Below are 263,663 nucleotides of genomic sequence, written 5' to 3'. Positions count from 1 at the left end.
AACATAGATTAAACTCACTCTCTCCACCTCGCTGTTCTACAATTTGCTGTCTAGGGGAATTTTAGAACAAAAAGCAAATTGCTTCTCTGATTCTGATGTCCTGGTTTGTCTTTACTTTCCTCAAACCAGCACCTGTAAGTTTCAGACATGGAGCAAAGGGTTGTGTTCTCTCATGCTCATCACTGGGAGACAATGCCAAATGCAACAGACACCCAGGGCCAGTCCAAGACCTCCTGACAGGGACTCTGTCAGGATTTTGTCAGGGGGTACAAAGTCTCTTTTGGGCCCCTTTGCAAAGGGGCAGGGGTGAAACAGAGCAGGGGAGGGTGGTGAGTGGAATGGGGGCAGGGAAGAGCAAAACAGGGTTGGGGGAGGATGGAAACAGCTGAAAAAGACTTTGGAGCCCAAGTCTACCCACCCATTTGGCATCGGCAGTTAGATACAGTAATATGGAAAACCAAATGCACTCCTAAGTCTCTCTAAAATCTTTTGAATATAGAAAATCATGCAGAAAATTAGCATCATTATATTGAGGCTCCCACCTGAATTCAAAGTGTCCTGTGTGTACCAAAACTTGCTTCTGGTGATGGCGACTGGCCTGGACGCCTTTAAAAGGAGATTGGACAAGTTTCTGGAGGAAAAATCCATTACGGGGTACAAGCCATGATGTGTATGCGCAACCTCCTGATTTTAGAAATGGGCTAAGTCAGAATGCCAGATGCAAGGGAGGGCACCAGGATGAGGTCTCTTGTTATCTGGTGTGCTCCCTGGGGCATTTGGTGGGCCGCTGTGAGATACAGGAAGCTGGACTAGATGGGCCTATGGCCTGATCCTGTGGGGCTGTTGTTATGTTCTTATGTTCTGCAGCAGCTGCCTCCCTGAGCACCTATACACTCCTTCATGGTAAGCAGATGCATAAACCCAAAAGCTACTGTAGCAAGCCAGTTTTCTCCCGGATTTGACACTGTGTCAAGGTGTATCATCTATGCATTCCTCGGCATTATATATCTGGACTTTCAGAAGGCGTTTGACACGGTCCCTCACCAAAGGCTACTGAAAAAACTCCACAGTCAGGGAATTAGAGGACAGGTCCTCTCATGGATTGAGAACTGGTTGGAGGCCAGGAAGCAGAGAGTGGGTGTCAATGGGCAATTTTCACAATGGAGAGAGGTGAAAAGCGGTGTGCCCCAAGGATCTGTCCTGGGACCGGTGCTTTTCAACCTCTTCATAAATGACCTGGAGACAAGGTTGAGCAGTGAAGTGGCTAAGTTTGCAGATGACACCAAACTTTTCCGAGTGGTGAAGACCAGAAGTGATTGTGAGGAGCTCCAGAAGGATCTCTCCAGACTGGCAGAATGGGCAGCAAAATGGCAGATGCGCTTCAATGTCAGTAAGTGTAAAGTCATGCACATTGGGGCAAAAAATCAAAACTTTAGATATAGGCTGATGGGTTCTGAGCTGTCTGTGACAGATCAGGAGAGAGATCTTGGGGTGGTGGTGGACAGGTCGATGAAAGTGTCGACCCAATGTGCGGCGGCAGTGAAGAAGGCCAATTCTACGCTTGAGATCATTAGGAAGGGTATTGAGAACAAAACGGCTAGTATTATAATGCCGTTGTACAAATCGATGGTAAGGCCACGCCTGGAGTATTGTGTCCAGTTCTGGTTGCCGCATCTCAAAAAAGACATAGTGGAAATGGAAAAGGTGCAAAAGAGAGCGACTAAGATGATTACGGGGCTGGGGCACCTTTCTTATGAGGAAAGGCTATGGCGTTTGGGCCTCTTCAGCCTAGAAAAGAGACGCCTGAGGGGGGACATGATTGAGACATACAAAATTATGCAGGGGATGGACAGAGTGGATTGGGAGATGATCTTTACACTCTCACATAATACCAGAACCAGGGGACATCCACTAAAATTGAGTGTTGGGCGGGTTAGGACAGACAAAAGAAAATATTTCTTTACTCAGCGTGTGGTCGGTCTGTGGAACTCCTTGTCACAGGATGTGGTGCTGGCGTTTAGCCTAGACGCCTTTAAAAGGGGATTGGACAAGTTTCTGGAGGAAAAATCCATTATGGGGTACAAGCCATGATGCGTATGCACAACCTCCTGATTTTAGAAATGGGTTATGTCAGAATGCCAGATGCAAGGGAGGGCACCAGGATGAGGTCTCTTGTTATCTGGTGTGCTCCCTGGGGCATTTGGTGGGCCGCTGTGAGATACAGGAAGCTGGACTAGATGGGTCTATGGCCTGATCCAGTGGGGCTGTTCTTATGTTCTTATGTTCTTATGGCCCAGCATATATGGCTTGCCAGTAGCTGCAGCTTCACACTTGTGGTAGTGTCCCCAGCATCCCATGCGGACAACAAGCCTGACCATATAGGAAAATGTAGGATCCCAGGAAATTTCTGGGCCCCTTCCTTTGGCTCTTGGGCCCCCTTTTGACCCTGGGCCTGGGTACAAATTACCCCCTTTATCCCCTTCCCCTAGGCCCTGCCTCCTGATGCCTGAGGCAGCATGACAAATGCTGCCCCCTTATACAACGATGGGCCAACCTCTGCTCCTGCCACTCTCCGCTGTTGTCACTCACCACCCCCTCCAAGGAGAGGAGAAGGAGAAGGAGGGAAGAGTGGAGGCAAGAAGTCACACAGAGATGGGCAGCCTCCCACCTGTCTGCTGCCTGAGGTGACTACTTCAGGTGGCCTCATGGATGGGCCGGCCCTGCAGAAACCCTTATCCAGCAAAATGGCAGCTGCTGTCTCCAGTACTCCTCCCCCCACCCCTTGGAAGTTTGGTAGTTGTGTTTTATGCTGCATTTGATTAGTCTTATTTTTGTTTTGATTGTACTTTGATTCGTTTTATCTTATTTCACTATAAGCTGCCTCACGGGTTGCCAGAGAGGCAAGAAGGCAGAATTAAAATAAATTTTAAAATAAATAAATAATGCTTTATGGTGACTGAAACTTGGGTTGTAAATTCTACACAGTCATATATAGGCTGATACTGTAAAGGGTGTGCCTGTCTAAGTGGGGGGGGGGAGGAGAGTGCTCTCACAAAAAGTAAAGATTAAAGGTGAAAGAACAGGATATTGCAAGTGCAAATATAAGCAAAGTTTGAATGAAGGGCTGTGGGAGTTCCCCTCCATATAGTTTAAACAACCTAGAATTGGCGGAGACAACATTTGTAGTAGTGGCCAAGAACCTCAACAGTATGGAGAAGCGTGAAAGTTCCTGATTCATATACTAAAACTATCCTCTGAAAGGGGGCCAGGAGATTTTCATGCTTCAAAAATGCTACTCTTTATATAGACTGTATAGCAATGTTTGGATCTTCCTCACTAGCTTACTCAATTTGTGGTGATATTGATAAGCTCCTTTTATGCTAACTGAATAGGGAACAATTTCTACTAGGGATAGGCAAGAAATAAGGACAGTTGGAGTATATGAAATAGAGCTTTGCATAGGCAGTGCCAGGAGGAAAGCACCCTTCCCATATGTTGGCTACAAGACATTGTGACTACACACTAGCTCCAGGTAGTGTTGTCCTTTTAGACAATTTAGCATGGAGTGACATGATTTTGATTGCAGACTAGCTAAGCATTAACACCATCTTATTTATCAAGCATATTTATTTTTCACATTTTTATGCCATCCTTCCTCCAAGGAGCTCAGGGTGATGTACGTAATTCCTCCTCTACTTTCGTCCTCTCCACAACCCCGTGAGGTAGGTGAGACTGAAAGATAGTGACTAGAGTCCCCCAAGGTCACCCAGGAAGCTTCATGGCTGAGTGTGGATTTGAACCTGTGTCTTCCAAATATAAGACCAGCTCCTGAACTACTACACCAGTGGTTCCCAGACTTTGAGCTGTGGCTCTACAGGGAGAAACCAGCCAGGGGAACCATGGAATCATTGCAAAAAATCTGCTGTCCTATACAACAGTGGTTCTCACACATTTAGTACCGGGACTCACTTTTTAGAATGAGCATCTGTCAGGACCCACTGGAAGTGATGTCATGACCAGAAGTGACATCATCAAGCAGGAAAATTTTTAACAATCCTAGGCTGCAATCCTACCCACACTTACCCAGGAGTAAGTCCCATTGACTACCATTGTTAAAAGCATATACATGTTAAAAGCTTGTTAAAAGTACAGGTCTGTAAAATTTCCCCAAATGCAGTCACATACAATGACATACATCAAGTCTAATATATTAAAAATAAAATATTGAAATGAATGGGGACTCATTCAAGAGCCTGAAATTGGCTCTTGACCCACCTAGTGGGTCCCAACCCACAGTTTGAGAAATCCTGCTATACAATGTATAAGATTATAGTCCTAATGGAGAGTCATGGCAAATGGTCCAGTAGGTTAAGGGAGCCGCCAGTCGAAATACTTTGAGAACCACTGCACTACATTCTGGCTCCATAGCAAACACTACATTGTTATAATGATTTCCATGAAACACATAAAGCTTAAATTTAGAGATATATATATTTCAAAGGCACCCTGGCTACTAGAAAACAGAAAACAGGATATATTTAAAAATATCTAGTGGTCAAAACTTGAGAGATTAATTATACTTCATGGTAGCAGCTAGCATTGCAATACAGATCCAGCCAAACAACACACAGATGTACATAATGCTGGCATGTTAGACTTCTCTGTTCATACAATTTAACAATTTTTTGAATCAAAAAAGGAGAATTTCCAGTAGCAGCCAGGAACATATCTGTGCTTGCAGCTTGCAAGCTGTATTTATTAGTAGCTGTATATGATATTGTGTATAAACAACAATATATTCAAGACTTGAGATTTCACCAATGATTTAGGAATGACTTATTTGTGCTTATTTTATATTCAAAATATCTGCAGGAAAGTACAAGAGGACTTTGAAATCGCAAAACCATCATGCAAGTCAATACTCCATTGTCCCAAAATGGATCTCGTGCACATCAGCTTCATAAAGATCAGTCCAGATCACAACTGCAAGCAGAGAATAGGAGCCAACAAACCACATTACTACATTGTTTCTCAAACTGTGGGTTGGGACCCACTAAGTGGGTCATGAACCAATTTCAGGTGGATCCCCATTCATTTCAATATTTTATTTTTAATATATTAGACTTGATATGGTATGTAGACTTGATACCCTGATATGATACCCTTGTAGACTTGATACCCTGGTATGTAGCTGCATGTGGGAAAATGTTACAGATCTGTACTTTGAGCAGGCTACTATGTATATGCTGTTAACAAAGATAGTAAATGGGACTTGCTCCTGGGTTTGTGTAAGTAAGATTGGAGTCTAGGTTTGTTAAAAATTTTCATGCTTGATGATGTCACTTCAGGTGGGTCCCGACAGATTCTCATTCTAAAAAGTGGGTCCCAGTGCTAAAAGTTTAAGAACCACTGCACTGCTGTATACCAGTGTTTCTACAGAACAGCACAGAAGCTTCAGATGACTTGGCAAATGAACTCATTCACCCATACACGGCAAGGGAATTCCCCAAACCCAATGGTGGAGATGAATAGACATTCTGATCTAGGGAAAAATATTCTTATGGATGCCCAAATAGTTTGATTCTCAGTATGAAAGAAAACATGTTCCCCAAGTCTCCCCCAAATAATACACGTATTTTATTAGGATACTGGTGCTCACTCAATATCTTGTCTTATTAGCAGTTCATGAGGAGCTAAAAATATGAGGCAGGCAACCACTGAAAATCATGGGCAGAAGGAAGTAACTTCCTGACTTCTCAAGAGTCATGTGAGCCATTAGAATACAAAATAGCATAATGAGGCATGTGTTTGGCCTCCTCTGCAGCAGGGTGACGTTCCAGGGTGACAGTATCAGTAGGGTTTAGTGTCAGACAGTTTAAAAAGTTCAGTAGTCCCTCTGCCTCTGTTACCCATCAGCCAGTGTAGAGGGATGCTATATTTAGAAGGCTGATAAAATTTGAAGCTGACAGTTGTCCTGCCCCTTTGAGAAGAAATCACAGAGGGGGAAGGAAGGCAACTGGCCTTTTCCTAGCTGTGTCCCCTTCCCAAACCTCCACTTTTTTCACTCAGCACTTCAGTTAGGTATACAGAAAGCTGTACGGTCAAGAGAATACACTCTCGGTGCTAACGGTAAGTTGCTGGCGGGCTCTCTTACCTAATTAATTTGGTCTTGCTGCGTCACTGTGTGGCAGGAACTCAGCCCCTATTTATGGGCCATGGCTGCATTCCTGACATTTGAAGCAAGCTGGGGGGGGGGAGGGCTGTATCAGGGAGTGTGTGTCAGAGGCCTTGTGGACTGAGATGTGGGCTTTTGTATAGGAAGTGCTGTCAAATAAGTCTGCCTTCCCCCTGAGGAAGCAACAACCATTCCTCTGGAGTCCAAATCAGGAACAAGATCCTTGGATGGGGATCTTGTCAGGTGGAACAGGGGCATTTCTTATTGTGGGAGGTGGAAACAAATCTGAGTCAGTTGGTGGCAAAATTTGAAGATCCATTCTTGAATAAATTGAAAGTGTGATGGCTAGTTGGGGGAGAGGTGCCAGCGTGGAGGCTAGCGCCAGTCAGCGCTGAGCCTCCATGCTGGCAGGAAGAGTAGGTGGGAAAATTGCCTGCTGAGTGACAGGAAGGTGTTTCAGGGCAGAGAAGAGCAGGGAGGGGCAAAACTGGGTGGGAGAGGGCAGGCCAGAGAGTTGTTTAGGCCCAGGAGGGGGCAGAGACAGTGGCAGAGGCTTCCACTGAATCCTGATCCCCCTTCCGAGCCTCAGAGCCCAATACAGGTCTCCTCGGTTCTGCACCAGCTAATAATAATAATAATAATAATAATAATAATAATAATAATAATAATAAACAACTTTATTTATACCCCGCCCTTCTCCCCAAAGGGACCCAGGGCGGCTTACAACAGGTTAAAAGCAGATTAAAACATAATATTAAAAAACAGATAAAAACATTAACATATTAACAAATATCATAAAAACAGTAATCAGATAAAAAATCAGGTAAAAGGAGCATAGAGCAGCAGATCATAGGAATCAGGCCTGTAAAAAATACTAAGAGATGTAGAAAAGATGTTAAAAATATGTTTAAAAGGCCATGAAGTCAGAAGGCTTGTTTAAACAGAAGGGTCTTCAGGCCCTGCCAAAAAGTCTCAAGAGAGGGAGCCATTCTTAAGTCAAGGGGAAGGGAGTTCCATAACATTGGTGCCACTACTGAGAAGACCCTATTTCTTGCCGCCGCCCCACGTACCTCCCTAGGCGGCGGCACTTGTAAAAAGGCCTTCTCTGATGACCTGAGAGGACGAGCCGGATTGTACGGAAGTAGGCGGTCCCTAAGATACCCTGGCCCAGAGCAGTAAAGGGCTTTAAAGGTCAAAACCAGCACCTTGAATTGGGCCCGGAAACGAATGGGCAGCCAATGTAGCCCCTGGAGAAGCAGGCTGACAGAGTCAAAACACCTAACTCCAGTAACCACACGAGCCGCCGCATTTTGCACTAATTGCAGTTTCCGAACCGTCTTCAGGGGCAGCCCCACATAAAGCATGTTACAATAATCTAAATAGCTAGTGCAACACTGAACAGACCCATCAGGGCCGCCAGGAACCAATTTTCCCTTACCCCAAGGAGACCTCTGGTTGTTTCTCTGGCCCTGCAGGATGCAGCTTTTACCAGTTTGGTGCCACTGTGCTGTGTGCCACTGCCAGAGCATAGGGTTGGTCCCTCAGTGTGTGCAGCTAGTGAACTGGCCAGAAGTCTAGATGTCCCATGCCCTTCATGAATAAGGCCATTCTCAATGTACCCAAAGCTAAAGAATTCAGGCAGGAAGAGGCTGCCCTGGAAAAACCTCCCTCCTGGAATTACAGGGAACTTCAAAATCCAAGGAGTCACCTTTTAACCAAACAGTAGTGACACATGGTTGGCAACCTTCAGTCTCAAAAGACTATGGTATTACAGTACCCAGTATTCCCAGGCAGTCTCCCATCCAAGTACTAACCAGGCCTGACCCAGCTTAGCTTCTGGGCAATCTGGAAGATGTGGCAACCTGCTCTCCCACCTGAATTGACAACAGGCAGGTAAAATGAAAGACGTTTGTTAAAAGGCTGTTAAGATATTAAAACAGTGGAGAGAAAATACAGAAAAAAGGACACCAACAAACAGAAGACATAAAAAGGAGGGACACAACATACAGCAAAGATTGGTAAGGATATTAAAATGCAAATGGCCAATTAATGATGGGATTTCTCTAGGTACCTTCCCTACCTTCCTTGTGCTGCTCCTTGGCCCTTGCAGCCACAGTTAGCAAGGCAGGTGGATGGACTCCTGTGAAGCATTGGTTCCTTATGACATTGGACCTGGGCAAGTGTGTAAGGGGGAGGCACTTGACCCTGCTTTTTATAACTTGTGGTTATGAACAAGGTTTTAGTTATGAGACTGGATATGAGAGTCACCTGAGCTACTTGAGTTTCCTCCTCCTGGAAATCAGCTTCATAGTCCAATGAAATGGCTCAAGATCAGGTTCTTTGTTTACGAGAAACAGTCTCGAGAAAGGGAGATGTTCGAAGATAAGGAGGGATAATGGCTTCAAGGCTTCAGTGGCTTCAAGGGTTTGTCATGCTCAGTTGAATGGTTCATTATGGGAAGCAAATCCCTCACTCCTCAAAGTTGCAGGCACCTATGCCTCCTCTGTTTCTAAAATCTATTACCAGGGCTGATCTGCTTTGTGTAACTTGGTGAACTGATCTCTCTATGTTAGTATTTTCAGACATTCTGACGTCCTTAATCCTACTGTCTTGCCTTCCCAACATCAGCAGATTCTCACTACAGCCATGGCAAACAGTGTGGATCCAGATGGTGAGCAGATAGTACCAGATGGAGAAGAGTCGGAGGTAAAAGCAGTACAAGCCCATTATCTTCGCAGTCCCTCTCCCAGCCGGTGAGTGGTTTTGCCCAGTTCTATATCTTCCTGACAACATGGATCAAATTGCACCCTCTTTCTTTCCCGACTTTTTCACACTAGCCCTGCACATCACCCAAACCGTGGTGAAGGAAGAGCTTTGTGGCTTCATGCTTCTTTTCAGCAGCATGATGCTCATGCAGGATGGGAAGCTCATGCATTATTTATCTCATTGTTTCCACCCAGGGGTTTCTGGGGAAAGCATTATCCAAGCTTGGTGGGGCAAAACAGAAGGAAAAGAGCCCACCCAAGCTGTAGTCATTGACATCAGTTCACATCTAGGATGTGTGTGCAGCAGGATAGATGGATCTGATACAGAAGGTCCAGTTGTTATTGCTGCAGAAATCTTCAAGATTTTCTTTTAGCCTGCCAGAGAAAATAGTTCCCTAAACGTGTGATCTTGTATTTTTCTCTTTTGAAGCAGTCACATCTGCCTTGGCAGTTCCTTGCTGCTGGTTTTTTGTTTGTTTGTTTTTTGTTCTACTGTTTATAGTTGCAATACTTCCTTGGGAATTAGTCCCACTGAATCCAGTGGGCCTTAGCTTGAAGTAAACATGCACAGAATTGCATGGCGCATCAAACAAAACGTGATTCTATTTTTAATGTTTGCCTATGTTAGAAATAAATGTAAGGTACTTGAAGGTGAGTTCTGTAAGTGCTTAGTTTTCACTCTGGTTTCAGCTGATTCTGGAAAATTGTTTGTCTTTATATGATGTGCAACTCATGAGATTTGCCCATCTTATTGTTTCCATCAGCAATAACTTTTGACCACACAGGGTTGGGATGATTCCCAAGGTACAAAGAAGGTATTTGTCAGGGGAAACATAAATCTCAGCCCAGTTTTTTAAGTTCTTGGTAGCAGTGGTGTTGCTAGGGGTGTGCATGGGGGTGCAGGGGGTGCAGATTGCACCGGGTGATGCACTCGGGGGGTGACATCACTACTGTAAAATGGGCCCCAAACTGCCTTACCGTGGGCCCAGCACTGGAGCTAGTCCAGCGCGAGCCCGCGGTGGGCCAACTCCAGTGTTGGGCCTGCAATTCGACACCCGGGGCTCCATGCAAAGTGCCGGGCAGCGGGGAGGTAAAACGGGGCAGGGGAAGGAAGGGAGAAGGTGTTCTGGGTTGGGTGGGGGCAGGGGGAAAGAGTGACAAGGGAGGGAGAGGGGCAGGAGGGGGCGGGAGCTCCACCAGATCTTGTGCCCCATGTCAGGCCGCGCAGCCTGTTATGGAACTCCTTGATTCTGCACCGGCTAAAGAGCCACCACAGAATCAAGCAGCCCCATTGTTGGACTACTTCTCTTGCCTGGGGGAAGGGAACAAATGGTAGTCATTTTGGTGCTGTGGCAGCCCCGCATGTCAGGTAGTTCAGAATTGGGCTGTTATTCAGTTGTGTGAGTGTTATCCTGTTATTCAGTCTGTTATTCAGTTGTTTGAGTGTAACACAAGTTGGCCACAGGTGTTTGGTTGTTTACTGATTTGTTGAGTGACCTGTACTGTTATATATGTAAGTAAGTAAGTAAGTAAGTAAGTAAGTAAGTAAATTAATTATTTAACTTAATGAATAATTGATATTAATGTTAATTGATAATATTAATTGATATTAATTTATAATATTAATAAAATATAATTAATTAATGGGGGTTCCACCAGCCCTAGTGATGCCACTGCATCTAGGTTGTGTACTGTGTAGGTTGTGTATGATATTGTAATTTATTCTGTATGGTCTGGTATGGGAGGAGTTCCATCACGGGTGTGACGCAATGAACTCTTGCAGAGGGCAATGAAAACCCTCATGTGCCTTGGTAGAACCAAGAGGCAGAACACTTTCCTGCCATTCCTAGTGAGTGTGCTAGATAGATAGCTGCTTTGGGTCCATTCAGTGGGAAAAAGGCAGGATAGAATTGTGACAAATAAATATGTAGATAAATGCTCACCCCAACATTGCTGAGACTTAACAAGGCAACTTTCAAGTACTTTCCATATGTTCAGTCAACCTACTGTGTTATGCTTTCTGTCTGCCCCTGACATTAATCTGAAGTTCAGAATCAAATCGACATTGGAACAATTATACACACATAGGCTTTCTATTTTAGAGACCTTAACAAAGGCATGGAGGTGAGGAGCAGAGGCAGCAGGCATGATTTCTCCCTCCCACTTCATTTACTGAACATGTGAAAATGGTTCCTGTTCTCTGAGATCCATTCCTAAGAGATAGTACAAGATGAATCATCCTTTGTAGCCCAAATCCCTTTCTATTTTATCTGTCTGCTCTTATGATTGGCGACGAGAATGAGCACTGCTAGCCAAGCCATCTGTCTCTGTTTCAGCTTAGCTACACTTGGCCAAGTTCAGATTTGCCTTTGCATATGGCTCATTTGCATGTACATTAACTCTGAACCCACTTGCAATGGCTTTCCAAGATGTTTCTGAATCCTTTCAACATGTAGGCTGGGACTGTAAGTTGGGGCTCTGGGTGTTCTTGGAGTGCAAGTAGAAGACAGAGTAATTTGAAGATTCAAATCACAAGGTGTTTCCCATCCTGCCATGCTGCTAGAGCTTCCTGAGAACAGGCTTTTTTACACTAGCAGAGAACATAAGGATACCTTGTGGAGTGGGTAGGGGAGCAGGAGGAGAGATTCTCCTTACCTGTAAGTTGGCGCTTATAGTATTGAGAGAAGGCAGCTTACAACATTCATTGTCCCTACTATATAAGAGAAAGAGATGCTCCGAAGTAGCTTTTGAACTGCTCCCACCATCTAGGGCCCAGAAGTGATCAGGAGTGGTGGCTTTGCTTCTTTGGGGGATTTGTGTATTTTAGTGATAAACTCTGAGATGGAGGAACAAATGTCATTTCGATACAAGCTCCAACTGGACACCCTCTTACCAAGATGTTTGACTAAGGAAGAGTAGCCTGTGAGCCCAATCCTTAGCTCTGTGAAGCTTACTGCCAGGCCAGCACCCGTGCTGGCCCAGCGCTGGCTGGCGTTGGGCTAGCGCTGGGCGGACACCTGTCCTCCGTTACTCGGTGGTGTCACGGACTGCTGAGCCGTGGCACGGTAAGCAGGGGTGGGGAGGAGGCATTCCAAGGAGGGGGGAGGCAGGTGGAGGGCGGGGAGAGGGTGGTAGGAGGCGTGACGGGGAGGCGGAGAAAGGGCAGGCGGGAGGCTTGCCAGGGTGAGGGAGGGAGGCAGGTCCCGTGGAGCTCTGCTCCACTGGATCCAAGGCATTCATGTGGAGTTCAGCGCCCTACATGAACACCTTTACCCATTGTGAGGCTTCTTCCCTTACCTGGGAGAAAGGGATAAAAGTCCCCTTCTCCCGAGGTGCCGCCTGCAGCAGGCTGAGGTGTGCAGGATGTGGCGGCAGCCGTTCTCAGCTCCGCTGCAGCCGTGCGCCCTGGGCAGCTCAGGATTGGGCTGTGAATCTCCATTTAGAAGGGTGGTTTGGTTTCATGGCTGGATAATTGTGTGCTCCCCAGCCTGAATCAGTACATTCCAAACTTCCCCCAACCTGGCCTTTCCCCAGGCCCCAAAGTATTTTTGTGCCAGCAAAAAGAAGATATTGCTCAGATTACAGAATGGATCTGTGATGGCCCATTCAAACGTCAGATTGCTACAATAGAGGCATGATTTTGGCAAAAACTGGGGGGTTTCAGGAGATGAGGCTTGTGGGTTTCATTAAGAAACCACCCATCTTCCTCCCATCAGTTGACTACTGAAAGGAGGCATATGGTGTAGTACTAAGACAAGCATGGGAAAACAGTGTCTTCCCTGTCAAGAAACAGCCACAGGAAAAATGTACATGTTGGCTGTTCCTTTCTGAACATGCTCGTGACCTGGACTGTAAAGACCCAGAGACAGGGCCAGCCCAAGACCTCCTGCTGCCTGAGGCAGCAGGCCAAAAGCTGTCCCCTTACCTGGTGACGTGCCTGCTCCTGCTCCTCCACCGCTCTAGGCCACCTCTCTTCCCTCCACATTTTGTTCTCCTCTTCATTTTCCAGTTCAAGGAGCTGAAGGAACAGAGGAGGTGAGCAGGTGGATGCAAGTGGGTGCCCTCCCACTAGTCTGTTGCCTGAGGCGACCGCTTCAGTTGGCCTCACAGAAGGCCTTGCCCTGCCTAGGGAACCATAGTGCATTTGGAAGTCAAGAAGACAATGAAGAGAATGAAAGAAGCTTGTGGGAGAAACGTGGAAACTCCAACTTTATGAAAACTGAGCTTCATGGGTTTGCCATCAATATTTTCATTCAGCAGAGAGCTGCAGCTAATTAATTTTAGATTTAGAGACCTTTATTGGCATTAACTCATCTTCCAACAAATGAGTCATTGAAGTAAAATAAGATGTAAAGAAAAATAATAAATTAAAAATACAAATAAAATAAAATAAAAAGTCACACATATTTTAAGGTTGAAATGCAAACAAACCATACAAATAAACATTACACCAATCTCTTTCCATACTTTTCTACGACTGACAAAAGGAAATTAGCAGTGCCCTGCAACACATCTACTGGACTATTTAATAAGTATGCAAGTTTCATCTGGTCTGGGAGCCCAACACAATACAGTGTTTGCAAACATGCAGTCTAGCATTTTTGGAACAAACATGGAAACTATCCTAGGTTATTTTCCTATCATGCATACATGGAAGAAAGTCCCACCGAACTTAGTGGAACTTACTTCCAAACAAATATGCATAGGATGTATATACCTTAAAATGGAATGTATGAAGTGACCTGTTACCATTTATTCATTACAGCTTATTCCATGGACCATAGGAACCATGAAAAATACACCTTTAAAACAAACACCATATTCTATATACAAATTGATGCTGTAAAAATTTTTTTACCTAAATGAAGCTCCCAATTTTAAATCCTCTGTTTTTTTTTTCATTGGTGAGCATAACATTTTAATTGATTCACTGGCTACATAGCAGGTATTTAGAGTTCCCTTGGAGCGAGGAGATGCTGTATTCCAGTCTTCCCTCAAATCTGATCAATATAACATGCATGATGTACACATCTGTTTTGCTGATTAAGCAAATTAGGCACACTAAATGAGTGTGCCTAATTTGCATAATTCCCAACAGGTGTTTCATTCCATCTCATGCAAAACACCAGAGAAATTTAGGGATCAGGCCATTGAAAATCTTTTTAGCGAACCTTTTTCCACTGGAGGTGGAGAGAGGCTATTTATACAACCTGTAACTCTTTGCTATGAACCCAGCAGTCCTTGACAGATAGGCAGTAGTTCTTTCTCTGCACATCTGCTATATTTCTTCATTTACTGTAATTGCAGAGAACTTCCAATCCTAAACTTCGTATTACAAGAGTTGACTCATTTTTCCAGACAAAGGCTCTGGGTTTTCAGCAACTGTATGACAAACACACAGTGGCATAGCTAGGTCATTTGACATCGGAGTGCATAAATTTTTGTCACCCCATACAACATAATTAATTAAAAATGAATGAATAATTAATATTAATTATATTAATTATTAATTTGTTCATTCACATTTTTATACCACCCTTCCTCTAAGCAGCTCAGGGTGGTGTACATGGTTCCTCCCCTTATTTTGTCCTCACAACAACCCCGTGAGGTAGGTGAGACTGAGAGATAGTAATAGTCATCACATGAAATGAATAATAATAAAGGCCAGAAAATAAATGCAGTAAATATTTCCCCATAAGCAATGGATGAAATTCTGCATCAAATGGTATATAACATGATGGTATTATTTCTAAAAGCCACAGTTTCCAGAATTTTGGTCACTAGGGAATCACCCCCCCCCCCCCCGAGGATGTCTCATTGGCCTGTTTTGAGTTCAGGCAGTGGTTCTCAAACTTTTAACACTGGGACCCACTCTTTAGAATGACAATCTGTTCAGGACCCACTGGAAGTGATGTCATGGCTGGAAGCGACATCATCAAGCAAAATAAAATAAGTAGTTATAAATAATTAAATTAAAGAAATACAAATAATTAAATAAGGGGAAGCCAACCCTGTTTCACCAAGTGAATTTTCTCTGTAGCCTGCCTGCAATAACACCCCCCACCACCACAAAAATATCAGTGAGATTTTCAGTCCTCCCCAGTGCCCAGTTCAGTGAAAGTTCATATATTTCAAGTATATCACTATCAGGACCCACCTGACTTTGCAAGTCTAAAAACATATAAAAATTTACCTTACCAGCTAAAGCCTCTGTTTTATTCTTTGGGGGGGGGCTGCCTTCTGGAGCATTTGTTGAGCTCCACTTTCATCAGATTGGGACCATGCAGCTGGCCTTGCATTCCCCTTTGCCTGACTTGACCAGCAGCAGCCAAGGCGTGTTTGCTTACTCGCGAGTAAATGCAACTGTGTTGCTTACTTTTGCTTTCCATAGGGCTCAATACATTCGTCTGCTCGGAGGGAGGGACTTCCTTCTTGGGTGTTATTTGGGGCAGCTTTCATTGGATAGGAACCATTCTGGTGTCATTGGATTCCTCTCAGCCTGCCCTTTCTGACAGACTAAGGCAAGTTCGCCTACTCATGACTAAATGTGTGATATGGCTCGGTTTCACTTTCTATAGGGTTCCATGCATTTTTTGGTTTCCTGTTTTTTGGTCATAACTTTTTATGGAAAGGAACTATTTTACTCCAGTTTCTTGCATTGCCTTCTGCTGAAAATTCTGCATCCAATAGTATGTAGCACAATAGGGTTATTTGTAACTTCCGCAATATTAGTGATATTGGGTCATTTGTGGTGTCACCCCCCCAAGGCTGGTACCTGGGGCAGACCGCCCCCCACCCCTCGCTAGCTATGCCACTGCAAACACATTCAACAGAGACAACTTTCCTCAGCTAACCATCATCCTTAGCTTGTACACCAACTACTTGGCAGATTTTTTTTTTTTTTTACTGTAGTGACTGGAAAGTTAATAAGATCTTCTGCTATCTCCATAGAAAGTCATGCAGGTAGTTGATAGGTGACACCATCAACTGAGCAATTTGGTACCTATACCTTTGTTAAAGGAGGCAAGGGCATTAGAGCTGTGAACACTTCTTGTCCATTAGCAGGATTGCAATTCCTTGAGAGAGGACTGTAGTTCAAGGCAAGAAGGCATCATTGAAACTGACATCCTCTGGCACTAGGAAGGAGCATCTTTAACAACTCAATCCAGCCTGGCGCCCAGGACTCCAGCAGCTCCAAAAGGGCTGATTCTGGATCCTATGGGTGCCAGGCTAGTGCCAGGAGCCTACTTGGGGAAAGGGAGCATTTGCTCCCTTTCCCCAGGTAATGCTGCTACGGTACCAATAGGTTTCCTTGGCTCTGCGTCCACCTTTGAGTGGGTGCAGAGTTGAGGAGGCCCGTGTTGGGCTGCCCAGCCCAGAAGGGAAGACAGGATACAGCAGCAGAGATCCTGTCCAGTTCCACCCTTCTCCCCACCCTCCCCCTGGCCTGAAACACTTCACTGCTGCATGACAGTGGAACTTACCCATGGCTGCTCCTGAGGCATACTCTTTCAGCACTAGGCCCAGCGCCAACTGGCGCAGACTGAGTGCCAGCAGCCCATCCTCACTGCAGGCATGCTGCAGATGTTTGCAACACCCAGAGCCAGCAGTATGAGCATACTGCCAGTACTGGGCCCAACAGGATCAGGCCCTAAGGCTGCAAAGTGTATCTGGAGGATGCTTTTGGCAAAAACATTCTTTCTGCTCATGTTTGTACTTCCGTGTTGCAGGAAATCCAGGGCAATGGCTTCAGCATGCAGAAGTTGACAGTGCACCTTGATTCTAAGCAATCCCTGGATTTCTAGGCAATGCAGCAGCCCTGCACCATAATTCCACCTTTCCTATTCCCTCTGCCCATCCCTCCATCTTAATATGCATTGACCAGACTCAGAGTTCCAATTTCCATTGCTGTCTGCACTTGACCCCCCAGACTGCCTCGCCTTGTTTCTGAGTGTTCTCAGATGCCATTGGCTGGCCTGGGAACCTTGCTATCTATATAACGTTTCAAGACCAGTTGCTATGGAGACCAGTTTTGATTAATGCAGCTGTCAGATAGGCCAGTGTCTTTACAGCACTCAGAGACATCAGGACCCTCTAGCGGATGAAAAAGAAACATCTTTTTCTGTAAAGAGACAGTATATACACTGGGCTCCTTTGCTTGCCACAATGGTGAACATGAGCTTGTCAGCAGAGGGCAGAGGTTGTTTTAGCCTTTGGCAATTCATTTCTTGTTCAGTTTTTCCTCTTCTAATCCTGGGAAGAGATATTGGCTGACAACCTTAGAGTCAAATGAAGACAAATGCAACAGTTGCCCCCAAGTGGATGCCTGTTTGGCACTTCCAATTTTGAGCAATCTGTGCTATTGATACCAGGTTATTCTACAACTTTTATTCATTATTGTACATAAAAGAATTTCACAGCCCCATGTTTGGAAAAAAAGGGGGGGATTTACAATCAATACCTTGCAATATTTATTATGTATTTTTAATGAGGTTGGTCCCAGAATGGAGCAACCTCCCTAAATACTCATTGAAGCAACTTCTGTAGGTTTTTAGAAAGGAAGAGTGAGAAGGAGCAAACCAAACCTGCCAAGTAGGGAGTTCCAGAATTTGGGGGTCACTGTAAAGAATATCCTCCCTTGGGTTTCCACCTGCTGCAAAATGGAACATAAAGCAGAATTTCCCTGGAAAACTGAAGCATTCCAATAAAGTCATGTGGGTGGAAATGGCAGCGATGTACTGGAACCACAGCACCAAGTCTCATGTTGAGTCCAGACTGCCCTTCTTAACTCGAGTCACCCATGAGTCATAATGGCAGCTGTTGCAACTCATCCAGAGCCATTTTTCAAGTCATTTTGAGTTGAGTCTCAGCTGGACTAGTTGGGCCTTTGGCCTGATCCAACAGGGCTCTTCTTATGTTCTTATGTTCTTAGTCCATATGAGTGTTTTTGGGTGCAATCCAAAGGTGCAGTTGGGCTAGCGCAAGTCCCTTAAAGTGCCATAAAGCACTTTAACGCCGATGCAACTGCACTTCGGCTGGTCCAAGGAACTTGCGCCAGCTTCCTCGTGCCAACATGGGCCCTGTGGAGAGTGAGTTTGCGCCGGCTGAGATCGGCTAGCGTGGGGATCTGGAGGCAGCATGGGAAGGGTGGGGAGGAGGTGGGAGGGAATTGTTCTGGGGCGGTGGTAGGTGGGCGGCAGGTGTTCCTGGGGGTGGGAAGCAGGAGTCAGGGCCATGACCTGGTAGTTATGCCAGAGCCTAGCCTCATTCCCAGGCGGCCTGGGGCAGTCCAGGGCCGCTCAGATTTGCACCACTGATTAAGGTGGCGTGGCGCAGTTCCAAGTAGCCCCATTGGGACTGCAGTGGCTCTTCCCGGGGTTAGGGGAAAAGTTTCCCCTTGCCTTGGGGTGAGCCTCTGGCTACGTGAAACATGCACTGGATACAGCACAGGCCTGTTGGCCTGCCTGTTCCAGCACAAGTTAGGATTGCACTGTTGTGATTCAAGCTCGAGTCATCTGAATCTTGGCCCATCCCTGGGAAATGGTCCTTCAGATACACTATTCTTGTCCCAAATCATTTATGGCTTCAAAGATTAGAATCAGAAGTTTGAACTGGAAACCAAAAAACACTGTGCAATATTGATATGGGTTAGACATTAGGCTCCCAATCAACAGTCTAGATGCTGCATTTTGCACTAGCTGACATTCTAGTCACCTTTCAGAGGCAGCCCCACATATAGCACAATAGAGTCGTCTAACCTGGATATCTGGGTCTCATTGTATGTCTTTGTATTACTATAATTAACAGGTAAGTATTACTGCTCTCATTTTGTAGAGGAGAAATTGGAAACAGGAAAGTGGGAGATAGTAGATGAGTTTCTACAAGCAACCAGAGCTGGTCTGCTCATGAGGTTGGATGAAGTGGCCATATTGGGTGATAGATTAGGGGAGGCAGCAAACTGGTGGGGCAGGAGGGGGAGGATTTCATTGGCAGCTGCACATGCTGACATCCTATCACCCCTTTCTGGCTTTAATCTGCCCAACTCTCCTCAGACTCACATCAGCTAAAGAGCTGGCAGAGATCCGAGGAGAGCCATTGGAGATTAGAAAGCCTATGAAATGTAAGTAAAAAGGATTTTTACTTATTTTTCCTGGTCCATCTGTGTCCATCCCCTCATCCATAGCATGCAGCATGCTCTCTGTTGGCAGCCGTGCATAGTCTGGACCAGCAAGGGGTAGGATTGGGCCCTTAAACTGCTCTGTTCAGGAGTGATCGTGAAAAACTACAAGCTCAAAGATATTAAAGGAATTATAAATATTGTCTTATGTTGTTGTCATTTATCAACAGATATTCAGTGATATCAGACACAGACACTGAGAGCATTTTCATGGAGCCCATCCACCTGTCATCGGCTGTGGCTGCTAAACAGATCATCAAGGAAGGTAGGGGGCAGAGAAAAAGGTAATGAAGATAATAGTGGATATATGGGGAGAATATTAGGAGTAGTTGGCCTCACTTTGGGGAAAAGGATAAGACTAGCACATCTCTGATATCTCTGGCTTCTGCTGAGTCAGGTTACTTCCACATTACCAATTTCATCCACCATTACCACCCTTTTTTACAATCACCTTTTAGGAAACATTGTTCCTAGCTTGTATTCCATTGTTTTGAATGCTATTCTCCATCCTTTTCTCAGTTTTGATTGGTAATTCAAATTTTTAAAAAAAATTACAGCACTCACTATTGAGCCTTTTCAGGGCTACTGTGCCTTTAATTATAAGCATCATGCCTGCAACTTTATTCAGATTGGTTCCTGTTGAGTGTGGCTAATGAGTTAATTAGCAAAATAGGCAGCACAGACTGGAGGAGTTCTATTGCAGCTCCTGTGCCCTCTTCAAGAGAAGAGGACAAAAGCGCCTTTCCCCCAAGGAGACTCACAGTGGCTTCCCAGCACCTGCTGAATACAGCGGTAGCCACTTTGATGCTACTGCTCCAGCAGGTGCTGGGAAGCATAGAATTGGACTGAATACTCTAGAGCAGGGGTGCTCACACTTTTTTGGCTCGAGAGCTACTTTGAAACCCAGCAAGGCCCGGAGATCTACCAGGGGGGAAGGAAGCGTCTGACAGACACCCCCTTTAATGTATGGAGCCCCTGCTGGAGTCTAGTCAGTTTTGTCAGTTTTGTTGCTGCATGCCTGACCAGCAGCTAAAGTGTCAGTTTCAGTGTCAGTTTAGTGTCAGCTAAATATGTCAATTTCGTCTAGTCACTAGACGAAACTGACATATTAACAGTTTGGAGAGACAGGTATCTGCGATCTACTCATTTTGCCTCGCGATCTACCGGTAGATCGCGATCCACCTGTTGAGCACCCCTGCTCTAGAGCATCAGTTCTGAAACTCTCAGAGAGAGTTTGAACCACAGTAAGTCCTTGTGGGGGCAGGGGGGAGGCATTGACGTGATCCCCAGGATCGTGTCATTAACGGGGCTGCAGGGACTGGGATGCACTAACCAGTCCCTGCAGCAGCTGTCCTGGGGTGCAGGGAGCCTTGTGCAAGTGTCTGCAGGGTTCCCCAAGTTGTCAAGTGGAGAGATCGTGCTCCACTTCCACAAAACCAGAAGTGGAATGCAATCGCTCCACTTTCACTTTTAGAAGCCTATTTATTTTATTTACTTATTCAATTTTTATACCACCCTTCCTCCAAAGAGCTCAGGACAGTGTACACAGCTGCTCCCCTCCTTTTGTCCTCACAACAACCCCGTGAGGTAGGTGATGCTAAAAGTGACTGGCCCAAGGTTACCCAGGAAGCTTCATAGCTGAGGGGGGATTTGAACCTGGATCTTCCAGATCTAAGTCCACTTCCCAAATCACTACACCACCCTGGCTCTCTTATGCTGTCCTAGCTCCAGCCAAAGTAGTCCACAGCTAGAGCATGACAGCTATTAGAACAGGAAGTGAAGAGAGGTTTTTTTTTCCCCCCTTGGTGCTTCTGATATTTTTTCGCAGTGCGTGCTTTGGGCTTTTCTTCCTGAGATCACATGCAGCAGCCATTCTGAGATGTCTCTCTGATGTCTCTCTGGTGCTTCCTTCACAAGTCTCTTCTTTATTATGTTATGTATTACAAATTTAGTTGTATTTCTTATGTAAGGGGGTGGAGTGGTTACATGTGGTCCTCGCCATCTCCAAATTTTGCCTTGGTGGTCCCTGAGTTCGTAAAGGTTGGGAACCACTGGTTAAAGGTAACTAGTGGCAGAATACAGTATTGCTTGCAATTTGAACAGTGACAATGTTGGTTCATTCCAGAGCTTAAAACAAAAGAATTGAAAATAGACTCTGAATGTCCTGGGATGCTGGAATCTGCAGAGCAGCTATTGGTGGAAGACCTGTACAATCGAGTTAAAGAAAAGATAGATGACACTAGCTTGTTCAATACACCATGTGTCATGGACTTACAGAGAGCACTTGTGAAGGACCATCTTGAGACACCAAAGGATGAAATTGATGAGGTCTGGCCAAATGTCTTCATAGCAGAAAAGTGAGTAGAATATATTTTCTCCTTGAATAATATTCCTAAGTTTTGGCATATCAAACGTTGTTATAGAAATTTGAACACTAATCTTTCAAATCTCAATCCACCCATCCCAAGAGAACGTGACAATAAGAAGTCACTTGCACACCAGTTCAACCAGTACACCAGTACAAAGCAAATGAATCCTTACCTTGCTCCTTCCTCATGCAGTCCCTAATAAAACAGGAAGGGTTTTTGCAAAACAACCATTCAATGTAGCAAGGTATAAGGACACGGATCAATGCAACTCTGCCCACAGGAGGCTGCAGTGAGATGGCACTTTAGATCTGCTGCTCCATCCACCACCTGCTGCTGACATGAGCCACATCACGGATGGGTCAGCCCTGTGTGATATGCAGGTGATTTGGTTCCCACATATGCCACAGCATCATAAGCATTTCAAGAGAAACACTCATAAGTCCAATGAAGTGTAGCAATCCTCTGAATATCATTGAGGGACTTCCAGAAGTCAGACATTTTATAACATTTTGTACCCTGTATACAAAACATAACTGTACCCTGCCCAGTATTTTACACACCTTGTGAACCTTGGTGCTTCTGATATTACTTTGACACCTGAAAAGTAAATCACTCAGATTGTCTGTTTGCATAACTTTGATGGGGTTTGCTTCTCATCAGCTTCTCATCAACTCAGCCCTTTTTCTGTTCTTTTCAGCACAGGTCTAACTCCCAAACATTCTAATTAGAAGTCTGACTCTAATCTCTGTTCCTTGACCCTGAAGGAGTGTTGCTGTAAACAAAGGTCGCCTAAAGAGACTAGGAATTACACACATCCTTAATGCTGCTCATGGCACTGGTGTGTATACAGGACCAGACTTCTACAGCGGGATGGATGTCCAGTATTTAGGCATTGAAGTGGATGATTTCCCAGATGTGGATATCTCTAAACACTTCCGTCAGGCTGCAGAGTTCCTTGATGAGGCACTGCTAACATATAAAGGTAAATAAGGGGAGGTTGTCCTACACCCTATACTTGGTTTTTATCATTTCACAACTATTGTGATGTAGATATTATGGCTGTTAATAATAAAGTTTCTGCCCCTCAGACAATAATTTTAAATAATTCTATCATTCTCTGGGAAGATTATTATATTCCAAGGTAAAAGATAAAAAATACCACAATTATAATGTGATTACTTGTAGCAATAGGAAATATTTGAGGCCACAGAATTCTCAGTAATGTAGGGAATTCCCCTCAAAGTCTGGAGCATTGTCATTTCTCAATGGATATGACTAAAATTCACATAAGAAGAGCCCTGCTGGATCAGGCCAAGGGCCCATCTAGTTCAGCTTCCTGTATCTCACAGTGGCCCATCAAATGCCTCAGGGAGCACCAAAGACAACTATATACTGTTCTTATGTTCTTATGTTGTTGCCATTCCCTTGCACCTGACATTCAGAATTAGGTTATGTCTAAAAACTGGAGGTCATCATGGCTTGTAGCTTTTGGCTTGTAGCTTTGTGATGTTCTTTTTCTTCATAAATCTGTCCAATCCCCTTTTTAAAGGCATCTAGGCCAGGTGCTATCACATCCTCCTGTGGCAAGGAGTTCCACAGTTTAATTACTTGCTGGATTTAAAAAAATTGTTTTTGTCTGTTCTAACTCTCCTGCCACTCAATGTTGAAAGATGTTCCCTGGTTCTGGTGTTGCTTTAGAAGGAAAAGAGCTTCCCTCTATCCACTCAATAATCACTGGGTTGTCAATTGCAGTGAATGCAGACTGGGGGATGATTCTGTATTTCCCAAATATTGACTGCATATCCTGGCCCACTCCCTAATTTGCTGGTACAAGAGGGAGGGGCCGTATACACGGATCCCATATAAGCAGTTTCACTTATCCACGAATCTGCGGGGCCACTTCCGCCCCCTCTGGAGGCAAGGGGAACTATGCTCCCCTTGTCTCTGGAGGCTCTTCTGAGCGTGCAGAGGCCGTTTGTCCACCTGCAGCCTCTGTGGGCCTCGGAATGATGATTACAAGTAAAAAAGTCACTTCAGGGTTTTGGGCAAAACCGGAAGTGATGTTTTTATGCCTTTAAAAGCTATGAGGGTCAGGGAAGCCGTTCTCAGTCCTCATAATGCCTTATAAAGGCTTAAAAACATCACTTCAGGTTTTGCTGAAAAACCAGGAGTAACTTTTTTCCTTGCAATCATCATTCTGAGCCCCACAGAAGCCACAGGCAGATGCATGTTGCCTCTGTGGGGCTCAGAAGAGCCTCCAGAAGTGAGGAGAGAGCAGCTCCCCTTGCCTCCGGAGGGTGGGGGTGCATCCCCCATACCTGTGGATTCAGGTATCCGCAGAGGGTTCTAGAATGGAACCTCCCATAGATACGGGGGCATGGGGGCATGCTTGTATTGTTTTAATAAAGCGTATTTTAACCAAAATGTGCCTTTGGGTATACGTAGTAGGAGAAAGATTTGGATTTTTTAAAAACTGAAATATCTTCTCTCTCAAAAATTAAATTAAGAAAAGATCTCTGAAGGATAGCAACAAGATTTCTTTTATATGGCTTTAAATCAACAACTTCTAAAGAAGGAGGCAGGGTGGATTGATTTGGATTGTGAACCTTGACAGGGAACCATTTATTGATTTATTGTACCACGCAAATCACTTTATGAACTACTTATTTAAAAATTGTATTTAAATTTTCTTTAATAATCGTAATTTAGATCAAGGTGATTTAAATCATGGTTTAAAGCAGCAAGAAGAAAAGGCTGATTTTAATTCATTGATTTAAATCTAGTTTCCCACTGATACTTCATATATATTTCCTAGACAATGGTGCACGTCTGACCACTAAACCATGTTAATTAAATAGATTATTATTTATGCTATGCAGGAGGGTCTACTTTGTATAATTTTTATGCTTTGTATAACTTTTAGTATAACTTTTAAAATAACTTACAATGCAGTACTATGCATATTTACTCAGAAGTAAATCACATTGTGTTCAATATTTATTCCCAGAAAAGTGTGTATAGAATTGCAGGCTATACATTTACTTACATTGGAGTAAGTCCAATGAAGCTCACTGGGGCTTACGTTTGAGTGTTTTTAAATTAGATTCAAATTTTTAAAATCCATTTTTTAATAAATCACATTTTATCCATCCTGCAGGGAAGGAAAAAGGAACTTCTCAGTGCAATATTATCATAGGAGAAGCTTCCATGAAATTTCATTTGCTGAATGAAATGCTAACTTGTTTGAGATTTCAAGGATAAAATGAATTTATTTACAGTGTTTCTAGCTTTCATACTAATAATAACCAGGTGAAACAATACTGAAGTAAAGACTAAAGATAAAAGAAAATATCTACTGCTTATCTGTTCCATATGCTGTTTCAGAAGTATCCTAACATGTCACTAAAACATGGTTAACTACCTGTATTTTTTTGACTTCTAGGAAAAGTCTTGGTCAGCAGTGAAATGGGAATCAGCCGCTCAGCGGTGATGATAGCTGCTTATCTAATGATCTTTCATCACATGACAATCTTGGAAGCCTTAATGACTATCCGCAAAAAGCGGGCCATTTATCCCAATGATGGCTTCCTGAAACAGCTCCGGGAGCTCAATGAAAAGCTCCTGGAGGAACGGCAGGAGGAAGATGCAGACGATTCTGATGAGGATGAAACAGGTAGTCAGAGTTCTGTTATTAGAGTTGGAAGCCATTCCCTGCTGTCTGGGGGAGACGAGTCTGGGAGTATCATGGGAGCTAAAGTCCACTCTATCGTGGTGGAGGAAGAAGATACCACAAGCCTCCTGGGAAGTGTTATGAGTGCCTCCTCTATGGGAAAAGCAAGCTTGGTTTCCAAACAGCCAACTCTCATCAGTGAGGAGGAGGAAGAGCAGCTCTATGAAGAATGGAGGAAGAAGCAAGGCTTGCCTACAAAGCAACTTCCAGACAAGGATGGAGAAAGCAAGTCCCAACACTGTGCATTTCAGGTACAGGAAGAACCTGATGAGGACACAAGTCGGATGATCCAAGAGTGGCAGTGCAGAAATGAGAAGTACCAAATGGAAAGCTACTTGTTTCCTAAGGAAGAGGCTGGAAACTCTGGCATGGAAGGAAAGTCATATCTTGTAAACGACATGAGTGATACTGAAAGTGTGAGCAGCCAAGAGATAAGGATCTTGAAACAACAGCTGGAAGCAAGTGGCATCAACAGAATGAGGAGAGGGCGCACAGACTCTGTGTCTACAGAAAGCACCTGGGATATGTGGAACGAAAGAATGATGGAGATAGAGAGTAAAGCTGCTCAGAGATGTTCCAAAAGTAAGTGTAGTAGTGAAAATATAAGACCTGAAAGTGGAACAAAGGAGAGAGATGTGGACGAGGAAAGTATATTATCTGACACTAGCTCCTTTTATAATTTTTGTCAAAAAAATAAAGACAAACTAACTGCATTAGAAAGGTGGAAGATCAAAAGAATCCAGTTTGGCTTTCACAAAAAAGATTCAGAAGCCTCTGAACAATCCAAAGTCGAAGACAGCAGTCAACAAAGTAAAGACACCATGGAAGAAGATAAGAACTTGACAGATGTCAATCTGACAGCTTATCAAGCCTGGAAAGCAAAACATCAAAAGAAGTTGGGTAATGAAAATAAGAATGAGATTGTGGAACTCGCTAAAGGTGAAGATTCTGCTTCTGCCAAGAGAAAGCAAAGACGAATGGAGTTGCTTGAACACTCAAAGAAACTCCTAGAAGAAAGTCAGTCTCTCTGCAGCTGGGAGGGAGAGAGTACAATGAGTGGAAGCATCCCTTTGTCAGCTTTTTGGCCATCATCAGCTTCTGTAAACGGTCAAGAGGATTCTGCTTCAGCATTAAGCATGCAGACCAATCGCTCATCGTTCTCTCAGGCTAGAAGCAGTACTGGAGCTGTGCCAAGTGTACCCAATCTTCCCATTGGCCCAGATGACACAATATCAGTAGCCAGCATTCAGAACTGGATTGCCAATGTGGTTAATGAAACTATTGCTCAGAAACAAAATGAGATCCTAATGATGTCCCGTCCATCATCTGTATTGGCTTCCAGTGTGAAATCAGGTGATCCTGGGAGATCTCTAGATGATGACAAGACATCTCTGCTCAGTGCACATAGTGGCCTATCTAGTTCTCTGCTTCACCAGCAGAACACCCAATATGCTGACACTCAGTCAGTCCTGTCTTGCAACACTTCAATGAGTGAGAGGACAGGAGGGTCCAACTTGAACAGGAAAGTGACACAAACAAGCAAACCTATTTATAGCCTCTTTGCTGATGAGGTTGACCTGAAAAAGCTTAGTAGAAAGGAAAAGGAGATGCAAATGGAGATGAGAGGGAAAATGTCAGATTACCAGACTGAGAAGCTCATCAGTGACAATAAACGTAGTACATTATTTAAGAAGAAGAAGATCAAGGGAGATGATGAGGATGAGACAACAGATAATTTTACAGAAAACACAACTAGTGGCATTCGGGACCCTTTGCAATGTGATGTAGACAGGAGTGACACAGCATCTGCTCTCTCAGGCCAGTTTGCCAATATGGGTGCTATGAGATTAGAAGTGGAAAACAATGTAAACGAGTGGCTCAAAGATTTGAAGACAAAAGAAAAGTTCTCCCATCAGGACAGCACTGACGGTGGTGGAGAGAAATACCGAAGATCATCCACATTCAGAGAGCAAGACACTGAAGCCTCTAGCTATAAATTTCACAGGTCCCAAAGAGACAAAATAGATAGTTCCTCAACTTATCTGCGTAGTGATGACTTGCAGAGAACCTCATCACGATTCGCATCTGCCTCTTCACAAGAAGACAAGGAGGCATACACATTTACACGATCAAAGACCTGTGAGTCTAGTTCCAGAGAAGAGAGTCCAGAGCCATATTTTTTCAGAAGAACTCCAGAAACATCTCACAGCTCAGAATCTCCTGAACCAACTACACAGAGTCGAATCAGATCACATCACTTGGAAGAACATGAGGAGGAGTCAAGTTCAGATGTGTCTGAATTTGGAGCCAAGAGAAAATTCACCCAGAGCTTTGCAAAATCTGAAGAGAATGGAGAGAGAGAAGAAAAGCTGGATGAAAGGAAAGAATGTTTTGCATCAAGGCAGTCATTCAGGCACAGGCAACGCACTCGCAAGGAGGAGGAGGAAGAAACAATGGATGATGATGCAATCATTGCTGCCTGGAGAAGTCGACAAGAAGAAACAAAGGCAAAGCTTCGAAGGAGAAGGGAAGAGTGATTTGGAGCAAAGTCTTGCCAACTCCAGGCAGTCTTCTGCAACCTTCCAAGTTTCAGAAAGAAACAGTCTGAAATGTTGCCTTTTGATCAGTCACCATTACATTTCCTATCATTCTTTTCAGTTTGCACAGTTTAGTCCTAAAGATAATCCTTAATCTTAATTCTCATCCTGAGAGGAGGAGGAAAATGGCTCTTCCAGAGAAAAAGACATTGTGCGTTAATATTAAGTTCTCAGAGTGCAGATACTCTTCGCACTATTTGTGTCTTAGGAAATTTCTCTAACTAAACAGTACAAATAGCAATGTTAGTCAAAGCAAGTATCAGAGGCCCAACCATTTGTCTTAGGTTTATATTTGCTTCGGTTTGCTGAAATCATGGAAGAAAGAAGAAAGAATCATTAGCATTTTCTTTTCATTTTATCAGGATTAGAACTACCACCAAATTTTCACCCACAAATTTCAAAATGCAGTTTTGTTGTTAGCACATATGTGTTGTTCCCATGTGGGAAGTTCAATTAAACTTTTAATATGCCTTTCCTTGTAAAACTCAAACTATGACTTTTCTCTGCATCTTACAACAATTAATACAGAGAAAACTACTGAGGAAATAAAGTTAACCTTTGTTCCCATGACAACTCATAACTGAGCAAAAATATCAGGCTTTAGTCACATGGGGAGAATTTGTTTAAGGATTTTAATTTTGTTTTCTATAAAGGCAACTAGAACAGACAGAAATTTACCTTTGGAACAGAACAATAGGCCTAAACTTATAAAATGTATGCTGCAACAGCGGGTATCCCTCTTTGAAATGTAAATGCACCTAGGCAACATTTTGATATGTGCAGTAAGGCTATTAGAACTTCTCTACTAAAAGCATTTGTTCTGTATGAACTGTAAAAGTCTTCTGAAAGCCAACTGGCCAAAGCAGGTCAAGTGACAAGGACAACCTCCTGTAAGATGCTTCTTGGTTTGACCAATAAAGGTGCTTAGCTTGCTGCCACTCCTTCCTTTAAAATCACTCTGCCCAGCCTATGCTTTTTCTGTAACTCGCTTAGCCTTTGCTAGTTGCTCATTTTGTCTTACCCAGTATCTCAGCCTGTTCCCCTGACCTTACTGCAATTAGGAGAAGCTAGGTCTGACATTGTCGGGCAGCCCAATCCTGAGCTGCCCAGAGCTGCGGGACCCTGCGGCCCCATGGAGGGCTCCCGCCAGATCCAGCACCTCCCGTGCTACCGCGGGAGGCTCCTAGGGAGAAGGGGACATTCGTCCCCTTCCCCCAAGTAAGGGAAGCAGCCCCGCAATGGGGCTACTCACTTTAGCGGCGACTGTTTGGATGCCGCTAAAGTGAAGGTGCTTGTGTAGGGCGAGCAGCCCTGCCCAAGTGCCCCGGATCCTGCAGAGCTTGGCTCCGCAGATCCGCCTCTCCCCTGCCCCCCGACATACCTCCCCCATGCCCCCAGTCAGGCCTCCCCCTCCCCAGAACGCCTCCCCCCACACCCCCAGATACGCCCCATCTCCCGTTCCACAGCCCGGTGATCACAGAGACTTCCGAGCTGCGGAGCCTGGGTGCCCGCCACACGCTGGCTCAGCACCGACAGGAGCTGAGGCAGCTCCAGTGGGAGCCCGGCGGTAAGCCCAGCAAACATGCCTTACGGCATGCTTGCGACTGTGGTCTGCACCGCGGAGGTGCAGCGTGGACCACAGGATTGGGCTCTCAGTCCCCAATTCAAATTAACTTTATCCACCCTAAATGCAATGTCTTCTTTTGCTGTGCTCTCTCACATAAATATATGCACATACATACATGTATACTCACATGCATATAATGTCAACCCATCATTCTTCAAATGAAATAAATCGTTTTAAGACAAAAGGGCATTTGATTCCTTTTAACATGGGCAGAAATGATTCAGCCTCAGATGCCCTTCATGTGCTCCTACCTCCCTCTGCTCTTTTTGGAAACAGGTTTATGTCCATCCACTTTCATATTTTCAAACAAAACTCATGAAAGGGCCATAAATACCATGACTCGTTAAAATGAAAGCTGTTTTTCCTTCCTCCCACGAGACCCCTTCCTGCGAGAGGGGCAGGGAGAGTTCAACTCTTTGAAGAAGAATTCTTCTGTTAAAAGTAGCTGCATCTGAAAGCTGCCTTCCGGGCTTTGTTCATAACGTCATCTTGACCAAGCCTTGCCGTGGCTCCTCTCTGAATTGCTTCTGCAAGTGTGAAGGAGGATCAGCAGCGGTTAGGAGAAACAATTTGGTTTGCACATTGACTTGAAGCTGTTCCTGGAAAAGAAAGAAAAATTACACAGGAAAGGATTAAAAAAAAGATTGCCCACCTAAAACACAGACACACACACAAAGAACTCTAATACAGAAATCATTATACCATACCCAGTTGCTCACAAGATGCACAAAATCAAACTCTGGGGCAACCAATTACAAGATATAATTTTTTAAAATGACACTTCTTTCTGCCTTCAAGGATTAGCTGTGATGATTTGTCCCCCCTACACATTACTCAAGAAGAAATTGTTGCAGAATTAATGGTAGGTGGGATCATGGCCCAACTATTCTGTTGATTTGAGCAGCATCTCATAACAAAAAGGAGACAAGATACAGTAAACAATATTCTTGCATATGTTCTGGGGTTAATATGTATTTTTAAAAATGAATACCGGGCTTTTCCATTAAAAATGCTCAAGGTGACTTCCAACAAGAAAAAAAAGTTTTAAAAAATTACAAAAACAGGACAGAGGAGGGTGAGACAATCTAATAAAGTAAACGAATAGCCAGAGAGACTGAAGACCCCATGAGGCAGCTCTTTGCCCTACGCTGAAGGCCAATACAGAGAAAGTATGGCAAGTATCCCTTGTTAGGGAGTTTCAAAGCTAGAAGTGTTCACTAAGAAGGCCCAATAGTGTCACGGTTGTTGACAGAGAAGTCTTAGAGCCCAATCCTGTGGTCCACACTGCACCTCCGCATGCGGGGCTCACCACCGGGCTCCCGCCAGAGGTGGCTCAGCTCTGGCCGGCACTGAGTCACCACCCAGCGGGTGCCCGCGTTCTGCAGCTCGGCAGTGCCTGCGACCATCGGGCTGCAGAACAGGGAATGGGGCAGGGATGGGGGCGTTCCGGGGGGCGGGGAGGCCAGCATGACACAGGGAGGGGGGTCATGCCAGAGGCGTGCCCGGGGGCGGGCAGGAGGAGGATCTGTGGAGCTTCGCTCCACAGGATCTTAGGCACTCGTGAAGGCTGCGTGCCTTACTCAAGCGCCTTAACTTTAGCGCCACCCTTTGGGTGCCACTAAAGAGAGTAGCCCCATTGTGGGGCTGCCTTCCTTACCCGGGGGAAGAGGACAAAGGTCCCCTACTCCCAAGTAGCATGGGAGGCGCTGGATTCGGTGGCAGCCCTTGTGGTGCCGCCGAGTGGGGGCTCCCTGGCCTGCTCAGGATTGGGCTGTGAAGCAGCACATTTTACCAGGTTTGCGATCCTTCACATTTCCTCATTTCCATTGTGTAGCCTCTCAGCAGGATGGGATAAATTCCAGCATTGGGGATGAGGATGAGTTGATCAGAACTCATTTGCACCTTTGAAGGATGTTTGTGAGAGAGCAATGTCAGCCAGGCTGCAGCATTGTTTGAGGGAACAAAAAGCCCTGCTCACAGAAGTCAGGCATTAGGAAATGAGTCACCCTTGCATTTTAGCAACTGCGGGCCCAATCCTATCCAACTTTCCAGCACTGATGTAGCCATGCCAACAGGGCATCCTGTGATGGTGGGGTAATCATGGAGGCCTCCTCAAAATAATGGAATGTTTGCTCCCTTACCTTGGGGCTGCACTGCAGCTACATCGGTGCTAGAATGTTGGATAGGATTGGGCCCTGCGACTATCAACAAGACTGAAGAGACCCTTCTACCCAGAAGTCCGATCCGTTTCGACATGCACGTTGAGGGAAGAATACCGGGCAAATCTCTCACAAAAACCCTTGACTTCCGATGAGCAGACTTCCTTAAATGAGGAGGCTGGTTAGAAGGAGGTTGAAATGGAAGGTAAGAAGAGTCCAATCTCTCCAGAGTGCATGGAGGCTGCTTAAAACAACAGTAATAGAGGCCCAGCTGAAGTGTATACCACAAAGGAAGAAGGGCTCCACAAAGTCCAGGAGGGTGCCCGCATGGCTAACCAGCCAAGTTAGAGAGGCTGTAAAAGGCAAGGAAGCTTCCTTCCGTAAATGGAAGTCTTGCCCTAATGAAGAGTATCTGGTGTGCTCCCTGGGGCATTTGGTGGGCCGCTGTGAGATGCAGGAAGCTGGACTAGATGGGCCTATGGCCTGATCCAGTGGGGCTGTTCTTACGTTCTTATGTTCTTATAAGAGGAACAAAAGGAACAAGGAACAAAAACTGTGGCAAAAGAAATGTAAGAAGGTGATATGGGAGGCCAAGCGAGACTATGAGGAACGCATGGCCAGCAACATTAAGGGGAATAATAAAAGCTTCTTCAAATATGTTAGAAGCAGGAAACCCACCAGAGAAGCGGTTGGCCCTCTGGATAGTGAGGGAGGGAAAGGGGAGATAAAAGGAGACTTAGAGATGGCAGAAAAATTAAATGAGTTCTTTGCATCTGTCTTCATGGCAGAAGACCTCGGGCAGATACCGCTGCCCAAACGGCCCCTCCTGACCGAGGAATTAAGTCAGATAGAAGTTAAAAGAGAAGATGTTTCAGACCTCATTGATAAATTAAAGATCAATAAGTCACCGGGCCCTGATGGCATCCACCCAAGAGTTATTAAGGAATTGAAGAATGAAGTTGCTGATCTCTTGACTAAGATATGCAACTTGTCCCTCAAAACGGCCACGGTGCCAGAAGATTGGAGGATAGCAAATGTCACGCCTATCTTTAAAAAGGGAAAGAGGGGGGACCCGGGAAACTATAGGCCAGTCAGCCTAACATCTATACTGGGTAAGATGGTGGAATACCTCATCAAAGATAGGATCTCAAAACACATAGACGAACAGGCCTTGCTGAGGGAGAATCAGCATGGCTTCTGTAAGGGTAAATCTTGCCTCACAAACCTTATAGAATTCTTTGAAAAGGTCAACAGGCATGTGGATGCAGGAGAACCCATGGACATTATATATCTGGACTTTCAGAAGGCATTCGACACGGTCCCTCACCAAAGGCTACTGAAAAAACTCCACAGTCAGGGAATTAGAGGACAGGTCCTCTCATGGATTGAGAACTGGTTGAAGGCCAGGAAACAGAGAGTGGGTGTCAATGGGCAATTTTCATAATGGAGAGAAGTAAAAAGCGGTGTGCCCCAAGGATCTGTCCTGGGACCGGTGCTTTTCAACCTCTTCATAAATGACCTGGAGACAGGGTTGAGCAGTGAGGTGGCAAAGTTTGCAGACGACACCAAACTTTTCAGAGTGGTGAAGACCAGAAGTGATTGTGAGGAGCTGCAGAAGGATCTCTCCAGACTGGCAGAATGGGCAGCAAAATGGCAGATGTGCTTCAATGTCAGTAAGTGTAAAGTCATGCACATTGGGACAAAAAATCAAAACTTCACATATAGGCTGCTGGGTTCTGAGCTGTTTGTGACAGATCAGGAGAGCGATCTTGGGGGGGTGGTGGACAAGTCGATGAAAGTGTCAACCCAATGTGTGGCGGCAGTAAAGAAGGCCAAATCTATGCTTGGGATCATTAGAAAAGGTATTGAGAACAAAACGGCTAATATTATAATGCCGTTGTACAAATCTATGGTAAGGCCACACCTGGAGTATTGTGTTCAGTTCTGGTTGCCGCATCTCAAAAAATACATAGTGGAAATGGAAAAGGTGCAAAAGAGAGCGACTAAGATGATTACGGGGCTGGGGCACCTTCCTTATGAGTAAAGGCTACAGCGTTTGGGCCCCTTCAGCCTAGAAAAGAGGCGCCTGAGGGGGGACATGATTGAGACATACAAAATTATGCAGGGGATGGACAGAGTGGATAGAGAGATGCTCTTTACACTCTCACATAACATCAGAAGCAGGGAACATCCGCTAAAATTGAGTGTTGGGAGAGTTAGGACAGACAAAAGAAAATATTTCTTTACTCAGCATGTGGCTGGTCTGTGGAACTCCTTGCCACAGGATGTGGTGATGGCGTCTGGCCTGGACGCCTTTAAAAGGGGATTGGACAGGTTTCTGGAGGAGAGGTCCATTACGGGTTACAAGCCATGATGTGCATGTGCAACCTCCTGATTTTAGAAATGGGCTATGTCAGAATGCCAGATGCAAGGGAGGGCACCAGAATGAGGTCTCTTGTTATCTGGTGTACTCCCTAGGACATTTGGTGGGCCGCTGTGAGATACAGGAAGCTGGACTAGATGGGCCTATGGCCTAATCCAGTGGGGCTGTTCTTATGTTCTTATGTACAGGCCACGGGCTATGCCTCCTCAGAATAGGCTGGCTATAAGTGTTGAGATTAAACTATGTGAAGGTGATCTTTAAAGCCATTCTGCAGCCCACTAACAAGGTGTGAGAAGACACCCCCCCCAACCCATGGTCTTGAAATGATATGACTTAGGGCCCAATCCTATCCAACGTTCCAGTGCCAGTGCAACTGCAATACAGCCTTGAGGAAAGGGAACAAATGTTCCCTGACTGTTCCCCTCCTGCAGGATGCAGTACATGTCTCATTGGCACGACTGCATCAGCACTGGAAATTTGGCCTGTAGTATTCCTCAATGAGTTGGAGGAGTTGAGAGACTAGAAGGTCCATATCCAAATTGATCCAGAAGTACAATCCAAGTTTGGCAGGTGAAGTAGCTTCCCACACGCTGCAAGCCAAAGGTGAGGTGGAACTGATGCAGCTGGAAGCAACTGGTGTCATTCACCTAGTCTTTTATTCAGAATGGGCTGCTCTGATTGGAAAGGTCTTAGAACAGGAAGAATCTGTTTGTGAAGATTAAAGGAAACAGCAAACCAAGTCATAAGGTTGGAGCATTATCCAGTACCAAATTGGATAGACTCTTCAGTCTAGAAAAAAGGCACCTGAGGTGGGACATGATTGAGACATACAAAATTATGCAGGGGATGGATAGAGTGGATAGAGAGATGCTCTTTTCCCTCTCTCACATAACTCTAGAACCAGGGGACATCTGCTGAAACTGATTGTTGGGAGAGTAAAGACAGACAAAAGAAAATATTTTTTACTTAGCATGTAGTTAGTCTGTGGAACTCCTTGCCTGTGGAACTCCATCTGTTCTGGATGCCTTTAAAAGGGGATTGGACAAATTTCTGGAGGAAAAGTTCATCACAAGTTACAAGCCATGATGCATATGTGAAACCTTCTGATTTTAGAAGTGGGTTATCATAGAATGCCAGATGCAAGGGAGGGCACCAGGATGCAGGTCTCTTGTTGTCTTGTGTGCTCCCTGAGGCATTTGGTAGACCACTGTGAGATACAGGAAGCTGGACTAGATGGGCCTATGGCCTGATCCAGCGGGGCTGTTCTTGGGTTCTTATGTCCTTCTCTTTGCTTAAACCAGTGAGAAGGCTCTGACTTCCCACCAGTCTTCAAAAGTTGCAAAGTTTTTCTGATGCATTTGTGCTAGTATGCACCATCAGAACTCATGTTCTGTCAGCACTATTGGGGAGTAGGACTGGGCCAAAAGCCTTTTAAATGGTATCCAGTGATCATAAAATGCAATTTCATTGAGGTCCTTGGGACTCAATACTGGATATACTGGGACTTATACTGGACATAAGGGTTATTTTTCCTCCATAGATCAGAGCCCAGGCCTTAAAATTATCTGCCTGCAATAATAGAATCAGCTGCAAAACCTAGTTCATAAAGTCATCTTTAAGTGATTTTTCTAGACTTCATCCTGCATCTTTTTTAGGCATTTGTGTTCAATGTCTTCCAAAATCTTAATGTAGTAAAGATTTTTTTTTTAAAATTTGCTACAAGGAGGATCTCAGATAATGGAAGATAGCAAACAGACAAAATATATTTTGATGAAAAAACATTAGCAGATAACACAGAACTATTCATTAAGAACTATCACGTTTCATCCTTTGTATCCCTCAATGTTAATTAAAATTAGGTATATTTTATCTGTTATTTCAAAGATTCACCATCAACACACATGCACCCACAGGGCTTAGGGGGCATTAAGCAAGGTGAACCTTGGTAGATCCCCTCCCCTTACCATACTGGTGGTCACACTGCTACATTTTTCCTAAGGGTAAAAATATAGTGGGCAGCTGCAGTGCTAGCCCTACACACCCTCTTCTTCAGGAAAGGTCACTTGACAGGAGGAGAATTTCTTCTGCAAACACTGCACTGCTCAAGATGGCTCTTTTTCATTTCTCCTTTAAAGTACTGGTGCATGCCCTCTCAGGGGAATTATAGGGGAAATTATATTCCTTAATACAGCTTCAAGACATTGCTTGACTGGAACAATTCTTTTCTCAATAGCAACTTTGTTTGATCACTTGTATAATCATTGAGACAAGTTATAACCTTGTCATTTATTTTTATTTCTAAAAGCTTCCAACTGTGTGTTTTTTTTTCTTTAGTGCATGCAATCCAAAGCTGATGATAAACAAATCAATAAAAACAAATTTAAAAGCATAAAATTAACAACAAAGCAGCAACCCCACCATCCTTATGTGGGTGATTATGCTGGGCTTCTCCTGTGGTTTATGCAGCCCTGGGCTTGTGAATGGTTCTGTCCCCTGTTGGGGAGCTGCTGGTGGAAAACAAAGGAAGAGTAAAGAGCAGAGATCAGCATTTCTAACACACAGTTTCTGGCCTGGGACAAACAGTAGATGCTTGAGAGCAAGTGACTGAGTGAGAGTGGTGCCATGTGAGTGCTGCTCTGGTGCCCTAGGGCCCAATCCTATCCAACCTTCCAGCACTGATGCAACCATACTAGTGGGGTGCTTGCTACATCCTGTAGTGGGTGGCCACACACAGAGGTCTCCTCAAAGTAAGTAACATTTTTTCCCTTACTTTTGGGCAGCAAAGGGGCTGCATTGGCACTGGAAAATTGGATAGAATTGGGCCTCTAGTCTCGGCTTTTCTCCTCTATTGGGGGAATGAGTGTAGTGCCTAAGGTGATACTTCCTCCTCCCTGTTGAGAGCCACCATGAAATTCTGTGTGCAGTGTGACTGTTCTAGGAAGAGAGCTGGCTCAATGATACTGTGTATAGTTCCTATATAAATAGTAGAAGGAGAGAAGAAACCAACAGAATGAGACTCAGAACAAGAAGGGAAAGAACAAAAAGAAAGTACCTAACATGATAGATGGAGGAAAAGCATCAGTACTACCACCCTTCCAAAAGAACTTTGTGTGTGTGTGTGTGTGTGTGAGAGAGAGAGAGAGAGAGAGAGAATATCAATTACTTAGCCCACTGCTGAATCTAATCCACATTTCTTGCAGATATATCTATGATGTTGTGAACATCTGTGGTATCACTTATGGAGGATGAGATCCTAACCTGTATTTCATTGTAATTTATATTTTCACTTTCTTGTATTCATTCAATTTAGCTCTTTAATACAAGGAGGTGGATTGACAGGGCATGAAAAGCACAATGCTTTAATCATCCACAAATGTTGATTTAGTGCTTTTTCCACTGACAATAAAAAAACTCATATGATATGCTTAATGCTATCTCTGTGTTCACTCTGATTCAGCATCAGTAGATAGTAAAAGATCATCATGCTATAGGGGGAACAGTCTTTCTGCAGGGGGGGGAAAGCTGTCGTCCCCGCCCCCCTTTTTTTTTTACAGAAATCAGAAAAACTATGTACTCCATTGCTGGAAAGAGGCACTGTGCAGCCACTGAAGAACTAAATACATAGATAAAATTTTTGAAAATTTTTTTTAAAACAAGATAGTTTATGGAACAGGAGGTATTTCTGGAGTGGGACATGCATCCCCCAAAGACCTTTTTTAAAGTGTAGGTCGTGTTCTTGTGCTGGAGTGGTACAGCAAGGGAGTGCTCAGCCTCTAAACTAGGAAAAAGCAAAAATATAATTTCACACAAAGGTTTTGCAGCCCATCACTAACATTCCAGTCAAATAGCATCCCAGTCACACAGTGCCGAGGCAGGGAAATTGCACTTTGAATTAAAAAACAATTATGCCCACCAGCATAGTTGCCCCTGTCATGGAGTAAGCCAAAGTTAGCCTCCTCCAAAGTAAGCCCCCTCAAATTCTGGAGGAGATCACCAACAGAACATTATTAAGGGTCATCTCCTGACTGGAGCCGGCCCTGCAAAAAAGATGTGCAGCAATGATATTTCTTTCTCTACATCATGGAGGCTTTACTGAAAAAACTCTATACTCTCTGAGATGAAAAATAAGGTTCCATGTGGCTACATGGTTTACATAACCAGTGGAAAAAGGGGTTAATGTTCTTCATGATTCGCTTACTCTGAGGCAGTCCAATCCGCTCAGAACATGGTGAACCTCACAAGTACTGCACAGAAGTGTAACACCTTGAATCCTGCATTTGCTCAGAGCCTTTCCAGGGACTAAAAGTGAATCTTGCAAGAACAGAGTTAGTACAGCACAGAGCAGCAAACTTCTGTTTAAGGATTCTTCGCAACCTTGTGAGTTCACAACGCAAGCAGGGCTTTGAATCTTGAGTTACCAAGTTTCAGGTCTGCACTGCCACTATGCTGCCCTCCCTAGTTCTCTTCCTGATATTCCCTTCCTGTTGCCTGCTTGTGTATCTTTTCTACAAGAATAGAAACATCTGAAAAACATCCTAGGTGCAAAGCAGAAGACTTCTTCTGAATCAGGATCGTGTGAACAGTTTTGAATGTTTTCATTTTAGAATTAATGACAAAGCTAGTTACGGAGACGTGGTGGTCTGTGTCAGCTTATCACATGCAGCACTACATTTAGGTCCATATGCTTACCAACAGCATAGTCTCATCCCTGAGTTTCCTTCTTTCAGGTATCTGATGTATCAGGTATCTCGGGTATTTTCAGGTATCTCAGGTATCTGAGATAAGAGAAAATGATGTTGAGGTTTTCAGATACTAAAGGGACCTTCCATGGCTCAAATGGTTTTTGTTCCATCTTGCGTTTGGGTGATGTGTCATTGTCTGTCCCTTGTGTCTCTATAGCAGTGCTTTGATTTATATCACTGGTTCCCAACCTGTAGTCCACGGACCAAAAGTGGTCCATGAGACTCTCAGAAGTGACCCACAAGATCAACTCTGATCACTTCCAGCATCTCACTGAGTAAGTATTTCCCCCATGGAACACTAGAGAGGGCTGAAGTGTCAGCCATGGCTGTGGGCAGTCCATTGTCCACCCTCTCTGGCAGTCCATGGAGCAGTGCACTATCAGGAGATGCTCCCCCGTGCACCACCGGAGAGGGTGGCAAACAGAGCACTTGCAGCCTCAGCCGGCAACAAAATCTTGTCTATAAATAATAAATTCATCTCTAATAAATCTTATCTAATAATTACAAATTTAATTGTATTTTGTGCATGTGTGAGTGTGTGTGCAGAGGTGGGGGTCCACGACTATTTCATTGTTTGCCTCAGTGGTCCATGGGCTACTTAAGGTTGGGAACCACTGGTTTAAATAGTTGCCCTCCTCCAAGCTGTTATTGCCCTTTTGATTTTTTTAAATTGCTTTATATATTGTCCATTTTTAATCTTGAATTGTGAGCTGCCTTGAGCATTTGCTCTGGCAAAAGAAAGGCAGGATACAAATCTTTCAGATAAATAAATAAATCCTTGGAGTTCATTTTAAACATGGAGAGGTCCAGGATTCTAAACAAAAATATGCATGACGGAAAAATGAAATTATGACAATTTATGCCAGTCCCCAATCAATCAATTTTTCCACTAAAAATTATCTCCCCTTTCTGTTTTGCTTTTTCCGTTTTCTAAATGCATCACCTCCTCTGCCCGAAAACGAAAGCTGAACCCTGCCACCATTCTTTCTGGTGTCAAAGAGCTCAGTTACATAATTCCCTTCAAATCTTCTCTAACACAGGTACGTAATTAGCACCTATCTCCTGCATGAGCATTTATTGTCGTTCCCAAAAAGCCATTCAAGTGGTTTGGCTTTCAGTGTTACCTCTCTTGCACTCCATTTTTCTTGCAGAATTGGAGCACTGGATTTCTTAATCCTAATTTCCTTTAGAATTTCTTCCCCATTTCTGGCATCTCTGCCCCACCCCCTTTTGTTTAAGTAAAAGAGGAAAAACCTATTTAGATTTTTTTTTTACCCAGTTGTAATGACTCTCTTCTCTATCAATAAATTACCCTTTTCCATCACAGAAGGACAGACCTTCATGTTCCCTTTCGCTGACCTTCTCCTGTATCTTTTATGATTTTCAAGAGGCAGGGGGCTGGGGAGGATTCAGTATTCCTAGGCATTAATTCCATGACAAACAGCTGTCATTTGTATATGTGAGAAGCACTACAGAAAGACAAGGAACTGCCACCAGACAGAGATGTGATCCTTCCCATGGTGGTGAATATTCACTGTTCATTATATAGAGCAGCCAATTCCACTTTGTTTGCCTGGTGGTTTCAGCGCATGACTAACGGAAAGCAGAAATATTTACCTAAAATATAATATCTCTATGCACCATATGGATATATCTACAATCTATTCATGTGTAGCTATTGTTGTTTATTTTGATAATCCTTGGATTTTTGTCTGTCTCAGTCATTTTTGGATGTTTCAGACCATGATTTGAAAACCCAGGTTGTGTGTCTGGAGAACCAGATGGTACTAAATGTTCTATTAATTATAGAGCATTTACACTCCAGTCCTAGATATCTACAACACTATAGAGACCACAAGCAGTGGTATAGTGCAGTGGCATGGCTAAAAGAGAGACCTGCAAATTAGGACTTACTTCCCTACTTTGAAACTCATCTCTGCCATGAGCTCATTATGTGGCCTTAGGCCAACCACTCCATCTTCAGCTCCAATATGGGAATAATAATACAGTACTAAGGCTACAATTTTTAACCAGGAATAAGTCTCATTGAATTCAGTGAGACTGAAGGTGCAATCCCGACTCATAGGGTGGGACCAGGATCCAACACTTGGGCAGAGCCTAACCTCAGTCCTGGGCAGCCCGGAGCAGCTCTAGGCTGCTTGGATCTGCACCACCTTTTGAAGTGGCATGGATTCTAGTAGCCCCATTGGGGCTGCTCCTACTTTACCTGGGATAAGGGGAAATAATTCCCCTTGCCTTGGGCTGAGCAGCATCTGGCCCCAACCCTGCTCTGGATGCAGGGTAGGCCTGCTGGCCTGCCTGCTTCAGGGCAGGTTAGAATTGGGTAGCCCATTCTGAGTAGATATGCATAAGACTGGGCTGTTACCTTACAGGATTGTTGCAAGGTTTACATCAAGATGATACATGTGAAGTGTTTTACACACTCAAACAAACTCTCAATTGCTGAGAGTTATTAAGCAGGGTTTTGCACTACGGCCGCCATGACAGTATACAGGTCTGTCCTTGTTATCCATGGGGGATCCGTTCCAGGATGCCTCACAGAAGCAAAAAACCGTGTTAAAACAAATCACAGTTAAAAATACCTGGTCCCTTTAAAAGCAGTTGAAGAAGTTTTTAAAAAGCTGAAAAGCTTCCCTTACCTTAGTGCAGCAAACTAGAGGCCTGCAGGGCAGTCTGTAGGCTCCCTGACGCAATTTCTGGGTTGGCGTCAAGGCCCTCTCCCGTCTGCATTGCACCAGAAAGCTGCCCTGCAGCCCTCCATGTTGCCACACTAAGGGAAGCTCTTCCTTAAGGTAAAGGAACGTAAGAAGGGAAGCTTTTTCACTTAAAAAAAACAAAACAAAACAAAACAAAAACGTCAACTGTTTTTAAAGCTACCTTTTTTTTCCTTTTTTTAAAAGCAACTCAGTATGGATGACCATGGCCAGGAGGAGTTCCCTCGGGAAGCTGCTGCAGGGACTAGTAAGTAAATGCCAGTCCCTGCAGCCCCCCCCTTAGCGACATGAACCTGGGGATCGTGTCGCTGCCTCCCCCTGCAAGGACTTACTGCAGCTCAAACTCTCCCAGAGAGTTTGAGAACCGCTGGGTTATTGCTTAATGACCTGTTGATAAAAGAGCTGTTGTAATGCTATCTAAATACCACTCCCATATGATTCGGAAATTGCTGTTAACTTGTATTCGGTACTTCGATCCCCAGGATCACATCGCTAAGGGGAGTAAATCAATTCAGTCGACTAAGAAAAACAGAATTTATTTATTTCTTTGTTTAAATAATAAATGTTTATATCCTTTACTGGTTTTCTGGTGCTCAAAGCGGTTCACAACAGAGTAAAACACACTCACTAAAACAGTTAAATAAAACCATTAAAAACAATTAGAACAATTGTAATTTATAAACTTACTTGTCATATGCAGAGTGGGATGGATGGTGAGTGGCAAGTGTCCCCATCCCAACAGAAAAGATGTGTCCAGACATTTCTGCCCCGATGGTCCCATTAGCAATGCTATAGCAACTATTTCATCAGGCTGGGTGTACTTCCCAGAACACTCTCTATCTTTTTTTTTAACTACCCATGATGGCAGTAATAATTCGTGTGGTGAAATCTAATGAGGAAACTGCCACTTAACACTTCCCAAACATTGAATGGTTTTTCAGGTCATTCTTCAACTCCCGGTAGTGAGGTGGATTTTGAAATCTGGAAGCTGCATATACAATATTTGTTTGTTTGTTAGTTTGTTTGTGGACTTATATCCTGCCTTTCCACCCCGCTAACAGCTCTCAAGGCGGCATACAAAGTAGTATTTTAATACCATAAAAACAATTCTAAAAACATTACTATAAAACAATTAAAAACATACAAACAATAATACGCAATTGGATCACAGGTAAAAGATGTTTCATAAAAAGCACCAGCCCCCAGATTTAAAACATTTAAAAGCTTCCCTAAATAAAAAGGTCTTGAGACCCCACCAAAAGGACTCCAAAGAGGGAGCTGTTCTCAATTCCAGAGGGGGGGGGGAATTCCACAGATGGGGCGCCATCACCGAGAAGGCCCTATCTCTTGCTACCATCCCCGTCACCTCTACTGGTGGTGGCAAAGTTAGAAGGGCCCCCTCTGATTACCTGAGAGGATGGGGGGGATTGTAGGGAAGGAGGTGGTCTCTCAAATACCCTGGATCCAAGCTGAAAGGGCTTTAAAAGTAAAAACTAGCACTTTGAACTGAGCCCGGAAACGAACCAGCAGCCAGTGTAGTCACTAAAGCAATGGCTTTGCAGCCCTAGGGACCACACAGGCAGCCATGTTTTGCACTAGTTGCAGTTTCCAAACTGTCTTCAGAGGCAGTCCCACACAGAGCACATTACAGTAATCTAACCTAGATGTCACTAGGCCATGGGTCACCGTAGCCAGGTCTGAGTGATCCAGGTATGGTCGCAGCTGGCAAATCAGCCAAAGCTGAGCAAAGGCTCCCCTGGCCACTGGTGCCACCTAAGAATCCAGGAGCAGCTACGGATCCAGGAGCAATAGTCCAATACCTGACTCGTGGACTTCTGGACCAGGAGAACCTCTGTCTTATCAGGATTTAATTTCAGCTTGTTTGTCCACATCCAGCTCCCAAGTGCTTCTAGACAACAATCCAGAACTTTGACTGCCCCCTCAGAATCAGGAGGAAAGGAGATAAAAAGTTGGATGTCATCAGTATGCTGATGGCACCCTACCCCAAGCCTCTGGATGACCTTTCATGTAGATGGTGAACAACATGGGGGACAGAATGAAACCTTGCGGCACCCCACACCTAAGAGGCCAGAATGCCAAACAAACATCCCCTAGCACCACCTTCTGGGATCTGTCAGTCAGGAAGGAGTGCAACCACTGCAAAACAGTGCCTCCAAGCCCCAACTCAGCCAGCCGACCCAGAAGGACACTGTGGTCGATGGTATCGAAGCCGCTGAATGGTCCAGCAGGACTTATGGGGATGCACTTCCCCTGTGCATTCCCTGGCACAGGTCATCGACCAAGGCGACCAAGGCAGTCTCTGTCCCAAACCTGGACCTGAAGTCAGACTGAAACATATTTAGATATTCAATAAACAATTGCTACTAGAAGATTTGGAGAAAAAGAAAATTAACAGGAAGTCTGTCCTCCTCCTTCCTCCTTTGGAATATAATCTTGCAAAGAAATACTTTACTGCAGAAGAAAGTTTGTCAGAACTAAGACTGGTTCTATTTTCAGTGATGACCAAACTGCATGCCCAATTTCTACAGATTTTCCAGAAAGTCCATGAAAACCCTGTGAGTATTTGGGGAGATTGCTGGGGAGCCGTTGCTGGGAAAGAATAATACAAAAAGGATGTATTGATGCCTGCAAATTCTGATGTGCAACTGATGCAGCAATTTATTCATGGGATAAGTCTCTGATTATTCAGCTACATCTAAGGACCAGACAGAATGAACTAGTAAGAAAATAATCTCATGTTTGTATGCTAGTAAATCAAGTGTTAGGCAACTGTTGAATTGATACACTTCCCATAGCTAAAGAATTGCATAAGAAACCAACATACAGAATTGCAACCAATTGAAGCAGTTCTTCAGGTCAAAGAGTTTCTTATTTGGGATATTCAGTAGTGTAGTGTGGTTACTACTGAATTTCCCAAGGAAGGATGCAGAGCAGAAAAGATGCAAAGTTTTTGCCTAGATCAGGGGTGTCCAAACTTTTTGGCAGGCCACATCATCTCTCTCACACTGTATCAGGGGCTGGGGAAAAAAAGAATTAATTTACATTTCAAATTTGAATAAATTTACATAAATGAATATATTAGAGATGGAACTTATAAAATTGAATGAAAGTCTTGCAATAGCTCAGGGCCTATAAAAGACCTTGCACAAAGCAAGGCTGGCCTTTCCTTCGCTGCTACTGCAGCATCACAGATGTGAAACAGCAAGCAGTGGAGGGAGCTCTCATCCCACAACTCACGAGAGGTAGAATAGTTGCCCTTATGCTGAGAGCAGTTGCGTCAGGTCAGCACAGGCTCCAGCAAGTCTCCAGAGGGCCAGAGGCTCATTGGAGACTAGGGGCTCCCTGTGGGCTAGATTGGGAGTCTCCGAGGACCACAAGTGGCCCCTGGGCCAGGGTTTGGGCACCCCTGGCTGAGATGTTTAAGCCCATGATCTGCAAGTATTCTGCACTTATTTTTGATGCTAAGGTACCATAGAAATTATCAAAAAGATAGTAAGAATGGAGAAAAGCAAGCAGGTAAATCTGGCTCCAGATAAGGTTAAAGGTTCCTGAAACTATCAGGATGTCAGCAGCATAGCAAGGAACAGCACCACCTGGGGCAGTGACGTCGTGACATCACACAACATCATGACATCACGTGTTGCCATGATGTCACTTCCAGGTCTGGAGGAGGGTGGCAGCAGCTTTGCAGTGTGGCTGCCATTCCTGTTCCTTCTCCAGCAGCTTCCTGGTCAACTTTGGCTTCTGCTGAGCCACTGCAGATCCCCAAGCACAGCGCAGCGCTTAGAGATTTGCAGCATCTTAGTGGAAGCCAAGCTGCTGCTGCTCAATGGTGCCCCGCTTCAAGTGGTGCCCAGGGCACATGCCCTGCCTGTCATACTTTAAATACACCATTGAAGGATGTTAGTAGGAGAACGTCTTGAGATTTTATTAGAAGATGTCGCGGGGGAAAAAACATTTCTGGGTCTTGTGGTTGAAACCTCAGCTTGTCAGATTAGCTACAACAGAATCACAGGGCAGCTGTAGGCTGTAGGCTTTTATGAAATTACTTTGTTATTACATTATGTGTATGATTGCGAAAGGAGAGATTGAAGACAGGTACACTGAGGCTGTTGGTGGGCCACAGGCCACAGCATCAGGCAACAGCATCACCAAGATGCTTAACCTGCCCAGAACAGAGGAAGCCTTTTCCTTGCTTGTAAGATCTAAGCAGTTCACTTAAACAGAAGATGCCTTTTCCTGGCTTGTAAGATCTAAAGTACTTCACTGTCCTTGATTTAAAGAAAAGATATTATGAGACTGAAGTGGAGATGGAAGATGCATTTACCACCCCAATGAGTAATTGGCAGTTCTGTATGATGATGCTGGGATTATCAAATGCTTCAGCGACCTTCCAAGCATGATGAAATGTGTTGTGAAGAACATCAATTTCACTGAAGTCATAGCATTCCTGAATGACAATACTATTTTCAGAAACCCTTGAGGATCATGAAGTAAGACTGATTAAGGTTCTTCGATGTTCAGTGGAGCAGGGGTTCAAGCTGTCAGTTCCCACATGCAAGTTCTTCTAAGTAACAGTTACATACTTGGGTCATGCTATTTCGCTGTTAGGTATATGACCTGACCCTGGCACACTGAAGGATCAGTCAAGGCCCATGAAAGAAGCAAGGGCATTCCTGGAGTCTTCTGGACACTGGAGAAGACACTAGAGACATACTCAACTATTGCTGAATTTTTGACATAATCTGTAGTGGGGAAAGTACAATGAGGAGTTGGGTGAAAGATAGTATGCCCTGAGAAGTTCTTACAAACTAGGAGAACAAGGGACTGATAAATGTCAGGAAGCTTTGGAAACCATAAAAGAAGTGGTGACACCTGCACCTGTTGGGGCCTGCTGACTGGAAGCTTCCATATATCTTACCTACAGTTGACAGCTTGACAAGATTGGGATCAGCGCTGTATTGAGAAGAAGGAGGAAAATTTAAGAGTGACTACATAAAGCAGTCACTCTTAGCAGTCATAAAGCAAATGGGGACTAAGTACAAGTGAAATAAATTATCTTGTGCATAAATGAGCTTTTTAACCTCAAATCGACTGAAGGAATTTATGTAGTTGAAAAGCGATGGATAAATACACCAAAAAAAATCCATACAAGTAAGATAAAAATACGCAATGTTTTGCCATTAACTTAAAGCAAGGTAATTTGAAAGCAGATGGTTAATCCCACAGATCTCATGACACTAAAATTGCACACAGGGTACAGCAGAATATTTCAGGATATCATCAAGTAATAAACCTGAAACCTCAGACTGGGAAAAGCTGTCATCTGCTACATGCGTGTGTTTGTGCCAAACACAAACTGAAAGTTATGACACAGACCAGTGGTTGAGACAGTAGTGGAAACACTTATTTGTTATTGAAATACTAGTGATTGCAATGCTATACCACAGTGTTTTTCAAACTGTGGGTCCGGAACCACTAGGTGGGTTGCGAGCCAGTTTCAGGTGGGTTCCCATTCATTTCAATATTTTATTTTTAATATATTAGATTTGATGCTATCATGGTCTGTGACTGCATTTGGGGAAATGTTAACCTATATTAACAAGCTACTATGTATATTCTTTTAACAATGATAGTAAATGGGACTTACTCCTAGGTAAGTGTGGGTGGGATTGCAGCCTGGGATTGTTAAAAAATTTTTACTGCTTGATTATGTCACTTCCGGTGGGTCCTGACAGATTCTCATTCTAAAAAAGTGGATCCCGGTGCTAAATAAGTGAGAACCACTGCTATACCAGATGAAATATGGGTACCAACTCATGCTGGAGGCCTCACATGACCTGGATGTGACTGGAAGTGCCTTCTGGTTGTGTCAAGGAGGTGTTCTGAAGTGCACGACCTCCCTGCTTTCAGTCACATCCAGGAGTCCTTTTATGGCTTTCCGCAGATTTAATTATCTGCGGAAATAGAAATCAGTATCCCGGGGGGGGGGGAGTTCTGGGATGGATCCCCTGCAGAGGCCAAGTGCCCACTGGCCTCAATTTAGTTAACAGACAGCACAATCTTATCCAGTGCAGGCACAGCAGAGTCACTTGGGCCACACTGTATCCAGTCCTGGAACTGAGCAGTCTGGAGGTCTCCTCCGGATAAGGGAATATGTGTGGTGCTCCAGAGTGCCCAATGCGACTACTTGAATCTGCGCCAGCAAAATTGCTATTTCAAGTCCAAGAAGCCCTGTGAGAGGCTTTCTCGCCAGGGAAGGGGGTTACAATAGGGCAGAGACTTCCTCTGCTCACCCCACCCCCTCCCAGTCCTGAACAGCCCCGCATCCTCACCCTTCCCCTGCCCTAAATGCTCCTCCCTGACTCCGTTCTGCCTTCCCCCCCTTACTAGCAGCTCTTTGGCTGGATTCAGTGCTGGCAAGATGGTGCAGACTTTCCCGCCGGCGCTCATTATTTCAGAATCATTGCAAATATGCTTAATGGCACATTTGCGTCAATGCTGTGCAAGGATAGGATTGGACTGAGAGTAAAGTTAGAGATTCAGGGCCCAATTCCATCCAACTTTCCAGTACAGATGCAGCCTCAATGCAGCCCCAAGGTAAAGGACAAATGTTCCCTTACCTTGAAGAGGCCTCCATGACTGCCCCCTCACTACAGGATGCAGCGCATGCCTCCTTGGCACAGCTGTATCAGAGCTGGGAAGTTGGACAGGATTGGGCTGTCTATAAGGGACAAAGGGTGAGGCTATCACCTAAGGCAGCAGACTGGTCGGGGATGCCCATCTCTTTCTGATCATTTCCACTGCTCCTTCTCCCACTCCCTGGATTGGGAAAAGGACAAGGAGAATAAAGTGGAAATGTGGAGAAGAAGAGACTGGTGGGAGCACAGAAAGGCAAATGTCAACAGGACAACTACTCTTAATGGAATATGTCTGCTTTATCTAAGGAAATCTTTCCCATGATATCAGAGGCTGAAACAATGTCTGGGTTAAATCCTGAAGTAACAGGATTTAGGCTTGTAGTTTGTAACGGAGTTCTAGACTTTGATATGAAAATTATACATGGCAACAAAATGCTGAAAGTACATGGTGGCTGATGGCACAAACAGCATGAACAGTGAGAGAATGAATTGACTGGTGTTACCGTACAATTTCAAGCGAGTCAAAGAGATGAGGAACAAAATGTGTGAGCAACACAGGGAGATGAAACCCAAAATATATTTTGCAGAAACATATCCTGATGGAGTTCCTGTATATGTCCTATATGTGTCTCAACTCCAAAGATTTGACATCCTCAGTGTTTCCACTAGCTCCCATTAACTTAGGATTCCCAGTCAATTTAGCAGAGCCTCATGGAGTTATACTGGGGATGTGCGATGCGTGGGAAGGTGAGGCAGAGCCTCCCCACCAGAAAAGCACCACCACCATGTGAGGTGCTCAAGCACTCTCAAACCACACATTTTGCACATGGGTTGAATGTGCTTGAGCACCTCACAGGGCAGCAGTGGCGCTTTTTGAAGGACTCCAATGGAAAGGCACTGCCTCACCTGCCTCCCACCCACCGCATGTCCCTGAGTTATACCTGCATGCTAGGATGTTGGGGACAACCTAAATCCAGCATGGGGGAAGGCAAACCCAACAAACAGCAAGGTAAGGAGATCAGGCATTAAATCCTGATTCGTAGCTCAGCCTTGCTGCATTTAACAGAACAGCATGTTAACAGACGCAATGCAGAGCTGAGGCAGAAAGTAGAATACAATCGCAAGTTTGGGGACACTGAAGATTATATGCTCAGAGACAAAATTGTGTTCAATGTGACTGTGATAAAGGGCTAGAGGAGCAATTTCTAAGGGAATCTGAGCTGAATTTACCAAAAGCAATTGACATCAGTCCCTCTGAGGTCATTCAGGCACAAATTGAGCTCCTGGTTGGGTCATACAATGACAAGTTCTTACAGTCCCTAACACAGAAGGGCATTCTCAGCACCAGAATTGAAGCTAGCCTGCAGGAATGTCAGAGCACCACTGTTACTCAGACCATTCCCCCAAAGAACATTTGCTCAGTCTGTGGCACAAAGACGCCTCTTTCCTGAAACCACTCTGAATTTAGAGTAGCATGTGGATTCATGCTACTATATCCTGGATGTGGAAAATCAAACTATGATGGCTCTGCAGTGGCGTCCCTAGGGTTTGCATCACCTGTCATGGGCCAGTCATCACCCCCATGGTGGACCTGGTCCTGTGCAGTGGGTGGGGCAATGCCTGGGCAGTGGGTGTGCTGATGCACCATCACCCTGCCCCCATTGGTGTTTTGGCTATAATTTTTGATAGAATAGTGATAGTTAAATGTGGTTTGTTTCATTGCATTCTGCAGAAATTATGCATTAAATGATATATAATATGATGGTTTCATTCAAAAATACCAAGATTTAAAACATTTTGCCAGTAGTGGTGTCACCCCCCCCCGGCATGTCACCTGGTACAGCCCGCAGCCCCGCACCCCCCAAGCAACGCCTCTGTGACTCTGTCGCAGGACAAAGTAGGATGTGAATAATCCTTGGTAATGGCAATGCCACAAAACTATCAAAATAATCCCTCCACTATTTCAGTATTTCACACTGTTCATGAAAAATATTTCTACAAAGTTCAAGCTTGACACTGGGCTGGAAGCCAATGTTTTGCCAGCATAGAGTTTGTTGTAAATACAGTATCAGGTTATGTACAGACACAACAGTTCCCGTACTTCATTCATAGTAGATGGTGGCAGCAACATATTCTTTTGGTATAAGGGGTTAGACCAGATGATGACAACAGTTCATAGAATCGACTACTGATCACATTCCCTGCCCTGCCAGCAAGTATTAAAAGGCTACTGATTATAATCTGAACATTGTACGACATTTAGAAAATATCCATAGAGACAGAGCTTGGCAATAGAAATACCTGTTATTTTATGTTATTCCTCTTATAGGTCAAAATTCGTTTTTAAAGCTGCAACCCTAAATGTGCTTACTAGGTAGTAAGATCCATTAGACACAATGGGACCTACTTTTGTGCATAGGACTGTGCTGTAAGTTTCTTTCTGAGGCTGAGCAATTCAGTTAAATTGTGAATGTGAAAACAATGCATTATACATACAGTATGTTTTTTTCTACATTGTCAGCTGGCAGCTTTTGTGCAGCAGTGGTCTGTAATTATAATACAATCACAATCAGCAAATTAAACTGGATTCATTCTCATGAGATTCTTTATATTTAGGCATGGATAGATGCATTGCCTGTCAAATGTGAAGCTGCATGCATGCCTTTTCACCACATTTCACTTTAAAATATATGCAAACTGAGGATGTGGCTTCCTTCCATGTTATAGACCAAGGGTGTCCAAAGTTTTTGGCAGGAGGGCCACATCATCTCCCTGACACTGTGTCACAGCCAGGAAAAAAAAGAGTTAACTTACATTTACAATTTGAATAAATTTACATAAGTTTACATAAATGAATATATTAAAGATGAACTTATATGAATGATTGAAGGTCTTGCAATAGCTCAAGGCCTATAAAAGACCTTGCATAAATCAAGTTTGGCCTTTCCTTTGCTGCCGCTGCATCACAGATGTGAAACAGTAAGCAGTGGAGGAAGCCCTCGCCCCACAGCTCAAGTGAGAGGTCAAACAGTCGCCCTCACACTGAGAGCAGTTGCGTTGGGCCAATGCAGGCTCCAACAAATCTGTGGAGGGCCAGAGGCTCATTGGAGACTGGGGGCTCCCTGAGGGCCACATTGAGAGGCCTTGAGGGCCGCAAGTGGCCCAGGACTGGGGTTTGGGCACCCCTGTTATAGACTGAGATGTTAAGGAGTATATCCTAGGTCATGGGCTTAATTTCCTATTACGCTGGTTCTTAAATCTTCTTGTACTGAGGAACCACTTCTATTGCTCTTTTTCTCTCCAGACCAATGACTTCTGAATTAAAACTTACACCTTCTACCTGCCAGAGCAGTTGTTCAGTCTACTGCACCTGAAAGAATGAACATGCAGGGTGAACAAAAACAAAAAACATTGCTAGAGAGTAGACCTGTCTTGTTATGTCTGCACATTCTCTGGCAGCCGTAGTGTACACATCAGCCTTGAACGCTAGTGCCTAACGAACACCTCAATAATGCAGAGCATGCAGTAAGGCACCAGCATGTGTGATTCAAACCAGGGCCTTCAGGAGCCAGTTTCCTGTACCACCTGTGAAGCTTAAGCACAAGCCCTGTGCTCCACAGCATCCCATCCTCCCTGGAATTGGTGGGAAGGGTAACTGCAGATAACGAACTCCAAAGGAATCAGTTGTCCTGGAGATCCAATAGGGACCCTGCTGGTTTTCGGAAAGAATTCTCCTAAACTTGGCTCCCCAGTCTCGAGAAACCTGTCATGCAGAGGTGTGAGGTATACCATCTTGCTTTGCCTTGCCTGTTCTGGTACCTGAGCACCAGCCCAGTTTCAACCATGTCTTCTTTTTCTAGACTTTTTGATCCTTTTCTGCTTGCTCCAGAACTTCTCGTCTCAATTGTGTTGTCTGCCTCTGGCCCCTTCTGATCCTTGTCTTCTTGTGCCAGAACTGGACACCCCCACTGAGTCCTGTCTCAGAGCTTGGCCAAGGTCTGACATATTCACAATCCCCTTGTGTTCAGTACAAGTGCACTGGAGTGCAGAAGGAGCTGGGTTTTAATTTGCTTTGCCTCAGTGTTTACTGTGGAAAGGGCATTCAAAATTTTCCTCTATTATTTTTGTTATGGTTTCCCAGATTACCTAAAAGCATGCCTATGGTTTAAGAATCCCTTTCCTATTATATTGTCCTGAATTACTTTCCCAGTGTGGCCTCAGGATTATTTAAAAGAGAGAGAGAGAGAGAGAGAGAGAGAGATCTAGGAGGGAAAAACTGTGTTCAATTAGGTGAGAAGAAAACTGAAGGGAATAAAAGGCGCAGAGCCAGCAAATTGCTTGAGATAACAATCTTTCCTCTCTGTAACTAAGAGGATTAGCTTAACTTTCTGTGTGGCACCAAAACAGACAATAAGCAATAGTAACTTTCCCTCTTGCTGGCATTTGTACACTCAGAAGTCATTTCCTTAATGAAACACACACTCACCACTTGCTGACAGGATTGCAGACTTGGGAATAACCATAAAGGGTTCCCCATTTTGGCTCACCCACTTTTCCCATGACGATGAAAAACAATACCCAAAACATCAGGCACTCTTTGTTCTTTCCAGGAATACACTCCATTTTCATGCCAAAGAGTGGGGTAGTGCTGTTAAGATTATTTGACAACATACTGTTCTTAGTATTCTACACAATTATCCTTCCATGGAAATCTTTGGCCAACTTTTGAAAGGCTGAAGTCCTGTGCCATGGAGAAATAGGAAACACCATGATGGGTATAGCAAAATCAGATCCCAGCTGAAAGTTCAGTTAGCAAGTCACAAAGAAACAGTTCCTTACTATCCCTTTGTTACAAATGTCACTGAATCAAACCCTTTTTGCTCAGGTTGAATTTAAGAAGGATTTTAAAATATCCAAAATCTTTTTCAGCCATTGAAACACTATGCTAACTGGGAAGATTAATTAGTTGGTTGACAATAAAAGACAAGAGAGGAGCAAATGGCAGAAACAATGCAAATATATCCTTGTGTCACTTTTTGGAAAAATGAATGCAATCTTTTTGCCAAGTTTTGTGCCACACCCATAGAACAAAAGAAGTTAAGAGTTGCTTTGCAAGATTTGACCAATATTGATCTGGAACATTAGTCATCCAGAAGCTCCCAGGAATCTCAAAAGCATGGTCTGATAGAGACCATTTTTTCATAACCAGGTGTAAATAAAGACACAAGAAGATCCCACTCTTTTGGTTAATAGCCATTGATGGAAATATCAAAAGAGGTGCCTTTTTGGCCAGCTAGCAGGAGTTACCACAATGTGCAGGAATTAATAATAATATAATATAATATACAGTATTTATATACCGCCTTTCTTGGTCTTTGTTCAAGACTTTATTCAAGGCGGTTTACACAGGCAGGCTTATTAAATCCACGCAGGGATTTTTACAAATTGAAAGAAGGTTCTCTCTTTCAAGAACCACCACATTCAAGCTGTTACACTCCGATCTGGTTTAACATTCTGGCCTCCATCCTCCCACGCTCCGAGCAGATGGAACAGCTCAGCTGCAGCTTGCCAGCTGCTTCAAGGTCGCACGGTGCCGGTGGCCTCGAACTGGCGACCTTGTGGATGTTAATCTTCAGGCAAATGGAGGCTCTACCCTCTAGACCAGACCTCCTTCTATAAATTGATCTGGCATTGCAGGTGCTAGCACAGAGGTGTCAAATATGTTTCAGATAGTGGATCGAATAGCATTCATGGCATCTACTGAGGGCCAGAAGTGACAACATTAAGAAGGAAGTGATGTCTTTTAAGCAGATGATGGCCAGAAATAAGCACTTTGTTCTCACACAGAAACTCATTAGCAGCAAATGACCAGAACAGAAAATGTGCAACTCTTGATCATATTTTAAGGATATGGGCAAGACAATTAACAGGTGGGCTGCCTTTCAGCAGTACTGCTTCTACTGCAGTCACCATGGTAGCATCAAGTCTAATATATTAAAAATAAAATATTGAAATGAATGGGGACCCACCTGAAACTGGCTTGCAACCCACCTAGTGGGTCCAGACCCACAGTTTGAGAAACACTGTTCTAGCTCATCACTCTTGGCCCTTCCACATTCTGTCTTCCTATCTGCCCCCTCTTCCTTTTATAATCCAGGGAGTGGAAAGAGAAGGAGGACCAGTGGAGGCATAGAGGTGGATGAGACGGATACTCCCCACCACCAACAACCTGCTGCCTTAGGGGATTGCTTCAGTTGGCCTTATGGATGGGCTGGTCCTGAATGGAACAAATTTTTTTTTAGTCACAGTAGTAAATACATCCAAATGTATTTTCTTTTACAAAGTGTTTTCCTATCACAGAATCTTCTTGACTTTCTTTGACAAAAAGAAACCCTTTCTTTCTTTCTTTCTTTCTTTCTTTCTTTCTTTCTTTCTTTCTTTCTTTCTTTCAGATAAACAGTACCTGGAATATAGCTTCTTAACCTCAGTCTGGTTTTGGGCTTTTTTATGCTACAAAACATGTGTATCTGAGCAGAGGAGAAAAAAAGATTTATAATAGGAATAAAGCCCCTATCCAGGTCTGTAGAGGAAAGGGCATTTTGTAAGTAAGCATTTTGAGACAAAGAGATAAGATGGTCTTGTAACTCAGAAGCAACTGACGTCCCGCTCTGTGATGAACAACGGCTTTTGTGCCCATCCTCTTTTAAAGAGACATGAAATGGGCCTGGAATGGAACACAGGAGGCTTTGAACAATACCCAGCACCACTCCAGGAGTTGAGGCTAAAGGGTGAAGGATACCATATCAAATTGAAATTACAGAGGAATTTGAGATAGGAAGAATGTAATTACCCAATTGGAATTTAAACTGTGAAATTAAAAAGAAATATTCAAGGATGAAGGGGCAAAAAGAATCCTTAATCTCCACCCTGGCTAGGCTGTGTGCCAGAGAAGCCTTTCTGTGGAGGAAAGGAAAGAACCTGATTTGGAATAAGAGTGGGGGAAAGGCAGAAAGAACATGTTTTCAAAGGAAACCCAAGTCCAGCTGTTTGTTTCACAATTCATGCCTGTTTTTTTTTTGGGGGGGGGAATGTTTATGTCCCTCTTCAGTTCTAAAATAATTTGACTTACCAACGTAAGTAGTACCAAAGAATTTTTCTTATTCAACATTAGAACCTTCATGAAACGATGGGCAGGTCTTGTTCAACAAACAGCATAATCTATGCAAAATGTATGACCAACTTTAATGGGTGCAAATTGCAGCCAATGGATGTGAATGTGGATTGTTTGTGGTGTTGATCCTCATCCACATAGTTTCTATAAAAAATGAATGCATGCATTCTCACAACTCTGTTAGGGGTGACATTACTCTAGGGAGCCATACATAAGATCACACACACTTTTAACAGTCTGACATAACTAGCACCTTTCCTCTGCTGTTTCTCCTTTGAATCGCTAATATAGATTAGAATGCACACTTCCCCACCCTCACAAAAACACACAGTATATGTCTTTTTGTCTGAACATCTGTGACTTTTAACCAAAGGCAAAATGCAAAATCTTTGTATATAGAGACTATTATCTTAGTACAGCTACAGAAGCAAATTCCTCCTCTAACTTAAGAAGTCTTTAGCCCTTCCTGCTTCAGTAGCTGGATAACCATACAAATATAACAACAGGGTGTGGAGCTTTGCTTCAGCAGGGGATAGCTTTGCTACCCGGGGGGGGGGGGGACACACGGACGGACGGGTGGGTGGGACAACATTTTGCTTCTTTTAAAAAAAAGTCTGAGAAAATGTTACATCAACTGCTGGTGCGGGAAGACACTTCAGTGAAAAATACTGGTGTGTTTTTTTTTAATTTATATATAAATTAACTTGAAACAGCAAAGCATTTTTGTCTCACTAAAGTGTTTTTTTTAATATTTGTATTGTGGACCAATTTAAGCTTCATACGTGAATATGCTCTCTGAGAATGAATGCAAATGGGACCTATCAAAACACTGAACAATAGCACCAAAGAACACCAAAGACGAAAGATTGCGTATTTAATGAAATAGCCATGAAATAATTAAGAACAAACTGACAGTGGGTGTTTGTAACATTAAAAAATTTAATGAAAAGTTATTATTGTTATTTTTTTTTTAAAGGAAAAGGTCAAGCTACTAGTCAGTCCAGGGGCGTCTTACAAGCTGCTTATTGGAGATACAAATGTAAAACTGAATTGAAGGGCAGGCAACACAAAGAACTACTCTGGATACTGATCTTGGGGTGTGCACATGTGTCAAACATTTCAGTCGTTCTTAAAATTTTAAGTCTTCGGTAAGATTAGATGAAATGAATTTGGTGAGCTTCTTTTGCATGTGGGATGAAGTATTAATTGACAGCACTGAAATGTCACCACAAATGAAAGAACCCTGTCATGGTTGTGATATTTTGTGGATAACCCACTGAAAGTGGGTATATTCTGTTCTAGGCCATTGAAATTTCCATGTGCTTGGCAACTATCCCCAAAAAACATTTTAAAAGTTGGTTACAATTCTGGGAGAATATCAGTAGTGTTCTAACTACTGAAAAAGTTGTCATGTAAATGGGTAGCATCCAGAGCATTCTTGGTGCAGTTGCACGCCACTCAGAATGAGGTCAGCCACTTCTGCAGGTGGTCTCGCTCCAAGCAGCTCAGCTGTGAGCAGGGGGTGGGGGGGAGGGCGGCAGGACCATGGTGACTGGATTGCCATGGCAGGGGCGGCATTTGCATATGAACACTGACAACTTCTGATTAATTTTGTGAATACCTGAAAATGGATATTTATTTTCCAAATTATTCAATCATGCACATTAATTTTGATTATCATGTTTAGGTGACTGTCAACCTCCACTGATACATGCATCTCTGTGTCTTCAAATATTCACAACAGTTTTGTGAGGTTGCCAAACTGAGGTTGCCAAAAATCTTACGTGAATGTTGGAATTGAACATTAGCTGAAACATATACAGTATAGTGCCTCCCACACCTGGACTCTACATACCACTTTAGTTCCAGTAAAATTCTAACTGAATAACAGTACTAGGGTCATGATATTGGATTTCAATTCAAGGTGCTGGTTAGAACAGCGATTTTCAACTGGTGTGCTGCGGCACATTGGTGTGCATGAATGGTCTGATGGTGTGTCGTGAGAGTTTGAGGGAGGGTAATTTTTTAGTAGGGCCATTGCGAGGGGGAGTGAGCTCCCCACCAGCAGCATAATGCGCCTTGTCAATTGATAAAAAAACTGATGGTGTGCCCTGAAAATTTTAGTGCCTTGACAGTGTGCTGTGAGGTGAAAAAGGTTGAAAATCGCTGGGTTAGAAGATTTGCTTGCCTCACAAGCCCTCCAAATAAGGTAGTTCAGTTTTTTACTTCTATATCTTGATTTTGTATCTGTTAAAAAAAGTATTTACCTTTTTCCGATATTTCTTTTTATACGTATACAAAAAACAAGGCATTACAGAAGCCTATTTTCTGTGGGATCCCATTTTGTAAGCTGCACTGATTTTGTTTCAAAAGTGGGATACCAATACATAAAATCACTCACTTCACAGGCATGTACTAAAATATTGAGTTAAAAGCTGCTTTTATGCAAATTAAAGGATGGGGAAGAATTATGTGACTTTGAAGCTAAACAGTATAGATCAGTGTTTCTCAAACTGTGGGTTGGGACCCACTAGATGGGTCATAAACCAATTTCAGGTGGGTCCCCCTTCATTTCAATATTTAATTTTTAATACGTTCAACTCAATGCTACCACGGTATCTGACTGCATCTGGGGAAATGTTACAGCTCTATACTTTTAACCAGCTACTATGTATATGCTTTTACTAATGATAGTAAATGAAACTTACTCCCAGGTGAGTGTGGGTAGGATTGAAGGCTAGGATTGTCAAAAATTTCCCTGCTTGATGATGCCACTTCTGGTCATGACATCACTTCCGGTGGGTCCTGATAGATTATCATTCTAAAAAGTGTGTCCTGGTGCTAAAATTTTGAGAAATACTGGTATAGATACAGTATAGATACTGGTATAGATACAGTATAATAAGTCATGTACTGCATTTATCCTTGTGGGATTTTAATTGGATCTAGGGACTCACAATCATCACAGGTGCTAGAATCCAGGGGATGTGATCCTATTTCACTGCAGAATTGTCCACTGAGCCCATATAGATGATCTTGAACTCCTATTTTACACAGTCTAACTTCATGAGCTTTGCAGTGTGTTCACTTGATAATTTATGAATATATATGGCTCCATCAAACAACATGGGCATTTACTTTTCACCTAATGGAAAAGTAGTGATATGCACAGCAAATGCCACCTCTTACATCTGACAATTTTATACTTTACCCTTAGAGCAAGTGATCCTGCTTAGAGTTCTTGCATGTGAAAATGGTGACAAACAAATGGAAACTCAATAATACAATCATTGCTCCCCCCTTGCTCTGAACAGACAATAATGTTGTAGTGCAAAAGACATGTGAGCTGCATGATCAACAGTTGCACATGAATATGTTCTAATTGCTGTATCAAGTACAGGTTGAGCATTCCTAATCTGAAAATCTGAAATCCAAAATGATTCAGAATCCAAAACATTTTGAGCACTGACATGATGCACAACAGACAGTTTATTCAGCATTCTCCAAGGGAAAAAAACATTCTCCCAGCCCCCTTCAGCTGCAATATATCTTTCCCATGCATACTAGATTCCCCCACATATATTAATTTGTTGTTTAGACTTGGGTCCCATCCCCAACATATCTCATTATGTATATGCAAATTTCCAAAATAAAAAAAGATCAGAAAAGTGAAACACTTGTGATCCCAATCATTTTGGATACAGATACTCATTCTGTAGTACTGTGGTTCCCAAACTCTCAGGGAGAGGAAAAAGGGGAGGAGGCAGTGATCACCACAATTGCACTGCCACAAAGGAGCAAAGGGTGTTTTTTTTTAACTTATCTGGAGTTTTCTATGGCTCTCTGGAGGTCCAAGAACCCTTTCTGGAGGCCTCTTGGCCCTTCAAACTGCTGAAAAATGCTTTAAAAAGCCACTTCTGGTTTTCATCATGAAACTGGACATGGCTTATTAATTATTATTATTATTATTATTATTATTAACAACTTTATTTTTAGCCCACCTTTCTCCCTGGAGGGACTCAAGGCGGCTTACAACAAAGGTTAAAACAAATTAAAAACATAATTTAAAAACAGATGAAAGCATATTAACAACATATCATAAAAACGGTAGTCAGATAAAAAAAGTATTCAGGTAAAAGAGCATAGAGCAGCAAATCATAAAAAGGATCAGGCCTGTAACCAGGTTTTAAAAAAGATATTAAAAGATGTTTAAAAGGCCAGGAACTCAGAAGGCTTATCTAAACAGAAGGGTCTTCAGGCCTCGGCGAAAAGTTTCAAGAAAGGGAACAGTTCTTAAGTCAAGGGGAAGGGAATTTCACAGCTTTTTAAAAAGTATTTTACAGCAGTTTGGAGGTGCAGAGAGGCCTGCATGGCCCCCAAAACCTCCAAAGAGCCATAGTGACCCCCAGGTAAGTTAAAAAAACAAACAAACACCTTTGCTCCCTGGCAGCGGCACAATTGGAGCAATTTGTGTTGCCAGCGTCACAACAGAGCTTTCTTGGCTGGGAGGTCATGATGCCCCAGTTTGGGAAAATCTGCTGTAGTATGTCCAAAAAATATGTGAATTACAAATGGAAAACATGATTTTAAACAATGATTTAATCAGTCTGTTTGTGGCTATTTAAATCAGTTCACCTTGCAGAGAAGTGTGTGAAGATGTGCACCCCATTTTCTGCTACTCTGACAGCGGAATGCTAATTCTATCTTATTAGCCTTATGAGAATGTCAGAGGCATAAGATTCCATGACAACTGAGGAAGCAGTGAAGTTCAAGACCAAATATGAAGACTTTAGGAAGTGTGACAACACAAATGAGCAGAAACATTAGTGAGAAAGGAGAAAATTTGAAATTAATCTGAAGTAATGGAGAACAAAAAGAATCTACAGAAAAAAGCCAAGGAGCTACCATAAATGTTATTATAGTTTTAGCTGCCTTCGTAAGAGTAATCAATCATTTTTTTAAGTTTTATGGTAGCAATAAATTAACAGGGCTTTGGGATTGTACAACAAGACTGTACAACATCCATTTTTTTAAGAAGCAACCCCATCCTTTTAAGGAAAAAAGGGACAAGGAGGGTTTCAAATGTGGGGATAGCCGCAGGTCACTGCTGCTGGGAATCACTTCCTCCCCATCCGTACCCCTTGCCCTCTCCCTCCCTGTCCATGACACACCTCCACCGCCAACTTACTGGTACTAGCAGAGGCCTCTGGAGCTGCTTCTGTGTGTACCGCACTGCTGCCTGTTTGCCGCAGCAGCCTGGCAGCATGCAACAGCAGCCCAGCTTTTGCATAAAAGCTGTCAGAATGTAGAACTCTAGCATTGCAGGGTGATCATAGGATTGTGCTCATAGAGAGGATTTCTCCTCAGGTACAGTATTTGTCATTGCAGGCAAATGATCATGGACTGTGGGGCACATTGACAGGACTTCTTTCTCTGCCTCCTCCTCCTATTTTTTCACACATGAAGTTGACATCTGCACAGGGTTTAAAGAGGTCTCCCTCCCTACCAGGAGTTCAGAAACTACAGAAACATTTCATACACCTCTATGTGATACTAAAGCACTGAATTAGAATCTCAGAAAGATGCAGCATTGGGGGCATTAAAGATAATTTATACAATATTTTTTAGTAATTTTGTACATGAAACAAGGTTTGTGCATGAAACACCACTCATGATTTTATTTCTTTAGGCAAAAAAGTTTTTTAAAAAAGTGATGTTGATGCTCAAAAAAGTTCTGTATTTCAGTAAATATAAAAATAGATTTTATACAAAAATACCATTATGGGTCTCTCCACAAGAAGCTTTTTTGGTCATCATATAGGTTCTACAGAAACTTGGTTATCATATAGAAAATTAAATTTTTTTTACACAAACTGAATATAGGATGAAGGAATATAGGATGAAGACAAGAGAGGAGCTTTTAGGGGAAGGATTCAGTTGTCAATGGTTTCAGTATATACAGCTTTTATGTATTCAAAGATTCAAGATGGATAAGAAAATGTATGGTTTTGAAGATTGTACGTCTATACTGGAGCATCAACTATGTCTGGTAGAAGAACAAGTCATTACCAAAATGTTTAAGTTATTGTTAAAATATGAGACAGAAGAACAGAATTATATGATACAATGGGTGAGAAATGTTGGTCATGAGATATCAATGGAGCAGTGGGAGAACTTGTGGATTAAAATTTACATTGAATGTTAACTTCAAAGAGAACTTTTATAAAATAATGTATAGATGGTAACTGATTCCAGGTAAGTTGGCAAAAATGTACTGAATAGATGTTGGAAGTGTAAAAGACAAGAAGGAACGTTTTATCATATGTGGTGGACCTGTACAAAAGAAAAAAAAATTGGACTTTGATGCACCAGCAAATGCAGTTGATACGTAAGGTAAATTTACAAATGAAACCAGAAACTTTTTTTGTTGGGAACATTAGATGATTCAATTCAGAAAGACCATGAAATTGCATTTTTATATATGACAGCTGCTACAAGAATATTGTATGCCAAATACTGCAAAGTTCCAGAGATATATGCGCTAGAAGAATGGTGGCTAAAGGTATTAAATTTTGCAGAAATAGATAAACTTACAATTCTTCTTAAAGACAAGTCAGTAAAAATTTTTATGGACAATTAGAAACCATTCACAGACTTCCTGAGCATCAAGGGAAAAATGTGCCAATAACCTATGGATTCAAGGAGTAGATAGGGGATTTTATTTTTATTTTTACGCTAACAATGTACTTTTTAATATGTAGTATGTTAAGGATTTGATAGCTGATATTTTATATGATTTTGTAGTTTAACAAAGAAAGGTAATTCAAGAACTCCATACTTGTCACACAACTTACAATAGCTTTACCTTTTAATTTTTTTAAAACAAAAGAAAGTTTTTCAAAATCCTGTATTTCAGAATACTCCTGTGGGCCCCAGGTGGCCCTAGTAGGGTTGCAGGACAAGGGGGTTGCATCACACAGGTCCTGGTCTCTCACAGTCCCATCCTGCTTTGGCTCATAGCCAGCATCTGCTCCAGCAGATCACCTAGCCAACTTTGCCATCATCACTCACTGGGATGGGCTTTATGCTGGAGACCAGCCCCCTTAGGCCCCGCCCCTTCCTCCCTGTGAGGGTTATAATGCTGGCCACCTGTATCTCTCCTTTCTGCTCTGCCTACTAGCCAGGTTGCAGGGACTGCTGTCCTCACCCCTGCATGGAACTGGACTTGTGGGTGATGTTGCCCCCCAGACCAGAAGCAAGGGGGCAACAGTGAGCTCTAGAGCTTTGGTCAGTCAGCTGGGGTCCCAGCTGCTAGTCACAGACTGACTTGGTCCCCCACAGCCCCAGCACCAGGCTCAGGAACAGGCTAGGTTTGTTACTGAATGCCCAACTCACTGGAGCTGGCTCCTAGGAGTCTGCAGGCCAGTTCCCTCCAGCCTTGCTACTGCTCTCCTGGTGGGTGTGAGTGTCTGCCTGTGGCTCCATTTCCCCTGCAAGCCACAGGAGCTAAAGCAGGTTCTCTCTCCTGCTGCTGCCTGGCCTGGGGCCTGGCTCTCAGGCAGCTCCGCTCCCAGGTAAGTCAGGGGAAACCTAACAACTCTATATTTTGGAATCTGGATACAGATATCCAACCAGTACTATTTTATTATTAATAAGAACAAAGATTATTTTAATGTTGTTTGTTTTTTTTCTGCTGTGTTTGTATTTTCCTGGATTGTTGTTTAAACTTATTCTAGGTCAGCCATTTTCAACCACTGTGCCAAGGCACACTGGTGTGCTACGAGTGGTCTGCAGGCATGCCACGGGAATTTGGGGGAAGGTCATTTATTAATAGGGCCAATGGGAGATGTGAGTACCCACTGGCAGCATGGTGTGCCTTGTCAATTGTCAAAAACCTCGTGGTGTGCCTTGACCATTTTAGTACCTTGTCAGAGTGCTGTGAAATGGAAAAGGTTGAAAATCACTGTTCTAGATTGTTGTTAGGTGTCTTGTTATAAAGGGGAAAGGTAGGGTATAAAAGTTTCAAAGTAGATTACTTGGTAGTAAGTCTGATTGTTTCAATGAAAGTGCCACATAACCCATCGCAAACAAGGGGTATTGGTTCCTTTGGGTGAATATGGCATTAGTAGCCTGATCTACAACCACAGAAAGTCAAAGATTGCACTGAAATCTATACATGCCTAATGACTTATAGATTCAGTTCTAGTCCTTCAGTATCAGTTACAGCAATGCCCATGTAATTTCTCACTTTTTACAAGTTCCTCTAGTCCAGTTTAATATTCAGTATTGGAGAAGACTAAATACCTTTGATACAATGGATCAAATCCATTTTGATATAACTTTGTATTGCCCGAGAGATTAGATATACTGTATTATGACTAACATTAGAGAAGAGACAATTGTTTCCTGTAGGAGTTTTCTTTAAAAGTTGGGCCAGCAATCATGCTGTAACCTCCATATAGAACTGAATGTTCTATTATATCAGTTTCCTATTCCTTTTATATTAATTGGGGATTAGTTTTACTTTGTACATAGGGAGTATTTGTCTTGCACATACTGTTGTGGCTAGCATTTTAACAGATTAAACTCCTCAGATGCTGCTTCTGAAGAGGTATTTCTGGTTGATTATTGTACTAAAAAATGTATTTACACAAATATTTACATCCGGCACTGTGTAGTGGATAGAGCATTGCATTTGAATGTTGGAAACTTTGTAGAGAAGATGCTCCAAGCTCTTGATCATTTGGGATGTTTACATTTACAGTAAGTGTAAAGTCATGCACATTGGGGCAAAAAATCAAAACTTTAGATATAGGCTGATGGGTTCTGAGCTGTCTGTGACAGATCAGGAGAGAGATCTTGGGGTGGTGGTGGACAGGTTGATGAAAGTGTCGACCCAATGTGCAGTGGCAGTGAAGAAGGCCAATTCTATGCTTGGGATCATTAGGAAGGGTATTGAGAACAAAACGGCTAGTATTATAATGCCGTTGTACAAATCTATGGTAAGGCCACACCTGGAGTATTGTGTCCAGTTCTGGTTGCCGCATCTCAAAAAAGACATAGTGGAAATGGAAAAGGTGCAAAAGAGAGCGACTAAGATGATTACGGGGCTGGGGCACCTTCCTTATGAGGAAAGGCTATGGCGTTTGGGCCTCTTCAGCCTAGAAAAGAGACGCCTGAGGGGGGACATGATTGAGACATACAAAATTATGCAGGGGATGGACAGAGTGGATAGGGAGATGCTCTTTACACTCTCACATAATACCAGAACCAGGGGACATCCACTAAAATTGAGTGTTGGGCGGGTTAGGACAGACAAAAGAAAATATTTCTTTACTCAGCATGTGGTCGGTCTGTGGAACTCCTTGTCACAGGATGTGGTGCTGGCGTCTACCCTAGACACCTTTAAAAGGGGATTGGACAAGTTTCTGGAGGAAAAATCCATTATGGGGTACAAGCCATGATGTGTATGCGCAACCTCCTGATTTTAGAAATGGGTTATGTCAGAATGCCACATGCAAGGGAGGGCACCAGGATGAGGTCTCTTGTTATCTGGTGTGCTCCCTGTGGCATTTGGTGGGCCGCTGTGAGATACAGGAAGCTGGACTAGATGGGCCTATGGCCTGATCCAGTGGGGCTATTCTTATGTTGATATTGACATCAATTTTTATGGGCATGTGGAGAGTACTAGTAGCTGATGCAGAGTAGTAAGCATGATTAGAAGGAAGGGTACAGTGGCACACACTATATACACTAAGGTCTGGATCTAATGGTGCCTAGTGTGGGTGGAAAACACTCTCTAATTTCCTTCAGTTCCACCAGCTGCAGTCTCTTGCACCTTATCTCGTGCCCTTCCAGAGAATCCACCAAACTTTGGAGCTCAGGGGTGCAATCAGATCAAAGAAGCAGGATTACCATTGCAATGCAATCTTGCAGTGCAATCTTAAAAATTTCTACACAAAAGTTCCACTATGTTGAGTGGAATGGACTCCCATGTAAGTGTGCATAGAACTGCAACCTGCTAGCCCATAGTGGGCAGTGGTACCAATGCAGGCTTCTTAGCATGCTATGGACTGGCTAGGGAGCATGCTGTGATTGAGAGGTAAGTAAAATAATTCTTTACTCACCTGATGTATCATGCCATGATTCCCAATGGACCTTCTCAGATCTATGCCAGCCCTTTGGATGATTCAAGTCCAAATTGGCCCAAGGGGGCATGTCAGAACCAAGAAAGGATCTTATCAGTGGAGCTGCTGCCTCTAATATCTGCCCCCCAGCGCTCCCGTCATACCACTGGCTGGCCCTGATCCCACCCAACCCTCCCCCTCCTCACCACTGCTGCCAACTTACTGGCACCAGCAGTGGCTGGGTGCTCCAGTAGCATGCACAAGTAGTTGCTAGTCATTTGCACTGGTGGCCCCATTCTGTGTGCCATACCTGTGGCTGCTGCGCTAGCAGCCTGGGAAGCAAGGTCTGTCAGCAGAAGGCCGGGACAGGACTCTATCATGAATCTTGTTTTACAAGTGAAACTCTGCTCTCAGTTATTAGAATTCATGTAGTAGTAGTAGTAACAACAATAACATACCATGTTTTGGTATGGTACTAGGAGAGACATTTAATAAGGGTAGAGGATTTTGCCAAGCCAAGAGAATATCAATCCTAAAGCCATGTTCATGTGATTATTTAATAAATGCACTTTATGTTAACACTCTTTCATATCTCTACAATTCATACTGAAGGAGGAGTTAAAAAGGAGGGAGGATCAGGAGTATGAACTCTTTAGGGAGATGCATGACCTCAAGTCCTGCACTAACTTGTCCAAGTAAACATTAATAAGAGCTACTCTAGATCAGACCACAAACTTGTTATTCCAGCATCTTTTTCCTGTGCAGTGGTCAGTCAGTTGCTTCTGACAGTTTTAGTCAGAAGCCCACAAGCAGGGCACCAAGGCAATCGCACTGTCCCATTGTTGTCCCCTACCAACAGCTATTCTGACTTATATTGCCCCTGAACCTGGAAGATCCATTTACTTCTCATGGCCAATAGCAATATAGCCTGGTCTAATCTCCTTTTAAAGCCATCAGTGTCAGTGGCTATCACATTCTGTGGCAGTGGATTCCATACATTGATTACATATTGTAATTAATGTATGGAATGAAAGTACATTCTTTTTTTGTGTCCTGAACCCACTGCCAATCAATTTTATTTGGTGATCTTGAAAAGTATTATGAGATAAATTGAAGAAAAATTTCTTTTATTTTCATTATATCAGCGATTTTCAACTGGTGTGCCACGAATGCTCTGCAGGTGTGCCACAGGCATTTGAGGAAGGGTCATTTATTAGTAGGGCTATTGAGCGATGTGAACCCCCCCACCAACAGCATGATGTGAATTGTCAGAAAACTAATGGTATGCCTTGACAATGTTAGCACCTTGTCAGTGTGCCATGAGATGAAAAATATTGAAAATAGCTCCATGATATTATAAACCACCTTACGTGTCAATTCCAAACTGACAAGCCCCAGATGCTTTTACTTTTCCACACAAGGAAGGTGCCCCAACCCTTTAGCACTGGATATCCTTTTCTGCTCATTTTCCAACTTTATGATGTCCTTTTAGAGATGGGACAGCCAGAACTGTACAATACACAGTATTCCCAGTGCAGCCATACAATGGATTTATACAGTCTAATTGAAGGCACCATGGTTTTGGCCATTTTATTTTCAACCTCTTTCCTGATTATCCCTACCATGGAATTCACCTTTCTGAATAATTTGGTATCATCAGCAAAAACTTGGTTACCTCACTGCTCACCATTGACTCCAAATCAGTTATGAATGCATTTAATAGCAAGATCCCAGGGCGCCTCACCATGGCATGCAAGTGGCCCCTCCCCCTTCCCTTCAGAGCCATTCCCGCTGTGGGAGCAAAATGGAGACATAGTGCTTTTCACCCCCTCTAGCTACACCACTGGTTTCACATCATGCATGCTCACTACCAAACACACACATGGACATTCATTCAGTTTCAACCCCAAGTCTTCATGTAGGAAACACTACCTTTTCAAAGGACATTTGAGGTGATCAGTTAATTACACTGTGTAATGCCACAGGTTCTTTGCAACTCCTGACAGATCAGGAGAGAGATCTTGGGATGGTGGTGGACAGGTCGATGAAAGTGTCAACCCAATGTGCGGCGGCAGTGAAGAAGGCCAATTCTATGCTTGGGACCATTAGGAAGGGTATTGAGAACAAAACGGCTAGTATTATAATGCCGTTGTACAAATCGATGGTAAGGCCACACCTGGAGTATTGTGTCCAGTTCTGGTTGCCGCATCTCAAAAAAGACATAGTGGAAATGGAAAAGGTGCAAAAGAGAGCGACTAAGATGATTACGGGGCTGGGGCACCTTCTTTATGAGGAAAGGCTATGGCGTTTGGGCCTCTTCAGCCTAGAAAAGAGACGCCTGAGGGGGGACATGATTGAGACATACAAAATTATGCAGGGGATGGACAGAGTGGATAGGGAGATGCTCTTTACACTTTCACATAATACCAGAACCAGGGGACATTCACTAAAATTGAGTGTTGGGCGGGTTAGGACAGACAAAAGAAAATATTTCTTTACTCAGCGTGTGGTCGGTCTGTGGAACTCCTTGTCACAGGATGTGGTGCTGGCGTCTACCCTAGATGCCTTTAAAAGGGGATTGGACAAATTTCTGGAGGAAAAATCCATTACGGGGTACAAGCCATGATGTGTATGCGCAACCTCCTGATTTTAGAAATGGGTTATGTCAGAATGCCACATGCAAGAGAGGGCACCAGGATGAGGTCTCTTGTTATCTGGTGTGCTCCCTGGGGCATTTGGTGGGCTGCTGTGAGATACAGGAAGCTGGACTAGATGGGCCTATGGCCTGATCCAGTGGGGCTGTTCTTATGTTCTTACTGTGTGTGTGTGTGTGTGTGTGTGTATGTGTGTGTGTGTGGGGTAACTCCCATTGTGTTCAATAGGGCTTGCTTCCAGGTAATTGTGTATAACTGCATAGTATTGCAGCCTTGAGAGCCCAAGCCTATGCATGTCTACTCAGAACTAAGCCCCATTATAGTCAGTTGGTCTTACTCTTAGGAAAGTGTGGATAGGATTGTAGCCTCAGGCAGTAAGCCTACCTAGCAATAAGTCCAAATGAGTTGCAAAGAAGTTACAGTACATCTGAATAGAAATGCACAGTGCTGCACTAGAAATTGTCTTGTGAATCCATATTGTTTGAAAGACAGAACAGAAACGTTTGAAAACAAACATGCACTCTTACTGGGGAGTAACAGCCCAATCCTATGCAAGTCTACATAGAAGTAAGTCTCATTCAATTCAGTGGGACTTGCTCCCAGATAAGCATGCCTAGGATTGTGCCCTAAGTCACTCTGCATAGTGGGGCTTGCTTCTGAGTAAACAGGCATAGAATTGTGCTTTGCAAGATAGTTGTTCAGGTCTTTCCCCCAACTCCCAGAAGAGGAAGAGGCTGAGCAAGCAAAACAAACAGAATCCCTTAACTCAACACAGCTCTGCAGCAGCGAGGGAATGAGCATCCTTCTCATGGAAGAAAAGAATGTGCAGGTAGGTGGGGAGGCAGGTGAGGCAGAGCCTCCCTACCTGAGTCCTTTGAAAAGCAGCATAGCTGCCAGGTGAAGTCAGTGTGACCAGATACAATGGAGGACAGAGTGCCCATATTTTTAACCACTGTATAGAAGAGGAAATTTCGGCAGCTGCAACTCAAAGTGGCATGGTTTAAAAGCTGCACCTGCCACTTTGAGCTGCACCTGCCAAAATTCCCTCTTTTATACAGTGGTTAAAGGCACTCTGTCCTCCATTGCATCTGGTCACCCTTTATGAAGTGCTCAAGGTCACTCAGTCATGCAGAATACATGGTTTGACTGGTGGTAGCCAGTGCTGCTTTTCAAAGGACTCCAGAAGCGAGGCTCTGCCTCCCCACCCACTACAAGTCCCTGGTGGGCTTACTTATTTCCCAGGTACCTGTGCATAGCATTGGACCCAGTGGGACTTACTCCTGAATAAACACACCCAGGATCGCACTGTCAGTTTCTGCCAGGGACTTGTGGTGGGTGGGCAGGCAGATGAGGCAGAGCCTCCCCACTGGAATCCTTTGAAAAGCTCAGCTGCTGTGTGAGGCACCCACAACCCATGTGCTCTGAGCTCCTTTCCTCCTTGCTCCATATGTAGCATGTGGGTGCTTGGCTGCCTCACACAGCAGCTGCACTTTTCAAAGGACTGCAGTGGGGAGGCTCTGCCTCACCTGCCTCCCCACCCACCGCACGTGGATGGAGGGTGCTTGGGTGCCTGACACGGCAGAAGTGCTTTTCAAAGGAGTCTGGTGGGGAGGCTCTGCCTCACCTCCCTCCCTCCCCCACCCACCCATAGCACAGGGCTTGCGGGTGCCTCACACGGAAGGACGCTGGCGGGGAGGCCCTACCTCCCTCCCCCCACCTGGTCCCTGGCGCATGCCACCCCTCCCCCCCAGAGAAGGACGCAGCAGCAGCTGAGACGCTCCCCACCCGCTGCCGCCTTCCCTCTGAGGCTGGCGGAGGGGAGAGGCGCGCGTGCTCAGTGGGCAGGGAGCGCGCGGCCAGCGCAGCGCGTGCGCAGAGCGCGTGGGGAGGGCAGGGGAGGGGGCGCGAGGAGCGGCGCAAGGGAGGGCTTATCCGGCGGCCGATTTTGATTAAAATATTCAAAATGGCGGACGGAGGAGCAGCGAGTCAAGATGAGAGCGCGGCGGCGGCGGCGGCGGCAGGTAATCATTACTGCGCTTTACATATTCATATTCATACTCGCGCGCGCCCCCCCGCCCGCCCTCCCCGCGCTTAGCATAATTTATTAGTACTCAGGATTATTATAATTAACGGCGCGGGCGGCAGGGAGCCACGGGAGGCGCAGCCGCCAGTGCGGGAGGAGGCGAGCCATGCTCGCGCCCGCCGGGGCCCCGGAGCGCCCCCCACGCCCGCCCAGCACCGCCGAGACGCGGTGCCCAGGCGACGGCGCGGCGGCACCCGCGGCAGCGGCAACGGCCCCCGGGCGGGTGGGGGGCGGACGAACGGACCGGCGGGGGGGGGTCTGCGCCCGCCGCCTGGACGGAGGAGGGTGTGGGCGGCGGCGGAGGAGGCGAGCGACGGCCCCACAGCCCCCCACGGACAGCTCCCCGTCCCCTGAGGCCGCGGCCTCTGCGCACCGAGGGGTGCTCGGGGTGGCGCTCGCTGGCCTGAGGGGCGGGGGCGGAGGCGAAGCGGCTCGCCCTCCCTCAGGCGTGTTCGGTGGGGGGGGAGGAGAGCGTCGCTTCCCTGGGAGATGTGGGGTGCCCCATAGGGAGGGTGAGGAGGGAGGGGGTGTCAGTATCTAACCTGGGGGGCCTGAGTCTGAGCTGAAGGGACTTGCCCTCCCTAAGGCGTTCTCAGTGGGGTGTGTGTATTTGTGGGGAGGGGAAGTCCCTTCCTTGGGAGATGTGGGGTGCCCCATAGGGAGAGTGAGGAGGGGGAGGTTGTTGGAAGGCAGTTTGACCTCCCACCAGAAAACCTGGGCTGCCCTGTCAAGTCACCTCTGCAAGGAGGATGGAGCCTGGGAGGCTCCTCTGACTGTTTGTGCTGGGTCGTGGGGTGGGAGAGGAGGCTTAACAATACCTTGTCCCCCCCCACCCTTCCCCATATATTGGGTGACAGGGTCAGGCTGTGGGGTGGCAGGTTGGCTGCCTGCAGAGGGAGAGTGCCTGCTCTCCCCAACCCCCTTTTCGAGTCTCCTCTTCCCACCCTCATTTGAATAATGTCTAATTCGGGGAGGTTTATATTATTGAAATGGCCGCCCGCCTTTCCCCGCCTCTCATGTTTAGTAATTCAGGCCTTTAATAACAGCCACTCAGAGCCCAATGCCGTGTTTATATTTTACATTCGCCCCATGTGCTTTTGTGGTTCAATATGATTCTTCTTTCTCGCTCTCTTGCCTTTCTACATTTTCTTGGCAGCGAACAGGACCCTGAGATCAAACCCAGACTGCGTGGAAAGGAGGGTGGAAAACTAGGCCTGGACTCCTCTGGCAGGCGTTTAGGCCTCGCTCTCCGTGGCTTGATTTATTTACTAATAACCAAAATGCTTCCCCCCCAGCCCTGACAGCAAAAACAAAACCCTCCTGGGGCATGAGTAACGTCAGATCTGTTAACAGCTTTGCCTTCTTTCTCTCATATGCCTCAAATAAGGAGCTAGTTTTTAATTTGTAGCAACAACAGAACTTTCTAAAGCCGCTTGTTTCAGATTAGTGTGTGTGCGTGCAAGGGGTTTTTTCTTCCTTTGTCGTAATTGACTTTTTTAATTGAGAGAAGAACAGTTTCTCACTTACATGGGGAGAGTTGTGAAGCTACAACACCTAAATTAACAATTCGGTCTCTTTCAGAATGTTAAATACAGCATGCATTGTGAAGAACTGATGGAACGGGTGACAGTATGCACATTACAGTTGCACTATAACTTTTGTGCAGTACCCAGAGAAGATATCAAAATAAATTTTCATCTTGATGTTGATTTAAATGCTGTGAACAGTATTTAGTGTTACTTTCCTTTGAAGCTAATTAATGTGTTTTAAAAATGATAAAGTAGTGAAAAAGGTAAAGTACAGAAAAAAGGTTCTTAAGTTTGTCCTAACTGTTGGAATTAAAAGTACTATTTTTTTAGAACAAAGTATATTTTAATAGGGCAGAATACCTAGTAAGATATGGCAGCTATCTTTTTAATTATTTTAAAGGTGCCATGTTTAGTATAGTACATTTGACAGATTTATGTCGTTCTCATTAGTGACCATTGTCTTCAGTTTGTGCAGGAAAATAGCCTGACAGAAGACTATTTTACAGTATCTATGTCTGATTAATATTAACCAGTCCTTGAAGCATGACAATGAAGTGCATGTTACCAGAACAGTTCTCTTGTAAATTTCATTTTACAGTATTTGGATTTTAAGGTAATTAGCTCTGTCATTCCATTTTCTGGTCTCAGAAAATAGAAAGCTAGAATGTTGCAGAAGGGGCGTGTACAGGCTACAACTAGACAGTTCGGTTGCCCCTTTTGTGTACCCTCAGTGTGGCTGACAAAAATGGAATGTGATTGTATGCTTTAAAACATGTGTTACTGCACCCACTTTGCAAGATGTGGTCAAGCTGATGATGTCACTAACCAGAGGACAAGGTGCAGTTAATTTGATTTATTGACTTGGAGTTAGGTGTAGTGGTGAAACCTTCTCATAAGGGAAACCATTTATCTGAGGACAATTTCCTTTATAGCTGCAATTTCACCACTGCTGCGATTGTAGATATTTTATCCTGAATGATAAAAAATGATATCACATCTTGAAAACAATTTCATTAAAACTGACAATTTAATAATTTTTAAAGGATGGATTGCTAGATGCTGATTGTATGCTGTTAAGAAGAACCAAGTTTTATAAGCCCAGGATTCTAGCTTTTCCATTTTTAGACCAAATCTTAAAGCTTTTTGTACATATGGTTGTGCTTCACTTTTATCAATAACACTTTGAACAGAGAAGAAGCCCATTACTATAACTTATTTGGAATGGAGTATAGACTAATATTGTCATTTTACCAAGATGTTTTCCCTAGGCAAGGTGGAAGTTCATTTTTCATCAGCCATTGATTCTGATATCTGGCTAACCTGAAGTTCCATTACACTCCTTGTTGTGTTTCTTGTGGGGAAAAAAATCACTTGGTCTCTTCCTCCGTCCAAAGTAGTGTGTTTGTTGTTCTCTCTAATAGGCTCTAGGTTACTTGAAAGAGCATTCTTTTGCTAGTGTAATCTTCCCTGATCCTCTAACTTAAAATTTGTCTGAAATTTTGCTGGCTCAATCTGCTGTTGCTGAGTAACTCTGACTCTGAAATTGACAAGTCTTTTGATGGAACTTGTGATATTAACAGTGGAATTTGTGTACTTTAAGAAAGAGAAAGGTTCCCCTGCTGCTGTTACGCCAGTAAGATTGTAACATAGGAATTCTCTCTATGTCAGGTTCCATTTCTCTTAAGGTTTCTAGTCCTTATGCTGCCAGTCTACAAGTTTTCATTTTGTATGGCTTCTAGATTTCTATGTAAATTTTAAATAACTTGAGTGCATTTTGAGTCTGTACATGGTATCCTTGTGAGAGGCTACAGGTATGCAATTAAACTTGTGTGTCTGTTTATTTTAACGATGTTTTTCATCGTTTCAGAATTCTGAAAAACTGAAGTCAAGCTTGATTTTGTTACTTTTACTGTGTCCCCACATTTCATGATGTAATTTTTATTGATGGGTCTGTTTCTAAAAGTGGGAAGTTGTAAATCACTATGCATAGCTTTGCTTAGAACATTTTAAATCAGTGGTTCCCAAAGTGTTGGGTCGCGACATACCATTGGGAACCAAAACTGGGCCATTCCCCCTTAAGGGGAGTGACCCAGTAATGTGGTGCCCCAGCGGTTGCTGTGCTGCGGGAACCCAGGAGCTTTCCCACTTACCTGGAGGGATGCGCTGGCCTCTGTGGGCATCCCTGATGTTTGAAATTGCTCCATTTGGGGATTGGAGCATCTGGTTTTTGCACAAAAGTTCTGATCCCCAAACAGAGCAATTTCAAATATCAGGGAGGCTTGCTGAGGGCTTCCTGAACTCTCCCTGAGACCGGCACGACCCCCCAGGTAGGGGGGAAAGCCCCTAAGTTCCCATGGTGCCGCAATTGCTGTGGTGTCATCAGGCTACACACATACACACCTGCCATTACTTATCTGTGTCCCAAAGTCTGAGTAGGACTTTATGAACCCCTGTTCTAAACTATTGGATTACCTTCCTGTAACAGCTTGAAGGTACTCCAAAGAGTACTTCCCTTTATGGTATGTACAACTGAATCTGACATAGAGAGACTTTCTGTGTTACACTCTGTAATGTTCTTTGAGCATTTAGAGGATGGAGATTTCCCAGTAGTAGTTTCAGTTACAGTACTTGTATTGACTGCTGAGGGACCATACCCCAGATTGTTTGGTATTCCTTTCTGTGTGGTGATGCAGTTTCTGTATCTTGCAGTATCTTGCAGTTTCTGAGCTATCCTGGCCATTTTATGCCAGGAAACTTTTGAGGCAGCTGGAAACCCATCCAATATGCTGTGACCAATGCAGTGATAAATGGCCTGCACTCTTGCAATGGTCAGGACAGACCAAGGATCCCTGCCATTCCTATATCTCAGCAATTGATTCCAGAGAGATTGTGTGCACAGTTTAAGTGCAGCTGACATGGAATTATTATTAACAGTATTTATATACCGCTTTTCAACTAAAAGTTCACAAAGCGGTTTACAGAGAAAAATCAAATAACTAAATGGCTCCCGGACCCAAAAGGACTCACAATCTAAAAAGATGCCAAGGAATACCAGCAGACAGCCACTAGAACAGATAGTGCTGGCGTGAGGTGGGCCAGTTACTCTCCCCCTGCTATAAAAAGGAGCACCCACTTGAAAAAGTGCCTCTTACCCAATTAGCAGGGGTAATGGAATGTTTTGTTCATGCAGTTACAGCAAGAGCAAGCTACTTCTTTTCCAGTTTGTATATGCTGGTGCAGCAGCAGTGATTCCTGAAGTTGATGGACTTGCCTCTACTTGAAATTGTGACTTGTGGTATAGTGGTGTTTTCTATACCACTTCAGCTTTTTCAGTGTCGTTTTGCAATCATACAAATTTTATCTTTTCAAAGAAAGTAACCATCTCCCCTCCCAACTTTTTGATGTCTGTGTTGACTGAAGGAAACATCCAGTGTTTTTGGCAACTAAATTTCTCTGTATTCATCTGTAATCATAGTAGAGAGGGGCTTGGCTTTTATTTATATTTTTTATAAAATTTGCTGAAGAGTCAACTCAGTACTAATCAGAGTACTGATAGTACTCAGAAATAAGGGCTAGTTCTGGTAGTTAGGAGTCAAGAATCCACTTTTGTTCACCAAGCTTGTCATGTTGACTGTGCTGCAACCCTCTAGTGAGCATGATAAGCATTCCTCCCAACTTTGAAGAAGCAGTTGTTGTTGCAGTTGCTCTGTATAGTTAGTGTTTTGGTAGTATAGAACCTAAACAGATCAGCACCCATCATCCCCTTCAGTGAAGGAAAAGGGGGCAGTAACTTGTTTGAACACTACACTTGTGAAGCATTGTACAGCCAAAGCATGTCTCATGTCTGCCATAACTCATACTGGAAAGGGAAGGCAAAGGTTGGCTGCTGTGTTTGCCAGGAGCACAGATTCTCTACCTTCCTTTCCAGTGCCTAAGCTATCAAGCAGGTTTAGGGTTCATCCCCTTCACACACCCTTGAAGTATGGGCAGTATTGGTTGGTTGTCCCTGTCCTTGCTCTCCTTTTGGGAAGTCTGGGACAAGAGTCAGTCTCTTGTGGTGGCCTGTTGACTACAAGTCTTTGTCTGCCAAATCCAACCCAGATTTGCTGATACTTGCTAGGAATTTTTGGGTTGCAGGCAATAGAAACAACCACCTAGGTCCAGTAAAAATTAGAACTGAAGTTGCTGTAGGCATCCTTTAGTGCAACTCTGTACTTTGTTGCATGCCATACTGTGGGTGGTGGACAAAGTCCATGTGTACTGGAGTGAGGTAACGGAGGACACTGTGTTCAATAGGAAATTGCATCATACAGAGTCAGACCATTGGTCTTTCTAGTTCTATGTTGTCAATATTGACAGGTAAAGCAAGTTCTTTACCACTGAACTGCAGTCTGCCTATGCCCCTTGGCTGGATCCAGGCTTTGAATTGTACCCACAGACCAACAACCTGGATGTAGGGAGTTAAGATCGTATTCTCACTTTAGACAGTGCTTTGCACAAGACTTATTAAATGTACATTTCTTTGTTTATTTTCTTTGCCTTTTGACTTTGTTGGCATTGACAGAATTCCCCCCTTTCTTAGATGAACAGTTTCTTAAATGTTAACAAGTGAGAATTAACAAATTTGTAAGGCACTACCATGTCTGGTACAAAGTATAAATTTGGGGTACCCTAGGAAATTCATATAGTGAGTTAATATGTGATTTTAATGCTATTTTTTTTTACTTCTTCCTGGACTGCAGTCTAATTGATGCTGTTTTGAACAGCAAGCATCTCAACTGGGCACAGCGGAAAACTGCACTTTTAAAAGATTACGGTTGGAACAGACTTGTATGTCTGTAGGAAGACATACAAAGGAAGATATTAACAAAGGCCTTGTTTGTTCATAAGTATTATTCTGGTTTAACTATATGTTCATACTCTCACAGTGTAATCCAAATGGCTGCCTGAGTTGGTGCAGCCATCCCTGTGCCAGTTCCGAATGTCTACAAACATGCTGCAAAGCATGTTTACAACTACTAAAGACCTGCACTGGCATTCAGGAGCAGCGCTAAATGGAGCAGATAGGCTTGCGCTAGGTGGTGCAGGGGTGAAAGAAGGGCAGAGTGGAGGCAAATTGGGCCTTGGAGGGGGTAGGATTGGCAGAGGTCTCCTCTGCTGTATCCTTACCCCTTTCCTGACCCTGCTGGCATTACACTGGGCTTTCTGGATTTGCCCTAGCTATATAGCTGGTGTGGATCCAAGAAACCCCATAGGGCAGTCTGATGCTCAACATGGGTAAGGGTAAATATGTCCCCTTATCCCAAGGAGACCTCCAGCTGCCTCATAACTTGCACTGGATACAGTGCAGGACATGCAGCCTGGCTGTGCCAGCGCAGGTTAGGATTGGGCTGTCAGGTATGCCCATTTGTGTTATAAGAATTTCACCTTTACAAGGAGTTTCATTTAATATCTCTACTTTGGTTTATAAGGCATTTCTTCACATTTACAAAGACCAATTTGGATTTTTCAAACCCCACGAATGGCTGAGCAGCATGAGATAAGAGCCACCGTGTTTGTGAGTGTAGTCTTAAGTGTATGGCATGTAATAGCTACAAAAGAGCTTAATGAGAACAGGTAAACATTCATATTATAGAGTTGTTTATGAAGGGAAATGCCTTGCTAGGTTATGTTATGATAACTAATGTTAACTATTGAAGTAATTGTGTCTTTTTTCATTGGATTGGTGTTGTTTTGCCATAAATGGGTGTTGGTTTTGGGGCACAGGAATGCATAAAACATTTTCCCATTGAAATTAATGGTAATTATGTTTTCAACATGAGCATTTGTTCTATGAGGGTTTTTTCAAGAAATAATTGCCCTCTTAAAGTGGGGAAAATGATATGATTTTTTGTCTTGGTAACTTTTTCAATTGCTGTCTCCTTATAATTATTTTCCAAGCTGCTCTAGAAGTTTTTTTAAAACTCCTGTAACTATGAGGACTGGAAACTTTAATATTATTAGACAGTGGTTGTGTCTCTCTTTTTTAAAATAAGACCTGGAGGGCTGCACCAGTATTGAGCATCCAGCTTTACTGTGTCAGGATTACAGGAGACTCTAAAGGAACGCTTTCCCTAGATATAAAATTATTGCCTTGTGATTTTTTCTTCTAGCCATCATAGTTACCACACTTGTGGCAAAAATGTTAGGACTTATCAAGAACAAGAAACCAAGTGAAAGGCCACATTTTATTGAAGTAGTGGTAATTTATGTTAAAGTAATTCTAGAGTTGATACAAGACTTGCACATTAGAAGTACTAATTTTAGAATAGTAAAACTATCCAATGAGCAGCAATTTTGAAATGGTAGTGTTCATGAAAATTATATAGGTATGTAAAACTAAATATGCACATTGTTATGACTATTTGGCTTACTGTATTCTTCTGTTAGAGCTCTTGCTCCTGATAAGTTGCTTATCCCTGCAAGAAAGCAACATCTAAATGCAGCATTGGTTTGAGGAGGCAGTTGGATATTTCTTTGGGGTCCAGTTCAGTGTATCCAGGGACATATGATGTGTCACTTTTGTTTGTTTGGGGTTTTTTCAGTCTGTTTATTGTACTTGAGTTCTAACTCCCCTTGTTTAATTTTTTTCAGCAGATAGCTATAGTTGCTGTTAGTGGGAGGCAGCAATGATATAAGAGCTGGAAACAGATTACATCATGCAAGGTTAGGTTGGTTAGAAGTCATGCTTAGGGTCTTACACTACAGGGACATTGAGAAGGGGAAGGAAGGAGTGCTCATATCTCTAGGCCAGTGCTATTCAAATTGGAGCGTCGCGACGCCACAGCCTGAAGACCCTGGTCTCTGCCCCCTTAAGGGGTGGGGGCAGCCTATAGGCAGGGGGAAGGCAGCAGCGCGATCCCCAGGATCGCACTGCTCAGGGGGCTGCAGGTGTTTGGGTGCACTTACCCAAGCCTCCTGCAGCCTCCCCGGGGTGCAGGGAGCCTGGCGTGACTTCTGGCAGGGTTCCCCGCAGCAGGGAAAGTGGATGCGGAGCCATCCTGGGGATTGCGCCGCTGCCTTCCCCCGCCCCGCTGCCTCCTCCTCCTCCCACCCCTGCAAAGACTTACTGGCTCTCAAACTCTCTCAGAGAGAGAACCACTGCTCTAGGCTAAACTGGATTCTTCAGAATAGAAAATTTCCTCCCCTCTCCAGTCTAACAATGGAATGAATGATGGTAGTATCCAGAAGGTGGTATCAATGAAATGATAGAATGAAGAGTAAAATGACAGTCCCCAGTAGATTGACACACAGCATGGCTAGAATGAAAAATCAGTAAGATGATAGTGTGTCTTGTTGAAATGACATCAGAATGGTGTCTGGAACACAGTGACAGTGTGATCAAAGTGCAGAAGGTAAAATGACAAAGTACAGAATGGAATGACAGTTCCCCACAGTAGGCTGACAGTGTCCAGTGTGAAATAGGATAGGATTATCCCATGGGCATTTTGTGAAAAATACAATGACAATCAGTTCATTGGTCTTCCACCCATCTCACTTAAACTTCACTGTGGGACAGTTGCTTTCCTCTGGGGATTTCCTTTCTATGGCAGTTCTTATATTCATTTTCCCTGTTCCCTTCCTTTCAATTTAACCATTTTTCCATGACAGATTCCCCCATGTAACTATTTCCCTTCTGGTATTCTTCACTTTACACTGAATCCAATTCTTTAACCATGGCTGACATGCTTCCTGTCTTGTTGAGCTGCTTCAGTTTGTGTCTTTTAAAACTTGTTCATGCCTTTTGTTGTTTAGATTCCCTTTAGTAATTATTCATTTGTATACTTTAGTCAGTGCATCATGTATGTGAACCAAAACAGATCTCTCTATAGAGATCTGAAGGTTTGGAAAAAAATTGGAAAATTGAGGACTAAAAGTCATGTTTCTAGTTTTTCCCCCCAGAGACCTGTAATAGGTAAATTGACATTTGTCTAAACGTTAAGAAATATTTTCTTTTTCAAAATGACTAGTACAAAACTAGTTAAACCAATTTTTAAGATGTAGGCGGGCCCCTGTTCTGCAGATCTGGTATCCACTGTTCCAGCTATCTAGGGCTCCCTGCACCCCCTTTCCAGTATCTTATTTTTTGTTTAGCAGCGCTGGAAGTGCTGATGTTCTTCCATAAACAAAGCAGCGTTGTTGCTGAACCAAAGAGCAACATGCAGGCTAACAACCTGCATGCTAGAGGGAGACTAACCAAACATTTACAGGAAATATCTGTTAACGTTCAATCTCCTACCTATAGTGTGCACGATTGTTGCCTGCATGTCACTCCTCAGTTTAGCATGTAGAATGTATATTTGTTTGTGGAAGCAAGAGCACTACTAAACAAAAACTAAGGGTGCAGGGGTTGGCAGCACGGGCTGCTATTTGAATAGAGTTCCCCCCTGTCTGTGGGAGGGCCCATGGAATGGAACCCCCTCAGATACAGGGTGCAGCCTGTATTACTTCTGCACACTCATACTGCTGCAAGTCTCTTCAGTCCACATATAATATTGGATATCTATCATTGCATGTCATAATGGTGCTTTGTTTTTTTTTTGTTTTGCTTTAAAGCAGCCTGTGCAGTCAGAAGGAAGGGATATTTAACTTTCCTCCTTCGCTGTTTTTTGCTTGTTAGCCTGCAGGGTAAAATTCAGGTTCAGAACAGAGCTGTGTGTGATTTAAAGCAGGGATTCCCAAGTTTTCTACTGTTGGGGACTGATCCAGATTGTTGTACAAGTGGGGGGTAGGGTTAAAGCCTTCCAGTAGTTTGTCACAGTGCTGATTAAGATTGGGTCCCATCATACTAGTTACACAAGGAAAAGCAAACACTCCAGTGCAAAATCCTTATGCACTGGGAAAAGTACACATATCTTACATATCCCATATCCCTGGGAAAAGTACACATTTCTTACAGCTTCAAAATTTCTGTAATTCTTGTATCTATCCGTTTGTCGTTGTGTGAAGAATTAGGATAGATGGATGTTTTACCACTTAGGAGCAGGACTTCCCAAACATTTTCACATAATTTGGGCCATTGGAGGTAAATGTAAAGCAGGAAGTGATGTCATTAAGCGGATAATGACCGGAAATAAGCATTTCGTTCTCACGTAAACTCATTAGTGGCAAATGACAGAAGAGAAAATGTGCAAATCTTGATAATATTTTCAAGATATGGGAGAGCCAATTATCGTGTTGGCCACCCTTTCAGCAGCGCCACTTCTGTCACAGCATTACTTCACAGCTCAGCAGCTGCGAAGTGCTTTGAGAAGTGACACCTTGGCAGAAGTGGCGCTGCTAAAAGGGTGGCCTGTATGATAATGGGCTTTCCCATTATCCCAATCTCCAATAGGGCTTTCCCAGCACCTCAGCAGCATCTCACTCTCACCGTCTCCTTCACCATTTCCTTTGTGTGCCCTTCCCCTGTAGCATTCCTTGCCTTATGAGTTCTCCTTCCATTGCACACTCCCAGAGCCTCAGCAGAAGTGGTGGTGCTAGGAGGGCAGTGCTGGGACAGCCTAATTATCATGGGGGCCAAATAAAGAGCTTCTGGGGACCATATCCAGCTTGCTGGCCTTACGTTTGACACCTCTAGGTATTTTGAAATGATAAAATATAGATCATGGATAATCTAGTGCAGTGATTTTCAACCTTTTTCATCTCATGGCACACTGGCAAGGTATTAAAATGGTCAAGGCATACCATCAGTTTTTTGATAATTGACAAGGCACACTGTGCTGTCAATGGGGTGCTCACATCCCCAATGGCCCTACTAATAAATGACCCTCTCTCAAATTCCCGCAGCACAGCTGGGGACCATTTGCAGCATACCAGTGTACCACGGCACAGTGGTTGAAAACGGCTGCTCTGGTGTGTATTTCCTTTCTGTATATGTAGATCAGTGTTTTTCAAACTGTGCGTTGGGACCCGCCAGGTGGGTCGCGAGCCAATTTCAGGTGGATCCGCGTTCATTTCAATATTTTATTTTAATGTATTAAACTTGATGCTACCATGGTATGTGACTGCATTTGGGGAAATGTGACAGACATTTCACATTTGTGACATTTCACAAATGTGACAGGCATGGTACTTTTAACAAGCTACCATGTAGATTCTGTTAGCAATGATAGTCAATGGGACTTACTCCTGAGTAAGTGTGGGTAGGATTGCAGCCTAGGATTGTGAAAAGTTTTCCTGCTTCATGATGTCACTTCCAGTCATGACATAACTTTCAGTGGGTCCTGAAGATTCTCATTCTAAAAAGTGGGTCCTGGTGCTGAATGTGTGAGAACCACTACTGTAGATAAATGGAAACCATTTTGTACTTGTTCATGTTGTTTTTTTGTTTGAGATGAGATTATAAACCACCCTAGAGCCTCTCATATTTTATCAAACCATTCAGAGAGAGATGAAGATGTAGTTTTTTTTTTACCTTGCCGCTATAAGAAATTTAGGATTAATTGGGAAAACAGACGGGCAGCTGAATCCTAATGGGCCGATATGGCTGCCATTGTATCCTGCATATGCAGGGGTACAGCCAGAGGTTTCCCTATGTTGAGCTTCAGCCTGCCTAATGGGGCCACTCAGATCTGGACCAGCTCAATCACTGGCACAGAAGCAAGTAGCCCCTTGTAGGGCTTTCAGGCCCAGTATGGGGTATAGGATCTGGCGGCAGCATCTGTTGCCATTCCTGCCCCCTCCCGTGCCTTAACCACCCTCCATCCCTCCCTTCCCCACCCAGTTTCACCCTCCTGCCGTGGAATGGCCCCACACTACTCAGCAGCAAACTCGCTGCCAATGGCTCCTGGAGCCTCTGCAAATGATGTAGAGGCCCATTGCCCACCCATTCTGGCCTCTCTACTGGTGCTGTCTTTCTGGTTGCTGCAAAGTGCTTTATAGCACTTTCATGATGACATTCTTAGGCTACTCAACCACAATGCATTCAGCAGAGTTATAATTTGAGCCTGATTCTCTGGAGATCAACACAGCAAGGACAAAAGAAGCTGTGTTTTCGAGTTTCTCACTCTCCTCTGTCGGTAGAACGACACAGAGAATGGCCACATCAGCCCATCCCCTGAGGTTTGCAAGCATAGAAGCAAGAAACTTCTGGCATGGGGCTTGATGTCGAGGTCAGGATAACACCACATGTTCAAGCATTTCCACATGCTTCAATTCACAGGGGCAGAGTCACTCTTGTCTAGGTATGCCATTGTACTGACCTGTCAACAAGGCTGAAGGGTTGGCATTGCACCTTGCTAGCATAAAGGCCTTCCTAGCCTGTGGTTTGTATGGGTATAGATAGGATGCCATCACTGGAAAGCTGATAGGTAGGTGAAAAACAAGGAGGAAAAGCACGTAGTGTTTGCTTTGCTAAGCAATTTTTGGGGTTCAGTATCTGAAGATCTTTCTCTAATTACCATAAGTGCTACAACATACCTAGCTCTGCTGTGTTTAAGCCCAAAAATTTTAGCTTGGCATAGAATTCAGAAGCCTCACAGGGCAGAATCTGGTCTGAAAATAGTTGATTTAGAAAGCCGTCTTTCTTTGAATCAAAGAAGATGCCCATCCAGAATCTGACAGATCTTAACCAGACCTACATATTCAGCTGTATAAGACTGGTTTCCAGGCACAGGGCAGAGTAAGGAACTCAACAGGGTATACTTAGAATTTTCTGCAAGAAAGTGGGTTGTATGCACTACGTAGACCAGGGGTGCTCACACTTTAAGGCCTGGAGATCTACCAGAGTTTTTTTTACAATGTTCGTGCCATCATAACATATAACATTTATGTGTACAATGTATGTTGGTGTACCTTGAGCCCCACTGAGTATAACAGGACTTACTCCTGAGTAGACATGCCTAGGATTAGGCTGTGAGGCTGCAATCCTAGCCACACTTACCTGGGAGTAAGCCCCATTGAGTACAATGGGCCTTACTCCCGGCGTTTCCTCCCAGAGGCACCTGAAGGGGGGGGTCGGCACTCCGCGATCTACTCATTTTGCCTCGCGATCTACCGGTAGATCGCAATCCACCTATTGAGCACCCCTGACGTAGACTGATTCAGCAGCTTATACCACACCGGGATGTTGTATAGGGCTTGGGAAATAACTTTCACCTTGAATGCCTTAAGGGCAGCTACTACGTAGCTGCCACCCTGGGTGAAATAAAATTTTGTGATTGTTGAGGAGGAGAGTTTGGCTGTGTATTTTACTGAACAATGATAGTCTAGATAATTGGTACCTGCGGGGGGGGGGGGCGGAGATAACTCTCAGCGAAGTTGCAGTGAACTTTGGGGGCTCCCGAAGAAACTGCGAAATAGATATGTTTTCATGTACCTAAACAACTAAGGCACGCTTTGGTGCCAGGAAGACGGTACGAAGAGCTGAAAGCTTGAACGGGGGGTCCTTAGAAACAGGCAATTTCAAGGATTTCTCTCTGTTTTGCTCTGTGCTGAATCATATCTATCCCGGGCGCCATCTTCGAGAAGCTCGGAAAGCTGAAAATCCGTCCTCCCACGGCCTAGATACAACAACATTGCAGCGAAAAAAGCTATTAAGAGTGAGTTAACTTGGCTCGTTAAAAAGTTTTACTGAGAACTGTAAGTAAGAAGTCTGGAGGAGGAGATAATTCAAGATTATTCACGCTGGCCGTTAGCCACCCAGGGGGGGAATAGGTGAATTGATATTTCCCCTGCTGGAGTAAGTACAAGATTATTTTTTTTTAATGGTATGCACCGAAGAGAAATAAGTGATCTTCAACAAAAGAAATAAAGTCTACCTTCATTTTCCCAGAAAAAAGCCTTTATTTAAGCCTGGACAGTGTTACTTTCGGTTTCGGTTTCTCAGCAAGAGGCTTGAATTTTTTTTCTTTTTTTGGTCATTTAAAGGCATATTAACTTAATTTGACTGTGGATTTGATTGACTTTTTTTGGATATAAAAATTTGGAAAGTAGCCCTGAATACAAAATTAGAAAGTAGCCCTGCAGGAAGTAGTTTGAGTTGGTGTTGATAAAAATGGCTTTTGAAAATCTAAAAGATGATCGTGAAAGCCAGGCCATGTTGGTGGATTTTGTGATGGATTTTAGAAGAGAAATGGAGCAACAAGTCAGAGAACTCTCTGAACAAATTGGGCAAATAAGCTCCTCCCTTGTAAACTCGCGGGAACAGATTATAAACAATAGAGAAGAAAAAAGAATGGATCAGATGTCAGGTGAAGTTAAAGAAGTGGAATATTTTGAAATGGGACACGAGATGGAAGAAGCAATTGTTATAATAACTGAGAATCGTAAGGAAGAAAAAAGAGGAAATGTTCAGAGAGCAAGCTGTTTCAAGAAGAGGAAGAATTTATGGATTGAATTCAAGAATAACAGAATGAAAAAGAAGAAAGAAAAACAGAGGGGGGGACTTAAGAAGAAAAAGAAGTGGAAGAACCAGTAGGAGGACTAAGAGAGAACACCAATAAGATAGAGTACAAAGTAAACAATAAGAAGAAGGTCAAAATGGTTGAATAATAGAATTTTTTTTTAATCATATTAAATTAAAATAGATATAAATGAAAATTTGAAATATAAATATTGCAGAAATAAAGTGGTATTAAGATAAATATTTTATTAATTAGATTAAATTAAAGTGGATGAAAAGGGAATTTGGAATATAAGTATCGTGAAAATTAAAGGGGTAAATATATGAAATAAATTAGATGGAATTGTAATTTTGGAATATAAGTATTGTGTAAATTATAGTGGTATTAAGATAAATAAAAGGGTTATTTTATAAAAGAGAAGGTAAATAAAATAAATTATAGATGTCAATTTATTTTGGAGTATATATTAAACCTGTATTTTGGGTTAATATGTGGTGGATAAGCGAAGTATAATACCATTGTAATTGGAGATATTTGTTTTTAGATGTGATATTAGAAATTAAGAATCAGATAAGAGATTGTATTTTAGAGGTTAGTTTAGTGGTAAGAAGAGTCTATAAGTAAAATTTTAAGCCTTTTTTGACTGGATAGTTATGGAAAATGATGTATAATGTTATAAGAGATATTGAAGGGGGTAATACCATTGTAATTGGAGACTTCTTTTTTAGATGTGATATTAGAAATTAAGAATTAGATAAGAAAGATTTTATTTTAGAGACTAGTTTAGTGGTAAGAAGAGTGTATAAGTAAAAGTCTGAAGTGTTTTTTTAATGATGGGATAGATAAGGTTAGAGGAAAAATATGGAATGTTAAAGTATTAACCAGTTGGGTTAATGAATATGATAATTTTTGTATTGATTATTAATTTTGTTTGGATTAATGTTTGTTGTAATCGATGGCCACCACCCTTGTGTGCAACCTATGTAGTCCTAGCCCTAAGTCTATCTAATTTTCCTTACCTGTATCTGTAATAAATAAATAAAGCATTAAAAAAATAGATAATTGGTACCTGCTTTTGATTCCTGGAACAGGGTAGTTCTTGGAGAAACAGTTATTGTTCATATGGTAACTTTAATATGACTGCCCAATTTTATTTTTGTTAGGAATCTTTAGGCTTTAGTATTAAATACTGTTACAAGGCAGTAAGCCCTATTGAATGTAGTCAGACTTACTTTTGCATAAAGATGCATAAGATACACTACTGGTTATGCTGCTCTTTGCAGCTTGTTTACAAGATAGTATGATAATAGAGTTTATGTTTAAGAGAATAAATTTAACACAAAAAACATTTTCTTATAAGACAGGGATCCTTAAACTGTAGGGTTCACACTCCTATGGAGTGTGCGAGATATTCCTAGAATTAAGAAAAAATTTATTTGATACACATTGTTTAGACAAGGACAGTTTTTTAGAACGATTGAATTTGGCCATGATGGGCCAACAAAACCAATAATTTCCTATTGTCTAGAATATCTTTTTTTGTCTTCAAATTTTTTGAAGAAAACAAATCTTTTTTTGTGTGATTGAAATTTACTGTTTTTTTGAAGTTTTTTGGCATATGTTCAGTGCACTTTCAGGAAAATAGCAAATAATTGAAATAAATTTTCTGTGATTTGCTGGAGGCTATGATTTTTGAATTAGGTGTAGCACATGAATATGCTGAAATGAGCATAGGTTATCTCTTTCAGGTTTGTTCTGCTGCTCTACCTAGGTAGGAAGCTGTTGCAGAGGATCACCTTGCAAAATCAATGAATATTGTGCTGTTTCCAGCTATTGAAAGACCTAGGCTCAAGGCCTAGTGCAAAGAACTTTGGTCCAAGGAAACCAAAGGCAGGTGTTATATTTCCTTATTAAGCGAATACACCTTTCTATCCTACAATGCCGAAAGTAAAAGGTTTTTCTGCATTGAATATTATCTCAATTTTTTATTCTCCCATATTATATCTTAGCTTGTTAGCTGAACTCTGCTCTATATTAGTGTTGTGTACTGAAACTTGGAATTTGTCTTGAGCATCTCTCAGCCCAACCTACCTCACAACTGATTGAGAGTATAAATATGATAACTCCATATAAACCTAGGTATGGGTTACAAAAAAATTTAAAATGACTCTCATGTGACCAAGTTGGCCATTTGAACAAGACCACAAGGCAGGGGTTCAGAAGGCCTGAAGGTATGCCTTAACACCTGAAGGTATATCAAGGTATGCCTTAACACCTGCCTCCTGCTGAAGGGAATTCTGGATGCAGGTTTTTTGATGACTGGAAAGTCAGCATCAAGTGGGGGAAGGAGTGGAGTGGGGCAAGGACTACCTGATGAGGTCAAGAAGACTCGATGTATGTCCTTGTTCAAGCAAGAGTGTATGTCACTTGTGTACCCCTTGGCAGCCCATTTCCATAAATTGTACCCTTCATATTAGCAAAATGTTTGTAATATAGTTGCTGTTATTTCAAATTCATAAGTAGTAACTGTAAATAAATGGCCCAGTAATGGAAATAAAAAGCAATGGAATAATTTTTATAAAACAAATATTTTATACACAACAAATGTTCAGTGTGATCCTTCAGTGTGTTTTGAGGCACAAAGTTTTTTGAAATCAGGTTCAGCTGATGTAAGAGATACAGTTTCAAATCTGTATTCAGCTTACTTCAGTATTTTTTCTAAAGACATAAGAAGAAAAAGCCTTCTCCACAAACTCTGTATCCTTATTTGTATAGCTGACTTGTTTTTTTCTCTGTAAATGCTGCAAGAGTAAAGAAGGTTACACACTACATGCTAATACTTCTCCACACACTGCACACTAAGGCTTAGGACAGTCCTCATCTCCTTTGTTTGAAAACCTGTACTTCATTATCATATGATGTATTTATCATAGCGTTTTCTCTTTTTACCTGTTCAAAAACGGAAGACGGTACTTTCTTGCTGTTTTGCACCAAAGTGTTAGGCATGTCCTGAGAAATTCTTGGCAATTAATTACTTTCCACTTTACGTTTCAACTTTTTTTTACTGTGCTGGTTTTCAATCACGGATCCATATCTGAAATACACAAATTAACAGAAAACTCGCAGTTGGTGAGACTTTCACAGCCAGCTAGCCACCTTCCTTCCTGGACACTGATAGCTAGCAATATTTATTTAATGGGCATCAGTGACTGGTGGTGTCGGTTTGTGATATACCCCCTGTATCTCCTTGCATGAGGATTAGAGTGAGAATGTTTGGCAGCTAGAATGTTTCCAGCAAAAGAGAAAGAAATATCAATTCTGCAACTGACTTGAAGATCATAAGCAGATGCTCTTTGGTTTGAGGGAAGGTGATGCTGCTTTAAAGATTGCCTTCCTTCCTAACCCACTCTTTGTTCTTTTGCAACCAGAAAATGGCAGTTTGCGCCCCAGAATGTCTTGTGGGGCTGCTATCCCCTTTAATAGCTAGTCCTCCAATAAGGGGAAGTTGAAGGCCTTTGTGCTAATTCACTAGCTAATTAAACTCTGAATCTTCCAAACTTAAGGAACTGATGCCTCAAGGCTCTGTTTTGCTTTGGTAGTATGACTGCGTCAGTATGACTGGCCCAGGCCAGACTTGGATGGATCAATTCTGTTGTACTCACACAGACAAAAGCCTTTAATACTTACACTTATTTCAGTCAAAATATGGTTATATGATCTTGAAAGGCATTTAGTTACCTAAGAGAATAAATACAGTACATATACAATGCTAAAACAATAAAGCTAAGTTCCTAGACTTAGTCCTAAGGCTGTGCCCCGCTGGGCATTCTAACTCCTGAACATAGGCAAAGGGTAGTTCTTCCACTTGTTGTCACAACAGTGGTATGAACAAATATCCATGACGGAGTGGCAAAGAGCAGTGGTGATGGTCCAAACGAACCACTTCCTGTCCTAGCAACAGGCTTTAATACCTTGAAGTTAACTTCTAAACAGTCAGATGGCTCGGACCAACTGAAGCTTTTGGAAGAAGACCTTACCAGCTGATCCAAGGCTGGGCAATCATTCTTACTCCTGGAAAATCATAGCTGCGTGTTAGACTAATTGCTGATCTTAATACCAGCTCAAGCAAGTTCACTTACCATGCCTCTAAGCTCCACTATTGTAAAGAGGACTGGAGAGACTGCACACTGTATCATAACAATTCAATTTTCCCACAACAGCTTCAAAATGACTTCTGGCCTACAAAATGAAATCGGTCCTAGGCATTGATTTTTTCCATGTTCCTCTCACTCACATTTTGGTGTTCACCAACTGAGGGCATAGATGTTTTTGTCCATTTATAGCTCCAAACATACTCTTTTGCACTGCTGAGCATTAAATACATGATAAGAACAGGTGGATCAGACTGAGTCTGACATTTTCCACTACACCTGTGATTTTTGTATAAAAGGTGCAAAACCTGCCATTGCAGGAAATATTCAATGTGCATGTGCAGGCAAGGCCAGATTTCATTCATCACATGGGATAGCTTCACAGATGCATTGGCAGCAGTCAAAAGAAATTCATTCATGCATGCAGCTGTTGTGGCATAGTACAAACACTTTGTGCTGCAGTATGTTAATATTTATTTACAAACCACTTCTTGATGGAAGCGATCTGTTTTTTTGAAAGCACATAGAAATTGCAACAAATTAAAGTTGGGACTAATAGAAGTAACAGCAATATCAGACAAACGTGAAATGAAGGGAATCATGTTAATACTGTAGTTAAGAAAACAATCCCTTGATGATTTTATTTTAATGAATAGGAAGGGCATATCTCCAGGAGCATGTAACCCCAAACGAAAGTCCTTTTCAGGAAGTCCTTTGAGGTGACATCCTCTGAAGAATAGTACTATCTCTAGGAAGGTAATCTTTAGTAGAATGCTACCAAAAGTGTAGGAAGACCAGGAAAGTAACACCTTCACACACTTCCTTTTAATAGCACTTTTTGACATTACTGTTGTTATACCTTTACATGCATGTCACTTGGACCAGTGGTTTCCAAAGGGGGTGGTACCACCATTTGGAAGGTGGTGGTGGGATTACCTACAGGGCTCTGAAAGGCAAGATGGTGGCTGGGGTGGTGGTGCTGGAGATGGTGGAATTATGGCATCATGCTGGATAATGGCAGTCCAAGATTTTGTCTCTCCTTAGTACTAAAATCTGGTGGGACCTATCAGAATGTTTAGTAAACATGCTACTAGAACTCTAGTCAGAGTTTGAGAAACTTGTCACTATGTGCATCTTCGTTTCTGTGATTGAGTAGAAATGGCAGAAAAGGAAAAATGAACGAAGAAATGTAGACAATATAACTTAGAATATCTACACAGTAAAGGCAGTTTCTCAATATCTAGTTATGGATTTATACCAGCACCAACAAACCAGCAGCTGCCAATATGCCTAACGTGTGAAAAGGTCCTTTCTAATTAGGTAATGAAGCTTTCCATACTGATTGAACATTTGAGAACACATCCTGACAAGGCAGACAAGGAACGTAACTGTTTTTCAATCACTTTGTGACAAATTTCAAAAGCAGCCAACACTGCCAAGTATGTTTTGCAATGTATTATGATAAAACACTGAAGGTTTGCGGCTATCATACAGCATTTCATTGTTGGTTGTGAAGTCTGGAAACTCGCATCCAGTTGGAGAAGAACTCAGTCACAAGCAGCTCGTGAGGTTCTGAGTACTGTTATGCATAAATTACCCCACAATACAATAAAGAGAATTCCTCTTGGCAACAGTTCAGTGCAAAGACGCATAGATGAAATGGCTGAAAATGTGGAAGATACATTGTTCGGCGTGCTAAATACAACAGAATTTACATTACAGGTGTATGAGTCAACTTTGCCAGGCAATGAATATTTACTTCTTGCTTATGTGCGCTTGATAAAAGACCAATATTTGGTTCCTTATTTGCAAGAACACCAGGAACAGATACTCAAGGGGAATTGATATTGAATGTTGTTGAGCAGTTCTTCAACAATAAGGAAATTCTGCTTACTAGCATATTTGCTTGTGCAACTGATGGGAGCACCATTAATGACAGGTCACTATTGTGGGTATGCTTTTTACTTGAAAGAAGCAGTGCTGGATTTACCAAGTTACTCATTGCCAACATTTGACTGCAAAAAAAAAATCCATAATCACCTGCACAAGTCATTACACATTGTTATTACTGTGATAAATAAAATTAAAGTCATGCTCTCAATGATTGACTATTCTGGCAGCTCTGTGTTGAGAATGATGAAGATTTTGAACATTTGCTGCTTCACACTGAAGTTCATGGGCTATCAAAAGGCAATTGTGTGAGATGCTCTTGTGACCTTTTGACACTGTTGTGGAGTTTTTTGAGGTCAGAAAATGCTTGCTCGGTGATGAACTCAGAGAGATCAGGCATGACATTGCTTATTTATCAGAACTATTTGCAAAGTTAAATGAATTTGCAGTTGCAAAGAAATTAGCTTAATCTTATTAAGGCCAAGTCTGTTATCTATGTTTATTTCACTCTATTCAAGTGTTGCAAGCTATACCATTTCCAAGCCTTTCTGAGCTAGAAGAGAAAGGTAGGATACAAAATGATGACCTGCAAGATTTTTGTGACTGTTTGGATATGCTTCATGAAGATATGTGTGAGTGATTTGAGGAACTTGTTTCAATGGAAATTCAAGACTGGATGATAAATCCATTTTCTGATACTGAGTAAGTTGCGGTAGTGGAGGAAGAACTAACTGAGCTACAAAATGACATTGAGCTGAAGCCAAAGTTTAAGAAATTGTACCAAGAGTTTTGGTTACCAAAGGAAATTTCTGATCACCATCCTGTTTTGTGGACAGTGGTTAAGAAGTTCCTTGTTGCATTTCCAACATCATATTTGGTGGAATGTAGTTTTAGTGTTGTCATCCAACTTCTCTGCAATCAAAGAAATCAACTCCAGATTACTAACTGTGGTGCTTTAAGTCAGGGGTTGGCAAACTTTCAACTTTAGGGATCCTGGACCTTTAAAAATTGTGTAGGAGAGAGAATTTCAGCAGGTGCACTTTGTCCTCACAGATGACAAGCTGCACCTGCTGAAATTCTCCTATACAATTGTTAAAGGTCCAGGATCCCTGAAGTTGAAAGTTTGCCCACCCCTGATTTAAATCTCTTGCTAAGTGACTTTATACCAGACATTGGGAAACTGGTATCACTTTATGAAGCCCATCAGTTGTATTAATAATTTACTAAACAATGAAGTACAGGTGGCCCTCGTTATCCAAAGGGGTTCTGTTCTTGGAACTCCTGCAGATACCAAAATGATTAAATCTGTGGATTAGAACCCCCCAAGCCCTCTTAACACAATCATGTGTACCCATTAATGTTATTTAAATGTTTATCGAGTGAAAATGTTTGTGACGCCCCAATCAGAGAGCCCTGGCCTCTGCAACCTTAAGCAGTGGGAGGGGGACTAGTAACGTGATTGTCAGAATCATATAGCTGTCAAGGGGCGCAGTGGCTTGCTTCCACTTACCAGAGGCGTGACCAGGCTCCCAGGGGTGCGGGGAGCCCTGCGCCAGCTTCCGCATGAGCCCCCAAAGCACACAGATACTCAAAATAATGATTGGGACCCACTTCCGGTTTTCAGTTGCAAAACCAGAAGTTGGTTGCGATTGTTATTTTGACAGTTTGTGTGCTTCACTGGTTCCTTTGGAGGCTGTCGTGGGGCTCCCTGCACTCCCGGGAACCAGGTCCAGCCTCTGGTAAGTGGAAGCAAGCCCTTGCACCCCTTGACAGTGATGTGATTCTAGCGCTCATGTCGCTGCCTCCCCTATCCACCACAAGAACTTACCCCGGGGCTCATGCTCCCTTTGAGTTTGAGAACTGCTGGTTTACATGGTCACTATAAACATACAAGCTTATAGCAATGCATAGGCTGCCTCCCGGCCGGATAATTAGTTAACTTTTCCTTTCTGTTAATCTCAGTTTATGCAAGTGTTTAGGCTGCTGGGAGATAGTTTGTGTATTGCTATAAGCTTGTATGCTTATACAAGTTTATGTATGTAAAGCAAGAACATTTTTGCTTGGTAAGCATTTAAATAATGTTAATGGGTGTGGTGGCCCATAGGGGTTTCTCATCTCTGCAGTTTTCATCTCTTGGAATGAATCCTCCAAGCTGGATATGAAGGCATTCCTGTACCTGGAAAACAGAGTGCTGTGTGAAAAGCACTGTGGGAGGTAATTACAGCACTTTTCTAATGTAGATATGTTTACAGTACTTGCACCCACCAAGTACTTGGGTCAGAGCCTGCTGTGTGATTGACCACTTCTGCCATCTCTCCTTCTGCGTAGCAATGGTGGAAAATAGGAGCTAGTCCCAGGAGGATGAACCAGGTTGTAATTTATCCTTGGGAATTACAGGCTTCTTACTGAAAAAGGCATGGAGTGTGAATTGTCTCGCCAGCTGTTTCCTCTCCCAGAGAATTTCTTGTTAGCAAGCAATTGGCCGCATGCTAGCCACAGCACACCATTCTCGTTAGTGTTGCACTAACCAGAATTTGCAGCTTTCTCTTGCAGAAAGCACAGCACATGCAGTTGTAGTTCTCCATACTGAACTTTTGAATAGTTTTAAGGATTTTTACTTATTTCTTTTTTATAGTATTGTAAATCTTAGGCTATAACAAAACAGTGTCATAAGTCGGGGTCCTCCAAGCTTGATGCACCAAGAAAAGCCTCCCCAGCGCTGCAGTGGAGAAGTCTTACTTCTCCGCTCCACTGCCTCTCATCTTCACATGCAGTCTTAATAGAAACTTGTGCCAGACAGCCACTTTTGCTGCCAGTCTCCCTAGAAGGCTCTGCACCTGATTTCCCAGGGGATTCAGCTTCCTGTTGCACGTATCTACGAAGATCAGATATGAAGATGGGAGGCAGTAGAGCAGAATGGTAAGAGGCACCGGCTCACACTGTAAGAGTCACTGGAGAGACCTTTCTTGCTGTGCTGGATCTGGCCCGTGGGCTGTAGTTTGGCCCGTTATAAGTAATTGCTCATGTAGTGGGGCTGTTGTAGCCCAACTGTCTTTTCGCAGGGTTTCCGCAGTTAGTGGCAGTTGGGACTTCTGGGGGGAATGATGGTGCAATAAAGCCCTTCTTCAACCTCCTGGTGCAATTGTCACCCCACACAGTGTGCTGTTTTCCAGTTATCTGCAGGATACCTGCAGTATGCGTTGATTTTGCTGGCAGTGGATATACAGGTGCAACCTATTCATGGATTTTTTTTATCTGTGGATTTGTCTTAGTGCGAACTGGGTGGGGGAACTGAAAGTTGCACACACCTTTGCCTGCGCTGGCCTCTGCTCGGGGCAGCCCAAAACACTGCAAAAAGGCTCTGCCTCGAACAGGCAGGGAAATAGCCTTGGAGCCATGGAAGAGGTTCCCCTTGCAAAGGAACAGTAACACTCTTGGAGCCCCTGAGCCAGCAAAGAGGCTGAAGAGGAGAAGGGGGGGCCGAAAACCTCTGTAACCAGAGCACATGCAGCAAAGTGGAGCTCTCTCTCTCTCTCTCTCTCTCTCTCTCTCTCTCACACACACACACACACACACACACACACACACACACACACACACAGAGGGGCAGGTTCGGTAGCAACAGAGGGGATTGCTTTAAAAAACCCAGGGAGTGTTTGCCGAATTCCCCCCTCCCCCCCCCCCATGGTGCAGGCTCTCCATGCTCCAGCCTACTGAAACAAAACAGCCCAGCAAGGCTACAATCCTCTCCACACGTTCTTGGGAGTAAGCCCCATTGATTGGAATGGGACTTACTTCTGAGTAGAAACACATAGGACTGGACTCTTAAAAGCTCAGCATCCCACTTGTGAAAGAAGCGGGACCGCTGGCAACAGTGAGGGCTGAATATGGAGGAGGGGAGGGGATTGATAACAGCTGCCTTAGTTTCCTTCCATCCGAAGTGTCAGGCTGTAGCGTATTTGTGTAACTCTATGGAATTTAGCACAACGAGTTTTTTGTTAATCCGCTGAGTCATGGAACAGAACTAACACGAATAAATAAGCTCCACCTGTAATTACCATACTTAGGGCCCAATCCTATCCAACTTTACAGTACCAATGCAGCTGCAATGAAGCCCTGAGGAAAGAGAAAAAATGTAGCCTTACTTGGAGGAGCCCCTGTGACTGGCTCACCACCACACGATGCAGCACACAGCCAATTGACATGGCTGCATCAACTCTGGAAAGTTGGATAGGTTGGGCCCTTAGTAGGACCTAACTGGTCTGGTTATGTTACTGTGAATTTTGGCCTTTGAGAATTTGTTTCTTCCCACAGATATTCCTTGGCATTATTCTGTATCTGTACTGCTTGTATCTTAAGGGAGAAAATAGTCATGTATAGGAACCTCAGTCCCTGAAGGAATTCTGTAATACTTTTTTGTTTCTGTACCACCCCTGCTAACTAGACAGAGACATTTTTTTAAAGCATTGTCCTCTTATATTTTGCAGAGGGAGAGCAATTTTCCATCTTCACCCCAGCATTTTGTCTTTTCTAGTGGATGTGACTGGTATTTCTTTTGTATCTTTTTTTTCTATTGTGAACCTTTTGGGACAGGGAACCATTTATTTAGCTCTGTGACTACTTTTTGTTGAAAAGAAGTACATAAGTATATATCTATAAAGGTAAAGGTTTCTATTGCATAGTCATGTCCAACTCTAAGGAGCGGTGCTCATCTCCGTCTCCAAGCTAAGGGAGCCAGTGTTGTCCGAAGATATCTTCCGCGGTCATGTGGCCAGCATGATTAAACACTGAATGCTGTTACCTTTCCACCAAAGTGGTAGCTATTTATCTACTTGCATTTGCATACTTTCTATCGGATTTACTTTTTTATCCTCCAGATGGCACTATATTTTTCCCCTCTATTTCCCAGTGACTATTCTAGTGTGTGTTTTTTCTGCAAGATTTAATTGGAATGTGTATTGGAGTGCAGTATTGCAAATCAGATACTTTCCTAGCAATATTTAAAATAACTAGACATTTTTAACATAGAGTAAAAATGAATACAAATGAAAAAGACTTTGAAAGAATAAACTTCTTTTCAAGCTAGTGTTTCATCGTGAGTTTCATCTCTGTTCATCATCTAATACAAGCCAGAACAATTCATGCAACCCCATTGTAGGATAAAGTGAGTTCTCAGCCTATTTTGGCATCGTGAAGAGCCAACAGAGCATGTAGTACAACTGAATTTTCAAAGCAAAATTCCCTGTTCTTTTCACTTTGTCTTCCTCTTCTTTTTTTCAGTCTATCAAGGTCATGTAGTTCAAACTATGGGTAAAAGGGAAACCATTTTATGAACAAAGACTCCCCCACCCCCAATTAGGCTGCTTGTTCTCATTTTCTTTCTCAAGCTGGTCAAAAATCTTTGTACATGGCTTCTGTTGCTATCTGTACAGCTTGTAGAATAGCATGCAGTACTTTCCTTTCTTCCTACTTTGCAGCTTTGTGTATAACTGTGTTAAAACAGACAATTCCTTCATTGTGCAAATTGTAGTCACTGTATAGGATAGCATTGGATACAGCTTCACTGAGATGGGCAGTAGTGATAGAAGACTGACTACCTATGTCTAAGTGCTGCCAAATAGAAATAATTTCTTTATGTCTGTATTATAATCATATTCCTTATGATTTCCTTATATTAAACCTGCATTCTTTGTGTGATTTATTTTCCAATGTCAGAAATTCCATTCAAGTGTGTATATAAATTGTACAGTGTTGTTTGTTAGGTTCTTAGAAATATAGCCCTAATAGCCCTCATGAACTGCAGTGTGGGGAAAAAATTAACTCCAAACTCCTGAAATTTGCCTATTTTTTCTTTCCTTACTGAGAAGCATGCTGCATCCAGGATGGCCAAATGTGGGTGGCCTAATTTGCATATTATGCAAATTGGGAGAGCTAATTATGCAGATGAGTTGCTACATTACCATACCTAATCTGTTTAATTTCCAGCTGGTGCTTTTCCAGTGGGAGTTGGGGAAAGTGCAAGAGAAGGCCTTCTTACCTGTTTTTCACATTCTATCAAGGCCATAGGCAGTTTTTTTTTCCTAGATTGGTATTTGTTTTAAGTTGAACCCACCTCAGAACTGTAGCACAATAGATACTGGACAAATTGGCCAAGGAGTATTCTGCTGGGTGCTTTTCTGACAGGGTCGGAGTATTTAAGAAGTTATTGCTGGAAGCCAGAGTCAGGAGGGAGAGATAATTTCAGATGTAGAACATAGCAAACTTCTGACAAAGATTAACCTGTGTGAAACAAAAAGCTTCTCCAACCACTGATAGAGAGTGATTTCTTGCAGAGTTATAAAGGTGTAGTGTACACTCTCCTTATGGAGAATGGAGAGTCATTGTTGGGGAAGACATCCCATGTAATCTAGGACCAACCCTACTGAGTATTGCTTATAAAGATTCATTTAATTAGCTAGTTGATGATTAGGTAAGGAAATAGGAACAGCAATATAAATTTTTTTCCAGTGGGAATTGGGCAAATCTCAACATAATGGGTCTCTACTTAATGCTGGCAGGGCCCTTGATCAAGGAATGAACAAACATTGATCCATTGATCAAATACTTTGATTCAAAAAAGAAAGCTATCAATGTGTTTTAACTGAGAGGTGGATCTGAGTCCTTACCTGGTAAGGCTGTTTGCCTTAGAAATTTACATGTACACAACCATCAGAATGCAAGGAGTTGGAGATGCAGCAGGCTTCTATAGATTCAGTCAGAAAATACAAAATTAATATCAGGAAAGGTTTTATGTGTTTTGTTCGTTGCTCTCTGCTTTACTTGTCCTACCCCAAAAGAGGGGTTTTCCTAATGAAAGATGCTGATAGAAGATCATGGGGTCTGAAAACGCTTGTATTCTAAAGAAAAGAGAACAGACTCCATTGACTGAAAACTGTCCATATGCATTTTGAGTAGGTTCTCTCATCTTAAAGATGGCACTTAAAGATCTGCTTCACTGGCATGCTCACAGAGCCTCAAGTCATTTGCACTGCGTGCTCCATAGCACATGAAAGTGGCGTGGTGTTTGGGACATTGTAAGAGGACAGATTGCAAGATCTACTGCCATGGCCTTCCATAAGATTGGACCACCTGTTAACTTTTTTGTTGAAAAGCATTTCATGAATATTCCTAATAGTGAGGAGTCTGAACCTTCCATGCATGTGTAGTACGTAATAAGAATCAGTACTGGATTTTCTCCTAATGATGTAATAATAATAATATGTTGCAGGATTTGATGTGAAAGTACAGGTATAACCTAATTATCCACTGCTTTTTCACCCACAGTTTTATCTCAACAGGATGAGAAGGGCCCTTTAGGGAAAAAAATCGTTTAACAATAGCCTCCTTGCAAGAGAGGGCAGCCAGCTGATAATCCATCAGTCATTCTCTCCACAGGCAATTGGAACAGCTTCACTCCAAAGCAAGTGACCCCTCCCTTCTCCCTGAGCACATGAAAGAAGGATAATCACTTTCCATTTTTTCCCAGTCCTTGGCTTGGACTGAGCTTTTCTAAGTGCCCTGAGAGAGACTGATTGATTGATTGTCTGCCTAATGCCTCTGTCTTGTATCACGAAGGTAAGCAAGGCTGTTTTTAAATTGTCAAGCAAAGGAACAAGCAAAAATCCGTTTTTTAAATGGATTTGCTTTAAAGCGATTTTTGCCATCCACTTTAGTTCTGGGAATGGAACTCTTGCAAATACCCAGACTCAACCTGTATTGCAAAGATACTAATTAAACAGGGTTGGTGTCCATGTGAACATAAGAACATAAGAACATAAGAACAGCCCCACTGGATCAGGCCATAGGCCCATCTAGTCCAGCTTCCTGTATCTCACAGCGGCCCACCAAATGCCCCAGGGAGCACACCAGATAACAAGAGACCTCGTCCTGGTGCTCTCCCCTACATCTGGCATTCTGACTTAACCCATTCCTAAAATCAGGAGGTTGCGCATACACATCATGGCTTGTACCCCATAATGGATTTTTCCTCCAGAAACTCGTCCAATCCCCTTTTAAAGGCGTCTAGGCTAGACGCCAGCACCACATCCTGTGGCAAGGAGTTCCACAGACTGACCACGCGCTGAGTAAAGAAATATTTTCTTTTGTCTGTCCTAACCCGCCCAACACTCAATTTTAGTGGATGTCCCCTGGTTCTGGTATTATGTGAGAGTGTAAAGAGCATCTCCCTATCCACTCTGTCCATCCCCTGCATAATTTTGTATGTCTCAATCATGTCCCCCCTCAAGCGTCTCTTTTCTAGGCTGAAGAGGCCCAAACGCCGTAGCCTTTCCTCATAAGGAAGGTGCCCCAGCCCCGTAATCAGCTTAGTCGCTCTCTTTTGCACCTTTTCCATTTCCACTATGTCTTTTTTGAGATGCGGCGACCAGAACTGGACACAATACTCCAGGTGTGGCCTTACCATCGATTTGTACAACGGCATTATAATATTAGCCGTTTTGTTCTCAATACCCTTCCTAATGATCCCAAGCATCGAATTGGCCTTCTTCACTGCCGCCGCACATTGGGTCGACACTTTCATCGACCTGTCCACCACCACCCCAAGATCTCTCTCCTGATCTGTCACAGACAGCTCAGAACCCATCAGCCTATATCTAAAGTTTTGATTTTTTGCCCCAATGTGCATGACTTTACACTTACTGACATTGAAGCGGATCTGCCATTTTGCTGCCCATTCTGCCAGTCTGGAGAGATCCTTCTGGAGCTCCTCACAATCACTTCTGGTCTTTACCACTCGGAAAAGTTTGGTGTCGTCTGCAAACTTAGCCACTTCACTGCTCAACCCTATCGCCAGGTCATTTATGAAGAGGTTGAAAAGCACCGGTCCCAGGACAGATCCTTGGGGCACACCGCTTTTCACCTCTCTCCATTGTGAAAATTGCCCATTGACACCCACTCTCTGCTTCCTGGCCTCCAACCAGTTCTCAATCCACGAGAGGACCTGTCCTCTAATTCCCTGACTGTGGAGTTTTTTCAGTAGCCTTTGGTGAGGGACCGTGTCAAATGCCTTCTGAAAGTCCAGATATATAATGTCCATGGGTTCTCCCGCATCCACATGCCTGTTGACCTTTTCAAAGAATTCTATAAGGTTCGTGAGGCAAGACTTACCCTTACAGAAGCCATGCTGACTCTCCCTCAGCAAGGCCTGTTCGTCTATGTGTTTTGAGATCCTATCTTTGATGAGGCATTCCACCATCTTACCCGGTATGGATGTTAGGCTGACCGGCCTATAGTTTCCCGGGTCCCCCCTCTTTCCCTTTTTAAAAATAGGCGTGACATTTGCTATCCTCCAATCTTCTGGTACCGTGGCTGTTTTGAGGGACAAGTTGCATACCTTAGTCAAGAGATCTGCAACTTCATTCTTCAATTCCTTAATAACCCTTGGGTGTATGCCATCAGGGCCCGGTGACTTATTGATCTTTAATTTATCAATGAGGTCTGAAACATCTTCTCTTTTAACCTCTATCTGACTTAACTCCTCGGTCAGGAGGGGCCGTTCGGGCAGCGGTATCTGCCCGAGGTCTTCAGCCGTGAAGACAGATGCAAAGAACTCATTTAATTTCTCTGCCATCTCTAAGTCTCCTTTTATCTCCCCTTTCCCTCCCTCACCATCCAGAGGGCCAACCGCTTCTCTGGCGGGTTTCCTGCTTCTAACATATTTGAAGAAGCTTTTATTATTCCCCTTAATGTTGCTGGCCATGCGTTCCTCATAGTCTCGCTTGGCCTCCCCTATCACCTTCTTACATTTCTTTTGCCACAGTTTATGTTCCTTTTTATTCTCTTCATTAGGGCAAGACTTCCATTTACGGAAGGAAGCTTCCTTGCCCTTCACAGCCTCTCTAACTTGGCTGGTTAGCCATGCGGGCACTCTCCTGGATTTAGTGGAACCCTTCTTTCTTTGCGGTATACACCTCTGCTGGGCCTCTATTACTGTTGTTTTAAGCAGCCTCCATGCACTCTGGAGAGACTGGACTCTTTTTACCCTCCCTTTCAACCTCCTTCTAACCAGCCTCCTCATTTGAGGGAAGTCCGCCCGTCGGAAGTCAAGGGTTTTTGTTAGAGATTTGCTTGGTATTCTTCCCCCAACGTGCACATCAAAACGGATCGCAGCATGATCACTGTTCCCCAATGGCTCAGTAACGTTTACATCTCTAACCAGGTCCTGCGTACCGCACAAAATTAAATCCAGAGTCACCTGTCCTCTGGTGGGCTCCTTGACTAGCTGATCTAAGCCACAGTCATTCAGCACGTCAAGAAATCCGGTTTCCTTATCGTGACCAGAACACAAATTGACCCAGTCAATATGAGGATAATTGAAGTCCCCCATGATTACAACCCTGTCCTTCCTTGTCACCTCCCTGATCTGTTTCCTCATTTCAAGGTCCCCATCAGATTTCTGGTCTGGAGGACGATAGCACGCCCCCAGTATTACATTGCTGCACAAGCCTGGTAATTTAACCCACAGAGATTCTACGGTGGAGTCGGACCCACCTTCAATCTCTACTTTGCTGGATTCTATCCCTTCCTTAACATAAAGGGCCACCCCACCTCCAACACGCCCCTGCCTGTCCCTCCTGTAGAGTTTATAGCCCGGGATTGCGGTATCCCACTGATTCTCCGCATTCCACCAGGTTTCCGTTATGCCCACTATGTCAATATTTTCCCTTGTCACCAGACATTCCAGTTCTCCCACCTTTGCTCGTAGACTTCGGGCATTTGCATAAAAGCATTTATACACGGAATGCCCCAGGATGGGCTGCTTATTCGCTCCTTTGTCCCCGCATCCTCTCATTGTGCCAAACCGTCTATCACATCCCATCACCCTACCTTTCCCAATTTCTTCTCCTACCCTGCCTTTGTCTTGTTGTTCTCTAACCTCCCCATCCTCATCCCATAGGGATGAGGAGTCCCGAACCGGATGCCCCTCGGCTCCTGTCGGCCTTCCCCCAGGGATCAGTTTAAAAGCTGCTCTGCCACCTTTTTAATGTTATGCGCCAGCAGTCTGGTTCCATTCTGGTTCAAATGGAGCCCGTCCCTCTTGTACAGGCCCCGCTTGTCCCAAAACGTTCCCCAGTGCCTAACGAATCTAAACCCCTCCTCCCTACACCACCGTCTCATCCACGCATTGAGACCCCTGATCTCCGCCTGCCTAGCTGGCCCTGTGCGTGGAACAGGTAGCACTTCAGAGAACGCTACCTTTGAGGTCCTGGCTTTCAGCTTCCTGCCTAAAAGCCTAAATTGTGTGAATGTGTGAATGAACACATTATCATCACACCCTTATTATTTAGCAACACGAAGGCAGGAGATCTTGTTATTTTTAAATTATGTCATACTAGTGCAAGGGAATGAGAAGAATACTTGGAAGGGGTTAGAGTCCCATCTTCTTTAATTCTAAGGCTTTGTGCTTGAGGGAAAGGGGATTTGCTATCACCTTTGCTCTTGAGAAGTTAACTGCCTTTTTTCTTTCAAGGCACCTGGAATAGTCAGTGATGTGAGGCAGAAATATTTCTACTACCTTACTTATTTTTTAGATGAGAAATGTTGATCGGGTATGCCAAAATTAATATGTTGACAGCCTTCATTTTTTATTTTAGAAGTAAAGCAATGTAGAGGAGGTATCTATATCCAAATGATTTTCTGGTTTTCTTTGGTCTTTTCCTCTGGCTTTACTTTTCTAATAATTACCCTAATTATAGGCCATTTGGGGTTAGTGAAGGTTGTAAGTAGTTGTCTTACCTTGGAATATGCCACTGAAGCTTTTCTAATTTTTTAACCTTGGTCATTTTTTTTAAATGAGAAAGGACTAAAGGCCAGCAAAATTGGTCTACCCACTAAGGGCCCAATCCTATCCAATTTTCCAGTGCTGATGCTGCTGTGGCAATGGGGTATACACAGCTTCCTGTGTTGGGTAGGCAGTCTCTGAGGCCTCTTCCTGGGGGCTACATTGCAGCTGCACTGGTGCTGGAAAGTTGGATAGGATTGGGCCCTAACTCACTACCACACAAGTCAGACATGGTTAATGTGTTCTTTGACACAGCACCCTAAAAACTGTAATAGAAGCTTTGGCAGATACTTTTTTTAGGCAGCTCATCTGCTCACTAACATTTGGACCAAACTAAATGGGGTTAGAGACTTGATATTGTATTTCCATCGCTTTGAACTTTTAAAAAAATTAGTAGTCAGAGAGGCCTAATAAAGATTGTAATATGGGTTAAAAAAAAAATCTTTTCCCCATGCCAGTAAAAATCACATGCTCATACTCGGACTGTTATTTGCTCTGAGTGTTCATCTTTATTTTTTCCTAGAGCAAATAGCAGGTTCAAGAGAGGAAATTTTGTCATGAAATGGTGCCAGGACAAAAATGCAATGACAGATAGCTCATCTTGTCTACTTTGTGCCTTAGTTATGCACAGATGTGATCAGCGGAAATGTATAGTTCACAATGGTGTAGCTAAGGGGCTGCAGAGGGTAGCAGTTGGCAACATTAAGGCAACAAGCTGAGTTTGACACTAGTGACCAAAATTCTGAAAATCTTGGTAATACCATCATGTTACATATAATTGGAAAGGTAATTTAATGCAGAAAGCAGTGAAAAAAGCAGCTTTGGAATATCTGTATTCTGTCAAAGGTTATGAATGAAAGCACAATTGCCTTATGGAACAAAAAGTGGATTTTCTTAATTTTTTCTTAACTCAAAACTGACCTATGAGACTGATTGTTCGGAGAGCCTGTGACATATTGTTATGTTATTGACATGTTGCAATGACATATTATCATGATACAGCAATAAGGTGTTAATATGAGTCAGCTCTCATTTCCATGTATCATAATAGTTACCCCTGCTAACTGGGTAAAAGGCACTTTTTCAAATGCTGCCCCTCTTATATTTAGCAAGGGGAGAAAAACCATCCCTCTTCACCCTAGCATAGTGTCTGGAACCTATCGGACACACTTTTTATTTATTTACTTAATAAATCTACAGATTTTCTTTGACCCCAGGTAGCAGATAGATGCTTTAGCTATGCCACTGACTGGGGGGAGGCAGCAGAGCAATTAGGTGGCAAGCAGCTGGGGGGAGGAGGTGGGTTCCTCCCAATTTTCACTTTTTTAAAAGCTCGGGCGTGACGCCACTTTCGGTTGTGACATCACTTCCGGGGCAACATTTTGAGCTTGGCACCAGGCTACATGATCATTAGCTACACCACTTGTAGTTGGGGAGTTCTGCCAAATCCAAACTTGCTTTCCCTGTTGCAAGAGGAGGTTAGAATCCTTTGGTCATGTATCAACTTGGAAGAAAGGTGGCTAAGGAGTACGTGCATGGAAAGGAGTCTTTGGAAATGAGCTACATTATAGCTCAGATTTGAACTGTCTTCTATTTGTCTATCCCTAGATTATGGTGGTCACCTAAATGTCATTGTCATTAAATAGGTCCTCTTCCCATGTGTATATTGTAGAATTTTATTTACATATTTCTGTACCTTTCTAACACAGTGATTCTATGCAGATTTTGAACTAGCACTAAAAAAGGATTGCATAGAATGTCTGTCTTCATCTAATATTGTGCTTGATCTGCATTTAAAGACACAGCATTTCTGCAGTAGGCTTGTATCTGCAATGTATACTGTCTCCATGCTTAGACCATGGTATCAACTCAAGCTGGATTTCTCTTCTAACTCTACTCTGAGCAAGTGTGCTTTCTTAGTTACTGTTCTGCAGATTTATTGACCCCATATCTTGATCATGATCTTACCATTAAGGGTTCAATCCTAAACAGTGCATGCCGGCTTACTGCCGGCACACACTGTTGCAAACATGCTGTAAAGCATGTTTGTGAGCCCTTAGTGCCGGTGGAGAGCCAGAGCTAACCCAGCGTCAGCCGGAACACTGGTATTCCGCCGCTCTGAGGTCACCCAAACTGCTGGGTGGCGGAGAAGTAGGGGGTTTGAGGGAAGGTGGGGAGGAGGCGTATCAGGGTGGAGGGAGGCAGGGGGAGGGTGGGGAAGAAGCATTCCAGGCCAGAAGTGGGGTGGGACTAGTGGAGCTCAGCTCCACTAGATCCTGAGCTCCATATCGGGCAGCGCGGCCCAACATGGAGGCTCTTGATTCTGTGACAGCCCAAGGGCTGCTGCAGAATCGAGTAGCCCCATTATTATTATTATTATTATTATTATTATTATTATTATTATTATTATTATTATTATTATTATTATTAACAGTATTTATATACCGCTTTTCATCAAAAAGTTCACAAAGCGGTTTACAGAGAAAAATCAAATAACTAATGGCTCCCTGTCTCAGTAGGGCTCACAATCTAAAAAGATGCAAAAGAACACCAGCAGGTAGCCACTAGAAAAGACACTGCTGGGGTGAGGAGGGCCAGTTACTCTCCCCCTGCTAAAAAAAGAGGAGCACCCACTTGAAAAAGTGCCTCTTACTCAGTTAGCAGAGGTTAGCAGGGCCATTGCAGGGCTACTTCCCTTCCCTGGGGGAAGCTGGGGCGGCTGCCCTGTTGTGCACAGGATTCCGTGGCAGCCATGTTGGTGCCACAGCAGTCCCAGTGCAGCGGGCAGCTTCGGATTAAGCTGTAAATCTGTAATGTGTCTCTGTTCAAGAGGTGCATTATTTACTTTCTTGGTAGAACACAGAAAGGTTCTTCATCCTGGAAGATTGCTTTTACAGTATGTGTAGCTTCCTGAGATTGGTTAAGGAATATAAATTGAGAGAAGAGTGAAGGAAAGAAGCTTATTGTTCTGAATCTTTATTTGCTTAACCACTAATCATGTGCTGGATTGTTCTTCTGTTGTTCCTCTGGGTGGCATCTGTCTTCAGGAAAAATCTACTACAGCAAAGTATAGATTGCTGAACTACAACTGTTTCTCTCTGGCTGCTGAAATGAATTAACCATGTTGTAATATTGGTAATTCCCTCCTCGAAGGGGGGGGGGGGAAGGTTGGCTGCCTTATTCAGCTGTCTTCTCTTCCACACTCTTTGCCTGTTGTCTGAAAAGACTGTTTCAAATGGGAAATACCATAGTTAACTGTCTGATTGTAGTAGCTTCATCATGGCACATGTTTGTTCTAGAGTTCTCTTGGGTTACTACTATAAGTAGCCCAAATTCCATATACCTTGAAAAAATATTTCTGTGATCCTAAAGGATCTTTTTCATCTACTTTCATATTATGTAAATAAGAAAACATCATTTTTTTAATGTTAAGTGGTGGTTAGTTGTAGTGGTTGGTAAACAGAGCACAGTGACACAGAAAAAAGCTTCTCTTGTAATAAAAATTACTTACCATCACCAGGCTGCTTGCTGTTAAGACTAAATGATGCACATAAGGAATAAAAACTGAGGCTAAGGTAAAGATCAAATAAATACTTTACTTTCAGTTCTCAAATACTTATTTGTATAGCATCTGGTTTAGGACCAAAGGTTCTAACAGCTTTGAACACATACACATAATCTAGTTTGTTTATTTCTCTTGGTTTGAGAGTACTAACTGCTGAGAGCTCTGCTGTGCATCTCTCTAGAGCAAGGGTGTCCAAACTTTTTGTCTAGAGGGCCACATATGTCTGGCACAATGTTGAGGGGTGGAAAATAAATTTAAATAATTAAATACATTAGAGACGAAACTTAGATTAATGAATAAATGAATGGGCTCAAAGTTCCATGAGTCCAGTAGATTTGAAAAGTAATTTTCTGTTGTAGTCAAAAAGTAATCTTCTGTTGAACAAAATCTTCTGTTTTGTTGTAATCTTAGTCGCAATCTAAGGTCCAAAGATATTACAGAAATATTTTCTAATATGTTATTCCACTGATTATGTTGAATTGGTCTGCTGAATTCTGCATGTAACAGCTGTGTATCATACCTTCTCTCAAGTATTTATACAAAAGAATTGTAGGTTTCTTCTTTTAGCTATGTAAGTTTTTCTAATAACAGGAAAGACTGAAGCAGACAAGGCAGATGCCCATATTTTATTCTTAGTTGTAAATATCGCCAAGTAGCAAAATCTGGCAGTCCATAGTTTATTTTTAAATTAGAAAAGGAGAAAAAATTGCCATCTTGATCTATTGGTCCAAAGTTACAATTGCATTTTCAGCCCATCTCTTCAACAAAAAGGTTTCTTTTCCTATCCTTAATTCAGGGTTTTCCCGTAATGTTACTGTGCAAGTAGGGATTAAATTCACATTTACAGGCCATCAAATTCCACACCAATTGTATTGAACAGTGCTTCTCATATATTTAGCACCTGCAGTGGCATAGCTAGTGAGGGGCGGTGGGCGGTCCGCCCCAGGTACCAGCTTGGTGGGGGTGACACCACAAGAGACCAAAATCACTAACATCGCGGTGGTTAGGAATGATGCCATCATGCTATATACCGCTGGATGCGGAATTTCCAGCACTTGGTGAAACAGGCTGGCTTCCCCTTATTTATTTGTTTTTCTTTAATTTAATTATTTATAATTATTTCTTCTATTTTGCTTAATGATGTCACTTCCAGCCATTACATCACGTCTGGTGGGTCCCAGACAGATTGTCATTCTAAAAAGTGGGTCCCAGTGTTAAAAGTTTGAGAACCATTGCCTTAACTTAGAACAGGCCGATGAGACATTCATGGGAGGGGGATGACACCCTAGTGACAAAAATTCTGGAAATCATGGCTTTTTGGAATAATACCATCATGATATATACCATTTGATGCAGAATTTTATCCATTGCTTGAGGACAAATATTCACTGTATTTATTTTCTGACCATTATCGTTATTCATTTCATGTGATGACTATTACTATCACTCAGTCTCACCTACCTCACAAGGTTGTTGGGAGGACAAAATATGGGGAGGAACCATGTACACCAGGGGTGCCCAAACCCCGGCCCGGAGGCCACTTGCGGCCCACGAGGCCTCTCAATGCAGCCCTCAGGGAGCCCCCAGTCTCCAATGAGCCTCTGGCCCTCCGGAGATTTGTTGAAGCCTGCACTGGCCCAACGCAACTTCTCTCAGTGTGAGGGCGACTGTTTGACCTCTCGTGTGAGCTGTTTGATGAGAGCTCCCTTCACTGCTTGCTCTTTCACATCCGTGACACAGCAGTGGCAGCAAAGGCCAGCCTTGCTTTGTACAAGGCCTTTTATAGGCCTTGAGCTATTGCAAGACCTTCATTCATATAAGTTCATCTTTAATATATTCATTTATGTAAACTTATGTAAATTTATTCAAATTTTAAATGTAAATTGATTCTTTTTTTTTCACGGCCCCCGACACAGTGTCAGAGAGCTGATGTGGCCCTCCTGCCAAAAACTTTGGACACCCCTGATGTACACCATCCTGAGCTGCTTAGAGGAAGGGTGGTATAAAAATGTGAATTAATTAAATCATGTCGTATGGGGTGACAAAAATTTATGGACCCCGGGTATGAAATGACCTAGCTACACCACTGATCTCCGGGAATCTGTCAGGACCCACCGGAAGTGATGACATCAAGCTGAAAATTTTTTAACAATCCTATCCACATTTACCCAGAAGTAAGTCCCATTTATTATAATTGTTAAAAGCATATACATAGTAACCTGATAAAAGTACAGGTCTGTAATATTTCCCCAAATGCAGTCACATACCATGGTAGCATCAAGTCTAATATATTAAAAATAAAATATTGAATTGAATGGGGACCCACCTGAAATGGGCTCGTGAGCCACCTTTGTTCCCCCCCCCCCCCGTTTTCAATTATTTTCCTTCTGTACATGGGTTTGTGTCTATATATGGTTCACTAGCATCTTGCCTAGATACCTTTAAAAGGGAATTGGACAAATTTCTGGAGGAAAACTTCATCACGGATTTCAAGCCATGATGTGTATGTGGAACTTCCTGATTTTAGAAATGGGCTATGTCAGAATGCAAGATGCTGGGGAGGGCACCAGGATGCAGGTGTCTTGTTGTCTTGTGTGCTCCCTGGGCCATTTAGTGGGCCACTGTGAGATGCAGGAAGCTGTACTAGATGTGCCTATGGCCTGATCCAGTGGGGCTGTTCTTATGTCCTTGTGTGTTCTTTTTTTCTTTTTCATAAAGTAAAAAAAAAAAGGTTGGCAACTGCTGCATCATAGAACACTCCTGCCCACGGAATGTTGTGTCATTCTCTGCAGCTTCTGTAGCTGATGTTGCTTATTTCTAACAGTTTGGTGTTCAGAATACTAAAAAAAGACTCCTAACTTATTCATTGACTCACCCCAATATATTGTTCTTGATGCTTTTGAGTATTATAGAGCTATAAAAACCACTAAGATTGCATGTACACATGATCATAAGAGCCCTGCAGGAGCAGACCAATGACCCATCTAGCCCAGTGTCCTGTTTCCCACAGCTGCTAGCCAGATACTTCCAGGAAGCTCATAAGTGGGCCTTGAAATTCATTCCCTGTTTGCTGCCATTCACCAGCAGCTAGTATTCAGAGGCATGCTGCCTTCTAAACATCAAGGTTCCATTAACTGTCAAGGCTTATAGCCATGGGGAGACCTCCATGGATTGTTTTAAAACATATTAAAGTCTTCTGTGACAGCAGTCTTTGTCATCTTGTGAATTCCATAAATTGTTATGTGAGGATTTTCTTCTTGTCCTGAATTTGCTGCCTATCTTTTTCATTAAGTGACTCTGTAACATGCTGGACATGCAAGATGTCTTGGTTCCTCTGTTCATTAAAGCAGAATTATGCTTCCTTTAAAAAAAAAAAAAGTCTCTTTCTTTGAGAATTATAGAACCCAAAGTCTGAATATATTAGGTGATTTTGGGTTTAAGAAGCACTTCACAGCAGCAGCACATATTAGAGAATTTTTGCAGGGAAGGTGGCAGTGGTTGTGCTGGTGGCTGAAGCTAGCTAGCAATCCATCCATATTGGTGAGAGCTGGCTCTAGAACAGGGGTGCCCAATAAGTCGATCCCGATCTACCAGTTGATCGCCAGGCAAAATGAGTCGATCGCCAGGCAAAACGCATTCTTGGGAGTGAGCCCCGCCCTGGGAGTGAAGCATCCCTGGGAGTGAGCCCCGCCCTGGGAGTGAGTAGTCCTGGAGTGAGTAGTCTACTGGGGCTGACTTGTGAGTAGTCCTAGAGAGGAGCCGCTGGCAGGCTTCTCTCCCGTCCATGCATCCCTGGGAGTGAGCCCCGTTGACTCTCCTGGGGATGACTTACCTTTCCCCTGTTTTTGCACTGGTATGTATGTAGATCTGCCCCCCCCCCACTTCCATCTGTTGGTTCTGTGTGCAAGGGGTTTTGCACTGGTCTTGCTGTGATGCCTATATAGAGATTTTCCCTCCCTCACACCTTTCCCTTGTTTTTGCACTGGTCTGTATAGAGATCTGCTCTCCCCCCCCCCACTTGTATTGGAATCGAGGAAGATCTGGTGGGGAGGTAGATGTGGTGTCAGCAGTGGCCCCTTTAAGGGTAAGGCCTGGGCATCCAGCAGCGTGTGCTGCACAGCTGCAGCCACTTGGAGGCAATAGGGCCCTCAGGGATATAAGAGCACCTGAGGCAGGAAGGGCTCCACTTATTTATGTGAGTCAGCCTTTTCCTACATGAAGACCTTTAAGTCCAAGTTCATCAGTTCCACCATGACTGATGAACATTTGGAAGTGTGCTTGAAGCTGGCTGTCAGCAGCTACTGTCTGGCTGATTCACTTCAGTGCAAGTCATCAAAGTAAACTCAAGTAATTACAAAAAATGTTTATAGTTAATTATGTTGTGTTGTGCAATATTGGCTCATGCAGCTATGCAAGGTATACCAACATACATTGTACACATAAATGTTATATGTTATGATGGCGTGAACATTGTAAAAAAAACTCTGGTAGATCTCTGGGCCTTGCTGGGTTTCAAAGTAGCTCTCGAGCCAAAAAAGTATGAGCACCCCTGCTCTAGAAGGTTACAAAGAGTTACCTGGTTCCCTCTGCTGCTACTGGTAGAGCATCCTCTGTAACTGTAGAAGTGATAAATGAGTTAGTGGAAGCCACTAAAGAAGTACAATTCATCAGATATTTTATGGAAAATTTAAACTGATTTTAAAGGGATGCATTTTCCCCCTTCTCCAGGGATCAGCACAGTCCTTCTCATTTGCAGTGGCCATTCGTGTTGAGTCAAATCCGTGTATGAAAAATCAGTGTATAACAAGGTTGAACCTGTATTGTAAAGTAATTGAAATAATGTTGACCTTCCCATGGTCATAATATTAAACACAGTAATATTTCAAACAAAGAAGACTGCTTCCTTGTGACTTAATGCTTAATGACTGAAAAGAAAAGAAAAATCCACCAATGAGAAGACATTAGATGTATTGCTGGACTGGATAACTGGCTTTCAGTGCTTTTCAATTCAGTGCAGTCATTCTCAAACTTTTATCTTTATGTAAAACTGGAGTTCTGTCTTTCTCATCAGTAATTTCTTGATGGCCAATCAAAGAAGTTCACAATAAAGCACTACAAATAAAGACCCTTCCTCTTTCTCCATAACATCAATTAAGCTAATATCACTAACAATTTAGGGCCCAATCCTACCCCATGCCCATGGGGTGTGTACTGTGGTTGGGAGGCAGTCACAGAAGCCTGCTCAAAGTATGGGAACATTTGTTCCCTTATCTCGGGCTGCATTATGGCTGCACTGGTGCTGGAAATTTGTATAGGATTGGGCCCTTATATGAGAAAATGGTCAGCCCTGAATTGAAACGTAGGATGCCACATCTGTCCCAGGCCCTGTCAAGAATCCAGGGTGGGGAAGAGAGCAAGTGTATTGCCCCCCCCACCCAATAATACTTTTCCTTTTTTTTCTCATCCTTGCTTGTGCTCCTTTTCTAGCCATCCATTCTGATTTCATCCTCACTTCTTGTCTGTCTGTCTCTACTTTTGCCTCTGAGTGGCTGCATAAATAGACTTTGGTGACAACCTTTCATGATCATGATAAAGACAAATAGACCAATGATATGCAATCTGGTCTCTTAAAAATTCTGGTATGCTAGTGTGCATTATGTTTATTGTTTAATATGTTTTGAGGTTTATAGGTTGCTTTGATTTTAAAGAAAGATGGGGTAGAAATCTTTTAAAATAAAAATACAATAAATAAAAATGTATTTTAAGCTTTATAGCTGTTTTTGGAGGGAATGTCCAGAGCAAGTAGTTCCCTCTTTTACAAAATGAATCTGGGCCATAGGAATAAGAGAGAGGAGGAGCGATGCTGCCAAGCACTTACATGAGATAATTAGGGATTTAAGGCCCCAGTCCTAAACTGGGAAAGCATCAGTGGCCAGCATGGTGCCCTGACAGTGGCTGTCGCAAACATGCCATTAGGCATGTCATTGCCAGCGGTAAGACTACTGCACTGGCAGGGAGGATCAAGCACAGGAAGGGTGCAAGAACGATGGCAGTCTGCCACTGAATCTAGTGCCCCCTCCAAAGCTGCTCCCCCTCCAAAGCTGAATCCAGTGCTCCCTCCAAAGCTGCTCCAAAGCTACATGGGCCTCCTTGTTCCTGTGTCTGCTAAATAGTGGGCGCAGGTCCAAAGGAACCCATTGGCAGCAGCACAACTTAGCATATTTGTTACCTCGAGAAGAGTTCGGCAGCTGTTTAGGACCTGCAGGATACAGTGGTGGCCATACAGTGGTGACACTGCTGTTCCTTGCAGTGGCCCTGGACCTTAGAATTGGGTTGTAAGTAGCACAATCATAATTGTACATATCCTGATAAAGATGGAGCTAAATGGGAAGTATTGGAGGCATGTTCTGTTTTGCAGTAATGGTTGTTAAAAGTACAGCACTTTTCAAAATCATACACCTATAATTACCTTTGTAAGAAATCTGCATCTTCACTAAAATATTTTTACATCATCCAGAAGAGGATTTTTCTATAGCAGAAGCTTCAGAAATGGAAGTAGCAGAATATTATAATACATAATGATACAGAGGGGACATGATCAAGTCATATTTGTAATAGCATTGCAAGATAGGATCTAATGAGAATTTACATTAAGAGAATCTTGTGCTAGAAATCCAAAGTAATAAGAGTTTGTATTATTGGCTTTCAGATTAGGAAAGCTTTGAATGCCTATGGCTGAGCAAGATCAGAAAACTTAAATTCGGTAATTTGAAAGGTGAGTGACTCAACCAGAAAAACAAAGGATTTGAAATATTTTACCTAACATCTGCTCAAAGCGTCCTTTATCCTGGGAGTTTCTGACAATATGAATAATACAAATAGGAAATACTGCAATATCTGCCCTGTTACAGTATTTGGCTGTAAGCAAATATGTTCCATCTGTAAAGAAGGAAGAGTAGAACAGAACACAATTAAAAAAGATTGTATCCAGTTATGTTGGTTAGATATTTTATATCATCCATTAGGTTGAATTTTTGGCTGGGCTACCCTTCCCCAGTTGGTCATATGCTGCTTATCATCCATTGCAGGTCTGGTCTTGCATGTACTAACCACTCCTGGCTTTCAGCCCAAGGCCCTGGCCATCTGGTGTTCAGTTCTGTGTTAGCGAGTTCCCTGTTTAATTATCTGCTGGCTGACTCCCACTTTGTATTACGCCTGAGGGCCCTGGCCCAGTACTTTATTGTCCTTTTAGGTTTACCTGATCTTTGTTCCATTGGGCTTTCTCTTCTTCCACCTGGCCTGTTCCAAGCAAGGCTTGATTGAATATTACACTCACATGTGTGGTTGTGGGAAATGAGGAAAGAAGGCACTTAGGCATGCTGAACATGATCGAGTGTTAACTTCAAACTTCAGCATTCACATTGGAAGTCTTCCTAAATTTCAGTATTAAAGGCTAGATCATACTTACACTGTCAGCTTCATTTGTCCAGAGTGCAAACTTTTTAACTAACCATTAAAATAACTTACTAGTCCATCCTTACTGTGTAAAATTGAAATGCACTATATAGTCTCATTTCCACTGAGCCGCATGTTCTGATTTTTCCATTTATTCCAAGTCTGAACAACTTAAACTTTTAAGTGTTTTTATATCCCAATTTAACATGAAATATGCATGTATCTGGATTTTGTATTTGTCTGAATTTTGAAATAATTGCATAAATACAATGAGAAATTCTTCCTCTTGCTCTTTTCATTGTTACCCATAAGGCATCTTTGACATTTTCAGCAGTGCCTGTACAGGTACAAACCACAGAGCAGAGACTAGAACTTACAGCCTGTACCTGCATTGTACAGATGTGCCCATGTATCTGTGGGGGATCCATTCCATGGACACGAGTGGATAGGAGGTATGCCTGTCATCATGGCTTCCTAGCCCCCACAGTGCGCCCATTGTTTTACAGACTTACTGAAGCTGAAAATGTCTTCCTTAACAAGGTCACTATGAGCTTACAAGCTTATAATAACATTCAAGCTGCCTCCTGGCAGCCTGGACGCTTGGAAAAAAAAACCTAGATCGATCTTAACAGGAAGCAGAAGTTAACTACTTCCTGTTAGTATTAATCTCATTTTTTTTCCAAGCATCCAAGCTGTCAGGAGGCAGCCTGAACATCATTATAAGCTTGTAAGCTTATAGTGACCTTATTAAGGAAGACTTTTTGCTTCGGTAAATCAAGGGCATGGAGAGCCCCCACATCTGCAGATAATTGAAACCGCAGATACAAGATTCATAGATATGGGAGCCTGCCTGTACTTGCTAATGAGCACAAGACCTTCTAGTGTTCACATTACAGAAAACACTACACAAGTGCTCCTTGCATTAACACTGCATATGCACCTCTGTTCACACTTAACAAGTGCTCCTTCTGTAATCCACAATAAAATGCCTGCTCTTGGACAAAAATGTGTGGATTTCGGATGTCTGGATAAGGGGTAATCTACCTGTACTTTGATTTGATCTTTGTGATTATATGTCCTCTCAAAACTGCAAAGGTTGCTTTTCCACATAAAAATGATAGCTGAGGGAGGGACTTATGAAAATGTTGGTTATAAACATGATACAAGCATTTAAAGTTTATATTTGTGGCAAAGTATTGATATTTCTAATCTTGTTAGCTAAACCACACAAACATTTTACTTTCTGTCTCGTGAAGAAAAACATCTGCTCAGTAACTACCAGCCCTTGCTTTTGGAAAGCTCTGGATGCTTAATCTTCAAGGAAGTGTTCTTACTTAGTGCCCTTGCATGTGTAGAACCAAACAGAAAGCATTTAATTTCATGTTTACTCCCCTGGGCACAGTTCTCCAGGAAGTCTTCTGTTAAAAATCACACTAGAATGAATGTGATCTGAATAGAGCATCAGTGCTCTTGCTGCGCTACTGTTCATTTCATTGAAACTTTCCTGTAGCTTGTGCCTCAGGGTTGTATTCTTGGTCTGTTCCTGTGTAAATAGAAGGCACTCTTGTTTGTGTAGGGGACAGGTGACCTTTCCCAGTCACCTCTCCCTCATCAGCGCCTTGCTCCTTACCCTTCTTATCTGGTTGGTCCCCTGAGCCTCTAAGTGAATTTGGGAAAAGAATGTTTTGGGGAGTAGGGGCTAGGAAAGTTTCTACATGGGAGCTTCCTTCCCGTAGCACACAAATTAGTTAAGATACATCCTGAAGCCTCCAAAGAGATAAAATTGTGTAGCCCAACAGACAAGTGAGCTTCATGACCAAGGGTTTTGGATTATGTTTTTTGATAGTATGTTTATGATGATTGGATACAAAAAAAAACACTTTTCCTTAGTGTGCATATTTGTCCAGAAAATGTACAAGTTGAAAACTTGATTTAAATATTTCATTTTTGATTATTTAAATCACTTTGCCTGAAACCAATCCACTCTTGTCAATCCATGTAATTTACAGGACCTTGTCATTTGTGGTACCTAATTGGTGGAATACCTTCCTCAAAGGAATTTACCTGGCATCATCCTTTAATTCCTTTTAGTTCCAGATGACAATATTTTTATTTGCCCAATGGAGGTCTTGCTGGTTTTTATGCTGAAACTTGTAAGCGTGTGTTAATGTTCAGTGTCTTCTTTTTATTGTTAAGAATATTTGTGTACTGCTTTTCAACAAAAAGTAGTTTGCAAAGCAGTTTACACAACCAAATAAATGGTTTCTGTCCCAAATAGCTCACAATTAAATTGTACCCAAATACTTTAATACTAGGGAAATGGTTCTCACACATTTAGCACTGGGACTCACTATTTAGAATGAGTATCTGTCAGAACCCACCCGAAGTGACATCATGAAAGGAAGTGACATAATCACGCAGGAACATTTTTCACAATCCTAGGCTGCAATCCTACCCACACTTACCCAGGAGTAAGTACCACTGACTATCATTGTTAAAAAATATACATAGTAGCTTGTTAAAAGTACAGGTCTGTAACATTTCCCCAAATGCAGTCACATACCATGATAGCATCAAGTCTAAGATATCAAAAATAAAATATTGAAATGAATGGGGACCCACCCGAAATTGGCTCGTGACCCATCTAGTGGGTCCCAACCCACAGTTTGAGAAACACTGTACTAGGGTTTACATCTGATTAAATAAGATGTAAGAAGGTAAGGATCAAGCTATAAGACTTTGTTGTTGATAGTTGACTGACTCTGCTTTATTGGCTTGATCTGCCAAAACAGCAGATTATCATTCCGACGGGCGGACTTCCCTCAAATGAGGAGGCTGGTTAGAAGGAGGTTGAAAGGGAGGGTAAAAAGAGTCCAGTCTCTCCAGAGTGCATGGAGGCTGCTTAAAACAACAGTAATAGAGGCCCAGCAGAGATGTATACCACAAAGAAAGAAGGGTTGCACTAAATCCAGGAGGGTGCCCGCATGGCTAACCAGCCAAGTTAGAGAGGCTGTGAAGGGCAAGGAAGCTTCCTTCCGTAAATGGAAGTCTTGCCCTAATGAGGAGAATAAAAAGGAACATAAACTGTGGCAAAAGAAATGTAAGAAGGTGATATGGGAGGCCAAGAGAGACTATGAGGAACGCATGGCCAGCAACATTAAGGGGAATAATAAAAGCTTCTTCAAATATGTTAGAAGCAGGAAACCCGCCAGAGAAGCAGTTGGCCCTCTGGATGGTGAGGGAGGGAAAGGGGAGATAAAAGGAGACTTAGAGATGGCAGAGAAATTAAATGAGTTCTTTGCATCTGTCTTCACGGCAGAAGACCTCGGGCAGATACCGCTGCCCGAACGGCCCCTCCTAACCGAGGAGTTAAGTCAGATAGAGGTTAAAAGAGAAGATGTTTCAGACCTCATTGATAAATTAAAGATCAATAAGTCACCGGGCCCTGATGGCATCCACCCAAGGGTTATTAAGGAATTGAAGAATGAAGTTGCAGATCTCTTGACTAAGGTATGCAACTTGTCCCTCAAAACGGCCACGGTGCCAGAAGATTGGAGGATAGCAAATGTCACGCCTATTTTTAAAAAGGGAAAGAGGGGGGACCCGGGAAACTATAGGGCGGTCAGCCTAACATCCATACCGGGTAAGATGGTGGAATGCCTCATCAAAGATAGGATCTCAAAACACATAGACGAACAGGCCTTGCTGAGGGAGAGTCAGCATGGCTTCTGTAAGGGTAAGTCTTGCCTCATGAACCTTATAGAATTCTTTGAAAAGGTCAACAGGCATGTGGATGCGGGAGAACCCGTGGACATTATATATCTGGACTTTCAGAAGGCGTTTGACACGGTCCCTCACCAAAGGCTACTGAAAAAACTCCACAGTCAGGGAATTAGAGGACAGGTCATCTCGTGGATTGAGAACTGGTTGGAGGCCAGGAAGCAGAGAGTGGATGTCAATGGGCAATTTTCACAATGGAGAGAGGTGAAAAGCGGTGTGCCCCAAGGATCTGTCCTGGGACCGGTGCTTTTCAACCTCTTCATAAATGACCTGGAGACAGGGTTGAGCAGTGAAGTGGCTAAGTTTGCAGACGACACCAAACTTTTCCGAGTGGTGAAGACCAGAAGTGAATGTGAGGAGCTCCAGAAGGATCTCTCCAGACTGGCAGAATGGGCAGCAAAATGGCAGATGCGCTTCAATGTCAGTAAGTGTAAAGTCATGCACATTGGGGCAAAAAATCAAAACTTTAGATATAGGCTGATGGGTTCTGAGCTGTCTGTGACAGATCAGGAGAGAGATCTTGGGGTGGTGGTGGACAGGTCGATGAAAGTGTCAACCCAATGTGCGGCGGCAGTGAAGAAGGCCAATTCTATGCTTGGGATCATTAGGAAGGGTATTGAGAACAAAATGGCTAGTATTATAATGCCGTTGTACAAATCGATGGTAAGGCCACACCTGGAGTATTGTGTCCAGTTCTGGTCACCGCATCTTAAAAAAGACATAGCGGAAATGGAAAAGGTGAGGGGGAACATGATTGAGACACAAAATTATGCAGGGAATGGACAGAGTGGATAGGGAGATGCTCTTTACACTCTCACATAATACCAGAACCAGGGGACATCCACTAAAATTGAGTGTTGGGCGGGTTAGGACAGACAAAAGAAAATATTTCTTTACTCAGCGTGTGGTCGGTCTGTGGAACTCCTTGCCACAGGATGTGGTGCTGGCATCTAGCCTAGATGCCTTTAAAAGGGGATTGGACGAGTTTCTGGAGGAAAAATCCATTATGGGGTACAAGCCATGATGTGTATGCGCAACCTCCTGATTTTAGAAATGGGTTAAGTCAGAATGCCAGATGTAGGGGAGGGCACCAGGATGAGGTCTCTTGTTATCTGGTGTGCTCCCTGGGGCATTTGGTGGGCTGCTGTGAGATACAGGAAGCTGGACTAGATGGGCCTATGGCCTGATCCAGTGGGGCTGTTCTTATGTTCAAGAATAAAACTAATGCTCTGCCAGTGATATTGATGGGTTTTTTTAAAGTATGTTTTTCAGAATCTGATTAAACTGTTGTTGGACCCTGTACAGTTGGTCTGTAACAATGAACAGAAATATGACTGAAAGCATTTTCGCAAGGAGCAAGAAGGACTTTGTGACTAGAATATGTCACTTGTGAATGCAAGGGTGCAATCCTAACCCACTTTCCAGCACCAACATAAGGGTAATGCAACTTCGAGGTAAGGGAACAAACATTGCCATACCTTGAGGAGCCCTCCGTGACTGCCCCTCAACTGCAGGATGCAGCACATGCCCCCCTAGCACAGCTAGGCCAGTGCTGGAAAGTTGGTCAGGAAAGTTGGTTAGTTGGTCACTGCCCCTAAGTAATATAGAAATGGAAAAGAGCTATTTTAATGTTAAATGGTGCATTTCTAGATAATGTAGCTCTTACATTTTATTTCCTGGCAAGAAATGCCAAACCAGCTGAAACATCACTGGTGAAAATGGGCTAAGTAGTCTCTGTATCTTACACTCTGGGCCCTTGCTGTATGCAGGCGTGTGTGTGTGTGTGTGTGGAGAGAGAGAGCTGTATATAGGATTTTATTTAACTATGAAGTTGTATAGAAAATGTAGTCAGAAGGCAAAGTATAAAATACTGAGTGGAACAGAAAGAGATGCAGAGGTGGTCCCAAATCATTGGTGCATGTGTCTTACTGATTTCTTCTTTGATCTGTACATTCAGTTATTTGTGCCCATATGGAATATAACCTGTATCTCTGTGTGTCCCCTCTCCCCCAAAGTATTACATGCTGCCTCACTAGCAGGCTGTTGTTTCCTATTCTGCAAATAATTGCTTTTCATTGTCAGGCTGTGAACCACAGTTGGTCTAGTGGCATGCCCTTTTGCTTTATTTTCTGTATTAGTTGGGGAAGTGCAGATTTCTTAAAAAAGTAAAATTTTCCTTGTGAGACGCCATAATTGGCATTTCAAACACTAAGTGTTTAAACTTTCTAACCAATCTGAGACAAATACAACCTCTGCTTCATTGCCAGCTGTGTGTGTTGCTATGGGAACTCAGTAGGGACTAGCTGCTGATTACTGTTCTAAGGACCACACCTGGCTTATTTGCATTCAATTTAAGTTGGAGAAATTTCAAAAGAAGAAAGGGGAGCTTAGATTAGTCAGTGGGCAGCCAGAAAAGACTTGTCATTTTGAGGCTGCCAGTTTGGAATGACAAAAGCTGTTTTCTCATTCATCAAACCTCTTGATGGACCACACGTCATTTGAGATTTTGTAGATATTTTGGATTTAGAGTGTTAAATCTTGATGCTGCTTCACATTCTGCTGCATCGTTGTCTCTTATTACCCCAATCTAGCAAATTTCATTATACACTGCAGCATCTGATTAGAAGTGAGAGACTACCAAGTGAGCTTGCAGAATAGGGTGGTGTTTTGTTGTTTTTTTTGCTCCTTAAGAAATTTCATCTCAGTCTCTACTTATTGTATCACTCTTTCATCACACAGAGGTTGAAATCGAGATAGAACTTTTCCCCTCTTAATTTGCCTTCTTGGATGATTTGTATGAAAGTGTGTCAACAGGATGACAATAAAACAGTTTTCACAGATGCTGCTCATGTGCTCTATAGCAAACACTTTAGCCATTCCTAATATTTCACTATTTTTGTCCTCAGTGTTGAGAGCTTTTTGCACATGTACAGTTATAAACATGTTTCCGTGTTCTTAAGAGAGAGTTTCAAAACACAGAACTCAGTAAGGTTGCTGTATCAAGGAATCCCAAATCTGGATAGCTTAATTGTATATTATGCATAACTTATCTCCTGGCCATGCAAATGCAGTTCATTACCTTAGCATCTGTAATTTCCAGCAGGTGTTTTGCACCTGCTGCTTCTGCATGCTGATGGTAGCCTTGAGAGGGCAGCAGGACATGTCTCACCTGACTCCTTCTTTCAGGTAAAGGTCTTCTCAGACCAGTCCAGTCCTCTGAAGAGAAACAACCTTTTTGATAGGCTGTTAAGACTTTTCCTTTTAGATACTGATGGAGACTAATTGGATTGTTTTCTTTTCCTGCTGTTAATGCTGCTAATTCCATTATTATTATTATTATTTTGAATATTTAATGCAATTTTTTGTATTGTTCCTTGCTTTGAGAACTGAGAGTTGAAAAGTGGGCATATTTTCAAAGGTCACAGAAAATTCTCTGAGCAATGACAATTCCGTGGTTTAATTTCCCAAGCCTCCTTTAGAATTCAGCTATCTGACCTAATATGTGAAGCATGTGACTGCATTCTACCACCATCCTCAGCCAGTTGCATGTCCATCTGCTGTGTATAAGATCATCGTTGTATGGTGGACTTTGACAACAAAAGGGAAGCTTGTGCCAATGGATGTTACTTTGCCTACTTTGGGCAGAAACCATACCAAGTTTGGGCAGAAACCATACCAAGAGCAGTTGAAGATTAGGATTGATGTTATGTTAAAGGCAAAGTTCTGGAGACATTCCACTTACTTACATTCAGTGCACCTAACCAGTAATTGCATCATGCATGACTGAAGTGATGGTGTCACATCTTAATTCCAGCTAATTCTCCCCCTTGAATTTTCCCATCTCTTCTCTCACCCTTCACCCCAGTTCCTTTCCCAGAAAGTTTCTTATGTCACTGGAAGGAGGAGTACATGCGCATTTGACCCTTAAGTGTATTGTAACTCATAGAAACATAGCACTTTGACATGTCAAGGAACTGGTTGCTCTGTTGTCCTGTAAACTCTGTTGCCCTTTCCTAGCGGGCAGCTGATCTAGCTCCATGAAAAGGTATTTGAAACTCGTCACTTCTCCGGAAAAGATTGAGAAGTGTACAGTGGAGATAAGCCAAACTATTCCTAAAATACAAAACACTTTCTTGATATTATTCTGCCTAGTATGAGTGAATCATATATTTGATTGAAATCAGTATTTGTTCTACGACATTTGTTCTCGTACATTACCTGAAGAGATTCCAGAATAGCAGGCATGTTCAGAACTGAGTCACAAGTTCATAATGCTGGTGTCAGAAGTAAATTTGTTGCTGCTCTTACTCTTGTGACTTGCAGCCTTCAAATATTGCTGAATAGCAATATGGGAACTGTTGTACTGTTGCTAATAATATATGGATTGGGTCTCTGTTACTGTACATGTGGGACAGCAGGACTCTTTATCCTAAGAAAAATTAACAGTTATGTTAGAACATTTGTTACTTTAAAAATAAAACAAAGCAAACCTGGGGGCAACCATGCAGTGAGCCAAGGCCTTGGCCAAGTCCATGATGATTGTTCTATTCATGCATGCATGCATGCGTGTAAGGCAGTGGTTCTCAAACTTTTAGCGCTAGGATCCACTTTTTAGAATGAGAATCTGTCAGGACCCACAGGAAGTGATGTTATGACCAGAAGTGACACCATTAAACAGGAAAAGTTTTAACAATCCTAGTCTGCAATCCTACCCACACTTACGTAGGAGTAAGTCCCATTTACTGTCATTGGTAGAAGCATACACAATAGTAGCCTGTTAAAAGAACAGAGCTGTAACATTTCCCCAAATGCAGTCACATACCACAGAAGCATCAAGTCTAATATATTAAAAATAAAATATTGAAATGAATTGGGACCCACCTGAAATTGTTGCGCGACCCACCTAGTGGGTCCCAACCTACAGTTTGGGAAACACTGATTTGAGGGATTTATACCCTGCTGAAGGGTCCTCAAGGTGGCTAAATAAATAGTAAATGTGCCTGGATTTTGATTTTCCTTATAAGATTCAGCAACTCTCAATGCCTGGATTAAATCTTGTTTTACCACCCACCCAGCTAAAAAAACTTGGAGAGTGGTAACTATGAATATGATACCAGGAATTGCTAGTGGGACCATGGCTTATCACCGTCTATCCCAATGGTTCCCAAACGGTGGTTGGGACCCACCAGTGGGTCACGAGCTGATTTTGTGTTGGATTGCAAAACGTTTTTGAAACATTACGAAAAAAAACAACTTTGCAAGCACTCTTGCCTGGTTTGCAGAAAAAGATTGTTAGCTGGAATGCAAACCTGTGGTATGAGGTAATTCCCATACCCCCAAATGTCACATTTTCCCAATTTTCTTTAGTAATTGGCATGCCATAGATCACATGTGAACCCAGTTTTTCTTTTCTTTTTTTGTCTAGTGCAGGGGTACTCAAACTCTGGCCCAGGGGCCACTTGCGGCCATCAGGGACCCCCAATCCGGCCCACAAGAAGCCGTCAGTCTCCAATGAACCTCTGGCCCTCCAGAGACTTGCTGGAGCCTGCACTGGGCCCAATGTGACTACTCTTAGTGGGAGAACCAATTGTTTGACCTCTCACGTGGGACAAGGGCTCCTTCCACTGCTTGCTGTTTCATGTTTGTGAAGCAGCAGTGGCAGCAACGGAAAGGCCGGCCTTGCTTTGTGCAAGGTCTTTTATAGGGCTTGAGTTATAAAATCTTCATTCATTCATATACATTTGTATATACATATACAAAGAGATCTTCATTCATTCATATACATTTGTATATACATATACAAAGAGATCTTCATTCATTCATATACATTCCATCTCTAATATATCAATGTATTTAAATTTATGTAAATTTATTCAAATTTGAAATGTAAATTAATTCTTTTTTTCCTGGTTCCCGACACAGTGTCAGAGAGATGATGTAGCTTTCCTGCCTAAAAGTTTGGACACCCCTGGTCTAGTGGATCACAGTAGATTGTCATTTAAAAGAGTGGATCTCAGTGCTAAAAAGTTTGGGAAGCACTGCGCACAATCATCTCAAAGTGATACTCCAGGTCAGTGTTTCTCAAACTGTAAGTTGGGATCCACTAGGTGGGTCGCAAGCCAATTTCAGGTGGATCCCATTCATTTTAATATTTTATTTTAAATATATTAGACTTGATACTACCATGGTATGTGACTGCATTTGGGGAAATGTTACAGACCTGTACTTTTAACAAGCTACGATGTATAATCTTTTAACAGTGACAGTCAGTGGTACTTACTCCTGGGTAAGTGTGGGTAGGACTGTGAAAAATGTTCCTGCTTGATTATGTCACTTCCAGTCATGACATCACTTCTGGTGGGTCCTGACAGATTCTCATTCTAAAAAGTAGGTCCCAGTTCGAAATGTGTGAGAACCACTGCCTCCAGGTCAAACTAATTACTAACCCAGACTTTCTACTGAGAGTAAAATCTTTTTCTGAGAAGGGGGAACTTACCTCGCCAGTACCTGAAATTCAGCATTCATGTTAATTGTATGTGAAAAGGATCTCAAACATCAAGAAACTCTGGTCAACATTATTGAAGCAAGATCACTGAAGCAAAGCAATACACTCATTTTCTAGCATTACCTTACCCTTAGAGAGGAGCAATAAAACTGTAGTGAGAAGATGCCCCTCACTCTTGACAGCTGCAAATGGTCAGATATGACTTATATTGAAGCTTCCCTTGCTGCCTCTAGAATTTGGTAGAAGCAGAGATGAAGTACCAGATGGGAATTATGCAAACTAGGCATGCTAATTTAGCATACCTTATTTGCATGATTAGCGCAGCTGTTTTGCATAATATGCAAATTCTTCTGGCTTTGGGGGAGTTGGAATGTGACAACCATATCCTCACAGCAGCAAGGAGGGGAGGAGAAGAGCAGGGAGAGAATTCTGATTAAAGAGCTTTTTCTGTTCTTGCTGAGGAACAGGGTACAGAAAAGGGCTCATTTGCGTTGCTAGTTTGGTTACAAGCATGTAATATACAACACGAAACTTATACCTTGTGAAAAGCAGAAATTATATGCCCGATAGAAGAAGCTTGACAACTCAGACACTAAGTGCACAATTCTAACCCACTTTCTAGCACTGGCATAAGGGCAATGCAGCTCCAAGGGAAGGGAACAAACATTCCCTTACTTTGAGGAGGGCTCTGTGAGTGCCACCCAACTGCAGGATTCAGCACACGTTCCATTGGCACAGCTGTGCCAGTGGTGGAAAGTGGATTAGGATTTGGGCCTATGCTACATAGTATTGTGTCATTCTGCTTCTTTTGCCATTTCTCAGATTGCTTGTTGAAAGGAGCAACTGATCAAATAAAAAAATTGTTTTGCTTTAAAAGTGACATGAAATGTAAAACAACGTCTAAAATCATTTGTGGAACAAAATCAAATCCATATGTGGTTGGAGTCAATACTGGTTTACAGGAAAAGCCCAAAAGCACTTATAGTGTTTTAAGATAATGATAGGTATCCCTGTAGGTGTCGGTGATGTGAATGACTGAAGTCTTGCTAATCTCAGTCGATACTGAATATAAAGATGATTTCAGTGCCAAACAATGCATGACATTAAATGTGTCATTCTGTAGTTAAGCGATTTTCAATTGGTGTGCCATAAATGGTCCACAGGTGTGCTGCAGGAGTTTGGGGGAAGATATTTATTAGTAGAGGCTTTGGGGATGTGAACCCCCTGCTGGTAGCACAATGTACCTTGTCAATTATCAAAAAACTGATGGTGTGCCCTGAAGATTTTAGTGCCTTGTGAGTGTGCTGTGAGATGAAAAAGGTTGAAAATCGCTGAATTAGAGATTTAATTCACGTAGCAGCCAGGCAGGGCTGTGATTCATAATAGAACTCCAAAACAGAGAACAGATGCAGCAAAGGGGAAAAATAGCTGTGTAGTAAAAATAACCTGCAGACTTACTTTAGTTTGATATCATAAAATGAATATTAGCAGGTGCTGACTAATTTATATCACAGTCACACAAGGTTTATAGTTTATTTATTAAAAAATGAACATTAAAGTGACTTCAAATAAATTAAATATATTCGTGCTCCTCAGGTTTTTGTATGCATCTAAATTGCTTTTCCTGAAGCAGGACAAGTACATCTATAGAAAGGAAAAAAGAAGGATCTTGGCAATTTAATCAGGTCATTACTACTTGAATAAATATGGCATATGGGGGCTGGGGAGAATAATGTAAAAAAAAAATCAAACTTGGTTGCCTCTGTTTAATAAGTATGACTCCATGAAACATTTAAAGGAGCAGTTACAACTTGCAAATAAAGTTTGAGATATCTCCAGTGCCTCTTTATAGTAGTGGTTCCTAATAGTGGACAATATCATAAAGCTGTCGTTATGACTCTGAAAACAAGACTTGGCTCTTCACAGGAGAGTTTTTACTACCTCATGTAATTTTATCTTGTGGATTGTATCTCGCTATGCCCATGCTCAGAATTCCTGGCTTATAGAAGATGTAAAATAGCAGTGATTGCTTCCTTCTATAGGTGGTACAGGGTCTAGGAATTTGAGGGGAGGAGCAAAGGTGCATGTGCATGAGACAAATTGTGTTCAGTACAAAATGTGGATTGGCAGTGTTCATTGATCTGACTTTCATGAATGGCCATGGGGAGAGATTTTTGAAAAGGTGAAAGAATCTGCCCCTGAGAATTATTTATATTTTTCACTATTTTTATCCTGCCCGTCCTTCAAGGAGCTCAGGGTGTGGTATACATAGTTCCTCCCCTCCTGTTATCCACCCCAAAACCCTGTGAGGTAGGTGAGGCTGAGAGAGAGTGTCTGGCCCATGGTTACCAGACGCTCTCTCTCAGCCTCACCTAGCTCGCAGGGTTGTGGGGTGGATAACAGGAGGGGAGGAACTATGTATACCATGGTCACTCACCAGGGAGTTTCATGACTGAGTAGGTAATTGAAACTGGATCAATCTAGGTCTAGAGATTATACTTTTATTCATTAAAGGACTGAAAACAATGTACAGTGGGTCCTCCATATCTGCAAGGGTTTGGTTCCAGGACTCTGTGTGGATACATTAAGACATGCATGCTCAAGTTTGCTTGTAAAATTGCAAAAATTGTGTAACATTATGTAATTTGCATAAAATTACATAAATTGTGTAAAGTGCTGGAAATGGTGGGTGTGAGGTTAACAAGATGTGAGTGCTTCAGAGAGATTTGATTCTATTAACAGCAAGGTATGTGGAATTTTATACAGGGCATATGTTGGATTTTTTTTTAAGTACATTTTGATCTGTAGTTGGTTGAAATTGCAGATACGGGTCCAGTGATATGGTGGGCCCATTCTACATTATTTTAAGGATTTCTGTAAAATAACCTTTTTAACTGTGTGCCTTATTGCAGATATTACTGAAAATCTGCAACATAAATCAGGATATTAAAACAGCACATGGAAAAATTAACTTGTAAAAAGTGATTCTTAATATGCCACTAAGGGCACAATCCTAACCCCTTATGTCAGTGCTTTAAAGCACTGGCATAGTGGTGCCAATGGGACCTGTGCTGCATCATGCAGTTGGGTGTCACTCACAGAAGCCTCCTCAAAGTAAGGGAATGTTTGTTCCCTTACCTCGGAGCTGCATTGCCCTTATGTCAGTGCTGGAAAGCACTGACATAAGGGGTTAGGATTGCGCCATAAGTGGGTCAACTGTTTATATGGGAGGTAATTAAGTACAGGCGTGTCCCGGTATCTGTGGGTGTTCTCTTCCACAGCCCCTCTCACAACCCTCTTTAAAGGTGAGGGGAACTCTGCCCCCTCGCCTCTGGAGGGTATTCTGAGCCCAGCAGAGGTTGCGCATGTCCATTCATGGCCTCTGCCAGGCTCAGAATGATTCAAATAAGGAAAAAAAGTGACTTCTGGTTTTGACAAGAAAACCGGAAGTGATGTTTTAATGCTTTATAAGACATTAGGAGGCCCGGGAGGCCCTCAGTGGCATTAAAGGCATTAAAAATGTCACTTCTGGTTTTGACGAGAAAAGCAGAAGTCACAATTTTGCTTTAAAGAATCATTTTGAGCCCAGTAGAGACCGCAGGTTGATTTCTTTACCCAGTGGTTCTCACACTTGGAGGGAGCTTTACTCCCTCAGTAAGTATTTGCATGGGAGGGGCAAGTGCAGGAAAGCGATCCCCAGGATCGCATCCCTAAGGGGGGTGAAGGGGATGCATTCACTCACTTGTACTCAGTGAAGGCTGCTGGAAGCTTCAGCAGGTGTTCCCCACACCTCTGCAGGGCTCCCCAAGGCATGGAATCTTGAAACAGAGCGATTGCAATGCACTTCCTGCAAACGTGTGGTTCTCATGTTTCTCATGTGGTTCTACATGCCTGTATTATAGTTCTCGTGTGTATTATTTATTAATTATTTACTATTAAATGACCTTATTTATCAGTAAAATTCATTCATTCGTATAAGTTGTCTCTAATATAATCTTTTATGTAAATGTATTCAAATTTATTCAAATTTGAAATGTAAATTGTAAATGTAAAAATGTAAATGTAAATTGGGTAGGAGGTCTGGTCTAGAGGGTAGAGCCTCCATTTGCCTGAAGATAACACCTACAAGGTCGCCAGTTCGAGGCCACCGGCACCATGCGACCTTGAAGCAGCTGACAAGCTGAGCTGAGTTATTCCATCTGCTCTGAGCGTGGGAGGATGGAGGCCAGAATGTGAAACCAGATCAGAAAGAAACATCTGAATGTTGTGGTTCTTGAAAGATAGAACCTTCTTTCAATTGTAAAAATCCCTACGGGGATTTAAATAGCCTGCCTATGTAAACCGCCTTGAATAAAGTCTTGAATAAAGACCAAGAAAGGTGGTATTTAAATACCTGTATTATTATTATTATTATTATTATTATTATTATTATTATTATTATTATTATTATTATTAAATTAATTCTTTTTTTTTTTCCTGGTGCCTGACACAGTGTCAGAGAGATGATGTGGCCCTCCTGCTTAAATATTTGCCCACCCCTGGCGTAGTAAAAAGGATAAAAATAAAAACTAGAATTATACTATTGCCCCAACATTGTAATAATCCAAGCCACAGTATGAACCAAGGCTCTCACTTTAGAAGAGCCCAGCTGTTTTGGCTATGTGGGATGGTAAATATCTTCATGTTGTCTGTCTGCTTTAGAACTTGCTGTGTTTTATTAGATGCTGGCAAGTTGTAAAAAATAAGAATGTGATAAGAATTGCCATTGGAAAGATGACATTGAACAACTGGGGCAGGTAAGGAGGAGGTAAATATGTGTGGGGTGGGGGTATGGAAGACAGTGCATTTGAGGTTCAGGAATATATTTGAGACTTACTTAAGTTATTAGAGACTCATTGATTAACTTGAATGCCAGGTAAAACCCTTATCAAAATAGAGGACATACATATATTGATGGTCCTTCCTCATTGGCAGTCTTTCCAGTGTGGCCCACACTCGCTCCATGTTTTTTGGTCTAGTGCGACTGTTGTCCAGTGCGGCAGTCCCTGTTGTTTAAATGACCTGGAAAAGGTATCTACTCGCTGGTCGGCCATGGGTTATTTTAACATGGTATGGGATCCAGTGCGTGATTCTGGTGCTCCATCAGTCATCTGTTCAGCGGATGACATGTCCTGGCCATCTGTGCTTTGCAGAAGCCATATACTTGAGAGGGTCGCAGATCTTGGATTCTTGCCAGAGGTCTTGACTTCTGATACCATGTTGCCATTGCTTTCGGCGGTTCATCCCGAGGAGGCATCTTTCAAGTGCCTAGTGGGTGGTTCGCATGGCAGTAACTATGGTCTTGTTATCAGCCCATGTTTATGTGGCATAGCAAAAAGCCAGAAGTACTATGGTGTCAAACAGGTGAACTCTCAGCTGTGAATCCTGGATCTGACTGGTGACGTCTTAAATTGATCCCATGGCAGCCCACGCAGCTTTCCTTTGTCTCCCAAAAAAGAGGACAGTTGACAATATTCAACCATAAATAGGAAAGTAAGTAGTAAGCAAGTCAGAAAAGAATTGATTTTATAGTAGACATAATTCTTTTGAAGATGTTGCTGCTAATCGCTTATACTTACTTTGCGAAGTATGATGGGTTTACAGTTACTCACCTGGCTACTTGTGCAGTATGGCTCCAACATTGTGACAGAGAACTCTGATGCAGTAGTAATAATTTTCAGCTGTGTTTGTTCAGCTGCAGAGATGACTTGTCCTCCCCACTATAGTGGGTATTTTGCTTGTGATATAGAAAAAATTACAGTTATTCTTTCAATTGGAGACAATTATTTTGGAACAGGTTTGAACTGGGGTCCTTTATGCAAAGTGTATGATCTGCCACTGAGCTAGTGCCCTTCCCAATGTGTAATGGGAAGCTGCAAAGTAGCTGCTAAATTTGGTTTGATGAGAAAATATGAGAGGTTCTGTAAGGGGTATTTCAGACATTACATTTTCCTGCTTGTGTTTCTAAAAATGTGTTTTCTGAAGCATTCAGAAAATAGCAGATGTCTTTGTAATGTCAGAAAAAAGCAGAAATATTCTGGAGAGGATCCCAAAAGCTTTGTAAGATGCGAGTTTCATATGCTCATCTTTATCTCTTAGTATTACAAAGATATGTATAGTATTATTTTAAATTAAGAATATAACCACTTTTCAACAAGAACAGTTCACAAAAGCGGTTTACATAGTAAAACAAATCAATGAGTGGTTCCCTGTTTCCAAGGAGCTTACTGTCTTTAAAAAAAACAATGAAGAGACACCAGCTATTGGAAAAGGCACCACTGGGGTGAAGAGGGCCAGTTGCTCTCTCCCAGCTAAGTACAGCTCAGATCCTCGGATTTTGCACCTGAGAATTTGACTCAATGGGGATCCTCTGACTCGCATTTGAGGGCCAACCTGTACTCTCCAGATGTGGCAGTGATGTCACATCTAGAGGGTATTCTGAGGCACAAGAACATCTCAACCCTGCAGGTTGTGCACAGCCTCCTCCTTCTCAGAACGCCTGTAGGTGGGGCATCTAAGATGCACTTTCAGTTTTTCAGAAAACCAAGTGTGTCTTTGACACCTCCCACAGGCATTCTGAGATGCAGGGAGACCGTGTGCAACCGGTTGGGCCAGGAATGGAACCCCTGCAGATGTTGAGACTATATAAGAAGACACCATTTTAAAAGAGACCATGTTGCCCCATCATGGCACCATCTTTGCCCAGTTAGCAGGGATTAAGAGAGCCCATTTTCTTGCAATTTTTCTGGCAATATTCAGCTACTCAGGGAATAAACTAGCTTGCTATCCAGCATTTTGGAAGGAACAGAACAGAAGGAAGGAACAGTTGTTAAACTGCAAACAAAACTTCTGATAGATGCTAAGTGTTCTTATAGGTGCTAAAGAGGGGTCTGGGACTCTGGCAAGCAGAGCAATCAGCAGAAGACCCATTTCCTATAGTAAATTCCTTCACCCAACGAGTTTACTGCTATCAGTAAACACAGAGGAGCAGAAGCAATTTTGCAAAACAGATTTTTCAAAAGAAATAGTTTCTACCATTGTTTGCATTTTCTGAAGTATCAGAGGCTTCTGCTAAGAGAACAGACAACCCTATAGCTGTTTGTGTGGGTGTGAGAAAATGCTCTTCAACAACAGCTGTCTGCTGTTGCAGAGCTCAAGAGCCTGCATGGTGCTCCTCGGTCGATCAGAGAAAAGGAGGGCAAATGTGGGACAAAGAGGGGAAGGAAGTATAATGGGCACACCTCCTACAGGTACCACAGTGGCAGGGCTGGTGAGGAGTCTCAGGTGCCTGGACAATACACTGCTCCCAAGTTCTGCAGGTGGTGCTGCATCCATATTCCAACACCAGGGACAGAAGTAGCTTTTTGAGTTTGTCTGAGCACTGGGACGGGAACCCAATAGATAGAGAAGCTAAGAAAAAGGTAGCCCAGAAGTCATGATAGCAAGAAGTGTGTAGATCGCTAGACTATAAAACTGAAAAGCAGAATTCAGAAGAGAAGCAGATGAAAAGGAGATGTGATAAAAAGAACAGAGCTGAGAAGATTCAAGTGAGAGGGAGTTCTGAAAGAAACAACTGTACAAAGGTCTAGAAGGGTTTATACTAGAGGAAGAGAGGAGGGCCTAGGAAACTGATCAGGCGTTCAGAATGCTGAAGGAAGTGGGACAAAGTAGGAACTGGTGTTTGAGAAGTTGGGTCCTGAGAAAATATTGAGAGGGGTGAGAACATAAAGAATGTAGACAGGTTTTCACCCAGTCCTAGAGTGTAGGGGGGAAAAGGAAGTGGCTTGTTGTCCTGTCACCTGACCAAGAAATTTTGTATTAATTTTGTGCATTTTAACTGATCAGATTTGCATAGGAATAAAATTGCCTGAAGAAAGCAACATAGTTTATTTTTGAATGATGTGCATGTTGCAGCAGGTGCCATCTTAGAAGATACATTCCATCCTGGGCTGAAAGTGCTAGGATAACTCTTTTAAGGTGGCACCTGTCATCCATGCCTTTTGTAAGTATTTATATTTAAAGCTGTATTTGTTTTTCATAATTTGCTGCCTGGTTTAATTGAATTCAAATGTTTTATTGATAGTTACCCTGGTTAGTCAACTAGACATTGTGGAACTGGTGGAAAGACCAATTTGTGGAAAGGCAATTTGTAGGGAGCCAAAAGGGATTCTTGCATCGAGATCAGCGATTTTCAACCACTGTTCCATGGTGCACTGGTATGCTGCAAATGGTCTGCAAGTGTGCCATGGGAGATTAGGGGAGGAGATTGATGGTGTGCCTTGACAACTTTAGCACCTTGTCAGTGTGCTGTGAGATGATAAAGGTTGAAAATTGCTGATCTAGATTCTGGCAGAGCTCTGTACCTCTGAGTTATAGGATGATGTTAGAGTGGCTTTTGCTGATGTTCCTATGAGTTTACAATCCTAGCAGGGCAATGAGGCCAAAAAAATGTTGTGGGGGCGGGGAAGCTGCATTTCATGTATTGATGAGTGTAAGAATCTGCACACTACAACTGGTTGTGTGTTTATTTTTAGACTGTCCTTCCCACCAATAATCATTTAATCTAACGCTTAGCAAGTCTGTTGATTTTGGAGGGTGACTAGATTGTGGAGTATAGAAATGGCCACTTAATCCAACATCTTGTTCAGTATAGTTAACTGTTTGAGGTAAAGACATGGAATGTGAGTATGAGTATGTATTATTTCAACAAGTGTTATTAGAGGCCTGTATGCTTTCATGTTGTAAAGCTTCTTTGTGAGAGAGTTCTCATGTGAACCATTACCTTCTCTTTTGACATTTACTTTTTACTTGCTAGGTTTTTGAATTATTCTATTATACTATCTTTGCACAGAAGCTTTTGAGGAATCCTTGGTGGTTCAAGGGCTATAAGTGTAACTTAAAGTAAACCACTCCACAATATTTACTTAAGAATAAATAATATTTAACTGTGCATAATGGAGGAGTCCATACTGTCAGGAAACAGAAACTTTATTGGAGACACCTGAGGGGGCAGGAGGGGTCAAATATTACTTGCTATACTTTCCAGTGTGGGACTGTCTTTGCAAAGCAGCTAACTTGAATTGCCTGCTTTACAGCCTCTGAAGTTCTGCGGCTTTTCTCTGCATAAAATTATCCTAGTTGGATTGTTGTACTGTCATATGATGCACTTGGAAAATATCACACAAATGTGTAAGCAGTAGTTAGACAGCTCTGTGTTCAGCTCCTACCTTCCTAATTGTTTTCTTGGGATTATTTGGATTGTGTAGAAAGCTTTTCCAAATCTCTTTTATTACTGAAGTCATTGTTGCCAGCAGGAATAAGATTAAAGGTGCTTAAGCCTGTAGAGTTGTTTCTAATTTGTACGTGTCATTCAGTGGAATTATAACAGAATTTTGTCTTGCCTCTTTTCCCTCCCTACTTCCCCATGGTACTGTGCTCAAGTTAGGTCTGAGAAGCAAAGCTATTGGAAGAAATTTCATTTTGTTCCCTAATTATTATGCTGGCACTTGGGAGATAATTTTTCCCTTCATGCACTGCCAATTAATATGCAAATGAGCTGATAAATATTTATATCATGATTTAAATTATGCAGGGAGCGCTTTCAGTGTACTCTGCAAATGAATTGTTCATGGACTTCAAAGTGCTGGCTGCTGTGCTAACGAGGGGAGATTTGCATAAGGCCCTAATCAGGCGCATACTGATTAAGCTTCATTATGGAAACTGCCAGCTGCAATCTTTGTTTCTATTTTATTAAAAAAAGGGGAACTTTTCATGCTTCAGTCGCCTTGACAATGTCAAACACAGCTAGTAGGAGAGACTAAAACTCCACAGAGCAACTGAAGTTTTCTCTGTTCAGTTGAAGATTGCTATGGTGTAACTGAAGTTGTATTTCTCTCCTATCCCCACCCCCTCCCTTTCTTGTTTTGTTAAGAGCAGTAGTGTAGGTTTTTATTTTAGAAATAGTTTCCCCCACCCCCCTTTCCTTGGACTATCTGAATCTGCAGAAGATTGCACAGCAATGCTGGACTGCAGCGACTACATTCTAGGTGGGTAACAAACAGTTCAACTGACTCTTGCAAGCGTTTAATATGGAAATAGTGGTGGTGAAGATTGACTATGCACCGGGCTTAATCACATAGGCAGGACTGAGGGAGGCATTTGAGAGACTAGCAATGACTCAGTGGCATGTGCCTCCTTCATTCTGCATGTTTCTATGTTCAGGAGAATCTTGCTCTTCTGATTTGGAAGGAATGATGGTGTTTTATAGCATCATATTTAATGCAGAGACTTGCAGGATTTTAATCTGAAAACCTTTTGATTTTTGGCAGGCTGACAGGCTTCCTTTTCTGTATACTTACACTTGAGGATACAGAAATTCCATTCAACATGACTTTTCTCCATAAATACAGTATATCTTGAATGGTATATTTCTTGTATTTATGTGGATGTGTAGCTGTAACTGACATAAAACCACACTGTTCCTTGATGGCAAGCCAAGGTTGCTTCATAGTCATTGGTTCTGATTATACCAGTACTAGCAGTATTTCTTTTATATTTTGGAAACTCAGCTGTGAGAATACTAGTGGCTAAAACTAGTATTGTTTTTCTATTTTTTTTCAGTATGCTTGCTGAATGTTCCATCTTTTTATATTTTACAAATTGTATCCTTTTATCTTCAGAACTTTCAGAATTAAATAAAAACCCATAAGATTTATATGTTGCCTTTAAATTATGATGATGTAAACTGTATTCTTCCCCAAATGTCTGCTTTGAGATTCACACTTCTTGTCTGTATATTTGGAATAAACTTTGCAATGGCCAGTTTTGTTACATTGCAGGAGTTTCACCTTATCCTCTGTAAATCCTTTATGCATCTGATGAATGAATGATGCCTTGATTTGAAGGTGTTATGAAGAGTGCATAGAAATCTTTGGCATGATATATGTATCTCAAGCTGATGTAAATAGCTTTGTGACCTTTTATTTTGGTTGAAAAGCAGTATATTAATATACTTTATAATAATTTTAGTTTTATTCTAGCAATCCATTCTTTTAATTTCTGTATATTTTGAACTGCTGGTGAATCTTTGGCTGGCCTTGAAACTGACTTGGGGTGTTTAGAGATTTGTTACTAGTAAAAATGAATCTAGAAGCTCATCAGAATGTGACTTCAGTACTGCACCTGGTGCTTTCAGTCCTTGCTTCAGTTTGGCTTATGTACTTTAGATTGTGACAGTATTTTCATGTCATCATTGCAAATTGACTTTATACTGCTTGTGGAAGAAGATGAGACATGCTCTTTATAAATAATGCAAATGAAAGCAACAGCCAAATGATATGCTGAGCTATGTCCACACTTTAAAACATGCACATTGCGTATGTTAGTACTGTGTTAAAGGGTGAATACCTAGCAAATATCTGGAAGTAGAGTCCCGGACACAGGAGTTACCCTGCTGGATTATATGAAGGTCTAACTACTTCAGAATTTTGTTACCAGCAGTGTCTAGCAAGGTGTCTCTGGCTGTTCACAAGCAGAGCATGTGGGTAATAGCTTTGTCATGTTTATCCTCAGCACCTGATATTTAGGGATATGCTACCTCTGTAGATGAGGTTCTGTTTAACTGGAGGTTATTGGATCTATCCTCCATGAATTTGACTAATCAGTTTTAAAACCATCTTAAGTCAGTGGTTGACATCACATCTTATGGGGTAAATTCTACTATCATCTTGCTTTACGCATGTCATTATTTGTCTTTTAACAATGTCTTAGAAAATGTAAAGAAATGAAGTTTCAGTTTGAGGTGCAATCAGCAGCTTTTATCACACCAGATCTAGTTCTTCTTGTGAGTGTTCAAAGTACAATGGGGGATGTATCACGTTATCCTGCTTCCAAAGATGAACCTATGTCCACAGAAAGGTTTTGCTTTGGTTTTATTACCTATGTGAACTTCTGCCTATAGCCAATACAGACCTGAAGCTTTTCAGTATGAAAATTTTAGTACAGCCAATTCATTTGTCCTTTAGAATAGGCATAGAATGCTGGCATCATGTACAAATGTATTCATAATTAGCAAGTACGGAAAGACATATTTTTCTTTAAAGATATTGCATTCATTTCTTTAAAAGAGAACATACATTGTATGCTATGATTGTAGGCTTTTTGAGCTCTAATATTTATAATACTAATATTTTTAGTAAAAGTTGATGCCATGGATACTCAGAAAAAATAAATTATATCTATCATCTCTTTGCTTTTCAAGGTTGTAATCACCAAGCAAGTGATGTTGTTTAAGCCGAGGAATTAATTAGCTAGAGAGTGAGCAATACTGTGCCACTCTCTTGGAGAACTGTAGTGTGCTGCAGAATAACTGGTAACATGGCTCCTTATTATGCAGATAAGTGTTTGCATGTTGCAGATTCTGCAGTCTTAACTGAAGGAGCACTCCCTTCAGACCTGCTATTTCAAAGACTGGACTGGTGCAAATGTCTCAGAAGTCAGTGGGCATCTATTAGCAATATTTACACAACAAATGTTGTTCTGACTTTTGACACCTGCACATCCATTATGCTTTGATAACTCTGGTCCTAGATCAGTTGTAGAGAATACATCCATGTATTTGTCATGGGCAATTTGCATTTTTCAGTCAGTGAAGAATCTTAGCTTAGTTTTAACAGGTAAAAATGGACTTCTTTAATGTTGAAGGTGCCTAGTAAATAAAAACCCAACTTTATTTTTTGCTATAAGGGAGTGGGTTTTTCAAAGACTCCTGATTGTGAAATATCTCAGGCCTGGAAAAACTTCCAACTTACTCATGATATAGGTTTCAAGAAGGTAACAGCACCTAGGAATTTGAAATACATTCCTTCTCTGATTATGGCTAACATATGTAGAAAAGACTGGAAAATATTTTAGCTGTATTGAAAGTAATTAAATTTCTAAAAATCAACCTCCATTCCTCTTCATTTGCTTTTCTCTTCCTCCCAAATTTTCCTCTTCCTCCTTGATCCTGGCTTTGCCTCTCTGCCCATGGTATGCTCAATGCATATTGGCTGACATTTTTCCAGGCTGTGTTACTGGTATGTCAGAATGTGTGTTCAGTTATTGTTCTAATGTAGTCTTCAGTTAGTTAGTTTCTGAGGTTCTTTTCTCCTAGAACGGCAACTTTTATTTGTGATTTTCCCCCCTATAGCTATCTGTTTCTTTTCAGTTTCCTTTATTACTACTCTAAAAAGTCTGAAGGAAAACTATTTGGAAGACTGAGTGTGTGGATTTGCTACCCATTCAGTGGGGACCTTAGTAAAAATCCATAGTGAGAAAAATACACTTAGAGCGCAATCCTAACCCCTTATGTCAGTGCTTTCCGTCACTGGCATAGTGGTGCCAGTGGGACATGTGCTACATCCTGCAGTTGGGTGTCACTCATGGAAGCCTCCTCAAAGTAATGGAATGTTTGTTCCCTTACCTCAGAGCTGCATTGCTCTTATGTCAGTGCTGGAAAGCACTGACATAAGGGGTTAGGGTTGCGCCCTTAAACAGAGAAGGAATCCAAGTCAAATTCCAATACAGATGTTGTTTCTCTGCAGTGCTTTATATTCAAAGGGATGTGCGTCTTTATGTTGCAGGAACATTTGTTTTGATCCTTTGGCAACTGAAACATGCTTCCTCTTCTTTTTCTTTCCTTCTAAACAGCAGTGAGTCAGGCCTGTGAACAGATGTAGGAAAAATGTGCGAGAGAACAGAACAGTGATTTTCAACCTTTTTCATCTCATGGCACACTGACAAGGCACTAAAATTGACAAGGCATACCATGCTGCCAATGGGGGCCTACAACCCCCACTGGCCCTTCTAATAAATGACCTTTCCCCAAATTTCTGTGGCACTTGTGGCACACCAATTTGCCACGACACAGTGGTTGAAAATGGCTGGAATAGAAGATAGAGGGGATTTGCAAACATTCTTATGTTCCCCCCCCCCCCGTACCCCAAATGACAGTTGACACAGGAAAAAACTATTCATTTGAAGCCTTGTGAAAATTCAGTGCAGTCCTACAATGAAGGAAGTGCGATAAGCATTTTTCTGTGCCTTATTTTGCATAATATTCATCAGTTGTCTGCATGAGTTGCAGCAGTGACAGAGACCCTCCTTGAAAAGACCACAAAGTGGGGGTATTCAGTAATAAAATTAAATCTGTTGGCATTCTCCAGTACCATCATGTTATACTGGCAAATGTTGGTTTATTTTATAGTAGAAAGGAGTCTACTATGATAAAACACTACAGTAGTTGAATCAAACTTAAGCAAAAATCTAGAGGATAATCTTAAGGCTGTATCAAATGTATTGTCTATGCTTGTTGTCCAGATGCCTGAGGGAGCACACACGACAACAAGATACCTGTATCTTGTTGCCACTCCCTTGCACCTGGCATTCCAAGGTAGCCTACTTCTAAAACCTACTTCTACATCAACAAACATTGATTTTTGTATTGTACCTCTCTTAATCCTGCTCCAAAAGTTTAGAACTCTTCACAGGTATATTGTATCTCAACTTCTGCCAGTATTGCTACTTGTAAACAGTGTATAGTTCATACATGGTAAAATCCTTTAGAGCTGACATCACCATGCTGTGTGTTGTAATACAGTCATCTGTTCCCTAAACCAGTGATTCTCACACATTTAGCACCGGGACCCACGTTTTAGAATGAGAATTTGTCAGGACCCACTGGAAGTGATGTCATGACCAGAAGTGACATCAGCCGCAATTCCTAACCAACTTTCCAGCACTGGCATAGCTGTGCCCGTGGGGCATGTGCTGCATCCTGCAGTTGGGGAGCAATCATGGAGGCCTCCTCAAGGTAAGGCAATGTTTGATCCCTTACCTCAGAGTTGCATTGTCCTTATATCAGTGCTGGAGGATTGGTTAGGATTCCGGCCATCATCAAGCAGGAAAATTTTTAACAATCCTAGGCAGCAGTCCTACCCACACTAACCCAGGAGTAAGTCCCATTTACTATCATTGTTAAAAGAATATATATAGTAGCTTGTTAATATAGGTCTGTAACATTTCCCCAAATGCAGTCACATACCATCAAGTCTAATATATTAAAAATAAAATATTGAAATGAATGGTGACCCACTGAAATTGGCTTGCAACCCACTTAGTGGGTCCCGACCCACAGTTTGAGAAACACTGTCCTAAACACTATCATTCATCCTCATATGCAGCTTAGCCTAATGATGTAATCCCATAATGGCAGCATTGAGATGGCAAAATAGCATGACTTTGTGCTGTTCAGAAAAGGAGCCAACAGCATCAGTGGAGGGTACAAAAGGATTGGCGGCATTGGGAGAGACAGAGGAGAAAGCATCATCAGATCATTTGGGAATTGGTTAAGAATGTCAACAAACACCTTAAAGTATATTTCCGAATCATCAATCAAATAGAATGTCTGTTACTTGCTATTTTTAATTGCAAGCACAGTCAATCAGTATTTATGGCATATCTTCAAAGGATGCCTTTTTTTCTAGCATCCCTTTGAATGACTGTTTCGTAGTGGTATGGTGATTTGTGGCTTAGATTGATTTTGTTATTTCCTTGATGTGTTCAGACAAATTTTGCTTGTCTGATGCTCAACATGTTGATCAAATGTGAAATTTCTTGTTTTGCATTATATAAAAGATAGTATCAATAGGATTTTCCAGCACTAATCGTTACTTTTATCTCTGTTTGTAATTCAGACTCAAGAATGAACACTCCGTCAGAAACCAGTAAACCTGTAAAAATGGAGAGTGGAGATGGGGATACAGGTAAGAGTAAAATGGTGCTCTGATCCGGCTTCTGGTGAAATTGTATGGTCTGGGGTTTTTTTCCATTTGGTTGGTTAAGGGGTGTGTACATATGCATACACAAAATAAATGTGGTACAGGCGTGCCATCATACCCATGGAGTTATTTTACGGAACACCCCCTCCCCCCACGGATACATGAATCCATGGGTATGGGGGATGCCTCCCCCATCCTCCAAAGAAGAGTGGAATTTCCTTCACTCTTCTTCATTTTTTTCAGCAAAACCAGAAGTGACGTTTTTTGGTTGCCCATTTTTATGCTTTTAAAAGGCATTATGAGGGCTGGAAAAGTCCGGAGAAGCCTACACAGACCCTCATAATGCCTTTTAAGGGCATAAAAAGTCACTTCTGGTTTTGCTGAAAAAACCAGAAGTGACGTTTTTAAAGCTGTAATCGTCATTCTGAGCCTGGCAGAGACCATGGGCAGGCACACGTGGCCTCTACTAAACTCAGGACCCGTTGGAGGGTGAAGGGAGCAAAGCTCCTCTTTTCTCCAGAAGGGGTGCAGGGAGGCCCCACAGATCCTGCAGATAAGGGAAACTCTGGATATGGGATCCACAGATACGGCACCCCCCTGTATTTGTGTTCCATGTAACAACTACATAGTGACATTGAGTAAATATGTAATAATAGTTAGTTGGCATCCTTCAGTCTCGGAAGACTATGGTGTCACGCTCTGAATGGTGGTTCTGGAACAGAGCGTCCTCTCCAGTGCGCGAAGCCTGGGTAAAGTAGGTATGGAGGATAGGCTGTTACCCATGCAGCAAATCCCCCCTCTCCACGTCGCTGAAATTGTCCAATGGAAAGGCAGAGGCCAATACGGTTGGTTCCAGCGGCGTCGCAGGAGTTGCCAGAACATGACTGTGTTCAGCCATGAACTGCCTCAGGGACTCCGGCTCCGGATTTTGCCTCGAGGTTGACTCCTGAAGCCTTTTCTATAACTGGATGTAGCCACAAGGCAGTGGAGGTTTGGGATCCGAGTTTTCCTTCTCTCAGATGAGCTGCCTTCCCAGGCTGACGAGTCCCATCTACCCGGTGGCTGTTTAGTCGCCTCTTACGACAAGTACAGCCAAACTGAGGGCCTATTCTTATCCCCAGCCCCCAGGGGAAATGTAGTAATAATGTAATGTAATAATAGTATGTATTAGTATGTAATGTAATAGTATGTAATGTAATAATAGTATGTATGAAATAATAGTAATAGTAGTAATAAGTGTTGTGTCATAGTGTCTCCATACATTTTGTTAATCCCCCTTAATCAGATTCTTCCTTATCCAAGCCATATTTTGATTCCTTTCCTAATTAGAAAGCCTGTTAGGTCAAGAAAGCAGTGGCACCTTTCAGCCTGTCTTGGCCACTTCCTGGCATTGTTATGTTGTTGGCTTGAACTAAAGCATCATGTTACCAGCCATGCTTTTTAAAAAAACGCATGTGACGTGCACACAGGGAAAAAACAATTGTATACATGGATGCCTTGTAATGGCCATTGGTGTGACTGTATAATTCAGTGATAGCAGGTGATGGTGCACTAAAATGCTAAAAAAAAAAATGGTGTTCAAATTGGGCATAACTGAATGAGCACATACATAATTAATGTAAACAGGGGGAGTTCTACAGCTAATTTTGCCCAGGGAGAATAACCTGATCAACACTTTGCTACTGCAACCCCTACAACTCAACACTCTCAAGCCTCACAGAAAAGGATAGGCCCTTGCTGGCCTATGCTGAGCCCCCAGTCTCCAATGAGTCTCTTACTGGAGCCTGTGCTGGCCTGACGCAACTGCTCTCAGCATGAGGGTGATTGTTCGGCCTCTTGCTTGAACTGCGCTCCAAGGGCTCCCTCCACTGCTCGCTGTTTCACATCTATGAAGCTGCAGCGGCAGCAAAGTAAAGGCTGGCCTTACTTTGTGCAAAGCCTTCTATAGGTGTTGAGCTATTGCAAGATTTTCATTCATTCATATAAGTTCCATCTCTAATATATTCATTTATGTACATTTATTCAAATTTTAAATGAAAATTAATTCTTTTTTTCTTGGCTCCTGACACATTGTCAGAGAGATGATGTGGCCCTCCTGCCAAAAAGTTTGGACACCCCTGCCTTAGGGCCCTGGGCCTTCCCCTTCCTGGACTATCTCTCTCTAATCTCCAGCTGGCCCAGACTTGGGGTTAAAGGGCCAGCATTGCTCCAGAGTAGAGAGGTTGTCATCCTATGAAGCAGCTAACCCTTTGCCTTGACAACCCAGAGGACAGTGGGAGGACCAGATGTACAGTCATGTTGGCTGTATGGTGCCAGTGGCTGCTTCCCTGCCAGGGTTGTAATGGGACAATTGGAGGCCCTGAGATGGTGGGACAAGTCCAGAAGCAGGCACTAGTGAAGGACCCCTGCTGGTTCCCTCTTATTTTCTACACAATTGATGGTGTAGTGATGGTGATGTATTGATGGTGTAGTTGGTTACCCATTGGCTTGTTGCTAGATTGAGCTCAATCAGGTTGGTAAGGACGGTTGGAGGTGTAAAACCTTTCCTTTGTTTTACAAAAGTTGTTTTTCCTAAACTCAGGAGTCTGGAAAGGTGGCTGTGGTCACAAAATACCAAATATGCTGTTCCAGCAGGATCTTAAGCTGGAAGGCTTTATCTGAATTTTGGTGGTATGAGAAATTCCTTCTACATTTAAGGAATAAACAAACCTCCATTCAGATTTGGAGTGTTGAGCCCTATAGATTAGTTAAAGGGGAGGTAATTATGTTGTTCTAATGAAAAGCGTGGCTTTCCTGGTCTGTGGTTCTGTGAACTTTTGCCTTTATTCCTAGAAAATAGCCAAGTTACTAGTCTGGTCAAGTTACTAAGGCAGGATGTAGCATCAAGTACATTCATTTAGATGTGTGTCTCCTGCACTCATTGAATTAACAAAAATAACTGAATGTGTAACAACCATCAGAAGTGTTTTCTGTGGAACAGAGGCAGAGTGATATGCTGTAACTTGTGGCATGGTTGTGGTGGTTGAGATCTGTGCTATTTCTTCATTGTTCCTTTTCTAACCCTACTACTATAGTACTATAGAGGGTTTTGGGGGACCTGTAGGTATTTTTAGTGCTGATTTAGTGCTCTTATTTCAGTATTATTGAAGTTAGTCAGAGCCATTTGCCTTGACAAGACTCCTTCATCTATCTATCCTTGAGATACTTTCATTGTTTTTATTTTTATCTTTCAATTCATATCCTTTTATTTGGCTACTTATGAGCTTAGTTTGTCACAGGTATACTCTCAGTGCTTTCTTTACCAGTAATATCAATACAATCTGAAATGTTCATTTTTTAAAAAGTCACCAGTGTCCTTTCACATGTAAAATTATTGGCTTTTATTGAAGCTGTCCAGGCATTGTGCTGTTTGGGTTGGTAAAGGGAAAGAAGCTACTCTCTGCATGCATTTGGGTTGCACCCTGATTTTGCATACACATCTGTTACCTACTGATTTTGCACAGCCATCTGTTCTTGTCCATCCTCTCCATTTTTCCAGTTCTTTTTCACATTATAACTGTGTCCCCTATTTCCTTTCCATTTTTCTCTCAATGACAGGCACTTTCTCATTTGACAGTAATTCCTTTCCAAGGTGTTTTTCTACTCTTTTGGTACAAAAATAGGTTGGATAGGAAGGACATATGTATCAGGTAATCTCTTCATGTTGTAATCTCTTCTTGATTAGGAAGCAAGATTTACAGATGTGTTTTATGAAAATGTTTCCCATTTCAGTTTAATTTTGTAGATTATTTCTCAGTAATTTTGGCTGCAATTCTAACCACATTTTCTTGCTAGTAAGCCCCATTGAACAAATAGGACTTATTTCTGAGTAGATCTGGTTAGAATTGTGCCCTTTGTAGTTAATTGCAATCCATCTATTATGTTTTTTAAATGTTCTCATGGTGAATAAAATGTACAAAAAGCCGTTAGTCCAAGTTTCAGGAAAGCAGGCTCAGCTTTCCTCTAACCCAGTGTTTCTCAAACTGTGGGTCGCGAGCCAATTTCAGGTGGGTCCCCATTCATTTTAATACTTTATTTTTAATATATTGAACTTAGATGCTGCCATGGTATGTGACTGTATTTGGGGAAATATTACAGATCTGTACTTTTAACAGACTACTATGTATATGCTTTTAACAACGATAGTGGGACTTATTCCTGGGTAAGTTTGGGTAAGATTGCAAAAAATTTCCCTGCTTGATGATGTCACTTCCAGTCATGTCATCACTTTCGGTGGGTCCTGACAGATTCTCATTCTAAAAAAGTGGGTCCTGGTGCTAAAAGTGTGAGAACCACTGCTCTCACCCAATGGTCTCAAACTTTTCCAGCCCACGGCTCCCCATTACATCACCTCACCTCACTTACCACCAAAATGGGGATGAAGGTGTTATAATTATACACTACAAACAAAAAAAAACAAGAAGAGTCAAACCTGCAGCAGAGCTGCCAGCACTCTGAGTTTGTTAGCAGCACACCTGGAGGGTTTTGGAAAGGGACGTTTTTTCTTTCTTGTAATGGGGCAAGAAGTGATGAAATTTGCTGGGGGAGGGGAAAACTTTGTTTTGTGTGTATCTGCTGATTGCAAACTGATGTGACACTGAGACCCAGAGACTGTTTGGCTGCAATCCTAACCTCACTTTCCTGGGAGTAAGTCCCACTGAACACAATAGGACTTACTTCTGAGTAGACCTAGCTAGGATTGTGCCCTTTGTCTTATAATAGCAGCCAACTTGGGAAGGGAGGTGGCTGAAACGGAATGGGTATTTTTATTTTTTATCATTTTTTGGAGACAAAGCTCGACTGACCAAGAGCAACTTTTTTTTTCTTTTTTGAAGGGGGAGGAAAAAGAGAAAAGTGAAGATCCTTGGTTAAGCTGTCACAGAGCCCAGTCCTAGGCAGGTCTACTCAGAAGTAAGTCCCATTTGAGTCAATGTGGCTTACTCCCAGGAAAGTGTGGATAGGATTGCAGCCACATAGAGCAAGATTACAACTCACCCCCAAAGTAGATGGGGGCATGCTCACACACACATACACCCCAACATGCAGATGCCATCCCTATTTCCCCCAGGCAAGACAGAGGAATGCAGACTGGGGCATTTGGACACCCCCTCCCCCACTAAGAGCAGGCTGGCTCCCTCCTTCCCAAGTGGAGGGAAGCACTGCGCTATCTGCATTTACTGGTGGAACTGTCTAGTGTCAGGCTTCACTCCCAATTTGGCGCCTGCCAGGAGGACACCACAAACAGCACGCGCCTCCCTTCTGACTGGGAGAGAAGTCTGAAGTGCAGCGCCTGATCAGATGCAGCACCTCCGCAGCCCAGCCAGCCTGCACTCAATTCGGTAGCAAGAAGCCCCGTGCTGACCACAAGTGCTGGCAGGTCCTCCCTGGAGCATGAGCAAAGCTAGAACCTAGAGAAGGCTGGCAGGCAACAAGATTCAGCAAGGGCACTGCATGTGTTTCCAGCCAAGCCTTCTCTAGTGCCAGAGGACACTGGAGAGGGCTCAGTAAGCACACACAGCGATGCCTGGCCAGCTTTCTCTGGGGTTGGGTTTCCCTCCCAGTATGGAGGCTCCTGCTCACCAGCCAAGCCTTCTCCAAACCAAGAGGGAAGCAGTCCTGCTTTGCACAGCGCTCAGTGCAATTGCTGGCCGAGCCTTCTCCAGACGGGGAGGGAAGCCCAAGCGCACACAGCACAGGAGGCTGGAATGGCCAGGCTGGTGACTTGCCCAATGCCAGGGAGGCTCCACCACCTCCCCCCACCATGTTTCACATGCCCTCCCCACCTCACACTGCCTCACCCACCTTGTTCACAGCCGCAGAAATGCAGCAAGTAGGGAGGCAGCATGTGCAGCTGAGCTGAGCAGCTACAGCCACCTCTCTCCCCAAGATGCCTGGGGATGCCCTTGGGGGCTTGCCCCGCCTCCTGACACACAGATTGAATACCTCAGCTCTAACCTGTTTACTAAGAAGTAATTCCATTGTGTTCAAATAGACTTAATTCTAGTAAACCTTTTAGGATTCCATATCAAATATACTTAGGATGTTGTATTGATGTTTATGAAATATTCCTAGCTGCAAGAATGGTTGAGCAGTGAAGTGTAACTTAGATGTTGGACAATTTATTCCCTTAAGTTTATTTATTCTTTTTCTCTGACCCTCCTTATAAGGATAGTGTTTGAACTTCTCAAGATTGATTTAAGTGAAAGAAATTATAGGTAGCTTTGAAGTCCGCTTTCTAATGTTCTGCAGTGTTTGAACTATGTGTCCAAGGATGCAGTGTACAAGCTTGCCTGCAAGTATGTCCCGTTGAATTCAGTTTGGTCTACAGTTTGGTAGACATGTATAGGATTGTACTGCAAGGCAATCAGATTTTCACTCCTATTTTCTGCTTCTGTCATGTTACATAGGATTGTTTAGATAACCAGCGGAATATGGCCTTCCCACTAGCCAAGTTAATTTTTATATAGATTATATTATTTGTGGGCAAATGTCTTTTGAGATCCACCTAAAAAATTCGACTGCATTCAGACTCCCTAGAATTGTTTGAGACTGTGTCTTCTTCCTAAACAATCACAAAGGACCATTGCTTTCCATGTACACCTGTGTGAATTGGGGGGAGAAAATGACCAGGAATTAAGCAGCCATTTTCAACCACTGTGTCACAGTGTGCACAGTTTCAACCACTATGCAACCCAGATGTGCCACAGAAATTTGGGAGAGGGTCATTTATTAGTAGGGCCATCCTATCTACACTTTCCTGGGAGTAAGCCACATTGACTCAAATGGGACTTACTTCTGAGTAGACCTGCCTAGGACTGGGCTCTGTGACAGCTTAACCAAGGATCTTCACTTTTCTCTTTTTCCTCCCCCTTCAAAAAAGAAAAAAAAAGTTGCTCTTGGTCAGTCGAGCTTTGTCTCCAAAAAATGATAAAAAATAAAAATACCCATTCCTTTTCAGCCCCCTCCCTTTTGGGGGGGGGAAAACTTCCCAAGTTGTCTGCTATTATAAGACAAAGGCCACAATCCTAGCCAACTGCTTAGCTCCTAGAGAAGAGCAGTCCAGTGTGGATGTGGAAGAAGGTGACATGAAAAGCCTATCCCCTCCTTCGTGTGTGGAGATGGAACTAAACAGAGGGCATCATCACCACCATGCTTGAAGCAGCTTTTAGCATTCTGTAGGTCAGATTTTGCCCATGGGTCACTACTTGTCAGTGCCTACTCTAAATGTCAATGAATGGAGGATATGAAACGTGCTTTTAGGTACTTTTAACCTTTGGCTTTTAACCTTCGGTAAGGTGCTTTTAACCTTTGGCAACAAATTGTGACCAGTATACTAGACTAGTTTGGATTGTATCTTACTTTTTTTTTTTTAGCAAGGTTTATTTATTTATTATAGATACAGGTAAGGAAAATCGGTTAGACTTAGAGCTGGGACTACACAGGTTACACATGAGGGTATTAGCCATCGATTACAACATACATTAATCCAACAAAAAAAATAAAAAATGATGTCTAAAAATGAAATTATTCATCAATACAAAAAATTATCATATTTGTTAATCTACTGATTAATAATTTAACAAAACAATCAATATTTTATCTAAAATTATCTATCCAATCATTAAAAGGCTTCAAATTTTTTACTTATACGCTCTTCTTACCACTAAACTAATATTTAAAATAAAATATTTCTTATCTGATTCTTGGTTTCTGATGTCGCATTTAAGAGGAATGTTTCCAGTTTAAATGGTAATACACACTTCAATACCTCTTGTAACAGTTTATGTATCATTTTCCAATATTTCTTTGCTTTTTCGCATATCCACCACATATAATAAAAAATTCCCTCAATTCTTTACTTATCTAACATTTGTTTGATGACCCAGGGTACATTTTTACTATTTTCTCTGGAATTAAATACCATCTATAAATTATTTTATATAATTTCTCTTTTAAAGAATAACCCTTTTAGTTATCTTAATACCACTTTAATTTTCACAATATTTGTGTTCCAAGTTTTCATTTACATCTACTTTGATTTAATATACTTAATGGAATACTCTTCATTTCTAAAAAGAATTCGGTCCATTAATATCTACAAAAGGAAAAAAAATTCTACTTGTTCAGCCATTTTCACTTTCTGTCTTAGTACTTCCTTTGTTCTCTGTCTTCTTGGTATTTTCCTTCTTGCTGCTCCCAGTGCTCCTTCCACTTCTTCTTTTTCTTCTTAACTCTCTTAAATTTCTTAACCCCTCTCTTTTCTTCCTTCTTTTTCTTCATTCTGTTCTTTTTGGGTTTAATCCAAAAATTCTTCCTCTTCTCGAAACAATGTGCTCTCTGAAAGTTCTCTCTTTTTTCTTCCTTAAAATTTTTAATTCTGATAATGACGATTGCTTTTTCCATCTCCTGTCTCATTTCAAAAATCTCCGCTTGTTTAGTTTCATCCGACATTTGATCCATTCTTTTTTCTTGTCTGTTATTTGTAATCTGTTCCTGCATGCTTGTCAGGGAGGAGTTTATTTGCTTCATTTGTTCAGATAGTTTTCTGACCTGTTGCTTCATTTCATTTCTGAAATCCCACAACAAATCCATTAACAAGGACTGGCTTTTACTAACATCCTTTAAATTTTAAATGCCATTCTTTCCAATATCAAATCAAGCCAATATACTTCTGACTGTAAAAAACAGAGATAAAATGGTCCAACAATTAAAAAAAAAACAACCAACTGTCAATATCTTGTTTCACCTTCTTGTAGGGCTAATTTCCATTTCTTATATCGAAAAAGTGTAAGTCAATATTCCACTTTCAGTCAATAACAATGTGAAATCAATCAAACAATTAAGGAGTCATCCAAGTCTTATTATCTTGCATCCCTTCTTCCAAAAGGGGGGGATCAGAAATCCAGGTCAATAACACTGTCAAATTAAGTTAGTATGCCTTTAAATGACCAGACCTGAATCGAGCCTTCTTGCTAGGAAAGCGAAAGTAAAAGTTATTTCAGCCTTTGAAGATTAGTTATTTATTTCCTTTCCATGCCTACCATTCAGCAGGGTGATCAGAATTGTGTCTTATGAGCGTAAAGAGAAAAGGAGATTCCATAAGTGTTCTTGTGTTAATCATCATGATGGAATATTAGAGTTTATCTGTTTTATAAATACAGGGAAATTTAAAAAAGAAGAAAAAGAGATTTTTCTGAGGACCAAACTAGATGAGGCATGAGTCACGTAATTATCCCAATGTGTTATTTCTCCCTGTAAATAGTGTATGCGGGGGAGGGGGGGCTGAATTGTTGGGATAGAGATAAAGCACTTTATTTCTGTATTCCTGTGTTCCTGGTCCAGATTCTTCTGCCACATGTATACACACACTCACACACACATACATGCATGCTATTTACAGGAGAAAATAATCAAAGAGCCATTGATGTGATTGAATTTGCATTTGGTTGGGCCTTCGGAATTGATCTTATGATCTTATGATCAACTGCAATCTTATACAATTGCAGTTAGATGAGTCTGGTTATTTAATGTTTTTGTCTCAAGAGTCAATGTGGGATCGTCTTTGCTTTCTCCTAAAAGCAAGAATCACCAGTGTAGGAAGTTTCCACATGGAGTTTCCGAATCACATACATGGTTGCTAACAGGGAATCTCAAGGCTTACAGGAGTGGTTCCCAAATGTATCTGGGTCATGGCACCTCTGCAGTCCTCTTCTTCCCAGCTGAGCTGGATGCCACCATCTTGGATCTTGTGAAATCTTGCAAGATTCAAGATGGTAGTGCCCAAATATCACAAGATTTCATGAGATCCACGATGGTGCCACCAAATCTCATGAGATTTGGGCACCGCCATCTTGGATCTTTTGAGATTTTGCAAGATCTGTGATGGCAGCGGCTGGGGTAACAGGTAGGAGGGGTGACAAGGAACACCGTGCGGTGCCCCTGTGAGTATGCTGGGCATCGCAGTGCGCACTTTGGGAAACCCTGGCTTACAGGATACCTGAAAATATTTGCCCCAGCTATTGATCAACTTCTTGTGATATCAGTGCTGTGTGGAATTAAAGTATAACCTTACAAAAACTTCATTTCACTCCATATTATCAGGTTGATGTACATTATCCATAGATCTAGCCTTAAGACAAGCTCTGCTGAAAGTTCTGTTAGAGCAGCAAAGAGTACCCAAACTTCATATAAATGTCAGATGCATTTCAGTTTCCATTCTTGGTCAGTTTCAGAAGAACATTTCCACAGTCAGCCTTTCTAAATCATGAAAGTTACAAAATATTAATTCACCCTGTAATTTTTTAATTTGAAAGTAGTAGTAGTAGTAGTAGTAGTAGTAGTAGTAGTAGTAGTAGTAGTAACAACAACAACAACAACAACAACAACAGGTATTTATATACCGCCTTTCTTGGTCTTTATTCAAGGCGGTTTACATAGGCAGGCTTATCCAAATCCCTTATTAAATAGGGATTTTTACAATTGAAAGAAGGTTCTCTCTTTCAAGAACCACTACATTCAGGTGTTTCAATCCGATCTGGCTTCACATTCTGGCCTCCATCCTCCCACGCTCAGAGCAGATGGAATAGCTCGGCTTCAGCTTGTCAGCTGCTTCAAGGTCGCACGGTGCCGGTGGCCTCGAACTGGCGACCTTGTGGATGTTATCTTCAGGCAGACGGAGGCTCTACCCTCTAGACCAGGCCTCCTGCCCATATGTTCATATTTGCTCACATGTATTTTTCTGATATCAGTAACAATTAACTACTCAGACCTTTAAAAGGAGAGAGATGTTTGATGGGATCTTTACCTTGGTGTTACAAATCTAGGAGATAAGCTTTGATTTTTTTGTTTGTTTTGTTTTGATAGAGGATGCTTTGGGGGATGATACTTTATCACAGGAGTCTCCAAACCCTGGCCCAGGGGCCAGATGCGACTCGTGGCCAGCTTCTATCTAGTCCGCTGCAGCCTCTGGTCCCTGAGAGCCTTTGGCCCACTCAACCAAACATGACCAGAGCAGCCTCCCCAGCACTCAGGACACCTTCTAAAGGCCTAAAAACAATATTTCCTAGTTTTCCCAAAAAACCAGAAATAACTTTTTGTGTCCTCTGAAAACCTTATAGAACTTTCCGATGGTTGCGGAGGCCCCCCCCCCCCCGCCCGGGCCCTCAGAACACGCTCTGGGGGCTTCCTGTGGTGAGCTGGTTCTGAGGTATTTACTCCTGTGTATTTAAGTAAGCTGCTTGAAAGGTGGGAGAATGGGGTCCATTTGAGTGTGTGTTTTATTTCTGTAGTGTGTGTTGGGGTCCATTTGAGTGTGTGTTTTATTTCTGTGGTGTGTGCTGGTGCTTGGAGAAGTCCTGGAAATTTGAGCCCATTCATTCATTTATTCATTCATCTAAGTTCCATCTCTAATGTTTTTATTTAAATTTTATATTTAAAATATTTTTTCTGGCCCTCAACCCATGCCAGATGTTTGATGTGGCCTTCTGGCCAAAAAGTTTGGTGACTCCTGCTTTATCACACCCTCTTAGTATGCATGTTTTATCCTTCACTACCTTTTCTTTAGACTGTATAAGTTAATTCCTATTCATTGGCTCTATTTAAAAGCCTCTCAGGGCACCTCCTGTTATGTCACCTAACTAAATGCTAGCTTGTCATAATACTTGAAATTATTGCAATTTTTATAGACAAATTATTCTTAGAGGGAAATCCTGCTCACAAGGAAATTCCTAATTATGGCAAACACACATCAGGAATGAGTTGGTATTAGTTGTTTTCTCTAAGTAGTTACCAGTGCCCTGCAGACATGCTATGCAGTACTCAGAAAGTTGACTTCCTTGTCAAAACTAATTTCAAGATGAGTAATAAAGTGAACAGAACTTTTTTGATTAGAAAAGGCACTTTCTGGGTGGTGTTCTGTGGAGTTTCCCAAATATAAACTGTAATCCAAGAATAGTAAAAAACAAACACAGGACTGGTAAAGGTTATTCTGTTTCAGAGAGTGGTAAAATTTGATCACAGTTTGGGAACAAAGCTACTTCCCATAGTACCTGGTGTTAGAAGAAGAAAAAAATCTGCTTCCTGGTTATTTTCATCTGATGCATGGATAGTATCATGAAGATTCCCTAAGGCAAGTGGTCATGCATGAAGTTTATTGACCCCAAATTATTTCTGCAATAGCAGCTGGCAACTAAATTGAGAATAAATCCAGAGAGTCAATAAATAAATGACTTTTGGAAATAATGTTACTTTTCTGCCTCTTCAGGCACACAGACAAATGGCCTGGACTTTCAGAAACAGACTGTGCCTGCCACAGGGGCAATCTCTACAGCCCAGGCCTTCCTTGGACACCTTCATCAGGTAAGACTTTTTTCCCAATTCTGAATCTTGGAAAGAGATGCAGAGGCTGTCTTCCCTCTTGGAAGAAGAGGTCATGAACACACAGAGGTGTGTAAGTTAGACATCTTGTTTTAATAGCTTATATTTAATAAATTTTACAATCCTATGTAAACTAGTGTAGGCATAGAAGAACAAAGCTAAGGGAAGAACTGCAGAGTCTTCTGTCTCTTAACATAGAAAGAGTGTGCTGGTGATGGTGACAGTATTTATATACCGCTTTTCAACAAAAAGTTCACAAGTTCTGTGGTTTACAGAGAAAATCAAATAACTGATGGCTCCCAAAAGGGCTCACAATCTAAAAAGTCCTGTGAAAAGGCTCATGTTGTACAGTATTCATGTGGTCAGAGATTGAGTTAAGCATGTAGATTTTTGCTGTACACATGTTGGCTGCCAGGTATACAGAAATCCTGTCTTGCTAACAGGTGACACTATACAATACTACAGGATCATAAAAGCCATGAGATTGCTTTGCTGAAATATTTGACTGCAGTAAAATAAGTAATAGACCAATAATTTATTGTATTTCTGACTATAAAGGCTATGTATAAATGAACTTGCCTGACATAACATCCAATTTTTAAGTGTTTTTCTTTAAATAGCTTTTTTGTATAATATTAAGGCTTGTTAAGAGCTTTTCAGGCTCTTGCTGTCAAACAAAAGCTGTGAATGGGAATCTGTTGTGTAGGGAAATGAGCCATCTCAGTGAAATGAATTGGACTGATGTACTCTCTTGAGTGTCTTTGTGGTCCTGTGTGAAATAGGATACCAGATGCTTCAGCTTCTTTCTTAACACCATGTTTAAGCATCCTGCTGGTATATGCTCAAGGTCAAAATGTTATTGTAATGTAACTTAGGTGAGCAGACTAATCCTCTCTTAAGAGTCTAACACTGCATAGAACTTTAAGCATGTTGATTTACATCATAATTTTGCAGTGGTTCTGCATTCCTTTGGGCCCATAGAAAGAATTTTATTGCTTTTGGGGTCAGGCTTCTATTTTAGAACAGTTGATTCTCTAAAAACAGTCAGGCATCACCCTACTGTTAGCAATAAATTTATTTTGTCTTCACTGTAATTTTTTGTCATTTTCTTTTGCGTAATATTTAACTAATATCTGTGCTTCACTCTGAAAATTAAATTTTATACATTATTAGGGCCTCCTGCCTTCTTTGTTTCCTACACTCTGCCATTCATTATGCCTAACCATCCTATTTATTTCTACTTTGTTCATCTCCTCCCCATGCACAGAAACTTTACAGTAGGTTTTCCTCTTTGGAAACTGTCCTCCCCCTAGCCTGCCTGCCTGGTTTGCTTTGCTCTTCCATTTCTGGATGACTGAAGAGCAAATTCATGAGCCCAAGCATTACACAGTCAGGTATGCAGTTTAAGGACAGAGATGGCAATGAGGAATAAATTACTGTTTTGCTCTAGACAGATATGCCCCAGTATCTGCAAGGGTTCCATTCTGGACCTCCCTCACTGCCTTACTGGTGTTCTCTGGATACCAACAACGCCCTTTTAAAAGATAAAGAAGAATGTTAAAAATAGCTTCCTTTATCGCAGCGAAACTGCTACTTTCAGGGTTGCAGGCAGGCTTCCAAGCTGCGTGCAGCATCTTACTGGTTGCTCCGACTGCTCCCTTTACCCACTCCCACTTTACCCACTTTATCCACTCCCTTTAGAATGCAACACGACTCATTCTCTTCCTGGTTGTGCTGCATTCTGGGGCAATACTGGGGAAGAGAACAGCCTCAGAACAACCAGGAAGAGGCTGCAGACAGCTTGGAAGGCTGTTTGCAACCCTGAAACGCAGCTGTTTCACTGCAATGAGGTATAAGAAGCCCCTACCCTTTATCTTTTAAAAAGGTGTCTCTGGTATCCTAGAGATCTGTGGATAATTGAAACCGTGGATACCAGATCTGCGGATACTGGGGTCCACCTGTACTTTTTTCCCTTTAACCTTTTTATAATCTCTTCCTTTTAATTGGGAAAACGTGGAAATTCCTGTATAGGAAAGACAATCTATATCTGTATAATTCTTGACAGTGGATGCCAACTTTCTCATTCACTGATCCCCTGAGGTGAGTTGGGAGGAGTCCTAGTGCCAGTGCTGCCCTCCTTCTCCCAGATCAATCCCTTGCTAATGGCCAAATTGATGAATTAGCTGCTACCAATAGGACAGAGAAAACCCATTCTCAAAAGCCTACATCTCAGTTATGTGAAAGATCCCCAAGCTGACAGTAGCTCAGTGGAAGAGCCACTTGCATGCGGAGAATCTCAGGTTCAATCCTGGTATACACAAGTAAAGCAGAGAACAAATCTTGTCTGATACTCTGAAGAACTGCTGCTAGTCATTTTTAACAGGACTGAGCTAGATGGATGGAAGGCAGCTTCCCAAAAGACTAGACCAGTGGTTCCCAAACTGGTGGGTCGCAACTCACCAGCCAGGGAAGCACTTTTCCCTGCCAGTTTAAGGGGCAGGGAAGGGGGAAGGCAGCAATGCAGTCCTTAGGATTGCACTGCTGCCTGGGCCAGGAGGGGTTTATTTTACTAGTCTCTAGCCAGTGCCAGAGTCCTATAGGACCCTAGGGTTCTGGGGAGCCCCCCCCCCAGGACTCCCCAAGCCTCTGTAAGTGTAAAAGAAAAAAGGGTACTTCTGTTTTCGACAAAATCTGGAAGTGCCCTTTTTTTTTCCTTATGCTTACAGAGGCTTGAGGAACCCTGTGAAGAGCTCCTCGAACCTCCTCAGGACTTTGGCGTTGGCAGGAGGTAAGTAAAAAAAAACCCTTCTCTCCCCGGCAGTAGCACAATCCTGGGGATCACATCACTGCCATAGCCCCTCTTCTGCACATACTTACAGTGCTTCCAACTCCCTTGCAGGAGTTTAGGAAACGCTGGACTAGACTGTAGCATGTTGCCAGTGGTTCAAAAACACTAGGGCAAAGCTCTGACTGAGTTCAGCCAACAAACAGATGAAAAAATAAGACATTAAAAATAAAAGGTGAGGGATAATAATCAAAGGAGGAATAAAAAGAGTAAGCAGGCATCCAGAAATGGTTTGGACAATGGAAGAGGGCAGGTGTGTATCTTAACAAAATTATAGCAGGGGATTATAGGCAAATGTCAAAATTAAATTCCTAGTGTGCCCATCACATTGATCATAACTATCCTTACTTAGGCATTCTTCATTATACCTCTCCAGTCCAGATGAGATGGCTGGAACTTTATCACGTTATAGCTTCATCTAAAGGAGCTGAGCATCTTCAGACTTGATCTTAAACAACCTAGATTTACTGAGGTAATTGTCCTGTCTGATTTGATGTTTTACAACAACCTGGGCATACCCCCGTGTGATCAAATGGGCACATGCTAGTTTCAGCAGGTGAGCTGGCTAGGGAGCTCTTCTTTCTGGACCCAGATGCTGAAGTCATGTAATCCACATATGTCATTGTGGTCATATTGTCCTGCCATAATGGTGACAATTTCAAATTGTCACAGTGAAACTGTGGATAGGAAAAGGAGAAGTCTCAATTATCATACCTCAAAAAAGCATATACAGGTTGAGAATCACTTATCCAAAATGCTTGACGCCAGAAGTATTTCAGATTTTGGATGTTTTCAGATTTTGGAACACAGTCATGTGCCGCTTAACAACAGGAATGCGGACTGGGCTTGATCTCCATTCCTCTTGCCTTCGGAGGCTTTTCTGAGCCTCTGCGAAGCTGAGAATGCCCAAATCGCGCAAGAGATGCAACTTCAGGTTTCCACTACATCTGTTGCATGATTGGGGCATTCTGAACCTTGCAGAGGCAGATGCACGCTACCTCTGGGAGGCTCAGAAAAGCCTCCGGAAGCAAGGGGAGCATAGCTTGGGGGGTGCGAACTCCTAACCAGCAGTAGCCGTTACATATGTGACCTGTCACTGGCCAGAAGGTTGTTAAAGGATACACACCTGTATTTGCATATACATATTGATGGGTGGGACCCAGGTCTAAACATGTAATTCATTTTTGTTTCATATATGCCTTATAGACAGTCTGGAGGTAATTTTATGCAATATTTTTAATAATTTTGTGCATGATACTAAGTTTTATGCATTCAACCATCAGAAAGCAAAGGTGTCACTATTTCAGCCACCCATGTGGGCAATCTGTGGTTGTTTGGCATCACCATCATTCCTAACCCAGAATTTATCTGCTTCAATAAGCAATCATTTTCTTACAACTATTCACACATAAGTACTTAACAGTAAAAAATACCATTAATACAGTGAAAACATAATATGTTCAAGGCTAACTAAGTAACCCATTAGCATCACCAGAATACCCATATCATTTAGCAGGCTTTCAGTATCCACTCTCTGTTGCTGTGTTAAAGGTTAAAAGGTTACTGATTAAAGGTTAAAGATTAAAAGGTTACTGTGCACTTACTGTGCTTTTTTAGGTTAAAAAGAGGTATCGGAAACAGTTGAGGGTCCAGGAAGTGGGTGATGAGGAGGCATTCCACTTAGATGGCTTTTAAAAATGTTTCCTCCAGACCCATCTGCCTCATTGACAACGGTTTTTGCCTTTGAAGTTTCTCTGTGATTTTATAAACTGTCATGATTTCTTGTTCTGTTATTAATGTGCACTTGTTCTTCAATAAGCCCATCACACAATTTCACCATTTTGTCTACAGGCATTTTTTCTGCAGTTTTTACAACATCAGTGGGAGCATCATTTCCCCCCTTGTCTATTGTGCACCTGTATTTTGACTGTGACCCATCACATTAGGTCGGGTGTAGAACTTTTCACCTGTGGCATCACGTTACTGCTCAAAAAGTTTCAGATTTTGGAGCATTTCAGATTTTTGCTTTTAGGGATTTAGGGATGCTCAATGTGTAATTGCTGGAGTTCATAACTGGGGGTATTTACTATTTTAAATTTTTACTATCTAAAAGGCCTACCTAATTTATGAATTAAAGAATTAGAGTTAGATGGAGTGGAGAGCAATGGAGAGTGAGTGTCCTTTTTCCAGCTGCATGATCCATCCTCCTTTCCAGAAGGGTTATAGGCAAAGATCGGGCATACTTTTCCACACTTGTGTCTACCTTCGCTCCCAAACTCAGCATCACATCCAACCTTTTAGTAACTAGGAAAGGATCATTTCCATTTCATTTTGCCTCTTTGTCTCCTGAATATGGTATGGTTTATGTGTGGTAGGGAACCATGAAACATCACTCTTTGTACTTCCGGAGTTGTGTGAGGAAGGGACACTGTTCCTATTCTTTCTCAACACCCCCCCCCCAATCCATATTTCCTTATAGAAATGACTGTTTACTTACATGGGAGAAAATACAAGTATTCTCTTAGGGTCACATTGGGACTATGTCCCCCTGGTGGCACACGTATCATGGACGAGGATCAGTTTTTGCGCCCTCTCAACTTTGTCTCAGGTTTTAGTTTCTTTGTCTGATGGGCATCAATGAGCCAGCCCCTCTCAGATAGTTGCTCTGGGCCATGCTAGAGTATGATGGAATGTTGAGTGCATGGCAAAGATATAAGGTAACAGGAAATTGGTAGAGGGCAGACAAGTTGGGGAATGATGATGGTGGGGTTGCCAAAGCAACTTGCTTTGCAATAATCATATACATACACTATTCATGCACAACATTCTTATTCTCTGTTTTCTGATTAACTTGCGACCCTGCAACAACACCCTTTGTCTCTAACCCTTGAGTGCAGGCTGATGTTTAAAACTGAGAGTAGTTGGGATGTTCATAAATGTTCCTTAACACCAAAGCAGCTGAACCAGTGGGTAAGAAAGAGCTCATTTCAGTTAACTGAAACTAGAGTCCTCACAGCCAATAGCTTCCAACTTTCATTTGCTGCAAGCTTTTTTTCCTTTTATTAGGTTTAGTAGTTGGACAATGAACTGGCTAAATACTTGTTTTTCTTCTATATGTGGTCTTTGATTTGATATTCTGCTCATCTCTGTACCCTAGAAAATTCCCATGAATAATACGCAAAGCTTCCTTTAATTTCAGATATGGAAAGAAGTTCTGAATAATACTGTGGCTACTGGCTCTAGTGCAAGTGTGGGATGTTAAATAGATCAACCTTCACTTCTTAAGTGTTTGAGAACAAGGAATACTGAATCTTTGAATATGCCGTAGTTGTCTACTTAGCAGTCCTTAGCAATCCTAACTTCTTCCTTGGCTGTCACAGCAGCCATACACCAGCTGAAGGTGTTGCAGATGTGCCATAAAGCACGTTCACAACATCTTGGGAGTAAGTAGTGCTGGTGGAGTAGTCTGCTAAATAGCTGGTGCGGATCTGAGAAGCGCCATAGGGATGGCTGAGGCAGACATCCAGCTGCCTCCTGATCTGCATTGATATAGTGTAGGTCATGCAGCCCTGCTGTGCCAGGGCAGTTTCAAATTGGGTTGTAAGAATTGCCCGTTCTTAATAGTAGCAAAAACTGATGTCGCCTTACTATGCTGTGTATGTGCAGATTAATACTGCAAGGTACCATTCAAAATCTCTAATCAGAAAGTTTTTGCTTTGGAGCTAGTTCAGCTCAGGCCTCTGTTAAAATGGGCTTTCAAGCCTTTGCAAGCTACACCTAAGAGACCTATGTTCAATAATCTCACTCAATAAAAAGTGCTGAAATAGCCAAAAATTTAGTAGCTTGTTAACCCCGCCAATTCTCTAAGACAGCTGTGCATGAGTCTGCTTTGGATGCTTTTTCTAATTAATGTGGTTGCTATCTCAGAATACTACTAGGCAGACAGATTAAACTGGATGTTGGCACTTGAGATGGGAGTTTTTTTTTAATCAAATTGGCTGCTGGGGGACAGATGGCATGTAGTAACCTTGTAGAATCCAACTCAGAAATGTTGAATTTGAAGAGATGACAGAATACAGTTTTGTATTGTTACTCTGCCTAGTAACAATAGACAGGTCTAGGTAACAGACCTAGATGGTTCTTATGTGGAACATAGTGCTGAATTTTCAGAACTGTTCTATAGTCTGAGTTGCAAGACATATGACACATCCCATGCACTTGGTGTGGTCTCCAAGTTTTACCTGATATTGAGCAGAGACATAACTCTCATGTAATATCTATTACTAATAAGAGGTTGTAGTTGCTAGCTATTGAAAAATTGTGAGCTGTATGTGCTACTTTTGTTCTCAAATTCTAACTCAGTTTTATGGTATAATATTGAATCGATGGAAATTGACTAGTATGATGACTATCTGCTGTTACTGACTTCCGTGCTTCTTTTAAATGTTAGCACTACAGTCTTCATGTAGGGTTTAGAGAACCTTCACAAGTTAGTTTTCCTATGGGAGAGATTACTCTGTATAATTGGCAGGGTTAAAAAAAACTGTGCCATACTGGATAAATGGTGGACTGTGGATCTATTTTCCATATTGCAGAGATTGGAGCTGTTGTTTTGAAAGTAATCTTTCTGTTAAGAAAAAGTAGCATGAAGCAACCCCTGGTTGCCAATTTCAAACACATTTTAGTTACTTATGGTTTATTCACTACAGCCTTTCCTTTTTCTTCTAATTTGCAGAAGCTCTAGGTAATTTAAAACTTGATGCATGGGCTGTCTACATTCTTTTGCTGTGTAGTACTTTTAATGTGTGGAGTAAGGGATAGAGTGATTTTTAAAGACTGTAATTGAAGTCTGTCTTAGCTACCTGGATAAATTTATTTTCTTCATTACATCATAAGGTTTCCATGCCTTAAAAAGGTGATTTTCCTCAAATGCTTTGATCCAAATTAAAACACAAGAGGATATTAATTTTTTTGGAAATTCTCAGTACCGCTCAATCATTTTATTTATTTTAGAAGTTGGCAAAACTCACTGTTTTACAGCTGTTTACTTCTCCACATTCCTATATATTTATATATAGGAATATATATATATAGGAACGTGTGTGTGTGTGTGTGTGTGTAATTTAACATCCATATTCTAGGTTCAGCTCCCTGGATCAAGTTTACAGGCTGCTGCCCAGTCCTTAAATGTACAGGTAAGATTTGCTATGTCTTTTGCAACTACATCAAACCATGTATTTTGCAGTACAGTATTAGTTTAACCAGTGAATATAGTTCAGTAGATCAGTAGCATTGGTTATTAAAGATAAAAAGTTTTCATGTGGCATTACAGAACCAGATCCAGTGTAACACTTGAAAACTCTGAGCATTGGGGGCTAATATAACACTGTCAACATTACCATATTTGTCACTTGTTTTTTTCTGCAATAGTAAATATACTTAATCTAAATCTGTTTGCTCTTCACTGCTGCTGCAGGGTACAGCTGACTGCTTGAGTTTTGTATGACACGGAGAGCCTATAATGTAGCAATCCACTGGTTGCTTCCTTTTATTAAAATATTCAAGCAATGCATCAAAAAGGGAAGGAACATAATATGATTGTGAAGTGGCTTTATTCTGCAGGAGTACTCGGAAACTAGGATAGAGCATTCTTGAAGGCCCCTAGAACATGCACCTAGTTACATATGATAATTTTGAAAGGAGGGGAGATAGTGACCTTCCTCTCTGAGAGAAAGAGGCAGAAAATTGCCTTGGTTGCCATGGTAAACTTTCAATCCCTGAGAGAGATGTTGGCAAACAGGCTATATCTCCAGTGCAGAATGTTTACAGTCCTGTGCTGTAATTATCTCTCAATGACTGGCAGAATTAATCAGAGCTTGTATGTTAATTAGCTTGCTCTGCAGTCCCCAAAACAGGTGGTAAAAAATATGCAAATCTATGCAGAATGTTAATGTTCTGCAAAAGCAGTTGTTATTACCATAAACCCCCTGTTCTTGTTTCTCCTTTTCATGTGCTTTCTCACTTGCATTTCCTCCCTCGTGACTACAGTAATTCCTTATTTTATAAAATGGTTTTTAATAAATAAACTTTGCTTGACTATATAAGTACCAAATTTATACTACTTAGCTACAAGATGTGCATAGCCTTTTTCCCCCCCCCCCCAGATGCAATTCAGGATACAAGGTTTTCAAAAGTAGTACTGTGTTTAGCTTGAAACCCTATAATAATGGCATATTTGAAGAGATATACAGAGAAAATGTACTGTCCTGACCCAGAGCTTCAGTATGTGCATCTTTCTCCTGACGAAAGGACTGTCCTGTTGACCCACGTGTCAAGGCAGCTTCCCACATGTAGTTCAGGTGTGTGTGCAGATCTGTCTGCAGTATTGCAATAAATGGGGAAGCTCAGGTGTTTTGTGTACATATTGGAACTTTAGGTTGGGACAGTGGATTTTTGTTTCTTTCACACTCAGGTGTCTCATCACTAAATATGGTACTAACTATAACCTCCTTGTGTGTGCATGAATTGGAGGTCTGTATGTGTGAAGGGCTGTCCAACTGGGTGATTACTTTGGGAATTCATGATTTAAAGAAAGTGATTGTGACTTTTTTCTTCAGTTAGTTTACAGCAAATAGTATCCTATTCTGTTATGTACCTATGGAAATCAGAATTATTGCGTGGGTTATCTTACATATTTTTTACACACTGGTATAAGTTCACCAAGAAAGCTTCTAATATGTCTGTCTGTAGTAGAATATGAAAAATGTCTGTGGCCACATTAAATAATTGTGCTGCTCTACAAAAATTTGTATATTTTCTTTTCTAGTCTAAATCTAATGAAGAATCTGGGGACAGTCAGCAGCCAAGCCAGCCTTCCCAGCAGCCTTCTGTACAGGCAGCCATACCCCAGACCCAGCTCATGCTGGCCGGAGGACAGATCACTGGGGTAAGATGAGCCCAAGTGAATTATTATGAACCACTCATCATGTGGTGTTTGCATTAGCTAGTCAAGTAGTTAAAAGGTAGTAGAATGCATTATTGCATCCTAATTCCAGGCATAATTAGATGAAAGTAATGTTCTTGAATCATACCTGTCAATTTCTGAGCAGATCACGGGACTGAGACAATTTGGTTGTCCTGATTGGACAATCTGTGACAAGAAGAGAGACAGGTATGAGTGAGTAGAGAGAAACCAAATTCCATTTTGGCATTTCTGGACCTTTCAGTGGCATTTGACACAATGGATCTTTATTTAAATTATTATTTCTTGCCTTTCCGCCCATAACATGGGTCACCTAAGGTGACTAACAAGAATTTAAAACATAGAATTGTAAAAAAATAATTTAAAGTATGATAAATGCAGTAAAACTGGAGACAGTTACAAAATCTAAAAGCAATAGAATAATAAATAATAAAAGTGACACACCAGTCTTGGACAAAGGCCCCCCTGGCCATTGTTGCCACCTTGCAATCCAGGAGGATTCTCCAGCTGTGAACCTCCTCCTGCAGAAGGAGTGCACGCCATTCAGAGCAGGTTAATAATCCATTACCTCTATCGTTGGTTTCCGAACCAAGAGACCCTCTGTTTTGTCTGGGTATTATTTGCTTACCCTCTTCTAGTCCCAAGCTGTCTTAAGTCAGTGCTCCAGATTTTCTTCAGCCACCCTGGAATTAGCGGACCTAAATGTTGCTGGGTGGTATCTGCATACTGATGACACCCCACTCTAAAACTTTCTATGATTTCTCGCTGTAGAAAGTGGTTTCATGTAACTGTTAAACAACGTAGGGGAAGGAACAGAACCCTGTGGCACCCTACATGCCAAAAACCAGAGTGCTGAACAGATATCCTCCAGAAACCGCTATTTGAACTTTTTGTTGAAAAGCGGTATATAAATACTGTTGTTAATAATAATAATAATACCACCATCGCCACCACCATTTGGAACCTATTAGGCAGGAAAGACCAGAACTACTGCAGAACAGTGCTCCTAAGCCCCAAGCCAACCCCAACAATATTCTATTGCATGAAGTTTGAGCATGATAGCTTTGTACTGGTTTCCTTTTATTGGCAATTGCCAAGGTTCGTACTGTAGAGTATTCCTTGAATCCCTGGGGATTGTTTTGTTCGACTTCACAGGGTTTGTTTTCTCCTCCTGCTGTTTAAATTTTTGCATGGAACCAATGAGTGAGAGAATCTGAAGATTTGGAATGAGGTTTTATCAGTACTCTGATGAATATCCAACACTGTTTTCCATTTAGATGAAATTAGGAATAGCTGCTTCAATCTCACGTCAAACAGGATCAGCGCCTGATACTTTTATTAGGATGAATTAAAAATCATAATCTGAACTGGCTTTTGCATTTTACAGAACTGTTTCTCAAGTTTAATGTTTCAAAAAGAGGGACATGGGAAAAAGCTGTTGAAGCGTCTACTGTGCCCCAATACCATCTGCAATATATTAGCCTTGAAACCTGCCCACACAAGACTGCTGTCTGCAACAGCTAAAGTGGGCAGGCTTCTGATGCTGATCCTGCATGAATTGCTTTGGTGTCCAGGTGTCTTCTAGACCCAGTTCAGGATATATGCCTATGCTGTTTGAGTTCGGCTAGTTTGTAAAGTATCTCTTAAGATGAACTGCAACATGCCTTGAGATCCTCAGGGAAAGGCCTTGCTCCATGTCTTGACACTAGCGATTGAAAGTGTTTGTTTTATGGGACAAAAGAATGGACCGTCTCTGTATTCCTGAATACATGAAATAGGAAATAGAAGATTTTAACACTCCTTGTAAATGCTAGAACTTGATTTTGGGGTGAGAGGAGTCTATTCCTGTAAAAGTCTAATGAGAGAGGAAGTGAAATCAACTGTCATGTTCACAGACTCCTTGGGAAAGGCAAGAAGGAGGGGCTTCTCTTCCTTTGCAAGATTTTGTGTTTTCGTTCCATCTGTATGTGTGCATACAGGCAGTTTCTCTTCACGTCAAGCTCCTATGTGATTTGACCTCCAATACTCTCCTCTGAGTGCTGCATAATTCTTTCTGCGCTTTGGGAGTAGGTGTAATGCTTAGTGTTTTTCCGTTCCCTTTCACACTGATGGTGCCAGACAGTGTAATCTTCCTCTTGATTTCCATTTCAATTGTGCAAACCAGAGAAAAAAGCAAAATCAAAGCTAGCAGTGAAAATTTCATGGAAGTCAAACTTAATTGAGTAGCATGATTCTTGTGGACAGTTTCATATGAACTTCTCTGTTACCATATGAAAATTGGGCTCTTTGCAGTAGTTTCTTGCACCAGAAAGGGGGAAAACTCCAGGCTTTGCACCAGCTCTCTCCACTTTTTCCCAAAGCTAAGTAAAGTAAGCAGGCGGGGGGAGGGACCTTCAAAGTACCAAGCTGTTTTGAAGAATTGGGTTGGCACAAAAACTTGGGAGTAAATTTCTTTTTACTCCAAGAGGGAAAGATTGTTTTGCCTAGCCTTATTAGCTTTGGGGATGAGAAACTGAAAGTCTTGCACTTATGCATTTGAAGAAACTGCATGAGGAGTATGGTAAGGGGCTTTTTTTCCAAATTAGTGCAGAGGTGCCAGCAGCAGATGCAAGCAGCATTCCCAGTACACCACCCCTGCATGTGCTTGAGCATGTGTTGTGAGTGGGGAGGTGTTGAGGATCAGTCAATGCTTAGTCCATAAGCTAAGAGGATAGTTGTGGCCCTTTTGGCATATTAATAAAGATTATCAGTAAATTAGAGTCAGTTTCTTCTTGCAGTTAATTTGTTTGAAAATAGGGTTTGTCTTGCTCCATATTTGTGTTCTTCTCTGATCCTTAGGCAGCCTAGTGCTGACATGATCATGCTGAAGTCACTGATGTCACAAAAACAGCATTTGTGAATTTTAGGATCTGTGTAGAGGAGGAAAAATGTGTTAGAATGTGCTCCTCAAATAAATTTCTCAAATAGTATTGCTGATCTGAGAACATGTCTTGGTCATATTTATGAATATCTGATCAACTGTTTAAATATTTTTACAAAAAGGTGGTTGTTTGTTTTTATGCCATCAGCCTATTTGATTTACTGAAGTACTTTTCTGTAATAAACACATGTGAACTTTCAGATCATCTTTTTAAAAAGTTCACATGGGATGCAGAGCTCTTTATGTAAGTAATCAGTGTTTGTTTCAGTTGCAAAAATTAGAACGACCTGGTTACCTCTGCCATTTTGAAGGCTTGAGAAGTGGGGATACTTTGATTTCCTCTTCCTGTTTGATCTATTAAAATTGGATGTCACCTGCAAATTACATTTGTTAATTCAGTCTTACTAATTATGTATCCTTCACAGCAAGCTTATCTAAATTACTGATTTTCATACTTAATTGACTTTTAGGGTGCAATCCTAACTTGCGCTGTATCCAGCGCAGGATTATGTCCAGCAGCAGCTTAGCCAGAGGCAAGGGGAAACTTTTCCCCTTACCCCTGGGTAAGGGCTACGGGCCACAATGGGGCTCCTTGGATTTGCACCACCTGCTAAGGTGGCACAAGTCCGAGAAGAGTGGAGCAACTTGAAGCCACTCCATTCTCCCTGAGAATGCGGGTTGGGATCCAGCATAACTGCTGAATCCCAGCCCCGCCCGCCCCCGGGGCCACCAATTGTTCTCCCTCCCCCCCGCCCAGGAATCCCTCCCTCCCTCCTCCTCCCCGCCCCCCACGCCTACCTTTCATCCATGCATTGGCTCATCCTTCCATGAGCCTCTGCTTCTTGGAGCGTCGACCTTGCTTCCTCCTGAGGAGGCGCAAACACGCTTTACGACATGTTTGCGACCCTCTCAGGCCGGCCCAGGCTGGCACAGGGTGCAGTTAGGTTTGCACCCTTAGTTTAATTTGTATTCTTCGTGATTATTTATAAGAGCTAAGTCACTGCATATGCAGTGACAATTCTCTATTCCAAATATCCTTTATCATTTTCCTAACTTCTCTTAACTACACTGAGAATAAAACCAGGTTTTTTGAAGATAGAGAATTTTTCAATGCAGAAGCTGGAAAGAATATTCATGTGTAGGAGATAGCCTGACACCACCTGTTTCATAGAGATAATGTGTGTTTGGAAACCAGCAGGGATGTCAACCTGCCAGCTCAATCCTATCAAAACAAAAAGACAGATGGGGGAGGGGGAAGAGTGACTTGGAGGGGAACAAATGGTGCACATGTTCCTCAGCTATATCTTAAGGCATAATGGAGATGATGGAACATGGCAGGGATTCATGCTAATGTGAAGCAGCTGGAGTATTATCAGTTTGTTTGGTAACCACAGCCAGCATTCCTATTTCTCATTCATCAAGCTAATCGCTTTTGCTTCTGGTGGCTGTAAATTTTCTTTGAAAGCTTGTCAGTGATGGCTTGTTCTTTTTACTTGCTATCTCAGGTGCTGATTCTTTCCATTGCTTACTGACTAATTACCTTTTCACATTAATCTTAAATCAGGGTCCTAGAGAAGCTTCTGTAATCCCAGTAGAACTGATGGTCATAGTAGTTGGAGTATAATGCCTATGCCAATACTATTACGCTAATTTATATTAGCTTTTTAGTCTGATGTTGGCCTTACCTGGAGCAGACAATTGCTTTGTGGCTTCCACCAGTTTGTGGAAGCTACTTAAGAATAAACATTAATGGTTTGTACAGGAATTGTCCTTTGTGCTACTAATTACTGTTCTGAAACTTATTCCTAGCTCACATTGACACCAGCCCAGCAGCAATTATTGCTACAACAGGCACAGGCACAGTTGCTGGCAGCTGCAGTGCAGCATTCAGCCAGTCAGCAGCACAATGCTGCAGGCGCCACCATCTCAGCTTCTGCTGCAACGCCCATGACACAGATCCCTTTATCTCAGCCGATACAAATTGCACAGGTGAGCTTTGCCTTTCAACTGTCCATCATATCTCCTTTGTGTCTGTCCATAAAGCATTTGAAAAAGAGCCCTCAATAGAGTGTGTTTGCATACCTTGGCTATGTAGTCTGCTTGGTCGTTTCTGGAGACTGCACATTCCTGTTATAAAATACCAGCCAGCAGGGAACAGGAGCCTTGTTGTACTTTCCACAAACAATTGTTTGATATGATTTCCAAAAGTTACTTTGTCTCCAAACATGAATTGAAAACCTCAGTTTGAAATGGACCTGCAATTCTGTCAACTAGTAATTCTGGGTTGGAGACAAACTGTGGCTTGTGTAAACCAAAGATTTAGCTTCATGGTGCAAACCTGGAAGTGAGGTAGGGAATTGGAGCATGCAAGGGGAGGAGGGAGAGAGCATGACCATAAAACCTGTTCATAACAGTCAAGACATAGTTTGGCTGAAGTCTGAACTAAGTTTTAGAACCTAATTACACATGATGTTCAAAGCATTACTTGCCTTGACAGCCTGGTAGGCTTAATTTTTGTTTAGTCAATAGTGGCTAGAACCATGACTGAAACCATGATGGGTGTAAGGAGGCCTTCAGTCCTATCATAGTTGTGATCCATAAGGGGTGGACGAAGAACCATCTGCAGTTTACCCCTTGTCGTCGGTGTCAATTGGTTTCAGTTTGCAGGAGATGGGGGAAGGTGATTTGACTGCTGTTGACTAAAGAAAAATGAAGCCCAATAAATACCATGCTTTAATTATCATGTGTAGTTTAACCCAATCTTTTTTGTTTTGGTAGATTATACTTACAAAAAGCCAAAGTTACAAGTTAGTTTACTGTAGCAGAATCCTCAGGTGAAGCTCATTGAATGACTTTGGGCCATTTGTTGTTGTCACTGTAACTGTCTTACTTCATAAACTTTTGATGATAAAAATGGGGAGAACCTCATATATGGGGAGAATAGGCATTTTTGATGGTAGGGTTACATAGAATATGCAATCTGTTAAAATTTATAAATTCCTTTTTCAAGCAGTGCACTTTCCACTGCAGATTGAAGAAAATGGTTTATGAATTTCTTGCACTTTCAACAGAGCTCTAGTTTGTATATTTGAGTTGCATTTGTTAACACATTACCCAAATAGCTGTTTGTTTTAATAATCAGTTATTCAACAATAGTTCTTACTGACCAGATTTCTACATCAGAGGCACTGCTTTATTTATTTTAATTAGCTGCTTTAATGAGCATGACTTGACATGAACTGCAGTGCATCCCAAGGAATCTTCTGTGAGAGTATAGATAAAATAACGGTGCAGTTGAATAACTTCTAATAGAGGTTTCTAAGCCTTTGTGTCAGTGGTTCTGAAACTTTTTTGACTGATGGCTCCCTTGACCTACTGAACCATTGGCTGTGGCTCCCCATTAGGGCTACAGTCCTATACATTGTATAAGATGGTGGATTTTTCATGAGGATTCCGTGGCTCCTCTGGCTGGTTTCCATGGCAACCTGGGAGCCTTGGCTCATAGTTTGGGAACCACTGCTTTATGAAGTGCAGTAGCCTAACTCAGAGGTTCCCAAACTAGGGCACTGCAACACCCCAACCACAGGATCTCTGTTGAACTTTAAGGGGCGGGACAACAAACAGCAGCAACATGATTGCCACAATTGCACTGCCACCAGGGAGGAAATGGTTTTTAAAATACTTACCTGGGAATCGCTGTGGCTCTCCAGATGGTCCAGGAGCCTGTGATCCCCTCTGCAGGCCTCCCTATACCTCTGAACTGCTTTAAATAGAGAGGGAAAAGCCACTTCCGGTTTTCAAGGATTTTCAGTTTTTTCTGTCCCTGAGAGTTTGGAAACTTGTAGTATAATCTACACCTACAGCTAGATACTTTAGGACCCAATCCTAAGGTGGGCCAGCACCAGCACTGAGTGTCACAGACATGCCATAAGGCATGTCCCATGATACCCACAGAGGGGTGAGTGCCAGTGCCAGCACCGTGCCAGTCAATGCTGGATGGACACCTCCTGGAGCACTGTAAGAGCTCTGGGCAGTGGTGAAGGCCTTGGGTGTGCGGGGAGGAACCGGGGGGAGAGGGGGTTGAGATTGGCAGAGACCAGCTCGGCCTTATACTATCCTCCATGTCAGGCTGCAAAGCCCGACACAGAGACTCTCAAGTCTGCGGATGTGGTCAAGTCTGCAAGACAGCCAGTGCAGACTTGAGAAGCCTCGTTGTAGGGCTTGAAGTTCCATTTCCCCAAGGAGACCTCTGGCGGCCCCAGCAGTGCTGCTGGATGCAGCAGTACCATTTTGGTGCCACTGCACCCAGTGGTGGCAACAGGGATAGAATTTGGCTGTCATAAAAATATAACTTCTTTTGGATAGATATTCCAGGCACTCTGATAACAGGATGAAGTCTCTCTCTCTCTCTCTCTCTCTTTCTCTCCCTCTCTCTCTCTCTCTCTGAAGACCAGCAACCAGGCACACCCTGTTTAGTCCTATAGCTCAACTGTGGGGTTCCTAGGGCTTCCTTAGAGAGTTTAGTGAATTCACAATGTGGTATCCCATGGCTAGCTTAACCCTTGATCTACAGGAAACCTGTCAACAGAATATCACTCCAGCAGAGTTGTACCCCATTGCTGCTCTCATTTGGTTCTGTGGCCAGCAACCTTTACATAGAACAGGATTCCTTAGCCCCAGTATTTCCACTAAGGTGTCTGGCCCACTGTGCAGACCCCTTTGCAGGCTGCACAGCAGCTCCTCATTGTTTCTGCGTAGTGATCATATCGGACATAATTGTCAGACTTCCGGGAACACTGAGAAAACTTAGTTTTTGCAGTAGAAGTGCTGGGACCCATAACATTTCAGACCCATAACATTTCTGCTATTGGTCAATGTCAGCAACATCTGACTGGACCATTAAGGGAGCTTTTATTTAGAACATTTTTTTTCATTTTACTCTTCAGCCTGAAGACTCTGAGCACAATAAAATTATTTTTTTTAAAGCAGTTTAAGAACCAAACACCAAAGCAAGCCAGGTGTCTAAAGAGCAAATAGGTCTTCACCTCATTCCAAAAATACATCAGACTCTGCCAGGCAAGCATTTCTGGGTAGAATATTTTAGAATTGAGGCATCTTTTTTGCTTGTACCCATCTTGGGTCATCACCTGCCTTTTTTCTCAAGGTTGGAGTGGATGACCCAGAGAGTGACCTCTGAGCATGATACTCAGGCTGATTTATGTGGGTACTTTGTTGATTTTCATATTTGCCCTTAAGTTCATAAGTGGTTGTACTGCATTAAGGAAATAAGAATTCTGGACCCCTCTTCTTTCTATAAGGTGTGTTTGAAGGGGAGGTAATGAATATTTGGATTTGAATAACTTGTTAGCACCATGTTGCTTCTTGAAGGATTTGCAGCACCTGCAGCAGCTCCAACAACAGAATCTCAACCTGCAACAGTTTGTGCTGGTGCATCCAACAACCAACTTGCAACCAGCACAGTTCATCATCTCACAAACACCGCAGGGGCAGCAGGGTAAGAATTTTCTAAAAGGCCTTTGTTTGGGTTCAGTAAATTACTTTCTGTTTTCAAGAATTTGTTTTAGTCTGTTTTGTTGTCAGGCATGTGATTTTTGAGCATACTTTTTGTTGGAATTATCTCAATTAATTCAACTCAAACCCCTGAACAGAAGTCGGTCTAGTTCAAGAAACCCTGCTTTCTGTTGCAGCAGGCTTAGAAATCTTAATGGTGTCATCATTCTTTTTGAAATTTAGAGGATAGGGAAAATTACTTCAAAGCAATCTTGCCAATTGCATTTTTTTCTGGTCAGCACAAAGTTTGAATTTCCTTGCAGTGGTCAGCAGCATTTCCTTTTGGGGGCTTGGCCATCCGCATTAACAGCTAATTGGTTGACATTTCCCCAGCAAAGACTACTTTGTCTGAGCATGCTGTATGGATGCCTGTAAAGGTAGAGAGCTAAGCTTACTGCTGATGCCAGTATTTTCATGAATCATGGGCAGGAGGTCTGGTCTAGAGGGTAGAGCCTCCGTCTGCCTTAAGATACATCCACAAGGTCGCCAGTTCGAGGCCACCTGCACCATGCGACATTGAAGCAGCTGACAGGAAGTATATGCTCATGGCTCCCTTCACTGGAGCCACAATCCACACTCTACTCCCTTTTGGGGTGTGTGTGTTCCTGCCATTTTCATAACAATGAAGATATAGGACTTCTCTCCTTTTCTCCAGAATACTGTATTTGGGCCAGTCCTTGCTACAGACTGACTTTATTTTGTATATTTGTATCCTGCCTATTCTCCATACTTTATCAGCTTAGAGGTACTTAATGGTACCATGCGCCCACCTTATCTGTGAGTTCAGAACCTGCAGATTTGACCCAGCGCGGATTCGACCCAAAGAGTCTTCCAGTTGCATCTGGGAGGTGGTCTGAGGCCTCGAGAGGCTGTGTATGACCTTCCTAAGCCTCAGAAGGCCTCCTGGTGACCTTAGAGAAGCACTTCCGGTTTTCATGAAAACTAAAAGTGCCTCTAAGGCCACCGAGAGGCCATCCAAGGCTTGGGGAGGCCGTGCATGAACTCCCCAGGCCTCAAACCACCTCCTTGATGCAAGTGAGGACCCCCATCCACGAATTCAATCTGCAGTTTTGGTATATGTAGGGGTTCAGGAGATCCCCACGTGTACAGCTATAATGCTTTTTAAAGGCATGGGAGCTTGTTCCTATTAGATGTCCTAGTTATACAACATTTTGCACTTGCTTGATAAAGCCCAGTTAATATCCCTTTCCTTGCTCTAGTTTAGTAGGTTTTTGGTTTTTTGAAGTGACAGTGCCAATATGTTTGAAATAATTTCTGTTGGTTATGGGTGGAGGTCGTAATTTCAGTACACTAAAAGAGGCACACCTTCTGTGCCTCTAGGGTGCTAAATAATAGCAAATCATTTATGTAAATTTATTTATTAATGTCTTCGCTTTCAGGCCTCCTGCAAGCGCAGAATCTCTTAACGCAACTACCTCAGCAAAGCCAAGCCAACCTCCTGCAGTCTCAGCCAAGCATCACTTTCACCTCTCAGGTCAGTCTCTAATGTTGTTCCTGCTTGTTGGGAACAGAATGAAATTTGAGAGTATGCGAGAAAGATTCAAACCATAGTGCATGGTGAAAGTTGAGTTTTGCTCTTCTAGACTATAAGTAATTGATGCTCTCCGTTAGCCTTCTTTGGCAGATTACATGTTGGCTGTGATAGGTTTTATACAGTTCATGCATATGTTATGGCTACATCTTATATCATCAAAATTATTAAAAAATGTGTTATGCATATAGAAAGCTGCCATAATAGAAATTCCATCTCCACTTGAAGTTGAAGTGGAGCATTTGTGTTATTTTCAAAGAGGTAATTTGCATGTATCTAACAGCCATCAGACTTTCACATCACCTCAAAACCATTGAAATTCATTTTCAATGAATTTAGGACATTGAATAATTGCATCCATGTGTTGAAATATTCTAAATCTTTGTTCTAGCACCATATTTTATTTCATAGTAACTCACTAGAAATGTTCATAATTAAAAATCAATCTGTGGAACTGTTTGGGCGTCACTATCTTCCATTGTTCTGCCCTTGGGCTTATATGCATGCCCTCTCCTCTCTCCTTCACTAAAAAGGGCAAGTGAACATCCAAACTGAGAGGTTTGTCTGAAAGTAAAATTCTTTGGTTCAGACATTCACTTCTCTACGTGGTCTGAGCATAAAACTCAGAAAAATGAAAGGATAGAGAAGTTCCTCTGAAATTTGTTGATTTAGGAATTATCCTTGCTGAGTGAAATTTCCATTTGAGAATACTCTAGCACAGTGGATTCCAAACTTTTTAGCGCTGGGACCCTCTTTTTAGAATGACAATCTGTTGGACCGACCAGAAATGATATCATTAACCTGGAAGTGATGTCACGGCCAGAAGTGACACCATCAATTTAAGTTTCAAACCTAACCCACAATCAGCCAAAGGTCTCATTCCACTGTGCACTTGTGCTGTTATTTTGCATAGCTTGGAATTCAAACATTGCAGCTCGGAAGTCAAAGCAGAATGCAGACTTGGATCCTTCTCCAACCACACAACCCTCTGTCCTTTCCGGCATCCCATCTTCCCATCTATGCAGGGCAAAGCACCATGCCTCTCTTCCACCGCGAGCCTCCCCTGCCCAGCAGCTGTGTACTCTATATTTTCAGCTCTTTGTTTTCAATGGCGGCTGAGCTAGGTGGTACGTGACTCACCTGAAAATGGCTTGTGACCCACCTAGTGGGTCCCAACCCACAGTTTGAGAAACACTGCTCTAGCAGTTAGATCCTTATTTTAGAAATGAGTGGAAATAAAAATACAACATAGAAGCTAGAAAATATGGGTGTTAGTAGTCCTATATTATTGTTTAACTATATAGTAATTCTTTAATTGTTTCAGTAATCAGTACTTCTACAGTTGTCATCTTACTTCCTTTTTGCTTTGTCACTTTCCTTAGCAGCCAGCAACCCCAACACGCACAATAGCAGCGACCCCTATTCAGCCACTTCCACAGAGCCAGTCAACACCAAAGCGAATTGATACTCCCAGCTTGGAGGAGCCCAGTGATCTTGAGGAGCTTGAGCAATTTGCCAAGGCTTTCAAACAAAGACGGATCAAACTTGGATTCACTCAGGTAACATTTTATTTATTACATTCATATCCTGTTTGTCTTCCATCAGACAATGAAGGCAGTGCAAATGGGGTTCCCAAGCAGGCACTGACCAGACCTAGCCCTACTCACCTTCAGCAGTATGACTGTATCATGTGTCCAGTTTACGTGACCAGACCATGCCCTGGGAGATTGGTTGAGGAGCAGCAGCAGTGGACCCTCATCTATGTCTTGACCCCGATACTGGGTTGGGGCTAGAGCATCTGAGAATTAGCACTGAGAAATAGCACTGGGGGAAGAAAGAGAACCCACTACTTCCACCTTCTTCCCACTGCCTCTTGGGCTAGCGCTACCTATGTTTAAACCAAATCATTTCTAAAGTGAAGGGGAAAGAATTCAATTGTGGGTGATTAATACATGTGCAGTATAACCAATAATTAAATCTCAGGAGAAGTTTGTTACACAGAATGGGGAAGAGCTGGAGAGAAGTCACAACAGACTAGTGCAGAATGCCTGGATTGGACATAAAGAGAGAGCTTGACAAAAATTGAGTGAAGTTGGTAATAACTCCCTGCAGAGAGAACTGTAGCTACTTAAGAGAAAGGAAAACAAAATCCCAAAGTCACAACACATGCAAAGTTTGTCAAATAGGGCCTGAAGTGGAAAGAACAAGCAAATATTAATAATTCCTTAAATATGTCTAGCTAGAAATATAGACCCTGTTGCTAGCTACTTACATTGTAGCTTTCTGCACTTCTTGGGAATAAATGGGAATAAATGGGTGTGTCTTCCTGAACCAGCAACTGGTTCCAAAAGCAGACCTGGCAAAGCAAACCATTCCAACTCTGTGCTGGAGCTTACCATAGATACTTGCCTATATGGTGAGAAATTTCTGCCAATAAATCAAGCTTTGATCAGTGGTTCTCAAATTTTTAGCACTGGGACCAACTTTTTAAAATGAGAATCTGTCAAGACCCACTGGAAGTGATGCCATGACCAGAAGTGACATCATGAAGCAGAATAATTTTTCTCAATTCTAGGCTGCAGTCTTTACCCACACATACCCAGGAGTAAGTCCCATTTACTGTCATTGTTAAAAGCATATACACATATAAGCTGTCAAAGTACACTTCCCCAAATGCAGTCACATACCATAGTAACATTCATTCTGATATTTTAAAAATAAAATATTGAAATGAATGGGGACCCACCTAGTGGATCCCGACCCACAGTTTGAGAAACACTGGCTTAGATCATCACCTCATCTTATCTCAGAGTTCTCTTTTCAAGTGGTACCAAAGAAGCAATACAGAGATAATTAGAGGGCTGTTAATCTCCAAGGCAACCCCTGGTTGCCAAAGTTAACCTTTTCACTGCTCCTAAGACTGAAATCAAGCAAGCCTCCTTTAGTAGAGCCTATTGCCTCCTCGTTCCATTTTGCAAATGCTAGGCAGAGGTCTGTTTTTTTGAACACCAGGAGGTAATCCCCATTTTCTTTTGAAACAAAGTCCCAGGCTACAATTCAGTGCACAGTTACTTAAGAATAAGTATGGAAAGCAATAACCCATGGAAAGCAATGAGGTCTACTTCTGAGTAAATAGGGTTGCAACTATGAGCAGCTGCACTTACTCACATCATAACTCGTCGCTTGTCTCTCCATTGTGAATTGAATTGCACACTCTCAGTTATGTGTTATAAGTTGTGTAGCTAGAGCCGCTGGCTTAACACGCCAGGCACCTTAAAAGAAGGATTTGATCCATGGCTCTCCTGCAGTGGTTCCCAACCTTTTTTCACTTGCATTGGAAAAAAATGCTAGTCCCTTGGCAGCCCATTTCCATAAATTGTATCCCTCATATTAGCTAAATGTTTGTAATTAATATTAATAATATAAGCCCTCATCTTCTCTGTATGAAAACCCATACTTCATGTATTCACATCACAGTATTTTCTCTTTTTATCTGTTTGAAGAACTGAATATGCCTTTTCACTGTTTTACACCAGAAGTGTCCTGAGAAATTCTTGGTGATTTGTCACTTTCCATTTCAGCTTTTTTATTATGCTGGTTTTAAATCACTGATTCATACATGAGTTGATGACCAAAAACTAGCTATTGGTGGGACTTTCACAGCCAACTAGCTACCTCCCTTCCTGCCTTGCTAGCTCTGCAAAGCATTCTGGAGCACTATCTGCTTTTTTCTGCCATTATTCAATTCTTTTTCAAGTACCCTAAAGGTCCTGTTGAGTGCCCCTGGGTGTACATGTACCCCAGGTTGGGAACCACTTTTCTACTGGTATGTTGTTTACAGTGCGCTTACTCTAATAGTGTTTACAAAAAGATTGTGAAGACCAGAATTAAAAAAAATTAAAGAATAAAAATGTATCTTACAATCTTTTACTATGCAGTCATGCGTTGCTTAACAACAGGGATAGGGACTGGCCCCCCATCAAGTGAGACACAATGCGGAGCCTCCACAGGTGAGGGGATGCTGTGCTCCCCTCACCTCTGGAGGCTTGTCTGAGCTTCCCAGAGGCAGCATGCGCCCGCTTGCTGCCTCTGCAAAGCTCAAACTGCCAGAATCTGCAAGAGACACAACTTCTGATTTCACAGAGGAAACTGGAAATCAGCTCTCATGCAACTGGGGCAGTCTGAGTCTCGTACTGGTAGATTATTTTTTAGGATCTGACCTCGAGTAAAATCAGACAAAACTATAGTCAGACCCCCCCCCCAAGTTTAACCCCAGACTTGTTCGAGGCTCATAGAAAATTACATGATTTTAGGCTCAAAAGCCTGCGCTTACTCATATTTGTGAGATCGACCTGTAGGCAGGTATATGCAGTATATCATCTGGGTTTGTTGATGTCATGAAGATAACTGCTTGAAGAATTTACAGCTGCCTGGGTAAATGTAGGATGTCTACAAGCTATCCTAGGCTTTAAGGCAGATGAATCCGTTTTCTGGATGTGACTTCAGAGTAATGGCTCCTGCTTTTAGGATGCCAACTAGGCTTTTTGAGAGGCCATAGCATCCCAACATCTTGTGGGGGCTAGAAGTGTCCGAAAATAAGGAAAAATACACCCAAAAAAGGGCATTCAACACACTGACTGCCCCAGGAATATAGGTCAAGTTGCCATACAAAATAGATAACTAATAATTAGATGAATATAATACAGAAGGGACATCTTCCTATTATTCTGTTTTATAGCAAGGCATTTCATCACTACGATGCCAAATAGCATAGTATTTACTTACCCGTTCTGTGGTAGAGCTATATACATAATTAGTTTTTAATGATAGCTATTGCTTAATTATGTAAGGTGGTAGTAATTAGAAAACCTAAGTAATAAAGATTAAATTCTCTTAGTGAGATTGCATGCCAGTTTGTTTGTGTAAGAGAATTTTTTTGCCAATGGCACAGTAGGTTACTTTCAGATTCTTATAGATTTATTGTTTTGTCTGTCAGAAGTAATTACTAGGTCCTAGTTTACATGGAAGACTAATTGCTTATTGTGTTTCAATTTTCGAGTAGTAATTTTTTAGTCAAAAGAGGACTTTACAGTATAAAATTGGTGTCTAAAGCAGGACATTTGTCATTTGAGTCCTATGATTATTAGATTCTTTCATAGTATATGCAAAGGTGCTAGTTGCCTGATGTGATGGAAAGAAATTGGTATTGGTACCAATGTTTCAATTGTAGAATATCAGTACGCCTTTCCTTGATCTGTCATGAATGTTGCTAAAATAATTAGTTTATTTACCCAGTCATCATACTTTTGTACCTCTCTACACAAGGGAGCATTCAATCTGCCAAGGTAATTTAGCCTTTCAAGTTAGTGTTTATCCTCTCTTTTATAATTATTGACTTAGTTCCTGTATCTGATTCAGCAGCATCTTTATTCCCTTTTGACCAGTTCTGTTTGCAAGGGGTCTGCCACAGACTGTTAAAAATACATCTTGGAAATATTCTTCCTAAGGACAATGTAATTCTGCTGAGCAGTAGCAGTAGAATACCAAGATGGAAAAAATATTGGGGCATCTCAATCGATCTGTTGGTATCTCTGTAACAAGATGAATTGCATATGTAACAGAAAGGAGTTCTGCTGGTGAGCAATCCCTTTTCTTCTGATTTGTGCAGGGTGATGTTGGGCTCGCTATGGGTAAACTCTATGGAAATGACTTTAGTCAAACTACTATCTCTCGCTTTGAAGCCTTGAACCTCAGCTTTAAGAACATGTGCAAGTTAAAACCACTTCTGGAAAAGTGGCTCAATGATGCAGGTAACTAGTGTCTTCAGATTTCCTCAAAACTTCAAAGCAGTTCTTTAATGACATTCCAGAAGATCTGTATACTTTGGGAGACTTAATCTCAACGTTACTTTCTACAAAGATTTCAGTCTCATCTGACTATTACACAAGAGGTTTATGAGTTAGATGAACACACAGTCACTAACTTAAAATGTTTTTCAACAGAGCTCTTGTGCAATTTTGTCTTTAGTTTGGAAACAATTGTATGGTGTGTGACATTAAAGAGAAGCTTTTCAGAAGTCAGGCAATTAGCAGGGCAATAAACCAATCACCTTCTAATTACCCAACCAGCTTCTGGTTACTGCCAATTGCTCTCTCAACCCAAGGAGCTCACAGACCATACCAACAGGTCAATTTGCACTTGCCCTCCAAAGCCTTGACTTCCCAGTCAGAGTGCCCACTTGGCTTGCAACAGAGTGCCAGGTGCACATAATGGGTATCAGGGTAGCGTAAGACTAAAAACACTGGTAACCAGTCCCATGGTTCTAGTAATCCACACAGCTGTAAATAGATAGGATTTATTAAAGAAATAACATTAGACATGCACTTTAGTTAGGCCTGGATTTAGGAATTTAAAGAGAGCATACAGTACACACCAAAATTAAAATAATAAAAACTACTAACACTAATACTAACTGTCATTCACCAAAAGTCTCACATCAGTAAATCTCAGTCCATCAGCTGGCCCTGCCATGGTCAGGGTCGTCCATCTTGGAACAGTGTGGTCAAAGCTCAGGTCCCACAGGCCCGAAAAGAACTAAGACAAAAGATGTTTCTATCAGGTGACTCCTATAACTGACTTGAGCTCAACAGCCAGTTAGAAATCAGAACCTGCTGAACTTTCTAGAGGCGGACATGCAGTCAGGCAACTCACTCATGAAAGATTGATAGTCACTCGACTAAGATTATTTCTGGGCTGGGGCACCTTATGAGGAAAGACTACGGCGTTTGGGCCTCTTCAGCCTAGAAAAGAGACGCCTGAGGGGGGACATGATTGAGACATACAAAATTATGCATGGGAAGGATAAAGTGGATAGAGAGATGCTCTTTGCCCTCTCACACAACACCAGAACCAGGGGACATCCACTAAAATTGAGTGTTGGGAGAGTTAGGACAGACAAAAGAAAATATTTCTTTACTCAGCGTGTGGTTGGTCTGTGGAACTCCTTGCCACAGGATGTGGTGATGGCATCTGGCCTGGATGCCTTTAAAAGGGGATTGGACAAGTTTCTGGAGGAAAAATCCATTACGGGTTACAAGCCATGATGTGTATGTGCAACCTCCTGATTTTAGAAATGGGCTATGTCAGAATGCCAGATGCAAGGGAGACACCAGGATGCAGGTTTCTTGTTATCTGGTGTGCTCCCTGGTGCATTTGGTGGGCCGCTGTGAGATACAGGAAGCTGGACTAGATGGGCCTATGGCCTGATCCATTGGGGCTGTTCTTATGTTCTTATTGCCCCTCCCAACCTGAAACTGGATCGGATCTGTAATCAAGGTGTCCTCGGCCAATCAGGCACTCTGGTTCTGCTATCTCTAGAGATGAGGGCCAGCCGCTCCCATATCTCCCCAAGAAGCTAGCTCCTTTGGAATCCTCTAATGAGCAACTTTCTCACAGCTGCATCTGGCTAGCATGACTCCAGGCAGTTAACATGGCTTTAGGCATACTTTGCTTTTACCCAGTTTAGTCTTTTCTGTGACATGGTGCTTTTAAATACTACGATCTCTCTTTCAAGTCAGGTGTTTATTAAAGTATATTCCACTTTGTAATCATAAGCTCTCTTCAACTCTGACATCCTAATATGTATAAGACACTGCAGTGCTTAAAAATGTACAGGCAAAAAGCATTGGCTACTACAGTAGCATCAAGAATTAGTTATTTGCTGTAAATGTGGCTATATCTAGCAAGTTTAATCAAAACTCTGCTTTTCTCTCTCAGTCTATTTAGCTAGAACTGAGTTTGAATTTAATTGGGAAATGGATAGCGTCGCTTTTTCATAGCAAGTACTGTTAATAGCTACATTTCTACTAGATAGGACCTGTAGAAATTTGGAATTACATGTAGTAGTTAGGTTGGGGTGGTGAATGGGACCTATTAAAAAAACCAGTCTGCTATGTTGTACCATAATAATTTATTATGTCACTTGTGGTGTTTCCTTTCAGAAAACCTCTCATCTGATTCAGCTCTCTCCAGCCCAAGTGCCCTGAATTCCCCAGGGCTGGGGATCGAGGGCTTGAACCGCAGGAGAAAGAAACGCACCAGCATAGAGACCAACATACGTGTGGCCTTAGAGAAGAGTTTCCTGGAGGTTAGTGAATTGTTGCATTGTGCTATTTCAGCATGTACTAACTTTAGCTGCTAGTGTGATGTAGTAAAACAGAACTCTGGATTGTGACATAACACAAAATAAGAATCATAAAATACTCTGAGCAGTAATAGTTGAAAAATGACAGAGACAGAAGATGTAATAGGACAGTAGTTAAGGAAACCCTATAAGTATAAGTTAAGGAAACCCTATAAGACAGTAGTTAAGGAGCCCCCGTATCAGCAGATCCCATATCCATGGTTTCACTAAACCTCGGATCAGATCTGTGACCCTCACACACACCCCTTATGCACTACAAAGGCGAGGGGAGCTGCACTCCCTTCACCTCCGGAGGTTGTTCTGAGCCCTGCAGAGGCCATGTGTGTCCACCTGCAGCCTCTGCAGGCCTCAGAATGTCTATTAAATTCTGAAAAAGTAGAAAAAAGTTACTTCCAGTTTTACTGTAAAACCGGAAGTGATGTTTTTATTGCCTTATAAAGCATTCTGAAGCCTGGAGGAGCCTTTGAGGGGCTCAGAACACCCTGAGGGACGGCGTCCCCCTTATCCATGGATTCAGCTACCTGCGGAAGGTTCCAGAATGGAACTTCCATGCATACGGGAGCATGCCTATCCATTAAATAAAAACAGTAAGATCTATAAGTTAGTTATTTAGTTTCCATTCCTGTCCTGAACCACCTCCTCAAGTGGTGATCATTGTATGTGGCTTTCCACATACAGTGGACAATGGGAGAAACATGAGTTTCTTGAGAGAGCTCTATTTATGGTTCACATGTAACATGTGGAAGAAGAACTCATGTGTCTCCCTAGTAGTGATTTGTGAATCCCCAATATATCTGGATCTTCTTGCTTCCTTTGTTACTGTTCCTTATGTGGGTTACCCTTTGTTTTTTAAGTATATCATGCAGCAGAAAATGGCTTTTATTTCACACATTCACTTTCAGAACCAAAAGCCTACCTCGGAAGAGATCACCATGATAGCTGACCAGCTGAACATGGAGAAAGAGGTGATCCGCGTTTGGTTCTGTAACCGGCGCCAAAAAGAAAAAAGGATCAACCCACCTAGCAGTGGTGGAACCACCAGCTCACCCATGAAAGCAATTTTCCCTTGTCCAACTTCATTGGTAAGATTTAAAAAAATAAAATAAAACCCACAATAATTGAGATGCCAGACTGGAAGAGAATATACCTGCTTCTATCCCCTTAGTAATAAAATTGCTAATAGATGTCAGAATGCAACATCTGACATCTAGACTTGATGTTTTTCCTTTTGTAGAGAGCTCACTGTTCTGTTCTGACCTCTAGGTGGCAACCACACCAAGCCTTGTGACAAGCAGTGCAGCTACTACCCTGACTGTCAACCCTGTGCTCCCTCTTACCAGCGCTGCTGTAACTAGTTTGTCCGTCACAGGTGAGACCATTCAAGCTATATCAGCAAAAGTATTTCCTGTTTCAATTACAAAGAGAGAACATTGCAGTGGGCCAGTGACTATAAGAAACCTATCCATAGCGATTGTTTTTTGATTATTCTGTTTATTACCTTCAATTTAATGGTCCTCAAGTCATCAGGCTTTGGAAATAACAGTTTGGACAATTTTGATGTTTGCAGAGGTTCATTAAGCTCTCTCAGTAGCACTGAGGGAGGTCTATAAGGTAGTTAATGTTATGTGTCAAAATGTGCTGGGGTCCAGCTTGCCACTTTCTAGGTGCTGCCTAGAAAGTGCTGCCACTTTCTAGGTGCTGCCACTTTCCCTTGGCACTGGTGCTGCCACTCTGCAAACAGGCATTCTAGGAATGCAGCATTTTCCATCCTTGAGGCCTCTCTAGGAATGGAAAGTTCTACAGGAAGTGAGTTCCTGTGAGTTCCACATCTTGAGAAACTCTCCATTCCTAGTGTGGCCTCGTATGGAGAATAGGGATGTTTGATCTTAATAGGGATGTCCGTGGATTCCCCTTCTCATTGATTCCACAAGTATTTGCTAGAGGGTAGCTCCTTGGCAGCAGACAGGATCCCAGAATCCAAACGCTTTCAAGGTAGGAGCTCCTCCTCACTCTTCAGACAGGAGCGCCTCTACATTTCAACTAAAGAATTTGAAAGAAAGCGAAATGCAACCTTATTCAATTAGGGAAATCCTCAGGACTCATCCTGTCTAAAAACATGGTAGTGGGCTCTCCTTTTATCAATCCCAGCATACTAACTTTGATCATCCAGGGTGGGAAGATTAAACCACCCTGGAACCAGTGAGAAGGGGAACTCACAGATATGACCAAATTTCTGTTCTCCAGTGTTTCCAGAGATGCTTAGCCTTTGCTGGGGATATAGGGCATTCTTCAAGAGCAGGAACTACCCTGTACTCCCCTACACCACTCGCTGCAACACCAGTTTCCCAAAGGTAGCATCAGTTGAGGCATAAATGTCTGTTCTCCGATGTCTGGTCAAGGTATGTATCAGGAACATAAGAGCTCTGTTGGATCAGGCCAAAGACCCATCTAGTCCAGCTTCCTGTATCTCACAGTGGCCCACCAGATGCCTCAGGGAGCACACAAGACCACAAAATACTTGCATTCTGCTGCCACTTCCCAGCATCTAGCATTCTATTTACCCTTGCATCCCCCAATGAAGACACCAGTCAGTGGCTTGGGTTTAACTTGGAACACTTTAAACACAGGTGACCAATTTTTAAAACACGAAACGTACTGTACACATTGTCCCTCCCTTGCCAGTCTGGGGCTGCTGCCTGGCAGATGGTCTCCAAAGTAGGGGAGCTGTGATAAGCTGCAGATGTTGTGAATACACCAGAATCCCAGGGAGATTCTTCCTCCAAATTTGTAGGCCAGCACTCCCTGAGCTAACGAGAGAATGTGGAGGGAGAAACCTCGTATCCCTGTTTTGGCTGTTTAAAGGATACCCAAATACTCTCCATCTTCCTGAAAGTCTGGAGAGGTAGAAACTGGAGCCCTACAGACATCTATCAGTTCCACTCCCTCAGGTATGATGGGTTGGGACAGGATGAAGAAACAACTATCTCTTCTGACCTCCATAGTAGTGTTGATGAGGGAGGGATCTGTTCACAATACCATTCTGTCATTATGGAAGGCGCACAACTCCTTATTTTACTGACAGTTGGCTCAGCTCTGATAACTCTTCTCACCACATGATGCTAATGAGGAAGATTGATTTGAGTGTCAATTCCCTTAGGGGACAGGTAGCCATGGGATCAAAAGGTGGGCACTCAAAAGCTTTCAGACCTAAATTTAGGTTCAAGGATGGAATCTAATGGATAGGGGAAAGTTCTTTAGAACCATCTTATGGGGGAATTTATGCACATGAGAGTGGGATGTCAGCTCTCTCCCCCAGGGATGACCCAGGATAGAAATGACAGCTGAAACCTGGTGCTTTAGTGTGATTTTGCTAAGACCCTTATCTGTGCCAGTAAGAAGAAGCTCCAACAGTGTCTTGATAGAGGTTCGAAGGGCTTCCCCTTTTTTGTGCACACCTGACAAAGACAGACCAGGTGAAATTGTTTACTTTATTTGTGGAGACTTTAACATGCTGCTGATAGGGCAAACATCACAGTTTCTGGATGCCTGTGGTTTGGCATGCTCTCTGCTCAATCTTCGCACTATGAGATGAACGTATCTGGTCGCAAATGAAGCAGAGGACTCCAGGAGAGAAGGTCCTTCTGTTGAGGAAGATATCGTAGATCCTGAGATGATATTTCAACTAGGTCCATAAACCAAGGACACCTGGGCCAGTGTGGTGCAACCAAGACCACCTCCTCCTCGTGTGTCTTTCATAGTTCCCTTGGGCCATGACTTGTAAAGGCATCTACCCTGATGGAGTCACTGCGGTCTTGGATTAGAACCATGGTAGCTAATGATTGGCAGGGAGGCAAGCAATTCAATCTCCATAGGACCAAAGCAGTGAAATAATATGGTTGGGTGCAGTCTCTGTTCCAACTTGTCAGTTTATTCTATTGAGCCAGTCCACCTTATTTTGGAACATGTTCCACCCTGATGGAATGGAGATACTTTGCCCAGTGAAACAGATCTCTGTGAAGGGACACTTATCTGGTCCCTCACTTTCAGTTCACATAAGCCTTCGCCAAGGAATAGTCCATATATAACAGGACATCTTGATGCTTGACTCACTGCTGTAAAACCTTCAGGGATAGAAATATTGCCCTTGAGTTGAAGGAAGTAGTTGGTTCTTCTGGCTTGGGAGACTGACCAAAGGCCCTGTGCCATGAAGCCACCTTGGTGAGTTCCCCATCTCTGAAGACTGGTTTCTGTTAACACTGAGGTCCAGGGGGAGGGTCTTGAATAGGTGATCCCAGAACTAGGCATCCATTGACGAGCAACCACTGGAGGTTATGCTGCACCTGGAGTGAATCTTGCTGGCAGTCAGGTTCTGGAATGGCAGTAGCTGGCACCAAAGGGCCCTGGCCCAGAGTCTTGTGTAGAATCATGTCCTGGCATGATGTCAGCAGTAGCTCTGCCAGAACCATTATGTCCAGATATGAAACCTTGAAAATACGGTTTGCTATCCTGTAATGCCTGTCTTATGAAAGATGGAACTGAAGATTCTTGATGTTGGTTATCACCCCCTCTGGGAACTAGGGAACATTTACTGAAGTTCACCACAAAGCCATGCTGTTGTTAGGCAATCAGTTGTGCAATCAACATGCTGTGTGCCCTGCTAGAAGCTGTGAGACCATATCACGATGTTGTTCAAGTACAGATACATTGTATGGATACACTGCTATCCCTTCTAGACATGGTACACCACCAAGGCAATGAGCACTTTGGTGAAGACCCTTGGGGCTGATGACAGGCCAAAGGGAATGGCCTGATCCTGAAGGTGAAAGATCCTGAACCATCCATATGAGAAATAGAGAAACCTCCTGTGACAAAGTCTACCTGAGTGCCAGCAGAATTGAACATAGCATCTCCATCTAGGACATCAGTTTGGCCAGGTTGAGAATTGCCGTAATGCCTTTCTGAGGACTATGAAAAAATGCAACTAGGTCCTGGACACAATTGGGTCCTGCTCAACAGTTTGTATGGCTGCTTTCAGGAGCAGATGGGCTGTTGATCTCCCCAGGATGAGTTGATGTTTGATCATGTTTTGCCCTGCAGGAATCCATAAACCTGCCCCTGGGGAACTGCATGAGTACCACTGCATAAGGAAGTTATGACCAGCTTTTGTTGTCAAACAGCTGAAAATGGGCATCTTATTGTGACTGACTGAGGGAGGCTGTATTGTCATGTCAACTGCTGGCATTTGGGATCTCTGGAGCCTGGGGTGGGTGGGGGCAACCGTTTCTATTTGGGCTTGGAATTTCCCTGGCCCCTGGGCTTAAAACCTCCTCTTAAGCTACTAAAGGGCTGCTGGCCCTTGTATTCAGTAGTCTTTCTGGTAGGTAAGGCCTTTTATCCTTCATCTCTGTAAGGATAGGATTGAGGGAGTCCCAGTCAGCATGCTTCCATGAGGCATGCTTGGGAACCACAGTACACATCCCACCATCTGAGCCACATATTACAACCGGTGACAACCTCAAAAGCCATAGCCCAAGCAGAAAATTTATGGTATCCTTAGAATCACCAGGAAGGCTGCAATCTTTTAAAATTCATCTTTGACATTCTTAGGGACATACACTACAGCAGATACTAGAATCTGGACCCATAGGAAGACGGCCCTGGAGAATAATAAACTGGCTACTGAGTCTCTCAAGGTAGTCAAAGAGGCTTTGAACTCCTTCCTCAGGGCTGTTTCAATGCACTTGTCCCATACATCATGATGGACGCCCTCGTCAATTGGCAAGAGTGATGAAAAACCTAGCGCCACTGTTAGTGCATTGACAGAGGGGTCTTGAGCATCTCCATTATTTCAGCCAGAAGAGTGTGGCGCTTGGCAACAAGTTTAGATGTTTATTTGCTGTTGCCATTGGTGGGCAGGGATGCCTTTACTCAGCAACAGGTGATGCTGCAGCTGTGCCAGCTTTTTATGAAAGCAGACCTGATGTGCTTCATACCTAATTGTGATGCTTTCTGTGCCTGGCTGCCCTTGAAAACAACCTGGAAGCTTCAACTTGTTCAGAAAGTGGCATCCTGGGTCTTAGAGGTCCCTGGTCTACTTACCTGTGCCACTCCCTAAAGCTACTCCTGTGTTTTACCATCTGAATTGGGTAGCCAGTATGTTTTGGGGCCCAATTCATTCACCTTTAAAACTCTAGTTGTTACCTTTAAAACCCTATATATAGAGGTAGGTGAAAATGGTTATTTTTTCAGGGATTTTTGGTGCTATCCAAAAATAAAAATTACTGAAAGCAGTAATTATGTGTTTTTATTCAAAAAAAATTTTTTAATCAATTTTAAAGCACTTTTATCAATTTTAATCACTATAATGTAGGTTGTATACAGTCACTACACATAGCCGCAGGCATAAAAGGAATAAAGCACACACACTTTGATCCCCTGGAATGCAGAACAGGGACCATTTAGGACATCCACACTTGCAACATAACTACAATGAACCTAATGCTTGCAAACACAAGGGAAACAGCACAACATTGCAAACTACAGAGAAAAAAAGAAAAAAAGAGGAATAGTATTGTACCAGACACTACAAATTCCTTACTCTTAAACGCAGCTGCTCTGTCAGCACAAGTTACTTAACATTTAGGCATTCTGGACGTGTAGCTTTGTACAGGTAAGTGGCCAAAAGATGGAGTTGTAGAGGTTCTCTGAAATGCAGAACAGGGACCATTTAGGGTGTCTACACTAGCACATGACTACAATGAACCTAATGCTGACGAACACAAGGGAAACATCACAACATTGCAAACTGCAGAAAAAAAACACACAGCATAGCAACTTGATGAAACACTGAGAATACAGCCACTGAAAGCAACAAAACTGAATATAGCAGTGAATTGCTGAGGGGAAAAACAGTTGTAAACTGCACAGAAAACAAAACAAACCGCATTATAAGAAAACAATATAACATTAGCACTTCTAAAACCTTCCAAAATAAATGCAGAAGCAGTGTAGACCAGCTTACCTCAACAGACCCAGCCATTGCTGCCAGACAATCCTTGATGGTGTTATGTTTCAAGAGGCACTTCCTGGTTTGGAGTTAAGGAGCATGCTCATAAGTTTCTACGGACGCTTTATAGATAGCAGCAGACCAATGTGAACGAAGATATAGAGGGTGCAGCTCAGCTGTGAGTGCACTGAAGGAAACTGTCTGCAAGCACTTAAAACAATGAGCAGACGTTTTGCAGATGATCAGCAGGCAGTTAAAAGGTAAATTTCAATTTATTTTATGAGTTTAGCTGGATATCACGTTTTGGGTCTTAAAGAGCCCAATTTCTCATTAAATTGCAGTATTTCACAATTGCCATTTGAGCCTGTCTCTACCCATACAGCTTAGGACCTGGATATTTAAAGGACTGTATTCTCTTATATATAAGTGCCCACTCAGTCTGCTTTGCTTCAAGTCCTCTTGATCAGACGTGAGTGACAGGAACAAGGGACAGAGCCTCTTCGGCAGCAACATTCAAGCTGTGGAACTTCCTTGCTTAGGGGAGTCCAAATATTCAAATTAGATATGTTTAAACTTTGGCAAAAGGCTATTTATTTTGCCTTATTTTTCTTACCTGCAAATGCTTTGTCTTATGTTGTAGCACTCATTTTTTGTATTTTTAAGATGATACTTTAATCTTAGTAATAGAGCTGACGTGTTTTATCATTGTGGTAAGCCACCTTGATGATCTCTTGGTGGAAGAATGGGGTATAAATCTTGTAAATAAATGTTACACTTAACTAGCCTGTTGAAACTGATACAGAGCCCAATCCTGTGCTTGGCGGCACAGCTTCATGCCGCTGAGCACTGTCACAAACTGCTGGGCTGGTGCAGGGCGGTCACCCAGCTTCCACGGCTCAGTGGTCGCAGGGGCGGGAGGAGGCATTCTGGGTAGGGGGGAGGCTGGCGGGGGGCAGAGAGAGGGTGGGGATCCGCTCTGCAGGATCCAAGACATTCGTGTAGGGCTGCACGCCCTACACAAGTGCCTTTTCCTAAAGGTCGGCGGTAAAATGAGTAGCCCAATTGCGGGGCTGCTTACCTTACCTGGGAGAAGGGGACAAAAGTCCCCTTCTCCCGAGGCGTCTCCCGCAGCAGCCCTTCTCGGTGCCACCAAGCCTGGGCACCCCAGGCAGCTCAGGATTGGCCTGACAGTTGCAAATTCTCCTGTAGATAGCAGCAGTGGAGAAAGGAGGGCTGATCTGGACTGGAACAGCAGTGGAAGGGAGCTTTAATCCTTTGGCTCCACCATGGTCCTAGTCTCTCCCTCCTGCTCCACACACTAATTGTTTTCCAAAGAAGCATGTTGGCTCTGACCATGTAGTTTGCCCTTTGTCTAGTAATAAAATTCTTGGTATCTCACTCCAAATACACAGTCTCTTTCTGTCTGGCTGCCTTAAACCTACTCCTATAAATTGCTCCTTTTTGGACATTGTTACTTTGTTCATTCATCCCAGCAGAACAATGCCCCTTCATCTTATTGGCTGCATTTTCTGTAGGCATAAGTCTCTTTCAGGTTTCAAACATCTAGTCTAACTGAAAATCGCCTTTTAGGCACCACAGAAACCATCCCCAACAACACAGCGACTGTGATTTCTACAGCACCTCCAGCTTCCTCAGCAGTGACATCGCCCTCCCTAAGCCCCTCTCCTTCTGCCTCTGCTTCCACTTCTGAGGCATCCAGTGCCAGTGAGACCAGCACAACGCAGGCAACCTCCACCCCCTTATCTTCAGCTCTTGGGACCAGCCAGGTGATGGTAACTGCTTCTGGTTTGCAAACTGCAGCAGCAGCTGCACTACAAGGAGCCCCACAATTGCCTGCAAATGCAAGTCTTGCTGCCATGGCAGCTGCAGCAGGGCTAAATCCAGGCTTGATGGCATCTTCACAGTTTGCAGCTGGGTCAGTATTTTCCATTTTATACTTTCTGAATAGTGTAAAATAGTGTATGAATTAGTTACATATCCTTTACATCAGACTTGTTAGTACCTTCATCTAACAACAGATGCCATTTGGAAATAGATCTTAATCTTTTGAGTTAATTAGTTTAATTTTTAAGGCAATGTTGGCATTTAAATTTACTCTTCAAAAGTTGCAAATGTTTGAATGGACTTAAATCCTAAAACCAGTAGTATCCTGGATTTCAGGGTTATTTATTCTGTGTATATTCTGGTCTAAATGTCAGCTTGTATGGATCCTGGGTTATAGGTGTGCCCCTGTATCAGGAGGTTCTGTTCTGGAACCCCCTGCAGTTAAGTGAAATGATGGATATGGGCGACCGCCTCCCCTCCACCGTCCAGAACTGAGGGGAGGTCCACTTCCCTTACCACTGGAGGGTCCTTTGAGCCCAGCAGAGGCCATGGACATCTCTCCGCAACCAGCACAATCCTAACCAACTTTCCAGCACTGACTTAGTCACAGTGTAGCCCCAAGGTAAGGTAACAAACATGCCCTTGCCTTGAGGAAGCCCCCTTGATTACCTCCCCATTGAAGGATGCGTGCATGCCACATTGGCACAACTATGTCAGTGATGGAAAGCTGGTTAGGATTGTGCCCTTAGTTAGACAATCTTTACAGCAGTCTCACTAAGGCCCAAATCCTATCCAATTTTCCAGTGCCAGTGCAGCTGCAGTGCAACCCCGAGACAAAGGAACAAATATTCCCTTACCTTGTGGAGGTCTCCATAACTACCCTCCCACCACAAGTAGCAGTGCACACTCCATTGGCACGACTACACCAGGGCTGGAAGGTTGGATAGGATTTGGCCCGAAGTCTTTATGATAAATTGCAAGGGAACTGTCTCTGAAACAATCCATGTGAATGATTGTTCTTGTTTTGGTTTCCTGTTTTGGAATTGTAGAGGTGCCTTGCTCAGTCTCAATCCGGCAACACTAGGCGGTGCTCTCAGCCCAGCTCTTATGAGTAACAGTACACTGGCAACTATTCAAGGTCAGTAGACTACAGAGATCCCATTCTTGTAACATTTTGGTTTTCTTTTTCTTAAAAATGAGTGACCTAGATTGCAAATGTTAAGCAGTACCTTGACTTTCATCCACTTGACGTTCATCACTTTGCTTTCAGTCATTTTCAATTATAGCCACATTTCAGATTTTGTCTGCGTGTTTTCCTTTTTTGTCCAATTTCATCCAACTTTCCACGACGTTTGTTCACATTCTTGTGTTCGTTTTTTTGTTGATTTTTGTTTATTTAGGTTTTGTATGAATTCTCAGGGTGTATGTAACCTCTTTGAGGTAGATAAAGTAGGATATAAATTTGTAAATAAATAATATAGGCCGGAATCCTAACCAAATTTCCAGTACTGACATAAGAGCAATGCAACTCCGTGGTAAGGGAACAAACATGGCCTTACCTTGAGGAAGTCTCACTTCCCCCCAACTGCAGGATGCAGCACATGCCCCACTGGCATAGCTATGCCAGTGCTGGAAAGTTGGTTAGGATTGTGCCCATAGTCATTTTTCACTGGCCAAAATAAAGTTGCAAGCTAGATAAAGCTATGCTTTGAAATTCAACCATTTTTTATTTTCATCCTTAACAAGACAAAAGTTCAAGGCAGTGCTGTATTGTTGGAAATGTCTTGTTGAAACCAGAAAGATTCCTTCTAAATCAATATGGTACATTTGTAAATATACAGTTAGCCTAATCCCAAAAGCATAGGACAGGTAATAACTGAGAAAACAAAAAACATGAAAACAGAATAAAACTGAAGTATTAAAATACACAGAAAATCTCAAACCTTTGAATTGGCTTTGGAGGACTGTGATAAGGTGAGAAACAGGTTAATTTTCCATAACATGCTCAGCGAGTTAAGAACAGCAAATTATTTAACTGTGGAGCTAGCACCAAAGTCTTTCTATACATTCTTGCTTTTTGAACATGAGATTCCTAAGAAGACTCCATTCTTCTTCTCTTAGGAGGAGGCATGCTATGGGGCTGATCGACAAGGGAAAAATGAATCCCTCGCATATAGGTTACAGGGCTTATAAAGTGTCGTACTTCAGTTTACATTTTGCTTGCCTGTTCACAGTCTTCTCTATGACTAGAAACTTAATTTTGAAGACTTCCTGAAATAGGTTGATGAAAAGAAGAGGTACAGGTGTCCATGGACATGTTAAAATGACATAATTTTATATGTCATGAATAATGAGGCTCAACCTGTATTCTATTTCTCGTGCAAATTATAAATAAGCAGTAAAACTCATTCATTCATATAAGTTAAGTCTCAGTGTTTATATAAATTTATGTAAATTTGAAATTGAATTAATTCTTTTTTTCCTGACCCCCGACACACTGTCAGAGAGATGATGTGGCCCTCCTGCCAAAATGTTTGCCCACCCATGACATAGATGCTCACAAATGGGATACATGTAATTATCATGGAGCAGTCCCTGAATTTTCCTCCCCATCCCCAGTAGCTTAAGTATTCTTCAGCTGGAAAAATATCTAACTTTGGATATTTTGTGCATGTAGCTTTGATATTTCTTTTATATCTAATTCAAAGAAAAATTAGCAAAGTCCTGTCGTTGATTTGAGCTATATATTCTAATATTGATGTTCTTCATTCTTTTAGCTCTTGCATCTGGTGGCTCTCTTCCAATAACATCACTGGATGCAACTGGAAACTTGGTATTTGCCAATGCTGGAGGTACACCCAACATCGTAACTGCCCCACTGTTCTTGAATCCTCAGAACCTTTCACTGCTCACCAGCAACCCAGTTAGCTTGGTCTCTGCAGCTGCAGCCTCCGCAGGGGCCTCTGGACCAGTTGCCAGCCTTCATGCCACCTCCACCTCAGCAGAGTCTATCCAGAACTCTCTCTTCACAGTGGCCTCGGCCAGCGGGGCTGCCGCTGCCTCTACCACCACTACTGCCTCCAAGGCACAGTGAGTTGGATTGAGCTGTGCTGCCCCAGCCTGTTTCACTCTGCCGTGAGATGGGCTGCCAGCTGGGTTTATAAACTGCAAATGTGATTGGCTTCCTCTCACCATGTTGCTGGGAACAAGGGAGAGAAGGAGAAATACAAAGAAGCAGGAAGGATTTAAAACTGGGACAGACATTTGCCTAATTTTATAATAAACACTGTCTTTTCAGGATTGCTTCATTGATTGGAGAACTTTCTAACCAAAAATGTAAAAAACAAAAAAGGACTACTTATCATTTCCAGCAATCTCAATGACAAGTTAAGGTGGGTTATCAACTCAAACATAGGAATGGAATTTCTTTTTTCTTTTTGATCTAAATATCTTTTTTAATTATCATTTATTGGTCTGTTGTACAGGCCATAATGTCATACAAGGTGTTTATAATCTTATCAATCATGTTGGGGGGTTCCTTTCTTAACTGGTACAATTTAGGCAGGCCTGTATTACTGATGTATCTCTATGATTATTATTATTATTATTATATTATATATATATATATATAGTTTGGACACATTTGTCTTTGCTCCTGGATCATTTTCAGTGAGCTCCCATGCCACACGGAGGCAAGAGAGAGGAATGGGGAGCATGTGAATTGTGAATGTTCTTTGCAATTTCCTCTTCCTTGGCTGTATGTGTGGGATTCTCTCAGAGGTGTTGGGATAGGCTTTTGCCACCTGTGTGGGCGGCTAAGTGAACATGCAGAGGGTAATGTGCAAAGATAGTCCATGCTTGTGAGGTGGGAGTTCTGTTTGGACAGCAGCTTGCTTTGCTTACTTGGGCCAAATCTAGCTCCCATTTGCACGTCTTTGGCTCCTGTTGATGCCAAGGGGGAAGGATTTGGCCTGTAGAGTCTGTCTTCAGCACCTGTGCCGGTAACTCTCTGATCTCATAATTGCATGGAAAGCGCCACTTTACAACTTGGGAATATTTCTGTTATTTACTTTCTCAGGAGGGTGCCTGTATTGGTAATTCAGCATGCAGCATACAACTTTCCAACCAGCTGTTTGGCATAGGATTTCTAAAAGCTGCATTTGGCTCATCTCTAAGAACATACATCTTCTCTACTGGGATTATATAAAATGTTTGAACTAGGTTATGTGAACAGAAAGTATTGTTTTTATGCCAGTGCAGCTATAAGAAAGCAGCCTTGAATTCTTACTCCATTCTAAATAGTTTGTAGTGGTGTTTGACATTGTTTGCTGCTCTGGAAAATAAGGTGGCAAGGAATCATCAGAAAACTGACCAGCCTGCTCTGGGAGCAAACCTCCTATCTTTCTAGTAAACATTGGCCTGTTGCATGTGTATCTTGCAATATTTAATGTTGTTGCTGGGTGATGCTGCTGCTAGCTGATCATTTATGGCAGTAAACACCTCTACTAGAGTGAGAGAGAAGTTTCCAAGCAATGTTAACAAGTGGTATTTGCAAACAGCTGCTGACAATGGGTGAGAAAGAGGGAGAGGAGACAGAATAACTTAAATGTTATACTGTTCTGAACCAAATTTCTAAACTGAGAAGAGGCTGGATCACTGCAGTGCACTTGGAATTTTCGTCTTTTTGAGCTGAATTGAAAAATATCTTCACTGCCTTAGTGTTTCTTTTCACTAAGGATGGGGAGGAGGTAGTTCCAAAACTTATACAGTAGTTGTATTTCATTTCCCATCAAAAGTTTTCCTTCAGCCTCACCATTTGCTATCAGAAAGGCAGAAATTGTTCTCAATGCCTTCTCTGGCTGGTGACCCAACTTCGTGGGTCTCGTGCATTAATGCTCAGTTGCAGAAATCCTGTCTCTTCTCCCCATGCCATCTGTTGTTTGCACTTTTTTCATCTCTGAATATCCATCTTCCTGCTTCACAAGATATTTAAAGATAATGAACTCTTCCTAAAACTTAAAAAAAAAAACAACTTGTGAATTGCAGACAGGGAAATGAGCAAATGTCTGTCCACCGTCTTTAATGTGTGTTTGATTTTTTTAATGTTTTTTTTAAACTAAGCTTGAACCAAAGTCAATTTCTAGCAAGCTGCTGTACTAATGGACTAGTTTGTATAAGTGCAGTTCAGATGCAGAGAGGTGATAGATGCTACTGACAATTTCTTTTTCATTTGTGTTTTTTTATTTTATATAAAATTGCTGCTTGTTTTAATCTTTTTGGGGGAGGGGTTTGATCTTTTGTATATCCTTGGGGCAGACAAACGCTTAACTTGATTATTACCTAATTTCCGTGGTTTGATGTGTAAATAGAATGGCAATGGCAGATGGTAACTGATCCGCATACTCCTTAGCAGTTTGGCACAGTCTAAATACTGTAGTGACTATCTCCATGACTTCAGTCTCAATGTAAAATGATAGGGCTATGGATAATATGAGTGTTAAGATTTTAAGTGGCCCATAACAGCTTGGAGCGGTTGAATGTATGAAAGAATAGTAAAGGAAAGACAGGTACCCACTATGTTGGTCTAGAGGCCATAGTGTTGACTAGTTTCTACCAAAGGAAATATCAATCCCATGGAATTTTATTTTTTGTCCAGTGAAATAAGATCTAAATAACTTGTGGTATGTGTACCAGCATGTTTTAATTGATAAGAGGGAGTGGTGATGATATCTTAACCATGGCATTTTTTTTTAGCTGTGGATTTCAGATGTCGGAGGAAGAAATATGTATAGATATAGAGAGCAGGGCCTTTAAATTGTTCTAAATGCCTCTTCAGGATTCAGAGAAGTTATATATTCAGTTATCTGGCTAAAGTTTCTCATTCTCATTGTTTGGTTAGAGAGTGTGATGAATAGATATCTGAAACACTAATGCAGCTCAGAGAGTGACTATAAAAATCTTACTGTTCTTTTGTGGTATCATCATGTTGATGTGAATCACCTTTAACCCTTTTTCCTTTTCACACCATGTCATGTTCAAAATGGCCATGCTCCTTAGGGATTACACATCAAGCATTTTTGTGACAGAAACTGGAAACTCAAAGAACCTGCGACCATCGTTCCTTCTAAGGTGCACAGCTGCACAGCCATGTATCTTTCAACTGAGTTCCGCTGTGCTTGGTTTACCCAGAAGTCGGCAATGACACCATTGCTGTCCACCAGGAAGACACCACTGTGCAGCATGGGACGTTTCCATGCAGTTGCTCTAAGTCTTACAGAGAACATTGCCTGCAACTAGAATACTTCAGTTGAATTGTATTGATATTATCAATATGTTCAACTCCCCATATTGTTTAACCTAGTGTGTTTGATGTCATCTCATGAGACTGATAATAGCTTCCTCTTGGCACCACAGAGATACCTAGGTTGTAGTGACTCTCACTAGTTCTTATTGATCTTTATCATATGTTTTAGATGCATACATGAATAAGAATATGTACCTGCAAATATTGATACATATACTGCCCATTCTAGAGAGATAGATAATCAGATTCTGTAAGGTAGCAATACTACTTAAGTTTTAATTAAAACTGCAGCAGAAGTTCAGAATTAAGACAGTTGTTGGATTTGCCCAAGAATCTGAGAGTCAGGATAAAAATCTATTATTGCAAGTGTTCAGTTTGGGTAGCAGCAAAAGAATGAACTTCTTAGCAGGAGCAGTAGTTTTCTGGTAGTCACTACAAAATACAGTTCCTATAATTCAAAACACTGTATGACACAATGCATGTTAGCAAAAATGTTTTCTAATATTCAGTACTCTGTAATCTGATCAGTTGAGCAAACTGTTCTAAGAGTTGCAATATTCTGCGTCAAGAAAAGTTTGAGTCTTATTTCACCTTCTTCATGCATAGTTTATTAACTTCATTTCACAAGTATCCTCAAATCTAATTCTTCTGGCCAAAGTCCAAAAAATACCTTTGCATAGCTGGAGAAGTTTCAATGCCTTCTTCATTACCCTATACTCTAAATCTTATTTATTATTAATTTAATAGGGAAAGAGTTGGTTTGCCCTTGTATCTGCAGTCTCCATATTTGCAGGTTACGTACAGAAGCGAAACAGATCTTGTAGGCTGCATTTCAAATTCCTTTCAGATCAGTGGAACAGTTTCCATTGATGCATATGAAGCTAGGTTTCCAGAATCTGTAAAGAGGCATACGAAAAAAGAACAAATGCTTTTCCTTTCTGAAAGGCATAGAATATTGTGGAGGTGGGGGGCACATCATGCACAATCAAGCCTTTTAGCAGATGAGTTGAAAAATCAGTTTGGGTTAGAATGTGTTATGTACTTGGGTCCATTGTGCACAATTTCAATTAGTAAGGGAGTGTTTTCTTTAATTCATAAAGTAGGAAGTGGTAACATTTGACCCATATTCATGAACAGATTCATAAAACACAAAAATCCAGAATATACTTGCTGTTTGGCACATCTTAAATTTGGCCCACTGCTGCCAATTTGCACATTGCATGCTATAAATGTTCATATATAGCAACCAGTTATGTCTGAATAGTCCCTTAGTCTGTTGGTTGCTTGTATTTCAAGATTTTCAAATGCTTGCAGACTTACTCTTATCTCTTGGTTCCTCATAAGTTCATGTTTATGAGATATTACTAAGGTATACATTATTTCTATGTTTTGTCATTTTGGAGTTTGCACTGCTTCTCTGTCCACCTATCCCTGTTACTGACACACACACCTATGTCATAGTTAGTGAACAGGCCTGCAGTTCTGCAGGTTCATGCATAGCTTCTTGGTGGTCTTTAACAGCTTAAGTTGAATGGAGTAATGATTTGTTCAGATTGAGGAGCCAGACCAAAGACAGCAATCATACAGTATAAAACCAAGTGAAAACTTATCCTGCTGTGTGTGAAGGCTGCTGTACATCTTCCAGCTGTTTGCAGTGTTTGAGCTGCAAGCCAGCATAAATCTGATTACCCCAGTGGCAGGAGAAATGAGGTGACTGAGCTCTGTTGCCAGAGTTCCTGGTTCAAAACTTCTATCATTTGACACACTACATTTCCTTTAAAAGACACACATTTTTTCACAGAAGTTATTACCGCATAATCTTCCCGTTTGCCATCAGCTCTGTTTTTAAGATCACTTGGCTTTGTGTGGCAACTCCAAGCAATTTATCATGGGTCCTTATTTGAAGAACAAAATTGTTCTTCAAAGAAAAATTAAATAGAAAATGAATAGCAAAAATCTTCTTGTTAGAACAACTTGAGTTTAAGCAGATTGACTTGAAAGTAAGATTCATTTATTTCAATGTAAGTTACTTCCCAATAATTGTGCAAAGGATAAGCATCAGTTTACTTTGAAGATGTTGAGATTTAAGGCCTAGGGACACTGAGTGATATGTTCCATCTCCTTCCCCCCCCCCCCATTCACATACACAGTCATACATGCTAATGATAATTTCCTAACATAGCACTTCCAATATCCCAGTCATAGCTAATAGAATCCTCTAGTTTGCATTAATGGTGATTGAGAGGAGTACTAACAAAATAAACACGTTTAAGGGGAAAAATTGCACCAGAAAGGGAAGGGAAAGTGCACTTCTAAAGCCACTCCCCAATTCTTTTTACTATGTTTAAGGGATTGGGAGCATCTTATCTGCACCAGCCCAGAAATATTGCAAGCCTTGTTTGATGGCATAGTAGCAATGTGGATAACCAAAATGAACATCCTCATATGAGCCTGTATGTATGGTAGAGGGTAATATGCCTGCATAAAAGCATAGACTGATGTAGTAAATAAGGTTCACTCCACATATTACAAATAGACACCAGTCTTTTTGCCACAATTTATGAAGTAGCCGTGATTGTTGAATCCACCCAAAGTTTTTCTGGTAACTCTTAAGCTTCAGTTACTGAACACAAGAAATTTGTTCACAGAAAACATCACTTCATGGCAATGTAATTAAGGGTATTTGTTCTACTGAACAGTTCAACCAAAGATGTTGTCTTCTGATTGAAGTAATAATGAAGAACAGAGGGTTGTTGCTGAATTTCTGATTCCAGAAACCAGGTCTAGGAGTATATTGTGGCCTTCTCCTTAGCTTCCATATTTCATTTAAATATTATGTGGGGAAAGGTTAGTTGATGCAGTAATGTCATTCTTTCACTTAGTTTAATTATTCATCCTTGTCTTTCTAATTTATTTTCTTAACATGGAGGAATATAAGATGTCCATTTAAAAACTGTAGGTTTTATTGTAGTCACTACCACATGGATTAGCAATGAGATAATTTTTCTTTTTTTCTTAATTTTTAATAACCACCTGCAATTGGGAGTGTTCTCTGATTTTTCATCCCATCCCAGAAAAGTATACCAAAGTCGTTTTATCAGTGAGTAGGATTCTCAAAGATAAGCAAGTTTCAAAAGGAATTAATCACTTTTCTACTTTAATGTGATGTCATAAGCACAGAAAGAATGATACTGCCAGCACCAAATAGTGCATGTATTCCAAAAGGAACCATGGGAGAGCAAAAAAACATTTATTCATTCTGATCTGTAAGTCAGGAATAGCTCAGCTGGACCCACTGCCTGCCACCTCTGTGATCCTTTGCTACACAGGTTCCTCAACCAGAAACAACAAAAAACTACCCTTTTTGATAAACCAGGGTTTGAACCAGAAGTTCCCACATTTTCCATACTTTCTGTTTTATTTATAGGGCCCATATGAGGAAGGAGTGAGATTGAGTGGGTAGATGTGGCTCTGTCCATGGCAGCAGAAGAAGGCAGCAGAAGATTTGAGGTGCAAGGTCCTGCAGGGCTGCTGCCCTCCTAACTGCAAGCCACATCACCCTCCTTGGATGGGCTGGCCTTGTTATAACTGTAGGTCTCCCTGACGTCACTGAAGTGTTGCTTTTTGAACTCTACCCCCAGTTTTAAGTGCAGCCTATAGATGAGTGCACTGTGGAGCAATGTTGTTACTGTCATGGTTTGAGGGGCGGAGCCACTTAATTTTACACCCTGTAATGCTCATTCCACCCATTCAATTAACATTGGTAAATGAAAACACTGTATCTCACCCTGTTGGTTTTGGAGCCACATAAATGTAGCAACTGTATTTACCATACAAATCACATTATTAACCTTATAGATTACTCAGTATTTTGCTAAGTAAAGCTATTAAATCCCCTATACATTGCTGTTTTTCAAGAACATCATAGTTTCTTGGATTTTGTCATATAATGGAAGTTCAGGTTTAGGGAAATTAGTCTTTTGATCAGTTATTTGCTATTGATGACTTAAAAACCATGAAAGAGAACCCCTCATATAAGTACTTATCAGTCTTTTTGCCTGTGTGATTTGATTAGCTAATCCTTTTATCTCAAACAGGAGGAGCATATTAATGTTCAATTTGTATGTGCCTACATGCACTTTTTAGAATATTAATTCTAAAAGGGTTCTAGAGGTTCATAAATGTATATAGATGTAAACGGCTATAGATGAAACACTACCAAAGGAGAAATCTGGCTGGCTGATTATGGTTATTCATCCCTAATCAAACTTCTCAGGACTTGTTAGTGAATTCTTACAAAACTACATTCTAATGTTTAAAGCAATACACTCTTGGAGACATTATCTGCATAAAAGGAGTTCCTGCTCCTTCAAGTGATTGGGCCAAAGCTAACTTGTTGATAGGGAACTTTCTCTTGACTTAAATGGTGAGAGTTGAATCAGATCACAAAGAATCTTCAATTGAATTAATAGTGAAGTCCTTGTTCTACATTAATGGTTTGTGTAAAGGTGGCTGAAACTAGTGCCAATTTATCTCTCCATCCACACTGTCCCTCCTTTACTGTGGATTGTCAGACAGCTTTCTGTCTGGTTTGTAAGCATTCACCTCTTTCTCCCTCTTTGTGAAACACACTTCCTTGGTTTTGTTCTTTTTACTATGTGCCCAAAGCTTTTTTTTCAATTTACACCATTTAATCAGAAATCTTTTTTGGATCTAAAGGCTGATGGAAGATGAACCATACACTTCATCTCTACTTCTGTATGAAGGTTTACAAAACGTCACAATGTAATGCTAAAGGAATGTTGTGTGCTTTTTTGGGAAAAACCATCTATATCAGTTGCTTACAAAAAAAAGGGAGGGGCCCTAGCACTGATTAGTTCCCCAGTCTCTGCCCATCATAAATGTATCTTTTGATTGGGTTGCACACTTTCTAAGTTAACCTCAGTGTTAACAGTTGATATACGAGGCTTCATTCCCCATGGGATGGTATGCAGGAGGACATGAGGGCTGCTTCGCATTTTACAATTTTCCTCCATGGAGATATATCTCTATTTAGGAAACTACATTTGCCATAATACGGTCTTTCTGGTCTGCTGCTACATGCCAAGAGATTTTCTGTGAAGGCAAATTGCAATGTGTGATGTGACCTATTGGCCACACTGGAACTAAGATAGCTCTGTTCTTGAGAGAAGGAACAGCCCCGTTCACACTGCCTGAGTTTATTGATAAGACCCTGTTCATGATGTGTTCTGATCTTTGCCCAGATATGTGAATATTAGTATGAAACTTTCAGTAATTTTTTTTATTCCAAGGAGCAAAATAGAGGTTTCTCCTTTGGAATAATTGGTAGTCCCATTCTGTCCCTTCTTGCCTATCCTTCCATATAAGCAGGCCATGCCACAGAGTTGTGGGAACAAGGTTTTTTGGCTGCAACTGGCTTCATGGCACCATCTTTAAGAGATACCTCAGCATAGCGTTAGTATTGTTTGCAGAATGGAAATCAGGAGGGAGAAAATTTTTATAAATAGTGGAGGTAATTCTATCTGTAGAGTTTAGTTGAACTGTTTGTTTGAAAACCAATTATGCTGTATGTATTTACAATTCTGTGTTTAGATTACAGCTTTATAAGTGTGTGAAGAGTTGGCTGTGCTGGAAGGTAAATGTTGCTCACAACATATTCTCACTCATCTCTGTCTTGCCAAAGGAAACAGTTTATTACTGTCCCAATTTTGGGATTATTGGACTGTCTTATTTTGTTTAATCATCAGCACACTATGTAATAGCATGTGAGTTGCAGGTTTGGGTTCCTGCTTTGGGGTCCTTCTGAGTGTGTGTGAACTCTGCCTTCCTATTCTCTGCTGACAGATGAGGTCCTTGCTAGGGATATAAATATAGAGTAGTGGATGTGTGCTGGGAGGTGTATGTATGAGGGCATAAGTTACCACCCATTTCAATCCATGTAGTTGCACTAGGGCTACAGTTGGGGCAAAACATTTCATTTTGGAGAGGGAGGAGGAGATTTTGCATCTTAATCGAACTGGGAGAACAAAGTGAAACAGGTCCCTTTTTATTCCCATTTGTCTCGTAACTGAATGTAGTACTTGCTAATAGGTGGAAAATATTTTTAAATACTTGCTTTTTCTAATAGCATTGTTAATCCTGTTTAGACCAAAAATTTACAGAAGAGAAACCAAACTGAAAGCTAACCTGCTCCTAAGCACCTGAATGAAAGTGCACCTGAAAAGAGATGAAAGTCTTGTATGACAGTCTTCTGAAGAAACAATTTTGTTGCCTGATTTTTTGTTTGTTTTTGGAGGGATTTAGGTCATTTTTCTCTCAGGGCAGATGGGTTTAGATTCAGGATGGAATTCCTGGGAGAAAATTTCAACTTCTTCTATATCTACTCTAAAGCCTCCTTTCTGAGTCTACAGAGAAAAGTAGAGTATGTGTGTGTGTTTCTGTGCATGCATGGGAGGCATGATTCTGGGAACAAAAATCAGCTTCAGTGGGAGGGGAGAATTTCCAATGGCTTTGATGGGAACCAAAGGCACTGATAAGTCTCTGTCAGCTCTGCTGTTTACAGAGTATCTCAAGAGGAAAAACTGGGCCTTCTTAGAGCTTTGGGTTGTTGGCTCTTTACTTTGAGGATCTTTTTTCACATTGGTTTTCCTGCCTCTCTATGCACAGGGTTTGTTTGGTTACTGGTTTTGACTGAAGACATACTACAGGCCAGTACTGTTCAGTGCATCATAGGCTACTGCTTGGAAGTGGGAAAAACTGGCTCCACTCTTAAACAAAAAACTGTGCTGGCCTCTGTTTCAGATCTGTTCAGATGTCTTGCACAGTCTCTTTCCCTTCCCATGGTGGAAAAACCTGGAGACGTCTTTCTTCGCTCCCCAGTATAGCCTTGGGCATTGTCACGTCACATGCTGTTGGCTTGAAGTGGACTGCATTAGTCAAGTCTGGTGTGCTCATGTGAATAAAGAGAGAGAATAAATATATATTAGTTGTCCAGCTGCTCTTCTTCTGGAAATCAGCTGGATTGCAGAACTTCACTGAAAGCTTTACTAATAGACTTGTTGTTCTGACATTATGTAAAGTGGTATTAATATTGTGTGACTTTTCTAAGAGCTAGGTAGATTTATAGGTAGGTAATAGGGAAATGGAAAATGACTTCTCAAAGAAAAGAGCACTTGGAACAAAAGATGTGGGAAAACAAAGTGTGCTTTTGAGGAAAACAAATCTGAGGAAGGAAATGAAACAATAATTCAGGCGGTGGGATCATGAAAGAAAGATCCTTAGTGCTACAAGGTAAGCTGGAATGTCTTCTCTCTTCTGCCTTATTTCTCCTTTTCACCTTTCACAGGGAAAAAGATTAACTTCTGCTGTGAGTGCCTCCTCTAAATGTTTATAGATTCAGATCCATCACCAATTTTTGGAGGGAAATCTCAATGCTTCTGTGTAGAGCCCACCAAAATGAGAGCCTTCCCAAATAATTTCTAGCAGAAGACTTTGAGGGTATATGATGAATGTCACTGGTGATAAGTGTACAACAGGAATTTTGGTGGATATTATAAATCTGTGTGAGGGTGAAAAACAATGTTTTTATCAAGGCAAGCAACACCATCCTTGCCTTTGGAAAATGTTTGAAGTCAAACAAAATCAGTTGTCCTGTGTGATCTGTGTTAGTATATTGGCACTTGTGGGCCGGTTTCTGTATATGAATTGAAAGGAGGAGTCACAGCAGATATCCATATACTGATTCATCAGTTCTGATGATTTAAAACTCCTTGGAGCAAGATTTGGACCTTTCACTAAAAGCTAAGAGGTTCAGGTACACATGTATCTGAGGACTCCAGCTGATAGTGCAGTTTTACCACTCCCCTGGGCCCACCATGTTGCTGTTCCATTTCCTTCTTCTGTGGTAGTATCTAAGGCTAGGTGTGAATATGTGTCGGGTGTTTATCCGCCACAGGTACGGGAGCTGTCGTATACCTCATTTCTGACTCGTAACTGAGTAACTTGCTTTAACTTTCTCCAAACCCTACAGAGTTGCCAAGCCTGCCCTCCTCCCTTGATTAACGTTGAACTCTGGCCTGTAGCATCCCGTGACCGGCAACCTGGGGAGATACCCCTAAAGCCTCTGAATGTCGCTGCTTAAAAGCTACTGCAAACTGAGGGCAAATTGCAATCTTGTATTTCTTTTGGTTACCAGGGGTCCTCTCATAGTCTGTGAATGTCCATCTGTACCCTCCAATCTCTGCATGCCTTTTCTGTGCTGCCTTTTCCCTCCCCCTGGTGAGATGTCAGGGCTATAATGTACTCCAGGGTCAAAGCAGGACCCTGAGGACTCCTCTCAGCTAAGTGCTGCATGCATATTGCTCACTATTGCTTTGTATCATGATTCTCCCCCATATTTAATTTCATCCTTTTATTATTTGACAATCTTGTTCCTCCTCCCTCTAGGCTAACCAGAAGCTGCATCCCTGATCCTTCCACCTTTTTACTTTTGAATGTAGTTTCCCCCACCCCTTCGGAAAGAGAAGCTTTGCCAGGTCACGGTGCACTGCTATATGCTGAGGGGGGTGGTTTCTTTGTTTTGTTTTGTTCTTTTAAAATTTCCAGCCAAAACCAAAGATTTCCTAATGATTGTATAAACTCAAAACAAACAAACAAACCAAAGACAAAGGGACGTCTTCAGCACCAGTCATATCTGGGAGATCAGCCATTGTTGGTGAAAGGGTTCTGCCTCTCAGATCTAGATGGCTCAGTCCACAGCACTTGTGCATTCAGTCAGCACAGTAACTTCCACCCCATCCTGTGCTAGCTAACCTGGATCACTGAAGTTCTTTTGAGCTCTGCAGATCCCAAGGGCAGGGCCATTGGGAGGCAAAGAACTTGATGGGGGAACTCCACAGATTGATTGTGAAGCTGAAGACATTGGTGCATGATTGGCTGCTCTGATGGGTGCTTTTAACCCTTTGGGAGCTGGGTGATATTGATTAATACACGCTGAGGTGCACTTCTGAGCTTCCCCTCCCCCCGCCATGCTTGGAAGAGGCTGTCCTATTGTGAAAAATTTCTGGAAAAAAAGATTTTGTTTCCTCCTCTTTTTTCACTTCTTTTTGTTGAATTATTTTTGCAGCACCACTGTGCAACTATGCATTGTATTTCTCAACCTTTTGTGCTAGGTAGATGCCTATGACTTTTTAAACTGTGGGGGAGGGGTTGCCAATGAAGGAACTTTTTACATGAAACTTTAAAATCTCAGTTGATTAGGGGGTGTTTGGTTCTAGGGTCATACAAGCTCTATCCCAAAGCAAAATCCAAATGTTGTTAATATTAGCCTGATGCAGATACCAAAGATAATTTCTTTCCTGCAGAACCTTAGACTTGTGTATTAAGTACGATTACCCAGCACTTGCATTAGTCTAACCTCAGTAATTCCAAAGCTTAGATGTATATTTTGGTATATTTCTGGGATATTAAAAATAAAATGTCGTTTAAATTCTTGTTTGTTTCAGTGTAATGCTCTTAAAGTCATAGCATGGAGATAACTGAATTGTCTTACTCTTAGTAGTTTGAAATAATAGTATTTTTGTATGTTTTGGGTGTGTCTATGTATGTATTAACACAACAGTTTTCACTGCCTAGGTGTTCATAATTGAGAAAAGTGTACATAATCTGTAATTTCCACCAGATTGTCAATTTAGATTGCCATTCCTGTCAGGGAGATCTTTATTCCTTTTTAAAGAGACAACATGCTTATAATTGTGAAATTGTACTTTTCCCCAATTCCCAGCAAATTTCCATTTCCAAAGGTGAGGCAAGAAGCAGTTTTCTAGAGGAAAGGATATATGTTATAAACTATAAATGTGTGCTCTTGAAAAAAAAAAGTCAATATGCATCTTTCCATCAAAGCAGTAATTTGGAACATTGATTTAGTAATCACTTAATTCTGTTCTCTAGGAAAAAAATATTTAAGTTGGGATATGGATTTTGACCACAGGGATTCATTGCCTTCAACAATTAAGCTAGTTGCTTCCTTGCTCATATCTTCCTTATGTGATCATTTTAAACAGCTTAGTTTAATTATAATCTTGTAACATCCATATATTCAGATTATATGAATATATTACCATGAAAGATAACATATTCTTGCCTAACTTTGAATCTGAGAATTGTATGGCCCTCTCTTGAAACTTGGTACATCTCATAAATTGAGATAAAATGATGCTGTCTCTTTAAAGATACCTTTTTTTTTCCCCTAGTGGCTGCCTGCAGGTGGCTGTGGGCATTGAGAGATTGTGTAGATTACAGTGAATCAGGATGAAATGTTAGATTTTGTGTAGATGCATTGTCTGCTGTAATTTTTATATATATATATATAAAACTTACTGTAACTGTACAGTTCATTTCTGTTGTAAACATCATTAAACCATTTTTTCCAAGTGTTTTAACATGCATGCACTTCTGTGTGGTTTTTAAACAAATAGCAGAAAGGAAATGGCATAACCTTATCTTTCTACTACCAACCCACCAATCTGGGTGTTCCTCTTTGCTCTTCTTTCAGCTGCAAACTGTAGGACATTCAGAGCTAGAATGCCTACAGAATCATAAATGGAAACAGGTAAATCTTTCTTGTCCTGTTTTGTAGATGGATTTGGTTATTGTACTTACTGCACAAATGCAAGGCATACCACTAAATACATGGCTTAGAAAGAGTGTAGTATACATCATATGTGGACTCCAATGTCTTAGAAAAGTCGTTATTGTGAGTTCTACACAACATTGGCTTGTATTAACTGTGGGATTTTCCTGTACCCTCTCAATAATAACTTACTTATTTTACCAAAACTGTAGAGGCTTTGAAATGGCAATTCAAACTTACCTAGAATAATGCCAAAATAAAAATTCATAATACTTTAACATTTATTTAAAATACACAACTTGGTTGCCATCGATAGATGAAAAGAACAGAAATGTGCATTTCTAACTATAAAAATCTTAGTTACCATAGTTTTAGCAATGTCACTTTTGAAAGATCAGATTAAATCAAGCATCAAATCAGGCAAGTAGACTTTGGTAGCCATTGTGCTAGTTCTAAACATGGCTGGTTCTCCTAGACATACAGCACCTGGCTAGCTCTACAAGAAGCTGGTATATGAACAAGCAGGAACACGAGCACAATCTTGATCAGGACAGTTCTTCTTAAAGGGTACTTTAAGACCAGAGTTCATTGTTGTATATGTGTGTTACATCTCATGCAAAAACTCATTTTTGCTCCATCAGTGCCTGGTAGAAGGCTAAGATCCTCCAGCAACCTTAAAGTATTCACAGGTAAGGACAATTTATGGGAGAAAATACAGTTCTGACAAAAGGTGCGTGTCTGGAAAAAACATGACTAGAGCCAGTGCAGCCATAACTTTCCTCTCTTTCCTCCACTAAGAGAGATTTACGTGTGTGTGTGGGGGGGGGGGGGGGAAGAAGTGTGCATATTCCATTTCTTTTTCTTGCACAAACCCATAATGTTTATACAGCACAAGTCCATTTTCAGCACAGCCATTTTAGTGACATGCAGTATAATTCTAAATATATTTGTTTCATTGAACTAACGTGAAAGTGAAACCTAGTACAGGTCTTGTCTTGTTATCTGCTGGAGTTCCATTCCAGAACCTCTAGTGCAGGGGTGCCCAAACCCCGGCCCTGGGGCCACTTGCGGCCCTCAAGGACTCCCTATCCAACCCTCAAGGAGCCCCCAGTCTCCAATGAGCCTCTGGCCCTCCAGAGACTTGCTGGAGCTCGCACTGGCCTGATGCAACTGCTCTCAGCATGACAGCCAACTGTTTGACCTTTCGTGTGAGCTGTGGACGAGTGCTCCCCCACTGCTTGCTGTTTCACGTCTGTGATGCAGCAGCAAAGGAAAGGCTGGCCTTGCTTTGTGCAAGGTCTTTTATAGGCCTTGAGCTATTGCAAGACTTTCATTCATTCATACAGTCAACATTCATTTCATTCAAGTTCCATCTCTAATATATTCATTTACATAAATTTATTCAAATTTGAAATGTAAATTAATTATTTTTCCCCCGGCCCCCAACACAGTGTCAGAGGGATGATGTGGCCCTCCTGCCAAAAAGTCTGACACCCCTACTCTAGTGGATTTAAAAAATCCGTGGATAAAAAACAGTGGAAAAATAGATTTAAAGACCCACTTCCAGGTTTCTTCCCCCTCCATTGCGCCTAATAAGGTTGTCTCGACATTCACAGGGGTTTGATTCTGGGACTCCCTACTGATACCATAAAACATGTTAAATAAAAGCAATTTTAAAAAAATTAAAAAGTGCGTCCCTTTACAATTGTGGTTTGAAAACAGCTTTTCTTACTGTTGTAGAGAGGCAGTCGGCAGTTAGAAATGCAAAGGACCTCTTGCCTTTGCCTGGCTCAGCTGAAGAATGGAATTATCACTTGAGTGACTGTCTCTCTACAACAGTAAGAAAAGCAGTTTTTTTTAAACTGATTTTAAAGAGATGCATTTTCCCCTTCTCAGGGATCAGCACATTCCTTCTCATTTGCAGTGGCCATTCATGTTGAGTCAAATTCATGTATAAAAAAATCCATGTATAACAAGGTTGGGCCTGTAACGTGTGTATAGGATGGCAGTCTAAGGTCAATTTGAATTCTGTTCTAAAAGTGTGCATATTTCCATGCATGCTGAGAGACAAGGATTAAAAATAGACCGCGATTCCTCACACAGTCATGATAGCTTAGCTTCATGACACAGAAGGAAGCCTGAAAGTGTATGCAAAATGTTGCACCACATTCACAGCCCAAGCACTGCTTGAACACACCATGGCATAGGTTATGGTTGTCTCTGAAAAAAGAAAACCACCCACCTTCAGTTAAATCCACACTTACTCAGCTCTATCTTATGATGCCACACAGTGAGCAACTGGCTAGTGAGACTTTGCACAAGGATCTCCCACGAGCTGAAGGAGCTCTTGAGAGCAGAGGTGTTAGGGCGCCATCCTCTAACAGTTCATTATTGTAATGCGTCTTTTACCAAAACACAAGAATCACTGCTTCCTACAGATAAAAACATCTTACAAAAACAAATGCCAAACTTACAGCAAGAAGGAAGTTATTTGTTGTCCTCCAGGTTAATAACTGCTAGATAACATGCAACTAAGCACTTTCTGTACAAAAAATACATTTCATTTCAAAGAATATCATCTTTGACTCTCAACTTTTAAAATGAGCAACTGTGCAGTTCCCAGACTCCAGTTCTGTATGTTTTTAAAAATATAAGTTTGAAGTTGGATGGGAGAGGAGCTTTTATTTTTAAACACCTGTTTTTGATATTAGTTGCTGAAGACAGCAGCTTGCTCTGTCAATAAAGAGTCCTCTTGACTGAAGGATACCAGTTCTTCCTGGAAACAGCTGTGCTTCTTTTTTGTTGGTTCGTGCTGTGGCTAGTAAGGAGGCAATGGCTGCATTTGAAGTACATCATAAGTGTCCTTGGTTGCTGTACTGAGTCCCTGACAGAGAAAGAGAACAATAGTGACTAACTTGTTACAGAAAAGCTGCACTTAACTCACAGTAGTTTTGGCACCAAAAAAAGGTAGTATAAGCATCTGGACCCCTTATGCCCAAAAGTTCTGTTACCCAGAGAACATAAACTAGGAGACTAATGTTCATAGCAAGACAGAAGCCTCAGGCAGAGATGGAGGAAGAATAGAGCTTTCCCTTGGCCATCATGATGTATGTTAATTGAAGCAGGGTGGAGCCTAGCCACACTAGGGATACTTCAGCTACCTTTTGCGTACAGTTTAACAAGATATAGCAAGCTTGCCTCCTACATTTTTTTATAAGAATAGTTTTAGTCAGAAGCCAGGTATACCTGACAATACAAATTACCAGCTCCAACCATGCTGATCTCCTTTTGAGTAATCCAGAATGTGGAAAAATGACAGATCTTTCCTTCCAACCCCGAGCAGCCTCTTGTACATGACGAATTGGGCAAAATAGCAATGAGACTGATGCAGGGCCTCATTCTCTCTGCAGATTGGTTAAAGCAGTGGTTCCCAACCTGTGGTCTGAGGACCACAGGTGGTCCGTGAGACCCTGAGAAGTGGTCCACGAGGTCTCAGGAAAAAAAGATAATCATCTTTGATCACTTCCAGTGTCTCGCCAAGTGAGTGCTCCACTTGAAGCATCTGCTGTGACTGCAGGTAGTCCGTTCTTCACCCTCTCTGGTGGTCCAGTATTTGCTGAAATGCCAGCTGTGGGAGGGTCCATTCTCCACCCTTTCTGCTATTCTGTGGAGAAGCACTACCTCAACAAGATGCTTCCCCACCCACCAGAGAGGGTGGAGAATGCCCCTTCCCCACAGCTGGCATTTCCAGTGTTTTGCATCCCTATGGGCTACCAAATTGAATTGTATTTTTTTTGTATGGTGGGGATGGAGGGGGTTGCATGTGGTCCACAACAATTCCAGTGTTTGCTTCAATGGTCCACAAGCTCCTAAAGGTTGGAACCACTGGGTTAAAGCCATGGTGCATATAGGGAGATAGGCTACTGTTAGTATTCCTTACCTGATAAACAGCATCATTGCCTTTGCCACGGCGCCTCTGGAGAGAGAAAAAAGCCCAGGATTAGAAGACAAAACTATATCTATGCCAAGAGCCTGCCCATCTATTCAGTCTGAATGGTTATCCTATCCATTCATTGTGGAAGGCATATTCTGCTAAGGGCTTCTTTTCATTCCACCCTTGCTGTATTAAGTAGCTGCTGTGTGAGCTGACAAACATGCCACAAGATTAACAAGTAGCTACCTTAAAAACCATTGGTGAGTAGACAGAATAAATTATTAGTCAAACACTCAAGTGCCACAGAATCAGTAACACTGGTTGCATTATTTTATTTATAGCAGTGGTTGTCAAACTTTGAGGGAGCTTTACTTGCAGGAGAGGGGCTAGGGCAGCGATGTGATTCCCAGGGTCACATCGCTAAGGGGGATGAGGGGAGGTGCTTTGCACTTACTTTCAGAAGACAGGGTTCCGCATGGCTCCCCGCACCTCCTGTAGCCTGCTGCAGCCCTGCCTTCTGAAAGTAAGTGCAAAGCACCCCCTTAGCGATGCGATCCTGGGGATCGCATCACTGCCTCCTTCCCTCCTTAAAGGGACAGGGGAGGTGTTACACGAACTGGTGGGTCACAACCCACCAATTTGAGAACCACTGATTTATAGAATTTATACCCCGCCTTTCTAACATGCTAAGGGCACTCAAGGGAACTTACAAATAAAACATACTAAAAACATTGATATATATGATAAAAACTATTAAAGCAATAAAACAATAAGCTTGGATCATGATAAAAAATATGTTCATTCAAAAGCTCAAGCTACCCGGTGTCAGCGTAAAAAGGCTCCCCTGAATAAAAAGGTCAAGACCCTGTGGAAAGAAGAGAGGGAGCTGTTCTCCATTCCAGGGGGAGGGAATTCCACAGGTGGGGCACCACCACCAAGAAGGCTCTACTTCTTGCCGCTATTCCTCTCATCTCTGCTGGTGGCAGCACAGTTAGAAGGGCCGCTTCTGATGACCTGAGAGGACAGGTTGGATTAGATGGAAGGAGGCGGTCCCTCAAATACCCTGGACCTGAGCCATAAAAGACTTTAAAAGTCAAAACTAGCACTTTGAATTGAGCCTGGAAACAAACTGGCAGCCAGTGTAGTCGCTGAAGCAGCAGCCTGAGTGAGTCGAACCAGCTAGCCCCAGAAACCACACGGGCGGCCACATTCTGCACTAATTGCAGAGAAGAGTTAGGAGAGTTAATCATAGGCAGATCATCTCCCCTTCTGGTCCCTCCCCCAATTCTCGGATGCCTGGTGGTCTTGGCGGTGAGTCCCTGGATCTGAAGCTGCTACTTTTGAATGCCAGGTCGGTGAATAATAAGACCTGCATCATCCAGGATTTGATTCTGGATGAGAAAGCCGACCTGGTATGCATTAAGAGACCTGGTTGGACGTGGAGGGAGGCGTTAGTCTCTCTGAACTTTGTCCACCAGGCTTCCAGGTGTCTGCTGATAGCCGTCCGGCAGAGCTGTTCCGTGTGGTGCGGGGTCTCCTCCATCAGGCCCCGCCAGTGGACCAGGAGGAATACACGGTCAGCCGCTGTGACGTGTTTGCGCAACATTTTGCAGATAAAATCGATCGCATTCGTTACGACTTGGATGCCACATTGACAATGTCTGATGATGTCTCCCTGGCAACTGCTTGTCCAGTGTTGTGGGATTCTTTTCAGCTTGTGCAGCCTGAGGATGTGGACAGACCTTTGGAGTGTGAGGCCGTCTGCCTGCCTGTTTGACCCTTGCCCAGCTTGGCTGATAAGAGCTGCCTGGGGTGGACTGGCTGAGTGGACGGGGAGAGTGGTCAACTCTTCTTTGGGGGAGGGGACGTTGCCACTTGCTTTGAAGCGGGCGGTGGTTCGCCCCCTCCTGAAGAAGCCCTCCCTGGATTCCACTGTGTTGAATAACTATCAGCCAGTCTCCAACATCCCGTTTCTGGGCAAGGTAATTGAGCGGGTGGTGGCGGCCCAACTCCAGAGGGTCTTGGATGAAGTGGATTATCTGGATCCTTTTCAATCTGGTTTCAGGCCGGGCTTTGGAACGGAAACTGCCTTGGTCGCCTTGGTGGATGACCTATGCCGGGGACTGGACAGGGGGAGTGCGTCCCTGTTGGTCCTGCTGGACCTCTCGGCAGCTTTCGATACCATCGACCATGGTATCCTTCTGGGCCGAATGGCTGAGCTGGGAGTTGGAGGCACTGTTTTGCGGTGGTTCCGCTCCTACTTGGAAGGTCGGTCCCAGATGGTGGTGCTGAGGGATGCCTGTTCAACACCCTGGCCTTTGAGGTGCGGGGTGCCGCAGGGTTCAATTCTGTCCCCCATGCTATTTAATATCTACATGAAACCGCTGGGAGAGGTCATCTGGGGGTTTGGAGTGGGGTGTCATCAATACGCTGATGACACCCAGCTTTATCTCTCCTCCAGACTCCAGGGTGGTGGTTGAGGGCCTGAAGCGCTGTCTGGAAGCAGTGAGGATCTGGATGGGGGCTAACAAGCTGAAATTAAATCCGGATAAGACAGAGGCTCTCCTGGTTCGGAAATCCTCGATGCAGGTGCTGGATTATCGGCTTGCTCTGAATGGGGTTGCACTTCCTCTGAAGGAGCAGGTCTGCAGCTTGGGGGTCCACCTGGACTCGCAGCTGCTCCTGGATTCCCAGGTGGCGGCTGTGGCTAGGGGGGCCTTCGCTCAACTTCGGCTGGTGTGCCAGCTGCGTCCGTACTTGGATCGTGCAGACCTGGCCATGGTGATCCATGCTACGGTGACATCAAGGTTAGATTATTGTAACGTGCTTTATGTGGGGCTGCCCCTGAAGACGGTTCGGAAACTGCAATTAGTGCAGAATGCGGCGGCCCGTGTGGTCACTGGAGCTAGGCGGTTTGACTCTGTCAGCCCGCTTCTCCGGGGGCTACATTGGCTGCCCATTCATTTCCGGGCCCAATTCAAAGTGCTGGTTTTGATCTTTAAAGCCCTATACTGCGCTGGGCCAGGCTATCTTAGAGATCACCTACTCCCATACAATCCGGCTCGTCCTCTCAGGTCATCAGAGAAGGCCTTTCTACAAGTGCCGCCGCCTAAGGAGGTACGTGGGGCGGCGGCAAGAAATAGGGCTTTCTCAGTAGTGGCACCAACGTTGTGGAACTCCCTTCCCCTTGACTTGAGAATGGCTCCCTCTCTTGAGACTTTTCGGCGAGGCCTGAAGACCTTGTTGTTTAACCAAGCCTTCTGACTTCATGGCCTTTTTAACATCTTTTATACATCTTTTAGTTGCTTTTTACAGGCCTGATTCCTCTGCTGTTTTATGCTCTTTTATTCTGACTTTTATCTGACTACTGTTTTTATGGGATCTGCTAATGTGTTTTTAATATGTTTTTATCTGTTTGTGAAATTGTTTTAATCTCTTTTATGTGTTGTTAGCCGCCCTGGGTCCCTTTGGGGAGAAGGGCGGGATATAAATAAAGTTTTATTATTATTATTATTATTATTATTATTATTATTTATTGCAGTTTCCAGACTGCCTTCAGAGGCAGCCCCATGTCGAGTGCATTGCAATAATTAATCTGGCATGATACAAAGAAAGTTCTTTCTGTGGGTGCAATCCTAACCCCTTAGTCAGTGCCTTCCAGCACTGACTTAAGGGCAACTCAGCTCTGAGGTAAAGAAACAAACATTCGATTACTTTGAGGCGGCCTCCGTGAGTGACACCCAACTGCAGGATGCAGCACATGTCCCACTGGCACCGCTATGCCAGTGCTGGAAAGCACTGACATAAAGGATTAGGATTGCACCCTGTCTTGACTGACTTGTTAGTAATATGACTAAGGGGTGGACAATACACACACCCAAGGCATTTGTGTGTGCATTCAAAGTGGCAGGGAATATCACTCACCTCGCCTTTCTTTCCAATTTCGCTGTATGCTTCGCCCATCTTATCTCGCTGTAGAGACTGGCCATGAAAAGTCAGAAAAGTAGAATTAAAATAGCATGCATGACTTTTACTTGCACTAAATGGTACATGGTATACAACTAACTTGTACATGTTTAATATTTTCTTCATGTCTACTGTGTCCCTGCTGCTTCAAGCCATCTAATAATGCTAGGGAATTATCCATCATAGAACTGAAGGTACTGTTTAATTCTATCAACTCAGTGTACTGGCCAAGTCCTTCTAGGTGTGAGCGCTGAAGGTTCAGACTTGAGGGGAGTGCTGAGAATTCTTTGGAGGACACCAGCCCCTCCTTTTGATGAGTACTATGAGTCTCATGCATTGCTTGTTCAGTAGACACAAACTGTAGCAATCACAGTGGGCTCTTCGTTTGAGTTGTAAGCAAACTGCTGCTGCCAGTGGAGTTAAGCAATAGCAATTCCTTCCTGCCTGAGAAGCAAAGAAAGTCTCTGAGAGATAAAATTTGAGGAAAGGGTTGATGGAAGTGGGGAGCAGGAAGGCAGGACCCGAACACCAAGAGGGAAATAAGAGTCTTTAATTTGCATGAGATTGGGCTTTGGTTTCATTCACTGTCTCTCCATGTTCAAGAGATAAAAGTTGGAACTATGCCAAACACTTGTTCGCACACTGGAGTTAAGATCACAAAACTGTCATATGCTGCTAAGAAGGAGATGAGACAAACTGGTTGCACACAAGTTCAAGAAACAACTTTCAAAAGAGAAACAGATGGGTGTACATAGCGAAAAAATAATGAGGGGGAAAGCATATCTAGCCTTGTGTAAGTCAAGGCAGTTTATAGCTGGCTTTTAACTCCATAACTCCAGTTTAAAAACCAGGTGGACCTTAACATCTTTCATGAGAGATTATTTATCTGAGAAATTTACATCCTGCCTTTCCCATACCAAAGCATGGGAACTGTTATAGACTTCCATTTTGATACATGTACAGGAGATGCTCTTTACACTCTCACATAACACCAGAACCAGGGGACATCCACTAAAATTGAGTGCTGGGAGACTTAGGACAGACAAAAGAAAATATTTCTTTACTCAGCGTGTGGTTGGTCTGTGGAACTCCTTGCCACAGGATGTGGTGACAGCATCTGGCCTGGATGCCTTTAAAAGGGGATTGGACAAGTTTCTGGAGGAAAAACCCATTACGGGTTACAAGCCATGATGTGTATGTAGAAATGGGCTATGTCAGATACAAGGGAGGGTACCAGGATGCAGGTCTCTTGTTATCAGGTGTGCTCCCTGGGGCATTTGGTGGGGCCACTGTGAGATACAGGAAGCTGGACTAGATGGGCCTATGGCCTGATCCAGTGGGGCTGTTCTTATGTTCTTATGTGTTGCACCGGAAGGAACCTAATTTCAAAACCGCAGGTGCCTATTTTGTGTGTTGCATAGGAAAATGAGGGCTTGTTTAGAAGACGAATGGGTATATTTTAGGCTTCTGGAAGTTACTTGTGTCATAACCTTGGGAGCTGCCAGAGTGAAATGGTGACAAAGAGGCAGCGTGTAGAAAAATGTACTTTTGTTGTTTTCACACATCTACAACTCAGTAGTACATTCTGCTCAATATTGTCCCATCCTCCAATAAGACTGGCCAAGTTTCCCCACATAGGGATGGCCTCTCAAGAAGAAAGATTCAAGGTAGTGGCACTGGAGGGAAGACAGGGAGTGGCAGCAGGCAGAAGGTTCAAGAGTGATTTTTAGTCACTAGAGCAATGTCCTGCCTGCGCTCATCTAGAAGACTGAAAAACCACTGAGAGAGCAGTTTTTTAATAAAATAAACAAAAGAGCAAAGCTCTTCTGTATGTCAATTCTTGATTTTACTCACACTGTAAACTCTATCCTGGGGTTTCTTTCTTCTGTGCTGAAAAACAGAGACAAGTTCTTCCATCATTCTTATGAACAAATTCAAAACACTCTTAGGTAACATGCATCATTTGTAGGTATTTCTGAGCATGCAGTAGTCAAAGGTAACCTTGTCAGCAGGTTTAGTACTTTTTTAAAAATCCTAACTTTGCATGCAAAAGTCTGCATGGTACCATAGCTGTGGTACCAGAGGTCATGCCCCAAGGGTGAAGCTGGTATGTTTCTGCACCACATGCTACCAAAAGAAATGAGCTTGAGGAAGAGCTGCAGCTCAGTGGCAGAGCAGATACTTTACATGCAGGTCCACACAGGACTTGGAAAAAACTCTCAAGCTACTGTGGAGTGCAAGCTGCACTGAGTTAATAGACTGAAGCTCCCTGTGTTTATATTAGGGAGCTTCTTGCATCTCTTGGGGGGGGGGGGAGTTCCATAGGCATTCTGCAGTCCTTAAAATAATGTGGTCCCAGTCCATGTCTCGTCATGTTGTTTAATGTAAAGGAGCTTGTGATGCCTCAAATGAATTTTTCACTTTGGGTCCTGAGGACCAAGTTGATGGAGAGCTATGCTGACTCATTTTTTAACAAGATGATGCTGCAGAAGGGGGTGAACTTTGGGAAGAATATTAGCTCATTTTACATGCAGAAGACCCTAGGATCATGCCCTGGTATCTCCAGGTAGGACTGGGAAATACTCCTGTCTAAAAGCTTGAAGAGTTGCAGGGCTAGATGACCAATAAACTTATCAATTTGAGAAAGTATGGAGGAGTTACCTGGTTTTTCCCTCCCATTTCAACGTCCCTGTTTGTCTTTTTAACTCCCAGTGAATCATATTCATCTCTGCGTCCATGAGACAATTTCTGAATGTGTTTGAAAAGAAAAGGGGGGAAAAATACAACTCATCAGAATCACAAGACAGGATTAGAAGAATATCTCAGCTTCTTATGAGCTGACAAGCACTGTGACTTCAAAATGATCTCAAATGCCAACATGAGCCAAAATCATCTGGTCAAACATGAGGCCAAAATCATCATGGAAAAGCATAACCCTGAAAGTTGATAACTCTTGTATGAATCCTCTTGAGTCAGATTCATTTCCCCATTAGTTTTGAAACTAAAACCAGGATACATTTGGGTAGGATAACAGTACCACTGAGTTAGTTATTGAAGAGTCATATAAATGAGCATGTTATGTGTCCACTGACTTAAGCCCATCCGTTGTGAATATAAGCCAGAAATTGCTGTCCTGTCTAGTACACATTTTCTAGCACTCAATTTGTAATTTGTAAATAGGAAAATCTGAATACATTCACTTATTGTGAGTGTGTTCACCTGTGGGATGGGCAGAAATGGGTTAAACAAGAAATTAAGTGGCACTTTTTCTACCACTATCCTGTTCTTCCTTTGTGGCTGTATCCCCCTCCATTTTAAATACAAAACATCTGTTGCTATTTTCGTTCCCTTCCCTCACATCTCCCCACCACCTTACCATTTTGCCCTACCCCAGTGATTCGTGTGACCACATTTGGAATACGGTGTACAGTCCTGGTCGCTACACATTAAGCCATTTCTGCCCAATGCATATAAGCAACAGAGATCAAATGTGTACATCTGTGGTTTGGGCAGAAACAAGTTAAAAAGGATAGTGTAGAGCTGGAAATGTGCAGAAGAGGGACACCAGATGATCAGGGAGCTGGAGCACCTTTCCTGAGGCAGAAAAGTTACAACATTTGGGGCTTTTTAGTTTAGAAAAAAGACAATTAAGAGGGAGACATGGTTAAGATATATACGATTATGCAAGGTACAGAGAAAGTGCACAATACTAAAACCAGGAGTCATCCAGTGAAACTGAGTGGTGGGAGATTTAAGACAAAACAGGAGGTACTTCATACAGAGAATAATTAATCCAGATCCACTACCACAAGATGTGGCGAGAGCCACTAACTTCTATAGCTATAAAAGGAATTTGGACCAACTCGTGGAGGGCAGATCAATTGGCAATGTACTACCTCCAGTTCACTGGCAGCAAGCATCTGAATATCAGTTGCAGGGGTGCACTGGTGGAAGAGAACTGTGCCTTTTGTCCTGCTTGTGGGTTTCTCAGAAGAGGGTGGTGGGTGACTGTGGCAGATAGGATCCTGGACTAGAGTGGTATTTTGGCCTGAGCCAGCAGGGCTTTTTTGTTGTTGTTCTTAAGAAGATCACCACTTACATTATACAGGTCATCTGGATTCTGAGCAGGTGGGGATTCATCAGAGTCTTTGCTTAACTGAAAAACAACACAAAATGATCACTTAATAGATACGTACGCCCATGCCATAGGGTGTTTTATTCATGACAAGTTTCTGCTCTTTAAGGTTACTGTTATAACCAGTTTATGCTAATGTTTTGTACATTTGTGAGGTTACACCGAATACCAAGCAGACATTTCCTATGCTAGGCTTTACCTAAATAATGAAGCTAAAATATCTCTTTACCACTAATAAATATTCACATTAATAGCAGACTAAGGGCCCAATCCTATCCAACTTTCCAGTGCTGGTGCAGCCATGTCAATGAGGCATGTGCTGAATCCTGTGGTGGAGGAGCAGTCACAGAGGTCTCCTCAAGGCAAGGGAATGTTTGTTCCCTTACCTTGGGGCTGCATTGTGGCTGCATTGGCAAGGGAAAGGTGGATAGGATTTGGCCCTTAGGTGGTTGAGTGCCTGAATATGGAAAATGGAGTTATTCACAGACAATGTAGCAGTTTCTATACTCAGGAGACTCTCTTGATATCCCCCAAACAGATAGCATATATCCTGAAAAACCAGCCTGGTGTATACTGAGCATGCTCAGTAATAGCAATATTCCATGGCTTCCAGGAGCCATGGAATATTGGGAAAAAACCAGCAGAACATGGGAGAAGAGAGAGGAATTGGCCTGTTTGAGCCAAGTGAGTGTTAGGTTTTGGAATTAAATATGTATTAGACTCTGCAAAGTCTTCAGAGTACCTAACTATGAAGCCACTCAAACTTGTACTTGGGATATTCATTACTATTAAGCAGCCCCTGCTGTGATCACATCCTTACTTTGAAGCGAAACTATCTTGTGACAGCAGGAACCTACCTGTTTGTAAGTTCCAGGAAAAAAATTGAATAGTAAGTATCCATCTTGTCTATGCATCTAACCATCTTGTCTATCAAGCACAACACAAATTAGCACTTTAAAAAAAAATCCCTCTGAAATAGTAAGGATAGGTACAAGATCTCACTTGTGAAGAATGTACCAAAGTTGGAAGTCTTTGCATTGACAGCAGGAGTTAGAATTTGTATTTGATCACTGTGTGCATGCAGGACAGTATTTGCGCACTTGTAGTCACTAATCCAGAGAGAAAAAGGCGTCCTAATTCCATTTGAAAAAAGAGTCACTGGAGGTCCATGAACAGTTGGTGCTATTTTAAACTAGCCTTCATAGTTTCAACTTTAAGGTTGAATTGTAGGTCTTTGCTTTTTAGTTGACCAGGACAGAGGCATTTTGGACTGGAAGCGCAAGCAGCTGGTTGCCAATTTGCTCACTCTCATCTCCACAGTAAGACTTGAGAAAGCTTTTCGGTAGGGTCTTACCATGTCCTCCCTAATGATCACCATCTCAACTTGAGACTAGGCAGGGCCTGCACATACTGCAGTCAGATGCACACTGTACATCAGGGCTAAGTAATTTTATATTCCTTTAGGAAGCTCACAAAAGATTCCCAGATTTGAGATCAGTCTTTTTTTTCAGCTGCAGGTAGGATTTATAATTGTACCACCACAGTGCCTACTGCCCTCTCAACTTCTTTCTATTACCCACTTTATTTCTTCAAAGGTTTCTTCTGCTGCATTTAATAGCAGGGGGAAAGGTCATCAGCCAAAGAGAATGAAGATTTCAGTTGATCCAGAAAAACACACACAAGCACTCTGGAAGCAACAGCAGGTAACCTCCTTTCTACTTATCCAAGGAGTCTGACCTCTACTCTAGAAAGGCTGCATCTGTGTGAGGGAAGAGCTATCTGTGTAAGCCAAGCAGGAAAGCCAGGTGTAGATCACACAGGTGAGCATTTAACACATTATGGTTGCAATCCTATACAAACTTTTCTGGGAGTAAGCCCCATTGAATACTTACTTCTGAACAGATGTGCCTAGGATTGTGCTGTATGTTCAACACGTGCATTTTGCTGCTTAAAAAGCAGTGGAAAATAAAGTCATTCACCTGTGTCTCAAGGCATCAGTGAGGATACTGTGCAATAAGCCAAGCATCTCCAGTGACCTCTCAGGAAATCCCACCTCTTTGCCTCATCCAAAATTCTGAGAAATGCCTTGGAAGAATTTAGCAAGTTGAATGACAACTTGATGAGTGGAAAGTTGTTTCCCACTTTTCATCTTGCCAACGGATGCCCCGAATGGTCGGGGGTTGGTGGTGGTGGTGTTCTTTAAGAGGTTCATAAAACTCAGCACTGAGCATCTTTATGAATCCCTAAGGAAGACATCCATAACTCTGTGACCACTCAAAGCACTGTCCAGCAACCTGGAAACTGGAGTAGGGGAGATATCTGTATCAATGGGATGCAACCATCTATATGAATGCTGAGGCTTCTGACTAGCATTGATTACCACTCAGGGGATAGAACTTTCTGGGGCTGATTCCCAAACTCCCAAAAGTGATCAGTGCTCATTTTCTACTTTCCCTTCTGTTGGGGGAGGAAAAAAAAGGTTAAGGGAAGGCAGCCAAGCTCCATTTGTACAAGAAATTGAAGGCATAAAACTTTTAAAAAATTTCATAAGTGTACATGTAAACAACTGACTTCATTTTGAAGAGGTTCAAGACTCACCTTTACTTTTACGAAAAGAGCCGTGATGATTACAGCATAAATTAAGAGGATCCCATCCAGAATGTAGCAGAGTCTTGGATCTGTCAGTCCTAGCATATCAGCATCTGCATAAAAACCAGAATGTATTATTTGTTACAGTATTTTCTAGTTCACAGCACCCTATAATCATTTTTTCTACAAAAAACAGCCAGGGCTTTTTCTCAAGCAACTGTGATCTGTCCTCCTCTATTGCCTATAGGTGAGTAATAAGAATAGTAATCAGACAAATTGACAACCAACTAGGATATTTTTGTGGGCTTTTTGGCAACAATCTGGATTCTGTTGTTGCTACAACTAAATAGCAATAACATCTGAACATACCACCACCAATGTGCAGCTTCTCCTGATCACTTTTGCCAGGCCACCCCATTACATGAGGCTTGGCAGTGTAATTTCACTGGTGGCCTCACACAGCAAAGGCCTGGCCTGGCCAAGCCTCACAAAGGGATCATTCCGCCTGCATTTTTGATCTGCCAGTTTTGCTCTCTGTAACTAACTTTAATAAAAGTGGCCCATTCACCCATACCTTTGCCTCGTGTGTTTACTGGGGAGTGCACAGGCAAAGTGTAAATATCTGAAGAATGATACAAATGTTTGGTTCTATCTGCATGCAGCAAACTGGGACCCGAGATGGAATGCACGCTCCCATCTATTACACAATATATCATTCAGCCTGTTCAGTAGTGCCTGGATGAGCACTGCAGTGAGACTGCAGGTATCTATCCAAATCTATATTTGCATTCACATTAGCTACACATGCACAAATCTGCTCCCACATGTAGTACTTCCAGTGGCGTAGCTAGAGGGGGTGCAAACCATTAAGTTTTGCAGTCATCTCACCTCATCATGCAAGCAGCCCCTCCCCCTCCCCTTCAGAATCATTCCAGCCAGTAGAGTAAAACAGAAGCTTACACCTCCATTTTGCTCTATTGTCCTGGAATGGCTCTGAGTGGACGGGCCACTTGCATGGCACACTGAGGCTCCTGCAAAACTTAGTGCTTTGCACCCCTTCTAGCTACATCACTGAGTACTCCCAAACTAGATTAGCGTGATTGTTAAGCTTATTTTTCAAACTAACTTTTGGAATCCAGCATGCTCATCTTTAGAAATGTATTCATTCAAATGGGATGTGTAGTGGTTGATTCAAAACAATTCTGCCTTTGCAAGGGGCTGGAAGAGATTCTCCTTGCCTGCTTTCCAGTTCAGCAACCAAATGAGGAATCGCAACATAAAACAGGCTGGCATGGTTTTTGCTACAACCTTGACCACAAGTAGTGGAAGAGGAAGTGAAAGGAGGAAATGAGAGGGAGCCCAGAACTGAGAAGCACAACTGCCAATCTCCCCTTTCCAAAAGATATGAAGAATACTGGTTCAGAGTGTTCAATTTCAAACATTGCTCTGAGAAAGGTACAATCAGAAAGAAGTTTCAGGGAAAACTTTTGAATAGTGTTGAATACTTTACCAAAAATCATTAGTGAATGAACAATGGTCTAGGTAACATCATTTACAAACATTTTATATCTTTATAGTTCTTTACATCAAAGTATTATGCAAGGATATTTGATATACCCAACACTATCTTTCACATGGAATGAAGTCCCATCAGGGTGCACTTATATACAACAGAAGGTTAATCATACTCTGCTTTTCTTCATCTTTCATATCATGTGTAACGAATCCTTAGGAGCACCTGATAACAACCTGATTCTAGATCTGGCAATTGTTATAAAACACTTCAGCTGGTTTATTGTTAGATGAGCATGCTAGAAGCTCACAGACCATACCAACAGGTCAATTTGCACTTGCCCTCCAAAGCCTTGACTTCCCAGTCAGAGTGCCCACTTGGCTTGCAACAGAGTGCCAGGTGCACATAATGGGTATCAGGGTAGCATAAGACTAAAAACACTGGTAACCAGTCCCATGGTTCCAGTAATCCACACAGCTGTAAATAGATAGGATTTATTAAAGAACCTTTCATTTCAAAAAACCTGACTTCTTGCTCCATGGTGGTAACACCATTACTGTGAAGTAATTACTGTAAAACAGAAAATTGCAATGAATACTCTTGAAATACTTGGTATGTGCTTGTAATGTTTACTGAATTAACCTCTTATCCAAAAGCAGGTCTTTGGATTCTTGCTGAATCTCCACCTGCCACCCAACCCTTAAATGATGTGTACCAGAAGTGCCTCAGCCTATTAAAGTCATTTTAACAGTTTGTCTTGCTTTCAGGTGCTTAATCAAGTAATAAAAATGGATTAAACTATTACAGTATAGTATATTAACCAGCAGACCCCATGATTGATTGATTGATTGATTGATTGATTGATTGGACATTTCTCTCATCCAAAACTTTGCAACCATATTTATTGTTGGAAAAATTTTATTAAACATACAAATCACCATCTATTTCAGTAAGTTTAAGTCCATGCTGGGTTATGGTTATTATCTGAACTGAAAGATGCTTAGACGGCTTCCAATACTGCCATTGGCGCACAGCAATCTTGAGACACACACATCTTAATTCTGCGAATAGTGAATCTCTTTCAGTCCTAGTAGGAAGGGTAACATATGTAAGAGATGAGTGTAAAAATAACTGATTTCTCACTGGATTCATCTACTGCTGTTTGATTTTAAGAAGACAATTATGAAATAAAAATTCAGACATGGCTATGAAGAGGAAATGTATATGCTAGAGTTAAAATGGAGCTCAGTTCCTGACATCAACATGAAGAGTTCCCTCATCTGCTTGTAGCACTTGGTGTGGTTACTCTGAGCATATTTAGCCCCCTCCGCTCCGGGCTGACAGCTGGGTCTCCTTAATGTGAGGTTTCCTGAGTACAAGGTTTCCTCCTTGCTATGTGTCAGTACTTGGGGCTCTGTTTTATACCAATAAAGCAGACCTTAATCTTCTAGAAAGTGCTTTTTGGTAGCTAATACTGGGCACTCTTATTGTGGCCAAATATTATGAATGTGAACTGCTAGAAATGAATGAACTACTAGAAATGAAAGGAGTACCCATTTTAGTCTGTTGCAGCAAAAAAAAAAAAGAGAGATTCCTGTAACACCATAAATATGAACAAAATGTATTACAGTGTAAGCATTTGAGGACTACAGCAGTGTTCTTCAACCTTTTTTGTGCCATGACCCCAATAACTAAAGAGACTGAGGACCCAACCACTGATCCCGCCCCTCAACCCACCCACTCCCATCGCCACCCACTCCCCCCCCCCACAGGCCACAGTGGGGAAGGCTCTTTTTGAACAGCACTACCATTTTTGCTCTTCAAGATAATACATCCCCCTTACTTTTATATCAATGGTGGACTGGCTACTACAGAGTAACATAGAATGGCATGCAGCAGACAGCAAAATCTAAGAGTGGAGCAAGGCTCAGCAACAATCCCATGTATGGAAGCAGTGTGTAAATACTTCCACATGTGGAATGTTGGCCCATATGCAACGTTCTGCTCCCCATAATGCACCACGCCACCTCAACAATATGACTTGACAAGATTGGTGGCCATTTTAAGAACTTAAGAACAGCCCTGTTGGATCAGGCCATAGGCCCACCTAGTCCAGCTTCCTGTATCTCACAGGCCATAGGCCCACCACATACCTCAGGGACCACACAAGACAACAAGAGAACTGCATCCTGGTACCCTCCCTTGCATCTGGCATTCTGACATAGCCCATTTCTAAAATCAGGAGGTTGCACATACACATCATGGCTTGTAACAGGTGATGGATTTTTCCTCCATAAATTTGTCCAATCCCCTTTTAAAGGCATCTAGGCCATATGTCATTACCACAACCTATGGCAAGGAGTGGCAGACCAACTACACGCTGAGTAAAGAAATCTTTTCTTTTGTCTGTCCTAACTCTTCGTACACTCAATTTTAGTGGATGTCCCCTGGTTCTGGTGTTGTGTGAGAGGGCAAAGAGCATCCCGCTATCCACTCTATCCTTCCCATGCATAATTTTGTATGTCTCAATCATGTGCCCCCTCAGGGTCCTCTTTTCTAGGCTGAAGAGGCCCAAACGCCGTAGCCTTTCCTCATAAGGAAGGTGCCCATCCCAGTAATCAGTTTAGCCGCTCTCTTTTGCACCTTTTCCATTTCCACTATTTCCTTTATGAGATGTGGTGACCAGAACTGGACTCAATACTCCAGGTGTGGCCTTACCATTGATTTGTACAATGGCATTAGTAGTTTCATTCTCAATAGGTTTTCTAATGATCCCAAGCGTAGAATTGGCCTTCTTCATTTGGTTTCCCTAACTTGCCATGACCCGACAAATGTGGCTTCATGATCCCATTGGGATCACAACTTCAAGGATGAACAACACTGAACTAGAGTCCACTTCATCAGCTGCTTCAAGCATCTGGTGAAATGGAATCTAGTCCACAAATATTTATAAGGGACAATAAACTATTCAGAAAAGAGGTAAAACAGTTTTTCCCTCCTCTTGTAAGTCCACAAGTATTACTACAACATACTCAGAACAGAACAATATCCCTGCATCTAGCATCCCTGGAGCAAGAAAGAAGACAAAAGGAAGACACCATCCACCTACACTAGCTTGCAGAAACAGAAGCAAGGAATGGGAGAGTCTGTTTGCAGCCACTGGAGTTGTTCAAGGGGACCAAAAGTGAGCAATCACATGCTTTCCAAAAACTCTAGGTTGAAAGCTTTGAAACCAACACAGCAACCATTTTCAGCTTACTCATATTTTGGAGGGGCTTGTAGTTTCAGGAAACTCACTTTGGAAAAGTCCAGCTGTTTTCAACTCTTGTTATTGCAAGAAGGCAGAAGAGAGGGCTTTCCTGAAACTACATGACTACGGTTTAGATTAGAAAGATGAAAGTTCAGAATGGCACGGCAGAAAAACACCTTTCCTGAAGAAATACATGTAAACCAATCAAGCTCGGTTAGGTGGTTAGAAAATATGTTACAGAGGAGGGCACACTTTGACCCATTTATATTACTGCAGTCTGCTATCCCATGTGTACTCCGCTCTAGTTTATTATAGTTCTACTCTGCTTTTCTACCAAGATTGGTACCCAAAGCAGCTTGCAATAATTACAACAGAAGATATTAGTCATACATTAATGAATGCATAGTTGCCTCTTTTAGCCATTTGCTAGGTATATAGGCTAGGTGCCATGCCTATGATGTGACTGGGATCAAAACCGTGTAAAGGGTAAAATATGTAACACCCCTTACCTTCTCGCAAACATTTTTAGAAGCTTTCCAAGTGCTAGAAAGAGAGAATCCTCACAGAGTTCATAGCAATGTTTTAAATCATGTTAGCAACAGTGTCAGCTCTTAATGACTTCATTTTACACATGTTTACTTAAGTTCAACTTAGTGCAATGGAATTTATTTCTTAGCAGCTTCTATCTAGCATGATGAGTTATAAGTTGCACAGGCCTGATAGATAAAGGAAGCTTGGTGTCAGGCAAGAAGAGAGTTGGGGCACCATCCAGCCCTTGTTGTAGGGAGGGAAAAATGGTCACACAGATACTTTCCAGATCATTTTAAATTCACTCACCTGTTGCTGATCCACTAATGGAGTGCAATTTCTGATGCAGGTAGGCAGGAAAATGGCCACCAGAATCTGCACAGCAGCCACAGTGTAAAGGTGTGTAGAGCAAAAGGCAATTTGAATTTGATCAAGAAAAACCCCCACACCTGTCACATAATCTGGCCTCAACGTCTTCTAGGCAGCATGACCTCATGCTGTGAAGGTAAATTCAACTATTGTACATTTAGGTCCCTGGAGGTCTTGGGCAACTGATGGTAAATAAAAAATTATGAACATAAAATCCTTCACAAACTGAGTACATCAATAGAGCTGTTCACGGAATATTTTTTCAAAATGAGTTTGCAATTATCCAGTTAAGCCTCCACCTACTTTTAGAAAGAATATTCAGCCTGCCTGTATGTGTGTAGTAACACAGACGGCTGTATGTCATTATATGAAATTTAGAAGTCTGCGCAAGATTGATTGACTGTGACATCCAAGTTCATATTCACTCAGACCGCAGTCCTTTTCACACCTCAGGTAAGCCCTGCTGAACTCTGTGGCGCTTACTTCTAAATATACATGCATAAGATTATGCTGTCAGTGTACCTGCTGTGAGACATATATTAAATAAATGAGTACTGTGCACACATATATTTCTGTACCACCATTTCAAAGTAAATTTTAACAAGACAGTAACAATAAAATGATACAAGAATTTACAAAAAATATAAAGGGCAAAAATCACATTAAAAACAAACTGATAAAGACCACAAGCCAGCAAAGTCAGTCAAAAAGCAGGCAAAATATTTTTAAAGCTCACTTCAAACCAGTCAGAATGCAGCCCCAACACCTCTCCAAGGAGAGGGAACTGCACGCCTGTAGCATCACTTCTGAAAACACTGGTATCTGCGTAGCCTTATCTGAGTAAGTGGGAGGCCAGAGAGAAAGGGATGCAGGTGTTTTGCTCAGGTGGATTCACATGGGCACAGGCAGTTCCTGCAGCTCTTGCAATGACCAGCACTTTAAACTGGGCCCAGAGATGAAATGGTAATTGGTTAAACTGATCCAAAATAGGATGGAACACCTAGCCTATGTTTGATGGTCCACCTAATCTCTACCAATGTATGTTTCCCACTATTTCTAAATGGCTGTTTTCTGTTTGGGAAATACATAATGTGTAACACAACCCAAAGCATCCTTTTGGGACTTTAATGTTTTAATTTGGACTTTAAGGGGATGTTTTAATTTGCTAAGGGGAGGGGGGGGAGGCTGACAACATTTTAGCCTGCTTGGATTTTAATCTGATGCTAATGGATGTTTACACATTGGACTGTATTTTGACTCTTTTTCCTGCTGCACAGGGCCCGCCAATCAATTGAAATGTGTAATAGCCTCATCTATCCTAGAGAAATTACTATTATGCAGAGCGTAACGATGGCAGACCAGAGGCATAAGTAGAAGGAGTAAATTGCATACCATAAGTCATTCCATATAAAATTCCTACTGGACCAAATAGGACTTTGCAGGCAGTGCCATGTCTGCTGGGCCTTTTACTGCTCCTGCAAGTCGGGCTACAGGGAAATGTGAGAAGAGAACAACTCCACACCAACATCCTCAATGTTCACCTGATTACATTCTCTCAGCTCTGTAGTGCTGAGGAACTAGTTACTTACTGGGTGCTCTCTGAACTTCAACAAGCATGTTTTGGTGCAGAGAACCATGTCTGTGAAATTAATACAGCATTGGTGAAGAAATGCATTGCTGGAAGACTGTAATACAATGTGGAAATGGGTCTTTGCTCACTTTAATTGTTTGGCTCTGGCATCAATGTGTTCATCAAGATATTTTTATATGTGAATATATGCACACAGGTATATTTAAGATATATATTAAAAACAAATCAAAGTAAGAGCAATCTGGTCAAAAAAGGTGTGAAGTAGGAGAAAAATGGGGGGGGGGACGTACTGAGAAAGTAATGTGCTCCAAGAGTGAATAAGGATACATTGTGGAACCACTGTGCTTGTCATTACTGAACAGTTTTCCAGTGGACAACCTGCTACTGAACAGTTAAATTGCTTTTATTTAAAACTACTGAGTTTAAGGTCATATCAAGCAATATAAAAGTTCTGCTTACATGGTATTATTGGGACAGCTGTTTTCTGTTTCACACATGCAATCATCACTCACTGTTGCAGTCACGGTGCAATGAACATTATGTGTGAACTCACCTATGGGTTGACATCCCCAAAGAGTGTTTTTGTATCATCTTTACACACACACACACACACACACACACACACACACACACACACACAGCCCTCTACTTTGGCACCTCATATGAGTCACAATGGTTTCCTCAAAAACAGATGTTTATCTAGACTCTGCCTCTCTCAGTAAATGTGTTTTGACATACTTGTTAGAAAGAGAGACTAGTATGAAAGACACAAAATAACAAAGAACTGCAGCAACCAAGTTAAAAATTATATAATCCTAAATATAAACAAGCTATTTTTCAGATTTGGGGGCTTCTTCGAGTTTCTTGAGAATGTAAGAAAATGAATATTAGAGCTAGCTATCAATGCAACGTAATAGAGTTTTGTCATGAAATAGATGAAGAACAATGCCCCATGAGAGAACACTGTTTTTTTGAATGGGCCATAGACCTGTGGTAGAGCACATTCTTTGTATTCATACAATATCAGTTCAACCCCTGGCGCCTCGGGTTAAGGCTGGAAGACTACCACTGCCAGTCAGCAGAAATGTGACTGACCTAGATGAGCAATGGCCTGACTCAGTATTAAGTCAGCTTTGTAACCTACGTAAGTGCTTCAGCCATACAAAGTTTGAACGAACTTTCTCACAGCAGCTCAGTATCTTGAACAGACGTTGTGGTGTATACAGAGCCTGATGGTACTAGCATACACACGTAAATCCCTTTGAATTTGGAAGGTGGAGGCAGGCACAGTCTCTCATCACAGGCATACCCATGTATTCCTAACATTAAACATTTGCTCAGGGCCAGTGTAACATGGCCTCAGAAATATTTAATTATTTTTATTTTCTCTTCCCCCGTTAGCACCAGGGATGTACTCAAGGAAGCTAACGTGCTAAAAGAACACACGCAAAAACAAACTTGCAAAAAGACAACTGCAGTGAATGGGGACCCTTCACTCTTCTGGTGAGCCTTTGCCTGTGTTAAAATCAAGCTGCTCTAATTCAGGCAGCACATGCAGTCCTGCCATTATCCTAACCCCCATTCCTGGGCCAGGCAGTCCTGCATAGTCTTCCCAGATTTGTGCTAGCTGAATAGCTGGTGCTGATCCAAGAAGCCCCATGGGGTAGCTGTGGTTTTAACTTGTCAGGGGGAAAAGATCCCCTTAGCCCAAGACCTTCAGCCACCTCCTAAACTGCACTGGATGCTGTGATGCCATGCAGCCTAGCTGCGCCAGTGCACTTTAGTATTGGGCTGTCCAATAAATAATCCAGGAAGGGAGGAAAGCTGGATGTGCAGGCAGCATGTATACACATCTTTGATTGCGCAGCAGCATGGTATGTAGCACTTTGTGTGGGGCCAAGTTGGCAGAGAAAGTACATATCATCCAAACCAGCCCAATATCAAAACAGCATAATAAAGCCATTTCTGCCCAATGTTGCATATATGCAACAGGGATCAAACGTGTACACCTGTGCGTTGGGTAGAAATTTGTTAAGAGGAAACAGAAGTGATTGATATAAAAATTTATGCCACAAATGAAACAAAAGAAATATTTTCAGTTGCCATTGGAAGCAGTGAGCCAGCCTTCCATGCAGAGGCAAGGAGTTCCACAACCTGAGTGCCACTGCTCAGGGGGGCCCCAGAGCACATGCCTGGCATGAAGGAAGTCCCAGGTTCCATCCCAGCATCTTCTGTTAAAGGGTTGGGAAAGATCTTGAAGAGATGCTGCAAGTCTGAGTAGACAATACTAGGCTACTGTTCACTGTTCCGACTCCAGGTAGGCTCCCCACTGCTTTCACTAGACTAGAGCAAAGAAAACACTGGAAAAATATTTGACCTCTGTATGCAGGTAAAATGTAAACAAGATAGATAACCCACATAGCCCTGCATACATGACTGAAGACAAGGTATTCCTTCCTTTTTTGTTGTGTAAGGGCACCTGAACATAGCTCACTCCCTTGTATATCAGACCCATTTAGGTTGAAACAGCGAGCAAAACTCAATGCTTCCCCTCTTTTTCTGACGCAGAAACCACCTCCCTCAACCTTGCACCACAGCAGGAAGAAACATTTAACGTGACAGCTCAGGGGAAGCCGCATCACATCACCTTCGAAAATGCTCTTATGAGAGAATTGTGCTAAGATCTCCTAAACTGTTTCTTTTTGTAGGATCCACACCGGGTTTCCCACCCCCACCCCACCACCATGCACTGGTTTGAGAGTCAGTAGCATAAAAGCCACTTCCTCAACACCACACAACCTGCATTTGAGACTGATGTGCCTTTCACAGCTCAATGTGCTGAAGTGCTTGGCGGGAGAGAAACAGAAGACACAATTAAGGCAAAAGAGTTAAAAGTGTGTATGTAAAAAAAAGATACTGCTACAAAACAGAAGAGAGGTTCTGGTGGCTGGAAAGTATAGAAGTAGAGAAGAATCTGACACGATTATGCATGTCTGTTGTATTTCCTGTTAGGGTATAACAAAAATAATGTTTAATTCAAAGCATTATGGCAAAAACAAAAGACAAATGACAATGGCTTGGACCTAAAGAGCTGCTTGGGCATGCTCAGTAGAATTTTTGATATCTGATCTTTCAGATCTTTTGATCCAAACCAGGTATGTCCAAACATTTTGGCAGGTGGGCCACCACATCATCTCTCTGACACAGTGTCGGGGGGCCAGGAAAAAAAAAAAAGAATTAATTTACATTTTGAATTTGAATAAATTTACATAAATGAATTCATTAGAGATTGAACTTATATGAATGAATGAATGAAGGTCTTGCAGTAGCTCAAGGTCTTGCACAAAGCAAGGTCAGCCTTTCCTTCACTGCCACTGCTGCATCACAGACGTGAAACAGCAAGTAGTGGAAGGAGTCCTCATCCCACAGCTCAGGTGAGAGGTTGAATACACGTTTTCACACTGAAAGCAGTTGCATTGGGTCAGCATGGGTTCCAGCAAGTCTCTGGAGAGCCAGAGGCTCATTAGAGTCTAGGGACTCCCTGCAGGCCGGATTGGGAGCCCCTAAAGGCCGCACACCTGATCTAAGCCAATGGTGTTCATATGTTACTGATAAAGGAAAGAACTGTGCCACTATGGCACTTTCTGCTTTGCTTTTAACAAGATAATACGCTTGAGGTATTAACATCTTCACGCTACTCTATAAACAATCCTTTGATGCTTATGGGCTAAGATCATGTGCAATCTACTGCAGCTCTCCACCCATTCTTCCAGGTATAGACTTCGTCATATGTATTTTACACAAGACAAAATCTTCAAATGGAGGGTGGGTAAGTCATAGGTAAGGCCCATCATAGTTTATCAAACATGTTTTATCAAGACAAGATACAACTCTTAACAACAGCTGAGAAAATAAAGACTGTGTACAGTACCTTTTATTATTATTTTTTCTACACCACCCAGATTTAGTGTCAGGGTCAGCCAGCCATTGTCTGAAGGCTGATACCAACTAGAAGTTTCACCCTGCTGGGCCAAACCCTCAGTATCTGTGGCGGTGCTCAGTGTGCCATGAGAGGGTGTATGGGGGAGTACCATAGGGCCCAGTTCAGAACTTTGCAACCTGGCACCTGCCTGCACTGAACTTTTCAATAAGAGTATAGTAGATATCAGGAATGGGAACTCAAGTCAGGTGACTCAAACTCAAGTCATGAAAGTGCGTGTTTTTCACTGACTCGTGAGTTGTACGCAAGGAAGACTCAGAAAAACACTCAAGTCAAGAGCCCCTGACTCAGCACTCATCCCCACATATGCAGACTTGAGTCTGCCTGTGTCTGGGTGTGCTTGCTTACTGTTTTTGCGGTGTGGAAGACTTCATGGGGCCATCATTCAGACAGGGCTACCAGTGGGAAAGTTCCAGTCAGGAGGCAGTGAAGAGTTAATGTTCACATTTGCATCCAAGCAAGGGGGGCGGCGGCAGGAATGGGCTCTTTTGCCCATCTCTGATAGGAAGGAAGGAACTGATGATTACTGGACAAAGGATGGGCATCTGGTATTTTCTTTGGCTGAGGCAGAAAGAGGAGCCAAAGGGGTTCTTGCCTTACAAGTGACTGCAGAAGCCCAGGGAGGGCAAGAGAGGCAGGAGTGGGCTATTTTGCCAATCTCCAAAAGAACCAATGATCATTTGACAAAGGATGAGCAGCTGGTATGATGGAGGAGCCAAGGGCAGGAGGAGCCAAGGGCATTCTTGCCTTAAGATTGGCAGCTCTACTCAGAAGTAGTCCCACTGCGGCTAGTCATTCAATGAGGTTGCTGGAATTTCTCCAAGATGGTAGGGAAGAAGGCGGGGAGGGGGTGGCGGTTCCTAACATCTCAGAGAAATTCATGGCATGGCTCCAGCAAGCTCATTGAATGATTGGCCGCAATGAGAGTACTTCTGAGTACAGCTGCCAAGGATTGGGTCATCCTGATAAGCCTCTCAGCTGCTGTGCGTGAACCTCCTTACTCTTGCCGCTTTTGTCCCCACTCTCACACAGTCCCTCCCACCCCGTCCCACTCGCTTTACAGATGGGATAGGGCAGCAGGGGAGCATTTAAAGTGAACTCACTCACACACACACACACACACACACACACACACACACACACACACACACACCCTGGTAGCAGCCCCAGTTTTTTCCCACAGTGGGCACAGAAATCCCACAGATTTCTCCTCCTGGAAGGTCAGAGATGGAGAAAAATTTCTTTTCTCATATGCACTCTTCAGGACACTATGGAGGAGATGCCCTCCTTTTTTGAGTTGCACTGAGTATATCCTCACACTTTCAAGCAACATGCATTATATGCTTCCCTTCTGCAATGTATCTGTTTTTGTGCTGCGTTTCGACAAATTACTGAGACTATGGGTCCTAAAGAACAGAAGATGATTGAAAAATTAAAGGAGAAGTGGAAAAACAGGCAAAATGTAAGAGTTTCTCACAGTTTGCAACTAAAGTTGGAGATGCTAAACTTCATTATGTGATGCTAGAACTTCTGAAACATTTTCATGCTCGACTTCAACACTTTATTGATACTGTATAAAGTTGCCATTAAATGTTATTTATTTTGTTTTACTGTTGTCATGCAAACATTTGCTCATTAAACATTTAGGGTGAATTGGAGGTGAACTTGGAATAAGTAAAAAGTTATACTTGCTCCCATTGAAATTAATGTGCAGATTTTCACCTGTAAGGGCTGTTTTCAGGAGTGGATTCGGTACATATAAGAGGGAAAAGTGTACTACATGCAATAATAGTAAAACATCCACACCGTAAAGGAGAAGTGGAAAAACAGGCGTATAGTAAAACAAATAGTAAAGCATAAGGCTAAGTAACTGACAAATCACAATCGCACTTGAACTATGAAGGGAAGCCATTTATTTTTGAGCAGTAAAAACGACTATCCACCTCAATTCCTATCTTTTTGAACTTATGACACTTAGTTTTTCCTGTCCAAGGTAGTATTTTCTTCAGTTAGGATAGCTTTTGCTTTCACTTGCAGAGAGTTCACTCTGTCAGTGAACAAATAAGGAAAAGAATAGTTCAGAACTTCAGGCTCATGAGAGAGCAGTTGTCCCTTATGTACTAGTTTGGAACCATTCTATATTCCATTCTACAACTTCATTCTGCTACATATGGAGATCCCACATTAGCCCAAGGGAGACAAGGAAAAAGCCAAGCCAACCAGTGTATAGCACTTGGGCAGAAAAAGAAAGAGTGGGTATGTGTTCACATACCTTTGCATCATAATCCAGAATAAAAGCAATACTGTATTATCTCCTGGAACATACTATAGGGATGGAGATGTAAAGAAAACTAGGACAATAGCATGGCAAGAAGTGTTCCTTATATATTTTATGACAATGTTGTTTCAGTCCTTTTTTAACAGAACAAAGCAAGTGTAATTGACTCCAGTTCAATATATGAAATTGCATGAAGCATTCACTATAATACAGGAATAAGACTATGCAAGAATGGTATCTGAAATGCCCCAGAGTTAATGCCTATGGGATCTCACAGAGCCCAAATATTCTTACTCTTTTCCCTTAAAAAAAATCAACATCACAGTAACTAGTGTGTTAAATGAGAGTTCTTACCATGTTGGAGTCATTTAGAGCCTCCCTCCATAGCTCGGTTGTGCAGCATTTCATTTTCCTGCACTCAGCTGGTGTCCAGTTGACCCACTACTGGCCACTCAAGCACCTTTTCCCAAAAATGCTGAGCATCCCAAAGTTTCTTCAACATTTCTACTATATGCTGAAGAGACAATACACCTCTCTTTTTAAATTTGAAAATACATATTAAAAGCAGCTTGTCTCTTTAGCAGCGTATGCAGTTATAGAAGAAATGTCAAAGAAACCCCATATCATTTCCTTACATACATGTACATACACAAATACATATACGCAGCTTTGTTGGTTATCAGTCTTAAAGAACAAGTGCAGTCAGCACATAAACTAAAAAGGATTTCTAGTGCCCTTGTATGTCGTGGCTAATGGGCAAACATTATAGTTCCCTATAAAGAACAGAAAAAAACTAGCATAGGGGACCTGAATGCAATCAACTTCAAGAATTGCTGAAAAATCATGCCTCATTTAAGGTAGGCCACAGGCCACATCTAGATCACCAACGCATTCTGGCCTGCCTGCTGAGCAGCCCAAATCTCTCCTCCAATTAGAATCTCCCACCTAAGCCAGCCACCATGCACCGTCTTCTGCTGGACCACTCTTGCCGAAGGGGACAGACAACACAAGCCACCTCACAGTTGCAATTTTTTTTTTTTTTACTGTGAAGATTCTTAGAGCTATGTACAGAATGTGTACATAATTTTCTATACTAGGTTCACTCTGCCCTACCATAAGAGCAAGACTGTGTGATGTGGCCCTGGCAGGTGAACATTGTTTCTCTATTATACTTTGGTTGGGGAAAAAATGCTGCTTAAGAACAGAGCTCCCCCTAGAATTCCCTCAAAATGTAGCACTTGATGTTTTGGGTGTTTTTTTCCCCACTTGGCAAGAAAAGATCCAGGAAGGCCAAGTCTAACACCACTTCCATTACACGATTAAAACCATGATGGAGGTATGCTTCCGCCTTACTCCTACTTAGTAGCTTAGCATCTGTGTCTAACATGAACGACATGAAGGTACCTTGTCAAGCTACCCAATCTACAGTTCTCCCCCTTAATCTAATCCTTTGCTGCTCTTCTCCTGATCCACAAACTGGGCCTGTTCTGTTGTTCTATCCTGTCTTTCTCTGCAAGTTATCTAATCCTTGACAGCTTAATTTATTTCTCCGATAAACCTTTATTCACTTCTTCCTTCCGCCCAACATTTTCCTCTTCGTCCCCCTCTCCTTTTGTATCTTTTCTGTATAAAAAATATCCATTTTCTTTTTTTAATAAACATAAATTACAGCCATCATGCTGAAAGTGGGACCTGCCATTAGACGGTCCCGTTCCAACAGCTGCTAAGATTCCTGGTGCCTTTATGAACAAGAAGAGGGCACGTCTGTGCTTGGGAGAAACTGGCCTAGAGAATAAAAGACAGCCTTGTAGGTATAAGTGCCTGACAGACACCACACACGGAAGGGGTTAAGTAATTTTTAGACTGTCACCCCACTTAAGTCCAACCATGACTTTTATGCTGTTCAAGAAAGCACACAGAAATTAATGTCACCTGTAATTTATGTGCACACAAAGGAGCTCGCTCTTCCCCCTTCTACTTCCCTTCACCCTGTCATACCAGAACCGAAGAAGGCCAGAAAGACCCCCTATGAATAATTGTTTAACCGCAGATTAACCTTTTACAAACACGCTCTCTCTCTCTCTCTCTCTCTCTCTCTCTCTCTCTCTCTCTCATTCTCAACATGGATATGACAACTTAGAAAACAACAGTGTTTCTGAAGCATGAGAAATATCTGACAAAATGCCCAGTTTAGACAATTGTCTCCTTGTATATAGCACCCAGACCCGCTAATGCCTCTTGTCATTCCCTGACATCTACATGGAACTGAGGCCTGATCTAGTCATGCAGCAAAATGAAGTAATAGAATTCCCAGATGGTAGAATGAGCTGTACCACTGCAGCTAGCAGGTGGAGGATATAATTTTTGAATGTTCCCCACCCAAACTCTATGTAAGAAAACAACCACATCAGCGACTATTATTATTATTATTATTATTATTATTATTATTATTATTATTATTATTATTATTATTATTAACAACAGTATTTATATACTGCTTTTCAACCAAAAAAAATTCACAAAGCCATTCACAGAAAAAAAGTCAAATAACTAAACGTTTGAGTGCATAGGTTGAATGTGTAAATAATATCCCTATGCAAACATCAGGTAGTTCTGAAGATGGGATAAGTGCATCCAGTGGGTGGCATGATAAATTACTGTCCTCCTTCCTCACAAGCAGAAAAAGTTCATTTGAACCAGCTGCAAGAAAAGCCTCACTGCAACTTATATGGCTTTACTGATTCCGAGTTGAAAAACTGGTATCACACAACCCCCACCTTCTTCTGGCTGTTTTGAATGTAACTGTGAGACTTTCTGTATGGAAAGTAAGTACTGTACTCACTGATCTGTACTGTACCCATGGAGTTATCAGAGTTTTCCCCAAAATAAAGAGAGATGCATTAGGGCACATTGGTTGCCTTATAGTAATAGTCAATCAGTGGAAGTCTGAATCATTGTCTGAACTCACTGATGGACTAAATGTTCACTAATAAGTAGAGACTTAACCCAAACAAGACAGGTGTTGCAGATCAGTAAGACAGTTGGTCCATATTTGGGTGTATGACCTACCTGTTCAGGATGGGGTAACACTCCCCATGAAGATTCAGGTTCACAGTTTGGAGTGCTCCTGGATCTAGCTTTGCTCTTGGAAGCTCAGGTGGTGGCTGACCAAAAGCACCTTAGTACAACTACAGCTGGTACACCAACTGCATCCTTGCATCTGAAGCAAGATCTGGCCACAATTATACATGCCTTGGTCACTTTGAGGCTGGATTACTATAACACACTCTACTTGGAACTACCCTTGAAGTGTCCTGAAACTCCAGCAAGCATCCTTGCTGGGGTCTGTGCTTGGGAACACGTGACTCCCATACAGTACCCATCTACATCAGCTACCAGTTTGTTTCCAGTCTCAGTTCAAGGTATTGGTTATTATTTTTAAAACACATAGCAGTTCAGGACCTGGATATTTTAAGAACGGTCTCTCTCCATATAAAAGAGCCATCTTTTTCAGAAGACCTACTTTCTCCCTCCCGGATCCTGGAGACTCAGTTGGAGGAGGGGAGAGATGAGAAACAGCATTTTCAGATGTATCCCTCAAGTTACAGAACTCCCTGCTTCTGGAAGCCAGTCCCACTTTGTTGTGTTTTTGGCATCGAAGAAATACATTTTAAAATTTCACCAGATGTTTCAGTTGGTTTTATTTCCCCCCTCACTTTGTTTGTACCTCAGCTGCTTGTGAGTCTCCTGTTGTAGCTGTTGTTTTATTGAGAATAAACAGAGCTGGCCCAAGACCTCCTGACACCTGATGTGGTGTATGAATTGCTGTCGTTGTCCCCCTACAAGATGATATGCCAGTCTCTGCTCCTCCCATTTGCCGATGTTCTCGAAGGGCACTCTCCTCATCTCCATATTTCTTCTTCCTTTTCCAATCCAGAGAGTGGAAGGAAGAGGAGTAGTGGAGGCAAGTAAACTGGTAGATAGGTGACCCAACCCGGTCTGCTGCTTGAGGTTACTGCTTCACTTGGCCTCATCAAAGGGCCAGTTCAGAGAGGAAAACAACTCTGTCAGTTTTATTTTAATTTACTTGTTTTGATTGTTACAAAAACCTCAAGGACTTTTGGGGAGAACAAAAAATGGGGTAAAAAGACCTAGATAAATAGCCTTAGTCCATCCAATCCACTGTTGTCTAATGCAACTTGCATTCATTCTCCAAATCTCAAGCAGAGTAGGTTCTTTCTCAGTACCAATACCTGAAATCCTTCTAAAACAGGAGATGCCAGGATTAAACTGGAATTTTCTAAGTGCAAAAACAGGTGGCCTCCATGGAGTTATGCAAGGTAAATGCTGCATGTAAGAGAGTAGGGTCTGCACAATCCTGCAACCCGCTCCCAACCTCTTAACCATGGTTAAGAAATCAAAACTGTACACCTGCACTTGGACTTGGACCCAGAGCAGAAGAGGACAGAGGATCACTATTTTATAAACTGTTCTACATGCAAGACAGAAAACACTGTACATACCACACAACTCCAAGTATACCACAAGAATATTGTCATAATGGGCAGTTCATCAAATCAAGGAACTGACGGGAAATACTATGTGTTCAGAATTACTGCATTACAACAATTTTTTCCCAGCAGTTAGAGAAAATGATCTATTTAAAATCCTCTCTTTCCTTTTCTACCACTTTTTCTACCAACGTAGCAAATAAATTCATGCTATCATTAATTCTGCTATGGCATTCAGTCCTAAAAATTTCATTACATCTATAAATCATTACATTTCTGTAGTGTTCCACAACAATTTGTCACAACATATGCTAACTACGAGGGCTTTTTCCAACATTTAAAAGTCAAGCAGGGAGATCTTGTATTCCTCTCTCATTACAAACTATTGGCTTCAGCCATTAGTTCTTTTTGCCTTCCTTCAGTTATCTGCACATAGCACAAGATAGGCAAGATCAATAGTAGTTGTCTTGATAGCAAGATGAAGCAAAGATAGCCACAATATAAGACTCTTGAGGTGTCTTCGCCTAACAGCACACAACTTATTGGGGATCAAAGGTATAATCAAACCCAGCAGCGGACCTAGCATTGGGCAAATGGGGCAAATGCCCTGGGCACTGAGCCTGTGCAATGCTAGGACTGCACGGGAAGCCTGTACTTACTCCAGAAATACAGTTTAAGACCACAGGGAAGCCTTAGAAGGCTTCCCCAGTCAGTCTTAGAGTTGCATGAAGCTCTGTCACATTTGGAAGGTGGGGGGACGGCATCATGCAGGGAGGTAGCATCGCAGACCTTTACCCCGGGAGCATTGAGGGGCAAGTCCGCCACTGATCAAACCTTCTGTTACTGGAAATCCCTCTTTATACTGACTGCCTTTCTGCCACCACTGCGAATATAACTTTGTAGATCTGACACTTTTTCAACAATCCAAACATTTCTGATGTTAGTCAGGATATTTAAATGGTACAGGATTATCATTCTTCAGACACACCTATCCTATATTTCCAAAAAGCATATGAATGCCAGAACATTTATCAGACATTCAAACCACCAGTCAACAGGTCACATTTGGCTTCAAATATGCCAAACTTCAATTTAACAGGAAGCCAAACTTCCATTCAACAGGTCTACATATGAGAAGGCCAAAGAATGACACACCTGACAGGCAAACAGGAGAAGTGATATCCACGTCTCATACAGGTGAGCAGCATGAATATTAACTAGGCCTTGTTGATAGATACAATGGAGCAATCTAGTGAGACTATTACACCATGACAAAAGACGATTCATACAGAAACATATCCACTTGTGAGGAAAATTATGATGATGAGTTGACTTTCTAAGGTAGAAAAGCTCATATGAATAAATGCATCAAAACATAAAAATATGGCATTGACAGGAAATTCGTATTTGTTTTACAACTCCTTCATATAAAGTACCCAACCAGGGCTAATATTTATTTTAAAAATTATACCTTGTCATTCCATAACACTGCTAGTCTAGACAGTTTCCAACAAATGAAAAGATAATTAAAATAATAATACTTCACATGCACACAAGATTTTGAGTGACTCGCTGAATTGTGAAGGTGGCTTGACGTCCCTTCCCACACCCACATGTTCCCTCCACAGCTCAAGCACAGTACCATCAGTATCTCCAAAGTTGGAAGAAGTGGTTTAATTATGGTTCACCAACCAGGATGTCAAACTGAGATTTAACCACTGCCCCTTGTTTTAGATAAGCTATGGAACCATTGCTTAAAGGTAAACCAGAATGTTGACATGAGTGTTCCATACCTCAACTTAAGAGAGATCACACATGCTCGGGGAACTTCAAGCCATGTTTCCAGCCAAAATATGGTTTTTGCATCATGTGAGTCTCCAGCCATGTTAAACTCTGTAATCTTACAATTCTGGTACACTTTTTCGGGCTATTGTTATCCCATTAAACAGATACAAAGTAGTGACTGAGAACATAGTTGCTTTCCTAAGGCCATGTGCAGTGAAACCCTATGCATGTTTATTCAAAAGTAAACCCACTATGTTCAGTGAAATGTACTTCCAGGAAAATGTCCACCCATGTTCTCACTTGGTAATTCCTCCCCACAGCAGATTTTCAGGTTGTCACTTCTGTCAGCAGGTGCCATCAATCCCACCTTCAATCTACAGCCATTATCACACAAGATTAAGAAAACTGGCAACCCGCACTGGCACATACTAGCTCCTGGGTTTAACCCTAGATTAGCCTTATAAGTGTGGGTGGCTTCAGTTGAAATGACACTACAGCTTGTCCTCCACTATATGTCATGGGGATTACTGGCACTAACATTTTCCGTTGAGTCTTGAGGAAAGTAGCCAGAGACCTGGGTGAAGCTGCAGTAAACAGAGTTCTGAGTAAAACAACGAAATGGTCCAGTTCTTGATTTCATGCCTTTTTCCCCTGAAGAGCAGCAGACATTGCCAGTAAACTCTGGTTATCTGTTTTTCACTTGTGTTTTCAGCACAAATATATTAAAGCTCAAAGCACATAAGTGTTAGCTATACAAATAAACAGATGAAAAACAGCAATTATTTTTATTTAAAAGTTTCTTTGTAAAAATTGTAATTATAAGAAATACAATTGTGTGCCACTTCATGACCTTCCGCTTAACAAAGAAGCTCTTAATGAGGCAGTCAGGTCTCCCGTAGCCTGCAGCAGAATGTCAGTTTATACAACAAAGGGGCTCTTAATCGCATAACAATGGGGATCAGAGAACATATCCCTGTTGTTAAATGGTGCACACCTGTACATTCAAACTACCTGTGTTTCACTATATTAAAACATATAGAGCAGTGTTTCTCAAACTGTGAGTTGGAATCCACTAGGTGGGTCGCGAGCCAATTTCAGGTGGGTCCCCATTCATTTCAATATTTTCTTTTTAATGTATTAGATTTGATGCTACCATGGTATCCTGCCCAAGGTATGGGCAGGAGGTCTGGTCTAGAGAGTAGAGCCTCCGTTAGCCCAAAGATAATATCAGAAATTCACCAGTTTGAGGCCACCGGCAGCTCACTGAACGGCAAGACCTTGAAGCAGTTGACAAGCCTAGCTGAGTTATTCCAGCTGCTCTTTGGTACAAGCAAAGAAGTGTCTTTGGCTGCCTTCCATGTGAGAGATGAAGGAGCTGCTTGTCAGCCTGCGTGGGAAGCAACTGAAGGCCAGAAGTGATACCAGACCGAGAAAGATCCATCTGAAATGTTGTGTGATTCTTGAAAGAGAGAACCTTTCTGTGACTGTAAAAATCCCCTTGAGGGATTTAGAAACAGCCTGCTATGTAAACTGCCTTGAATAAAGTCAGAGGAGTAATCAGATGACCAGAAAGGCGGTATATAAATACCCAGTTATTATTATTATACTATGTACTATGTACTATTATTATACTATGTACTATACTATGTATACTATGTATGCTACTATGTATATTCTTTTAACAACGACAGTCAATGGGACTTACTCCTGGGTAAGTGTGGGTAGGATTGCAGCCTAGGATTGTCAAAAAAGTTCCTGCTTGATGATGTCACTTCTGGTCATGACATCACTTCTGGTGGGTCCTGACAGATTCTCATTCTAAAAAGTGGGTCCTAGTGCTTAATGTGTGAGAACCACTGATTTAGAGCATTCCAGAACAACTGCGGTTTACAAATTCATGGAGGACAAGATATCAACGATGCTATCTCAAGGTACAGCAGAAGTATACCAGTTGCAGGGGACCAAAGGTAGCAGAGGGGTATACCTTTCTGTCTGGCTTATGGGCAGCAGATGGGCTACAGGATGCTGGACAAGACGGCCTGATCCAGCAGAGCTTTTCTTATGTGCATACACAATACACATTCTTTCTTTATTCACCTTACCTTCTTCTACATTTATTCTTCCTCAAGCCATCTCTCCATTTGCTAAAACATGCATGTAGCAAATTAAATGGTATCAAAGTAGGTAAAACATCTAAGGTTTTATTTAACTGACTTTTAATTCACCTTTTGGAGCCAAGTTCCCACAGTGTGGCTTCCCTAGCAAATAAATACTATAAACCCAGAAACTGTTCACACTTCTCCATGCAAAACACAAGCTTCCTACCAACAGCACCTCTGTCTTGTAGGCATTCAAAACTTTAAGCGAATGAATAAGATTTTCCACAATAGCAATGTCCATGCTATAAAAAAAACACAAACACAAAATGCTGATGTTTGGTTGGTACTCGAGGTATTTTCCACTGTTATGCCATTCTCATTTTTGCTGCCCTTAGAAGATTAACTGTAAGTTCATCAAGTTTCCATGGTGGGTTTTAGATGGTATTCACATTAAAGAGAACAAAATGGGTAAAAGTAATTTGTCTGTCCATTATTACTGCAGTCTTGTGTTCTTAAACACTATATTTTATAACATTCTCATCTTTTGGTGTGGCTACCATATATGCAGGTAATTGCTCTTCAAATCACAATTCTTTCAACATCTGTGTTTTTTCCCCCAAAACAACTTAGGCCCAGACCAAATGTGCAAACACACACACACACACACACACACACACACACACACACAGAGGAGAGATGAGCATTTTCCATGGAATAAGCATACACTGATGCAAAACCCATGTGAGTTTTCCTTATCCATGAGACATCTAATGTTTTTTGCCACAGAATGTCCAAGCACCTCTTTCCAAATTTTCATCTCCTAATCCATGAGTACTGAGTTACTATACCAGAGATGGAAACTTGAGTCAGTGACTTGGACTCGAGTTGTGAAAATGCACTTTTTGGGTGATTCATTGACTCGTGAGTCGCGTGCATGGAAGACTCAGAAAAACACTCAAGTCAGGGACCCCCTGACTCGGAACTCATCCTCACACATGCAAGTGCCCCAGTTATGACTCAATTTTAAGTCAAGTCATGGGGGCAGTGACTTAAACTTGACTCAAGTCAGACCTGTGTGAGTTTTGAGTCCTTGGAGGTAATGAGAGGGCACCATAACAGCATAATATAACAACGGCAGTAAAGAAGGCCAATTCTATGCTTGGGCTATGTCAGAATGCCAGATGCAAGGGAGGGCACCAGAATGAGGTCTCTTGTTATCTGGTGTGCTCCCTGGGGCATGTGGTGGGCTGCTGTGAGATACAGGAAGCTGGACTAGATGGGCCTATGGCCTGATCCAGTGGGGCTGTTCTTATGTTCTTATAACCACACTCCTGTTGGAGCTCTCCATTGCTACAGCTCACCCTCTTTAAAGAGCAGCTGTCTCTACCCCTTGCTTGTAGAGGGTAGGTGCGACAGGAACAAAAGCAGCTTTTGCTTGATTTGCTTGCGATGGGTGGAGCAAGAGCTACCAATGGAGCCACCTATGGTCAGCACTTTGATCCTCTCCCCCCTGAAAAGAGAAGGGAGAGGTACTGCTGCTTATATTCCCCATGTGCCCATTGTGGTCACTGGGGTTACTCCCAGAAAATGTGCAAAGGATGGCTGCCCAAGTCATGGGGAAGGAGGCTTGCAACTTGTTGCGCAAACTACGACTTCTCCACTTGCATCTGTCTCCTTGCTGAAAGTGTCTGTAGATTCCTTCTATCAAGCAAAAGAAGTCTTCTCCCCTCCCCCACCTGCACTGAGTTCCCTTCGCAGAGAGACCATCTTCCAAAACATGACTAAAGATATTGTGTGGGCAGAGAGCTTCTGCACATGAAGTTGTCCAATAAAGTTAAAGCTTCATTGGGCAAAATGGCTCCATTTGACCTCCCCGCCGGACAAGGAAAAGTCTACTTCCTCCAACATAAAAAGGGGACAGACAGAAAGACACAATCCTATCCATGTCTACTCAAAAGTAAGTCCCATTGTGTTTCTTCATGCTGGTCATGCCACTCTCTCCCACCAGTCACCTCATGCCTGCCCAGGACATGCACATTTTGGGCTTGATGTATAATGGAACAATGACCAGCTAGACAGAGCCATGGATCACTTGCTTGCCTGCCCTGATGGCAGAGATTTGCACCCAAGCCATCTAGTGGCAGCACAGCCTAGGAGAGGGGGTAAAGGGGGTAATTTGTACCTGGGCCCGGGGTCAAAAAGGGGGCCCAGGAACCAAAGGAGGGGGCCCAGAAATTTCCAGGGATCTGACATTTTCCTATCTACTCAGACTTGTTGCTGACATGGGATGCTGGGGACACTACCACGAGAGTGCGGCTACAGCTACTGCAGCTATTGGCAAGCCATATATCCTGGGCCAAGGAATGCATACATGACACTCTTTAACACAGTGACAGATCTGGGAGGAAAATGGCCTGCTACAGTAAGTCCTTGGCTTGTGGATCTGCCATGAAGGATCTGCTTTGTGGATCTGCTTGTGGATCTACACCATGAAGGCGTGTATAGGAGCTCAGGGACACAGCTGCGGGGTTACAGCTGCCGCAGAAGCAAATTTTGTTATGCACAGGACACTTTCCGTTCTATTGTGAGCCTAAATATCATGATGCTAATTGTCTGCATGATTTTCTATATTTAAAAGATTTTAGAGACACTTATGAATGTATTTGGTTTTCCGCATTACTGTATCTAGTTACTGATGCCACATGGGTGGGTAGACCTGGGCTCCAAAGACTTTTCCAGCTATTTCTACCCTCCCCCATCCTTTTTTGCCCCTCCCTGACCCATTCTGCTCACCCATCACCACCCTGCCCTGCTCTGTTTCACCCCTCCCCCTTTGTAAAGGGGCCCAAAAGAAACTTTGTACCCCCTGATGAAATTCCTCTCAGAGGCCCTGAGTGGCAGGGCAAGAAGAAGAGTGATGCAAGGGAGAATGAAATTGAAATATCTTTGCCCGCTTGTCCAAGTGTGGGTATGAGTGGGTGTGCAGGGGGAGGGTGCCTGCTTCGGAGCACAATCTTATGCTTGTATGCTCTAAAGCCCCAGGGCATGGCCCTCAGCTAGTTCCCGTGCATGCAGCTCAGCCCTGTGCACACTGGCACAAGCAAACTATTTTTGCAGGTTGTTGGCTCACATGTCTTTAGACCAATCTCTGGGTCCACTAATAATGTTTGGGGCAAAAAGAGAAAGGGAGAGAAACTAGCAGACCTGCAATTTTGAACATGCTATTCTACCCAAGGTAAGGTATATTCCACCAATTTTTAAAGACATTTCTAGACATTTTTCCTCCGTCAAAAGAATAGAGGTTTTGATTTGTTTTTAATGCAAGGTACAGACCCAGAAACCAGCAATGCCATCTCTCTAATATCTTATATGCAGTTTATCAAGATAATCTACAACCTTCTGGATTTGATAGATAAGAAGAGCCCCACCAAAGGCCTGTCTAGTCCAGTTTCCTGTATCTCACAGTGGCCCACCAGCTGTCTCAGGGAGCACACAAGACAACAAGAGATCTGCATGCTGGTGCCAAACACAAGCTCCAGTCACGAACCCCCTGCTTTGCAATATTTCAAATGTCACACTAGCAGTGCCTTTGTGTTATATAATCTGAAATACCAAGATATAAAAGACCAAGTACAAATTCACACTTACTTAACACACAAAAAAACACATCCTGCTTCATTAGTTGTCCATACAGAGAAACTGCAAGCTAAACTGAAAGTAAAAGACCAAGGACAAGGCACAACTGCTCCCACCCATAACCAGAGAAGTTATTTAACTCTTGAAGATTCTTGATGGCATCTTGCATGTAGTGGGTTTGTACGAGTAGTTGCATACTATGAGAATGACTTGGACAACATTGGGGGATCCAGTTCACAAGATCAGTCCCTCCCTGTGCTTTGTGCTCTACAGATGTTGATGGAATGTCATTTGCACTTGAAATAGGCAGAGCAAACAAAGCTTTGACTGTACTGTTGATGACAAAACTGTGGTACCACATTCAGCATCAAGGACTGCCAGGACAGGCACCACTCAAGGGTCTAACTGGCCAAGTCAATCTCTGAACTTCACAGTACCAGAGGTAGTACAAATCAGCTGTGAGAGTTGCACCACCACTGGGCCTGGTGCCCCACAAACAGGAGACAACTTCATCATTATGCAGTCCCTAATGACCAGCGTGGAGGGGTGAGCTGCTGCCACCACCAAAGATTCTTCCCTTTGGACAAAGGGGAGAGTGGGGGGAGTATTGCTGCCATTGCAACTGGGTGAGTGCTGGGGCTCAATGTGCCTTGGGATTCTGGTGCAGGGCTTTGCCTCATGGCCTCAAGCAAATCGGCATCAGCACTGACCATGTTGGGACCAGGCAGACATCTGAACTCCCCTGCACTCCGTGGATATGTCAAGATACCATACATAGAATGATCCTTTCAGGTTCTTGGCACTGAACCATCCTTTGAACGAAGTAACTAGAATACCGTTCTCACTTTTCAGGGGGCATCTAAAAGCCAAGTAATCTACTGCTGCCCACTTTACACATGTGCAAGTACACTCTCACTCACTCACTCACCCACCCACCTCAATTTTGAAAGACTGGGAAAAAATGGAAACATATTATCTCCACCCAGTTATTTCCCTATTTTTTTCTGCCTTTGTCATCTTCTCAAACAATCTAGAGCTAGAAGTACATCACTAGCAACCCACCTTTCCTAATCTCCATCTGAAATCTTGGGGAATCACTTGCAATTTGATTTCTTTATTGCCTCTAGCATCATTACAAAACTCCATTATTTCTACTATTACCCAAAACTGAACTGGAAGCAGTGCACCCATAGCTTTGAATCTCTTTTACCAACTTTACTGGAGTTAAGGCTGCCTCCCCACAATTATGTGGTCATCTTTCAATTCCCTTGTATTCCTACTTTGTTTAGAAAATTTTGAACTAAACGAAATATTGGGTATGTATTGAAGGTATTCATATGAAAAAAGAGTAAAAACTAAATAAATCTTATACAATAAGTATTGTATAAGTACTTATTGTATATTGTATAAGATTTATTGTATAAAATAAGATCTTTGTAAAATTAATTTAGTTTTTACTCTTTTTTCATTGTATAAGTACGAAAACTAAAATGTATTTGAAAATACAGTCCTAAGCAAGTACAGTGGGCCCACTGTATTCACAAATTTGGAACCCACAGATTTCACTATCCGTAGGTCCCAAACCCACGAGGTCAGCTCCGCACATGACCTCCATGGGCCTCAGAATGCTTTCCAAGACCTTTGGGAGTCCTTAGAAGGTTACAGCTCCCATCGCCTCTGGGGGATTAGGGGCCCCCCGAGACCCATGGATTTCATCATCCGCAGGTTTCAATATCTGCAGGGAGTCCTGGAACAGAACACCTGCAGGTAACGCGGGACTCCCTGAATATTAGAAGTAAGTCACCTAATTCAACAGGATTTGCTCCCAGATAACTATGTATAGGATTACAGTTTTATATACTGGGTGCTTGGCTGGTTTAGGCCACAAGGCAAAATCTTTCTCCCAGGCTCTGGAAGATGTTCTTATTTGCATGTGGGGATGCCAGGAGGCAAAGAGCACAGTGAAGTAAGCCTGTCAACCAGCACAAAGTTGCTGACCCAGTGAGGAGGTGTGGGCCCTTGGGTGGGTGTGAGTCTTCAGGCCTTGACGTGACCCACATATGATGCCAGTCCTCAACATTACACCTTTTTTAAAACACCTTTCAAATATTTTTGCCACAAGAGCAGCAAATGAGCCCAAATTATGTATTGCTTCAGTTATTTATATTTTTCTACCAGAGAACTAGCTTTTTTGGAATTGTTCTAAACCACCATCACTAACAGCAACATGGACATTCTCAAATCAAGGAGAACAGCAGCTCAATTACCTATACGGATTTTGAAGAGGGGAAAAAAAGCAAAACTATATTTTTATGAACAACCAGTCAATCATGCTGTGGTTCAGTCACAGCACCAATGCATGCTTTCCAGCACCAATGCAGCCATTCCAATGGGATGTACACCGTATCCTGTGGTGGAGGGGCAATCATGGAGGCCTCCCCAAGATAAGGGAACCTTTGTAAGGAAACATTTGTTTCCTTACCTCGTGGTTGCATTGCAGCTGCATCAGTACTGGAAAGTTGGATAGGATTGGGCCCTTAGGTTCTCCTAAGGTCAAGATACTGGATGAGTCTTCAGAAACTCTCTCAGTGGTTGTCTCCTTTTTTGTATTTAGGATGCAAAGAACTATCTTGTACTGAGTCAACAAATGGTCCCCCTAGCTCAGTGTGATAAGCCCACCTCTCAGTTCCTTGAAGTGCCTTTGAAATTCAGTTTCAAAAGAGTCTGTATTCAGCATTTTCTAAAAATGACTCTTCTGTAAGGGAACTTCATGGAAGTGCCTAAAAGGTATAGCTACTTCTAACACAGTTCTGGACAAGCTAGTTCTTTGCATAGATTCAATAGTGCAGTGTAAGCCTGAACATTCTTAAGATCTGAACTATATATTTTTAAAAGACTTATCACTGATGGCAGAAACATCCCATCTCTTGCATACAAGTTACTGAACTTCTGTATGAACATAACAGGGCCTAAGGCACATTTGTTTTACTATATCCACGTACTGGCTAATGCTGCCTCTTCTATTGGTTAACTCAAAGGTTGATAACTTTCTCTGTTCATGGCGCACCCTACAGTTATCCATAATTTTTTCATGGTGCCCCTACAGTTTCGTCACTGTTACCCTTGGAAATTTAAAATATCTTGTGGTGCTCCTGTGAGTTCGCTGAGTGCCCCAGGACACCATAGCACACAGTTTGGGAACCATGGGGTTAACTTTCTGCTTTTTAAGAGGCTAGATTACATACTTTATTGTGCATCACAACTTTAACATATTATTCTTGTCATCCTTCCTAAGAGTTATTTTGCAGGCAACTTTTTTTTTCTTTCATGATATTCCATTTTATTTATTTTTCTTTGATTATTAAGATTATTTAATTAATCTTATTGAAACAGCCAAATAACCAATTCACTGCCCTCCTGTAGCTAACAGCAGTACAGTTGGTGCACTTCTCTGCTTCCTCTACACCAGGAGTGTCCAAAGTTTTTGGCAGGAGGGCCACATCAGCTCTCTGACACTGTGTCGGGGGCCGGGGGGAGGAAAAAGAATTGATTTACATTTAAAATTTGAATAAATTTACATAAGTTTACATAAACGAATATATTAAAGATGAACTTATATGAGTGAATGAAGGTCTTGCAATAGCTCAAGGCCTATAAAAGGCCTTGCACAAAGCAAGGCTGCTGCCGCTACTGCATCACAGATGTGAAACAAGAAGCAGTGGAGGGAGCCCTTGTCCCACAGCTCATGTGAGAGGTCAAACAGTCACCCTCACGCTGAGAGCAGTTGCATCGGGCCAGTGCAGGCTCCAACAAATCTCTGGAGGGCCAGAGGCTCATTGGAGACTGGGAACTCCCTGAGGGCCGCATTGAGAGGCCTGGAGGGCCGCAAGTGGCCTCAGCGCCGGGGTTTGGGCACCCCAGCTCTACACCGCAGCAGCTATTTGTGTCTGTTAAAAATCCATTTTTTGGGTTGGAGGACTCCCAGAATCAGTACTGTATGGGGCACAAAGGTCTGTAAAGGGGAGATCAGCGAAAATTGCCTCCCCCTTCCTTGAATGAACAAACTTGCCTTTGTTCATTCAAGGGGGGAGAAATGCAGGATTACAAGCCATTAAAAGGGCAGTAGCCTATCAGTACAAGCAGCCCAATACTAGAGGTAAAAAAAAAACTGCTGAATATAGAACATTTTAACTTTTTCATGTAAGGATATTGTAATAGTTTCCTAGCTTCTTAGAAAGATTAACAGCCCAATCCTATCCGACTTTCCAGCACTGATGGAGCTGCAAAGCAACCCTGAAGTAAGGGAACAAATAATCCCTTACCTTGAGGAGGCCTCCATGACTACCCTTCCACAGCAGGATGCCGTGCATGTCCTGTTGGCACAGCTGGATCAGCACTGGAAAGTTGGATAGGATTGAGCCCTAAGTTTGTTAGCCTAATACTTTTGGTTTTATTGCATGTTAATTCAGTGGTAAAAGTGGCAGGAATGTGGTGGCAGACAAATATTCTGAAGTAATATTTCACCAATATTCATCACAAAGTTTAGAATACCTGAAAAATAATACAGCAATTCTTAGTTCAATCTCCTTGTAATTATCTTGCATTGCTCATTTTATCCACTGCTCCTATGATGGCTCTGTGTTCTCATCTCCAGGATGTTCTGGAAGGAACTGTATATTTGTTTCAGGTTTTAGGCCTGACTATGAGACACAGCCATGGTCACCATGGTTGATTACCTGCACAAAGAACTAGACAGGGATGTGTGTTCCTGTTGGACCTCTCAGCAACTTTCAGCACCACTAACCATGGTGTCTTTCTGGACTGACTGGCAGGGTTGGGGCTCAGAGGCACTGTTTTGCAGTGATTCTGCTCCTTCTTGGTAGATTGGACTAAGATGGTGCGACTGGGGGGGATACCTATTCACTGGTCACTGACTTGTGGGGTGACATAGGGATCCATTCTGCCCCCCATGCTATTTAACATCTACATTAAACAGCTGGGGAAGGTCATCTAGGAGTAGGGTATCACCAATATGTAGATGCTACGTGTCAACAGCTGACTCTCTCCCCCCCCCTTCCGTCAGTTTCCAAGGAGGCTACTGGATTCCTTGAGTGCTGTGTGGAAACAGTTGGGGCCTTGATGAGGGCTAATAGGCTGAATTTGAGCCTGGATAAGACAAAGTTCCTCCTAAACCCTAAGACAGCAATGTAGGTATTAGATCTGAAACTTGCTCTGGATGGGGTTGAACTCCCTCTGAAAGAGCAAATGTAGAGGCTGGGAGTCCTCCTGGTTCCACAACTGTCCTACTGGTTCCACAAATCACCAGGTGGCAGCTGTGCCCAGGGGTGCCTTTGCCAAACTTTAGCTGGTTCGCCTGCTGCAACCATACCTGAGTCTGTTGGATCTGGCTATGGTTGTCCATGCCCTACTGACATCTCATTTTGACTACTGTTATGTGCTCTGTGTGGGGCTTTCCCTTGAAGACAGTCTAGATTTTGCAATTAGCACAGAATGCAATGGTCTGTATGCACTAGCGTTCAGCAATTTGATTCTGCCATGCCAGTGGCTTGCCCATTCAATTCTGAACCCAATTCAAGGTGCTGGTGATTACCTTCAAACCCCATACAGCATGGGATTAGGACATCTGAAGGACTGCCTTCTCCCACATAATCCTGCTCATCCCCTAAAATAATAAGGGAAGACTCTGCTTAGGATACTACCACCTTCAAGGCTAAGGGAATGGCAACAAAGTCCAGAGCCTTCTCTGTTGTGGTACCATGTCTATGGAACAAGCTTCCAGATAAATCTTAGGACAGCTCCCTCTTTAGGTGGCTTCCAGTGGGGCTTAAATGACATTAATTTCGCTTAGCCTTTAAGGAGGGATGATGCCCCAGGGTCCCGTTTATAGTCACTGCCATAGCCTTTATTTAATGCTGCTTTTATAGTTTTACTGTGTTAATAATTCACTCACATGATATTGTTGTCAGTTTTAAGTACTTACTATTTTACTGTTTTAAATAATTATATTTTAAATTATAGTGTAAGCAGCTTTGAGCTGTGGAAAGTGGCACAGAAACCTTTTACAGTAAATAAAATAATATTCTAGAGATTTAAAAAAATGTTCTGTTTAAGACAACAGTAAAGTTGCTTATAAATTCACTAATGGACCAAAGAGCACACAAATGGTACATTTAGGTGCCCACTTTATAACAGTGAGCCTGTTTTACACACTTCTATTGTGCTCACATACAGCTTCATGCTTCCACACTTTCCCTTGGGCTTTTAGCCCTATTCTCCACAAGTTGGGAAAATGAGGAATTCAAGAACATAGTGGGGGCACTGTTCCCATTTCTGTACGTTGACTCTTTCCATATATGCTTTCATTTGGGTTAGAAAGAAAAGAATACCTCTGTAAATCTGTATATGAAGGTGAGAGGGGGGAACACGACACAGAGAGAAAGGGAACAAGAGTGAGGGAGACAGACAAAATGGATGGGTCTGAATTGTAATGAGGAGCACAAGTCCAGCAGAAAAAAGAGGGAAGATCTGTATTGAGAATTCCAACAAATTGGGTCTTCTTAAATTGTATTAACTAAAAACACTTGAACAAGGCATTGGAGAGGTCTGAAAATGTGATGTTCCAATAAGGCTTAAAGCAGTACACTGTTATTTTACTTTAAGTTAAATATCCACAAAATTGTGTTCTACAACTTAAAATATGTTTTGAAAGAAGTTTGAAGTCAGATAAAAAGTTTAGAATTTAAAGGCAGCATCTTATTAAAAGGCTGACATATCACTAATCCCAGTTTCTGTGTTGGCCCCAACCTGCAGAGGAAAAGGACTGGACAGCAAGAGAAAGTGTGAAGCCTGTGAGTTAAGATGGACATTGACCATACTGGTCTCTGCTGTCCAAATATGCTACATCTGAGATGCAGAAAGAAACATACATTACTAGTCAGAGGCTGTATCAAGTACAATACGTAAGGCTGTAAAACTTGTTTACTGGCTACATGGTGCATATGTTAAGGCAGGTACCTTTGCTTACTATTTTTGTGCTTTTAAGTGCATTTTAACTCAATCCTAGCCAACTTTCCAGCACGAATGCAGCTGCCACTGCAGCCCTGAGATAAGAGAACAAACATTCCCTTACGTTGAGGAGGCTTCCGTGACTGCCCCCCACCCATGGCAGAATACAGCACGCACCCCAATCCCATTGCTGTATCAGTGCTGGAAAATTGGCTAGGATTGGGTTGTTAGTAAATTTTATAAACACCTTAACTGTAGGTTTAAGCAGAAGGTGTTTTTGAACTTAGAATGTCCTTGTTTTCGGGAAAGACAATTCACTGAATTACAGTCAGCAGGCAGTGGAAGGCCACAAAACTTAACTTTGCAGTATATCTATAATAGTTAGTAGATATACCGTACTTTAAGGAGTTGAAAGCAGTACTGTCTTGGTACTCTTTAGATCAACGCTGCAAGGTAAGTCATTTTTACAATTTATTTTTGTTTTTATTATCATCGTCATCATGGTTTGTTGGAGCTTTATCTTGCCCTCCCCAGGCAAAATGGGGATAACAACCATGGTCTATGTTAGTGTTTCTCAACATTTGTTCTCTGCTGTACCACTTCACATGGTCCACCTATTTGAAGTACCACTGGAAGTAATTGGCAATGACATCATCTCCAGTTACTTCTGGACAAACACTGGTAGGAGACTCAGGGTGGATGGGAGGGCTTTTATGAGCACAGAAAAGCATGCTTTGGAGCTCTGCCCACTGAGCTGAGCCTTCTACCGCTGTTTGTTTTGTCATGTTCCTGGTCTTGCTGGCGAGCGGCAGGTGTCCATGGGTCCCACAAGAACCAGCAGAAACCACTTCAAGTACCATTGGTGCAGCCCATACCATTGGTTGAGGAAACACTGGTCTATGTTATATGCCTAATATCTTGATCAACCCTCAGACAAAAGGGCTTTCTACAACCCTGGAATGCAGTTCACTGTATTCACAGAATGGAAATTAAGTAAATCCACAGCAAAAATATCAAAACACATGCAGAAAGTGTGTGAAACAATAAGACAGACAGCAAAACACCGCAATACTACTGAAGCCCCAATATGGCTACCTGGTCAGAGAATGAAGTATATAGAAAACATATATATTACAGATAGGGAGGAAGAGACATAAAGGTCTCAATGGATAAAATGTGTTTCTCCCTCACATTCACACACTCATAGTAGCACCAATTTGGCTCTCTTCTCACCCATCTACGGCTCTCCCCCTTTCTCTTCTCTCTACAACACAGATAATGCTTACATCTGAGTCCTTCTGTCCCCAGCTTTAGTTATAGTATGTGAGTTGGCAATAGCTATTTTACTACATAGTAGATAATTTACTAACACAGATGGCAAGCCTCCATCCACCCTGGTAGTTTTGATCTACCAGCCAGACATGTGCTATCAAGAATTGAAGTGAATGGCACTGGTTATCAGCAGTTCAATTCTAAATTTAAAACAGGGCATCGGAAACCACATGACGAAAAATACAAAGCAGATTTATATCAATATTGTGAGGCCTCCATACATGCCAGGGTCTGCTACTATACTGGGACCACTTGCCCCAGTCTCCACAGTGGTCACAACAGCAAGTATTAACATAAACGAAGCCCCATGCAGGAAGATAAAGGCATGGGGTAACGGGTAGTGCTCTAATTACCAAGGAACAAAGTGGGCATGCTCCCTGTAACTACTGTTTCATTTGGGTCAAGCCAGGAAAGGCCTTGTGAATAAAATAACACATTTCAAGTGTCAGAACTCAGCCCTGGAAGATGCAAATTTATAATTAAAATGGTGCCTTGAGCACCCTTAGAGTGATTTTTTCATGGCGTAGTATGATATGCATAATCAAAGATTAATTTTAAAAGGCATGATTTCCAGGCAGGCATGAAGTGCCGCATATCTAACATGAGAACGTAGATGCCAGTCACATGACATATGTCTTGGCCAGTTGTATAGCAATTCATGGGCTCTCTATGGCTCATTCCTACAGCAATTCCTAGCTTTCTACAAGAAACAGAATGAGAAGTCTTGGGAAGAACTGGGTTTACTAGCTCTATCTCTCACCAAATTTTTATCACCTCCTTTCTGAATCCCTTGGGTTTTTCACTTCACAACAACAAGATAGATACAATATTTCTCTCAGCTGGCTACGCTTAGGGCTATTTGCCAGTTACCTGGAGTGACACGACAGATTCTACTCCACCAGCATATGTGCGCTTGCTTGAACACAGTGATGGTGAACCACCATGGGAGGCATTGCTCATATACAAGTGGGGCTGACAACAAAATGGTGCATCTGCCAAACCTGAGGCCTGACAGCCTCCAGGATACTGTAAGTTGCTAAGAGAACAAGCAGGCTCATTCCCTTCCCCACCACACACACAAGTTCAACATTCCATTACTATTGTGGGTCACTGAACATGCTCAGTCTTGTCAGGGTGGGGACAGTTTCCCTTTACCTTAAATTTACCAACTTGTTTACCACTGTGGACCTGGGGAATCCATCACATGAAAAACAATACAACTAAACCTTGGACTTTACATAAGTAGCTAGAGGATCCCAGGAGCAAATACAGAGAAGGTAACAACAGAATACAGAGATAACGTACAAAACCACACTTGGCCTTGAATTCAGCTGTATCTCATTATTACTGTAACCTAAATAAAACATCCATTGCTCAGCCAACAGCACAAAAAATATGTAAACTAAACAAAGCTGTTAAAAAATGTAACTTCTCAGGGATATGAAAGATCTGACGTTACCATCATAGGGAAGTAAAAATTGAATCATAAAACAGTGAAATGTGTTCAACATGTGCATGTCCACATGAAAAACAAATGTTCATATTAAATCCAATCCTTTTCCTTTGTTGTTAAATTTACACTAGGCTGCCTTCTGCTGTCAATCTAAAGTATAGAACACATGGAATATTTTAGAAATATTTAATATTGCCTTCTTCATGTTGGCCTTTTAATATCCTACATGCATAATTCATAATTCCAGGATAATCTGAAATTTCATGTTCTTGATGATATTTAGTTTAAACTACTGATATGCAGCAGTTTAAAAAAAATCTAAATATAAACCATCCAAGGCACAAGTAGCAACTGCATTTATTATTTTATATGTAATCTATATTTTTAATCTTTATTTACTGTTTGGCCCATAATCTGGCATAGAAAAGGTTGAGGAGAAATTTGTTACTTCACTCCTAAGGAAATGTAAATATTTAAATCGAAAGTCCTTGCTATATCACACTGACTAACAGAAAACAAACAGAAAGTAGCTGCACTGAAGATTAACAAAGGCTCTTAAAGAGGGATACAGCATTTGCCCATTTTGTACAATATACCAACAGCCCAAACCTATCCACGCTTTCCTGGGAGTAAGCCCCATTCACTATAATGATACTTATTTCTGAGTAAACATGCATAGGATTGCCCTGTAAGCCAATTTACATCCCTTTAATTTCTGTGGGACTTAGTCATAACTACCGTACCTTTCTTTGGCTACAGCCAATTGTGTAGAAAAATCACCACAGATATAACATTAAATTATATTAAATTAACATGTTTCTCTCATTCATATTTACAAAATAGGGAAGGGAGAAAAAGAAGTCAAAAGAAGACATATGGTATGAACAACGTTTGAACAACGTTTATGAACATTTCCAGAATATGCATTAGAACTTTCTTCATGATAATCTTAGATAGCCATGTCAGTCCATTTGAGAAAAAAACAAAAAGCAAACAAACAAACACAAAACCGAAAGCAAGAAGTAGGGCCAAACCTTTATTAGGCTCCCTAATTGCAAGCTTTTGAGTTCTCCAGCCAAAAGAGCAGTCCTGGAGAACTCAAAACCTTGCTTGATACTGCATGATATTTTGTTTGGCCCCCGAAAGGTACTGCCTTACAGTGGCTTTGAGGGCTCTCCCATTTCACAATGTTTATTATCTGTATTACCATATTTAACCCCATTACCTATGAACCCATGTTGAACAGGATTAAGCTTTGCAACTCAAGTGACAACTGTTTAGAATTTGTGTTACGTGTCAGCCAAAACCTATGCAGATTCTCTAGGGCAAGTAAAGTAAGTAATCAAAACAGTTTTCCAAGCCAGAGAAGCAAAAGAAGGTACAGTAGCTTCGGGGAGATATATATGGCGATACCTATTTGTCAAGCAGGGTGCCGGCATGTTTACTTGCTTGCTAGTATCAAATGGTGGGGTCAAGCAGGGAGAAAGGGTTTCTACCTTGCAGAAAATTGGTGGGGCTCCAAACAACCCCCTCTTGTCTCCCCAACATTGCTGAAGATAAGAGCTGTGCCTGGGCTTATAACAAAGGGCTGCACTCAGATAGTACCAGCCATTGACTCCTGCAGCAGTGAACAGCAGAGGTGGTGGTGATGGGTCTCAGAAGTTGGACAAGCTCTGGCACACACCCTCTAGGTAACAATTCCTACATCACCTCTACAAGCACTCGGTGGCGGCATTGGGGTTCCCCTTTGGCAACTGAAATAATAATGAGGAAAAGAGAAGTCAGGTTACGGGCGCAATCCTAACCGCTTATGTCAGTGCTTTCCAGCACTGACATAAGGGCAATGCAGCTCTGAGGTAAGGGAACAAACATTCCCTTACTTTGAGGAGGCCTCTGTGAGTGACACCCAACTGCAGGATGCAGCACATGTCCCATTGGCACTGCTATGCCAGTGCTGGAAAGCACTGACATCAGGGGTTAGGATCGTGTCCTAATTTGAAGAACTTTAATTTGGCATACTAGCCACAATCCACCTGAGAATTCTTCATGGGTCCCTACTTGTACCTGCAGTTGTGCAAGATGTCAAATTGTTGCAAGGGGGAAAGTTGCCAGTTGGCCAAGGGTATAGGAGATTACTGTGTAACACCAATGTGTCATTGATAATCACAACCAAATAAGAAGGTACCTTTTTTGTTTCTTTTTGGCAAGGATAGAAAAGACTGATATTCCCTAAAATTTCCTGAAGCAAACATTGTGTAGTTAGATCAAAGTAATCCTTTTATTTAAGGCTGCAACAAATTCTTGCCCACTTAAGCAGCAGGAGAGTTTCAAGGGGTGCAAAATGTGCCCCCCAAAGCCTTTCAACTCTTACACGTTTTGCTCCAGTTTGAAGCAATTTTCAGTAGGTTTTCCTCTCAACGGTCATTTTTCCCCTCAGACTTTCTTCCCCAACTTGTTGCAACCAGTGGCAGAGAATGCAAGGATATCATAGTATCACATAGCCAGTTGAATTTGGCTGCATTACAGTGCCACTAAGGGCATAGTTCTGCCCTCACTCCAAATAGGAGGCAACAACCCAATTGTTGAGGTGACCAAGTTGCACTGCTTGGCCTTAATTGGTGCAGGGGAAGGAATTGTCCCCTATTGCGGAGGCAATTGCACTACACTGGCAAGACAGTTTCCTTGGCAACAGGGAGCCTCAAACCTTTCTTTTTTTATTTAGCCCCCTGCCCAAATCATCAAAAGGAAGATATTTTTCAGAAGTACTTCAGGTTCACAAAAATGAACTCCTTGTTTTCAACTCTGTCCTACTTTGACCAAAGGCAAGAACATACATTTTCTTTACTTCCTTAACTTTACTAATTACTAGTTACATTTAAGTGAACAGAAATGAAACAAATCCACAGGAAAGCTGGAAGGAGATCCTTTGGACAACTAATTTGGTACTGGATATTTTTTAGTCCTTGGTTAATAGTATATATCCAAATACAGCATCTGGGGGTCATCTTTTACAAAGAACCTTTTTCAAGACATTTAGGGCTTTGATGCATTTGTTTCAGCACAATCTAACACGGAGAAGTTCAAAGCTGATTGCAAAAAAGGAAAAAAAAACAGTTATACGAGATCAGTAGCATGAAATACAGGTGGCAAAGACAGTTATACTTACAAAGTAGTAACCATCTTCAAAGGATACATCTGCCAAGAAGGTAGTAAGGAAAAACAAGTTCTAATGGTGCTGGTAGGGTGTGGGGATGGTGGCATTACTTAATATTAGAGGTATCTACATGAACCCCAAATGGCACCTACAGATTTTACGTGCATCTGTGTATTATATAGAAATTGCCTCCAGAGCTTATTAGCTTCTCTGTTTTGCCCATCTGTGTGACAGACATACAAAACAAGCAACTTTGTTGGGACAACCTAGAAGAAGAACCTGGCTCAAGGAAGTCTCAAAAAGAAAGTGAGATCTACTCTGGTCTCTTGCTAAAGTAAAAACATGGCTCACTATTTGTTCTGCCAACATCAAGTACTTAAGATCATTCAGGGCCCAATCCTAACCACTTTCCAGCACCAATGCAGCTGTAATGCAGCCCCAAGGTAAGGGAACAAACATTCCCTGACTTTGAAGAGGCCTCCGTGACTACCCTTCCACCACAGGATGCAGTACACACCCTGTTGGCATGGTTGCATCAGTGCTGGAAAGTTAGATAGGATTGGGCCCTCATTAAACCAACTAATGACATATGATGTGCTTAAAGATAACATTAACACAGCAAATTGGTAGGCCTATACAGATGCCTGGGCATCACACTGCGAGACTGAAATTCTGCTTAACTAGAAAGATCTTGATGGAAGAAAACATACATAGTTCCTTCCAAAGGCAATCCATCTATGTTATGAATGAAGTCACCAAGGTCATAAGTTGGTGTTATAACTAGATTGATATGTGTACTCATAAAGGTAATTGTCACAGTCATGAACTTCAACACTGTTCTGTATTTAAACTCTAATTTGCTTTCTCTTTTGAACTGGAGCTGTTTTCATGACACAAAGTGCCCATTGTGGCTTGATCCTAAATAGATTTATTTCAGAATGAACTCAAAGATATTCATGGACAGAGAGCTGTACATATAGTTCATGTACGGTTGTTGCTTTTCCCTAGGGATACTACCTGGTTAGTTTTTACCCAGCAAATTGTTTCCTAGGCTCTATTTTTCAGATGTTTGCATTTTCTTGGTTTTTACAGTTTAAACAGTAAAAACTAGTTAAAGAATTTTCCAACGGAAATTAGTATCAAAAACATCTGTGCCCATGTCCATTTATTATTAATTATTAACAATATTTATATACCGCTTATTTATACATATTGATACATTTTTATTAATAAATGCAAGCTTAAGCTTGACAATCAAGTACCAGTGAGGATGAGATTAAGATGACTTTTTGACTTTCCTTAGTGATATAGACCCTGCCAGGTGACAAACATTAGATTTTACTACCTTGCTTTCTCTTTTCTCCAATCACCAAGACATTTCCACTGAAAAACATTATTAAAATAAGAAGCTCTATGTTCTCTCCCCAAGGATCCAATGGCAATATTACTGAATTGTTCTGCTGACCAAACAATCCCAGTGGGCTGAAGACAACCAATTACCTATCTGCTGATGGCAATCAAAGTGGTATTAGCTAGCAAGTGATGCACCAAAGATCTATACACTGAGGCCCAATGGTTATCAAAAATATGGGATATCATTTTTTTCAAGGAGAATTTGACTCACCAGAGACTGGCAATGTTGAGTCTCAGAAAACCTGAAGCATTTATGGAGGCCTGATACTCTTTTCTTATTTAGAGGACAATGGATCACAAATTGTTAGAATGAAGGAAAAAAAACATTTATTTTTCATTTATTGACAGAACTGTATTTCTTTTTGTTCCATTTCCTTTTCCCTATGTATCTTTGGGTCTGGCATGAAACTGGATTAACTGGCTATAATGATATTGGTGTTGTGTTACAGATTCAGGAAATGGCTTTCCTTAATTTTTGTTCTAAGCTCTTTATCCATTTTTTAGATACTATCTAATTGAACATTTCTTAAAATGTGAATACTGGGAAGTAAAAAAGCCTGCAGTATGTTTTCATAGTTTATCTTTCTCTAAGATACATACAAAAGGTATATTTCCCCACACAGTCACAGGCCTAAGGTGATAAAAACTGATCATATATAGATCAGAAGAACAGAAACATGATGGGGGGGGTGCAGACAGACATCCCATTCACCAGAGTGACCTGGCAACTTGTTTCTGCACGTACCAAGAAGGGAGAAGGAAAAACCAGACTCCCATTGACTCTTTTTAAGATCCAATTGAATGCACAGGGTGAAAGGTTACAACATAAACCTTGGATTTTGCGTAGTTGAAGGATCATGCTCTCTCCACATATACAAATTGAAATCATCTTTTTGAATATGCTCCATCTCATTTGTTGGCTGTTTCATAAAACTCTGTAACTCTGTTCTGTGTGCTTTCCTATTCAGTTATTTCCGCTCCACATACGCAGTGGGTTCTCAAACGTTTTAGCATAGAACCCACCTAGAAAATGTTTCACTTTAGCAGTCACTCAAGTCTCTGAGGCTAAAATAGTGAAATAAAATAGCCTATCTTCCCTGCCCTGGTGGTTTTGTGAACCACCAAAAATTGGGTCCTGACCCACTGATGAGCCCCAGACCCACAGTTTGAGACCACAGTTTGAGAACCGCTGAATATTGCATAGCACTCCACAGCATAGCTTTCATAAGTTAACTACCACAAAGCTGAGGAAGTGTAACATGTGAACATCTGAAATATATACAGAAGAATACGTAAGGAAAGAAAGATTCAGGGAATTGGAAGCAATGCATCCTGGCCTTGTATGTGGCTCTTGCAATGTAATTCTGTGCATGTTTACTCAAAAAACAAGCCCATCAAGTTCAATGGGACTTATTTCCAGATAAGCCTGCATAGGATTGCAGCCCTAAATTGTACACAGCTCTTTAAGCAACACTTTATAAGCAAATAAGCCATCAGGCCTGATATTGTATAGCTAAGAGCAATACATCTGCAGTTTACTGAACACAAAGCAATATTAAAGGTCTGTTAATTTGCACAATTTTATCAAAATCCAGAAGAACTTCTCAGGGCTAAAATATCACTTTTACTATCACTGACTTTTTTCTATTTTACATTTGCTTAAATTTTATCTTGACTGTCAAAATAGCCATGAAGTCTGACCATTTGTTGCTATTGTTGTTTTAATATCAAAGTTACCAACTCTCAAAAGAAAACATAACTTAAAACAGTAATTTTATAGAAATTTAAAAAGCCAAATAAAAATGTAGCCATTCATTTAAAAATAAATTATATTTCAGACAGAGGTCATTTCTATGGCTTGGCTCCTCATGACTAGAAAATTCAGTGATGCTACACAGCTGAAGTGTTTGTGTGACCATGGCCAGATTATTTGGGACAATGAAGAGCAAAAGCGAGGTGGGTTTCTTCTGAAGTCTTCCGAATACAACAGCTTTTCTCTCTTTGGTTCTGGAGATCAGCAATTGCTTCCAGGGTGGGGGGGGGGGGCAAATTGGACAGCCAGTAGTCCAGCCGGCATGAGTGGCAGAAGTTAAGACCACCACCATAGATCATTTCAGGGGTGTAACAGAATACAGCACATAGGCAACAATTCCAAAGATGCTGTGTGTTGCCCACCTCTGTATAGGTATACGACAGCGGATGTGGAAGCACAGTTTACAGGCCGGAGACATGAGACCCAGAATACAATGCATTATATAGCATTTTTTCCAGACTTGCTTTTCACCAGCCAACAAAGAACTGCTTTGAACCCACCTTGTGCAAGGAAAGCGGGGTTTTCAACAGAAGTATTTTCTTTCCTTCATTTCAAAAGAGCTTTAGAATAGTTCCCTATAATATTAAAAGCTGGCCTTACCTGTAATTGGGAGCAGTGCCTGCAGGATGGTACAGATAACTATTCCTTTCTGCTTCATCTTACTCCCCCCCAAGGTTGCAGGGCCATGGAAGGCTGGAGGCTACAGTTTAGCAGGTAGTGGGACAATGAAAAGAACAAGCACCTCTGCCAGCTTTGTTCTTCTTGCCGCCTCCGCAGGAAGTGCAAAGCCCAAAAGATCTTTCAGAGTCCACCTGCTGGCAATGTGGTTGAAAACACACACTTCTCTTTTTTGCTCCACAATCAGAAAATTTTAGAGCATCAATTT

The 263,663-nt window shown here is 42.3% G+C and overlaps 3 protein-coding genes across 6 annotated transcripts; 2 read left to right on the top strand and 1 right to left on the bottom strand.

Moving 5' to 3' along the window:
- Positions 1–5,986: 5,986 nt before the first annotated feature.
- STYXL2 (serine/threonine/tyrosine interacting like 2) lies at positions 5,987–28,769 on the top strand. Of its 2 annotated transcripts, none has more exons than XM_066621196.1 (6): positions 5,987–6,129; positions 8,807–8,928; positions 19,288–19,382; positions 21,243–21,474; positions 22,251–22,468; positions 24,929–28,769. In XM_066621196.1, the coding sequence occupies exons 2-6, from the start codon at positions 8,822–8,824 to the stop codon at positions 27,751–27,753; spliced, it is 3,477 nt and encodes a 1,158-aa protein (XP_066477293.1). In that variant the 5' UTR covers positions 5,987–6,129; positions 8,807–8,821; the 3' UTR covers positions 27,754–28,769. The 2 variants fall into 2 exon arrangements, with proteins under 2 accessions (XP_066477293.1, XP_066477292.1); XM_066621195.1 differs by having other exon boundaries at positions 8,804–8,928.
- A 41,275-nt stretch (positions 28,770–70,044) lies between these two features.
- On the top strand, positions 70,045–192,840 carry POU2F1 (POU class 2 homeobox 1). 3 transcript variants are annotated; one of them, XM_066620133.1, is made up of 17 exons: positions 70,045–70,094; positions 113,222–113,287; positions 140,026–140,094; positions 152,411–152,505; positions 160,510–160,563; positions 162,195–162,314; positions 167,080–167,259; positions 170,659–170,785; positions 172,242–172,336; positions 173,779–173,952; positions 178,062–178,203; positions 180,394–180,539; positions 181,499–181,678; positions 181,860–181,965; positions 189,193–189,538; positions 190,497–190,585; positions 192,225–192,840. In XM_066620133.1, exons 3-17 carry the CDS (start codon positions 140,034–140,036, stop codon positions 192,539–192,541), a joined length of 2,232 nt encoding a protein of 743 aa, XP_066476230.1. In that variant the 5' UTR covers positions 70,045–70,094; positions 113,222–113,287; positions 140,026–140,033; the 3' UTR covers positions 192,542–192,840. The 3 variants fall into 3 exon arrangements, with proteins under 3 accessions (XP_066476230.1, XP_066476231.1, XP_066476228.1); XM_066620134.1 differs by lacking the exon at positions 113,222–113,287 and having other exon boundaries at positions 70,059–70,094; XM_066620131.1 differs by lacking the exons at positions 70,045–70,094; positions 113,222–113,287 and adding an exon at positions 134,310–134,337.
- A 15,507-nt stretch (positions 192,841–208,347) lies between these two features.
- Positions 208,348–263,456, bottom strand: CD247 (CD247 molecule). Its single transcript, XM_066621913.1, has 8 exons — positions 263,378–263,456; positions 221,036–221,139; positions 218,402–218,458; positions 216,964–217,050; positions 216,157–216,192; positions 214,261–214,317; positions 210,343–210,378; positions 208,348–209,286 (listed from the first exon to the last, which is right to left on the bottom strand). Exons 1-8 carry the CDS (start codon positions 263,433–263,435, stop codon positions 209,221–209,223), a joined length of 501 nt encoding a protein of 166 aa, XP_066478010.1. The 5' UTR covers positions 263,436–263,456; the 3' UTR covers positions 208,348–209,220.
- Positions 263,457–263,663: the final 207 nt, after the last annotated feature.

The sequence above is a fragment of the Tiliqua scincoides genome, chromosome 3 (genome assembly GCF_035046505.1).
Source record: "Tiliqua scincoides isolate rTilSci1 chromosome 3, rTilSci1.hap2, whole genome shotgun sequence".
Lineage (NCBI taxonomy): Eukaryota > Metazoa > Chordata > Lepidosauria > Squamata > Scincidae > Tiliqua > Tiliqua scincoides.
This window is presented reverse-complemented; position numbering and strand designations above follow the sequence as displayed.

Bases quoted from the DNA above. Each gene is read 5' to 3' on its own strand.
- STYXL2 (XM_066621196.1), top strand. From the start codon at position 8,822: ATGGCAAACAGTGTGGATCCAGATGGTGAGCAGATAGTACCAGATGGA. The intron at 19,383-21,242 runs GTAGGGGGCAGA...GGTTCATTCCAG, and splicing joins TAAACAGATCATCAAGGAAG to AGCTTAAAACAAAAGAATTG. The intron at 22,469-24,928 runs GTAAATAAGGGG...TTTGACTTCTAG, and splicing joins GGCACTGCTAACATATAAAG to GAAAAGTCTTGGTCAGCAGT.
- POU2F1 (XM_066620131.1), top strand. From the start codon at position 134,310: ATGCTGGACTGCAGCGACTACATTCTAG. The intron at 178,204-180,393 runs GTAACTAGTGTC...GTTTCCTTTCAG, and splicing joins AAAGTGGCTCAATGATGCAG to AAAACCTCTCATCTGATTCA. The intron at 181,679-181,859 runs GTAAGATTTAAA...TCTGACCTCTAG, and splicing joins TCCCTTGTCCAACTTCATTG to GTGGCAACCACACCAAGCCT.
- CD247 (XM_066621913.1), bottom strand. From the start codon at position 263,435: ATGAAGCAGAAAGGAATAGTTATCTGTACCATCCTGCAGGCACTGCTC. The intron at 221,140-263,377 runs GTAAGGCCAGCT...GTTTTTATGCAG, and splicing joins GGCACTGCTCCCAATTACAG to ATGCTGATATGCTAGGACTG. The intron at 217,051-218,401 runs GTAAGTGGTGAT...AAACACATTCAG, and splicing joins ATCCAGATGACCTGTATAAT to AAATTGTCTCATGGACGCAG.